This window comes from Schistocerca cancellata, chromosome 5, assembly GCF_023864275.1.
Source record: "Schistocerca cancellata isolate TAMUIC-IGC-003103 chromosome 5, iqSchCanc2.1, whole genome shotgun sequence".
NCBI lineage: Eukaryota > Metazoa > Arthropoda > Insecta > Orthoptera > Acrididae > Schistocerca > Schistocerca cancellata.
The window spans coordinates 545,833,755-546,122,112 of NC_064630.1; the positions used below are offsets into that span (position 1 = coordinate 545,833,755).

General features: G+C 43.1%; 1 protein-coding gene across 1 annotated transcript; it reads right to left on the minus strand.

Moving 5' to 3' along the window:
- Positions 1-5,351: 5,351 nt before the first annotated feature.
- Positions 5,352-210,241, minus strand: LOC126188671 (A disintegrin and metalloproteinase with thrombospondin motifs adt-2-like). Its single transcript, XM_049930276.1, has 17 exons — positions 210,149-210,241; positions 186,042-186,214; positions 159,709-159,892; positions 154,299-154,494; positions 148,345-148,397; positions 136,295-136,444; positions 132,970-133,181; positions 116,744-116,793; positions 91,506-91,647; positions 79,458-79,586; positions 47,613-47,772; positions 44,290-44,385; positions 34,586-34,706; positions 32,406-32,509; positions 17,803-17,926; positions 13,989-14,164; positions 5,352-5,582 (listed from the first exon to the last, which is right to left on the minus strand). Exons 1-17 carry the CDS (start codon positions 210,239-210,241, stop codon positions 5,352-5,354), a joined length of 2,394 nt encoding a protein of 797 aa, XP_049786233.1.
- Between the last annotated feature and the right edge of the window lie 78,117 nt (positions 210,242-288,358).

A 288,358-nucleotide genomic window follows, 5' to 3' on the forward strand; every position in this document is an offset into this window, starting at 1 on the left:
TGACATGGTTTGCAGACCGACGAAGTGTTCTGGGACAAATCATGAGCTTTCGAGAATACAAATTCATAGAGAAATGTGATTCATCTTTAGAGAAGCGTGCCTGGGCAAAATGATACTAATAAAATGTTAAATTATATTTACAATAAATTAAATTTGTTATACTGATTGTGATTCTGATCTGTGCATTTTACAGTGTTTTCTGTCCAATGACGCTTACGGCGGAAGAAATCTATGCACATGCTGCATAAAGAAGTTTAAAAGATGCTTGCTGTAGTGTACATATATAACCAGATGAAATACGAAAAGTATCTGAACCTAGAAACAAAATTAAATGTAACTCCAGAACAATGGTCCTCAATCTACAGCTACTGATATAGTCGTTGTTCTTCCAGTATTTGTTGTCTTTCCGACCATATCATGTGCTCAACACGTCTAAAGATATACACAGTATTAGTTAGCATAGCATCTCTCAAACAAAGATGTAGTGGAATGATGTGTGTCTACATTGTATGTTTTCGTCAAGACAGAGTTCATTTGAGATCAACTACAATCTGATTTGTGATATTGGTAATTACACAGAACTCTACTTTTAGCGTGTCTATTAATGGTAGCTGCAATGCGAGACTAGCCACAAATTTTTTCAGCAGCTTCTATTTGTCCTGCTTTGGATCATCGTACACAGTTAGGAACATAATAAAGAGTATGATGCCAAATGTTCTTGGTTACTAGTTCCGCGTCATTCTTGTAGAATATTCAGACTCGACGTTTTGGCATTCCTGTTGTTATGTGAACTGGCTTCAGAGTGAGGCGCAGTCATTAATTAAAGGATAATGTTACACGTGTTTACCACCTCATATATTGATGAGCAGCTGTTGAACAACGTTACCGTGACTGGAGCAATCGCTCATTGGGATACAAGAGGTTGGAGGGTGGGATATGACCGTCGCCTTGTTTGTGTTTATGCTGACCTTTACATATGCCATTAGTGTAATCGCAGCACTGGAGCTAGGTAGCCATGCCGCCATTAGTTCAAAGTCGTCATTGTCATAACTGAAACTGTTCGTGCGTTTACGTATTTCAACGGACCGTCTAGCTTTTCGTTTACACTGATATTGTGCTTACACGAGTATTAGCAAAGCCTATATACCGACCACATGTTTCTCTATACACTGCTACAGTCGACATGCTAATTAGCTTGAGGTGCACCTGTCATTCACGCTATTTTAAATATTCTTTTAATTTTTAAGTATTCTTTTACAGTGTACATTTCATTACACTTGCATCTAATTTCGTTCACTCCAGTCGTCCGTAACGGGTCTGGTTGACCTTTCGTCACCGCGCGGAGTGGCCGAGCGGTTGGAGGCGCCATTTCACGGTTCACGGATTGCGCGGCCCCCTCCCGCCGGAGGTTCGAGTCCTCCCTCGGGCACGGGTGTGTGTGTTTGTCCTTAGCATAAGTTAGTTTAAGTAGTGTGTAAGTCTAGGGACCGATTACCTCAACAATTTGGTCGTTTAGAAATTCACACACATTTGAACATTTTTTACCTTTCGTCGATCTTCAAATATATTTGGTGATCGCTGGAAAATATGAATGGTTTAAAACTTTTCCGTCAGATGATCTTCCCGATATTCACAAACAAGGCGTCACGAACAAACACATCCCAGACACTGTACTTCGTGCGAGTAAGAAGGCACGTACATGACACGTTTTGCACAGAGCGAGATAGCGAATACAGGGTTGCTCTTATGGTTTCAGAAGACTTCTGAGCGAAAACGTCAAGACAAACAGAAAATGGACACATATCAGTGGATACGGCATATCCACAAATTTATAACTCACTTGTGAGTACAGATTGTGACGCAGCAGAAGTCAGTATTCCTGCGCTCATGTTGGCAGCAGCCCGCTTTGCAGATCTGTTCGTTTTGTAGCCCATCTACAGGCGTGAACTAATTCGATGCGACATTACAGAGCGGATGACTTGCCTGCACGTTTTGACGCCCTTACCCCCTAGTGTAACTACTCCACAGCACATATTACAAATCTAAACTTGAAGAGATGCTCTGTTCACTGATTTGTGCCATTTTTCTGTACGCCTGTGATTTTCAGGCACCCTAAAGGTATTTATGAAAAAATCCTGCGTTTTGTGGTGCCACCAGTGTGTTCTCTATCTCTGTCCAGAGCACACACTCCAGCCGTTGGCAATCCTAGTAACTTACTACTCTGACGTAAGTGACACACTGGGCAACTGTTTCTGTTTCTCATGCTCTCTAGAAAATTTTATATGCTCGGAGAATTATCGCCATTGCTTGGAACCGCAGTACTTGTCATGGGTCATTTACGTCGTCCATAATGAACACAACAATGGCTAAACATCCTCATCGTACCTAAACAGACAAGAACACCAGTGCACAATGTTCAACGCACGCCACGAAAGGAACACTGACAGTTGAAGCGGAATGAAGCTTTTGGCTTTAGCGCCACGTGGTACATCGCTCCTTGCTAACGCACATTACCTTACGACCCGCCTTCTTGTTTGCACACCACTCTATAGTTCGGTGTAAACTATTTGGCATCTGACAGCTAGCGGGCTTGACTGTCCTGTTAGCAATACATCAGTGGGGGTCTTTCATTGTCCGTTCTCACTGTGTAGGCACTTTCTGTTCAAAAATGGTTCAAATGGCTCTGAGCACTATGGGACTTAACTGCTGAGGTCATCAGTCACCTAGAACTTAGAACTACTTAGACCTAACTAACCTAAGGACATCACACACATCCATGCCCGAGGCAGGATTCCAACCTGCGACCGTAGCGGTCACGCACACTTTCTGTCCGCAAAGAACTGTTCCTGCAATCCGTTATAGTAGGAGATTCGTGTAACGTTTAGTTTCACATCCCTTACGAGAGTAGTGGAACAGGAGGGGCGCGGCATGTTGGAGACACTACAGAGGTCCGTACCATGCTCGAACATTAGGACTTCATACTTGTTACGAGTCAAATATTTGCTACGAATTAAATGTTTACAAAATGAAAAGAAGTCTTGCAAGGCCTGTACGTATCAAACGTAATACAATATGCAACTTTGGAAAGATCCGTTGCAGCTAAAGGATCCTAGTAACCTTCAAAACCAAAATATTCCTGTAAGTTCAACAGTTTTCGAGATCTGGCATAGTAGGTATGAAGCTGTTTCCGGATGAAAAAAAATTCACCCGTTTCAAAAAATAAATAAATAAATAAACATAACTCTGGTCGTAATTACAATTAAGAATAGATTTTTCACATGCTTATAGACGCTGTGAGGTGTACCAGACGTGAATTTGGAATTTTTTATTGGTATTTTTGTGGGGGGTACAGGCTTGAAAGTAACTTTCTATCAACTTCGAGAGTGAAGTCCTGTTGTGGGTTACTGCAGAAGGTAGCTGTCGAGGCAATGTTGCAGCTTTGTTCAGTAACCAGTCCATAGTACACGGGTGAATGTTTTCACCAATCATAGCAAAGTCACTGAATAGCGAATAATCTATATGGCAACAAACATGTACTCGGATTTTTCACATTACGGCACAATGTGCAGTCAGTGTCTGGAAATGGAGTGTTCATCAGAGACAAGGTTATCGTCAGCAGTGCTCCAGCGAAGTATGATACGACCGTTCTTGGACTCTATACACATAAACAATCTGGCAGGGCGAGCGGCAATCTGTGACTGTTCCCTGATGACGCTATAGCGTACAGCAAAGTGTCATGGCTGACTGCAGGACGACTCATGATGATTTGGACAGAGTTACCCCATGTCATAAATGGAAGCTTGCTCTTAACGTGGGAAAATGCCAAGTACTGCTGACGAGAGGGAAAAGTGATCATGCGGTTCTATGCGCTACAGTCTGGAACCGCGCGGCCGCTACGGTCGCAGGTTCGAATCCTGCCTCGGGCATGGATGTGTGTGATGTCCTTAGGTTAGTTAGGTTTAAGTAGTTCTAAGTTCTAGGGGACTGATGACCTCAGATGTTAAGTCCCATAGTGCTCAGAGCCATTTGAACCATTTTGAAAAGTGATCATGTTGCCTTCGAATACAATATCAGGGTTTTACTGCTTGGCTGTCACATCGATTAAATATCTAGGAGCCACGTTGCAAAGCGATATGAAATGGAACAGGCACGTAAGGTCGGCTGTACTGAAGGCCAATACTCGACTTCGGTTTTTGGGAGGATATTAGGAAAGAGTAGCTCATCCATAATGAAGACCGCGTATGAGACACTTGTGTAACCCGTGCTTAAGCAAGCTTAATGCTCGAGTCTCAGAACCCAGCAGGCCGGACTACAGGAACACATGCAAGCAGTTCACGGACATGTTGCATCATTTGTTACCAAATCAACGCGCGAGTATTGCGGAAGTGCCCCTTGAATTCAAAAGGCAATTGTCGGAGGGGGGACGACATGATTTTCTCCGCTTGGGTTCAAATGGCTCTGAGCGCTATGGGACTTAACATCTGAGGTCATCAATCCCCTAGAACTTAGAACTACTTAAACCTAACTAACCTAAGGACATCACACACATCCATGCCCGAAGCAGGATTCAAAGCTGTGACCGTAGCGGTCGCGCGGTTCCAGACTGAAGTGCCTAGAACCGCTCGGCCACACCGGCCGGCCTCCGCTTGGGGACTGGGAGTTGTGTTGTCCTTACATCCGTATCGTCATAATTGACATTACTATTGGAATTCATGAACGGGAACGGCTCGAAAGCTAATACATTGAAAAAAATAATAATTGTTATTAGCGAGTTGAACAGGAACTGGAACGAGTAGCAGTGCTACAAGGCACCCTTCACCATGCACCTTAAGGTGACTTGTTATGTATGTAGAGGCGCATGTAGAGAAAGGCCTCAGCAAGGAGGACTGATGATCTCGGATGTTAAGTCCCATAGTGCTGAGAGGCATTTGAACCATCTGAGCCTCAGCAAGAAGGCCAAAACATCTCATCTGAAAAAACAGTAATGAAATGATTGTATACGTTATCGGCCGCGAGACGCCATCTGGGGATGATCGGATTCCTGGTGCAAGTCTATATCTGTTTGACACAATTTTGGGCGGCTTGAGCGTCATTGAAGGCGAGATGAAATGGGTGGGGTAACACAAACTCGAAGTCCTCGAGGGAATAAAATCTTCGACCGGCCCAAGAAACGAACGGGGGACCTCGCCATCTAGATATAGCGATGCTGACAAGTAGGCCACGAGCTGAGGATTGTTCAGTGTGAATTTTCTACAAGAATGACGCGATACTAATCTCTGTCATCGCCGACAATGGCTGCGAAAGCCTCCTTTTTGAGAGCCGCCCGCCCGGCCGCTGAGTGGCGGCGGCAGTCAGCGCCCCGTGGCGCCGGCGGGCAGCTCGCGGTAGTCGTGGTCGGCCCAGTCCTCGTCGGGCGGCGGCTTGGTGGAGCCTGGAGACAGCGTGGTGAGCAGCGGCTTGCCGTCCGGCCCCACGCTCAGGTAGCGCAGCAGCTCGTCCGGGATGGGCCCCGGCTTGGGCGGCGCGTTCTGCGGCAGCGGCACGTCCTCGCTGGGCGGCAGGCTCTTCCCCATACGACCCGTCTGCAACACCGAGGCCACACACTTTTTTTTTGTTTTCTTTATAGTATTTCAATTCCCCATCGAGGCGGGCTGGCAGCAGCATATGCGCTGCTCTTCAACCGAAAGACATTGAACAAACAAGAGAAGACATTTAAAAATATACGAAGGAGAAAATATGGTGAACATAGATATAAAAAAGGGGGAACATCATGGAAGGCAATAGACAAAGACAGGGGCGACTGTAAAATGGAGATAAAAACTGTTTAAAAGTAGCGCACACAAAAAGCCACACACTGCGACAATTAAAAGAACACAAGGCACGGTAGGACTGGAGCATAAAAAGTATCGACAGATGGCGTAGCACATAACAAACACTGACAGCGAGCCTCAAGGCAGTACACAATTAAAATCACACGTCTTGACGCACAGGAGAAACAAAACTAAACACAACACTGACGTGGCACACTGACAATGATCGAAACGGAGGATCTTCCAGGCGCAAGGAGATGAGGGAGACCGGAAGAAGGCAGGGAGGGAGGGGAAGAGAGGGGGGAGATGGCCGGGGGGGAGGCCAGGTAGGGAGGGATGTGGGAAGGAAAGAGGCAAGTATGGGGTGCAGGGTCCCAGGGGGTGAGGGGGGGGGGGAAGGTGGAAAATCCGCTCTGGGAGAAGGTGGGTAGAGGAAAAAGGGGGCCCTGGGGAGGGGGGGGGGGAACAAGGCCAGGTTACAATTGGAAGGAAGGGAAGATGTCACGGCTAAGTTCGTCATCCGGGAGGGAGAGGCGCTGGAAATTGCCCTGATGAAGGAGATGGAGGGTGTGGAGGTGGAGAGAGGGAAGGATACAGCGATAGAGGCGCGGCAACGGGCGGGGGAGGGGGTGGAGAGGAAGGAGGAAACCAGAGGGTGGGGGGCATCAAGCCTGCGGACAATGTAAACGATGTGGAGATGTTGGAGGAACAGGAGGAGGTGGGGGAAGGGGATCAGTTCATACAAGAGCCGTGTGGGGGAAGGAAGGCGGATACAGAAGGCAAGGCGGAGGGCATAGTGTTCAAGGATTTGGAGGGCCTTGTAAAAGCGGGTGGGGGCAACGCTGGCATAACGACGGCTAGGACGGATGAGGGAATTGTAGGTATGGAGGATGGTAGAAGGATGCAATCCCCATGTCCGGCCAGACAGGAGTTTCAGAAGGCGGAGGTGGGAATGGGCTTTCTGCTGGATGGTCGGGAGATGAGGGGTCAGGTGAGGTGTCGGTCGAGGGTGAGGCCAAGGTATCTCAGGGTGGGGATGAGCTGGATGGGATGACCATAAAGGGTGAGGTAGAAATCATGGAGGCGAAAGGAGCGAGTGGTGCGGCCTACGATGATTGCCTGACCACACACTTTCACCACTCTGGCTAAACTCATCAGCTGCGTGTGCTTCTAGGCGACAGTCTCCAACTTTTCACTGAAGGAGGAATGTAAAGATGCAAAAAATTTATACAGAAGGTGAACATTACAAATACGACAAACTGCAGGGACGGGTTCCTAATTGGAAATGTAGGATAACACGCCCTGTGCACCTGTGTCCGGAAGTGTGCTGCAACAACAACAAATCGTCCCGGAACACATTATACAGGGTAGTCTATTGATAGCGACTGGGTCAAATATCTCTCGAAATAAGCATCAAACGAAAAAACGACAAAGAACGAAACTCGTCTGGCTTGTAGGGGGAAACCAGATGGCGCTATGGTTGGCCCGCTAGATGGCGCTGCCATAGATCAAACGGATATCAACTGCGTTTTTTAAAAATAGGAACCCCCAATTTTCATTACATTTTCGTGTCGTACGTAAAGAAATAGGAATGTTTTAGTTGGACCACTTTTGTCGCTTTGTGATAGATGGCGCTGTAATAGTCACAAACGTATAAGTACGTGGTATCACGTAACATTCCGCCAGTGCGGAAGATATTTGCTTCGTGATACATTACCCGTGTTAAAACGGATCATTTACCAATTGCGGAAAAGGTCGATATCGTGTTAATGTATGGCTATTGTGATCAAAACGCCCAACGGGCGTGTGCTATGTCTGCTGCTCGGTATCATGGACGACATCATCCAAGTGTCCGGACAGTTCGCCGGATAGTTACGTTATTTAAGGAAACAGGACGTGTTCAGCCACATGTGAAACGTCAACCACGACCTGCAACAAATTATGATGCCCAAGTAGGTGTTTTAGCTGCTGTCGCGGCTAATCCGCACATCAGTAGCAGACAAACTGCGCGAGAATCGGAAATCTCAAAAACGTCGGTGTTGAGAATGCTACATCAACATCGATTGCACCCGTTCCATCTTTCTATGCACCACGAATTGCATGGCGACGACTTTGAACGTCTTGTACAGTTCTGCCACAGGGCACAAGGGAAATTACGGGACGATGACAGATTTTTTGCACGCGTTCTATTTAGCGACGAAGCGTGATTCACCAACAGCGGTAACGTAAACCGGCATAATATGCACTTTTGGGCAACGGAAAATCCCCGATGGCTGCGGCAAGTGGAACATCAGCAACCTTGGCAGGTTAAAGTATGGTGCGGAATTATGGGAGGAAGGACAATTGGCCCCCATTTTATCGATAGCAATCTAAATGGTGCAATGTATGCTGATTTCCTACGTAATGTTCTACCAATGTTACTACAAGATGTTTCACTGCATGACAGAATGGCGATGTACTTCCAACATGATGGATGTCCGGCACATAGCTCGCGTGCCGTTGAAGCGGTATTGAATAGCATATTTCATGACAGGTGGATTGGTCGTCGAAGCACCATACCGTAGCGCGCACGTTCACCGAATCAGACGCCCCTGAATTTCTTTCTGTGGGGGAAGCTGAAGGATATTTGCTATCGTGATCCACCGACAACGCCTGACAACATGCGTCAGTGTATTGTCAATGCATGTGCGAACATTACGGAAGGCGAACTACTCGCTGTTGAGAGGAATGCCGTTACGCGTATTTCCAAATGCATTGAGGTTGATGGACATTATTTTGAGCATTTATTGCATTATTGTGGATTTTACTGGTAATCACGCTGTAACAATATGCGTTCTCAGAAATGATAAGTTCACAAAGGTACATGTATCACATTGGAACAACCGAAATAAAATGTTCAAACGTACCTACGTTCTGTATTTTAATAAGAAAACCTACCTGTTACCAAATGTTCCTCTAAAATTGTGAGCCATATGTTTGTGCCTATTACTGTGCCATCTATCACAAAGCGAAAAAAGTGGTCCAAGTAAAACATTCATATTTCTTTACGTACTACACAAATATGTAATAAAAATGGGGGTTCCTATTTTAAAAAACGCGGTTAATATCCATTTGACGTATAGCTGCGCCATCTAGCGGGGAAACCATAGCGCCATCTGGTTTCCCCCTTCAAGCTAGACAAGTTTCGTTCTTTGTAGTTTTTTTCGTTTGACGCTTATTTCGTGAGATATTTGGCCCGGTCACGATCAATGGACGACCCTGTATAGCTGCATCGCATCCACACCTCAACAGATGTTCAAAGTGGCCTCCGTGGGATGCAATACACGCGTTCACAGGTCCCATCGTGGGTTGCTGTAGTCTTTCGCTCGTTCTGGGCTCTCTCCGAATAGCGTCACAGGCGTCGTCAACACTCTACCGAAGGATCTGCGCATCACGATCTGATGCAGGATGCACAACGCTTTTCAGTTGCCCCCAGAGGTAAAAATCCAGGGTGTTTAAGTCTGGTGATCGAGCAGACCATGCTACAGGGCCTTCGAGTTCTGTCCAGCGTCGGGGAAAGATCTTATCGAGATGTCGGCGAACGGTAATGTGGAAATGTGGTGGTGCTCCATCGTACGGAAACCACATAACCTGTCGTATTGCCAAAGGCGTATTTTCAAGCAGCCCAGGCACAGTATTTCGCAGGAAGTTCAGGTACGCTCCTCAGTCGAGGCGTAGTGGAACAATAACCGTTCCAAGTATGTGGTCGCCACGAATACCTGACCACCACACTGACATTGAATCGAAGCTGACTAGACACCTCAACCACTCCTCGAGGATTGGCTGTAGCCCCCCAGATGAAGATTATGCAGATTGATGGTGTTAGTTCTGGTAAGGTTGCTTCGTCGGTAAAGAGGACTGATGACTGTGATGGTCTGGTTCAAAACCCATACACAAAATCCTTCCGGTAGGTGCATATCCGCCGCTGATAATCGTTACACTAGTTGCAGGTGATAGGGATAGTAGCGGTTTTCATGTAAGATACACATAAGCGCTCTTTGGCATGTACCATGTTGGCAGTGCTCTTGCCTGGGTTCGTCGCACTATCCTGCGGAATCCGTTCCTCCAAATCCGCCCGCCGCCCCCCTAACGGTACTTCTGTCTGAAAGGACCCATTATCACACAAACGCCTAAAAAGTGCTTGAAACGTTGTGTGATGTAATTGGTGTTCGTGAGGATACTTTTTTTGTATAGCCGTTGTTGCCTCTCAACGGTTTCCATTTGCTTGGCCATACACAAACACCAACTCAGCTTGTCATGTTGATTAATCCGGTTTCCTTCACTATATTCCAACTGCGTGACTCGCAGTCTTCTTCAGGTGCTGTCCGATACTGATTCCAGTGTGGAACGAGTCCAGTATTTAAGCCTACGCTGTGCTAGGCGTTCCCTCTTCGGTCCGCGCCGCGTCTGGAGCTCTGTGCGTGGTATGCACCGACCAGTGGCAACGGCTGCAGCGTTTTCTTCTAGATACGGCTGTTCCGAACGCTGTGCGCGTACTTTGTGGTTATTATCCGTTCTCACGATAGCTGAATTGAGTTCTGAACGGTGTCCAAGCTGTGCTAGACGTTTTATCTTCCGACTGTCGTCATTCGAATCCTTCTGTGATATAGGACGTTCTGTTACCGTGATGTGTCGTGTTAGGCGTTCCGTCCGAATTCTTGCCCGCGAGGAGCGGTTGCAGTGTTATGTTCAGGCCGGTTGTGTTCAAATTGTCGCTCGAGACTCAGAAGAGCGTTAATGAGATTCTCCGCAACCTTAATCTCAATATATTCTTTGATGACGCTGTCCCAGTATCTCGATGTTTGTGTTAAAATCTTGGTGTCATTATACTTCATTCAATGATTGTGTTCTAAACAATGCTCGGCAATCGCTGACTTGGTTGGCTGTCACAGTCTGGTGTGACTTTGCTGCTCTTTTCACCTGATGTCAACAGTGCTGGTCGTCTGGCCGATGTATGCCATACCACATTCACATGGTATGTGGTAAACTCCCGGTTTCTGTAGACGCAGATCATCCTTCACACTCCCTAGCAGAGCCTTAATTTTGGTGGGTCGACGGAAAACGCTTTTAATGTTATGTTTGCGGAGAATTCTGCTGATTTTGGGAGATATCGGCCCAACATATGGCAAATGTGCAACCTTTTGCCTTTCTTCTTCTACCTCTTCAGGAACCTCTAGTGGGGAAACAGAGCGCAGCGCCTTTTGAAGATCTCGAGAAGAGTACCCATTTTTGTAGAACGCGGATTGTAGATGTCCTATCTCCGTCGCCAAATTATCCGGATCTGACAGAGTTCGTGCCCGGTGAACCAGTGTTCTGAGTACATCATTTTTTTGTGCCGGGTGGTGGCAACTGCCGGCCTGCAGATACAAGTCGGTGTGAGTAGGTTTGCGGTACACAACAGAAGGACTCAAATGACGACAATCGGAAGATAAAATGTCTATCACAGCTTGGTCGTCATTCAGAACTTAGTTCAGCTATCTTGACAACGAATAATAACCACAAAGTACGCGCACAGCGTTCGGAACAGCCGCGGCTATAAGAAAACGCTGCAGCCGTTGCTATTGGTCGGCGCACACCACGGACAGAGCGCCAGACGCGGCGGGGACCGCAGTGGGAACGCCTAGCACAACGTAGACATAAATACCTGACTCGTTCCACACTGGAATCAGTATCGGACAGCACCTGAAGAAGACTGCGAGTCACGCAGTTGCAATATCGTGCAGGAAAGACGCGAATAACAGGCAGAAACGCGATTAATCAACATGAAAAACGAATCGCCGGGAAAGCTTGAAGAATTACCAACTCAGCTTGTTCCCGGCATGAATATCTGATCATTATGCTACTTACAGTATCTGCGTCAATCCCACAGCCTACAACACAAAAGGAACATACGATACGAAGTCAGAGGAACTTCCATTCGCCAGCGCCATCTACTGTGGCAACGATGCATTTCCAGACACATGTTCATAGACCCTTTCTTCCTCTATTTCCTGTCATAAATCCATCCCTGCAGTTCGTCGGTTTCATTAATGTCCATCCTGAATAGAAATTAAATTCACTAGAGCGTTAGTTGTAACGAGGGAATCAACAGTCTGAGTAATGAAAATTTAATTTTAACCGCCGGCCGGTATGACCGTGCGGTTCTAGGCGCTTCAGTCTGGAACCACGTGACCGCTACGATCGCAGGTTCGAATCCTGCCTTGGGCATGTATGTGTGTGATGTCCTTAGGTTAGTTAGGTTTAATTAGTTCTAAGTTCTAGGCGACTGATGACCTCAGGAGTTAAGTCGCATAGTGCTCAGAGCCATTTAATTTTGACTAATAGGGAGCTGTTTCCATGTTATTTGTTTGACATCGTGCGAGCGTTGATGTAAGCGTCTCGGCATATGACGAGGCTGGTTTGAGCTTCAGTGTTATGCACTGTTCACCACAGTGACATCGCAGAGGTGAGCTACATATGTGGTCCCATTATGGAAGACAACACTGTAGTAGAATGGTGTAAATTAATTGTTGAGCCGTGCTGCGGCTCGCGTTGGTGCGGTTGCTAGGTTGGCATCGTTTAGTTGGTATAGTTATGGCTGTCGTCTTCTTGTTGTGTTCATTGGCGCCACTCCGTTTGCAAGCGTTGTCTGTCCGCTAGTGGCAGGAGCGGCGGTTATTGGTATTTAGTAATGGTTGTACTACCTTTGGGGAGACGTTGTGGTGTTTCCGTGTCGTGTGAGTCGGAGTTCGGATGGAGACGGACCAGCAGCCAGGTCCGCGTAGCGCGAGAATACGCCAGGACCACTGAAGACACGCGTGCACTGCTGGATGGAAGGGCCGTAGTCGCGAGAGGTACAACCTCATTGTCAACCGGACCCAGGAAGTTTAAGATGAGTGGACCTTAATTCAAGTAGTGAAACCTCCACCATTGTGAGATCTCGCCATTTGCTCGGGTGCTGCTGCCCGCGGTGTCACCGAGACGAAGAGCAGCGAGTGGAGCGTTTGGGGAAAGCAAACGTAATTAGCCTTCCTCCACTTCTTATTATTAATTGTTGCATTCTGTGTGTTATTATTTGTGAAGTTCAACCAGTGGTATTTTTCCTGCCTAGTGGCCACTAGCTCCCCAGTTACCTGCCCTGGAGCATAGTGTATGTTACAGCAGTGTACTTTTCCTCGCCTTGCCGCTGCTGTCCGGTAAGGCATGTAGATCGACAGCTTCCTTGATTTGTAGGCCGAGTGGTGTTTTTTGTTTTCTTCTACTCTGGTAGTAGTGGTTCCCTTCTGCTTCCGGATTCTCTAAACACCGGAGTCTGAAGACATAGTACGTAGTGCTGACCGCCAGTTCTGTGATATTCCATCGTTGCATTGGTCATCGCACGTTAGGTAGACCACTAGTCTGAGTTACCATCTCGTGAAGTGAATGCAACGCTTGGCTGCCTGTCTCATCGCTTGCGAAGTTATGAGGAACTTTCCCAGGTCGATCCTTGGATGCTATTGTCTACGCCCCCCCCCCCCCCCCCCACCCCTTGATTTGGTCAGATTGATGACTGTTTTTAAAAAAATATTTTATGACTGTAATTACAATTTCGAAGATGTTTAACTGGTTCTTAAAAGGATTGCTAGTCAGACCTTCAGCCTTGAAACAGTTTTAAAATATTACTATTGGAACCGTCAGCCGATAAGTAGTTTGAATTTGTTGTCGTTAAGGTCTTCAGCCGTAAGTGTTACTTGTCTTAAAATTTTAATCAGACAATTGTATTCTAGCAGTGAGATTTTGATGATTGTTCTTTTAAAAATATTTTAATAACTATAATTGCTGGTTGAAGTAGTTTAACTGGTTTTTAATATTACTATTCAGACTTTCAGCTGTGAAACAGTTTTAAATTACCACTATTGGGGCATTCAGCCGAGGAATAGTTTGAATTTGTTGTCATTAAGGCATTCAGCTGTGGAACACTTATTAATTTATTGTCACCTTTTATTTGTTGTTGTTTCCAAATAAAGTGTACGTGACTGAAAAATAAACTAACCAATAGTAATTGATTACGGCCCCATCCTCAATCGCAACCCTATCCGGCCTTCCTTGGTACCACGTCTCAGTTGTACCAGTGGGTAGACTTATTGTAGAGGGAAACAGGGTGGGCAACGTGCGGCTTACCTCTGGCAGGCAGTGGTGCTGCTGGCAATAGTAGTTGACACCCGCCTCGTTGTGGCACCAGGTGCCGTCCGGGAAGTACGGGTCCACGCCCATGTCGTTCAGGTCCAGCCGCGGCGTGTAGAACGAGCCCGTGTCCTTGCGCCGGCAGAAGATGGCGCACCCCATCCACAGGCGAGCTGCGCAGACACGTAATTGTAATCGACAAGTTTTCTTCACTCCGATGCATTTCATTAAGTATGTTTGTAACTTCCTCACATTTCTAGTCACCTAGAGCCGTGTGTGTGTGTGTGTGTGTGTGTGTGTGTGTGTGTGTGTGTGTGTGTGTGGAGTGCAACGTTTGTGTTGTATGATAATGATGATAGAATAATAATAATAATGAGGGAAGGAAGAGTGCGAAGTCCGCAGCTCGTGGTCGTGCGGTAGCGTTCTCGCTTCCCACGCCCGGGGTCCCGGGTTCGGTTCCCGGCGGGGTCAGGGATTTTCTCAGCCTCGTGATGACTGGGTGTTGTGTGCTGTCTTTAGGTTAGTTAGGTTTAAGTAGTTCTAAGTTCTAGGGGACTGATGACCATAGATGTTAAGTCCCATAGTGCTCAGAGCCATTTGAACCATTTGAGAGTGCGAAACCCGCTGACGACACATAGCCTATTCCTCGCGAATAGCACCAAGGTGGCCCCCGAGCTTACATCCCCATACGATGGACGGATCACCATCAGCAGAGTCACACGCCCTCACTTCATGAGACACTGCGAAGATGTCTGGTATTTAAACAAAGACATTGGTGCGAAGTCTGGCGATCAGAAACTTTACGCCACATCTCTCCTCGCCTTGCCGGTCAAACACTGACAGCGAAAATTTTTTCCACAACCAGGATTCGAACCGGCTTACCACCCGGGTCGAGGGCGTACGGCAGAAGCTTACGTTAGCGACTTTTTTTTGGGGGGGGGGGGGGGGGAGGGGCTCAGTAAGTTACAGGCAGCAGGAAACAAGGTGGGTAGGGGTCAAATCCCCAAATCCTGAGACCAGGCCACGATCTCTCCCCACTCCCATCGCTATGTTGCACCCTCAAACTGCTCATTTTTATATTGTTTGTTTATTTATTTGCAAATATATACATTGGAAAAACAAATGAAAACTAGTTCACCCATTCGGAACCCTGAAAACCCCGCAAGGCGATAGAGCATGGTAGGCGGGCCTAGTCCAAGGTGTACATGTGTCACGTTTCGTATCGCGAAGGTATCTCCCACGATCGGTTGGGGCGTGGTAAATCGCTGTAATTGGCAAAATACGCGCGAACAAAATAACGGGAACAGCGCGCAACCTCCGCATGTGCCGTCTACAAGTACTGTCAAAAATCAGGGTGCGAGTAATGAGCATCTCCATATAGATGTGCCAAGGTCCATCCCTATATTCAGAGAACAGCCCGAGACTTTGAGGCAGGAAAATATTCTACTGCTGGTGGATAAAGAAAATACTCTGGGTCAATAACGTGCGGCGGCACTCGCACGAAAGACGCGACCGTTTGTCGCCCCAACAACCAGACATCCGCAACGGCTGTACAGTGGAATCGCGGACCTCGGCCTCGAAGCCTGGTAAAGCGTACAGTCTACCCAGGTGTATTGGGAACTAACTCGGCCACGTAACAATGTACAACCACGTTCAAGTTTAAAATAGTGCACATAGTTACCGCGCAGTGTAGTCAGTGTTAGTGACAATAGAAAATATCTCTGCAGGCAGGCGTGAGTGTTCGCTTTCACGTCGCTAGTTTTATTGATGACTAGCAGAGAAACCGGGAGATGCTCGGGTATTTATGTATAGTTGTGCGTCTGCGCTGGTACCGTGCAGAGTCTGGCCTTGTTCTCAATCTTTGTGATGTCATACCTTCTGAATTATGTGCGCACAATGATATAATTCTGTAGGTACATTCAGAGTAATATATGGAGACTGACTGCAAAATGATTTGCGAATGTAGTAATAGCAGCGAAGTAATAAATTTGAAAGTAATGCATGATGGGGCAGTTTTTCACACATACCACTCTTTACGATGTCATATCTCCTGATCTACGTGTCGTACAATGATATATTAGGTACGTTCAGCGACATAAGTGAGTACTGTCTGCGAAACTTATTGCGAATAGGTTATCAAAGAGATAATAAACTACGCCGAAGAGCCAAAGAGTCTGGTACACCTGCCTAATATCGTGTAGCGACTCCGCGAGTACGCAGAAGTGCCGCAACGTGACATCGCATGGACTCGACTAATGTCTGAAGTAGTGCTGGAAAGAACTGACACCATGATTGCTGCAGGGCCGTCCATAAATCCGTAGGAGTACGAGGGGTTGGAGCTCTCTTCTGAACAGCACGTTGTAAAGCCTCCAAGATATGATCAATAATGTTCATGTCTGGGGAGTCTGGTGGCCAGCGAAAGTGTTTAAATTCATAAAAGTGTTCCTGGAGCCACTCTATAGCAATTCTGGACATGTGGGGTCTCGTATTGTCCTGCTGGAATAGCCCAAGCCCGTCGGAATGAAAAATGGACAGGAATCGATGTAGGTGCTGAGACAGGATGCTTACGTACGTTTCACCTGTCAGAGCCGTACCTAGACGTATCAGGGGTCCCATATCACTCCAACTGCACACGCCCCAAACCATTACAGAGCCTCCACCAGCTTGAACAGTCCCTTGCTGTTATGCAGGGTCCATGAATTCATGAGGTTGTCTCCGTATCCGTATATATCCATCCGCTTGATACAATTTGAAACGAGAATCGTCCGACCAGCCAACATGTTTTCAGTTGTCAACAGTTCAATGTCGGTGTTGACGGGCCCAGGCGAGGCTTAAAGCTTTGTGTCGTGCAGTTATCAAGGGTACACGAGTGGGCCTTCGGCTCCGAAAGCCCATATCGATGATGCTTCGCTGAATGGTTCGCACTGTGACACCTGTTAATTGCCCAGCATTGAAATCTACAGCAATTTGCGGAAGGGTTGCACTTCTGTCTCGTTGAACGATTCTCTTCAGTCGTTGTTGTTCCCGTTCTTGCAGGACCTTTTTCCAGCCGCAGCGATGTCGGAGATATGATGTTTTGCCGAATTCCGGATATTCACGGTACACTCGTGAAATAGTCGTACTGGAAAGTCCCCGCTTCATCAGCACCTGGGAATGCTGTGTCCTATCGCTCGTGCACCGTCTATAACACCACGTTCAAACTCACTTAAATAGTGATAGCCTGCCATTCAAGCAACAGCAACCGATCTAATAACAGCGCCAGACACTTGTTGTCTTATATAGGCGTTGCCGACCGCGCGGCCGTATTCTGCCTGTTTACATATCTCTATATTTGAATAAGCATGCCTATGCCAGTTTTTTTTTTTTTTTTTTGAGTTTGAGGTATAACGTCATGATACAGTGATTCATACGTTACTGCAAGAACATCGGATAAGTAGTAAGCGGATAAGTAGATGCTTCACAGCAACTGACAGTTGTTCCTTAACAAATGTCAAGCAATGTAGCAGCAAAGGTTGCGGAATTAAGAGAGATGACACTGTAGGAGTAGAGGAATCAGTCTGATTGGGTAGCTTATTGATTAAAGTTCAAAAGCACGTTCACTTGCAATAAACGTATAAATCAGTAGCTTCCGACGTCAGCACTATTGGCTCTGTTTCCTTGCAGGACTATAAGGGTACGTATCAAGGGATTTCTGTCACGTTGATTATACTCTGCCAGCCGGCAAGAACATGTTTCAGAGGTGTGTAAGATACTTCTCCAAGCGACTGGCCCACTAGCTTTCGAATTTGTGTGGAATGCAGAGGTAACTCACCGGTTTCGTGCGGCGCCTGCAGTCCAGCCGCTTTCGGGTCCAGTTCTGGCAGCAGCTTGGAGAACTGTCCACAGGCCGACGTCGCGTACGCCGCCGCCGTCTGCCGCTTACTCTTCTTGCACAGCTGCACAGGGATGAATACAAGGCGTTAACAGGAGAAACAAAAATTAATAAACTATTTTAGTAAGGAACTTTCATTTGAAAATGCACAATTAACAAAGGTCATCGATTTGAAAACACAATGTTAACAAGAGGTATCCATTTAAAAACCAGCGTTAACAGGGGACATTGGTCTAAAAATACAGCGTTAAGATGGGACACAAGTATGAAACCACTGCTTTAACAAGGCACACGGGTATGGAAACACTGCGTTAATAAGGGGCATGGGTAAGAATACGCAGCGTTAACCATAGATACTGGTATGAATACGCAGCATAAGTAAGAAAAAAGAAGGAAGGAAAATTAGGGTTTAATGGCCCGTCGCCAATGAGGTCATTAGAAACGTAAAACAAACTCGGATTGGGTAAGGAGGGGCAAGGAAGTCAGCCTTGACTTTTCAAAGGAACCATCCCAGCATTTGCATTAATCGATTTAGGATAATCACAGAAAATTTAAATCTTGCAGATTGGACTCGAATTCGACCCATGATCCTCTCGAATACGAGTCCACTCTGCTAACCACAGCATCTCCTCGCTCAGTCGCATTAGTAAGGCCACAGATATGAATAAACTGCAATAACAAGCAATACAGATATGAATACATTCCATTGATAAGGGACGTAAATATGAATACAAGGCGTTAAGGAACATCGATTTCTAAACACTGCGTCAACACGAGAAACAGGTATGAATAGTCCGTTTTAACAAGGGACACAGCTATGGAAAGATAGTGTAAAGTGTTGTGTCGGCAGATTAGCCAACACAACGTACACTAATTTATAGAGGAGGCCGAAATGCACGCGTCAACTCACGCAGGTGGGCGGTAGTTCTGAAACAGGATACGTAATGAATGCTATAAATAAAAGTACGTAGCTTCTGGAATACTTAACTTTAATCCATCATTTGTATACAGCATTCTTGATGATACAAGTGAGACTCTCTCTAGAAATGGTTAATGGCGCCTTGCTAGGTCGTAGCCATGGACTTAGCTGAAGGCTATTCTAACTATCTCTCGGTAAATGAGAGAAAGGCTTCGTCAGTGTAATCGCTAGCAAAGTCGTCGTACAACTGGGACGAGTCCTAGTACGTCTCTCTAGACCTGCCGTGTGGTGGCGCTCGGTCTACAATTACTGACAGTGGCGACACGCGGGTCCGACTTGTACTAATGGACCGCGGCCGATTTAAAGCTACCACCTAGCAAGTGTGGTGTCTGGCGGTGACACCACATAGAGAGAGAGACGCGCTACTATGAGCCGTCTTTTGTCGGCATGGTATGATCCTACGACCACCTTGTCCGTCCCATGACCTTCCGGAACGGTATGAAAATCCTGAATTGCTATAATGAACGGCCTTTCAATGGAGATGATTTGACACTGTTTTCCTCTTGTTTATTTATGACAAAGCATCCAGCTCATATCTGTATTGTGTGGGCGACTGCGATGATTGTTTGATAAGTACACTGATCAGCCAGAGCATTACGCCCACCTACCAAATAGCCCGTATGTTCACCTTAGGCATGGATAACAGTGGCGATGAATCATGAGATGGAGCAATGAGGCCTTGCTAGGTCATGGAGCGAGTTAACACAACATCAGAACACACAAGTCACCTAGTTACCGTAAATTCAGGGGAGGGAGGCGACGAGGCCAGATGCCACGTTCAATCACATCCCTGATCGCATTCAGATCTGGCAAGATGGTGGCCAGCACATCAACTGAAACTCGCCACTGTGTTTTTCGTCACACGTATGGCCTTGTGACATGGCACATTATCTTGTTGAAAAATGCCACAGCCGTCGGGAAACATGATCGTCATGAAGGGGAGTACGTGGTCTGCAACCAGTGTATGACACTCTTTGGCCGTCATGGCACATTGCACGAGTCCCACAGGAACCATGGATGCCCACGTGAATGTTCCCTCGAACACAATGGAGCCGCCGCCAGCTTGCCTCCCTATCGCAGTGCAGGAAGACGACCCCAGAAAGACGATGGAGTCGTGCTCTCCAGTCGGCATAATGGAGAACGTATCGCGATTCATCAGACCATACAACGCTCTGCCACTGCGCTAACGTCCAGTGCCGATGGTCGCGTGCCCATTTCAGTCGTGATTGCCGATGTCGCGGTGCTAACATAGCCACGTGCATGGGTCGTCGGCTGCGGAGTCCCATCGTTAGGAGTGTTCGGTGCACTGTGTGTGCTGGCACACTTTTCCTCTGCTCTTCATTAAAGTCTGATGTTCGCCGCCAGTCATGTTTCACCAGTCTGCACACTCTACGATGTCCGACATCTGTAATTATGGGTGGCCGCCCAACCCCACGACGTCTGGTTTCGCCACATGTTTGAGACACTCGCCACAGCACTTCTAGAACACACGAAAAGTCGTGCAGTTCCGAAATGCTAGTGACGAGCTTCTGGGTCATCACAATCCGCTCTCAGTCAAACTCAAACAGATCGCATCCCCATTCTACTGATGCTACATGCGCTACATGCGCCGCGCGTGTGTCTGACTGGTAGTCATTTGTCGCTAGGTGACGCTGCAATCGCTGGGCGGGTTTATATCGACAGTACGCCGGTGGTCATGATGTTCTGGCTCACCAGTGGATGTGTCGTTAATTTTGAATATCTACATCTACATCCATATTCCGCAAGCCACCTGTCGGTGTGTGGCGGAAGGTACCTTGAGTACCTCTATCGGTTCTCCCTTCTGTTCCAGTCTCGTATTGTTCGTGGAAAGAAAGATTGTCGGTATGCCTCTGTGTGGGCTCTAATCTCTCTGATTTCAACCTCATGGTCTCTTCGCGAGATATACGTAGGAGGGAGCAATATACTGCTTGACTCCTCGGTGAAGGTATGTTCTCGAAACTTCAAGAAAAGCCCGTATCGAGACACTGAGCGTCTCTCTTGGAGAGTCTTCCACTGGAGTTTATTAATCATCTCCGTAACGCTTTCGCGATTACTAAATGATCCTATAACGAAGCGCGCTGCTCTCCGTTGGATCTTCTCTCTCTCTTCTATCAACCCTATCTGGTACGGATCCCACACCCATGAGCAGTATTCAAGCAATGGGCGAACAAATGTACTGAAACCTACTTCCTTTGTTTTCGGAGTGCATTTCCTTAGGATTCTTCCAATGAATCTCAGTCTGGCATTTGATTTACCGACGATTAATTTTCTATGATCATTCCATTTTAAATCACTCCTAATGCCTATTCCCAGATAATTTATGGAATTAACTGCTTCCAGTTGCTGACCTGCTATATTGTAGCTAAATGATAAAGGATCTTTCTTTATGTATTCGCAGCACATTACACTTGTCTACATTAAGATTCAATTGCCATTTCCTGCACCATGCGTCAATTCGTTGCAGATCCTCCTGCACTTCGGTACAATTTTCCATTGTTACAACCTCTCTATATACTACAGCATCATCCGCAAAAAGCCTCAGTGAACTTCCGATGTTATCTACAAGGCCATTTATATATATTGTGAATAGCAACGGTCCTACGACACTCCCCTGCGGCACACCTGAAATCACTCTTTCTTTGGAAGACTTCTCTCCATTGAGAATGACATGCTGCGTTCTGTTATCTAGGAACTCTTCAATCCAATCACACAATTGGTCTGATTGTTCATTAAACGACTATAGGGAACTGTATCACACGCCTTGTGGAAGTCAAGAAACACGGCATCTACCTGGGAACCCGTGTCTATGGCCCTCTGAGTCTCGTGACGAATAGCACAAGCTGGGTTTCACACGATCGTCTTTTCCGAAACCCATGCTGATTCCTACAGAGTAGATTTCTAGTCTCCAGAAAAGTAATTATACTCTAACATAACACGTGTTCCAAAATTCTACAACCGATCGACTTTAGAGATATAGTTCTGCACATCTGTTCGACGTCCCTTCTTGAAAACTGGGATGACCTGTGCTCTTTTCAATCTTTTGGAACGCTACGCTCTTCTAGAGACCCACGGTACACCGCTGCAAGAAGGGGGGAAGTTCCTTCGCGTACTCTGTGTAAAATCGAACTGGTATCCCATCAGGTCCAGCAGCCTTTCCTCTTTTGAGCGATTTTAATTGTTTTTCTATCCCTCTGTCATCTATTTCGATAGCTACCATTCTGTCATCTGTGCGACAATCTAGAGAAGGAACTACAATGCAGTCTTCCTCTGTGAAACAGCTTTGGAAGAAGACTTTTAGTATTTCGGCCTTTAGCCTGTCATCCTCTGTTTCAGTACCATTTTGGTCACAGACTGTCTGGACATTTTGTTTTGTTCCACCTACCGCTTTGACATAAGACCAAAATCTCTTAGGATTTTCTGCCAAGTCAATACATAGAACTTTACTTTCGAATTAATTGAACGCCTCTTGCATAGCCCTCCTCACACTACATTTCGCTACGTGTAATTTTTGTTTATATGGGTGGCTTTGGCTATGTTTATGTTTGCTGTGAAGTTCCCTTTGCTTCCGTAGCAGTTTTCTGACTCGGTTGTTGTAACACGGTGGCTCTTTTCCATCTCTTACGATCTTGCTTGGCACATACTCATCTAATGCATATTGTGTGGAAGAGGAAGCAATCTTCGATGGTAGCTCATTCCATTAGAACAGCAACAAGGAGACGCCGATCCTATGACGTATACAATGGACCGGTCACCACCTACAGTGTCACATGTTTTCATTCACTGAGACAGTGTCGTGAAGTTTGAGCTTAAACTAAGTACTTACTACACGATTTGGAGATCATAAATCGTACGCTGTCATCTTTCGTCTTTCTAGCTTCTATCTAATGGAGATTAAAATTTTTCCATTCCCTCTTTCTCTCTCCCATTACCAGTAAGAGAAAATTTCGAGTTTCTCCAGGCAAAAGTGCTGGCAAACTTTTAATCAGTGTGATGGACTCTACTTAATTGTATTAATATGACATTGTTTAGGAGCAAGACTAGCATTTTTGGCAGGCTTACTCTCATTATGCAATGTCAAAATCTTGGGAAACGAAGGCTTTACTTTCTAAAGTAAAAGTAAGCAGACTATAAAACTTGTTGGAGCTAAAGCAGTAGGACTGCCTGCTACCAAACTATGAATGTTAATAGAGACTCAAGGTAAAAAATATTGTTAGCTCCGAAAACGACTGCTAGAGACGTGTACTCCTGTACAAACATATAATAGTGACTACTGAACAATCACTGAAGACGGTAAGATAAATCCTCAATACACTTCGCCGTTACTTACACATAATGAGAAGTGACAAAATCAATTACTCAAAAATATTTTTAATGTTAGATATACACTCCTGGAAATTGAAATAAGAACACCGTGAATTCATTGTCCCAGGAAGGGGAAACTTTATTGACACATTCCTGGGGTCAGATACATCACATGATCACACTGACAGAACCACAGGCACATAGACACAGGCAACAGAGCATGCACAATGTCGGCACTAGTACAGTGTATATCCACCTTTCGCAGCAATGCAGGCTGCTATTCTCCCATGGAGACGATCGTAGAGATGCTGGTTGTAGTCCTGTGGAACGGCTTGCCATGCCATTTCCACCTGGCGCCTCAGTTGGACCAGCGTTCGTGCTGGACGTGCAGACCGCGTGAGACGACGCTTCATCCAGTCCCAAACATGCTCAATGGGGGACAGATCCGGAGATCTTGCTGGCCAGGGTAGTTGCCTTACACCTTCTAGAGCACGTTGGGTGGCACGGGATACATGCGGACGTGCATTGTCCTGTTGGAACAGCAAGTTCCCTTGCCGGTCTAGGAATGGTAGAACGATGGGTTCGATGACGGTTTGGATGTACCGTGCACTATTCAGTGTCCCCTCGACGATCACCAGTGGTGTACGGCCAGTGTAGGAGATCGCTCCCCACACCATGATGCCGGGTGTTGGCCCTGTGTGCCTCGGTCGTATGCAGTCCTGATTGTGGCGCTCACCTGCACGGCGCCAAACACGCATACGACCATCATTGGCACCAAGGCAGAAGCGACTCTCATCGCTGAAGACGACACGTCTCCATTCGTCCCTTCATTCACGCCTGTCGCGACACCACTGGAGGCGGGCTGCACGATGTTGGGGCGTGAGCGGAAGACGGCCTAACGGGGTGCGGGACCGTAGCCCAGCTTCATGGAGACGGTTGCGAATGGTCCTCGCCGATACCCCAGGAGCAACAGTGTCCCTAATTTGCTGGGAAGTGGCGGTGCGGTCCCCTACGGCACTGCGTAGGATCCTACGGTCTTGGCGTGCATCCGTGCGTCGCTGCGGTCCGGTCCCAGGTCGACGGGCACGTGCACCTTCCGCCGACCACTGGCGACAACATCGATGTACTGTGGAGACCTCACGCCCCACGTGTTGAGCAATTCGGCGGTACGTCCACCCGGCCTCCCGCATGCCCACTATACGCCCTCGCTCAAAGTCCGTCAACTGCACATACGGTTCACGTCCACGCTGTCGCGGCATGCTACCAGTGTTAAAGACTGCGATGGAGCTCCGTATGCCACGGCAAACTGGCTGACACTGACGGCGGCGGTGCACAAATGCTGCGCAGCTAGCGCCATTCGACGGCCAACACCGCGGTTCCTGGTGTGTCCGCTGTGCCGTGCGTGTGATCATTGCTTGTACAGCCCTCTCGCAGTGTCCGGAGCAAGTATGGTGGGTCTGACACACCGGTGTCAATGTGTTCTTTTTTCCATTTCCAGGAGTGTATAACCAATTCCTTTTATTATTTTATTGACATTTGTATTATTTTTTCATACTGGATCCAATATATAAGGCGCCCGTTGAGAATTATTTCACCCAGCATATCTGTGACTAAGCTATTATATGACACAAATTCAGTTCTCGTTTGCAAAGTTGTTCATCCCTGCTTTTAAAAATAATTTTTATAATGCCACTTATTTGTGATGTTCTATGACTGTTTGTTTTATTTTTACTTCACAAATTCTTTTCACGACACTTTAGCATTCGCTGGACTGGCTAGCGTTCAAGACATCTTCACATGGCAGCGTTTGTCATCTATGAACCCTGTTTCAGTGCAATGAACTTACAGACTTGCGTGGTAGAACTAAAGGCGCATGATGTGGCTTACTGCCTTTTTTTTTTAAAAAAAAAAGAAAAAGAAAAAACATGTCTTCACCTAAGCAACATGAATGAAACGATTTTTATGCTCTCTTCTATATTATACGATTGAGTGAGCGCAAATTAATATGTTCTGAAATGTATTTTTTTAAATATTATAAGTAATATTATTTTGCCATATAAAGAGCTGTGACACTTTTATCAACTACGAATATTGTGAGTTAATGTCTTTTTTTAAAACATGACTGACTGTACCCACCTGACACGTGAAGATGAAGAGAGGTAAGTTTATATTTTTTTTTTTTTTAATCCTTGAACGTTTATTAGAATGTAAAGTAAACGTATTGTTTGGTCCTATAAAGTATGTAGTGCCATCGCCTTACAGATTTACCTAAACATATGTATGAATTATTAAGAATTCGTATCTGTCTGAATTAGTTCTCGGAGTGACTTGTATTGACCTGTTGAATTCGGATTATAAATGCGAATGAAAGTGATGTTTTAAAATGAGCAAAGACTGGCGTGCATTTACTGTAAGTGCAGCGTAGCTTGACACACCGTGCGGGGAATGCTGGGAACGATCTCAAGGAATTTTGTCTATCCCATCACTCCCAGCACCCCTCACACGAATTGTGGACCTGGACTGCGACTATAATAAGAACTCTGTGCCCTTCGAAGCCTGCTGCCTCACTCATTTTCTTACACTGCGATATTCCACTCATCATGTTATTTATCCAGGTATTTTCTACAAACAAAAATATTAGTATGTTAAACATGCATTCATATTTATAATCTCTCTGAGGAAGATCTATATACTACACTGACGAAAAAAATTCGAAACACCAAAAAATAATCAATGTAGAGTAATGAAATATCGGGAATAGATTTGTCTAGGTAACATACTTAAGTGATTAAAATTGCAAGATCACAGCCATTGAAAATGTGAAACTCTGGTACAATAATAGCCAATGTAGCCACCGGAATGTTGAAAGCAAGCATGCAAACTTGCATGCATTGTGTTGTACAGTTGACGGAAGTCAGTTCCATGCTTGTTGCACGTGGTCGGTCAGTACAGGGACGGTTAATGCTGCTTGTGGATGACACTGAAGCCGTCGTCCGATGATGTCCCATGTGTGGAGACAGAACTGGTGATCAAGAAGGCCATAGGAAAATGTCGACACTCTGTGAGCACCTTGGGTCACAACAGAGATACGCGGGCGAACGTTACCAATTTGGAAAATACCCCCCAGAATAGTGTTAAAGAATGGCAGCACAACACGTCGAATCGCCAGGTTGACGTACAAATTTGCACGTAGGGTTCGTGAGATAACGATAGAGATAGATTATAACTCCAGGTTTAGGTGTCTAGCACGCAGACAGGTTGACCTCAACCTAAGCAACGCACGGCCGTGATTGGTACCGAGGCAGAACCAGCTTTCGCCAGGAAACACAACAGACCTTTACCCTACACTCCAATGAGTTCTCACTTGACACCACTGAAGTCGCAAATGGCGGTGGTTTGGGGTCAGTGGGACGCACGCTACAGAGCGTCTGGCTCGGAGCTGTCCTTCAAGTAACCAATTTGTAACAGTTCGTTGCGTCAGTATGGTGCGAACTGCTGCTGAAATTGCTGCTGCAGATGCAGTACGATACACCTTAGCCATACGCGGAACACGATGGTCTTCCCTCTCGGCGGTGCCACGTGGCCGTCCGGAGACTGGGCTTCATGCGATCGTACGCTATCGTGACCATCGCTGCCAGCAAACAAATGCAGTGGCTACGTTCCAGTCAAGTCTTTTTGCTATATCACAGAAGGAATATCCAGCTTCCCTTAGCCCTATTACGCGACCTCAGCGAGGTGTTTATAATGGCGTCTTTGTCACCTTACAGACATTCTTAACTAACATCAACTTGCCACGTCCAGTCTCAAAGGTAACTAGCGTTCAGTACCGTTACAACGTGTATTTAGAGCAAACCTGATTTGCTTTCTCATAGTGATGCTACTAGCGCCATTCATATACGAACAGCGCGAAATTTGAATAGACATCATCTTTGAGGTGTATAAACACCAGTGGCGAGCGTGAGGGGAGACTTTGAGAGTTAGTCTCCCCTGTATTCGTGCTTAAAAAAGATGCAATAGTAACTCGTAACAAAAATATAAATAACTTTCTGCTAAGAGCTCTAAATGTGCGAAGACATCAGTCTTGTAACCCGCGCCGCACCCTGAGTATTGGTGTATTTGCCTACAGTGTGTAAACTTTTAGATGGAAGACCTCTCCCATAGACCGCGGGACTGCTACGGTCGCAGGTTCGAATCCTGCCTCGCGCATGGGTGTGTGTGATGTCCTTAGGTTAGTTAGGTTTAAGTAGTTCTAAGTTCTAGGGGACTTATGACCTAAGATGTTGAGTCCCATAGTGCTCAGAGCCATTTGAACCATTTTTTCTCCCATAGTACTGAATCGGTAGAAGTCGGTAAACGTCGGGAGGCTTCGGTAGGCACGCAGTTTCGACTGCTGCCAACATTACGTAGCTGACTGTGTTGTACGAGGTAGCCATTGTCGTCTGCTTCGTTATTGTTTTGCGCTGTACTGTTCTGCGTGTTTTTATTGTGCAGTTGTGCTAAACATTATCAAAATGAGTGAAGAGGCTGTACCGGTAGGCCCACGGTTAGAAGGAAACCAGTATTACGTAGCGATGCTCGCAAAATTATATTGCATGTGATTGAATGCTTCAACCCATTTACAAATCTTCAGTGAGAGCTGCTACATACACAGGACAAGGCATGCGTAGCGTTGGAAGATTCAAACGGTTTTCCAAGAATCATCCTGGCGTATCACCACAAACGCCTGGCAAGAAAAGGTGAGTTTCCATTTCAGATATTTTGTTCGCGATCACTTTGAAGGAGCCCCCTATTTCGTCCGAATTACCTTATATTTCATTTTTCCTTGCTACCGTATTGCTTTGTATGGAAACACCACTAGTTACTGTATTATTTCGAAACACATTCATTTTACGGTACATTTCCAAATTTAAAAAAAAAAATACATGCAGTGCAGAAGGCATTTTCTTATACATCTTTCTCGCTTTTAACTTAGGAAAAGAAGTGGAGAAATCGAAGTAATGATCGATGATTTCAACCAGCGTGTCATTCGCGACACGATAGCGAAATTTTATTCAGTGTGGAAGATTGTGCCGAGCCTGCGAACACTGCGTCCAGTTCGGAGAACAACTCACCAAAGTTTCATTGCAATCGGATGAATGGTTTGTGAGCGCTTAGTAGACAAACATATATACATTCATTATAGATTTTAATGTACATGACGATTTCAGTTTCGTTTGCGAACAACATTTAAAGCGAGTTTTACTTCCAAGCCTTTCGTCTGCTTTCGTGTAAGCATGACGCGCAATTTGTAGTGCCAGCACTGCAGCTGGTAGGCGTGCCTTGTCTCCCCCCCCCCCCCCCCAACGGCTCCTCCCCCCTGGCCACCCACTGCTTGCTGCTTGCTTCCTCCTCTCCCCGCACTCCCCTCACAACTCAGCCGTCTTACAGTTAACACACTGTACTTAAGACTCAACTGCTCTTAGTCTCTGCCTCCCTTCCCTTACCAGGCTGTGTGCGCCTGCACCCCCTCCACCTCACCTCTTCCACGAAGGTCAGTGGGCTGCACTTGCTAGCAGGTATCGAGACTAGTCTCTGCCGCTTCTATGCTGGCTTTTAACACGGAAGTGTACAATCGCGCGGTTTGTGTTCATAGTCATTCTTGTGTGATTTTAGTGCATATTTTCTTTGTGTCGCCAACATGAGTAAGCGAGTACTGAATACCTTATAGAATTTTTATTAAAAACGCCTTTTTACAGATTAACGTACCGTACGAAAATAAGTGCGAATTGAAGGACAAATGACCTACTCCTACACTCAGTGTAGTTTTAAGTGAAGCCAAACAAAAACTCGCTTTTTAGACAGCCTGGTACGAAAAGTATACTTGGCTGACTGTGAATGCAGTTAATAACAGATTATATGGTTATATATGTCTTCTGTTTGGTGGTGAAAGGGAATGGTGCAATGAGGGCATTTGTACAAGAACTTTGACAGGAAAGCACCAAAGCATCAGATATCAAAACGTCACCTGCAGAACAAAGAATCATTTCAGTTATTGGGCAAAAGTAGAACTGAGCACACCCTTTCTGAAGCCTCAACGAACAAGTTGTATCCAACAGGAGAGTATTGGCTTGTATTATTCAGGCAATTGTATTTCTTTGTAAACAAGAACTAGCCTTTCGCGGCCATCGAGAAGATGAATCCTCCAGCTACAAAGGTAACTATCTGGAATTGTTGGATTTACTAGCTCAAGGAGAGCAGTTAATCCAAGACCACCTGTCATCATCTTCAACCTTTAAAGGAACTTCTCCAGATATACAGAATGATGTAATAGAAATGATAACTCCGGCAGTTAATGAGAAAATAAGATCTGAAATTCAGAACTGCAATCTCATTCCGATTTCAAGCTGATGAAATATTAGACGTGTCATGCAAGAGTCAAATGAGTATAATATTAAGATACTGTATTGCAGACAAAATTGAGGACAGATTCGTTGGATTTTACGATGTTTCTGTAGATAAAACTGCTGAAGGTTTGTCAATCATTATTCATGCAATATTGAAAGAATGGAATGTGGAAAGAAAAGTGGTTAGGCAAACATATGATGGTGCTTCAGTAGTGGCGGGCAGAGAAAGAGGACTACAACAATTGGTGAAGCAGTTCTGTCCCCATGAACTGTTTATTCATTTTTACGCATACCAGCTGAATTTTGTACTGTTACATGCCTCCAAAATCACACGACAAGTACGCATGTTTGTAAGCGATTTTACATCACTCCATTCGTTTTTCAACAAATCACCAAAACGAAGTGTATTGCTAACTGAGAAAGGATTTAAACTGCCACATGCAAGTAACACTCGCTGGAACTTTCATTCCATGGCAGTTTCAACAATATCTAGTCATTTCTCAGAGCTATATAGTGTTTTTAATTATACAATTGATGATACAGACTCTCCGTGGGACCCAGAATCTCTGAGCTGCGCTGTGAGACTGAAACGACGGATGGATGATCCTACGTTTGTCGACTTGCTTTGTTTCTACCCAGGGTGCTTTTTTTATGTTGTTCACATTCTTTAATGTTCTTCAGTCAAAATCTGTCAGTATAATTGCTTGCCACGACGAAATAAGAACTGTTTTGAGAAAATTACGACAGTTAAGAACGGAAACATTCATTGATGAATGCATTAAATTTAGTTTGTGTTTGAATGGCAACTTATCATTCCGTGACAGTCAAAAAACATCTCCCAGGGCACTAACTTACGAGATACTGGATTTGCAAACTGTTCAGATGGAAGGAAGATTTCAAGAGTTTCCCCAAATTCAGTTTGTGAGCTTTTGAACGAAAAGCATTTCCCGAACTATCAAAAAGAATTCCTAAAGTTGAAACTGGTTCAGTTATTAGAAGAGCAGCCTTTTTTCAAACAAGAACAATTTTAAAATGCACTGTGTAACATATACGCTCATGTGAAAAGACACTTAACTCCAAGAATCCTCTTTGAAGTACATTGCCATCATTGATTTAGACTCCGTTTATGAAGAAACAACGAAGTTCCTGCGTTTGGTTTTGACCCTACCCGCCACTACAGCAAGCAGTGAACAAAGCATGAGTACTCTTAAACGAGTGAAGAATTATTTAAGGAATTCAATGTCCAACACCCGGCCGTCGTGATTGAGCAAGTTAGCAATAGAAAAGACACCACTTGGAGAGCTATCCAGTGGTCAGATCTCTGTAGACTGAGTTATAGACTCATTCGGGGAAAGAAAAGATAGGCGCATTGCACTTGTGTACAAGAAAATAGAAGTGCTTCTTCTCTTGCTACTGGAGTTCTACAAATTTGTCATTGTTTTTTGAAAAAGTTATTTATTATTATTATTATTATTATTATTATTAGTGGCGGCGGTAGTGGTGGCAGTAGTAGTAGTAGTAGTAGTTGTTGTTTTAATTGATGCATTTTCTTTCATTTGTTTAAATATTGTTTATTGTACTATTTTGTCTCCCTATAATAAATGTCGAGTCTGCCCAACCTTTACAACCACGCTACGCCACTGATAAACACACCTACCAACCTTCGTCTATGCCGCACAACTCCTCCTTGGCGTTCCGATTTCTTTCCGTAAGTGTATTTGGTATTTTATTTTAGAAATGAGAGCAATTACAATGTTTAATATTTTGTTGGTGATCCATTGGCAGAAATGCCAGCTGATCGATTTTGAGCTGAGACAGTCGATCCATTAGGAGTTTCAAAATTAGACATAATGTCGCAAGTCTGAGTAAAATTTGAGTGAAAGGATTTCCACGATTGGACCCTCTGCCACAATTCTCTCCGTTGTGTTACCGTTTTAATGCTGGCTAAGTTCATGGAGTTGTGCATTGCCTCCATTGGGATTTCACGTCAAGTAAACTAATTCATTCGGAGCTGGAGTTGGCATTCCATTTACATACAGCAAACACTATGTCAGTGCTTCTGGAAGAAGTTTTTTTTTAATTTATTTGTTTAAAGCTGCAGCAGGAACGAAATAAACTTGACAAACAGAAAAAAAATTGCTTAAAACTTTATTACAAGCAACAATGGATAAAGTAATACGATTATAAGTACAGCGTCCTGTACTTTTTTGTTTCCCTGTACGTGTCCACAAAATGTGTAGCTGGCGCAGTGGCGGAAAAATTATTGTGTGCCAGACATCCGTAGCTTCTGGGCTCCTCCAAAGCACGAAGATTGAGCTGGCAAGCATACATAGGCGGTGGAAATGGGTGCCGAGGCAAAAATATCGAAATGTGCTTCACAAATGCTTCTCTTCTGGACTAATTTGAGGGTGCAAATTGCAGAACACCTTTCTAAACTTTGTCCTCCATGGGCAGCTACAGATTAGCTTGGAATGATTCTCTCACTCGATAGGAATTTGACAGCTGCTGTGGATTACTGGATATCTTTGCAGACTCGTTTCTCACATCAAAATGCTCCAATGCACTATTGAGGTTGTTCTCGAGTATTCTCGAGAGTCATTAATGGTGTGCAATATTATTCCAATAAACCTAGTTTACTCCTGTGAAAAGTACTCGAGGAAAAGACAAGAGAGAACCTTCCACTAAACGTGGTATGGAATTAGCATAGTAGAAACTAAGAATCTGCTAAGAAAGGCTTAGAAAAGACTCTATCACTGTTCTGGGATTAGAAAACTGTTGATGTATGCAGAAGCACGAAAGTACGAGGCCGAACTGCGAAATAAATAAGAATTTTTGGATGCGACAGCGCAGCTACGAACCTTATCGTCCTTGCAGAGCACGACGTCGAAGCTGGGTCCGGGGCAGCCTTCTTCCGTGTTAACGGGTTTCGGGTTGTCGCAGCTGCGCCGCCGCCGTTGGAAACCTGCCAGCCAGAAGTTTTCCGTTACCCTGCTTCCATTGCATGCAATGGCTGTTGCTCTAGCAGCAATTTTCTGGCAGTACAAATTTTTCGTGGTATTACAAAAGATAGGACACGCAGTCTATTCTGTATGGTACGAAATAGGAAGAATACTTGGAGGATGTAAATCTTACATTTGTCAGGAGAATAAAAAAAACTTATCTGTTTTTGCATAATTTGTTTGTATCCAAAAAATTGATAAGGTATTCTGATACCACGGAAATATGCTGCTGAACCCATCACTCCAAAAAATAATTGAACAAATTACAAAATACATAATTAATTCAGAAGTTTCTAAAAAACATGACAGGGGCGTGACTGGTTCTGAGAGCCAGTAATTTAAAGTACGATTAATACTGAGGCACTGCGTGTGATAATACAAGTACCAAAATACCACAGTAATGTTTAAACTAGTTGCACTATAGTCAACAAACACCATTTCTCATCTCATTCAAATTTGTTACATGAGAATAACAAAATTAAATTCAAGAATAAAACTCTCTCAGTATTGACTTCTCTTACTTATACAACTGTGTTCTTGGGATCAGATGTTCCGAAGTTTACTGTAGAGCTCCCTGTGCAGCTGAGGAAAGAATGGCAACATCGTCAACAGGCCTATGTGTTCTGGAATTGTTGAACATGACTGGTCAGTCAGATGAAGTATGGTGTGACATACATCAGCTGTGGTCTTTCCTTCTTTGGAGACATTGATATTTTTTCAGTCTTATGTTTCGAATTGCGAATTTTTAATAACCACTGTAGATGGATAAATATGAGAGACTTTGATCATACCGTATTTGGAGATTTTACACGCCTGCATTGCACTTCAGCAACATCTTTAAAATCAAAGAACTCAGTTATGTGCAGTGGAATTTCATGTGGTGGGTTCATAGTTTTAGCTGGCTCAACAGTCTTCTGCAGATCTTGTGATACAAAGACCTTGTTTACTTATCATCTACCATGCGCCATCTCGTAACGAACGTTTGAAACATTTTCTCCCTCATTTGTCGCCTGGAACAAGTTGAAGGTCATGCTGCATAACAGCGAGAAAAATAACACTAAGAATGTGTTATGTGAAAAATATAGCACTTAGTACATCATTTAACATTTCCACGTTTCGTATGTTGGCCAAGTAGCTAGTAATTCGTGTTCTATGCACTGCTTACTTCAATTTATTTCCAATTTAATTGCTGTGTGTGTGTGGGGGGGGGGGGGGGGGTGCAAGAAGTGAGTGCAGAAAGTACAAGCAATCCGTCAGCAAATCCAAGCCGCATCAGATTATGAAAGCTAAATACTGGACTACAAACAGCTGAGGAAGGAAGAAAGCACGAGTTCAGCAGTAATTTGAGCTCTAGACGAGTAGTGACAGGTCGGAGTGATGTATTGGTACACTAATGCGACAGTGACACACTAAGTAATGTAAGCTCCCCAACATTAGGCTCGTTTTTGAGAGGCCTGGTTGAAATCCTCCTCTGGGCACCCAAACTGTGACTTCCGATGGCCGCCCTAAATAGATTAAGGTCAATGATTCTTTCGAGGAGGACACGATTTGATCCTCTGTGTGTGAATGCTTGTTGCTCAGAGTTCGTCAGTGGGGCATTGAAACACCATCGTCCGACACCTGAATATCTCGTGAGTGTTTGTATGTACAAGCAGTGCGGTTAATGTGAATGTCCTATGTCCATTACCAGGTACCGAGCGCGATGACGAAAAACGTAATGATTTAGACTCGAATTCCCGATCACTAGGCTTGAAATCGCTGTATAGCACTCAGTACTTAGGTTTTCTGTTCTTTCTCGGCATTCCTGTGACTAATGTCTCTTCAACAAGGCCGTATTCAGCACCCATTCCAGTTCCCATCGTAGCTAGTGTTCTAGTGTTGATGTTGGCAGAAATATAAAGTTGAATCATAAACACGGATCCGCCCTTGTTGTGAATTATCAATTCAGGTTATGAAAGATATGGCCTTTTTGTGATGGAAGTGGTGCCTTAAAGAGAAGCAAATTGAATGTCATATACTGGTTAACAAGACGGACTCACCTTTGGATTTGATGATGCAGCCCGAGGTGCAAGCTTCCGGTTTCCAGGCGCTCCAGCCCCCCTTCACGACCTTGGGCGGCTTCTTGCGCTTGGCTGCCACGCACGACCCTCCCTGGCACCACTGCAACAGCACATACCAACAACTCGTCACGGGGAGACACGACGGAAAAAAGCTACTCAGCATCGTTACTGTGGCCTATACACGGCAAACGTCACTCAAACCTAACAGCAACCTGCCGACTCGTTTTTCTTAAAACAGATTGAGTTCAAGAGCGCGCATACCGGCTTCCACTTCACAAAATTCTCAGAGGACTTTCTTCCTGAAGTAACACATCTCAAACTGTGGGAAGAACACGCACATTTACCAGTCAGGGGGCAAGGGTACAGCACCTGGGCTTTATAATGGAAATTACGCTATACTTCCCACTACAAACGCGAAACCTACTATGCTGCATATACTGAAAATATGGGATAGCTGTGTAGATATTCGTCAGTGGAAAATAACGAGAGTCGATTCAGTTAAGCAACAAGCGAAAATCTCGATGATCAGGCTAGTTACAGCTCATAGAATCGCTATGTTGTGTACTGGACGAATATTATAAAATAAAGTTGAGCGGTGCATTCTTAGTAATGATCTTTCCTTCGTGGAGGGACCACAGTCACCGGCCGCTGTGGCCGAGCGGTTCTAGCTTCTTCAGTCCAGAACCGCGCTGCTGCTACGGTCGCAGATTCGAATCCTGCCTCGGGGATGCATGTATGTTATGTCCTTCGGTTAGTTAGGTTTAAGTACAGTAGATCTAAGTCTAGGGGACTGATGACCTCAGTTGTTAAGTCTCTTAGTGCTTAGAGCCATTTGAATCATTTGGACCACGGTCACAGAGAATTTTTTGAAAGAAATTTTTATATATAGTGTGGTGTAGTGTGGCGTATTTACCAGTCAATATATTCTTGTGACTTGCATTCATCACTTGCGCTCATCTGACGAACAGAAGTGATGGATGCAGGTCACAAGCATGTATTAGCTAGTAAACACTGCACACTATACGTTAATGATCTCTCAGCAATATTGTATACACTCGTACCCTCTACAACGACAACTGGTTTCTAAGACCAGAAACATACTTTTTCAACGATTACACGTCACAGACACGTCAGACATATTTTACATTTCAACATGCACTTGAGAACGGCTACAAATCCGAAATCATGACTGTGTACAATAAAAAGAAGTCAAAAGGAGTAAATTTCTTTCAAAAAAATTTCTTTATACTTATCACCAATATAATATTGTTTTTTTTTTCAGTAGAAATTCTGAGACCAATTCTTCTGGAATTTCATTCCAGATGATTTATTTAAGCAACTGATCCTGTCAGATTTTTATTGAAGAAACTATGCAGCATAAAGGAGTAGAAAAATGTCGCTTGAATGTGAGAATGAATTAAGCGGAAAGAGACTATGGTTTGGTTAAAAATATTTACAACCCGTGAATATCTAGAAACACAGAACTAAAATATTGTGCTATACAAGTCCATGCTGCCAAGTAACATCTCTGAATTTTTTATGTGAGAATTATTTTAACTTTTTAAATAAAACAAACGTTATTGACGTTCTATATCCTTCTCTTCTGTAGCTCAAAAAGTAGCCCTCTGCCGCTAGAGGGCTCCGAAATGTATCGTGTAACGTAGCGGAATGAAACGTAACTATGTCGGTGCGTGAGAAACAGCGCATTGTAATCGAGTTTCTTACTGGGAGAGTTCGTTCACACATGGAGCACCCACTCCTTCAGCATTGCAATGCTAGACGACACACGAGCGCTGCGACATCTGTACAATCAGACGCCTTGCGTCTACTGTCGTCAATCATAGTCCAAATAGTCCCGACTTGGCCCATCCGATTTTCACCTGTTTCCAAAACATAAACAACCCCTTCGAGGACTTCACTTTGATAGTGATGAATCGGTGCAAGCAGAAGCGAGGCCGTGGCTCCATCAACAAAGTCAGACATTCTACAGTGACGGTATCAACAAACTGGTCTTTCTTTGGGAGAAATGTAGTCGAAGCCATGGTGACTACGTTGAGAAATAAATATGAGGACATGAAGAATAAAGATATGGAATATTAATGACGTTCGGTTTACTTAAAAATCTTTAAGGACTTTCAATTAAAAATTTCGGAGGCATTACTTTCCAGCACGGCCTTGTAGTTGCTTTGATGCGTGTGTAGGGGAGAGTGATGTTCCGTGGTACATTTTTCAGACTTCCGCCTCTAGCCACCTCTCTAATAGAAATTTAATATGTTTTACCATCAGATTTTTAAATGACGCCATTTTCTTTTGAAGTGATGCAGGTTTTCCTTGAAATTACAGAAATTACTCCAAAAAATTAAGGTTTGCTAAAATGAGACAAAAAATTTTCGAAGGTACAACATGGTCACTCACCTATGATCAAATATTCCAGTGAAATTTAAAAGCGTTGCAATCGTCCTGTCTGTTACATTATTACTGTAACATACTCCTACAACCAGTAAGTGAAACCAAATCAAGCAGAAGTGATACCAAAAACCAATTACAAGTTAAAACAGGTTCTGAAATAGAAGCTTTTGGAAACTAACAATAATTTCCACTCTCAAGACATTAAAGAAACTCAGTTCATTTTCATGCATCATGTGTTAGATGGAAAATAACTTCTACTTCAAGGTACAAGATGGTCTATGAACGGTGAAATGTTGCTTACCTATGCACATGTCATATGAATAGTTCTATTTCACCAAAAAATTCTGTAGCTGAAAAAGTAATTTCAAATCACTTGCAAATAAATTTTTATTCCGTTTTTTGAGTTTCGATAAATTACTTTGTCATCTTTAGACGTCTACAAAATTACGTATATTACAAATCTTTAGACCTTGGCTATACATTTATGTAAAGTATACGAAGTGTACTAAAGAAACTTACTTAGTTAAGGAGGTGTCAGTATCTTCTTCATGGAAGACTAATGTCATGATAAGCACAAAAATGTACAAATGTTTGTGATAATTATAAACACAATTTGACAATTTACAGTTACGGAAATAAAAGTATATTTTCCAGCTGATGGCTGAATTTTATATTGAAATATGTACTACAGTTGCTAAAAACTACGGACATGAATAAAACTGAAAAAGTAACAATATATTCAAAATAGCTTCAATATATTAAACGGCGCTGAAATGTGCAGAACGCGAAGTATTTGCAAATGCTGCACAAAACAGTACCTCATGTCTCACATAAGTGAAAACTATAGAAAATGGCGTAAACTGCTTATGGCGATCTCTGGTGCGCATTCCTTCATGTGAGTTTAAAATCAGTCACTAAACTGAAGTACCGAGCAAACACCATCATGTTCTCCTAGGTACACTATCCTCACCGTACAACACTCTCCCGTATGCTTAACAAAGTACAATAAACTAGATAAAATAGAGCTACTTGAAACAGATTATTAGAGAAATGACGGGTGAAATACAAACTGCAGATGGTTGGAAAATGAAAATAAATGAGAGGATCTATCAAAATATGCAACAGAATCAGAAGTAGTGGCGAAGCGATTGTTATTCTTTTTTGGACGCATCTACAGAATGAATCAAAACAGACTAATGAAATAAATATTGAACAATTAAGTAAAGCCCTGAACTATGAAGCTAAGCAATAGTCGATGAATACTTATGACGCAGAAAACAAATTACAAGCACTCCGTATAACGATTTAATCACAGACACACATAGTTACTTAGTGTAGGCGTAATGGAAATGTACTTTGTATAGCTAGTTTTTTAAACATAAAGCAGTGGGAAATCATTCTTCAAAATTCTGCCCAAAAATTACATAGTATGTATGCTTTCAACTTATAGCCAAAAGTCTTGCAATGAGCATGATCCGTAACCACTGCATATGCACTTGTAAAGAAAACTCATTCAAACACTTCATTAAACCACACAGATCACAATGTAGTTTAAGAACAAATTCTCCACTTACTACCATAAACAGAAAGCCCCTTGCTATTAATCTCATTAATATATAAGAGCACTGTGTATTGTATTCAGAAATCATCACTCTTTCAGAACAGCATCTGATGACTTTCCCTTCTTCATGTGTACCTTAAACCCATGCGAAGAACAGAATGTTTACTGCTAATGATTTGCAACCGTAGCGTACGTTTATTTCAGTTAATAACTGTTCATGTCACATATGAGCAGAGATGTGGAGAGACTTGCAGCAATAAGCGCGGACAGATGGCAGCATGACAGCGTGTTGCTATGTTACGTTCAGACATTCACAAAGCCCACGTGTGTTCTCGGTGCAGTTAATAGAAATAAGTTTATCAGAGTGGCGAAATTCCATATTCTCAATACACAACTTCTAGTATGACAATAAATCATTTCTAATGCAGAAGAGAATGATAATTCTGACTCTACAACATGAGGGATTGAAAAGGTATTACTCGATAGTAGATCAGGCTCCATTTCACGAAAAGTGTCCGAGCTATGCATCTTCTTTCCACTATCCAGAAGGATACCTTCGCAACTTCTGTACACAGAATGTTCGCAAAATAACTGTGCAGATAATTAGAATGCTCGACTGAAATAACCTATGCATCACGTGTTAGACACTTTAACCAATAACTGAAAAGATCTTATCAATAATCTTTAACACTGTAAAAACTCCGAACCAGCTCACATTGACATCAAACTGTTGCAGCACATGTGATTACCCCTGCCGGGTAGTCCACCATTCTGCCACAGCGGAGTATCAATAAGCATGCATCTAGGCGAGGCCGGTACGAACTTCGGCGGTTGTCGCTAGATTCCGCTAGTGGCGACTATACTGTTTTGCCACTACTCATCACGTGCGCCAATCGTGCACAACGATGACATCACTCTGCATCAGAAGACAACGAGCTGGCCATGCGTTTATCACTCAAAATATCAGCCAGTAGCAGGGATTCGTTGTCATAATCCATGACGCTTTACATCTACATCTACATTTATACTCCGCAATCGGTGTGTGGCGGAGGGCAATTTACGTGCCACTGTCATTACCTCCTTTTCCTGTTCCAGTCGCATAAGGTACGCGGGAAGAAAGACTGCCGTAAAACCTCTGCGTGCGCTCGAATCTCTCTAATTTTACATTCGTGATCTCCTCGGGAGGTATAAGTAGGGGGAGGCAATATATTCGATATCTCATCCAGAAACGCACCAACTCGAAACATGGACAGCAAGCTACAACGCGATGCCGAGCGCCTCTCTTGCAGAGTCTGCCACTTGAGTTTGCTAAACATCTCCGTAACGCTATCACGCTTACCAAATAACACTGTGACGAAACGCGCCGCTCTTCTTTGGATCTTTTCTATCTCCTCTGTCAACCTGACCTGGTACGGATCCCATACTGATGAGCAATACTCAAGTATAGGTCGAACGAGTGTTTTGTAAGCCACCTCCTTTGTTGATGGACTACATTTTCTGAGGAATCTCCCAATGAATCTCAACCTGGCACCCGCCTTACCAACAATTAATTTTATATGATCATTCCACTTCAAATCGTTCCGTACGCATACTCCCAGATATTTTACAGAAGTAACTGCTACCAGTGTTTGTTCCGCTATCATATAATCATACAATAAAGGATCCTTCTTTCTATGTATTCGCAATACATTACATTTGTCTATGTTAAGGGTCAGTTTCCACTCCCTGCACCAAGTGTCTATCCGCTGCAGATCTTCCTGCATTTCGCTGCAATTTTCTAATGCTGCAACTTCTCTGTATACTACAGCATCATCCGCGAAAAGCCGCATGGAACTTCCGACACTATCTACTAGGTCATTTATATATATTGTGAAAAGCAATGGTCCCATAACACTCCGCTGTGCCACGCCAGAGGTTACTTTAACGTCTGTAGACGTCTCTCCATTGAGAACAACATGCTCTGTTCTGTTTGCTAAAAACTCTTCAATAAAGCCACACAGCTGGTCTGATATGCCGTAGGCTCTTACTTTGTTTATCAGGCGACAGTGCGGAACTGTATCGAACGCCTTCTGGAAGTCAAGGTGTTGTGTACATAGTTCCGCGTAGTCAGCGCGTACACAACTTTCCAAATAGAGCGCGCCCCACTAAGCACAACAGCGCAGGCGCAGCTCTCGTCCGTCTCCGCACTACGAGATGGCACTGTCTTAGAGAAAGGCCAAATTCTGCTTCCGCCGATCCGCGTATTAATATGTAACGCAGCCAATGAGATTGCTGCTAACGTAGAACCTTTTCTCCTCGCGGATCACACTCGCGCAGTGGTACCTGAACGCGCGAGGTATTATAACCAGTGTACAAACCTTCGATCAGTCAGTCTGCATTAGTCTGCATTAGTCTATAGTCAAGTTTCAGTCTGTGCCTAATAAGATTACCATATTCCTGTACACAGCCATGAAGATAAATGTATAGACACTTTTGTCAAGTATCAGAGATATGTGAGAATAAGATTAACGTATCAAGACCAAAGGAACTTCAGATTGTCAATTGTAAACAGCATCCAGTATCAAGTTACGTAATGTCTATCCTTTTTATTATTTTAATAAATGTGTGTGAAAATTAATCAAGTTCTGTTTAAAGTTGGTCCCGTCAATCTGCTACTCTAAGCGTGCAAGTGGCATTTCTATCGTCTGACCTAACGGCAGAAGATAAGCACGCCACGATAAGACCACGTGACATATTGCTGATACTCGCCTACTTCCTTAGAGCGACAGGTCAAATAATCTGATGGTGTGTGTACCGAAGGTCTTACAGTATGCCCACCACACAAGGAAAATGGCATCCACCTGGGAGCCTGTGTCTAATATTTTCTGGTTCTCATGAACAAATAAAATGAGTTGGGTCTCACACGATTGCTGTTTCCGTAATCCATGTTGATTCCTACAGAGTATATTCTCGGTTTCCAGGAATGCAAAAAACATGTTCTAAAATTCTACAACAGATCTGCTCGACGACCGTTCTTGAAAACTGGAACTAACTGTGCTCTTTTCCAACTATTTGGAACCTTCCGTCCCTCTAGAGACTTATGGTACACGGCTGTTAGAAGGGGGGCAAGTTCTTTCACGTACTCTGTGTGGAATCGAATTGGTAATGTGGACTTTCCTCTGTTGAGTGATTTCAGTTGCTTTTCTATTCCTTAGACACTTATTTCGATGTCAGCCATTTTATAACTCGCTGTTCAGCTAGTCAAAACAAAGTTCAGCCGGAGCTCACTAGAGTTCATCACCTGCGGAGCCAACAGTTCAGGGTTCCACGACTACTTATAGTTTATCGTCGGCGTCCCGGAGTCCGCCTTCAGCAGTTCTCGATCAGAGAACATCATCTAAGCATGCTGGAGCTTGCGTTAGCACTAGTAGGGAGAAAGCTGCCACTGGTCCAGAATCTGCCGCCCACAAGAAAACAGCTCACGAGGGTATGGACCATAACAGTCTTTCCAGCAACGTGGTAACTGAATTTGTCTCTGTACGGGTGTTTAGTACTGGAATCGACCGTTTATGGAGCTTAGTACTCAGCCTGGGCATTTTCATAGTTTTATCTGAACTGGATATACGTTGTGTGAGTATTGCAACAAACAAATGTTCCTGTACTTGTAATAATTATTTGTGTGTAGCAGTGTTGCACAAAACATACAAATCGGGTAAGACAAGAAGGAGAACAGACCAGACTGCCTCCAAAGTCGGACACCAGGACCAGACTCCGACACCGAATCCAGACGCAGCAGGGCGGAAACGCAATGAAAACTACACACATGAAAAAAAATTTGCATCACTCTGGTTCCCAGAACTCCTGAAGACAGACGTTGACTGTAGATATTGTATTACAGACACAGTCCCTCTGACTGTTCAGAGATGTCACTAAACCCGCCCAAAGATGTCAACAACTATGCATGAGCAGCGCCTATTAGACGGAGTGAGTCCGACAGCCGATCACTTCCAGTCATTCCACCAGGAAGGAGGTACACGGCTCGTGTTGTCTGTAGTTCAACCATGCCTTGGCGGTTAATATCGTGGTTCTATGGCGTCCGCATTGTTACTTTGTGCCAAGGAGGGCTCTCAACAAGGGAAGTGTCCAGGCGTCTCAGAGTGAACCAAAGCGATGTTGTTCGGACATGGAGGAGATACAGAGAGACAGGTACTGTCGATGATATGCATCGCTCAGACCGCCCAAGGGCAACTATTGCAGTGGATGATCGCTACCAACGGATAATGGCTCGGAGGAACCCTGACAGCAACGCCGCCCTGTAGAATAATGCTTTCCGTGCAGCCACAGGACGTCGTGTTACGACTCAAACTGTGCTCAACACGCTGCATGATGCGCAACTTCACTCCCGACGTCCATGTCGAGGTCCATCTTTGCAATCGCGAGACCATGCAGCGCGGTACAGATGGGCGTAAGAACATACCGAATGCACCACTCAGGATTGGCATCATGTTCTCTTCACCGATGAGTGTCGCATATGCCTTCAACCAGACAATCGCCAGAGACGTGTTTGGAGAAACCACGGTCAGGCTGAACGCCTTAGACACACCTTCCAGCGAGTGCAGCGAGATGGAGGTTCCCTGCTGTTTTGGGGTGGCATTATGTGGGGCCGACGTACGCCGCTGGTGGTCATGGAAGGCGCCGTAACGGCTGTACGATAAGTGAATGCACTCTTCTTCAGATGAACAAGCAACGAGTCTGAGAAGTGTCACCCAATTGTTTATACCTCAAGGCAACGATGCCTTATGGCAGAGAATGTTGCAGCGAGCGTCCATCATCGCATGGTCTCATATTCACAGTCGTAAAACTAGACTTTCTCCCCGAGAGTAATTGTAATCATCTTTTAAGAGCAAGCAGTTGAAGAAAAACGTGGTCAATGACTAATAATTTGTTTCATGATTAACAATTAAGCATTTGTGGAGAATAGGGTGAACTACCGACAGAGGCGTGAAGATAACGTTACATAATTTTTAGAGAATTTCGGTAAGCTCATTATTTTGTTGTTTACATCATGTCAGCTTTATTTCGAAACATCACCATTCATGAATCGCGTTTTCCACTTTGGAGGTTTATATTATTCCGAGTAAGATTTCTACTACTCAGGGAATACAACACATAGTTGTACGAGTGAAATACTCTGCATTTTATGATGTACCTCTACAGATTCAGACAGTAAACTTCGATATGGAAAAAAAAGCAAATTGAATTGTGATTGAACTGTGTGTTGAAACACTTAACACGCTTTTCTATGAAGGACGTCATGTCTTTACGATCATTGGCTTCAATGTATCGCATGAAAAACAAATTTCGATAAAAATAAAATTTCTAAAATTTGTATTGGGTAAAGTGCAGCAAGATCTAATTATGAAGTTTGCAAAATATTTGGTACAAATACTAAGTCACTGATTCACAAGTAATTATTTATCATACCTTATTTTAACCCATCATTAGACACTAATAATTTTCAGGAGTAACGATTACAGTCTGAAACAGAGGACCAGACAACGAATTACTTAATCAAAATGGCTACCAACTGATATACCGTACATGAGCCATTAAGACGAGTAGGAAGGCAACTTTGATCAGGAGTTGGGAGTAATATCCAACAAGATTTCTGCCGCGGATTACGAAGATGTTGTGAACAGTGGAAGATACTAAACGGTGCCAGGCTGTAACTCACCTTGTCTTTCCCACAGGTGGTGCCTTCCAGGGCAGGGCCGGCGAAGTAAAATCCAGACCTATGAGGCGTCCTACACTTCAGGTTCTGGCAGATATCCTGTAAGTAAACAAACGAAAGCGCTCTCATACCTTATTACGGATAAATGCGAACACTGTAGAAGAATTTGCAAGTGATGCTTATCAACTGCTGTCTAAAATAACATACAGAACATACAAGGAAATATTGAAAACTTATGGGCGCATATCAGTTTGGTTTAAGGAAGATAAAATTTACCAGAGAAGCAATTCTGACGTTTCGATTATTAATGGAAGGCATCTGTGCACGCATAAAGTAGCTTCGACACAATGAAAGGTGGAATAACATATTCACTATCCTGAGAAGTCTGGGTCTAAAGTACATATACAAGCAATTAATCTACAATAGCTACAAAATCCACGTGAGCGTAATTAAAGTGTAGGTATAAGAAAGACAAGTTCGTGTTAAAAAAGTTGTAAGGCAGTGGTATAGTAATCAACACAGTTATTCAACTTGCATGCCAAAAAAGCAATGAAGGGTGTCAAAGAAAATTTTGTGAAGAGGAATAAGAGCACAAGGAGAGCAGATTCAAGTGCGACACAGACTGCCTGGCCGGAGGTAAGGAACGCTTAGAAGATCAGAGTAATGGGCAGAATTAAGTAGCACAAAATATAATATAAAGGTGACTTTGACGAAGAGTTGCAGAAGGCAGGATACTTACTTGCTTATAACCAAACTTCTGAACTATGCAATAATGGTGGAACTGAAAGATTTCTCCTGGTTTAAGCTGACAAAAAGTCACACAGGAGACATGCGACCATTATATCACCCCTAAGAAAGTATTTTTTCATGGCCTTTTTGGCTGCTCTTAACAGTCCACTTGTAGAAACCTCATTCGTTTAGGTGTTTCTGGTGTAGCCCATCACTAGAACGTCAGAAAGTGGGTCTCGCTCAGCACCGATGTTAAGATAGTAATTGTGTTACTCGATACGTTGTGTTAAATCTTTTTATCAGATGCTAGGCTGTATTAGAGACATGTAAACAAATAAGTATTAATAAAAAGTGAACTGTTGTCGTCTTGTTTTATCGTGTGTCGTCGTCGTGTCCGTAGGAGTACACGGAACACTTGGACACAGTTTCTATTTGGTGTAATAAACGGCAGGTTGCTGTAAATGTAAGAAAATGTAAGTTAACGTGGATACGTGGATGAGTAGGAAAATAATCATCTAATGTTATAACACAGAATTAGTGATGTGCTGCTTAACGCAGTCACGTCTATTACATATCTACACCTAACGTTACAAAGTGACGAGGAATAAAACGAGCTTCTAAGGTCGGTAATAGGGAAAGTGAATAGTCGACGTCGGTTTATTGGAAGAATTATAGGATAATGTACATAGCCCATAAAGGTGACCGTGTATAAAACACTAAAACTGCTCAGATAAAGAATGAGGAGGTTTCCGGCAGCATCGACAAAAAAGGGAATACACCACTGGCGATTAAAATTGCTACACCATGAAGATGACGTGCTACAGAGGCGAAATTTAACCGACAGGAAGAAGATGCTCGATATGTAAATGATTAGCTATTCAGAGCATTCACACAAGGTTGGCGCCGGTGGCGACACCTACAACGTGCTGACATGAGGAAAGTTTCCAACCGATTTCCCATACACAAACAGCAGTTGACCGGCGTTGCCTGGTGAAACGTTGTTGTGATGCCTCGTGTAAGGAGGAGAAACGCGTACCATCGCGTTTCCGACTTTGATAAAGGTCGGATTGCAGCCTATCGCGATTGTGGTTTATCGTATCGCGACATTGCTCTTCGCGTTGGTCGAGATCCAATGACTGTTAGCAGAATATGGAATCGGTGGGTTCAGGAGGGTAATACGGAACGCCGTGCTGGATCCCAACGGCCTCGCATCACTAGCAGTCGAGATGACAGGCATCGTATCCACGTGGCTGTAACGGATCGTGCAGCCACGTCTCGATCCCTGAGTCAACAGATGGGGACGTTTGCAAGACAACAACCATCTGCACGAACAGTTCGACGACGTTTGCAGCAGCATGGACTATCAGCTCGGAGATCATGGCTGCGGTTACCCTTGACGCTGCATCACAGGCAGGAGCGCCTGCGATGGTGTACTCAACGACGAACCTGGGTGCACGAATGGCAAAACGTCATTTTTTCGGTTGAATCCAGGTCCGTTTACAGCATTATGATGGTCGCATCCGTGTTGGCGACTTCGCGGTGAACGCACATTGGAAGCGTGTATTCGTCATCGCCTTACTGGCGTATAACCCGGCGTGATGATATGGGGTGCCATTGGTTACACGTCTCGCTCATCTCTTGTTCGCATTGACGGCACTTTGAACAGTGGACGTTACATTTCAGATGTGTTACGAGCCGTGGCTCTACCCTTCATTCGATCCCTGCGAAACCCTACATTTCAGCAGGATAATGCACGACCGCACGTTGCAGGTCCTGTACGGGCCTTTCTGGATACAGAAAATGTTCGACTGCTGCCCTGGCCAGCACATTCTCCAGATCTCTCACCAATTGAAAACGTCTGGTCAATGGTGGCCGAGCAACTGGCTCGTCACAATACGCCAGTCACTACTCTTGATGAACTGTAGTATTGTGTTGAAGCTGCATGGGCATCTGTACCTGTACACGCCATCCAAGCTCTGTTTGACTCAATGCTCAGGCGTATCAAGGCCGTTATTACGGCCAGAGGTGGTTGTTGTGGGTACTGATTTCTCAGGATCTATGCACCCGAATTGCTTGAAAATGTAATCACATGTCAGTTCTAGTATAATATATTTGTCCACTGAATACCCGTTTATCATCTGCATTCCATCTTGGAGTTGCAATTTTAATGGCCAGTAGTGTATATAGAAACCATTGACAGTAACAAGGGACGGCGTGATATGACATGTGTTAACCATCAGTGTATAAGTTCCATGGTGTTCGAGGGAGCCGTAAAGAGTAAAAACTGTAAAGGAGTAGAGGAAAGGTAGAGACTGGAAGATACTCAACGGATGTACGGTGCAAGTGCTGAGATGGAATGGATAACCGTACCGATGGACACATCTAAATATGTGGACACGCACACACACACACACACACACACACACACACACACACACACACACAGAAGCACACGCATCTAAACACTGATTGAAAAACACACACACACACACACACACACACACACACAAACATACGCATCTAAACACTAATTGATCAACACGATTTCGGACTGGGAGAGGATGAGTGAATCAGAGTGAGAGCCAGGGCGGCCGTACCTCCTGGTTCTGCTGGGCGTGTGTGACTGCGTCCGGGTCCCTGAGCAGCACCTCGCACTGGCGCTTGGCTCCCCACAGCGTGCCCGGCAGGTCGTCGAAGCGCGCGTGGTCGCGCTCCTTGGGTGTCGGACCTGGCGCGTCCAGCAGGCACTTGGCACTCCTGTCAACACGCCGGTCACAGCTGTTTACACCTGACCGCTAACGACAGGAGAGCGGCGGCAGTCACTGTTCAAGACATTGCGGCGTTAAAAGGTGAAACAAGCACACACTGTTCTATTGTCTACCACGACGGTGCCTGTAGCGTCGAATTCACCTCATACAACAGGAATGATGAAACCTTGCCTTTCTAATCACTGTGGAATGTGGAGGGGTCCAGAAAAAATGTAGACACCCTTCGATAGTTAATATCTTTGGAGAACACCTACATCAACATGGTTACTCTGCCTGGCAGAGGGTTCATCGAACCATTTTCATACTACTTCTCTACTATTCCACTCTCGAATGGCGCTTGGGAAAAAGGAACACCTAAATCTTTCCGTCAGAGCTCTGATTTCTGTTATTTCATTATGGTGATCATTTCCCCCTACGTAGGTGGGTGTCAACAAAATATTTTCGCAGCCGGAAGAGAAAGTTAGTGACTGAAATTTCGTAAATACAGGGTGTTACAAAAAGGTACGGCCAAACTTTCAGGAAACATTCCTCACACAACAAATAAAGAAAAGATGTTATGTGGACATGTGTCCGGAAACGCTTAATTTCCATGTTAGAGCTCATTTTAGTTTCGTCAGTATGCACTGTACTTCCTCCATTCACTGCCAGTTGGCCCAATTGAAGGAAGGTAATGTTGACTTCGGTGCTTTTGTTGACAAGCGACTCATTGCTCAACAGTACTAGCATCAAGCACATCAGTACGTAGCATCAACAGGTTAGTGTTCATCACGAACGTGGTTTTGCAGTAAGTGCAATGTTTACAAATGCGGAGTTGGCAGATGCCCATTTGATGGGCATGTATCCTCGCTAACGGAGGACATTTTGAACATTTCCTGTAACAAAGTGTTTGAAGTCACGCTGGTACGTTCTATTGCTGTGTGTTTCCATTCCATGATTAATGTGATTTGAAGAGAAGTAATAAAATGAGCTCTAACATGTAAAGTAAGCGTTTCCGGACACATGTCCACATAACATATTTTCTTTCTTTGTGTGTGAGGAATGTTTCCTGAAAGTTTGGCCGTACCTTTTTGTAACACCCTGTAGATCTCGCCGCAAACAAAACCACCTTTGTTTCAGTGACAGCCATCCCAACTCGCGTATCATATCAGTGACACTCTCACCCCCATTGCGTGATAACACGAAACGCGCTACCCTTCTTTGCACTTTTTCGATGTCCTCCGTCAATCCTACCTGGTAAGGAAATTAGAATTATATTAATACCTTCAGCTGCTGACGGGCTTTGATATAGATCAACGGAGACAGGTGAAAATGTGTGCCCCCACCGGGACTCGAACCCGGGATCTCCTGCTTACATTGCAGACGCTCTATCCATAGGAGCCACCGGGGGCACAGAGGATAGCGTGACTGCAGGGCCTATCTCCCGCACGCCTCCCGCGAGACCCACATTCTCACCTTGTTTGTCCACACACTACATTCGTACTGTCCCACCCCAACACACTCATTACTCGTGAAAGACATTCTTACCAAGTTCCGTAAGAGTTTGTGGAATAAGTGTGCATCCGCACAGAAGAAGAAGGTCATGGCCGGTATTGCCAGAACTATATACTTATATGGATATGTTTCTGTTCTTTCGGATATGTCCGAAACAACAGACAACATATCCATATAAGTATATACCTGGTAAGGATCCCACACAACGAAGCAATAGTCCAGCAGAGACGGACAAGTGTAATGTAGGCTGTCTCTTTAGTGAGTTTGTCGCATCTTCTAAGTGTTCTGCCAGCAAAGCGCTGTCTTTGTTTCGCCTTCCCCACAATATTATTTATGTGGTCTTTCCAATTTAAGTTGCTCATAATTGTAATTCCTAGGTATTTAGTCGAATAGACAGCCCTTAGATTTGTGCGATTTATCGTATATCCCAAATTTATAGGATTTCTTTTAGTACCCATGTGGATGACCTCGCACTTTTCTTTGTTTAGTGCCAATTGCAACTTTTCGCACCATACAGAAATTCTCTCTAGATCATTTTGTAATTGGAATTGATTGTCTGATGATTTTATTAGACGGTAAATTACATCATCATCTGCAAACAGTCTAAGGGGGCTGCTCACATTATCACCTAGATCATTTATGTAAATCAGGAACAGCAGAGGGCCTATGACACTACCTTGCGTAATGCCAGATATCACTTCTGTTCTACTCGATGATTTACCGTCTATCACTACGAACTATGACCTCTGTGAGAGGAAATCACGAATCCAGTCACACAACTGAGACGACACTCCATATATACGCAATTTGATTAACAGTCGCTTGTGAGGAACGGTATCAAAAGCCTTCTGGAAATCTAGGAATATGGAATGGATCTGAGATCCCTTGTAGATAGCACTCATTACTTCATGGGAATAAAGAGCTAGCTGTGTTGCACAAGAACGATATTTTCTGAATGCGTGTTGGTTATGTATCAATAAGTCATTTTCTTCACGGTGATTCATAATGATCGAGAACAGTCAATGCTCCAAACTCCTACTGCATATTGAGGTCAGTGATATGGGTCTGTAATTCAGTGGGTTACTCCTATTTCCTTTCTTGAATATTGGCGTGACCTGTGCTACTTTGCCCGCAGCTCGTGGTCGTGCGGTAGCGTTTTTGCTTCCCGCGCCCGGGTTCCCGGGTTCGATTCCCGGCGGGGTCAGGGATTTTCTCTGCCTCGTGAAGGCTGGGTGTTGTGTGATGTCCTTAGGTTAGTTAGGTTTAAGTAGTTCTAAGTTCTAGGGGACTGATGACCATAGATGTTAAGTCCCATAGTGCTCAGAGCCATTTGAACCATTTTTTGTGCTACTTTCCAGTCTTTAGGAACAGACCTTTCGTCAAGTGAGCGGTTGTATATGATTGCTAGGAAAGGCGCTATTGTGTCTGCATACTCTGAAAGGATCCTGATTGGTATACCATCTGGACCGGAAGACTTTTCTTTCTTAAGTGATTTGAGTTGTTTCGCAACACCTAAGATATCTACTTTTATGTCACTCATGCTAACAGCTTTTATGGTTACGAATGAGGATTCGTTTGGTAGACCAAAAACACCAACAATCCAGTTTCCAGCGGTGCTCTCTTGCAATATTTTACTAAGTCACCTCAGAAATCTGTGAAGCAGGGTGCACGTGAAAGCGGGTTAAGCCGATCAAGCGTACGGCGTATTCTGAAGGCTGCAATGTGGAAAGTGCACACTCCAAGATCGCTGCACGCTATGAACAAGGACGACCCGGATGGAAGGATTGAGTATTGCATGTTGTTTGAAGGCATGCTTCCGAGGATGAAGAGTTTGCAGGTATGGTTATGTGATCTGACGTTGCGCACTTTAAACTGAACTGTGCCGTAAACCCCTCCCATCGATGATTCGAGTCCTCTGTCGGGCATGGGTGTGTGTGTTGTTCCTAGCATAAGTTAGTTTAAGTAGTGTGTAAGTGTAGGGACCGATGACATGAGCAGTTTGGTCCCATAGAAATTCACATATATTTGAACATTTTGGTAGCGTAAACAGCCACAACTGCGTTTACTGGGCTCCTAAAAATCCTCATGTTCATGTGGATAATCATGTTAATTTACTGGGTGTTAATGTGGAGTATGGTCTGTCATAACGCTGATTGGCCCTTTCTTCTTTGAAGATACCGTAACTGACGAAATGTATCTTCATGTGCTGCGAACATCGATTTTGCCTATCAACCGAGAGGTGCTTGGAAATGAAAGATTTTACTTACAACAAGTTAGTTTTCCTCCTCACTATCACAAAGATGTCAAAGCGTACCTGGATCAAAATCTACCTACACGATTGATATGTTGACCTTTGGTCGAGCACGACAGTCATTCTAGTTTGATTTTTGAGCAATTTCGGATGTTCGTTTAGGTAAATTTTGGCTTGGTCCATACCTTACGCCTCAGAAACTACGATACACAATCAGATAAAATACGTAAGGCGCATAACAAAGTTCATACGGGTCACCAACAGATGGCGCACACGATCTGTGCACTCTGTGCATAGTCACAGTGTGTCTGAGATTACCTCACACTCAACATGAATCATACCTGTCGATGCTTGCTTCTTTCTCGATAAGTGGGTATGTGTTTCTAAAATGACTGTAAAAATGAGGGCTGGTATAGTGGGTCATACCAAGGAACTTTCACATAACAACTTAAGCCCGCACCGTTCGGCGCAACTGGGAGGTAGACATACATCCCACCATCTGCGTCGAACCCCCAGATTCTGTAAGTCCCTCAAGATCCTTGAGCGTCATGCACTCCGCCTCGCCTTCCGTATATGCCTCCCGTCCCCCTCGCAGATCCTCTATGACCTCATTCCTTTCCCCCATCTGCTCCTATTCCTCGAACATATCCGCATACTCTACACCTCCCGCCGCCTTGATCCCCCTCACCCCCTGGTTGCTCCTCCCCTCTCCCATCCCCGCCCCCTGCCACGTCTTCACTGTTGTGTCCCCCCTACCCTCCATCTCTACACCCTTCATCTCCTTTCCCAAGGTTGCTTCCATCAACTCCCCCTCCCGGATGATGCCATCTCTCCCTCCATTTATCCCTCCTACCAGCTCTGATCCTCACTTCCCCTCCTTTCCTCTGTCCTTTTCCTGGGCTCCCTCTCCCCCCCTTCCATCCTCTTTTTTCCCCACCTACCCTCTCTCTGCCCCCCTTCTCTCCCCTGAGTCCTTTTGCATTTCTCTCCTCTGCCTTTTCCCATTCCCTCTCGCGTCTGCCCTGCCCCTCTCCCCCCTTATCAGTCCTCTCCATCCTTTGGTTCCCTCACTTTCGTTTTTTCCTTTCCTCCCTCCTTGTTTTCCCCCACATCTGTCCAGGTCCCCCCCCCCTCCCCCTCATCTGCCTTTGGCTAGGGAGTGTCATCTTTGTGCCGACATTTTCGTGCAGTGTTTTACAGTGAGTGTTCAGTGTTGTGTGTCTTTGGGTATTGTTGCGAACGGACATCATACTGTTGCTGGGAGTGATTTTTTATCTCTTGCGAACAGAAACCAGATTGTCGCCATGTTTTTTTAATTATGTGTCTACTATGTTACCTGTCTGATTCCTGTGTATTTTATTAGCATTGCCAACCCCTTTGATTTATGTTTTAACATTCCACAATTTTCCGCCGTTTTACAATTTAAGTCACCGTTTTATCGCCTGCTTTTATTGTTTCTTTTCTTCTTACGTTTTAAAAATTCTGTAGACTGTAGAGCAGCGTACTAAGCTGCTGCCAGCCTGCCCTCCTTCGGGGGGAATGTAAATTCAAATAAAGGAAAAAAAAAAAGCGTCGAAATGGTGTCAGATGTTCCAGGAAGGACAACACCGTGGAGTTCCTTCCGGCATTTGCTGCGACACGGCAGTGCTGCGTTTGGCAGTGCAAATGTCTGTTTCATATGATGTCACACAGAAGACGGCACCTGCGCACACTGCAGTGTCCGGTTCGCCCTCGGTCAGGGTGTCAACAAATGGCGACACTCTAGTGTTCAGTATTGTGTGGAGTCTTACGGGAAACGGAGTGATTTTCTTGTAAGGAAAGGGTAGATATGCACTGTGATTACAGGGTGGCTGTGCTTATGGGCGGCACAATGGTTGTACGTTCAGTAGTTTCCGAATAATCGGGTGCCAGATTCACACACGGTCACCGCCATCCACAGGTGCACTTGGGGTGGGTTATCCACTGACAAGGAACCGTAATGGGGCATGTACATTTAAGGCCTACATCGAAACCAGATTCATTCATTTTGTGATACATTTGCGAAAGGCTGAAAGGACGCGGTCGTCAGTGCAAAGCGTGTAGTTCGAACAGGAGGCGTTAGCAATGCTCGAAAACATGCTCTCAACAAGCTCACAAGAAATGGGTGAAAGCCATTCCACAGTCTGTTGTGTTCGGAAGGAAGATGATTTGCACTCTTAACACCTCTAGGAAGTACAACCCCTAACACAGAAGGTTCTCCGCATTGTATTCACTCATGCCATTGGTTTTTGCAATTGTCTTCCATTCAACCTGAATTCCCACACTTTTTACTGTTCACGGATGATCATCCCCTTTACAAAGGGAAGGTGTTTTCAACTGTCATAATCAACACATGTGGGTACGGGAAAGTCCGCAGACTGCCTCTGTTCACCGAGAGCGCTCCGTCGTCAACGTTTAGGTTGGTTTGGCAGCTGACAGTGTGACTGGTCCATACATGCTCCCCCTATGACAGAACGCAAATACGTAGTTCTTAATGTTCTTAAGGGTACCACTGCAGGGATTACTGGAACATGTCCCATTCAAAGTGCAACAGCACATTCGGTACGAACATTATGGTACATCTACGCACTTCGCTCATGCAGTGCGAAATCATTTAGATGGGACCTTTGGTAAGAGCTTGACAGGGCGCGGGGGGAGGGGGGGGGCGGTGACATGGTCTGTCCGTTCCCCCGACATGACGCCCCTTGATTTTTTCGTCTGAGTACCCCTGAAATCTGTTGTTTACGACAAACCTATCGAGACGGATGATGAGCTGATAGCGCGAATTATGGCAGCCCCTGATGCAGTCCCGACTTTTCCAGGGGCACTTGAAACGGTGCGACATTCACTCGGCCATTGTTGCATGGCGTGCATCCAAGCAGGAGGGCGTAATTTCGAACTGGTTTTGTAACTGTTTGCAAATAAAAGTCATGACACGTCAACCCCACCTTTATTTTAGTGTGATGTCACAAACATATTGAAAACGTTGTCCTGTAGGCCTGCTATCACCTTCCCAGCGGCGTACGACGCTTTTAAACGACCCTAGCACCGAACTCTGTGGTACGCAGATACGGGTTGCTATGTGTAAGCTGCTCGTTATGGCCCATTGTACCAGCTCTCTCATATTTTTACATTCGTTTTAGAAACACCCTGTATTTGCCACTAGATAAAAGCACGCGCGCTATCCCAGTAACCAAGTTGTCCGCTTCGCAAGATGCCGCAGCCTGTATTGTTTTGAGAGAAACGAAATCGTTTAAGGAGACATAAGTACTGGGTTGATGATTACCTGCTGTGTCTTAATGTATATGTGATCAATCATCGCCCAGAAACTCGATCCGTGAGAGGCTTCTTCAAAGTCACTTTAACCGCGGCATTGTTTAGACTTTAGAGGACAGCTCTTCCTTTATGCGGTTTCTCGGACATCACACACATATAGAAACACGTACATTCACACTCTTCAAACCACTGTAAACTTCATTGCAGAGAATATTTCTCATTGTACACCATACCTCGTTCCATTCACGCATGGAGCGTGAGAAAAATGGATTCTGTAAGCTCTATAATTAGTCTAATTTTGTCTATGCGTTGCCTACAGGAAAGATACATAGGAGGTTGTCACATATACCCAGTATCCTCAATACGAGTTCTTGAAACTTCGTGAGTGGGTTGTTTCAGCATAGGTGGCATCTACGAGAGTTGGAACTTCAATAGCGGCAACTATTTATTTACAGCTCGTACGAAATAGATAAGTGTTTCAAAGTTTTACTGACTTTCAGAGTAGTCACCAGCATTGTGTATAACACGTTGCCAGCGTTGTGGAAATCGTGTTGACAGTTCGAGCGGCGCGGTCTATCACCCGACGAATTTGTAGCAGTTTTGAAGCGAACACTGTGAAGTGTTTCCTTCAGTTTAGAAATCGAGTTGAAATACGAGGGCTTAGGTCAGGGGAATGCAGTAGGTGGTATAGCACTTAGCATCCCCATCAGTCAAACAAATCAGTAACAGCTTGCACTGTACATGCTTGAGCATTGTTCTGCAAAATAATGGTCAGGTCCTGCAGAAAGTGTCATCACTTCTGTCTCTACGCCGTTCATTTTTGGAACACAATCCCCGACCAGCTTAGAGACAGAAGTGATTACACTTTCTGCAGGACCTGACCATTATTTTGCAGGACAATGCTCAAGCACGTATAGTGAAAGCTGTTACTGATTTATTTAACTGATGGAGCTGCCAAGTGCTATACCACCTACTGCACTCCCCTGACTTAAGCCCTCGAGAGTTCAACTCCATTTCTAACCTAAAGGAAACACTTCACGGCGGTCGCTTCAGAACTGCTACAAATTCGTCGGGCGATATACCGCGCCGCTCGAACTGTCAACACGATTTCCACAACGCTGGCAACGTGTTATACACAATGCTGGTGACTACTTTGAAAGTCAGTAAAACTTTGAAACACTTATCTATTTTGTACGAGCTGTAAATAAATAGTTGCCACTATTAAAGTTCCAACTCTCGTATCTTCAACTGTCTGATCAGGTTTCTCAGCATTTCAGTGAAGCACTCCAGTGTCTCAAATAAACTTGTCACCATTTATCTTGCCACTCTTTGTATACGTTCAATATATTCTCATAGTCTTATTTAGTATAGACCCCAACCATTTTAGAAGTATTCCAGAATGCGTTGCACAAGTGTTTTATATGTAGTTGCCTTTGTAGTCCGCCTGAATTTTCGCAGTATCCTACCGATGAAACAACCATACGCAGACAATAATGTATGTAATGAACCTATGAGATACCTTCAAGAATTCATTCATTCATTCTCAGTCTCACTGGTCATACCGGACTCGAGAGTCCATTACCGCAGCAACGTATTTTCGGCATCTGTCCCTGTCTTGGGCTATTTCCTTCCATTCACCTTCAATACCTAGGCTCCTCAAATAAGCCTTCACATTGTCCTCCCATCTACGCCTCGGTCTCCCCATAGGACGTTTTCCCTCTAGGTGCCCTACCAGTACTCTGCGCGCTGCCCTGCCCTCATCCATTCGAGCTACGTGACCCGCCCATCGTAGCCTGCGTGATTTAATAAGACTGATTATGTCAGGGCTTGCATAGAGTTGGTGAACCTCTTCGTTATGCAGTTTTCGCCACTCTCCGCTAGTGTAATCCCTTTTTGCTCCGAAAACTTTCCTCAAAATTTTGTTTTCAAATACTCGAAACGGCTTTTCATTTTGCACAGTGAGAGACCAAGTCTCACACCCATACAGCATAACTGGTAGAATAATAGTTTTGTATATTCTAATCTTTAAATTCCTAGACAATATCCGTGATGAAAGTAATCTATTCAGTGAGAAGTAGCACACATTTACCGCCCGTAATCTCTTCTTTAGTTCGGATTCAATCTCATTTCTCGAAGTGATGTCCACGCCTAGATACGTAAATGTGTTCACTTTTTCAAACTGCATGTCTCCAACTCTTGACATTTCTTGATCTACTGCTGTTGGCATTCTAGTAGTAACCAGGTATTTAGTTATCCTTAGATCTATATCTTCACTAGCCTTGATTAACACACTCACATTTGCTGTTACAGATTCTTTCCTATCGCTAATGATGTTTAGATCATCTGCATACCCTAATATCTTAATATTTCCATTTAACTCCACACCCTCTGAATTATCTGCTGCCATTCGTACAATATATTCTAGGACTAAATTAAAAAGTAGCGGAGACAGGGCATCTCCCTGCTTAAGTCCGTTCTTTATTACAAATTCTTCTGACTCCAATTTCCCCACGCGTACTCTGCCTTTTGTGTTTTTCAAGCTCGCTGCTATAAGTCTAACATACTTCTTTGGTATTCCAATTTCCAAAAGAATTCTGTACAATTCTGATTGCAATACTGAATCATATGCTTTTGTAAAATCTATGAAAAGATTATGAACTGGTTTATTGTATTCCCATTTCTTTTCCAAAATTTGACGCAGGGTGAATATTTGGTCTATAGTTGATCTGTTCCTCCGAAAGCCAGCTTGGTAATCCCCCACAATTTCATCTGCATATGGTGTAAGCCTGCTTAGCAGAATATTCGAGAAAATTTTGGAACATACTGGTGGGATCAGAATCGACTCCTGCTACTCTTCAGGTATCATCCTTCAAGAATGCGAACTAAAAGTGATGGATTGAACAGGAAATTATTTCACACGTTTTTCAACGCAATTTTTCTGGAACCAGAGGTATACTAATCATCGTAACCTATTTCTAATGATTAATGTCAGGTGTAAAAATTTTTGGACAATAGTTCCTGTGTTTGATCTGTCAACTCCGGTAAAACATCAGGACGAAAAACTGCCTGTGGCAGAGCAGTACATGATATAGGTGAGGATGAAATCCGACGAAATAGAGGGTGTTCATAGTTCAAGAATGACTGCTCAGAAGACTGCTCAGAATGACGGCAAATTTGAACAGCATATTACTGACGCAGTGGGAATCGTCGCTGAACAAAAAAATAAAAATATCAACGAACGTTTGATCTACAGATGGCACTGTAAGCATTAGAATATGCATACCAACGGACACCTGGCACACGGCTGTCCTTCAGTTTGTGTCCGATACTCCCAGCATGAATGTCTCCATAAAGGATAGCGCGCTGCTTGTTCAAATGGTTCAAATGGCTCTGAGCACTATGGGACTTAACATCTGTGGTCATCAGTCCCCTAGAACTTAGAACTACTTAAACCTAACGAACCTAAGGACATCACACACATCCATGCCCGAGGCAGGATTCGAACCTGCGACCGTAGCAGCCTCGCGGTTCCAGACTGAGCGCCTACAACCGCTAGACCACCGCGACCGGTGCGCGCTGCTGGTAAAGCCCTTTAGCAACAACAGTGACTGTACGTCAGTAGTCCTGTAGAACTTCCGGACACTCAGAGGCATGAAAAAAGGCATTGGTCCGATGTCTGCTAATGGGCTGCAGAAAATGTTTACAAAATTCGCAAAGACAGGATCTTTTGAAGTGCAACGTTGCAGATGGAGGAAAACAGTTGATCCGACGTCTGTCGATGATGTGGCCACAGCAGTGCATGAGGTGTCGGCCGGTGGAAATAATCCGTACTTTGAGCCGGCCGCTGTGGCCGAGCGGTTCTAGGCGCTTCATTCCGGAACCGCACTGCTGCTATGATTGCACGTTCGAATCCTGCCTCGGGCATAGATGTGTGTGATGTCCTTAGGTTAGTTAGGTTTAAGTAGTTCTAAGTCTAAGGGACTTATGACCCAAGATGTTAAGTCCCATAGTGCTTAGAGCCATTTGAACCATTTGTCCGTAATTTGGACATTCCTGCGAACACGGTGCGTAAAATCCTACGAAAAATCCTGCAATGCTCTCCATACAACATCAGCCATGTTCAGGAGCTGCTTCCTACTGACCTGCCAGTAAGAGGAACGCTCGCTCTGGAATTTCTTGTTCGCATGGAAATGATCAGTGAATGGCCATGGAACATTCTGTGGACAGACGAAGTCCATTTTTATTGTCAAGGACATATCGACTCGCAGAAATGCAGAATATGAGCAACAGAAAATCCACACGCACATCAACCCGTATCACTTCATTCTGCAAAGGTGACTCTGTGGTGAAGGTTGACGCCATCGTTTAGCGCAGGGCCGTGTCTCTTCGATATGAGACTTGTGCGTCCTTTTACCTGTACCGTCACTGGTAATCTCTATGAGCGTCTTTTGTGCACCAACGTCATTGCAACCCTTCAGCAGCGTGGATGTGTGAGTAGGATCATTTTTATGCAAGATGGTGCTCCTCCGCACATTGCACACCTAGTGAATCGGCTGCTGCACAGCCATTTCGGGAATTATAGAATTATCAGACGACATTTCCCCACAGACTGACCGTTCACATCACCTGATATTAATCCGTATGACTTCTGGCTGTGGGGTCATCTCAAAGATATGTTCAGAGCTCCACTTATGAACGTAGCTCAATTGAAAGCACGCACTGTGCAACGCATTCTGATCGTGCTCCCTATGGCACTCCGATCTGCTGTTTCTCGATTTTAGTTTGTGACAGAAAACGGTGGACAGCATATTGAACACGTCCAGCACCAGTCTCACGATAGTTATAAACCGATGTCATTTTGCACTTTGTGGAGTTCTTGGCCACAGGATAATTTAAAACCGATGCCATCTTGCTTTTTGCACGGTTTTGGCTTCAAGACAATTAAAAACCGACGTCATTTTGCATTGTATGGGGTTTTGGCTTAAGAACAATTAAAAGCCGGTTTTTCCCATCCGATGTGGAACCACCTTGCCGTAGTGGATGGGCATACCTCACAGTGCCGCAATTTTTGACTGACGAACATGTGCAGTTATGCGCATTGAATAGTACGGATGGTGTAATGTTCATCTCAAACCATTGCCGTCATACTGCGAACCATCTGCTATTTGAAGCCAACCCCACTGACGTTGAGACACGTACAGCGGCAAATATTTGAAAAATTTTCGTTAAACTTTTTTGTTCTGTGACATTTCCCCTTGTGTCAGTAATATGCTGTTCAAATTTGTCGTCACTCTGAGCAGTGGTTCAATTCGTTCAGCGTTTTGAAACTGAAACTGGAACTGTAATTATGAACACCCTGTACTACCTGAATCCTTGTCTCACAGAAATTGAAGTAAAATGTTGCTGGCCGAATATCCATATTTTAACCATTTCTCAATCAATAATAAAATTTATTTATTATAAAAATAAAAATATTTAAAATAAACTGTAAAATTTGTTACGATACTCCTAACTGGCTGAAGTACTGCAACAGATCATTCTTGAGCTGTTGTTAGAACAGTGAAAGTATCTACAGAGTGGACATTCTGCGTTCCTCTTCTACCAACTTGTCAATAACAATGGTCTTGTCACGGACGACCCATTGTTATGTCGTCTGATGATGCAACAGAACATCGTTTTGCTTCGCACCAGTCTAAGTAATCCTCTCTACCAGTGACAGGACAGTTACAGGGTGAATGCTCCCGGTGAGCAGTGAGCAGGATGTACCATAAAGATAAGATATAACACGTGGGAAATGATTTATAGTCCTTAATAATGGAAGGATTTAGTGGAATAAGGAGGTAACCATCGGTTGGGTGCAAATTGAATTAGGTATATGTTATGTTAGCTGGGTCCATCTGGTGTCAGTTTATTGAATTATCAGAATGTGGGATAGGGTTGGGTTGGGTTGGGTTGATTTGGGGGAGGAGACCAAACTGCGAGGTCATCGGTCTCATCGGATTAGGTAGGGATGGGGAAGGAAGTCGGCCATGCCCTTTCAAAGGAACCATCCTGGCATTTGGCTAAAGCGATTTAGGGAAATCACAGAAAACCTAAATCAGGGTGGCCGGACGCGGGATTGAACCGTCGTCCACCCGAATGCGAGTCCAGTGTGCTAACCACTGAGCCACCTCTCTCGGTTATGTGGGATAGCTCCATGCCAGTATTAAGGATAAGATAACAGACTCGACAAAGCAGTTCCCAACTCACGAGTGGAACAAGAGGGCATCCCGCATCTCTCTGATAGCTGGGTTACGATCGGCTAACTGATAACGTAATCGACCGATGGAAGAGAAGCTTTGTCCCTTGGGTTTATAATCAACATGGCTGACACAGAATGGATAGTTTGGTTATAACATATAGAAAATACCTATTTGCGATGTGATGCAGATTTTGGCATCACTGAAAAGATGAAGCGACATACACTCCTCAAGAACGGGCAAACTGATCCCAAATGCAAGAAGAAACGAATCCTTCCCTGTAGTGGAAATGCAGAAGGGGTTTTTATTCGTTTAAATCTATTACCGGAAAAACTAATGATTGAAAAGTGGCATTAGTGTGAACTTAAGAAAGTTATGTGCTCTTAGATTACAGGGAGAGCATAATGTCCCTGCACGGTTCATATACGGTGGCATAAGCCACTACACTGCTGTAAGTCTATAGAAGGACAAAGGTAAGACACAGAAAATAAAATACACCTAAGTATCCTAATGATAGGCTCATAGAAAGCAAATAAATTGTATGATATATACTGAAGTAACAGAAATCATGGGATACCTTCCAAAATCGTGTCGAACCTCCTTCTTCCCGTCATAGAGCAGCAACTTGACGTGGCATGGGCTCCACAAGCCATTGGAAGTTCCCTGAAGAAATACGGAGCAATGCTGCCTTTACTGCCTTCCATAATTGCGAAATTATTGTCGGTGCAGAATTTTGTGCACGAGCTGACCTCTAGATTATGTCCTATAAATGTTCGACGGAATTCATGCTCGACGATGTGGGTGGCCAAAGCATTCGCTCGAATTGTCCAGAATGTTCTTCAAATAAATCGCGAACCGTTGTGGCCCGGTAACTGTGGCCAGGTGACAAAGCGCAATGTCATCCGTAAAAATTCCATGGTTCCAAATGGTCTCCAAGTAACCGAACACAACCGCTTCCAGTCAACAGTCAGTTTAGTTGCACCAAAGGACCCAGTCCATTCCATATAAACACATTCCACACCATTATGTAGCCACCATCAGTTGTCACAGTCCCTTGTTGACAACCTGAGTCCATGGCTTCGTGGAGTCTGCGCCACACTCTAACCCTACCGACAGCTCTTACCAACCGAAATCGGATCTCATCTGTCCACGCAACGGTTTTCCACTCCTCTAGGGTCCAACCGACATAGTCACGAGTCCAGGAGGGGCGCTGCAGGCGATGTAGTGATGTTAGCAAAGGCGTTCGCGTCGGTCTCTTGCTGCCATAGCCCTTAACGTCAAATTCCGCAGCACTCTCCTAACGGTCACATTCGTCGTATGTTCCACATTGACAGCCGGGGTTATTTCACACAGTGTTGCTTGTCTGTAAGTACTGACACCTCTGCGCAAAACCCGCTGCCCTCTGCCGTTAAGTAAGGACCGTTGGACACTACATTGTCCGTGCTGTGAGGTAATGCTTGAAATTTGATATTCTCTGCACACTCTTGGCACTGTAGATCTCGGAATATTGAATTCCCTAACGATTTCCGAAATGGAATGTCCGATGCGTCTGCATTCAACTACTATTCCGCGTCAAGGCCTGTTAATTCCCGTCGCGCAGCCATAATCACATCTGACACATTTTCACGTGAATCACCTGAATACAAATAATAGCTCTGCCAACGCACTGCCTTTTCATACTTTGTGTACGCGATTCTACCGCCATCTGCATACACTGCTGAACCGCAACATTATGACCATCTGCTTAATAGATTTTTTACCCGCGTTTGGAATCAAATACATCGCTGATTCTGTGTACCACAGATCCGATAGTTCATTGGTAGGTTTGTGGAGATATGTGGCATTAGATGTCTAAGCACAGGTCATATAATTCGCGCAAATAACGGGCCGCTGATTTGCGTACTCGGTGATGGCGCCCGATAGCGACCGAGATGGTTCCCATAGGATTTACATTAGGCCAATTTGGCGCCGAGACATCAAAGTGAGTTAACCATAATGCCACTCAAACACCGTAGCGCTGTTCCGAGACACGGACAAGCGTCCGAACTCCACGGACATCAAACATGGAGGGACGCAGGTGGGTCGCAGCTGTCAGCGTGTCTTCAATTACTACCACAGGTCTCACGCAAGCGCAGGAGAATGTCTCCCATGGAATAATACTGCTCCTACCAGCTTGCGTCCGTGGCGCGCTGCGCGTTTCGAGCCGCCGTTCACCTCGATGACGGCGTTTATGGAGACGATCAGCGATCTCATCATCATTCACTCGAGGCCTTATTCCCGCTGCAATGTGGGGTCGTCCTTGTTACTGTTGATGTGGCAGTGTTAGTTGCAGAGGGTGGTCGGATGCCCTTCCTGCCGCCACCACAAACACCCCCCCCCCCCCCCCAGGACGGGTGTAGTGTACCCCCGCTGTCTGTGTCTAGTGTAAGCCATGGAATAGTGCGAATGTGTTTCAAATGTCTGCGAGTCGTGTAACTGAGGCCGAACGTGGGGACCACCCCGGTATTCACCTTCCAGTATGTGGAAAACCGCCTAAAAACCACATCCCGGCTAGGCGGCATACCGGCCCTCGTCGTTAATCCGCCAGGCGGATTCAATCTTGGGCCGGCGCCCCTACCCGAGTCCAGGAAGCAGTTCATTAGCGCTGTCGGCTACCATGGCAGGTCAGGCGACCAGCGATCTAACGTAGCAAAAATGTGATTCGTCCGAAGAGCCGACACGTTTCCATTGATCAGCGGTCGAATCCCAATTGCCCCGTGTGCACTGCAATCGTAACTGAAAATGTCGTTGGGGCGAAATGCAAACACGTAGCGGTAGTCTTCTGCTGAGCTCCGTGATCAACAATGAACGATGAACGGTGTGTTCCGAAACACATGTGCATGTAGTAGCATTGTGCTCTTTCGGCTGAGATATCTCAGATCGCCATCGATCCTACATTACATAGAAGAGAAGCCTCCGAAACCGCTTTCTGTGAAGAATCGTGGGCTTGTAACATTTAGCGCTTAGTGGTAATTTGTCCTGCTACCCCTTACCTCACGACAGTAAGCACGGCCGTGCGGGATTAGCCGAGCGGTGTCAGGCGCTGCAGTCATGGACTGTGCGGCTGGTCTCGGCGCAGGTTCAAGTCCTCCCTCGGGCATGGGTGTGTGTGTTCGTCCGTAGGATAATTTAGGTTAAGTAGTGTGTAAGCCTAGGAACTGATGACCTTAGCAGTTAAGTCCCATAAGACTCCACACACATTTGAACATTTGACAGTAGCACGTGAACATTCGCCGTTTTGAAGATACTACTTCACAGGCTCTGGGTAATAATAATCTGACCTTTTTCACAGTCGCTTATCTCAATGGATTTCCGTATTTGCAGCCCGTATATTGGCTAGGGTGATCCCCCGCTCGTGTCTGCTCCGCTTACATACTTTTGTTTCCTTGTCACGTGCACAAAACGCTACCGGGAGGCATCCAACGTCGCGGTGGGCAGTTGTCATAATGTTTTGGCTCATCAGTGTATGTGCTTACCGCTATCCAATTTGTTATGTCCCCTCCGTGTAACGCCGATGTCGAAGTTTGTACCTCCCGTTCACCCTGCCTTTTATCAAAATCTGAAATCAGACAATGGAAATGAAATGGAAGAAAAGCAAGAGCTACCGAGAGAGACGGCGCAGTGGTTAGCAAATTGACTCCCATTCGCAAGAACGACGGTTCAAACCCACGTCCGGCCATCCGGCTTCAGGTTTTCCATGATTTCCCTCAATCGCTACAAGTAAATGAAGGGATGGTTCCTTTGAAAGGGGGCGGCCGACTATCTTCACAATCCTTCCCTAACCCGATGGTACTGATGATCTCGCTGTGAAGAACATGATGTTACTTAGAGTGGTTCATTAAAATTATGTTATTTAGTTATTCTTCTATTTTGCATTTGAAAATGTCATTTGTGTCTACAATATCATCTGTATCCCATAAGTCAAGTGATAGCTTTTTAGAATAAAAATCAACTTATTCTGCCCTACGCCTACAGGAAGTTAATACGGTTACCTAATTCATAGAGGATTTTCTAATTTTATTTGGATTTAGTTACAGGCAATCTAATAAAATGCTAAACATCTCAAAAGCAAACTTTTCAATTGTTTAGTGTAGTGTAGAACATCCCAAACTGCAGTCAGCCGTTTAGTGGCAGTGTTGACGGGGTGACTGTGAGCGACGGCCCACCCGCCCCCAACTGGTGGGCGTGCTGTTGCGCTTGGCGCGCTGCCACGTCCAGGGTCCAGACCTTGAGGCCCAGTTCCCGTAGTTAGCCGCCTCCGACCGGCGAGGCGTGGGCGGGGTCGACGACACCGCGGAACATCTGCCGCTCGTGAACTTGCCGCTTTATCACCCACTCGCTCTCCCACAACGTAGGTGCTGCTACATTAGCAGGTATTCTCGCAAACTATCATCATTATTGTCGTCATCATCATCGTCGTCAATACTCCATCATCATCTTCGGCAGATACAGATCTGTCAAGAGCCAAGTGACAGCTGGATTTTGCTGTCGAAGATGTCTATTCCTTGCTGGTTCCTTCAGTTCATTGTAAAATATTGTTTAGCTATGACATCTTAGTATAAAGTACAGAGAGCGAAAGGTTATTTACAACTTGCAGAGAAGCCAAGCTGCAGTTATAAGATCTGATGAATATGAAGGTGGTTGAGAAGAGTGTGAGGCATTTTTCAATCTGTTCATTCTGAAAGCAGTACAGAAAACCAAAAGCAATTTGGAGATATAATTAAAGTTCAGCGAAACGTAATAATAATTTCGTGGTTTGACACAGACACTGTTATTCTGTCAGAGATGGTAAAAGACTTGCAAGAGCAGTTGAATGAAATTTATAGTGTCATGAAAAGACTTTATAAGATGTAAGTCAACAGAAGTATAAGAAGGGTAATGGAATGTAATCGATTCAAATAAGCTGATGCTGAAGGACTTAGATTAGGAAACAAGACATTGTAAGTAGCAGATCAGTTTAGCTATTCGGACAGAAAAATAACTGATGATGGCCAAAGTAGAGAAGATATAAAATGCAGTCTGGCAATAGGAAGAAAAAGAGGAAGTTTTATAACGCATAATACAAATTTAAGTCTTAGGAAGTCTTTCCCGAAGGTATTTGTCTGGAATGCAGCCTTGTACAGTAGTAAAACATAGACGATAAAAAAAAAACAGAATAGAAACTTTTGAAATTTTGTACTGCAGAAGAATGCTGAAGACCGAGTAACTAATGAGTGCATACTGATTGTAACTGAAGAAAGAAATTTATGACTCAACTTGTCTAAAAGAAGGGATCAGTTGATTAGACATGGAGGAGTTATGAAGAAATCGTCAAGACCTAGGAATGGATACAGTAAGTAGGTAGGTTCAGATGGATGCAGGCTGCTGCAGTTATTCGGAGATTAAGAATAAAGTACCGTATAGAGCTGTGTCCAACTAGTCTTCTGACTGAATACCACAACAACAGCACTGTTCTACATAATGAAGTTTCAAGGGCTATAAAATACTGTTCTTGTGGTCTTCAATCAGAAGACTGGTTTGACACAGCCCTCCACGTTACTCTATCTCGTACGAACATCCTCATCTTTGCACCCCTACAGAAAACTATATCTATTTTAACCTGCTCACTGCAGTCAACGTCAGCTCACAAAGCTACCCATTCCTCTTCTATTGTAATCCCTTTCCCTATTTGAATAAGTCAATGCTTGATGTTCCCTTTAACTCTCAACCACGTCTGATACTTTCAATTTATCTGCATTACATTTACTTAATTTTCTATCTTTCTGTAGTTTCTTCAGTTTTAATCTCTAGTTCATAACTAGTAAACTCTCTTCCACTTATACAGCCTTCTGCAGTGGTTCTTAGACTAAATATTAGCGGTGACTAAATTATGCTCTGTGCAAACTTGAACAGGCAGCTTACCCTTGCATTTATTTTCGCCAGTTCATGTTCTCCTACTGTTTTTCCTTCTCTTCATTTTCGTACAACCAGTCAGGTCCTCATCACATTTAAATTTGACTCGCTTAATTATAGGAACCATTTTTTTATCCAATCATACGTTCTTTCAATTCTTTAGTATCTGCGGTGCTGGTCGGCGTGTAAATTTGCACTAGTGCGGTAGATGTTGCCTCCGTATCTGTCTTGCCCACGATTATGTATTTATAATAATATAACCAAATTCCTTTTCTCGTATTCATTATTACACGAACTCCTGCCTTACCCCAATTTCATTTCGTATTTATAACCCTGTTCTCTGCTGGCGAGAGGTTTTCTTCTTCCCGTCACTACATTTCACTAATTCCCACTACAGCCAACATCAAACTGTCCATTTTCCTTCTTGAAGGCTATAATCTACGTACTCTATTAAAGAATCTAAGAGTCTACACTCTCACCAGTAGAAAGTTAGTCTTGTTCTTTCTGAAGACGACATAATTATGAGTAGTCCCCACCCGGACATCAGAATGTGAGAGTATTTGTCCTCCGGAATATATTACCCAAGAGGGTGCCATCATCATTAATTCACACTTTAAATCTGTGTACCCTGTGAAAAAAATAAGAATATTCACCCGATCGCATTACTAGCAGTACTAAGCTAACGTTAAAAGACCAAATTAGTTGGTCATCCACACTGTTGCTCCTGCATATGTTGAAAAGACTTCTGCCCATCTTCAGAAACTGCATGTTAATCTGACCTCTCCACAGATGCCACTCTGTTATGGTTGCACCTGCGGTAAGACAATTTGTATCGCTGAGGCTCGCAAGCCGGCCCACGTCGGTAAGGTACATGGTTCTCGGACGGTGCCGAACATTGTCCAGTGGCAAATCTTGTGCTTCATCGCCATGAAACTGAATCAGGTGTAAATACACAGGAACCTCGTGATTTTTTGTTTTTCTTTCCCTTTCTATCGAGGAAGGGCCATCTCAGACATCTATTAATTCAGAAATGCGATTACAGTTTTGAGGAGTAAGATCCTTTCTTAGTGGCTGAGATGGCTGATAAGATGTAACTTGTAATTACCCTGTGATTCTATTTATTACAGTTCGTTTATTTATGTCTTACTTCTTTGTACACGCGGTATTCATTGTTGAGCACTGTAGTTAATATTGAGTAAACAGATCGATTGCTTGGAATTTCGAAGTAGGTGAGTCTACATTACCACGAAGAATATGTGTCTCGTGAATAATTACTAAATTAACTTGTATAAAGCGGCAGTTTGAATAGAAATACGTTAAAAACGAACGATAACAGTGATAGGAGCATTAGGGTGTGGCTCAAATGGTTCAAACGGCTCTAAGCACTATGGGACTTAACATCTGAAGTCATCAGTCCCCTAGACTTAGACCTACTTAAAGCTAACTAACCTAAGGACACCACACACATCCATGACCGAGGCAGGATTCGAACCTGCGACCGTAGCAGCAGCGCGGTCTCGGTCTGAAGCGCCTAGAACCGCTCGGCCACAGCGGGCGGCTAGGGTGTGACTCTTCATCATTAAAGTAAATGTAGAAATTAATTTATGCAACTAGATAATAATATTTCAATATTGCTAAAAGTTATTAAATTGCCATGTTCACCTTCAACGTCTTCTCATTCGCAAAGAGGTAATTTAACAGTAAGCGGTAGACGAAGACAGTAGTAAAAGGAACTGTTCTTAAGAAAATTTGCAGTTTATACTAACTAACAATCTGTAAAACATTTCTGATCTTCGCATTTCCTGCATACTTCTCTTCTCCCTAGTCAATCATTCAAATCTTCAGCAGACATTCTTCGTGATAGTATTATTTGATTACTTCATATCTTTGTTACACCATATCTGTAAATCGTAAGTTCTCTCAGTTACTCTTGTCATTAGAAACTTAATAGATGTTCAAGGGATCTTTGACATGTCTTTCTTTGAGACTAATCCGGCCTCGAAAATTCATCTCCCTCACATATACGAAATAACGAAGCTTTCTTTGTGTCAGAATAGATATAGCTTAGTCTTTGCTCTGTATTGTCGACTTTTGGATTCGAATGACTCACATTTTCCCAGCGGCCTCACCCTTAATGCCCTTCAGAAATTAGGCAGTTAATCGTAATTACTGTGGCCTCGCTTCACAATTGCCGTGCTGGTACTATACCAGCTACAAACGCCGCTATAAAATGAGGTACCGCGTTTAATGTCAACTAGGCTAAAAATGGCTTGTCCAGCCGTCGAACTGGAGAGTTTATCACTCACACCACTAACATCTCCTACTCGCTCATGAGTGCTCTGGTGTGAGATTAAATTTATCGATAAAATGTTTCCGATGATGGCGTAGACTACAGTCTTACTCAGTTACTTATTTTATGGCGAGAACAAGAACTGGAAGTAAATACCATTGATAATGCGTGCCTCAAGGAAGTATCACTTAACCAAAAGATTTCCATCACACCTTCTCACTAATTTGAGGGAGATATAGGACACTTCAGCCTGAAATATATGGAAAACAAATTAGTGAACGAAAGACATTATTATCGTTAATGTTCATTATGTTCAAACTTGCCAATAATCGCGCAAAATAGGAATGAAAATATACTACGAGATTAACATCCCATGGACTTTGAGGTACTTACAGGAGAGTTATGGGAAGAAATGCGTGCTTAATCCTCAGTTTACATGCGGGGAGTATTACTACTAACAATGTCTCATTACTGGTTCTTCCATATTTTATTTCGAGTTTTAACAAATAGAGGTACTCCAAAATCCTTTGAGCAGAAATACAATCCGCACATAACTCAACATAATTTCAAGCTGACAACAATGAAAATTTCTTCCGTGATCAGGATCTGAACCGGTTACCTATAGGTTGGGCTTAGGTGCAACTTTATCCTAGGAAATGGCAAAGTTGTTGACACTTGACTCTCATTCTCGTAAAGGAAGCTTCAAATTCACGAAAAGCCAACTATATCTTCCCGTGGTTCCCCTAAACTGATTCAAGTTAGTTACTGAGAAAACGACATGGTTGATGTGCTTATGTGTTAAATATTTCACATTAGGCATTCAAAACCTTTATGGTCGAAGACGAAAAATTCTTGTTTTTTTCACGAATCTCAATGTTTATGGCATCATATTACCTCATTTATATTGCGTACGATGATACACACTGAAGCTCCAAAGAAACTGGTATAGGCAGGCGTATTCAAATACGGAGATATGTAAAGAGGCACAATACAGCGCTACGGCCTGAAACGCCTGCATAAAACTACCAGTGTCTGGCGCAGTTGTTAGATCGGTTACTACTGCTACAATGGCAGGTTATCAAGATTAAAGTGAGTTTGAAAGTGGTGTTATAGTCGGCGCACGAGCAATGGGACACAGCAGCTCCGAGGAAGAGATGAAGTGGGGACCATTTCACAAGTGTACCGTGAATATCAGGAATCCGGTAAAACATCAAATCTCTGACATCGCTGCCGCCGGAAAAATATACTGCAAAAACGCAGCCAACGACGACTGAAGAGAATCGTTCAACGTGACAGGAGTGCAACTCTTCCGCAAATTGTTGCAGATTTCAATGCTGGTCCACCAACAAGTGTCAGCGTGCCAAACAATCAATGAAACATTATCGATATGAACTTTCGGAACCAAAGTCCCACTCGTGTACCCTTGATGACTGCACGACACAAAGCTTTACGCCTCGTCTGGGTCCGCCAACACCGACATTAGACTGTTGATGACTGGAAACATGTTGCCGGGTCAGACTACTCCCGTTTCAAATTGTATCGAACGGATGGAAGTGTACGGGTATGGAGACAACCTCATGAATCCATGGACCCTCCGCAGGCCGCGGTGGTCTCGCGGTTCTAGGCGCTCAGTCCGGAGCCGCGCGACTGCTACGGTCGCAGGTTCGAATCCTGCCTCGGGCATGGATGTGTGTGATGTCCTTAGGTTAGTTACGTTTAAGTAGTTCTAAGTTCTAGGGGACTGATGACCACAGATGTTAAGTCCCATAGTGCTCAGAGCCATTTGAACCATGGACCCTCCATGTCAGCAGGGGACTGTTCAAGCTGGTGGAGGCGCTGTAATGGTGTAGAGCGTGTGCAGTTGGAGTGATATGGGACCCCTGAGACGTCTAGATACGACTCTGACAGGTGACAAGTATGTAAGCATTCTGTGTGATCACCTGCGTCCATTCATGTCCACTGTGCATCTCGACAGACTTGGGAAATTCCAGCAGGACAGTGCAAGACCTCACACGTCCATAATTGCTACAGAGTGGCTCCAGGAACACTCTTCTGAGTGTAAGCACTTCCGCTGGCCACCAAACGCCCTAGACATGAACATTATTGAGCATATCTGCGATGCCTTACAACGCGTTGTTCAGAAGACATCTCCACTCCCTCGTACTCTTACGGATTTATGGACGACATCAGGTAAGTATACCAGTTTCTTTCGCTCTTCAGAGTAGTTTTCCAGGTATATTCAGTGATGTATGTGGACAGTGTCTGCACAGTGTGTTGCCAATGGAGTTAATAGTTAAGAAGTAATAAATTAAAACTTAATGCCTGATGTTCAAGCTTTACAGCACGAACAGCGAAAATTTAATAAGCGGTAAACTTTTTTGTTTCATAATTTTGCGGGGATGTCAACGAGAAACAGTTTCGAAATTGTTTGAAATAATGTGTGAAGTTTTTTGGAAGTCGCGAAGTTCTGCCATCTCTACTACCGGTTTAATATAGTCCGAGTAATTTGTGCATCGTAAGTAATGCTGCCTCTAGGCATATACACAGTTCCTAGGTTTAATAGTTGACTTATTGTTTTAAATCTTTAATGTAAGGTTATACATCCTAATGAGTAGATTACGATAGCATTTAAATTTTTAAATTTGCTTAACTATCATGAGAAATAATGAAATTTTGTTGCCCCTGGTAGCCGTTAGATGGGCAACCTGCAAATAGTACTAGATCACCGGGTAACCACTTTAGCCATTTAGTAATATACTAGGATTTTTTTCCGACCTCCAATCAGCCTAAAATGGAAAGCACAGTGAAAATTAAAAATGTTTTATTTGCAGTATATAGCTACATCTTCCAACTACTTCTCTCCATAGTCGCTTAGACATTTGTCATAGTGTGGCCCCAACTTTTCATTACCCTCATCACAGAAGACAGTCGCCCATGATTTCAACCAATTCCCTACACTGGTCTGCAGCTCGTTGTCTATGCCTCAATGACGGTCTCGTAGCCAACGGTTCATGTGATCGGGGGGATGGAAATCAGAGGGAGACATTTCCGCACCGAACGGTGTGTGAGCAAAGACTTTCCATTGAAATCGCTGCAGGAGCGTCTGCATTGCAGTTGCAGTATGACACCGAGAATTGCCATGAAGGAGACATCGAGTGAGAGTTACGTTATGCAGGCTGCATGAAATCAGGCGAAACTCTTCTGCAGGACTTCACACTTGGCTGGAGACATTATTTTCTAGGTATCTTTATGCGCTCAGTGTGCGTCAGAACTGAAAATTGTAATGTGAGCAGCTAGACAGGCTTACAAGAGACACTGCAAAATGCAACTGTGCAAAACTTCAACGGAGTTTCACTGTGGTTTTTATTTAGCAACCGATCGGAGGCTGGAAAAAAAAATAGCCCTCGTATATTAGATATTAGGTAGATCGCGGTGACCCCTTAAAGCTACTGGCTTTGTGCAAATAATGCGGTTTCATCTGTTGGAAGTTTAATTATTGTTTCATCATTACAAATTAGATCTGATTGACATCCACCATTTATCATCCAGTGCTTGTTACAGGCCTCTTCCAGGCGTTCCCATTACAATTACATAGTCTCGTAACCGAGTTCGTCCTAATACTTTCTTTATATCGTGAATCATCCGTTAGGGCGTTCCCGGTCTTTTCTTATCCCAAGGAAACAATGCAGAATTCGCTTAGTCTATGTGCCATAATTTACTAACGCTAAGTGCTCACTTAGCTCCACTTCAGTTTCACAACAGTCGCTAACTTATGGCTGCTCAGCTCCGCTCGAGTGAGAGGTAGCTGATTCGGATCCTGGTGGGGAAATATATTTTCTTCGTTACTACACTGACCGGCTCGAAAAATGCAACGCATAATAAATAATGTGCAAGTATATAGTCAATCAAAGTGTAGCAGTTTATCCCTTTTTTTTAGACGGGGTATGTTATTGGCGTTGATTTGCCAGAAAACTATGAAGCGGCGATTGGTTATAGCACTAACTTTAATTGTTTTTCTCCCGTACAACATGAAACACACATCGTTGAACGTGAGACAATAATTTGTTTCCTCGCTAGTACAATATAATGTAGTACCTTGTATTGCTCCTCTTTCCATCACGTTACGTGTGTCTGTAGGAACTTTGTGACTATCATAATCAGCGTTCTGGAGTAAACATGCCGTGAAGCCACGAAATGCTACACCTTCCACGATTTCAAGGTACAGGGAAACTGGAGGGTGCGCAAGAAACCAGAATCAGGCGCTAGAAGAGCAATATTCGAAAGAGGTTGCCAGTTCTCCCAACTACAAATACTTCACAACGACATCAACACTGCCGTTGAAGTACGAAAAGGCAATCAAGATCTACAGGTCAATATTAGAGAGAGAATCGTCCGAAGAAGACTGGGAGAAGTCAATCTTCAGTCCAGAATACCTGCAAGTTGCTCAGAACACGCCAGAGAGGATCTCAGCTCGACTACGTTTCGAAAGGAAATATCCCGGCAGGAGAGTACAATAATGGGAGCAAGTGATGTTCACCGATAAGTTGCGATTTGCTCTGAGACCACGTGACGGTATAGAGCGGGTGTGGGGCAAGATTGCTCAAGAGAAGACGATTGCTCAAGAGGACAATGCGGCATTAATCTGGAGCATACCCAAAGACTGGATGCCGTGACTGGCGCAAGAGAAAATAAGATTCACTTTTGAAAATGTGAAGAGAGGTCTGTGAAATGAATAGTGAAGAGCAGAAAGCCAAAAGAGAGATGCATTACCATTCGTAAGTTTTCTCAAAGTTTTCTTGAAGTGTTAATCCATTTGTGTTACTTCCGAATTTTTTTATTTATAATCGCCTTTCTTCATTGTTTGACACCTAGGTGGGATCGTACCACGTTATTTTACCGTAAAATAGTAGATTAGTGTCATAAAAATCGCTAGAATTAAAAATTAAAAATTTAAAATATATATTTTTAAGACACTGAAGTGTTGCGTTTCTCTTGCGGTAAGAAGAGGAGAGGTGATGGTGCACAGATACTGGTAACCAAAATTCGTGCATATTCTCGGAACAATTCAAATCTTCTCAGTAGCTTCTCGTGAACTAAGCACAGAGGACATGTGACATTGTCGATGGTAATACTTTCTTTGGATGGGGACGTGAAGCTCGGAGGTTTCTTTGTATGCTTAAAAGGCGGTCGAAAGAAAGCAACACCACATCACCTCCTCTAGCACAGTTTCGATCAACAATTGAGAAATCCTGGGTCTGCCCCAAAAACTCATTTTCAGAATCTGGGACAGAATTAGTTTTATACAGGGTACATCATAATTAATAGCTGAAACTGACTGATATAGGTGAAAGTATACGATAACAGAAAAAAAACATTCCCGTAGTAAACATGGGTCCGTATACGAGCTGTTTGCAAAATAAAGAGTCGAATGTGAGGTTACAGACCACGACTGACTTCTGTATCAAATATTGCCTTAGTTAGTACAAACGTGATTTGAATTTAAACTTTGCGATTAGGTCACCGTATAAATGGGATAAAATTTCGCCCGTGGTCTACGTTAGCAAGAAATACAATGCTACTTCAGCACGTTACGCGTTACAATTTACTGTACACTAGTATCTGTATAGATCGTGTTTTACAAGTCTTCGTTCCATTTGGAACCAATACTGCAGTCGTATATGGGATGAATTATGAAATTTTTCAAGCGCCCTAGGATCATATCGTAAGTACTGACAAGATTGTACATCTCGCCACTCCATTTCTTCAACTGTATCAACGGGAATTCTGTAGACTTCACTATTTGGACGGTCCCGCACGGAAGAATTCAGATAATTGAAGTAAGGTGATCTCGAAGGCCAAGGGACAAGCCCTGCTGAACCTATCCATCTTGATGCGTTAGATGTTGTCTTACGTCAGCAGCGAAATATACAGGTTAGGGATGGTAGTTATCGCTGAAACACTGGTTTTCGATTACACCAGTTCTTTTCGTCTCCAGATTTACCTGACTGTTAAAACCGCTCAAAATAACCCATATGTGAAATAACACATTTTCGGTTTTTAAATGTTATTACTTCCAGTAACAAAAGTAGGCTTGGGACAAAGACTTTAAATTCTAGCCGAGTGAAGGAGTAGAAGATCCCGAACGATACTGGGTTAAGCCTGCGACAGATATCGGTTTTATTGTCTCCCGCAAAAATTGCGAAGATGAAGGAGATGGGCGTGGCGGCAGCGGCAGCGACAGCGAAAGGTCGTAGGCTGACGACTTCCCTGCATCGCCTCTTTTGCTTGATGCCAATTTTTCACCCTGAAGCAACCACAAAATTAAGGGTTCAGTTACTATCCCAAGTTTATATAGTAGATATATCAACCAAGTTTACCTTCCCATCCAAGGAACATTGTGGATGATATCGCCTTATATGACGTTGCTAATTTGTTGTGCCTCCTCTCGTTTTCAGTCTTTTAAGGCAAATGTAGCACTGTACTTCATCGCTACCAGAGTTCACATAATACTTCCAAACTAGGGGTGGTACCATTCTCCATCCAAGGACGACAGCGAAAACTACCAAATGGGTGCAAAGGTTCTACACTGAACGTACACACTTACAACAAAACTTTTAAAATGAGGTATAAAGAACAACAGCCCTTCAAAATTTGCAGAACACCTTCGGCAAGGAAACCACCACCCTATGACAACTAAAAAGGACGTGAAAATAGTCAGATTCAGTAACAAGAAACATCTCCTTACCTTACAAGAGACCATCCAAATCCAACAGGCAGAAATAGGGAATAAATACATAATAAAAGATCAAACATAAGCAACCAAACATTATTTATGCTGATACAACACATTGCAGCTAAAGAACAATCCCCTAGATACCACAAAATAATATCACAAACTAGGCATCATTCCCACCTCAGACCGTCTGTCACACTATCGTAGAAAAGCAATAATTTACATACACAGAAGTTGGGTTGTGTTAGCTCCACACACACACACACACACACACACACACACACACGTCGAAAAAAATAAACACACACACACACACACACACACACACACACACACAGAGAGAGAGAGAGAGAGAGAGCTAAAACCTACCACATTCCCGTACATTCCCAGAAAACTAAAATTGTAAGAGAAAAATCAGATTCTCACAGTGACTACTGGAGATGCTTTAAAAGAAAGCGAACCGCGTTTGGTCTTCAAAAGGTTCAAATGGCTCTGAGCACATCTGATATCAATCCCTTAGAGCTTAGAACTACGAGTACTTAAACCTAACTAACCTAAGGACATCACACTCAGCCATGCCCGATGCAGGATTCGAGCCTGCTACCGTAGCGGTCGCGCGGTTCCAGACTGAAGCGCCTAGAACCGCTCGGCCACAGTGGCAAGCGTTTGGTCTTCGTAAGACTTTGCCGGCCGAGGTGGCCGAGCGGTTCTAGACGCTACAGTCTGGAACCGCGCGACCACTACGGTCGCAGGTTCGAATCCTGCCTCGGGCATGGATGTTTGTGAAGTCCTTAGATTAGTTAGGTTTAAGTAGTTCTAGGGGACTGATGACCTGAGAAAGTTAAGTCCCATAGTGCTCAGAGCCATTTGAACCATTTGAATCATAAGACTTTCATTACAGTTGAAAAAGACTGTATTTAACATGTATAACTTGTTAATTGAAAAGTTTACGATTGAAATATATTTCCTCTAACTACGACAATGCTTCTTAATGAAGCCGGTGGCGGCTCATAACCTCATATTGACCACTATTTCACAAAGTGCTCCTTTACTGGCACTGTCGAATACTTTCACCCACGTCAATAAGTATTGATATTAATTTTGATACCCAGTATATATTTCATGGGATCTCTTAGACTAAGAAACCAAAGCTGACATCAGAATGATAAATGCATTGGTGTTATGCGAAATTTCAAAGCTGAAATATGATTGCCAGTCGCTGGCTGTTAGTTACGACTTCTTCCGACGAACGGCGCTGGTGCTGTATTAGACTTCCGGCGGCGCCCGAAGTGCCTCACAGCATGCATATTGGACTTAACAGCGTCCACAGTGAATGAGTCATCCGGCATACCCGAATAAAGGTAATCTACGGCCGTGAGTCAGACGGAATAACGCCGAGGACACGTTCCTAGGCGGCTGCCGCTGTGTGGACACAATGATAACGCTCCGGGCACGTTTGGAGGAAGAGACGCCAGGAAGCTGTGACCCGTGACAGCTGCCTGCACTGTTCAAACTGCCAGGCAGACGTGCGAAGGACAGTATGATATGCCTTGGAATTCACTTTCAGGCAACATTCTGCATTCTGTAAGACAGAGCCTTATTTTGAATTATTTGTAATGTATTTCTCAGCCTCGTGTCATACAGACATTATTACGTTTCGACTCCTTAGCAAGTCATCATCAGACGATCTGCTTAACAAGAATTAGAAAGGGAGAAAGTAAAATACTAGGAAATTAGATACCACATCAAACTAACTTCGGTACGCTAGATCATACAATGGAGGATGAAGCAGCGGGCGAGGAGAGGGGGGGGGGGGGGAGGGGAGGAGCGTGCAAGCAGAGAGCAAGCCCTGTGTCCTAACACAGTGCAGCCAACATACCTGAGCTCTGAACTTCGTATAAAGCGTAGTAAGGCGCTCATTTATTCAGCATTTTCATCTCCTCAAGTATATTCAGCCTTTTGTGAATTGCTACGCTTGTTTACTTTTTTTTAACCATTTTCAGCCTATCGATACAACCTATTTAGGAAACTGAAACTTCCTGGCAGATTAAAACTGTGTGCCAGACCGAAACTCGAACTCGGGACTTTTGCTTTCGCGGGCAAGTGCTCTACCAACTGAGCTACCCAAGCACGACTCACGCCTCGTCCTCACAGCTTTACTTCTGCCAGTACATCTCCTACCTTCCAAACTTAACAGAAGCTCTCCTGCGATACCTTGCAGAACTAGAACTCCTGAAAGAAAGGAGTGCTAGTTCTGCAAGGTATCGCAGCAGGTGTGAGTGCGAGGACAAGGGGGGGGGATGGTCTGTAATCTGCAGTCCAGTCATATGAGTCCATTTGTTCGGCTACAGAACGCTGCTGATGACCATTTGCTCTGAAGACCGTCAACAGTAAGAAACAGTTACCCTTGGCCAAAACGAACTCATCGCCTGCTCGAAAAAGGGCCCGCGATCCTCTTCAGGGATGGGACGAAAATTTAAAAAAATAATTATGATTTTGTGAGCCATTAATTGACCCTATTTTGTGTCGGTTCAGGTCACGTGATCTCGAACCTGTTGAGCACATCTGTGACCCCATCTTGTGAGGCGTGCGGGTGTTGTACTCTGCTCTGATCAATTCCCACGAGCTGTGAGCGACAGTGGAGCCATTATTGGTCTTAATGCTTCCTCAATGCCTCCGATTTCTCGCGTAGTCCATGCCACGCATCGTCGCCCCCCTCAGAAAGGCGAAAGGGACTACTTGATCGCTACTAGGTGGGTGTTTGTAATTCATCTTCGTGAGTGTCATGTCGAATGGTGAACAAGTCGAACTCATTTCCAATAGGCTCTGACTGTCTTTACTATTTGCCTCTACATTTGTTTCGATCTAATACTAAATCACTACTCTCTTCGAACGAGTTGATGGGAAAAATTCTCATCATTGATGATTGGACATCAAAGTGATAAAAGTAATGTTCCGTAGTTCCCCGTCACAACGTTGTGTGGTACATTGACCAAACAAAACTGTCACTATTCACCTCTTCAGTGGTCCGCAGAGGTGAAAATTAAGCAGCTGTATGGGGGCCAATGTTGCGACGCTACCCCCCTCGTAGAGCCTCAACTTGGCTCCAAGGTACTTCCATATCATTGAACTACTGGAGAAGTGTCGTAAACTGTCCGCAGGCAGCACTAATGTGCATCACAACCGCATTGCCTGGCTTGCAGGAGCTTCAAGTACATTTCTTCTACGCAGGGACCAGTGCCTTGGAGTGACTATGATGGAAAGTAATTAGAGCCAGTACCATAATACGAATCATCCGTCATGTAATAACGAATGTATTTAGCATTCTTGGTACCGTATTCCCTTGACTGTCTCTCCACGGCCGGAAAGACTGGGTAATCGTCTGTGCTATAAAGCAATTTAGACTAGATAAATCAGAATGAACCTGACCGAGTGTCCTACTTACCCAAGGCCGCGTATGACGTCGGCGCTGCAGGTGGACCACTGGGTCTCGCCGGTGGTGCCGCGGGACGGCGACATGATGAAGCCCTCCTTGGGACAGCTGTTGCTGGTGCCGTCGTGGTGCATACCCAGGCTGTCCGACACAGTGAAGCCAAACACTTCAGAAACAAATGTTGATGACACATGTGTCAGATTCACAAGAGAATTTCAAAGGATTAAATAGGTAAAATGTCATATCTTCGCCGAAATTCATACCTACTACAAAGGCAGTTGGTAATGTGGTATAATACAAGAAATTTGTCAAGTAAAAGACTGCCAACTACTAATGCTTGGTTGTCCACAGCGAAAAACACCTGTACAGAGGGTGATTATTCTGTTCAGACAGATGGTCAGAAGATAAGGTAAGCAACATCTTGACAGACAAAAGACTCGTGATGTTGCAGTTTTAATAGGCAGCAGTATATATTGCACGAAAAACAGAGAGCGACAGTGTTCCGTGTGTATAATTTGTAAAGAGAGCATCAGAACTAGAAATAATGACAGAATTTGTAGGTTGCCCATCACTGGCAGCTTCTGGGAGAGAGAACTTGTTGCATGTTTTGTTCAATGGAGACAGATAATAAGTAGGCAACACTGTAAAACATTCTGTGTCTGTTCACAAAACGTATTCGTCTCATTACTTCCTTACCACTTGAAGATGTGGACCACTCTAACGATGAGAAAATGAAATAAATTTTGGAATAAGATATTTGCTGTCCTAACGTCATAGCATGATTAGTTAGGCATGTGAAGATTAAGGAATGTTTTGACAAGTATAGTTCTATGTGGGCTAATAGAACTTGGTTTTTCGACAAGATGACTGAAATTTAGGAGGAATCTTGAGTCAGTGGTTAATTCGATAAAACGCAGAATGTTGGGGCCATGCAGAGAGGCAGATGTCATGTACGTGAATGATTACAAAGCAGTTAACGTCGAGAGCAGAAATGGTTAAGGTGAAGGGGAGAATAAGTGGCATAGAAAATACACTCCTGGAAATTGAAATAAGAACACCGTGAATTCATTGTCCCAGGAAGGGGAAACTTTATTGACACATTCCTGGCGTCAGATACATCACATGATCACACTGACAGAACCACAGGCACATAGACACAGGCAACAGAGCATGCACAATGTCGGCACTAGTACAGTGTATATCCACCTTTCGCAGCAATGCAGGCTGCTATTCTCCCATGGAGACGATCGTAGAGATGCTGGATGTCGTCCTGTGGAACGGCTTGCCATGCCATTTCCACCTGGCGCTTCAGTTGGACCAGCGTTCGTGCTGGACGTGCAGACCGCGTGAGGCGACGCTTCATCCAGTCCCAAACATGCTCAATGGGGGACAGATCCGGAGATCTTGCTGGCCAGGGTACTTGACTTACATCTTCTAGAGCACATTGGGTGGCACGGGATACATGCGGACGTGCATTGTCCTGTTGGAACAGCAAGCTCCCTTGCCGGTCTAGGAATGGTAGAACGATGGGTTCGATGACGGTTTGGATGTACCGTGCACTATTCAGTGTCCCCTCGACGATCACCAGTGGTGTACGGCCAGTGTAGGAGATCGCTCCCCACACCATGATGCCGGGTGTTGGCCCTGTGTGCCTCGGTCGTATGCAGTCCTGATTGTGGCGCTCACCTGCACGGCGCCAAACACGCATACGTCCATCATCAGCGACTCTCATCGCTGAAGACGACACGTCTCCATTCGTCCCTCCATTCACGCCTGTCGCGACACCACTGGAGGCGGGCTGCACGATGTTGGGGCGTGAGCGGAAGACGGCCTAACGGTGTGCGGGACCGTAGCCCAGCTTCATGGAGAGGGTTGCGAATGGTCCTCGCCGATACCCCAGGAGCAACAGTGTCCCTAATTTGGTGGGAAGTGGCGGTGCGGTCCCCTACGGCACTGCGTAGGATCCTACGGTCTTGGCGTGCATCCGTGCGTCGCTGCGGTCCGGTCCCAGGTCGACGGGCACGTGCACCTTCCGCCGACCACTGGCGACAACATCGATGTACTGTGGAGACCTCACGCCCCACGTGTTGAGCAATTCGGCGGTACGTCCACCCGGCCTCCCGCATGCCCACTATACGCCCTCGCTCAAAGTCCGTCAACTGCACATACGGTTCACGTCCACGCTGTCGCGGCATGCTAGCAGTGTTAAAGACTGCGATGGAGCTCCGTATGCCACGGCAAACTGGCTGACACTGACGGCGGCGGTGCACAAATGCTGCGCAGCTAGCGCCATTCGACGGCCAACACCGCGGTTCCTGGTGTGTCCGCTGTGCCGTGCGTTTGATCATTGCTTGTACAGCCCTCTCGCAGTGTCCGGAGCAAGTATGGTGGGTCTGACACACCGGTGTCGATGTGTTCTTTTTTCCATTTCCAGGAGTGTACATTCAATGCAGGCTTATAATGTTAATCCAATACATAAGCATTAAATTTAAGCGGAATCGATGACGCAAAATCCATGGTCAGTTGAAACAAAATCACCAGTAATTCATTACTGCTATTCCTCACTGTGCAAAGCGGCTGATATTTGTTTCTTGATTCGCCATTCTCTTATAACTAACGCTAATTTTCCGAATGCTTCTTACTCTCTGCTCCTTTAAGTCTAATGTCTTTCAGTATAGCCGCTCCAGCCACGCAAGCTTATTGCAGCAAGTTTCGGCTGACCAATGAGCTCAGTGCTAAGGCCCTCATGAACATGAATATGGGCTTCATTTTCATATTATTTTTTTGTATTTATTATCAAGTTCTGTGAGGCCATGCGAACCAAAGCTGCTTGATCTCTGAAAGGGTCAGTACATAGTTTACATAATGCTGATTAGAAAATTTATAAACAAAGTAACTAAAAAATTAATGAAACAGGAAAGAAATCGTGAGAGTGTTCACGAACAAATAAAAGTTATCAACTACTGAGAGGACCCCCTGTACAGAACAGGAGTGTGCGACAAGGAATCCCTTCGGCTTAGGGTTTATCATTCAATTTTTTTCACTTCTATTGGAACACTGTTGAACATTAAACCTGTTGAATAGCGCACACCCTTCTGTACAATGCTTAAGGAACTGTTACCCAGATGAAAATCATTTAATGCCTAGGGTTTGCTGAACGAATATTTCAGTTTCTTCTCAGTGACAATACTGTCAGCAAGAAATCTCATGATGTAGTGTATCTGTATAGGGATGGCAGGGTCAGAACAATGGCCTACATGAAGCTCAAAAACTAATACAGCAGATCAGTCTGATGGCCATTTTCTAGATTAAGAATATGGCTGGTGGGTGCAGAGTGTAATATTTATGTGAAATTAGCGTTAATACAAATGTAGTATTGTGCAATAGGTAACAGGCCATATTGCTGGGAGATTCTTTTAGAAGCTGGTGACGTTCAGGTGCCCAGTTGCGGTGTCAAAACAAACCTGGAGACAATGAAGTCGTTTCCCATTGGCTGAAAGAAGCCGAACCTTATTTGGTAGCAAGGAAACTCCTGGCCCCTGATTCGCCGAAAAGTTTGAGAGCAGAACATGGCGTGGACAAGGGGGGGAGGGGAGGCGAGTTTCGGCGGCCACAGTAAGCGGTCGTGAACCAAAGCTCCTGGTAGAGAAGTTCGGTAAATATGTTGATTACCTCTTGCGAAGTGTTAACTGCGTCACGACACGATGGTGCGTTACTGAAATCTGGTGGTGATGGCCAAAGTGAACGGTTTCGTATGAGATGGCTGTAGACGACTTTTAAGAAATGTTGTGTTATTAGAGTCGAGTGCGATCGTAGTAAGAAGTATGGCGCTATTGTAAGCGTAGTGAAGCACCACTGGATCTGTGTAGTGGCAAGTTACAGAAATGACAGATTGTGTAATCATTAGTGTAATCATTTTGTGTGCTGTTGCAAGGCATCCCTAAGATAACACTAAAGTGCCCTTTACTGCAAAACAGCTCCTCCTATTCTTATAGCTTAACTTAGCAGCGCCACATTGAAAACCGAGCAATTGCCAGGAGCTCTCTTCTGCAGAGAAGAGGACATCAACATCTACTGTCTCTAAGACACGCCAGCTGAGAAATATTGCTATATGTGCCTGATGTTGTACACCTAAAACTACAGCCCTCGTGTGCACAGTCAGTCTGTTACAATGCATTTAGCGGGGTTACGTCCTAACGGAGGAGGTGTAAGAGGTTTGCCTCAAAATGTGATACCAAGTAAGCAAAGGAAACAAGACTTCCTCCAAATATGTGTGTCAGAGACAGTGGGGTTACAGCTGGGACAGCAGTATACACATGGAGATGGCGGTAGTATCACCCATACAAGGTATAAAGAGCAGTGCATTTGTGGAGCTGTCATTTGTACTCAGGAAATTCATGTCAAAAAGTTTCCGACGTGATTATAGCCGCACGACGGGAATTAGCAGGTTTGGACGCGGAATGGTAGTTTGAAATCGTTAGGGAGTTCAATATTCCGTTATCCACAGTGTCAAGAGTGTGCTGAGAATACTAGATTACAGGCACGGACAACGCAGTGACCAACGGCCGTCGCTTGAAGACAGAGATCAGTGGCGTTTGCTTAACACTAACAGACAAGCAATAGTGGGCGAAGTAGCCAAAGAAATCACTGTGGAGCGTAAGACGATCATATTCATTAGGACAGTGCGATGAAATTTAGCGTTAACGAGCTATGGCAGCGGACCAGCGACGCGAGTGCCTTTGCTAGGATCACATTACCTGCAGCACCTCTCTTGGGTTCGTGACCAAATGGGTTGGACCCTGGACGACTGGAAAACAGTAGGCTGGTCAAATGAGTCCCGATTTCAGTTGGTAAGAGCTGATGGTAGAGTTCAAGTATGGCGCAGACCCAACGAAGTCATGGGCCACAGTTGTCAGAAAGGCACTGTGCAAGCTGGTGGTGGCTCCGTGATGATATGAGCTGTGTTTACGTAGTACGGACTGGATACTTTCGTCCAATTGAACTGATCATTCACTGCAAATGGTTATGTTCGACTACTTCGAGACCATTTTCATCCATTCACGGACTTCATGTTCCCAATGACGAAATTTTTATGGATGTCAATGCACCATGTCACTGGGCCAGACGATTGGTTTGAAGAACATTCTGGACAATTCGAGCGAATGATTTGAGCACCCAGATCGCCCTTCATGAATCCCAAATAACATTTACAGGACACAATCGAGAGGTTAGTTCGTGCACAAAATCCTGCTCCGGCAACACTTTCAAATTATGGATGGCTTCAGAGACATGATAGCTCAATATTTCTGCAGGGAGCTTCCAGCGAATTGTTGAGTCCATACCACATCAAGATGCTACCCTACGTCGGACAGAAGGAAATCTGACACGATAATAGGAGGTATCCCATGATTTTTGTTACCTCGGTGTATTCTTATAATGAAGACAGCAGCATTCTACATCTACATCTACATCTGTACTCCGCGAGCCACCTTATGGTGTGTGGCGGAGGGTACTTATTGTACCACTATCTGATCCCCCCTTCCCTGTTCCATTCACGAATTGTGTGTGGGAAGAACGACTGCTTGTAAGTCTCCGTATTTGCTCTAATTTCTCGGATCTTTTCGTTGTGATCATTACGCGAGATATATGTGGGCGGTAGTAATATGTTGCCCATCTCTTCCCGGAATGTGCTCTCTCGTAATTTCGATAATAAACCTCTCCGTATTGCGTAACGCCTTTCTTGAAGTGTCCGCCACTGGAGCTTGTTCAGCATCTCCGTAACGCTCTCGCGCTGACTAAATGTCCCCATGACGAATCGCGCTGCTTTTCGCTGGATCATGTCTATCTCTTCTATTAATCCAACCTGGTAAGGGTCCCATACCGATGAGCAATACTCAAGAATCGGACGAACAAGCGTTTTGTAAGCTACTTCTTTCGTCGATGAGTCACATTTTCTTAGAATTCTTCCTATGAATCTCAACCTGGCGCCTACTTTTCCCACTATTTGTTTTATGTGATCATTCCGCTTCAGATCGCTCCGGATAGTAACTCCTAAGTATTTTACGGTCGTTACCGCTTCCAATGATTTACCACCTATGGCATAATCGTACTGGAATGGATTTCTGCCCCTATGTATGCGCATTATATTACATTTATCTACGTTTAGGGAAAGCTGCCAGCTGTCGCACCATGCATTAATCCTCTGCAGGTCTTCCTGGAGTACGTACGAGTCTTCTGATGTTGCTACTTTCTTGTAGACAACCGTGTCATCTGCAAATAGCCTCACGGAGCTACCGATGTTGTCAACTAAGTCATTTATGTATATTGTAAACAATAAAGGTCCTATCACGCTTCCTTGCGGTACTCCCGAAATTACCTCTACATCTGCAGATTTTGAACCGTTAAGAATGACATGTTGTGTTCTTCCTTCTAGGAAATCCTGAATCCAATCACAAACCTGGTCCGATATTCCGTAAGCTCGTATTTTTTCCACTAAACGTAAGTGCGGAACCGTATCAAATGCCTTCCTGAAGTCCAGGAATACGGCATCAATCTGCTCGCCAGTGTCTACGGCACTGTGAATTTCTTGGGCAAATAGGGCGAGCTGAGTTTCACATGATCTCTGTTTGCGGAATCCATGTTGGTTATGATGAAGGAGATTTGTATTATCTAAGAACGTCATAATACGAGAACACAAAACATGTTCCATTATTCTACAACAGATTGACGTAAGCGAAATAGGCCTATAATTATTCGCATCTGATTTATGACCCTTCTTGAAAATGGGAACGACCTGCGCTTTCTTCCAGTCGCTAGGTACTTTACGTTCTTCCAGCGATCTACGATAAATTGCTGATAGAAAGGGGGCAAGTTCTTTAGCATAATCACTGTAGAATCTTAAGGGTATCTCGTCTGGTCCGGATGCTTTTCCGCTACTAAGTGATAGCAGTTGTTTTTCAATTCCGATATCGTTTATTTCAATATTTTCCATTTTGGCGTCCGTGCGACGGCTGAAGTCAGGGACCGTGTTACGATTTTCCGCAGTGAAACAGTTTCGGAACACTGAATTCAGTATTTCTGCCTTTCTTCGGTCGTCCTCTGTTTCGGTGCCATCGTGGTCAACGAGTGACTGAATAGGGGATTTAGATCCGCTTACCGATTTTACATATGACCAAAACTTTTTAGGGTTCTTGTTTAGATTGTTTGCCAATGTTTTATGTTCGAATTCGTTGAATGCTTCTCTCATTGCTCTCTTTACGCTCTTTTTCGCTTCGTTCAGCTTTTCCTTATCAGCTATGATTCGACTACTCTTAAACCTATGATGAAGCTTTCTTTGTTTCCGTAGTACCTTTCGTACATGATTGTTATACCACGGTGGATCTTTCCCCTCGCTTTGGACCTTAGTCGGTACGAACTTATCTAAGGCGTACTGGACGATGTTTCTGAATTTTTTCCATTTTTGTTCCACATCCTCTTCCTCAGAAATGAACGTTTGATGGTGGTCACTCAGATATTCAGTTTGTGCAAAAGATCTTGAACATACTTCGAGAAAAAGCCAATACCTCTTTCCTCTGTGAAGATTCACGCGCTGCGTTTTTCAGAGGGCTAGATGTAAAACTGACCATAATGTTGTGCTGTTTGTGTTAGAGGCAACGCTCAAGCTACCCAGGCAGAGACAGGGAAAGTAGAGTCGGTCATCTCGCTGGACAACTTACCTGTAGGCGCCTTTCAGAGGTCAGTTGCCGATGTAGGTCCGAAGCAGTCAATGCAAGAGTGTTGTTTATCAGCATCAATACGGTGGTGGCACACTCGACTGTCGAAGAGATCCGACAAACTGATAACTCAACAGGATACGAAATTTTGCTGATATTGGAGTCACTAAACAGCAGTTAATATTAAGCAAGACTGCCTCTACAGGGGAACATTTTTGTAGATTGTGTGTTTCTCGTAGCTTGCGAAAAGAGATCAGTATGCAACAGCAACAAAAGTTGCTGGAAGATAAATTCGATTGACAAACAAGGTGTATGGACACACCCATGGTAAATGTAACGGGGTTCAGCACTGCCTAGAGGTGGCTCAAGACAGTGTTACTGAACACAATGGCAGTCAGTTGGAGTTTGTGCCACGAATGGCAGAGTTGCCGTCTAGCCAGATTTGAAAACCCTTAGTCTAGCTGGTGCCTTCACATTTACGACACAAAACTGGAGTAAGTGCCACAATTGTCACTGTGTCAACTCGCCACCATGCATCGGCTGGTAATGAAGTGCTCTGAAGCAGTAGGATAATAGTCTGACTGACAATATATCACTTGTCTCAAAGTAATAACTAAAGGCCTGTAAATTGATTTAAGATACTTGTTGACGTTATGGATACAATACTGCTTGTTTAATTCTATTGTGTGATGAAAAATTATTAACTGATTCAGAATGACATTTATAAAGTACAACTGGAATTGATCTAATATTGGCCAAACGAAGTGCAGGGACTCCATAGTTAAAGTTCCAGCTTCAAAACGCTGGAGAAAGAGAACCACTGCTCAAAAAGACGTCAAATTTCAACAGAATCTTATTGACGCAGTTGGAAACGTCATGGAACCAGAAAATTTTAACGGGAAGTTGACCAATAGGTTGCGCTGTAAGCATCAGAATATACACACAAACAGACGCGCGGAACACAGCTGTTCCTCTGTTTGCGTCCGAGAGCCCAACTTGACAGTCTCCGTGAAGGATCGCTCGCTGCTGGCAAAGCTCTTTTAGAAGAATGATGACTGTGCGCCAGTAGCCCTTCAGAAGTTCCAGACACTCGAGGGTGTGAAAAAACACACTAGTCCGATGTGTCTATGGGTCTGGCGAAAATGATTACAAAATTCGAAAAAAAGTTCTTTTGAAGTGCAATGTGTCAGGGGGAAGAATCAATTGATTCGACGTCTGCCGAAGATGTGGCCACAGCGTTGCAGGAGGGTCGAGTGGTGGTGTGCAAAAGCATGCAACGCACGGGCAATTATCAGAGCGTTGGATATGCCTATGAGCGTGGTCATTAAACTCAACAACACATCCTACATTGCAATCCACACAAAATCAGTCACATACAGGTGTTGCTTCCTGCTAACCTGCCAGCAAGAAAAACGTTCGCTCTGGAATTTCTTGCTTGCATGGAAGTGGACAATAAATGATCGTGCAACATTCTGTGGACAGAAGAAGCCCGTTTCTATCGCTAAGGACATGTCCGTACACAGAATTCCAGAATATGTCCAACGGAAAATCCGAACGCAAACATACCGATACAACTTCTTTCTGCAGAGGTGACTGTGTGGTGCACGTTGGCACCATCGTTTATACATATAGATCAACATTTATACTCCGCAAGCCACGCAACGGTGTGTGGCGGAGGGCACTTTACGTGCCACTGTCATTACCTCTCTTTCCTGTTCCAGTCGCGTATGGTCCGCGGGAAGAACGACTGCCGTATTTTTTCCGTGGAAATGAGTCCTGCGGGTCCTGTTACTTTCACCATCATCGGTAAATGCTATGAGAGTCTTCTGCACGCCACCGTCATTCCAATCTTCCAACAGCGTGGATGTGTGAGTAGGATCATTGCGCAACCAGTGAAATGATTGCTCCAGAGGCATTTCGGAAATGCTAGAATTATCAGCCGCGATTTCTCAGCAGCCTGGCCGTCCGGTTCACCTGATCTTAATCCGTGTGACTTCTGACTGTGTGGTTATCTGAAAAACGTCGCTTTCAGAGCTCCAGTTACGAACGTAGCTGACTTGAAGGTAAGTATTGAGCAACGCATTCTGAAAGTGACCGCCGAAACAACCCGATTTATTGTGGGACATGCTGTTTGTCGATTTCAATCTGTGGCACAAAACGGTGGACAGCGTATTGTACATGTCTTGCGCCAGTCTCACAAAAATTAAAAACCGATGTCACTGCTTTTTATGCGGTTTTAACCCCAGGACAATTGAAAACCTATGTCATTTTGCTTCACAGACGGTTTTTGGCCCCAGGACAATTAAAAATCGTTGTCAGTTTGCTTTTTATGAGGTTTCCAGCCTCACAACAATTAAAACCGCATTTTTCCCATCCGATGTGGTACAAGCAACTGTTAAGTGCCGAACTTGTGCAGTGATCCACTTTGAGAAGTACGCATAGTGTAACGTGAATCTTAAACCATAGCCATCGTATTGCGATTGACCTGTCATTTGTAGCCGTCCCCGTTGTTACTGCCGTTTGTGAAAAGTGCAACACCGAGAAGGAATTACCCGAACAGCGCCACACTTGGTGGAAATGGCGACGGTGTGCAAGCAATACGTGATACGTTCTGCAGTGAGATGGAGTACACGTAGGCCGAGCAGAGCCCTATCGTGTCGTTCCGAAAGGATCGGTGTTGCGCCAAGTGTAGTCGGTGCAGAGCTGTCACACAAGTTGGAAACAATACAGTGAGTGCCAGTATGCCTCGTCGACGTCAAAGGAAGCCATATCTGCATGTGAGCGAGTTCGAACGGGGCTGAATGATCGGTCTCCGGGAAACAGGGTTGTCATACCGTGACATTTTGGCTCACATGGGGCATGCTGCTACGACAGTGATGCGTGTGTGGAAGCAGTGGATGGGGGAAGGGCGTACGCAGCGACGAGCGGGAAGCGGACCACGGAATATGACCATAGCACGAGATGACCGTCATCTTGTCCGGACCGTACAGCGTCATCCACAGTGTTGGCTCGTCGCTGGAGAACTACAACAGGTGTGAATTTGTCTGCATCGACGGTTCGTCGCAGTCTGCTGCAGGTTGGACTGGTTGCACGCATGGCATTACGTCGGCTTCCATTGTACAGAAACTGTAAGCTCCTCCGACTGCAACGAGCACGTGAACACCGTCTCTGGGGTGCTGAGCGGCAACATCTAATCTTTTCGGATGAGTCCCGCTTCAGCGTGTCCTACAGTGATGGCCGCATACGTGTCCGGCGGTACCGTGGTGAGCGCAGTCTGGAGGGCTGCATTGTCGAGCGGCATAGCGGACGAAAACCAGATGTGATGGTTTGGGGCGCCATTGGTTACAACGACCGATCTCACCTCGTACGTATTGCGTGCACTTTGAACAGCAACCGGTACCTAACGGAGGTTTTGGAGCCTGAGGTACGCCCCCTGCTTCAGGCCTCTCCACAGGCCACGTTTCAACAGGACAATGCCCGGCCACATATTGCGGGGAATGTACAGGCCTTCTTCGAAGAGCGACAGTACCATTGCTTCCCTGGTCTGCACGTTCGCCAGACATTCCGCCCATCGAACATGTCTGGGATATGGTTGGTCGGCACCTGGTGCGTCACGGTCCTCCAATAACTGGTGTCATGGATATGTGGGCTCGGATACAAATTGCGTGGTGGAAAATCCCTCAGGAATGTATTCAGAACCTTATTGATTCAACGCCACGGCGTATAGCAGCGCTAACTGCAGCGCATGGTGGCCACTCGACTTACTGAATAGTAGGGCTCAAAAGATATGTACAGATTTGAAAAGGTAATCATTTGTTACTTGTCATTACCTAACCTGTGGCATTAAATTAATTGAATTCATGCATTTCCTTCTTTGTGTACCAATTTCCAACAACGGTAGTGTACATTACGACGCTTACAGCGCTATCTATTGGAAAAATTCTCGTTAATTTTTTTGTTACATGACATTTCTCCCTGCGACAATAATAGCCTGTTCAGTTTTGACGTCATTCTGAGCAAGAATTCTCTTTCCACATCGTTTCGAAAATGGAACTTGATTTATGGACACCCTGTATATTTTGTGGAAATAAAACTATTGTTACGTACGCTATTTACATTTCTGAAACGAGATCAACTATTCCTTTTGTTATTTATTTGTTTAATGCAAACACTGCACGCAGGTAATGAATGCAATTAAGTAATTACAGATTAAAACGTCCACAAATGCCGTTGGGTCCCATAATTTTTTTTCTTTTAAAAATGAAGAAACTTGTTGCCATGGAGTACAAGACGAACAGTTATAAAAGGCACTATGGGAAGTATGATCGGCTACAGTTGCAGGTCTTACTTGTGTCCGATCTCGTGTGCCAGCACGTAGACGGACGTGAAGCCGGCCGACGGGTAGGGCTTGCCGAACACGTTGGTGGTGCCCAGCTCGGCGATCACGCAGTTGTACTTCTCCAAGCAGACGCCGCCCACCGTTGCCAGACCTGAAAACACATCAGTACATCTCTAACCTTCGGCTAAAATATCACGCAACACTTTGTATATGTCTATTCTACATCACTCCGACCACGGATCCGGTTTCATACTCATACTACACTCTATCAGAATATAAACGACACACAACGAAGTGATTATCCAAATGAGGAAGATATGGGTAAATGTGATGTACATGAACAGACAAACAAATAATTACAATTTTCGGAAAATAGGATATTAAAGAGAAAGAGCTTCACAAATTTAGCAAGTCAATAACATGTTGGGCTACCTCTGTCCCTCATGCAAGAAATTGACCGGCTTGGCATTGAATTGTTCGTGTCAGATTCTGGCCGGCTGGTGCGTTAGACCGTCTAAATTCCGAGCTGGTTGGAGGGGTTGGTTTGTTTGGGGGAGGAGACCAGACAGCGAGGTCGTCGGTCTCATCGGATTAGGGAAGGACGGGGAAGGAAGTCGGCCGTGCCCTTTCAAAGGAACCATGCCAGCATTTGTCTGGAGCGATTTAGGGAAATCACGGAAAACCTAAATGAGGATGGCCGGACGCGGAATTGAACCGTCGTCCTCCCGAATGCGAGTCCAGTGTGCTAGCCACTGAGCCACCTCGCTCGGTCTGGTAAGAGGGTCCGGCCCATAATGTTCCAAACGTTCTCAATTGGGAAGATATGTGGCGATCTTGCTGGCCAAGGTAAGGGTTTGACAAGCACAAAGACAAGCAGTAGAAACTCTCGCTGTATGCAGGAGAGCATTATCTTGCTGTAACGTAAGCCCAGGGTGGCTTGCTATGAAGGACAACAAAACGAGGCGAAGAATACCTTCGACGTACTGCTGTGCTATAAGGGTTCCGCGGATGACGAACAAAAGGTCGTGCTATGAAATGTAACACCCCCGGCCATCACTCCTGGTTGTCGCGCCATATGACCAGCGACAGACAGGTAGATATCCCACCGATATCCAGGACGTCTCCATACACGTTTCTGGCCTGCATTTTCACTGACTGGAGTAGAATTGTCTTCAGTGATGAGTCCCTCTTTGAACTGCGCCCCGATGACCAACGAGGACATGCCTGGAGACATCCCATACATCAGTGGGATACCAGTCTGAATGTCGCCCATCATACGACCCCATAACCAAGAGTGATGGTCTGGAGTGTAATTTCATTTCGTAGCAGAACCTCTTCGGCTGTCACCCGTGGCACCCTTATAGCGCATTGATACGTCGACGATATTCTAGCCCCCGTTTTGTTGTCCTTCATGTAAAGCTGCCCTAGCCATACATTTCAGCAAGATAATGCCCGTCCGCACACGGTGAGAGTTTTTAGCGCTTGTCTTCGTGCTTACCAAACAATACCTTGGCCGGCACGGTTACTGGATCTCTCACCGATTGAAAACATTTGGAACATAATGGGCAGAATCCTCCAACTAACTCGAGATTTTGACGATTTAACGCGTTAGTTGTGTAACGTCCCCTTAGAAAAATTATTGAATTACTATGCTGGTTAACCCATTACGTTATTTGAAAGTACTCAGACATTTCGCTCTTTACTTTTTCTGTTCAACACTAAGCTGACACACAATATTTTTAGCGAAACACAATCTGACTTTCAATAATCCCTACAAAAGAATGGCCCCGACTAACATTAGCCTATACCTTTCACAAATCACTTACCTCACAAAAATCTTCGTTACTCGAACTACTGCAATACAGCGAGCGCCACTACTGCCAGCTAAATAAAATATTCAAACTACTGAAGGCACTAACTACTGATAGGCATAGTTAGCAAAAGAAAGATTTTGATAGAGAACAAACAATGTATTTACCTTAATAGTATTCAAAAGTCATAATATATATAGCAGTTCATGACATCCAGTCTTACAAATATACTGTTTCTGATGGACACACGTCCAGATCATCCGCTTTCAAAGTTCCGCCATTGCTGGCGGCTCATCCCCAACTGCGCAACGCTACGCGCTGTTAACAGCCAACTGCCCAACACTACAATGGCGAGTAGTACTCCAACAATGCAAACCAACCACAGCCTTCACACAGCACAGTCAGTGATTTTCATATAGAGCGCTACATGGCGTTACCAACATAAAAACCTAAACAGCCTACTTACAGTTGGACTGAATTTGGCACGATCTTCCTCAGGAGGACATCCAATAACTTTATTAATCAACGCCAAGAGGAATAACTGCTTCCATAAGGGCCAACGCGTTAGTGACTTGCTCAATGCATGAAGCTCGTTCTCTTGCATAAATCATCCAACTTTTCTGTAATTGTCCACATTTGTTTGTCTGTACATGTATATCACATCTACTGATTTCCGTCCCATTCCATATTTATTTTGACTAATTTGTAGCCTAACCTCTCAAGGATATCATCCTTTCTGAGATTTGCATATGTGACTAAATGATATGGTTGGTTAGCTTGTGGGGGTTGAAGGGACCAGACAACAAAGGCCATCGTTCCCGACTAAATGATACCAGAACAGCAATATTTTCATTTTTAATCATTTAACCGAATGTGTTTCCTATCCCAAGAATTGTGAAGGAGTGAGTCAATGAAGAGTGAAGATTACATTTTTAATTATAATTAAAGTAAATTGTAGATTAAAGTGAGCTCTCCCCTTATGTATTTTCCGAAGTCCACGAGCAATCTGAACTATTACGACCGGATGCGGAATTGAAGCTTGGTCCTCAAAAAATCGACCATCGACCTTTAAGACGGTTACGCACTTAAGGCAAAACTTAGAAAAAACTTTACGCAAGCATATTTCAGAATTTGTAGGATAATTTTGCGCCAGCAATTCGGTTGTTGAAGCGTCGTGGGACTTTGTCGATTTTCAGTCACGTTTAATTGTGCAAGAACACAAACAAGTACATGACTGAGGGCGGAAGTTGCGAGACAGTCTTCGTAGGAGGACATAAAGGGAGATTTCGAAGAAATCAATCGCGAATCACTGGAAAAGATTATTCGGACGGATGAAAACCAGCCACGTCTCCACGTGTACTTCTACATGACTACTCTGCAGATCACACCTGGTTTTTCGTAAAACCACTTTCACACTCACTCTTGAAACAACACTTGGGAAAAATTAACATAATTTTCCCAGGCGATCTCTGAGTTTTCTTATTTTATTACGATGATCATTTCTTCCTATGACTGAAATCTGGCGAAAAGATCTCGCCGCAAGAAAGAACATCTTTGATTTAATGATTGCCAACCCAAATCGCTTGTCTTATCTGTGGCAGTCTCTCTCTCTCTTGTTTCACGATAACAGAAAACGAGCTGTCCTTCTTTGAACTTTTTCGATGTCTTACGTCAGTCCTATGCGGTTGGATCATATACCTGTGCAGCAGTATTCCATAAAAGAACTGACAAACGTAGCGCAGGCAGTATCCGTATATTTGTTGTATATTTGTTATATCTTGTCTTTGGTTCGCGTTTCCCACGGTATTTTGTATGTGATAGTTCTACTGGACAAGAAGAGAATAGAAGCTTTCGAAATGTGCTGCTACAGAAGAATGCTGAAGATTAGATGGGTAGATCACATAACTAATGAGGAAGTATTGAATAGGATTGGGGAGAAGAGAAGTTTGTGGCACAACTTGACCAGAAGAAGGGATCGGTTGGTAGGACATGTTCTGAGGCATCAAGGGATCACCAATTTAGTATTGGAGGGCAGCGTGGAGGGTAAAAATCGTAGAGGGAGACCAAGAGATGAATACACTAAGAAGATTCAGAAGGATGTAGGTTGCAGTAGGTACTGGGAGATGAAGAAGCTTGCACAGGATAGAGTAGCATGGAGAGCTGCATCAAACCAGTCTCGGGACTGAAGACCACAACAACAACAACAGTTCTACTGTAAGTTGTTTGTAACTGTAATCCCTAGGTATTTACTTATAGGTGAATAGACAACTGCTGCAATTGTATGATTTAAAGTGTAACGGAAATTTAATAGACTTTTTTAGTGCTCATGTGGAGGACTTCGCATTTTTTTTATTCTTGCACACCATGTGGATATCTTGTTTAAAACATTTTGTAATTCGTATTAATTTTCTGATGAAAGAATCGTCTGCTAACAGTATAAGAAGGCTGCTCAAATTGTCTCATAAATCGTATACGTACACTCCTGGAAATTGAAATAAGAACACCGTGAATTCATTGTCCCAGGAAGGGGAAACTTTATTGACACATTCCTGGGGTCAGATACATCACATGATCACACTGACAGAACCACAGGCACGTAGACACAGGCAACAGAGCATGCACAATGTCGGCACTAGTACAGTGTATATCCACCTTTCGCAGCAATGCAGGCTGCTATTCTCCCATGGAGACGATCGTAGAGATGCTGGATGTAGTCCTGTGGAACGGCTTGCCATGCCATTTCCACCTGGCGCCTCAGTTGGACCAGCGTTCGTGCTGGACGTGCAGACCGCGTGAGACGACGCTTCATCCAGTCCCAAACATGCTCAATGGGGGGACAGATCCGGAGATCTTGCTGGCCAGGGTACTTGACTTACACCTTCTAGAGCACGTTGGGTGGCACGGGATACATGCGGACGTGCATTGTCCTGTTGGAACAGCAAGTTCCCTTGCCGGTCTAGGAAGGGTAGAACGATGGGTTCGATGACGGTTTGGATGTACCGTGCACTATTCAGTGTCCCCTCGACGATCACCAGTGGTGTACGGCCAGTGTAGGAGATCGCTCCCCACACCATGATGCCGGGTGTTGGCCCTGTTTGCCTCGGTCGTATGCAGTCCTGATTATGGCGCTCACCTGCACGGCGCCAAACACGCATACGACCATCATTGGCACCAAGGCAGAAGCGACTCTCATCGCTGAAGACGACACGTCTCCATTCGTCCCTCCATTCACGCCTGTCGCGACACCACTGGAGGCGGGCTGCACGATGTCGGGGCGTGGGCGGAAGACGGCCTAACGGTGTGCGGGACCGTAGCCCAGCTTCATGGAGACGGTTGCGAATGGTCCTCGCCGATACCCCAGGAGCAACAGTGTCCCTAATTTGCTGGGAAGTGGCGGTGCGGTCCCCTACGGCACTGCGTAGGATCCTACGGTCTTGGCGTGCATCCGTGCGTCGCTGCGGTCCGGTCCCAGGTCGACGGGCACGTGCACCTTCCGCCGACCACTGGCGACAACATCGATGTACTGTGGAGACCTCACGCCCCACGTGTTGAGCAATTCGGCGGTACGTCCACCCGGCCTCCCGCATGCCCACTATACGCCCTCGCTCAAAGTCCGTCAACTGCACATACGGTTCACGTCCACGCTGTCGCGGCATGCTACCAGTGTTAAAGACTGCGATGGAGCTCCGTATGCCACGGCAAACTGGCTGACACTGACGGCGGCGGTGCACAAATGCTGCGCAGCTAGCGCCATTCGACGGCCAACACCGCGGTTCCTGGTGTGTCCGCTGTGCCGTGCGTGTGATCATTGCTTGTACAGCCCTCTCGCAGTGTCCGGAGCAAGTATGGTGGGTCTGACACACCGGTGTCAATGTGTTCTTTTTTCCATTTCCAGGAGTGTAGATTACGAACGGCATAGGGCCTGAAGTATTTCTTTGGGGAACACCAACTATCACTCGGGTTTCACTCGATGACTTCCCGTCAGTTACTACGAACTGTGATCTTTCTGACAAGAAATCATGAATCCAATCGCACGTATGAGGTGATACTCCAAGGCACGCAATATGATTAGAAGCCGCTTGAGACAAAAGACTTCTGGAAATCTACGAAGATGGAATAAACTTGAGAGCCCCTGTCGATAGCACTCATTACTTAACGTGGAAAAAGGACCACTTGTGTCTCACAAGAACGATGTTTTCTAAATCCGTCCTATTTGTTTTTCTTAGAGACATTTCATCATGTTCTAACACAGTTTATGTTCCAAAATCCTACTATATAGGTCTGTAATTGAACTTGAATGGTATATAAATTATCGTAAGACCTGCCTTTATTAAATAAATTGCTTCACTATACAGAAGGTAGCTACTCTCAAATTCGCCGCGCGGTCTTGGGCGTCTTGTCACGGTCCGTGCGGCTCCCCCCGTCGGAGGTTCGAGTCCTCCCTCCGGCATGGGTGTGTGTGTTGTACTTAGCGAAAGTTAGTTTAAGTTAGATTAAGTAGTGTGTAAGCTTGGGGACCGACGACCTCAGCAGTTTGGTCCCATAAGATCTTACCATAAATTTCCAAATTTTACTCCCATATTCCTCATGTTTCAACAGTTCTTGATCCGAATTCTGGAATATTGGCTGCATCTTCTTTGGTGAGCGAATTTCGGAACACTAAAGAGAAAGCCGATCACGATAATGTGAAGAGGGATGATGGTGTATTGTGTCTGGTGTTATCAAAACATGGGATCAGTTGACGATGTTGCAGACAGAGATGTCGTTATCAAAAACATAAATTCCTTGATGACCGACTACATGTTGGAAAAGAAAGGAAAACTGTTAAGTAACCATAAATGCCACGCTACTAATCAACTATATCTGGGCCGCTGAAACATGTCACTTGACAGCGCGCTTGTAGTTGGATATATTGCGATTGCTAGGTTGCACACAACCACAGCTGACATCTCCGAAGTATGTTTTGTAAGTGTAAGCTACGTGTATATAAGCCGTCGCATAATAATGTATACGTAAATACAACAAAGAACGTTTTTCTAAGAATGGAGAGAGTAGCGACGGAGAAAAAGCGTTTGACATTACAGTATATGAAATCCGGAAACAAACAACACCCGAAGTTAATGACAATGTCTACTAGAAGTCATTACGATTTGTTATCGTAATAGCTGCATATAAAACGTGGCATAATAATGTAAACCTAAGAGTGCCAAACAGCATGCTATCCACAATCGCAGAACGGAATAAAGAAAAAGCTGCAGCCTACTCGGCTGCAGAGAGAAAGAATTAACTCGGTATACATTTACACTCAACAATTTCCGATGTCAGTGGCGCAATTCCATACAGTTCTGCTCCACTGTCATCGGAATCTTGGGGCAGAACCATCGTCACCATCATCATCAAGAGAAATCACTAACTGTACATTCTCGTTTACAATTCCGTCTCTGGTTTGTGCTTCTCTAACACGCTTACAACATGGTCTGCTTTCTTCCTAGATGAGGTGGCGTCTACAGTAGCAAGACCTTCGCGCAGCAGCCTTTCCACTTTTCTATTGTAAAAGACTTGTTATTATTTCGAATGTAAGCCTCGACATTACTTCAGACCGATTCAAATGGGATAAAATGGCTGTGATAAGGTAGTAGCCTTGCAGTTTCCTCTACAACATATGTAGGCGTCGAAGGCTTATTTTGTTTTGCAAGTGAATGAAACAGCAGCTTTGTCATGCTCATGTCCGCAGCAATATCTCTTGGCTATAACCACTGCGCCACAGTTTCATTGCAGTCACTATTTGTTGGAGTTTTGTTTAATATCACAGAGTGGTAATGTATAATGCTATACATTACAAACACTGTCGAAACACTTAACTGCAACAACAAATTTTTAAACCTCTGCAAAAATCGTGAGTGTTCATATCCTAGTAGTAGTCACAAGTTTTTCTCGATCGAAAAACTAAAGTCCTTCAAGCACAAAACCGTTTGAAGAACCTGCAAGAGCCACAATTATTGTGGGTTTCTTCCCGTTGGCTGATGATCACCACTTTTCGGAGTATCATCTGTCCATCATTTAGCAGCTGCTTCTCCAGCGTTTCCCTAGGTTTCATCTAACCATATAAATGAATGTAGGCCTATATCCTTTCCTACAATTACATGTAAGAAATGAGGTGAGCTTCTTTTTCGAGCAACAATTTTCATCCCACTAACCTTTTAAAGCCGAAGTCCATACTTATTAACACCGTTTTAAGTAACGTGTCCCTCCCCCTTTCCCTGAGGAAAGTTCACATTCTTTCAAAGAAATTAGCAACTTCGCTGTTGTGGGTTATTATTTCCTCCTATAATATTCGCAATGTGCCGATGAATTACATCGATTTGGAACGAATCAAGATCTGTAACTGGACGTTGCTGCTTTTTTTTCTTTCCAGGTGTACTTAAAAATGCATTGTTTTCTCCACAGGGGCTTTGTTTCACACTGTTTACTAGACTACATTGCAAGGTTTGAAGTAGCATCTCTTTCCTTGTAACAGTTCGTTGACTGAGTCCTAGAGTTTTCGACGTACGTTGTAATACTTTATCAGCAGCTAAAGACGCATTCTCATGAAAAAAAAATATTTTTCTTAGTCGTAAAACTCACGCGTCCTTCTTAACAGACCAAAGCCTGACTATTTAAAGGCGCTCCAAGACGAAACGGTTTGTCACTTGGTGAACAGTGTCGTTTTGTTGACATTCTTTAATAAACAGAAAGTGTACTCGAAGCGGTAAAAACTATACAGAAGCAGACGGCAGCTCAATAACACACAACATTTACACAGAAACCGGCGACGTTGTATCATCAACGCCTGAACCGTTTGTCGTTGCTGTGCTTTAATTGGTTCAAAAGACGGAGCATCTAGCATTCCACGTTTGTTTGTCAGTCATATTGCCAACTTTTCTGCACCTGTGGAATGACCTTGAAATGCCGTGTTTCAGTGGTCCGGGTATAAATATGTAAGGTGATATTTCAAAATTTCCTTGAAATTATTTCATTCCACCAAGAATGCCTTTATAACAATTGAGGGTACACGATAAAGTTTCTTTACGTCGAGCCTGCCGTATATGAATCTATCGAGCGTACATAAAGTATAATGAAACTGTTATTGGTATGAACAGAAAACGTCTGAGACAATACCAAATAAATCAAGTAAAACGTGATCTATCACGGTTGGTGTGGAAGTGTTTCTGTGTTTGAGATAGTACTGAACATCTACCGAATTGGACTGGTGTTTTGGAATACGATAAAAATGTAATCACATTCAATTTCTTTACTAAGAAACAGTAATTGAATGGAAACAGTTAAAATACATAATTGTGTAGGCTCCCGTGGCCAGAGTCAGTTGACGTAAAAGTTTTCTGAGTATTTTATCGTGTCATAAGATAAAAAACTATACTGGACAAGCCAACGTATCAGCCACTGTAACTGTGACCGAAATGTCTGTTTCTCCGGTGTTTTTTTTTTTTTTTTTACATTACTACGTGGTACGATACTCAGAAAATATCTGTGTCAGTTAAAATATACTTCAACATCACTGTAACTCTCGTGTGTTAGTAAATGAAATGAAATTTATTGTCAGGAACTACATGAAAACAAAAAAATCTGTAACCGGTACATAGGACTGCGTTTAAAATTTTACTATATCAGACTGGTATTGTGACACACGCCCATCTTCAGAGGCACACATAAGAATGGGGACTCGATATCAGTCGAGTATAATAAAATTTTAGTATTCATTCTACGCAGCCGATGTTGACTTTTTTGTTATCATTAAGTTCCTGACATTAGCACGAACTGCTAAGAATAGTGTGTATAAAAGAAACGTATTTTGGTAAATTAAAATAACAGAACAATCGTTATTTCTGGTATGAATCATTCTAAGTTTACTTCCCGCGTCAAAACTGGATAAAATCTCAAACTGTCGACAATGTTATCCATTGTGTTCCTCAGGAACAAGTGACTGTCGTGGCTGTTGTGATGATGCCATTTAAAGTCCAGTAAAGGCTTGTCACTGGTCGGCGTACGTTGTCATTACGTCATACTGCTAAATATCACAAGCCGTATATGGTCACCGCAGCAGCAATCACGACAGTCACTTGTTCCTGACGTAGGCGAAAGTTTGGGATTTCATCCAGGTTTGACGCGGCAGATAAACCAATAACGCTTTATGAAAGGATGTCACCCCAAGAATGTACGATCCCATTCGGTTTTCCGGCGTATCAGTGGGATACCTGAGTACACATCGCAACAACTCGCTCCCTCGTAATGTGCTCAAGGCGTGATTCGTTATTTCGCAATTCAGCTGATCCTCTTCTGTAAAATTTCGTCAAGGTACGTTTAGTTCGTATGCTATTGCTAGTCTAGTAGAAATGTTGCGACAAAGTTCTTCGGCTAAAATTTGTAATCGCTTTTCCAGATGTTATTCATTTTTCTCAGTACAAAGGAAGAGACTAAAAAGATGCATTGTCTCCAGATGTAAGTAGTTCTTTCCCAATTACTGTCATGCACATGACTTTAAATTGGACACAATTGCACGAGGAAAAATATATCAAGGCTTTTTGTATTATTTAAGACGAGGGTGAAAGAATTTGATAATCACGGTCATTTGAGAAATACTGGTCATGTCATTAACTTCTGGCATGGTTATTTTATTTTCCGTTACATTCTGACAGTTAAAATGCAATTTTAAATGCAGACAGTGAGTTTGATCGTATCATTGATAAACAGGCACAGTGCACTCTGAGTGTATAAACGGAAAGCCCATGCCGTACGGTAAGGACCGACGGCAGGCAGCTGGATACGTGGGCAGGATTTTAGTGGCGTGAATTGGCCCGACCTGTTTCACAACGTCCGTCCTCCATTCCACTCCCTCGCTTCGATCGAGCGTCGAGTGCGTTCGTACTCCTGCTGCACCGTTATTGAAGCACAGTAACTATAGCGGCAAGAGCTTCTGGATGTCAACAGCTTTCTGTCGATGAAGTTATCAGTGTGACACGTGGATTAGTTTTCCTTACATTGGCACCTGACCTGCAGAATAGTTTTCTTTCTAAGCCATCTCAAAATAGGCGCGTTATCCATGTTTACTTCAAATGGATATAGTGAAACGTCTTGAAGTCAGTAAACTGTGCGCTTTTTACAGTCTATTGCCAACTGAAGTTCGTACTATTTGGCAAAATTCCATAATTTGACTACGCCCTCATTTGCATCAGTTAAAAAATTGACAGTTTAATTCAAATATCGCATTACATGTCTTCAAATTCACCCACTGCACCACAGATGAAAGCCTCAAGATAGTGCACAGTATGAACGTTCAAATAACCAATAGGAATGCAGCTAGGTAACGTCCTCGACAAATCGATGGCGAATAGTTTACGCGGTTACACTCTTCATGTCAGAGTAGCAAATAAACCAGTCCTCAGTTATTGGTCCGACATATTTTAATCTCGATTTTCCCTTAAATTTTACCCCATACTGCTCCCTCTAATACTGGGGAGTGTTGTACCTGGAGAATAGTGTACCTAGAAATACAAGAGGTTTCTTTGTGTTTCTGTGCACTGACTTAGATTAGAATCACATGAAGAATGCTCAGTAGAAAACGCCATAAACAATTTCCGATATTTTTCAACTGTATGTTTTTTGTGAGACATGTGGTTGTGTTCTGTGCGTTTGTAAAACATAGGAGTTCTACTTATCTAAGCGCTGTATAATACAGGGTGAGTCGAAAAGGACTTTACAAGTTTGGAATGATACAGAAATTTATTGAGATAACATACAGAATCGATAGATGTGTTATTTTGTAGCGAACAATGTTAACACATAAAAGTGCCAAGTGTCTTTTTGGTTCGATGTGATGCGGCAAACATTCCACCGGTAACCAATTTCTTCTCACATTAGGGGTTGCACCAAATCGGGTGTAACTTTTGCAACGGCAGCGTAGATTCGATTTTTAAGGTCGACTAGACTGTTTCGTAAGGGAGCTGCTGGCACTCCTGGTAGCAGAATGGGGCACTGAATGCACTACGTGAATGAAACTTGAGGTTGTTTGCTACAGAAAGACACGTCTACTGATTCTGTAAGTTACCTCATTAAATTTCTATATCATTCCAAAATTGTAGAGTCTTTTTTAACTCACCCTGTATATGAAATTTGTTTCGAAAATTTTGTTAATTCTCCAGTTACAGAGTTTTATGGTAAGTAAATTCTGTCTCCTTCTTCTTCTTCTTCCGTCATGCATCAGGCTTTTCCTCAGCCTGTTGCAGCTACACCTGGTCCTTCCATCGTTTTTCATGTCTTCCAATGCATCTTTTACCTTGCGGAGTATATCGCCAAAAATGTAATGGTAATCTTGATTTGTCCCTCCTAGGGGACACCGCCTTAACGGGGCGTGGGAGTTTACGTACTTCGATGAAGTCAAGGGCTATATCGACGGTAGCGTTGCTACCAGCAGGGCCACCCAAATCGGACAGGCCTTGACAGAGGAGCCAGACGAAGTGTGTCCCACAACATTGGGCAGGGAGGGCTCTAGAGGCGTAGAGAAGCCTGCTTTCTTAGGGGAGTAAATACTTACAAGAAAATCAGGCACGGTGGAAGGCCTTGAAGTGGCAGCCCCACTATTCAACTATTAACTGCGCAGCCTCCTTAAGGCGGCCAGGCGAAATAAAATGTTACTGGCAAGCTACATAGGGAAAGACGGACGGAAAACCATACGACGACCCGGAAAAAGAAAAAGGTTAAAGTAAATTATGTATATTTTTAAAATTGGTTAATAGCATGTGGTCTGTCAAACCATACTTCATCGCTCGTGCACCATCTTGTACCTTGAAACGGAAGGTCTCCTACCATGGAACCCGTGATATTTGCAAATGAACTGAATCTTTAATGTCTTAACAATTTTACTTTGTCTCGAAGTTGGAAATTTGTGATTGTTGCAAACAGCTTCTGTTTCAAATTGCTTTAACCTGTAACTGGTTTCTCATAATACTTTTTTAAAATCTGATTTCACTTCCTGATTATTGTTGTGTGGTAGAGTCTATTAAATGCGGTATTGACAAGATTTCCTCGATTGCACCATTTTTAAATCCGAATATACTTGACCATGTAGTAGCACCACAATACGCAGAAATAAAACACCATCCAAAGCAGTGTGTGGAAACCAGTGACCCTATACAATGCTGAAAAAGATGCCATTTTGTCGAAAACTAACATTCTGAGTTCGGGGCTGTGTTCAAAATACAGGTTGGCTCTTACAGAGAAGACTACAGCATACAGAAACTTTTTACAATGCTATTTATTTATTTAAATAACCGGTTTAGGACCGAAAGGTTCACCTCCAGACAGCTAGTTCACGTTACGATACATTTTACATTAGCTTTCACGTTTTGTTTTCCCAAATGATGGAATTTCCTTGGGGTGGTGGTGTCCAGCATACAAAACAAGATGTGAAACAAGGCCTTTTTAATTGTAATTGTGCCTCACAACGATTTTAGGGGATGTGAACAAATTATTCAAGTGGACCAAAACATGTAAAATGTATCGTATCGTGAACTAGCCGTCTGAAGATGAAACTTTCGGTTCTAAACCGGTAACGGAGCTATTTAATAAATAAATAGCATTGTAAAACGTGGCTGGTTGCTGTTGTCTTCTCTGTAAGAGTCAACCTGTATTTCTCTGCCTCGTGATGGCTGGATGTTGTGTGCTGTCCTTAGGTTAGTTAGGTTTAAGTAGTTCTAAGTTCTAGGGGACTGATGACCATAAATGTTAAGTCCCATAGTGCTCAGAGCCATTTGAACCATTTTTGAGTCAACCTGTATTATGCTGGAAAAGATACTAGCGGTGATTTCTGGTATCCAACGTGATTCCTTCTTATTACGCCGGCCGGAGTGGCCGAGCGGTTCTAGGCGCTACAGTTTGTAACCGCGCGATCGCAACGGTCGCAGGTTCGAATCCTGCCTCGGGCATGGATGTGTGTGCTGTCCTTAGGTTAGTTAGGTTTAAGCAGTTCTAAGTTCTAGGGGACTGATGACCTCAGATGTTAAGTCCCATAGTGCTCAGAGCCATTTGAACCAATCTTATTACGCCATACAATGGCAATATTCGGTTTATGAAGTAACGCAACGTAAGCTCACTAGACAAAACATTAGATGTAATTTTAAATGAGCAAGAAAGAAAATCATTGCACCAAAAGCTTTCAAATAGGTATGGCTATTAGCCGCGCGTGCCGTATGCCGCAGTGAATATACCGAAATTAAACTGAGTGGAATACAAGTTATTAATTTATTGAATATGCATTTTTACTTACAAATTTTCACATTAAATGTTGAAAGTATCCCCCCTGTTGTTGAATACACATTTCAATTCGTCTAATCATGTTTCCAAACACAAGCTGTAACATTTCTTCTGTAACAGAAGCAGTTGTAGTGGATATTGCAGTTGCTTTCGCTGCACCCCAGAAGAAAAAGTCAGGTGGTGTTAGGTCGGTCGATGATGGAGGCCGAAGTCCCTGTGAAATTATGCGATCACCAAAAACATCAACAATCAGTGATATTGAAACGCGTGCTGTATGCGCGGTTTCACCATTTTGTTGAAAATAACAGTTCAGTATTCCACTTAACACCACTTAACACAAGTTGTCCTATGAATGGGTACGGAATATCCACTTGAAGGAAAGTAACCCAGGCAGGCGAACAATCTAACGGCATGCGTGGCTAACAATCATACGGCATTGCGGGCTATCAATCATACGGCACTGGGGAGAGACTATTTGAGCACCCTATATAATCACTTCATGTATACTTCATCATACGGTGTAAAGTTAATGTTAACGTAACATGACATCGTTCAATCATGTTCCTATTTGTTACAACCTGAATTACACAATCATCGTCTCATCATTCAAAATCATAAGGATTAGTCAAATGTGAACTAGACTGATGGAAAAAAGAAAGTAGACTGTTTATTATTTCAAAAGTAAGCGCAGTAACTGTTAATACATTTATCCTACTTTGAGACAAGATCGTCAACGTCTTCATAGAAAAATGTTTGCTGTTGCCTACGGAACCATGAAAGCAGCCAGGCGTGCACTTCGTCCGAACCACATCGATGGCCACGAATGTCTTTCTTCAGGGCACCGAAAGTATGGAAATCGCATGGGGAGACATGGACACGGCATGGCGGATGTGTAACGGCTTCCCAGCGAGACCTCTGCTGCGTAGTCGAAACAACCGTGGTGATATGTGCGTGGGCAGTATCCTGCAGCAGAATGATGCCGTCTGTCAACATTCTTTGGTGTTCGGACTTGATGACGCGCTTCATTTTTTGCAAAGGTCCACGTACCGCTGTCCCTTAACAGTGGGTCCCTGTTCCGGAAGACAATGAGCAGCATCCCTTTTTCGTCATGAGTTTCCCGGAATCGGCGAGCATAGCTTTGGATTTTTTTATTTTTTATTTATTTATTTTTTTTTTTTTTTTTGATAGTGAATCCATGTGGTTCCATTGTTTGCGCTGACGCTTGCTCTCCGGCTCAAAATGATGACAGCGTGATTCCTCTCGCACAACAATGCGGGACGGGAAACCGTCTTCACCGGAATACCGTTCCAGGAGCTGAAGTGATGTCGCCATTTTGTTTAACTTCTGCTCTTGTTTTACAGATAGGCTTTGTGTAACCAACTGCATACAGATTTTGCGAAACTCAGATGATCTGTGATGATGGAAATGCAATCCGAAAACAAAGTAGGTTACAGTACACTTGTTCGCCCACTGCTTGAATATTGCTCACCGGTGTGGGATCCGTACCAGATAGGGTTGATAGAAGAGAGAGAGAAGATCCAACGGAGAGCAGCGCGCTTCGTTACAGGATCATTAAGTAATCGCGAGAGCGTTACGAACATGACAGGTAAACTTCAGTGGAAGACTCTGCAAGAGAGACGCTCAGTAGCTCGGTACGGGCTTTTGTTGAAGTTTCGAGAACATACCTTCACCGAGAAGTCAAGCAGTATATTGCTCCCTCCGACGTACATCTCGCGAAGAGACCACGAGGATAAAATCAAAGAGATTAGAGCACACACAAAGGCATACCGACAATCGTTCTTTCCACGAACAATACGGGACTGGAATAGAAGGGAGAACCGATAGAGGTACTCAAAGTACCATCCGCCACACACCGTCAGGTGGTTTGCGGAGTATGGATGTAGATGTAGATATAGATTGCTTGAGCGGTATTGGAACTGACGCCGAACAAGAGCCGAATGTCTTCCACCGTCCGTTGCCGGTCATTTCTGACAGCAACACCGACTGCAGCAATAACAGAAGGTGTAATGGGACCACGAGCCTTTCCTGGCTGACTGCTGTCTTTCAGTGACACCTGACCTTCTCGAAATCGTTTACACGGTGCCAACACATGCGCACGTGTCATACTGTATTCACCATATATATCATACACTCGGGCATGAATTTCATTTCCTAACACTCTTTCCGCAGACAAAAACCGCACTACACTTCACTGTTCCTCTCTCCCGACGTCCATAGGGATGTCGGACGTACACAAGACTCGCTGACCTCACATTGAGCACCTCTTAAAAAGCAAATGACTCAGCGGTGAACGTTAGCGCTGTTCCATTCTGGTTCCCAATAGAGGGCATTTCTATACACACATTCTGTAACCTCCCCACTATATTTGTTTCGGTATGAAATGTAGCCCAACTTTACCTCCCACTATATAAAAATCTACGTATTACCAAAACTATGTCCCCACAAACCATTGCTCATCAGTGTGGGATCCCTACCAGATCGGGTTGACGGAGGAGATAGAGAAGATCCAAAGAAGAGCGGCGCGTTTCGTCACAGGGTTATTTGGTAACCGTGATAGTGCTACGGAGATGTTTAACAAACTCAAGTGGCAGACTCTGCAAGAGAGGCGCTGTGCATCGCGGTGTAGCTTGCTCGTCAGGTTTCGAGAGGGTGCGTTTCTGGATGAGGTATCGAATATATTGCTTCCCCCTACTTATACCTCCCGAGGAGATCACGAATGTAAAATTAGAGAGATTAGAGCGCGCACGGAGGCTTTCAGACAGTCGTTCTTCCCGCGAACCATACGCGACTGGAACAGGAAAGGGAGGTAATGACAGTGGCACGTAAAGTGCCCTCCGCCACACACCGTTGGGTGGCTTGCGGAATATAAATGTAGATGTAGATGTAGATGTATCCAACTTAAACTCGTGTAGTAATCTTTGACTATACAGAACCTAATCTGACCTGAAGTGTAGCTGATCTGAATCCAACTTGTCTCATATTAAAGGCGCAACTGAAGTAAAACATTTATATGACCCTAATAAAAAATTCTACTTACCTCACGTCTTGACAACATTGATGCAGATTTCTCAAAAACAACAGCAAATAGAAAGCTGGCAGCGGCTAAGCTAAATTTCAATTTTTAAATAAAATTTCCATACTGCACTCAAACTGACGTGACAAAGTGTTATGATAAACAGTGGGATGGGAGAGTAACTATTCCTTTGAAATGATATTCCAAGACAACGATTTTAGGACGAAGTATATATTCAAAAAGACAGAGTGAAACTTGCCTGATCTTCACATATAACATAGTCCGAACAATACTATATTTCACAAAGTGGGCAATGATCGAAAGAGGGTACAATGGTAACAGAGAATTTCTATAAAAATCAAACAGCTTAATCAATTAATATGTTAATGCCTGACTCAGGGAAGTGGGGTGTACAAGTTGACTAGCTGACAATAATCATTCTGACAAACTACGAGGGTTATTCGGAAAGTGAGGAACAATCGGTCACGAAATGGAAAATACATTGCAAATCTGAGGAAGCTTTGCACAGATGTGATGGGCACTGTTTAGTACGCCCATCGATCGCATCATGTCGCTTTTTTCAGTTCTGAGCTCACAGTGAGAACGTAAAGACGGCTAGAAATTAGTGTCTCCCGCCAAGTATGAGGGCCTGGCGAAAGATTTCGCCTGAAGCTATCCAATCCAGATAACAAAACTGTCATGCGGTTCGTTCTACATAAACGGCCACACTCTGCAAATGGTTCAAATGGCTCTGAGCACTATGGGACTTAACATCTGAGATCATCAGTCCCCTAGAACTTAGAACTACTTAAACCTAACTAAATTAAGGACATCACACACATCCATGCCCGAGGCAGGATTCGAACCTGCGACCGTAGCGGTCGCGCCGTTCCAGACTGAAGCGCCTAGAACCGCTCGGCCACCCCAGTCGGCGCCGCATTCTGCAGGGGTAATGAAGATGCTCCTGTTGCGTTTCTGATGGGAAGTGTTTGCTCACCCAAAATACAGCCCGTAATTGGCTACCCCTGAGGTTCATCTCTGCTCAAATCAACCGCTGGCTGTGAAGACAGTATTTTGACACAGACAACGAGCTGCAGTCCAGAGTAGAAAATTGTCGAAACGCACTGGCGGCTGTCTTCCATAACGAGGGAATTGAAAAGTTGGTACAACGCTACGACAGATGTCTAAGTCTGAGCGGCGACTGTTTAGAGAAGTATCTGGAAGATGTAGCTAACCGTTGCAAATAAAACAGTTTTGATTTTCACTGCGGTTTCCATTTCGCGACCTATCGTTCCTCACTTTCCGAATAGCCCTCGTAACTGCACTGTGCTGCAGTCTTACCTGGAGCTTCTTCTCTTCAGGAAATAATAACATTATTAAAAATTTATATTCTTTTCGCCTTCTAATATGTACATCTTATTCATCTTTGCTATTCTTTACAATCAGTCTTTCTTCACCTAACAGATACAATCACAAGTCAACACAGCACTGCAAAATACGTCCTCCACCTACCACATTTCAACTAAGAAAAAATGGCTCTGAGCACTATGGGACTTAACTTCTAAGGTCATCAGTCCCCTAGAACTTAGAACTACTTAAACCTAACTAACCTAAGGACATCACACACATCCATGCCCGAGGCAGGATTCGAACCTGCGACTGTAGCGCCTTTAACCGCTTGGCCACCACGGCCGGCTTTCAACTAAGAATGTATCAGATTGTGCAGAGGCAAAGATTGTGCCTCAGCAAGACGGAAGATTGGTTAACAGTAACGTAACTTGCTTTCTCTCTGACGTGTACATCGGTAACATACAAACACCAAAATGATATGACCGCCTTACAATCTTCCTTGCGCTACTGACGGTCGCGCCATGCTCGTTATATAGGCCTAGTCTGTCTAGTTTCAATTTGGCTGCCCCCTTATAATTATCAGCAGATATCTACAGTATGGAGTGATACTTCGTTACACGTGGCAGAAAGCTGACTTCTGTAACGATAAACCTGTGGACCATTTCACACCGCTTGTTCTAACTTATGTACCTGTGAGTAGTGTTTACCTCAGCTAACCCTTGTATTTGATACATTCTGCTATTATACGTAACAGTTACAGTCTAGCAGGAAAGCCGCCGCTTATAAGCCTCTGCAACCCGTTATCACGAGCGTAAGACAAACATCCCAAACAGAAACTGTTTCTTGTGACAGACAGCGCGTTGTTTCTACAAACAAATGAGCAGCTTCGTGAGAGAGCTGATGCGGGAGATGAAAGAAAAAAGTTCCGTGCATCAGCAGACGTTTTTCGTTGTGGCATGAGGCTCAGCCATGCTAATGCACTTGTGTTTTTCGTCCCCTCACAACAAATATGGTTGCTTATTTTTAAGGGCTGGAAATAGAAACGGTGTTACGCCGAAGATAGGTGCCGTCTTTACTCCTTCTCTCAGCGACAGTCTAGAAGGAATTCGATATGTTTTGTTGGTTTTGGTGACAGTCACTGCGATGGAAATTTCTATTTCTTCTCAATGAAATAATTTAGGCGAGGAGCGAAGAGCAGGCTTATTTTCTACAGCTCAGTAAATTATCTTTTGTGGCTGGTTCAAATTACGTTCCGTACACATGTCTTATCAACTGAGATATCCGAATATGCTCCACGATTAGGCTCAAAGCTTCCACTTCCCACTGACTGTTTCCTGTTAATGATAATATTATGATAATGTTCTGAGCTAAAGTATACTGTCTAGGTCACTCACGCTATTATTTGTCTTGTAGTATTAGTAGTTTCATCAAAATCCATCAACCCAATGGCAGCGGACTAACAGATTACTATACGCGTGTTCTTGTGCTTCGCCGCAAAGCAAAAACGGGGAAACTCTATTGCAACTTCACCGAAAACGATACACAGAAAAGCTTCAAGCAGTGAAAGAAACGAATGCAGCATAGCGCATAAACAACTCGTTCGTTAGCATGGAGTGGATCGACTTCCCTGAAAATTGTCACACTGTAAAGACACAGTTGAAGTTCGAAGAAAGTCCGGAAATAATAAGCATCGTCAGACAGTTCTCTATTGGTATTGCCATCCTATTCCTTATTATCATGAGGCAGTAAACACCTAACACTTCGCCGGCCGCGGTGGCCGTGCGGTTCTAGGCGCTGCAGTCCGGAACCGCGGAACTGCTACGGTCGCAGGTTCGAATCCTGCCTCGGGCATGGATGTGTGTGATGTCCTTAGATTTGTTAGGTTTAAGTAGTTCTAAGTTCTAGGGGACTGATGACCTTAGATGTTAAGTCCCATAGTGCTCAGAGCCATTTGAACCATTTCAACCACCTAACACTTCACATATCTCCATGAAAATTGAAAGAAAGATTAGACTTTGGGTCTCATCGAGGTCGAACTTATTATAGAACTAGCTTAGTGCCCGCTGCTTTGCTAGCGTACACTGGATGGTCTGCACATATTTTTTGTTTTTTGTTTTTCTTTAATCGAATTTTTATGTTATTCACATATTGCAACACCTTCTAAGCGTTTCACGCTAATTAAGGCCATATAAGCATGTTTTTTTTTTTTCAAATTTACTCTTGACTTTTGACCAAAATACTATTCTGTTAATCATGCCTTTTGCGTTCTTGTGGTGATAATTCCACGAAACTTTCATCCCCTAACACATATTTCTTTATTTCTAACAGTAAAATACCAGCTTTCATTAATTAAGCTTTAAAATTTGTTTAATATAACGAAATATTTTCTTAAAAATTTTCATCCTAATTTTACCCTCTTAAGTGTAGAATTTCCAAAACCGTGAAACACGTAGTTTTCTGTATTTAAAAGTGAAGCCAAACACCAATTTTCGTAGATATAGCCATAAAAAATGCTTTAGCTATTCTTTAATAATGATTTATTTTCAAAAACTTTCATTGACTATATTACCCCTTTAGTGGGTGAATTTCCAAAAATGCTGAAACACGTTTCTTATTAATTTCTGACTGAGTGACCAAATAGCAAATTTAGTTCTTCTAGTTCCAGAACTGCCTTACTAGCGACATATTTTCAAACAGGTTTTGGCCCCCATTACACCCCCTTAGAAGTGGAATTTCGAGCAATTACTTCTTAAACAATGCCTATAGTATAAGATACACACCCTCTCCAAATTTCAAGTTTGTATCTATAGTGGTTCGGGCTGGACGATGATAAGTCAGTGAATAAGTGTGGACCCATTTCACACCCTTATGGGTTGAAATTCCAAAAACAGTGATACACGTGTTTTTTCATTTGTAACGAAGAGGCCAAATACGAATTTTCCTAGATTTAGATTTAAAAATACTTTCATAATGAAATATTTACATAAAACATTTCATCCCCTATTTCACCCCATGGGAGTTGGATTCCCAAAAAACTTATTTCTTTATTTGTAACTGAGAAGTCAGATACCAATTTTCATAGATGTAGCTTTAAAAATACCTCAGTAGTTCTTTAATAATGATTTATTTTCAAAAAATATTTCACCCACTCTTTAACCCCCATGGATGTTAAGTTTGCGAAAAGCTGAAATAAGTATCTTTATCTCTGACCGAGTTATCAAATACCAATTTTCGTAGGACTAGCCTCAAAACTGCCTTAGTAGCGACGTATTTTCAAAAATACTTCATCCCCTATTTCAACCCTTAGGGATGGAATTTCGAAAATTCTACATCTACATCTACATCTACATCTACATCTACAGCCATACTCCGCAAGCCACCTGACGGTGTGTGGCGGAGGGTATCCTGAGTACCTCTATCGGTTCTCCCTTCTATTCCAGTCTCGTATTGTTCGTGGAAAGAAGGACTGTCTGTATACTTCTGTGTGGGCTCTAATCTCTCTGATTTTATCCTCATGGTCTCTTCGCGAGATATACGTAGGAGGGAGCAATATACTCCTTTCTTAAGCAACACCTACAGTATAAGATCAACACCCTCTCCAAATTGCAAGTTTTTGTCGTTAGGGGTTTGGTCTGTGCAATCAGTCAACGTATTCTCTTTGTATGTACATGGATATATCAACGTGAGTTGAAGAAAAGGAAAAGAACATCTCTTTATTCGTCGGAAGTTATTTAGGGAAAGCATGATAAAACAAAAGCTGGGTGGCTCGACGGAGACACGATGCCTTCATAGTGATCAGTGCTGTCAGCATATACTTTTTCCCTGAAGCTCGGACCTAGGGTCCAGATTTTGCGTATCAGTAAGTTATACGGTGTAAGGTCTGGTGAAAAGCACACCGCACAAAAAATTTGTCACTCAAACGAGACGTCACGCTGATACCGTGTAACATCACCTGTACCGTAGACAATGGTATCCATTAGGAGAGGAAGAGAGTCTACAAGCTCTTTCACATATACCATATCCAGCTGATGCCACTTACTGATGACTAGATACCGTAGAGATAGCAGATTGGCAGGATATTGATTGCTACATTTACACGCTCTCCCAAATAGTCCCAACCTATTCTGTGGGATGAAAGTCGGTTGATTTCGAGGACAAGTCGAGGTGTAACAGGGTCTCTTTGTCAAACCAGGAACCTATGCATGCAGCACCGTGAATACATCTGTTGTCACCATGGAAAACGGGAATGTCCACAGCATACTCATCAGCGAGAATGTTAAATTAAATACCCTAGTTCGTTTTCATGGTAAGCTGAATGAGTGGCTCGTTCTACAAAAAGCAGCCCCAAAACATCACAAAACAACCTCTGCCCTGAACTACGCCTTTCACATCGCAAGTTAAACTTCCGATTGAGCCGTCGATGCGCTCGGTGCCTTGCACCATCTGAGATTAGGCTAAATCGTGACTCGTATGTCGACACTATAGGCTTCCAGTCAACTTCTGCGCAGGTTTATGAGTTGTGGGTTCACTGAAGAGATGCATCTTTATGTGATGCTGTGAGCAATGGCCTTTTGTGAGATACCCGAGTCCACTGAAGGCAGTCGCTCTGCAATGTTCTTCCAAAAACCGGTTGTGATAGATTTGCATTCACTGGCAGCACAAGTCTTGTAGCGTTTTAAGTCAACTGTCTTTGACAACGCGTGACTCTTGTCTCTGTTCCTGTCCTTTTAGAGCCAGAACTCTTACGCCGTGGTACGTGCATGTGAGTGGTACACCATTCCTTATAGCCACGTTGAATGTCTGTGTTGATACACCGTGAAACGGGCAACTACATTCACACCTTAGTCATGAGCACACAGACGACAGCTTCGTTCTCCCATCATATACACATCTCTTACGTCAGCGATGGAGTGTCACATGACCGCCTGGTACATCCACGGTATCTACAGCGCTCCTAAAAGTACTAGTGTGTGATTTTATTAAAGGGATGACTAATATCTGGTCCGGTGAGTTTACAGTCACATTAAATAAAATACAGGGTTTCCGGGTTAAACATATAGTAATGTAAAACATAATAACAGCAAAAGTAACTGAGATACTTATTGATGGTATGTTTCTACAAGTATGATAACTCAACTTTTTTTTTTTTTTTTACTCCTCGATATGCTCACCATTAGAGGCGCGACAGGCATCTAATTTTCATTTCACTTCTCTCCAAGTGTTTCCCAGTATTGCAGGCGTAATATTTGCTACAGCTGCACCAATGCGATAGCGCAGATCTGGTAGATCACGAATCTGTGTTCGGTACGCTTGATTTTTCTAAACCTCCACAGAAAAATATCAAGTAGCGTAATGTCTAGACTTCTGCGGGGTCAAGCAATCGCTGGACTACCTCTGCCAATCCAGAAATCTGGAAACTCATAATCCAGTAAATCCCTCACAATGTTCGCAAAATGTCTTTCATGGAAGAAATCGTGTCGTGTCGAACGAGGTAACTGTAACTGCCTACTTATTTGTCGAATTTATTTACATGAGTTCCGTTGGAACGACGTACAGGTTATTTCATCCGTAACCTCTAGAACTGCGTGCTTGGCGTGGTGGCCCGACGTCGAAAGAAAATTCCCAGTTTCCCGAAGCTGCTTGTCCCATTTCTTGACGATTACGTAAGAGGGAACATCGTCAGGTGGGCGCAGTCCATACTCAGGCCGAAAACGACGTTGTACCAGTTGTAACAGACTTTAGCTCCTCGAAATAAAGCACACAGAATACCTTCTGCTGTGCAGGCCACATGGCTATTGGCCCGCATTAACACAAGCAAAGCAGTTAGTGCATCGCACATGGTACCGATTGCCGCATGCAAACACAGAAAACATTTCAAGTTACCATACTTGTGGAAGCAAATCACCAATAAATATCTCAGTTACGTCTCAAATTGTTCAACTGGATGTTACTATATGTTTAACCCGAACACCCTCGAGAACTAAATATTTACTGTCGTAATTACGAAATGCTCTTTCGTGCTGGAAATCTCCTCAGTTTTTTTATAAACATGTACATAATTCTCAAGATAATCTACAGAAACATTTAATGGTTCTTCAGTATGATCGACTGTATCATTTGTAGTAAATACAGTGTGGTGTCACCGCCAGACACCACACTTGCTAGGTGGTAGCCTTTAAATCGGCCGCGGTCCGTTAGTATACGTCGGACCCGCGTGTCGCCACTATCAGTGATTGCAGACCGAGCGCCGCCACACGGCAGGTCTAGAGAGGCTTCCTAGCACTCGCCCCAGTGGTACAACCGACTTTGCTAGCGATGGTTCACTGACAAAATACGCTCTCATTTGCCGAGACGATAGCTAGCATAGCCTTCAGCAACGTCATTTGCTACGACCTAGCAAGGCGCCATTACCAGTTACTATTGATATTGTAAATAATGTACAGTCAAGAGCGACGTTCACCATTTACGGATTAAAGTGAAGTATTCCAACAGCTACGTCCTTTTTTGCTAAAGTCTAATTTCCTTGTCCTGTTCCAGACCTCACGCCAGCCTGCGTGAGCTAAAACGCGTGCCTTTCGGCTTCCTCTAATATTACGGTGTTAGCTCTCCTGCCAACCCACAACATACAGAACACGGAACCATCCTAAATAATAACGATAAATTTAATTTAACGAAGCGCTACGTCAAAAGTAATTGACTGATTATGTGTGCCGAGGCACTAAAACGTGCGCGGCGTTTGTACTCACCCATTGTAACACCGCTTTTGCGTCCATTCTCGTATGCGAAGAAGTCCAGCCTGAAACAGGAAAGACGCAACGATTTCAAAACAGCAGTAAATGCAGCGGTAATACGGAAGCTTCACACATTCTAGGAAAAATAAATACTATAAGTAGAATTTGGCTTACAGTTAGCACTTTACGCGGGGATGCTGGGAGCGGAGAAATACGCTGACTCCGAACGATGTGTCAAGTTACATTACGCGTAAGGTAAAGTACAAACTTTCTCTTCAGTTGCCTAGAGAAATCTTTCCTTTTTGGAATCTTCACCTCTTGTCAGTCTAATCTCGCGTGAGGAATTCTTCTGTAATCTTTATTACTAAACCGTTATCCGGCAAAAGTCGACCAATAGAAGATTGCCTACCTAACGGCTTCCTTGGGGATCATTTTCTCTATTTAGCGTGTTTACTGACCGAATTTAAAAATTTAAAACGCTACCATCATCTACTCATTAATCTCGTGTTAAAAGTTTAGCACAGTAAAACAAGTGTTAGAATCAGAAGCTGTGTTTGTACCGAGACAGCGTAACTAACGGTGCGCAAATACCCGAAGTTCATTCCTCCATTGTTTGAGAATGAGAGCGCTTAACGTCTTCCAACCAACTTTACGCATAATTTCTCGCTCGAATTGTTCACAATATGAAGAAAGGAAAAAAGTTTATCGCTTACTACATTTTCCTATAAGTTTCGCTCTGATCTTCGCAGCAAAATTGCTTCACACGCATGACGTTTAAATTTATTACTTCTTTATTACCGACTCTACTCACAACACAGTTTTCAGACAGTATTCACATATGCCAGTGAATGTACCTGCTACGTTATATTATTTTATGACACATAATTCAGGAAATATGATGTCATAAACATTTAGATGCGTGAATAACTAGCTTCTACTTAAAATGGCATGCAGCAAAGATTCAGCATCACACATGACGGTTTAATTTATTACTTCTTTCCTATGAACTGTTTTCGCAACACACTTTACAGAGAGTATCTATATACATCAGTGAATCTACGTGCAAAAGTATATCATTGTGCGACCCATAGTACAGGAGATATGATGTCATAAAAATTGAACTGCGTGGAAAAATAGGTTTCGCTTAAAATGGAGCACAAATTACCCAGTTTATGTCGTTCATCAATATCAGGTAGAAGTGATAGAAGAGATAGAGAAGGTCCATCGAAGAGCGGCCCTTTTCGTCACGGGATAGTTTAGTCGGGGCTAGAGCGTTACGAAGATGGTCATCAAACTCCATCGGAACTCGTTACAAGAGAGGTGTTGTACATCACGGAGAGGTTTTCTACTGAAATCCCGAGAGAGCACTTTCCAGAAAGAGTCAGACGACGTATTGCATCCTCCCAAATATATCTCGCGCAACGAGAAAATTCGAGAAATTAGAGCCAATACAGAGAATCACCGACAATCCTCTTCCCACGCGTCATTCCCGAATGGAACAGGATAGGAGGGATTAGTTTGTGGTACGAGAAGTAACCGCCGCCGCACGACATTAGGTGGCTTGTGGAGTAGTATGTAGATGCAAATGTAGATGTATTCATCCAATGTCTCATAATGAGAACACTTACTGATTCCCAACAAACTTAAAACATAGTTTCAAACCTTTACGGAACACTTTCTCACTTATATGCTTAAAGGCAAGTATGTAACACATTAACTCATTGTAATCAGACGTTTGAAGCCATTATATACAGCGTGGCTTTTTCTACCGTGTGATCGATTGATCGATGAGAGGATACGGAACAAAAAAGGTGTAATGAACTTATGTCAGCAAATGTACAGTTTCCATGCTAGAGACCATTTATTCAGTCATTCACTGTTACAGAGACTGCGGTCTAATGCGCCCTGTACCATGCAGCCACAGTTGCAGTATGTGTTGAAAATGGTTTCCATGTGACTCAACGCATGTGTGCACGCGTTGTAGCACGTTCCGTCTCACACGTACACATCGTCCAGGCTGCATCCGAAGAGTGTCAAAGTTAGCATGAGTACGCTGCTCCCCTGTCTCCTTATCTAGACTGAGCTCTGCAAAATAATACTTTTGAAATTGATCCATAACCAGAAATCGCTCGAGTTGAGATCAGATGAATAAGCAGACCATGCAACAGCATTCCCTCGTCCGACCCATCGACAAGGGAAGAGATGTTCCCGACATTAACGGTTATGTGGGCTGGAGTACCGTCACATAGACGCCACATAACCCTTCGAATCATCAATGGCACTTCTTGCAGCAGGGCAGGCAAAGTCACCTGCAAGAAAGGCCGGCAGTTCCGGCTTGTTAGGCGACATGGAAGGAAGACTGGTCCCAAAATACGATCGCCAACTATCCTGACCCATGCATTCTGGCTGCACCGATGCTCATGATTCGCTGTCAGCATACGAGGTGCATTCAAGTTCTAAGACCTCCGATTTTTTTTCTAATTAACTACTCACCCGAAATCGATGAAACTGGCGTTACTTCTCGACGTAATCGCCCTGCAGACGTACACATTTTTCACAACGCTGACGCCATGACTCCATGGCAGCGGCGAAGGCTTCTTTAGGAGTCTGTTTTGACCACTGGAAAATCGCTGAGGCAATAGCAGCACGGTTGGTGAATGTGCGGCCACGGAGAGTGTCTTTCATTGTTGGAAAAAGCCAAAAGTCACTAGGAGCCAGGTCAGGTGAGTAGGGAGCATGAGGAATCACTTCAAAGTTGTTATCACGAAGAAACTGTTGCGTAACGTTAGCTCGATGTGCGGGTGCGTTGTCTTGGTGAAACAGCACACGCGCAGGCCGTCCCGGACGTTTTTGTTGCAGTGCAGGAAGGAATTTGTTCTTCAAAACATTTTCGTAGGATGCACCTGTTACCGTAGTGCCCTTTGGAACGCAATGGATAAGGATTACGCCCTCGCTGTCCCAGAACATGGACACCATCATTTTTTCAGCACTGGCTGTTACCCGAAATTTTTTTGGGTGGCGGTGAATCTGTGTGCTTCCATTGAGCTGACTGGCGCTTTGTTTCTGGATTGAAAAATGGCATCCACGACGAAAAGAAAGTCCCATTCATGCTGTCGTTGCGCGTCAACATTGCTTGGCAATATGCCACACGGGCAGCCATGTGGTCGTCCGTCAGCATTCGTGGCACCCACCTGGATGACACTTTTCGCATTTTCAGGTCGTCATGCAGGATTGCGTGCACAGAACCCACAGAAATGCCAACTCTGGAGGCGATCTGTTCAACAGTCATTCGGCGGTCCCCCAAAACAATTCTCTCCACTTTCTCGATCATGTCGTCAGACCGGCTTGTGCGAGCCCGAGGTTGTTTCGGTTTGTTGTCACACGATGTTCTGCCTTCATTAAACTGTCGCACCCACGAACGCACTTTCGACACATCTACAACTCCATCACCACATGTCTACTTCAACTGTCGATGAATTTCAATTGGTTTCACACCACGCAAATTCAGAAAACGAATGATTGCACGCTGTTCAAGTAAGGAAAACGTCGCAATTTTAAGTATTTAAAACAGTTCTCATTCCCGCCGCTGGCGGTAAAATTCCATATGCCGTACGGTGCTGCCATCTCTGGGACGTATTGACAATGAACGCGGCCTCATTTTAAAACAATGCGCATGTTTCTATCTCTTTCCAGTCCGGAGAAAAAAAATCGGAGGCCTTAGAACTTGAATGCACCTCGTACCATGACGCTTTGCATGCTATCCCACAGATGACTGTTAAGAAAGCTGATTCTCACGATGTGAAAATTCTATGCCTAGTGAGCCCTGCAAGCGCTGTAGGTGATAAGGGTAGTAACAATTGTCACGGAGAATGTTCCTCACGATCGTCTGGCTTACCCTGTACTGGTGGGCCAACAGCGTGGTACTGATACGGCGGCCGCCTTCCACAGTGTTAATCACATTTTCCTCAGGTCTTGTATACGAACATATCGGGACGTCTTTCATGATTTCCTGCTTCCTAAAACGAAACTGTCCCAGACAAACGGTGAAACACTGTTACAAACATTGAATGATGTGGTTCTTATCGACGGGGATAAGTCTCGTGATACAACCTTGCTGCTTCCCGCCCTTTGCCATTTGCCTTTCTGTAAGTAAATGCCATGTCGGCAAGCTTTCGATTCGAATAAGAAACTACTGTGTACAACGTTGTATCACATCCACTACATGGTGAGTCAGCAAGAGACGTGAATCGAACACAATATTACCAATTACTATGGCAGGGACGTCGCTAGGGCATGAGGTATGAGAAACAGTACCACCCTCTAGGAGGAAACCATGCATACTGTAGCTGCATGGTACATCGCGTATTAGTCCAAAGTCTCTGAAAAAAGTATGATTGAATAAATGGTCTTTAGCATAGGAACCATGCATTTCCGGACATAAGTTCATTAGACCTTCATTGTTCCGCATCTTCTCATCAGTCAGTCCCTAAGGTGTGTACACGGTGGAAAAAAATCACCCTGTATATGCGAGTTGATTCTGTAAAGAATCAGGGTTTACTGGTGTGTATATAGTATCATTTCTTTGGACCATGTAGAATGATTCATGTTAAAAACAAACTACGCATTTTGAAAGACAATGACTGAAGTTCAAATTGTTGTAGTTCTTCAGATTGGTAACTATTGCAATTTGAACTGTCAGTCAAAGTATATTTCAAATAATGAACCAGTAGGAAATTTGTGATGTGATAATTTCAGTGTCATGTAATCTGTGATAACAAAGCTTTTAACAAACTCAGTTCACTCTGAATATCACAGTGAGTATGGATGGAAGGCTGATTCTGCGTTTCGTCAAACGACAAACTCATTATAGACAGGGCGACAAATCTGAGAAGTAGTTGACATTGCTACAGGACTATCCGAACCATTTGGAAAATCCACGGCAAACCTAAATTAGGGCGCATGGATGAGAAAATTTCCGGTTACTGATCTAGGGCAATAGTTACTGCGGCAAATATCAAAATGTTTCATATAACGTGATCCTGCTAAAATATCGTTGGCTGAGCAGCGACGGTTGAATCTTAATACCAATCTTCCAGTTAGTTCCGACGCCATAGTTGTCAAGAGTAAAACCTAACAGCCTAAACACACAGGGTGAGTCAAACTTTTGGGACAAAATAATACTAATTGTAGAAAATCCTAAACTGAGATACGGAAACAGTGGTCAGAAAAGAATATTTGGTGCTATACTGACGTAAACAACTTATATCTGACAGCAATCACTTACGCTCATATCAGCTTTTAATACCGACGACGGCCAATACCCCCCTTCTGCGTACAAATGTTCTCAGTTTACTTGTCGCGTCAAATCTGGGTAAAATCTCGAGCTTTCGGAGAAATCTTGCACCGTCTTCGTCGGGGACAGTGAATTGTCATGGTTCCCGTTGTGGTGACCATTCATAGTCTATAGACGTCTTGTGATCGGTCGAGGTTTATCATCATTACGTCATCCTGCCATAAATTGGTCCAATGTCTGAACGGTGGTAACAGCGCTCTCGTAGGAACATAAACAGTTCAGCGCGTTTCTCTGTGTCTCCTCAGTGTCAAGAGCCCGCTTCCAAGCACTACTAACGTTATAGTCTCTGTCCCGGTTGAAACTGTTCTCGCAGATTCTAATTTATACTGCTCCTTCAATAACAGGATCCAAGTAAGTCGAAGCGTGGGACAATATTTTAGTTTCGCCAAACATATTACCCTGACGGACGAAACATCTTGCAGGAGCACAGTTTAATGCAAGCGCTAGAAAAGCCACTGCAAATGTGAAATTCTGGTACAATAATAACCGGTGTAACAGTCAGAATGTTGAAGTCAAGCATGCAAACGTGCATGGAGTGTGATGTACAGGTGCCAGATGTCAGTTTGTGGGATGGAGTTTCATGCCTGTTGCACTTCATCAGTCAATACAGGGACGGTTAATGCTGTTTGTCGACGACGCTGGAGTTCTCGTCCGATGATGTTCCATTTGTGCTCTACTGCAGACAGATCTGGTGGTCGAGCAGGTCAAGGCAACCTGTCCACTCTCTGTAGAGTATGGTGGGTTACAACAGCTGGTTGTGGTTGAGCTTTATCCTCTTGGAAAACACCTCCTGGACGGCTGTTCATGCATGGCAGCACATGTCGAATCATCAGACTGACGTACAAATTTGCAGTCAGAATGCGTTGGATAACCACAAGAGTGCTCCTGCTGTCATACAAAGTCGCATCCCAGACCGTAACTCCAGGTGCAGGTCCAGTGTGTCAAGCACACAGACAGGTTGGTTACAGGCGTTCAACTGACTTCTTTTTAACCAACACGCGATCATCAATGGCACCACGGAAGAACCAGGTTTTATCACAAAAAACAACAGACCTCTACCCCTGTCCTTGAAATAATCGATTTGTAATAGTTAACTGTGTCAGTGTGGTGCCAACTGCTACTTAAATTGCTGCTGAATATGCAGTACGATGTGCCAGAGACATACGTCGAACACGACGGTAGTGCCACGTGATAGTCCAGAGCCCGGTGTTCTTGCGACCGTACATTATCGTGTCGACCGATGCCAGCAATCATGTACAGTGAGTACATCTCCGCGACGCACTCATGGTCAATAATACTGAAGTGGTGCTGTGCACGGTCATTTCATAAGCACATTCTCCGACTGACAAGAAGAGTTACACTGAGCAACAACTGTGTCACCACATAGCAAATGAACATCAGGTAGAGTGCACCATTCAAAGTAGGCGATCGCAAATAACGTCCCATCAGTTGCTCTTGGACAACCGCAGCGCCCAAGAGGATAAAGAATCTCTGCTGGTGATCTGAGACGAGCTTGGAAGATGAAATTTTGTCGCTTAGATATGGCTGCAGCGGCAGTTATTAACCCTATCACGGTTGAATGAGACTTTATCTCTGAACAATACAAATTGCAAAACGTTCGTCTCTGCGTTGCTGCGTTGACTACTGTATTGACAGTACTAAATGTTAAAATATTTTCCCCACTGCTTGCACGCTGCGACACTTTTATCTGTTCAACTTCCTCCTTTCCAGAAATTAATCACAACGGCAAAAGAATTAGTAAGCCCCTGCAGACATCATGGTAATACCCTGCAACACCAGCTCCGGCCTCCATAACGGTTTCATCTCGGCGAGGAAGAGGGTCCACAAATTTCTTCAGGTATGCCATACCCATTGCTGATTAGATACCGCAAAACTACAAAATTACGGGGGATTCCCCTTACTACTTTTCACCCGTTGTTCCGAGCACTCTTAAAAGTTTCTGTGGAATTAAGCTCAGTGCTTAAGAAGGGCCAATCCAAGTGGAATAGGTGCAGTCTTAGGATCACACCTATTGTTATTTTGGATCACGCGAGTGTCCACTCACGCTCATCGTGAAGATGTAGCCGGTCGCGGTGGTCTAGCGGTTCTGGCGCTGCAGTCCGGAACCGCGGGACTGCTACGGTCGCGGGTTCGAATCCTGCCTCGGGCATGGATGTGTGTGATGTCCTTAGGTTAGTTAGTTTTAAGTAGTTCTAAGTTCTAGGGGACTTATGACCTAAGATGTTGAGTCCCATAGTGCTCAGAGCCATTTGAACCATTTTTTTGTGAAGATGTAGGAGAAAGGACGAAAGTTGGTTACCGAGAATGTTTCCTGAAAATCCTGGTTCATGCAATTAATAGTGTGCTTCCTGGTGTTCGACCGAATTGTTGTTTCCATTTTCTGCACAGTATTTCGACGAATTAGACAGCCGTCTTCTTCAAACACTGCGACATCTGCTGTTATGTGTACCCACTGCTTGGGATGCAGACTGACTGTAAACTAACGTTGGTCTCGCGCCGCCATTTATAGAATAGTTCAATGCAGGACACCCACTAAGCCCTTTGATCTCGCCAGCCAACACATCCACCAGAGTTTGAAAACGTTGAGAGGCTACGCCTTTCACGGAATACCAGTGACACCTCTGAGGAAGAAGAGGGTCAAAGGGCGTAAGTAGCTTCGGGAATCGAACTCGGCTATAATAGCGGTGTGAGACCAACAATAGTTCACAGTCTTGTTGGAATCCAGGCAGTGAGTACACATAACAGCACAACTCGTAGCACCTGAATAAGTTAGCTGGGTCGGTCGTCGAAACATCGTGCAGAAAATTTAAACAACTCAACAGAAATCGCGGAAACACACTGTTAATCAATCGGATAATACTCATTTCACAAGACTTCCTGCAATCACAATGTCATTTTGACGTCACACGCAATATCGACAATCGCAGGAGCTGCTGTTGACTTTGGTTAGCTCTCGATTCGGCGCCCTCTCACACAAGTAGCTGCTCGCAGGGCTAGATGTACACATGACGTCTTTCTAACGCCACACGAAGTATCGCAAATTTATTAAAACACAACGTTCTTCGTACACTTTATTAGAATTGTTATTATAATTAAACGTCGCTTAACAGCCTAGCAGCCTGCTTTCCAACTGTGAGAAATGCTTTCTTACTCGCCACGATAGTCGTCTATATTGCTGCTTAAGAGAGCGAATTCATTATCCTAACTGCAGAATTCAAACACATTATTAAAGAAACAAAATAAACAGCGTCCAAAATAAGAGGATTTTCACAGTGGTACTAAAACCACCACCAAAACATGATAGAATCACCTCTGGCTCGAATTACACTCTCCACGCACAGACGATTAAACGACTATTGGGTCGTCGGTGCACTCAACATCTTGTATCATTTGACAATTTTTCGTGTCATTAGACAACATTACGCGCCTCCACTCATCTAATGACCCTTTTCTGCTTTATATGCCACTGTGAGCAATGGCCTTCTACAAGGTGTCCTATTCCAAACGTCCATTACAGGCAATTCTCTTGTTAATGTTCCTTTGGAAACTAGTTGACGTGTAGCTGCACTCACTTACAGCAGAAATTCCTGTCGGGTTTCAAAGCGATTATCATTAATAAGGCGTGACAACCCGTCTCCGATCCCTGCCTGTTAAGGGCTTTTAACGACCTCTGTTCTTACACCATGTTACATCAACATGATAATTGTATGTCCGCCATGATGCAAAACACTTTTTTATTTATTTACTTATTTATCCCCCAAATAATTTCAGTGACAAATATCGCCTTCATCAGTAGGTTCTTTAAATCTAAAACACGCAGAAAATAGCACAGTTATACAAACACTGTAACACATTATCAGATTTGTAGTGTTTGCTTTTTTAATATAGTTTTCTGTGGATACTTTCATACTATCTTATTTATTATTATCATTATAGCATTGTAATATCTCTTTATATTCGATGACTTATTCTGATACAATTCTACCCTTGAATGACGTTTACTAATTTTCTATCTTCATACTCGCAGAATCCATGCGCAAAGTAGTTTATGCCATGAGCGCATAAGTATTCTTTGGAGTACTCTCTCTGGTGGTTGTTAGAAAAAAGCTTCCGGGATTATCTTTGTGCCGATTAGCCTGAGTATTGTTTGAAGAATTGTAATCTGAATATTGAGATTTATGACAAAAGATAAGTGATACGAAATTGTACGATTGAAAGGGATATATATATATATATATATATATATATATATATATATATATATATATATATATATTGCTCCTTCATACAAAAGGTGTGTATATGACATTTGAGAATTAATGATATTCATCGATATATTGCGTAGTTGTTAATCAGAAGGAAACTTCCGAAAGACTGGATACGAACCTGCATTTAATAATCCAAGAGCTCCATTACTTCTTCGGAAGTTTGAACTTCATCAAAGCCAAATATCCGCTTGATCTGAGGCTTCCCGACTGATTATACAACGCTCCCAAAAATACGAGGCATTTTATTTGTATAGATTAGCGGACTGCCGCAAAGCACGAGCCTGCAGAGAAGAAGAATCATCGCCTGATTTCATTCTAACAAGTAAAATTTCTGAATCATTTTCAGTGACTGAGTTATGATTGTGTTTCCTATTATGAATGATTGATTGCTCGAACGAATTGAGAACTACTAATTACATAATTACATAGATAGGAGGAAAAATTACAGCATTATAGCTTGTTTTTAAGCATTGTTGTCGCTTTTTGCGGCATATTTTCTGTGATTTTTCTGATGCCGTTTTTCTCGACATACATCATGTCATCCATAAAACTGGTCACGTGCCCATTTTAACCGTAGCTGGCGAATCGTGGTGTTAATATTGTCACATGCATGGGTCGTTGGCTAAGGAGGCCCATCGTTAGGAGTGTTCGGTTCACTGTGTGTTCGGACACACTCCTACTCTGACCAGCATTAAAGTATGACGTTTGTTCCGCCACAGTTCGCCGCCTGTCCTGTTTTACCAGTCTGCCCAGCCTACGACGCCCAACATCTGTAATGAGGGGTAGCCGCCCAACCTCACGACATCTGGTTGTTATATGGATATGGTGTCTGTTCTTTCGGACATGTCCGAAAGAACAGACACCATATCCGTATAAATATGTAGTTCTGGCAATACCGGCCATGACCTTCTTCTTCTGTGCGGATGCACACATATTCCCCGAACTCTTATGGGACTTGGTAAGAATGTCTTCCACGAGTAATGAGTGTGTTGTGGTGGGACACTGCGAATGTAGTGTGTGGACATACAAGGTGAGAATGTAGGTCTCGCGGGAGGCGTGAACGAGATAGTCCCTGCGGCCACGCTGTCCTCTGTGCCCTCGGTGGCTCAGATGGATAGTGCGTCTGCCATGTAAGCAGGAGAGTCCGCGTTCGTCTCGGTCGGGGCACACATTTTCACCTGTCCTCGTTGATATATATCAACGCCTGTGAGCAACTGATGGTCTTAATATAATTCTAATTGCATCTGGTTGTCGTTTCACCTTGGTTTCGCGACGTCTTGAAAACAGTCACCACAGGACTCTGTAAGTGGGCTGTTTAGGTTCTTATATTGGTAACGCCGCCACGTAGCGCTCTCTGTATGAAAATCACTGGCTGTCGCCGCCGCCACGTAGCGCTCTCTGTATGAAAATCACTGGCTGTCGCCGCCGCCACGTAGCGCTCTCTGTATGAAAATCACTGGCTGTGCTGTGTGCAGTCTGTGGCTAGTTTGCATTGTTGTATGCCATTGTAGTGTTGGGCAGCGGCAGCTGGATGTGAACAGCGCGTAGCGTTGGGCAGTTGGAGGTGAGCCGCCAGCAGTGGTGGATGTGGGGAGAGAGATGGCGGAGATTTGAAATTTGTAAGACTGGATGGCATACATATTATGATTATTAAGTTAATACATTGTTTGTTCTCTATTAAAATCTTTCATTTGCTAACTATGCCTATTAGTAGTTAGTGCCTTCTGTAGTTTGAATCTTTTATTTAGCTGGCAGTAGTGGCGCTCGCTGTATTTCAGTAGCTTGAGTAACGAAGATTTTTGTGAGGTAAGTGATTTGTGAAGGTAAGTGATTTGTGAAAGGTATAGTTTAATGTTAGTCAGGGCCATTCTTTTGTAGGGATTTTTGAAAGTCAGATTGCGTTGCGCTAAAAATATTGTGTGTCAGTTTAAGCACAGTCTTGTATAATTGTTCTAAGGGGATGTTTCATATGTCTCTGTCACATTCATTACTATGGAACAGCGATCTTTCTCTATAACTATTATTCTGCCAATGGTTGTCATACGGATGGTGTCTGTTTTGGTCACGATTTACGTTATAACAATAGCCTTGTCGTGTCCAGTTATTATTTCCACAATCTGCCCTCGGTCAAACTCACAAAGATCGCGCCTCCCCCCTTCTACACATGGACAGCACGCTCACTGATACTACATGCACCGTGCGTGTGTGTGACTAGCTTCATTCAGCGCCAGGTGACGCTGCTGTCGCCTGGACGGGTTTATGTCGATAGCAAGTCGGTGGTCAAAATGTTCTGCCTGATCGGTGTATACAGGGTGAGTCACCTAACATTACCGCTGGATATATTTCTTAAACCACGTCAAATACTGACGAATCGATTCCACAGGCCGACCGTGAGGAGAGGGGCTAGTGTAATTGGTTAATACAAACCATAAAAAATGCACGGAAGTATGTTTTTTTAACACAAACCTACGTTTTTTTTTATATGGAACCCCTTTAGTTTTCTTAGCACATCTGAACATATAAACAAATACGTAATCAGTGCAGTTTGTTGCATTGTAAAATGTTAATTCCATCCGGAGATATTTTAACCTAAAGTTGACGCTTGAGTACCACTCCTCCGCTGTTCGATCGTGTGTATCGGAGAGCACCGAATTACGTAGGGATCCAAAGGGAACGGTGATGGACCTTAGGTACAGAAGAGACTGGAACAGTACATTACGTCCACATGCTAAGACCTTTTTATTGGTCTTTTTCACTGACGCACATGTACATTACCATGAGGGGTGAGGTACACGTTCGACGGGCGTTTCATAGGACGTGAAGGACGCATAAATTGGCCAGCCCGTTCTCCTGATCTTACACCTCTGGACTTCTTTCTGTGGGGTACGTTAAAGGAAAATGTGTACCGTGATGTACCTACAACCCCAGAGGATATGAAACAACGTACTGTGGCAGCCTGCGGCGACATTACACCAGATGTACTGCGGCGTGTACGACATTCATTACGCCAGAGATTGCAATTGTGTGCAGCAAATGATGGCCAAAACATTGAACATCTATTGCCCTGACATGTCGGTACACACTCTATTCCACTCCGTAATTGAAAACGGAAACCACGTGTGCACGTGTACCTCACCCCTCATGGTAATGTACATGTGAAAAAGACCAATAAAAAGGTGTTAGCATGTGGACGTAATGTACTGTTCCCGTCTCTTCTGTAGCTAAGGTCCATCACCGTTCCCTTTGGATCCCTACGTAATTCGGTGCTCTCCGATACACACGATCGAACAGCGGAGGAGTGGTACTCAAGCGTCAACTTTAGGTTAGAATATCTCCGGATTTATTTAACATTTTACAATGCAACAAACGGCACTGATTACGTATTTGTTTATATGTTCAGATGTGCTGACTAAACTAACGGGGTTCCATTTAAAAAAACGTAGGTTTGTGTTAAAAAACATACTTCTATGCATTTTTTTATGGTTTGTATTAACCAATTACACTAGCCCCTCTCCTCACGTTCGGTCTGTGGAATCGATTCGTCAGTATTTAATGTGGTTTACGAAATATATCCAGCGGTAACGTTAGGTGACTCACCCTGTATACAGAGGGGTCCAAAAAAATGTATCCACTGTTTAAAAGTCCATAACTTGCAAACTAATTGACGGAGTTGTCTCATTTTTGGTGAAAGTGTAGCTTAAAGTCCAACTTAAAGATATCACTGTAGGTGTTCGAAATGGTCACCATTAACATCCAGACACAAACTATGCCGCCGAACTGCAGCACGAACTACTGACTGCAACGTGTTCAGTTGGATATTTGCACGTGAATGTACGATGGATTCTCGAAGTTCATCCAATAAGCGTGTCTTTTGTCGATGAACGATGTCCTTTAGTGTTCCCTACAGGTAGAAGTCCAGAGGAGTTAGGTCTGGGGAACGTGGTGGATACTCCACAGCACCTCTACGGCCTATCCATCTACCTGGTAGATTTTCGTCGAGATACGCCCTAACACGATTTTGGTAGTGGGCTGGGGCACCATCTTGTTGAAAGTGAACTCTTTCGTCTCCATACAAGTCTCGGATGGCAGGCAAAATGGATGTCTGAAGCTCCTGAAGGTACACCTCACCGGTAACTGTGCCGTCAAAGAAGAATGGCCCAATCAAGCCCCGGTAAGACAACCCACACCACACATTTACTCCTGGCAAATTCACGGCTTAGTCTACATGGACGTTCGTATTTTCGGCGGCCCAGTAGATGCAACCTTGGCGATTTACTGTACCATTGAGTTTGAACTGTGCCTCATCAGACCACACAATCATCTCTGCAAACTCGTAATCGTTGCGCACCATGTTTGTAAACCACTCGCAGTACACCATTCTACGATCTGGGTCGTCCTCGTTCATTGCGTGTAGCAATCGTGGAATGTACAAAGCTTGTGTGGCGATTGCCGGAACTACAAACTATTACACTACCAAAGTAATAAAATTATAAACAGCCGATCAGTTGCAATGGATAAAGAAGTTCTTTACCTACGTTTCGACAAATATAAATTTGTCTTCTTCAGAAGGCAACCTAAGGACAATGAACATCATAGCTTAAATTAGAAAAGTATGAAACTTATAAACCAAGAATAAATTTTAAGACAAATTAGAGAACTCTTGCATTACGGAAGTATGATAACGACGACCGGCACTTACAATTTTACGTTAGTAAGGACTAATTTACCATCGCCGTTTTTACAATTGTCGGCATAGATCCATGTGTCAAAAATAAAACATAGCCCTAGAATTAGGGTTTGTCACGTTAATATAAAATAGCTCATGGATCTTGCAGAGCTCACAACCGACTGAGTGTAATCGGCGAGCGTAGTTACTCTGAAAACAGGGCAGGTGGCGCTCGTGCCGAGAAACATGTGCCAATTGGCGTACAAAGGCAACGTGTAAATTATCAGTATTAATAACGTCCTTAGGTAGAGTAACAATAAAAAAGGAAGGAAATTAACACTCCCGTTATAACAGTATGGGAGCATTGGTACAAATAATGTAGTTACAGATCAAAAAAGGCAGGTGGCGCTTACGCCAGTGGCATATACAGCCAAAATATAAAAAAATTACATTACTCTATCAGTGAGGCCCACAAACGGTATAGAGTTAGAACTTTAAAATTGACAATAATGGCTCTTGTCAAGAAAGAATTACAAACACTGGTACACGATCCTGTTAATACACATTCACAGGAAAAACAAAATTTCCTGAGGAAATAAACCACTAAGGTTACCAGCATTAATGTTATACCGTAAACAGTACAGGTTTAAAGCCTTCGAAAAATTGTCTTCAAGCAAGGTTCAACTGGTCGTTCAGTATATTACCGTCCTTGAGCTCAAGATGTTTGAAAATTTGTAACTCTTCCCACAGATCTAATCTACGCCCTTTGTCTTCTCTGTGTAGGATAACAGTGTTTTCTAAAGATGAAACAACTCCGTCAATGAGTTTGCCAGTTATGGACTTTTAAACAGTGGGTACATTTTTTTGGACCTCTCTGTATTTTTTCTCGACAAGCTAAATGTATAGTATATGTTGGAAGTGTGTTTGTATTAAGAAGCGAACTTCCACAAGGAACTAATGCAATTTGTTTTTGCCTATGTAGGGTATTTCATTGCTGAGAACATGTAAAACCGGCGAACGTGCGAAAACTCATACTAGAAATTATCGACGCATTTAAATAAAGGAGAGAAGGACAACTTTCTCTGCACCTGCTCAGTGTAATTAAACAGTCACCTATCGCCTTGTTGTTGTTGTTGTTGTTGTTGTGCTCTTCAGTCCTGAGACTGGTTTGATGCAGCTCTCCATGCTACCCTATCCTGTGCAAGATTCTTCATCTCCCAGTACCTACTGCAACCTACATCCTTCTGAATCTGCTTAGTGTATTCATCTCTTGGTCTCCCCCTACGATTTTTACCCTCCACGCTGCCCTCCAATACTAAATTTGTGATCCCTCGATGCCTCAGAACATGTCCTACCAACCGGTCCCTCCGTCTTGTCAAGTTGTGCTGCAAATTTCTCTTCTCCCCAGTTCTATTCAGAACCTCCTCATTAGTTATATGATCTACCCATTTAATCTTCAGCATTCTCCTGTAGCACCACATTTCGAAAGCTTCTATTCTCTTCTTGTCCAAACTATTTATTGTCCATGTTTCAGCTCCATACATGGCCACACTCCATACAAATACTTTCAGAAACGACTTCCTGACACCAAATCTATACTTGATGTTAACAAATTTCTCTTCTTCAGAAACGCTTTCCTTGCCATTGCCAGTCTATATTTTATATCCTCTCTACCTCGACCATCATCAGTTATTTTACTCCCCAAATAGCAAAACTCCTTTACTACTTTAAGTGTCTCATTTCCTAATCTAATTCCCCCAGCATCACCCGACTCAATTCGACTACACTGCATTATCCTTGTTTTGCTTGTGTTGATGTTCATCTTATACCCTCCTTTCAACACACTGCCCATTCCGTTCAACTGCTCTGCGTCGCAGAAGAGCCGTCTGTAGCAAGAGGACAGGTAGCTAGGGGCCAGCCGGCGTGTACTCACCCTGAGACGTAGAGCGCCATGTCCCAGTGGTTGGGGTCGCTGTCGCCCTTGGGGTTGTGCTTCTCGCTGAAGGCGCAGAAGGAGTCCAGCAGCGCGCCGCGCTCGCCGTCGTGGTGTGGCAGGTCGGCGGGCTGGCTGCTCATCAGCTCCAGCCGCACCAGAGAGATCTCCACCCGACCGCCCAGGCTGGGGTGGTGGTACAGCGCCTGCACCTGCGCACCAATCAAGTCTCATGTCGGTACTGCGGCACCATCCGGCCAACGCTCGCACCACCTGCCACTGAGGGCTTCAACTGTGTGACTATCATTTGAAGACAGTGCTACGCATTTGAGGACTCAGGGAAAACTGTTCGGCCTAGCAATGAGATGCCAGTGATATTAATGGGTACATATGGTGGGGGTACAAGGCCTAAGCTTGTAAGCTTATAATTGTTTGCTTATAGGACTGAAGGACTACTCCTTCAATGTCGATATTTTCCTGTCATCTCGACCTAACGGCGACTCAGGCTCCGAGTCAGACACACATATGGAGACGGCACAGTCACTGACAGACACTGCAGCCAGCGCTACGAGACGCTCGGAAAGACTCCACGGCCACCGCCAGGAAACGTTCGCAACTCGTCCAATAGTTCTCTCAATTACTGCTTGTGGTCAGTATTTGGGAACCAACAACGTCCGTTCAGTTTCACTTCGAATCGTTTAGCAGCTTTCGGCGTCTCTTGAGTGACCACGAATATCTGCCATGGCCAGTGCAGTCCGATTCTTACCGCATCGCTGCTTTGGGACACTTTACTACTGCGTACGACCATTCGGCTTCCGATTCTTGGGGTTTCTGGTTGAAGGACCTTGTTCAGTTGTCGAGTTTCTCACAATACTGGCAGCTTACGAACTATTTCACTTATTGTACCGTGACTGTGTTTCAGTTTAAGAAAAAAACAGAGTAATCGAGAAGCAGTGTCAAATACTTCAGACTACATTACTTCAGAGCTGCCAGCACAGGGATAAAAGTCCATTTAGACCTTCCACCACTTGGCTCTCTTTTTGGGAGTCTAATGCTAGAACTAGCTCAATGTGGATTCACAGCCATTGAATACTGATGAACTAAATACATGTTTTCGTAGAGGCTGTAACTAGAAGTGGCATTTTTATTTGCTGTCAGACACTTTGAATCTCATAGTCATTATCAAGTATTTCCTTGGGAGTGCTCGTAGTTCTGCTGTTTGTAGACAATCCGTTGACATTGTTTTATTTCATTTATAGGTTCAAAATGATTCAAATGGCTCTGAGCACTATGGGACTTAACTTCTGAGGTCATCAGTCCCACAGAACTTAGAACTACTTAAACCTAACTAACCTAAGGACATCACACACATCCATGCCCGAGGCAGGATTCTAACCTGCGACCGCAGCGGTCGCGCGGTTCCAGACTGTAGCGCTTAGAACCGCTCGGCCACCCGGCCCGCTCATTAATAGGTCACAAACATTAGACATATGATCATTTACATACAAATGCTTTATAATGGCTATGAAGCTGAAACTGGCCATTTAAAAAAAAAATGTTGCGTTATAGCATCAGCAAAAACGTATCTTAACTTAGCTACGTGAAAAGTTTTCGGCCTCGTATAGCAATGGCGTATGTATCCATTTTTTCATGTTGGTACAGTTTGCACAATAAACTAGACAAGTATTAATGCGGTCAACGTAATAGATTTTTGTACAGCTTTTTAAAGAAGGCATTCGGACTAAGTTTCGTTCAAACAGAAAAAATCGAGTATTGGGTCGTCAAAAAATTATTCTGTTTGACCGGTGTATTTTAATCAATATAGGTAGTTTATAACGAGCGATGCTTTATTTTCCTCCTTTCGAGAAACTAGAGTGTGAACTAAGTGTGTAGTAATACTCCTGACGATGAACGTGAAGAACTTCCCAAAACAACGACCACACGTGTGAACAACCGGATGATCGACTGTTAACCGTACTAAACACTTGGATCCACTCGCATACTAGAAGAAAGAGAACGGTATGCTTTCTTCGTCACTAATTATAACCAAAAGCGGATACATAAAACTAAATGTCAAAGTAGGCTAATCAAACTGATTTTATGTAACAATCTTTTACGATGGACAAGACGTAAGTCCACCACTTCAGAGCAGGAACAAAACAGCAATGAAATCACTGGGTGAAAGGAACTCTATGGCCCTGCTAAAAGAAAAATATTTTTTCCATTTCATCCACCGGAACGGGTATAACCCGTGTTTTCTTTGGTGCATCGATTTTCTTGCAAAGGGTAAAGCGATATCTAGGGAACAGTATTTAGGTCTCCTACAACAACTATGTGAAAAATTACAAAGAAGAGGTCCGGAAAGCAAAGGAAAAAATTCGTGTTTCATGAGCACCATTTATTTATCCAAAAATATTTGACAGTGACAGGAGTGTGGGATTTACATTATTAACTGTTGGAACATTTCCTCTATTGACTATATTTATTCCGTTATTACGCCCTACTCAGAAATGGTAAGAAATTCTGGGTGGGAAATGTTGTAGTTGGCAGAAGAGCCAACACCGTGTTACTAGAGGAGGCCGAAATGAACGCGTTTTAGTTCACGCAGGCTGGCGTGAGGAGGGAAGAACTATACTGACGTGAGGTCTGGAACATGACAAGGAATTAGAATTCAGATAGCGGACGTAATTAGTTTGATACTTAACTTTAATCCATTAAGGATGAACGTCGCTCTAGACGGCACATGATTCACAACATTATCTGTTCAGAATAGTAACTGAATATGGCGCCTTGCTAGGTCGTAGCAAATGACGTAGCTGAAGGCTATGCTAAACTGTCGTCTCTGCAAATGAGAGCGTATTTAGGCAGTGAACCATCGCTAGCAAAGTCGGCTGTACAACTAGGGCGAGTGCTAGGAAGTCTCTCTAGACTAGACCTGCCGTGTGGCGGCGCTCGGTCTGCAATCACTGATAGTGGCGACACGCGGGTCCGACGTATACTAACGGACCGCGGCCGATTTAAAGGCTACCACCTAGCAAGTGTGGTGTCTGGCGGTGACACCACAGGAAACGCTCTGCGTCCAACGAAGAGCTTTTGGCAGCTGTGGGAGGAGATATTTGTACTTTGGAGACGATAAAAGACCTAGCGGTGACATGATGCGAATACAAGACAAGTTTTATGAGAATCTACGACTACATCTAAAGTCTTCAGTCGTACGGAACATATTTATTCTGTCTGTTCAAATGGAGACAATAAGACAGTGATCGATCCACTGGACGAGATACAAACGCCTCCTGTGTTTGCGTCATTATAGGCTGGTACGTACCCCGTTAACGTAGGCGAGCAGCATGTCTCGCAGTCTCTCGTCGCTGTTGTGGAAGAAGGGCGCGAACAGCTTGTAGGCCGCCTCGTCGAAGAACAGCGCCGCCTCCACCGTGTAGCCGGAGGCCTTGCCCCTCCGTTGCCGCTCCGGTTCCTGCCAACAGGTAACCGTATCTGCAGATCTACATCTGAGTCTGCATCCACACACGTACTGCACAGGACAGCTTCTGGCTTGTTGTGAATGATACTTCTGATTTCGCTGTCAGTCCCCTCCTCTCCCGTTTCAATCGAGAAATGGAAGAACGTCTGTAGGTTAACCTCCATAAGAACCCTAATTTCTGTCATTTCTTGTTGTGGTCATTTCACGAGACATACGTGGGAGAAAGTGGTAATACGTTGCCCGACTGCTCTAGGAACGTATATTACGGAGCATCTGTGTAACGCTCTAACTCTAACCAAACGATCTCAGAAGAATGGCCCTGCTCTTTCTTGAATATTCTCTACCTCTTACACCAATAAAAGCTAGTAGGCGTTGCAGACTGCAATAGTTTGTTTTCTACGGTTACCTCCTTCGTATACTACACTTCGTAAGGCTCTTGCAAAGAATCTCAGTCCGGCATCTGCCCCTCCTACAACAATTTTATATTATCATTTCACTGTAGGTCGCCTCGAACAACCACGCCCAGGCATTTTACAGCTGTTACTACTTCCAGTGATTATTCATCAATTTTGTAACAGCACAAAAACCTATCTGTACCCAGTATTTTACATTTATTTACGTTCAGTGCCAACTGCCGGTCCCTGTATCAATCTTTCGTCCCCTGTAGGCCCCTCTGCGACTAGTCGCTATCATCTGGCATTGCAACCATCCTACAGATAGCAGCATCATCCACAAACAACCTCATGAGGCTTCCCACGTTACCTACTAGACCATTTCTACTTATATACCATAAACGGTGACGGTCCTGTACCTCCCCAGTGATACTCCCGAATTTACATTTACATCTGCCGATTACATCTAATCAAGAGCAAGACATTGAGTCGTATCTGTTAAGAATTTCCGAAAACAGTCACAAATCCCGTCTGCTCATTCCAGCTTCTAACTCACTACATGCTGCTTTTGGTTTGTCTTACGATAAATACATCAAACACAAGATTTCAAAACACGTTCACATTACAATCAGATAATTTTAAATCAGATAGTAAAAGTTCCTTCAAATAATACTTATTAAGGGAGAATTTCTTACCCTCGACTTTAGTTTTGAAATTCTGACGTTTAAATGTTGACTACAGTGCTCTAATTCGTTGTAATATGCGATTATTTAGGAAAACTACAATCTCATAGAGTGAAGAAGCACCAAAAGCAGAATAATTCCATGTCTACTGTAGGAAGATTTGATTCTCTGATTCGTCTATACATTAAATTACACTAATACGTGAACTAATGAACCAGAAGGTGTCGTGGTATTATTTTTCATCTACAGTCAGATGGCTACTCTGCAATTCACACTTAAATACTGGCCAGAGTGTTCATCTAACGACTTCCAGACTGTATCTCACCCGCTCCACTCTCGAATAGACCGTGAGACTTCTAATTTCTCTTATTTTATTGTGATGGTCATTTCTCCCTGGGTAGGTGGAAGTGAACAAGATATTTTCGCATTCTGAGCAGAAATCTGGTGCCTCAAATTTCAGAGAAGGATATTGCTGCAAGGAAAACTGTCTCTGTTTTAGTGACTGCCATTCCAACTCACATACCATATCTGTGACAAATTTCACGATAATGCAAAGCGAGTTGCTCTTCTCCGAATTTTCTCGAGGTCCTCCGTCAGTCCTTTCTGATAGGGATCCCTTAGTGCTCAGCAGTGCCCCAGAAGTGAACAGGCAAGCATAGTATAGTTAGTATATTAGTAGATTTATTGTAACTTCTAAGTGTTCTGATAAAATAATGCACTCTTTGAGTCGCCTTCCCCACAACATTTTCTATGTGATGCTTCCAATTTAAGTTCTTCGTAATTGTAATCCAGAGGTATTTAGTTCAATCGGAAAGCTTTAAATTTCTGTGATTTATCGTATATCGGAAATTTGACGAATTATCTTTAGTATCCATATGGAAAACATCATACTTTTTCCTGTATAGAGTCAACTGCCAATTTTCGCACCATTCAGATATCTTATCTTAAATAATTTTCACTTCTTTTTTATCTTCTGATGAACAAGACTTCTGGTCAGGTGACTACAGGGTTATAAACACAAAGTCAAATAGGGGTAATGCAGGAGTAGGTTTAATAATGAATAGGAAAATAGGAATGCGGGTAAGCTACTACAAACAGCATAGTGAACGCATTATTGTGGCCAAGATAGATACGAAGCCAACACCTACTACAGTAGTACAAGTTTATATGCCAACTAGCTCTGCAGATGACGAAGAAATTGAAGAAATGTATGATGAAATAAAAGAAATTATTCAGATAGTGAAGGGAGACGAAAATTTAATAGTCATGGGTGACTGGAATTCGAGTGTAGGAAAAGGCAGAGAAGGAAACGTAGTAGGTGAAAATGGATTGAGGCTAAGAAATGAAAGAGGAAGCCGCCTGGTAGAATTTTGCACAGACCACAACTTAATCATAGCTAACACTTGGTTTAAGAATCATGATAGAAGGTTGTATACATGGAAGAACCCTGGAGATACTAAAAGGTATCAGATAGATTATATAATGGTAAGACAGAGATTTAGGAACCAGGTTTTAAATTGTAAGACATTTCCAGGGGCAGATGTGGACTCTGACCACAATTTATTGGTTATGACCTGTAGATTAAAACTGAAGAAACTGCAAAAAGGTGGGAATTTAAGGAGATGGGACCTGGATAAACTGAAAGAACCAGAGGTTGTAGAGAGTTTCAGGGAGAGCATAAGGGAACAATTGACAGGAATGGGGGAAAGAAATACAGTAGAAGAAGAATGGGTAGCTTTGAGGGATGAAGTAGTGAAGGCAGCAGAGGATCAAGTAGGTAAAAAGAAGAGGGCTAGTAGAAATCCTTGGGTAACAGAAGAAATATTGAATTTAATTGATGAAAGGAGAAAATATAAAAATGCAGTAAGTGAAGCAGGCAAAAAGGAATACAAACGTCTCAAAAATGAGATCGACAGGAAGTGCAAAATGGCTAAGCAGGCATGGCTAGAGGACAAATGTAAGGATGTAGAGGCTTATCTCACTAGGGGTAAGATAGATACTGCCTACAGGAAAATTAAAGAGACCTTTGGAGATAAGAGAACCACTTGTATGAACATCAAGAGCTCAGATGGAAACCCAGTTCTAAGCAAAGAAAGGAAAGCAGGAAGGTGGAAGGAGTATATAGAGGGTCTATACAAGGGCGATGCACTTGAGGACAATATTATGGAAATGGAAGAGGATGTAGATGAAGATGAAGTGGGAGATACGATACTGCGTGAAGAGTTTGACAGAGCACTGAAAGACCTGAGTCGAAACAAGGCCCCCGGAGTAGACAACATTCCATTGGAACTACTGACGGCCTTGGGAGAGCCAGTCCTGACAAAACTCTACCATCTGGTGAGCAAGATGTATGAAACAGGCGAAATACCCTCAGACTTCAAGAAGAATATAATAATTCCAATCCCAAAGAAAGCAGGTGTTGACAGATGTGAAAATTACCGAACAATCAGTTTAATAAGCCACAGCTGCAAAATACTAACACGAATTCTTTACAGACGAATGGAAAAACTAGTAGAAGCCGACCTCGGGGAAGATCAGTTTGTATTCCGTAGAAATACTGGAACACGTGAGGCAATACTGACCTTACGACTTATCTTAGAAGAAAGATTAAGGAAAGGCAAACCTACGTTCCTAGCATTTGTAGACTTAGAGAAAGCTTTTGAAAATGTTGACTGGAATACTCGCTTTCAAATTCTAAAGGTGGCAGGGGTAAAATACAGGGAGCGAAAGGCTATTTACAATTTGTATAGAAACCAGATGGCAGTTATAAGAGTCGAGGGGCATGAAAGAGAAGCAGTGGTTGGGAAGGGAGTAAGACAGGGTTGTAGCCTCTCCCCGATGCTATTCAATCTGTATATTGAGCAAGCAGTAAAGGAAACAAAAGAAAAATTCGGAGTAGGTATTAAAATCCATGGAGAAGAAATAAAAACGTTGAGGTTCGCCGATGATATTGTAATTCTGTCAGAGACAGCAAAGGACTTGGAAGAGCAGTTGAACGGAATGGATAGTGTCTTGAAGGGAGGATATAAGATGAACATCAACAAAAGCAAAACGAGGATAATGGAATGTAGTCGAATTAAGTCTGGTGATGTTGAGGGTATTAGATTAGGAAATGAGACACTTAAAGTAGTAAAGGAGTTTTGCTATTTGGGGAGCAAAATAACTGATGATGGTCGAAGTAGAGAGGATATAAAATGTAGACTGCCAATGGCAAGGAAAGCGTTTCTGAAGAAGAGAAATTTGTTAACATCGAGTATAGATTTAAGTGTCAGGAAATCATTTCTGAAAGTATTTGTATGGAGTGTAGCCATGTATGGAAGCGAAACATGGACGGTAAATAGTTTGGACAAGAAGAGAATAGAAGCTTTCGAAATGTGGTGCTACAGAAGAATGCTGAAGATTAGATGGGTAGATCACATAACTAAAGAGGAAGTATTGAATAGGATTGGGGAGAAGAGAAGTTTGTGGCACAACTTGACCAGAAGATGGGATCGGTTGGTAGGACATGTGCTGAGGCATCAAGGGATCCCAAATTTAGTATTGGAGGGCAGCGTGGAGGGTAAAAATCGTAGAGGGAGACCAAGAGATGAATACACTAAGCAGATTCAGAAAGATGTAGGTTGCAGTAGGTACTGGGAGATGAAGAAGCTTGCACAGGATAGGGTAGCATGGAGAGCTGCATCAAACCAGTCTCAGGACTGAAGACCACAATAACAACAACATGACTCTACTAGACGATAAACGACATCATCTGCAAATAAAATGGCTGCTCAGATTGTCTCCTAAATCGTTTCTGTAGACACGGACACGCAGAGGCCTATAACACTTTCTTGGCGAACGACAGATGTCACTTCTGTTTTACACGTTGACTTTCAGTCGGTTACTACGAACCATGACCTTTTTGAGAGGAAATCACTAATTCAATCACACAAATGAGACGGTATTTTTAGCCACACAATCTGAATAGAAGCTGCTTGTGAGGAACGGTGTCAAAAGCCTTCTGGAAATTTAGAAATATAGGATCAACTTGAGATCCCGGGCCGATAACGCTCAATACTTCGTGTGAATAAAGAACCAATAGTCTTTCACGAGAACAATATTTTTCGAATACGTGCTATGTCTCAACAGACTGTTTTCTTCGAGGTATTTCTTAAATATCTAACACTGAATGTGTTCCAACTTTATGCAACAAATGAGACCAGAGATATGGGTCTATAATTCAGCTGATTACTTCTATTTCGTTTATTTTCTGTTGATGTGATCTGTGCAAATTTCCAGTCTTTAGCCACGGATCTTTCGTCAAGCGAGCGGTTGTATATGATTGCCAAATTATGGAGTTATTACATCAGAATACTCTGAATGGAACCTTACTGGTATGCATTCACGACCGGAACACTATCTTTAATACGTGACTTAAGCTGGTTCGCTACACTGAGGGCGTCTACTAGGAGAGACATAATTAAAGGATCACTTTTTCGAAACGCCGTAATTGTCTCCCATTGCAACGCTTAATAAAGTTTGAAATCTGGCTCCAAGGTGCCTGGAACATTCCTCTGTGACTGTGCAAAATCGTAGCGCCCTGTGTCGTCACCATCGGGGTCTACGACGCATCGAACAGCAAGGTCTCGACACAGGCGAAAAAAAGCCCACAGTTTGGAAGTTCATGTGAGCTGTCATGTGGGTTAATGATGTCACATCGGCACCAAATTTCACGGCACCAAATTTCAGCGCAGTTCTGCCCAACGCCACCGTCGACATGTCACACGATGAGAAGGTCGTTAAACCCCTCTTTCCCACGTCACACCTTCCTTTGACATCTCTGCGATGGAGGTCACAACACAGCGTTGAATCACGCTTACGAGTGTCCGAGAAAAGCATTCCAGACACTGCGCCGCTCAGAATCGATACGGAAAGGCCTCAGGGGGTGAAACAAAGAGTCTCAATGAAACCACCCCTTCCCTTGGGGCATTGACTCCCGCACGTTTCGCGGTCGGAAAGGACACTTCGCAGTGCGATGACCAATAGGTAGACATTCTTTACGGCCTTTGACACCTTCCGCCGTTTCCACCCTTCTCTAAGTATATTGTGCGGCTGCAGCCCCATTAAACGTGACGGGACTACTGAACAGAAGGGTGTCGAGGTCCATATACATGACACTTATCCGACCCCTGATGACGTACGCAGCTCCTGTCTGGGGATACGCTGCGCCTACATGCCTGCGCCGTCTGCAGCTCATACAAAACAAAGTACCCAAAATCATAAGCAATGCTCCACGATACACACGCATCGCGGACCTTCACCGGGAATACCGACTTAAGACTCTCACGGAGGTAATCCACAAACTCACCACGTGACTATACAGAAACTCCAGACATTCGCAGAACCCGTTTATTCTGAATCTGGGGAACTACGACCACAACCGTAGATGGAAACATAAAAGACCAAAAGACATACTTGTAAGGACCTAACATCTATGGCCAAGCACACGCAAACATAACGGTACAGGTGAGCCCCTGTTAGACGACATTACTGGATATCCAGCTGGAATACACTGCCGAATAACTGGCACCACGCAGGGAAGCCGTACCGTACACTGCATGCAGACAATCTCCACACATCCCCCACACAGTGAGATGATCTATGGCCGATCTCCCACTACTGTATAACGATCTTGATTGTTCAAGGAATGTAGCGGCTGCAGCAACTGGGATACATCGCCATCGCTTGCCACGGTAATGATCCATGATACCCATACTACTTGCATGAACTATCGCAGCTAGTAAACCACTACTGCTCTTACTACACATCCCACTGTCGCAGAGTTTTTTCCCTACGGCACGAGCCTTGGCACTTTTTTCCCTCTGCTCTTCAAATCGCTACCCTCACTCGCGTTTCGTCCACATCTATCACCTGATGGACCGTGGTAATGCGTAGTCTTACCCAGACGCACGGATAACATCACAGCCCAGCATCCTGTGATCCACTTACTAGATAACTAACATGTTGACGGAGGTGACAGTAGAACTTTTGGTTTGGTCACCACGTTGGTCCGGGCGTGGAGGGGCCCCATCTCTCTTTAAAAAAACTTCGGAGTGCAGCGCGATCGCAATTTTTGCACTCCTGCACAGGTTAGAATCACTAGGGAACTTTCAAAACCACTAAGACGAAATTTGGACGAGACCCGAGGCATCAAAGGTTACTTATCCTTTTTCAGCTCTCCCTGTGGCGTGGTTGCAACCTGCACATGCGAGAAAAAATCGAGGTCCTGCTGCACTCCAAATGGGAGTTCAGTGGGGATGCAGCCCCATAAGGTCTTTAAAGAATGGTTGAAACATCCGAAGGCGTCAGCAGCGTCAAAGGTAGTAAAGAACATCTCCCTATTGCTCATCGCAACGCGAAATGTCGTTTTCGACTGCAAAATGTGCGGCAAATCAGCACCACATGGGAAAGGGTCGTTTGATTGACGCTCGTCCGCAGCTCGTGGTCGTGCGGTAGCGTTCTCGCTTCCCACTCCCGGGTTCCCGGGTTCGATTCCCGACGGGGTCAGGGATTTTCTCTGCCTCGTGATGACTGGGTGTTGTGTGATGTCCTTAGGTTAGTTAGGTTTAAGTAGTTCTAAGTTCTAGGGGACTGACGACCATAGCTGTTAAGTCCCAAAGTGCTCAGAGCCATTTGAACCTTTTTTTTTTTATTGACGCCCTTTGTGCCATCTCCTGACGCCTTTCCATGTCGATTCTGAGCGATGCTGTGTCTGGAATGCTTTCCTCGACCACTCTTAAGAAAACCGCGTGATTTCAACGTTGTGAGTCGCTGTTCTGACCTCTATCGCAGAGACGTCAAAACAAAGGGTGAAATGTGGATAAGAGGGGCTTTAACGACCGTCTCACCATATGACACGCCCACAGTGGCGTTGGTCAGAACTGCGGTGAAATTTGGTACCAGTGTGCTTTCATTAACCCACTTTACAACTAACATGAACTTACATACTGTGGGCTTTTATTCGCCTGTGTCGATATTTCGCTGTTCGATGCGTAATAGAGCATGAGGGTGATGACGCATGGCGCCACGTTTTTGCACTGTTACAGAGTACTGTCCTAGGCACCACATCGGAGCCAGATATCAAATTTGTCCTCCCAATGGAAGGCAATTACGGGGTTTCGAAAAAGTGATCCTTTAATTATGTTGCGCAGTGCACTTCTAAGTTACACATGTTGGCAGCTGTTCTTGATTTGAATTCTGAAATATTTATTTCATCATATTTGGTGAAGAAATCTCGAAGAACTGTGTTTAGTAATTCCATTTTGACAGCATCGTTGCTATCACGCTACTTGCCGATGGTATACTTTACATACAACCAGAATCTTTTTGGACTTTCCGCCAGATTTCGAGACAGAATTTCTTTATGGAGACTACTAAAAGCATCTTGCACTGAATTCCGCGCTGAATTTCGGGTTTATGCAAATATTAGAGATTTTTCGGTCTTGTAAATCTGGCAATCTTTTTCCCATTCCTTTCGCAACAGTGTCCCGACCAGTGGAAGATGTGGTGAGCCTCTTATTAATTTACTTGATACGAAACTCTCAGGTTCGTCAATACCATTTTTTTGAATGTAAGCCAGATCTGGTCTATGCTTCCATGCTAGAAATAAGGCCTGTCTATTAGGAAATCATCACGAAAATGTTTATGTCCTTTTTTAAATAGATACATTCTACGTTTATTTGTGGTGGACTTGGATGTTAAGGTAATCAGTCTCTCTACAACGATCTTACACTCGTTAATCGTTGTATCCGTCTTGACGCTCTCTGTATTCTCGCAGGATTGTTTGTTGCGAAAGAGATATAGTATTTCATTGCTATCATTTACACTACGTGTGGGATTCGGGAGGACGACGGTTCAATCCCGTCTCCAGCCATCCTGATTTAGGTTTTCCGTGATTTCCCTAAATCGTTTCAGGCAAATGACGGGATAGATCCTTTGAAAGGGCACGGCCGATTTCCTTCCCAATCCTTCCCTGACCCGAGCTTGAGCTCCGTCTCTAATGACCTCGTTGTCGACGGGACGTTAAACTCTAACCACCACCACCACCACCACTACGTGTGGGCTCCTGAGCTAACTGCTCAAAATAATTTTCAGTAGTAGTTTGGGGGGGCTGAAGTTAACTGGCGATCCCTATACTGAAAATATGAGCGTGAGCACAAGAATCATATGCTGTTTTCGTGTATGAAATGTAATTTAATAATAACTAGAGCTGGGATTTTATGTAATTACTCATCCGTTCCCTTACGTGTAGTTACAAGAAAAATTAAAATGTCGACGAATTTCACTGAAAGGACCCTTACTTCAAATTTACAATAGCTTTACATATTAGAATATTATTGCGGAATTATTATACATTTTTGTAAGTCCCATATATTTTCATAACATAGCAAGAAACAAAAAAAAATACTTTTATTATTGTACTTCTCATACTGTCGTCTGTCCCGTTACACTCAAAGCTTGTTGCACAAGTTCGATGCAGAGAACAATGACTCGTTTTTAACGCTTTCCTTTTTTGTTCTCAAATTCTTCACAATGTGTAAAACTCAGTTGCATTTATGTTAACCATCGTGGCGCCTTCGTTGTCATCAAAGCTGGAAACATGGATTGTCATTGCTATGACTAATGATTGTAAAATAGTCTTATGCCAAACTTGTGATAAACGTATAGGATGTGCGATGGAATTTCAAAGAACAACATTTACGAAGTAGTCTAAATATTATGAGGCAACGGCCTTGCCGTAGTGGATACACCGGTTCCCGTGAGATCAACGAAGTTAAGCGCTGTCGGGCATGGTCGGCACTTGCATGGGTGACCATCCAGGCCGCCATGCGCTGTTGCCATTTTTCTGGGTGCACTCAGCCTCGTGATGCCAATTGAGGAGCTACTCGACCGACTAGTAGCGGCTTCGGTCAAGAATACCATCATGACGACCGGTAGAGTGGTGTGCTGACCCCACGCCCCTCCTATCCGCATCCTCCACTGAGGATGACACGGCGGTCGGATGGTCCCGGTAGGACACTCGTGGCCTGAAGACGGAGTGCTAAATATTAGGAATAATAATAATTTCTTTAAAGAAGCAGGCTCTACTTACACAGTTGTAAGAACAGCCTACACCATCTAATAGTAAATTTTACAAGGAACAATGTTTTACGTTGGTTGCAGGGAATATATCCTGGAAATCTTCATGTTCCTGAATTTAAACATTTTTTACATGAATGCTGCAGCAGTAATATTCCCGACCAGTCTACTCTCAGGAAAAATTACATGGACTCTAGCTATGCTGGCACAGTAGAAAAATATTGGCGCTGAAATTGACAGATCATCTATAAGAAATTCTGCTCATGAACCGACGGAAGCTGTAGGCCTTTTCTTCTATAATCTAATTGTGGGTAAGTTGGACTCTGAGGTTGTATCTAAATCATATTTAATTTATTTTAAACCTTAGGAGGCAACAGATATTTAGAAAATTACTAGTTTCATAATTGATGGACTCAAGGTACTATCCCTACATGGCGTAACAGAAGAAGGATCCTATTGATGTACACAGATGCAGCTTCATACGTGTAGAAAGCGGGCAAATTGCTTAATGCATTTTATCCAAACTTACTGTATGTTACAGTTACGGCTCATGTGTTGCAACGAGTGGCCAAGATAGACATCAATTTCTAAAAGTAAATGCGCTGTTATCAGCAACGAAGAAGGTTTTCTTGAAATGTCCTTATCGTGGACAACGCTACAAGCAGCAGCTACCTGATGTACCTCAGCCTCCGGAGCCAGTGATAGCAAGGTGGGCAGCGTAGAGTGAAGCTGTGATTTTCTGCAGTAAACACTTTGACGCTGTGAAGTCAGCGATGGAGAACTTTCCTTCTGATCCTGCAGGGTCTGTGAGTGGATCCTTGTCAGCATTCAACAGTTCTAAAGTGCTCAGTCCAGTTTCATACAGTTCATTCAGCTGGCTTCCCGACATTATCAAGAAACTTAAGACTTCAAGCATACCTATAGCAGTAATGCAAGATGCAGTTCGAAAGGTCTTTGGTGTACCAGGTGAAATGGTTGATGTAGTTCCCAATAAACTGCAATCTGTGTTGCATAAGAACACCGGACACTCAGATCTTGTTGTTGTGTCTCGCTTATTTAACTGTGCAATTGTCGACCCCCTGAGGGTGTTGTTCCTAGATAGTTCCACTGTATAAATAATCACCGTTGATTTCTTGCAAAACTGAGCGAGCTTTCTTCGTTTATAAAAAACTTATTGTCAGACAGAAAGCTGTGCGTGGCAACAGAACATTTGGGAAAGTGTATTATAATTAATTGTGCATCCCGTTCCAGTGTGACTTAAATGCTTGAATAGGAGACATTTGTAATTCAGTACCTTGTAGCAGAAGTGAACTGATTAAGAATTAACATAGATGTTTGACTAGCCTACATGTGAATTTATATTTTCTAGCAAAAAAAATTAAATTTTGGATTTTACATGTAATTTCTACTTTACATAGTTATTTACATATTTCACCAACTTTGGTTAAATGTTTATGTACCTAATTCTTAATTTCATATTACTTATAATCTGGGCTCTAATAGGTACATTTCATTTGCTATATTGTTTCTCTAAATTCCGTGGCCTAAGGCTAACATTTTTTTGTTGCGTTCCATATACAGACCAGCAATCCAGTGTGGTACGACAGCTACCTGTTTCCGTTTCTCTGACCCGACTTGTGACGAAAAACAAACGTTTAGATAATACCACTAAATTTCGTTAACGTAGTAGAGAAATACTCACAAAAATGTCAGATACTTCGTTGACAAGTGCCTCTCTGTCAGCCACAAGCGGAACTGAAACGATAAAAACAAAAACATTAATATCAGACCAGCATTTAATTTTATATCAAGACTTCTCATTTCTTCTCTGATATGCCTCACAACAGTTTTCTTGTTAAAATGTGATTGAAACTGAGAGGTAACGACACCTCAACAAGTCAGTCATTCTGTTCTATGATAATCAGGGCCAATGTTCGGTATTGTGATTTAACTGCAAGTTAAATTTAATTGAAATAAGTCTGGCAAATTAGAATATAAGTTAAAGCTACATAACTTTTGCAAATTTTCATTCCATGCTGCTTATCAGATTGTTGTTTTGTGATGGCTTACTAATTCGCATTCCGACACTGAAATTGTGCAGCACGTTATTTCTTATTTACTCACTCAGCTACCTTATTAATTATTTAAAATAAAAAATTTCAGAAAGCTTCATTTGCAAATTTCATGAGGTAGGTACATGTAAGTAAACTTTACTGTAAGGCAACGCAATTTTTGCTATAATAGGTTATCTCCAGTCAATTATTTACTTTAGTCGATCAAAAAATGGTTCAAATGGCTCTAAGCACTATGGGACTTAACATCTATGGTCATCAGTCCCCTAGAACTTAGAACTACTTAAACCTAACTAACCTAAGGATAGCACACAACACCCAGTCATCACGAGGCAGAGAAAACACCTGACCCCGCCGGGAATCGAACCCGGGAACCCGGGCGCGGGAAGCGAGAACGCTACCGCACGACCACGAGCTGCGGACTTTAGTCAATCATTTACTTCTTATTCCACACTATTATTTCTGATTTTAATAACGAACTATTACTAACATTTTATGCTGTTATTTGTACCGTGTTGTGTTGGTTATATGTACGTAATCACTTAAACAAATATGTAATGATTGCTGTTGTAATTATCGATTAGGTAACGAACATACATTGTTCAAATGAACTGGCGATCGCGTAACATTACAAATTAATTCATTTTATTTTTCGTGGCAACTCTTTTCTTCGTTTCGTCTTAACCGTGCATGACTGCTCTGTTCTACATACATCGTTCCAAATTCTAGTAAGCAGAGGGTATACAACTATCTATAAAATAATTTGTTGTGCACTTTTCCTCACTAATCAGATGCTCATTTCGGAAACTATTCCCTTAAAATTTTCCTACTGCTATTAGACTCACGTGACCACGGTAAATATATTCAGGTAGCCTATTAGTGAAGAGAAGAATTTACAGTGTCCTGCGACAAGCGTCAATGAAGACAATATTCAATCGGTGCGTGAACTTGTGGAAGACAATCGACACGTTACTGTTGTCGAGACTGCATCGTAGGTATCAGACACACTTGGACCTGGAAAAATTTTGGGAGGCTGGGTTCCACGTCTTCTCAGCAAGGCACAAAAGAAAGTGCGGGAAAACATGTGTCAACGACCTCTAAAGTACTTTGAAGGAGAGACTTTTCTGGACCGTGTCGTGGCCTGTGACGAACCATGGATACATCACCGTACACGACATACCAAGAAGACGAATATAAAGTTGCGGAAAGCTGGAGAGAGGGCAGCGATGTGGACTCGTTAGAGTTTTGGAAAACGGTATTTGGGGCTAAAGAGGCGTATTGCTTGTTAATTACCCGTATTGGCGAAGGACGGCGAGTGCAGCCTCCTATTGAAAGCATCTGTTTCATACTGACATTGCTTAACGCCAAAGGCAACTGATCTGTAATGTCGACAACACGCGGTTGCATAAAGCAGCTCCAGCGCCCGAAAAACTGAACGGGCTACAGTGACATCCTTGTGACAACCGCTTTTTTGGTTCACTAAAAAAGGCCGTAGGAGGGGAATGTCCTGAGGATAACACTGCAGTCGAGGAGTATATGCGCAGTTGAATACTGGGGAAGCCAAATTCTGTCTTCCAGGAAGTAAGTCGACGGAGAAACTGTAATTTTAAAGACGGGAACTACATAGAAAAATAAGGCAGTCCGTTTCCATTGTTATGCATCAGCATTACAGCTATTTTGCGATATTTTGTTTATTCACTGTGTTTGAAAAAGGATCACGTATTCTTACAGGAGGTAGTACTGGTCAAAAGTAGAAATAATTTCCTATAATGATGTACTATCTGATCAAAAGTATCCAGGAAACCCTATGTAATGTGGAAACGACCACAAGATGACGCGAGAGGCGACCCCGCCACTATAAAAGGGAGGCTGAGAAGAGCGTGTTGTCAGTAGAGAAGCAGTAACAATAGAACGTGTCAGCCAGGAGACATCACTGACTTCGCAGCTGGAGTAGTCACTGGGCGGCACACTAGTAACAAATCCCTCAGGGACACTGTGAAGTAGAAATACGAAGGAACAAACACATTTGGGGAGGGTGCTTGTGCGAAGTCGCACGAGATCAGGGTCCGAATCAGTCGTGAGATCTAAAGTGCTACCAGCAGTCTGTCTAGCATAAAGTCTGAGCGAAGAAAGTTAAAAAGAATGGGGGGCAATAGTCGAGCAGCTCCTCGTAAGTGACACACTTCTGTAGACGATGCTAAGCGAGGCTTGAGGTAGCGTAAAGAGCGTTCCACGGAATAGCGGATTACTGGAAACGAGTGATTTTGTGTGATGAATCACGCTATACCCTGTGGTAATCTTACGGAAGGATCAGAGTTAGGCGAATACATGTAGAACGTTAGCTGCCATCATATGTTGTGCCAACAGTGAACTACAGAGGACATAGAGTTATGGTACGAGGGCGTTATTCGTGGTTAAGATGTGCTTCCCTTACAGTGCTTACGAAAACGCTAAGTGAGGAAGGTGATGAACGTATTCTAGAACATTGTGTACCGCGCACAGTAGAGGTACAGTTCGGAGAAGATGAATGGTTCAGATGGTTCAAATGGCTCTGAGCACTATGGGACTTATCATCTGAGGTCACCAGTCCCCTAGAACTTAGAACTACTTAAACCTAACTAACCCAAGGTCATCACACACATCCATGACCGAGGCAGGATTCGAACCTGCGACCGTAGCAGTGGCGTGGTTCCGGACTGAAGTGCCTAGAAGCGCTCGGCCACCGCGTCCGGCGATGATGAATGTATCAGTATGACAATGCACCCTGTCATACAGCAGGATCTACGGGGAAATGGTTAGTGGTTAGTAATATTCCTAAAATGGACTGGCCTGCCCAGAGTCCCGACCCCAACCTTTAGCAAATGGCAGAACGTCGACTTGTCTACAGACCCCAGCGTCCAACTCACTACCTTCTCTGGTTTCGATTCTTGAGGAAGAAAGGGCTGTCATTCCTCCACAGTCATTGAGACACCTCAGTGAAAGTGTGTCCATCAGAGTTCAAGCCGTCATAAAGGCGAAAGATGGACATACCCTATACTAATGTCCACTAAAAGGTGTACGGATACTTTTGATGAGGTTACGCTTGTCTACAAACCAATACCTGTTAAGAAATGGGCCGATGAACATCCGAAGCCGGCCGGGGTGGCAGAGCGGTTCTGGGCGCTACAGTCTGGAACCGCGTGACCGCTATGGTCGCAGGTTCGAATCCTGCCTCGGGCATGGACGTGTGTGATGTCCTTAGGTTAGTTAGGTTTAAGTAGTTCTAAGTTCTAGGGCACTAATGACCTCAGAAGTTAAGTCCCATAGTGCTCAGAGCCATTTGAACCATTTGAACATCCGAAGTTCACAGCCTGCATGTAATTTCAGTTGAGGCGGGGTTCACACGAGATGGGATAGTCAGTTACCACGAAAAGCACTTGTGAGTTGACGAAAATCCTCGAGCAATCTTGAGACATGACGATCACTGTGTAGGCAGGAATTGTCGGCGACAGACTCGTAGCGTCGTTCACTTTATCGAACAGGTTAACAGGTGCTGTGAAGGTGAATAATCGATTTCTGCGCACTGAATTACCAGTGCTGTAGGCTACCGTTACCGTAGCAAAAAGACAACGGCTGTGGTCTATTCACGACGGGACACCACACAATTTTCTACTGATGGTGCAACAATGCCTCACTGCAACGTTTTGTGAGTGGTGGATAGGTCGAGGGGATCCAGTAGTATGGCCTCCCCGTTCTCTAGACCTCCGCACATTGGATGTCTAGCTATGGGGACATTTAAAGACATTAGTGTACGTCGGACCCATCGACAAGCAGACGTTACAGCTGCGTGAGACCAAAAACCCATGACGCAATCAGTATGGCGCAGGTGTATTGGAAAGAGTGTGTGATATACGCGAAGAAGGGCTCAAGGACAGATAACAGATAGATGGGAATGAGAGTACCGTACGGCATTGGCCCCTTACCTACTTGTGTTTATAGTTCATCTTTCCGCCAGCAGAAAGTGCCAAGCGACTGGAAAAACGAGCAGGTGACTACAATATACAAGAAGGGTGAAAGAACGGACGCGCATAATTGCAGACCAATATCCCTAACGTCTGTTTGCTGCAGAATCTTTGGACATATTCTCAGTTGGAATATAACAAATTTTCTTGCGAACGAGAGGTTTATGTATACGTATGAACTTGGTTTCAGGAAATATCGCTCGCGCGAAACTCAGCTTGCTCTTTTCTCACGTAATATGCTGCGAACTATAGATGAAGGGCAACAGACAGATTCCATATTTCTAGATTTCTGGAAACCATTTGACACGCTTCCCCATAGCAGGCTACTAACGAAAGTACAAGCACATGGAATAAGTTCACAGATATGTCAGTGGCTCGAGGACTCCCTTAGTAGTAGAGCCCAGTATGTTGTCAACGACGGCGACGGTTCATCAGAGACAAGGGATCGACAGCAGTGCTCCAGTGAAGTGTGATAGGACTGCTTTTGTTCTCTATACACATGGATGACGTTGCGGTCGGGGTGGGCAACAATCTGCTGTTGTTTGCTGATGATGCCGTGATGTACGGTAAGGTGTCGAAGTTGAGTGACTGTAGGAAGATACATGACGAGTTAGACAAAATTTCCAGTTGGTGTGATGAATGGCAGCGGATGAGTAAGAAGATCAAACCTGTAATGTGCGGACACACTGTTACAAGTGTACAGTTCGATACAGTCACGTCGTTTAAATATCTGGGAGTAACATTGCAAAGCGACATGAGATGGAATTGTGGTATGGAAGGCGAATGGTCGACTTCAGTTTTTTGGGAGAATTTTAAGAAAGAGTGGTTCACCTGTAAAGGAGACCGCATACAGGATGCTGGTGCGACCTATTCTTGAGTAATGTTTGAACTTTTGGTATCCGTTCCAGTTCGGACTGAAGAAAGACATCGAAGCAGTTCAGAGGCGGACTCCTATATTTGTTACCGGTATGTTCGAACAACATGGAAGTGTTACGGAGATGCTTGAGGAACTCAAATGGAAATTCCTGGAGGAAATACGACGTTTTTTCTAGAAACGCTCTTGGGAAAATTTAGAGAACCGGCGTTTGAAGCTGACTGCCGAACGATTCTGCTGCCGCCAAGATACATTGCGCGTAAGGACCACGAAGATAAAATACGAGAAATTAGGTCTCATACGGAGGCATATGGACACTCGTTTTTCCCTCGCTCGATTTGCGAGTGTAACAGGAAAGTAAATGACTAGTAGTGGTACAAGGTAACCTCCCCCACGTGTTGTGCGATGGCTTGCGGAGTATCGATGTAGATGTAGATGTAGAGGACAGATTGTCCCATGCCTTAACAGGTATTGCTTTCCGGAAACTATAATTGTGGGAACTTTTCTTCTGGTTCTGACGAATACTAACTCCTGTAGAAATAAATGACACTTTCTGAACAGGATACATCCTGTATAATGAAGGACCCTACCTACTGTTTTGACAGTTTTTTACTCTTTTGTGCGTTGTTATATAGTGTTTAGTACCACTTCCGACATTGTGTGGAGCTACACGAGTGCTTGAGAAGAGTGAACAGAACACAGCACTTACGCGCGTCTCCGGCGAAGGAAGGTGCGATGAAGGGCGCGCGGCGTACGATGTGCGGCACGCCGGCGGGGGCGGCTGCGCCCTCGCCCACGCCTGCTGAGGCTTCGTCTGCGGAGACGGCCTGCCGCAGCAGCGCGTGCAGCCTCTCGCTCAGCGGCGTGATCTCCAGCGTGTCGTTGTCCAGCACCACGAAGCCTTGCTGCGACCAGACACACACAAACGACACTGCAGTCCGCAACTGCTTCAGCTATAGCAACACCGTCATCGACATACCATCGGTAGGCATACTTTCCACTCTACGTGGGTATTCGTCCCAGAATATCATGCAAGAAACCCTGAGGAGAACCAAGTCCACAGCAAGTTGATTCTTCTCGTGTGGCTCCGTGTTTCATTGGCACCCTAAGGGGGATACGCACTCTTTGTGAATCGTGTGCCTACTGAGCATGTGGTCCTGAGTTACGTAGCACTAGTTTCCCTTTTTAGTCTCCGGTGATGCGTAGTTCCTTATCTTTTCTGTTTGTCTCTCATAGCTGTCTCTGTCACATGTTACACAGTCAGTATACGAGTAAGTCAACACGTGCAAGATATATGAATAAGTTTTTCTTTTCGTTTTGGGTGCAACAGCTACAAATTTATTGCAGTATAGTTATATAGCCGTAGTCCTTCCTCGTGGGTTTATACAAATGTACAAATGTAATTTTTGTGGGTAACAACTGTCGTAAGAAACACGAGTGAGGGCAACATCCCATAGTAATAAAAGCTTTAAGGTAACTTTACGGCCCTAGTGGAGGATGTACTTAGCTAAAAACTCTTAACACAACGCACAGAATGTTACTCTACTCAGGTTGATTCGTCACTGCCAGTTTACAGTAAACAGCTATCCAGAGACGTACCGTATGTCCCAGGGATATCATGCCTCACAATTATATTCTCTAAAAAAAAAAAAGAAAACGATGCAGTACGAAGGAATTATCGGAACATGTCCGTAAATATGATATACATGTACAGACAAATAAATAATTAAAATTTAATAAATATGTACGATTTATTCAAGAGAAAGAGTTTCACAAGGTGAGCAAGTCAACAACTTGTTCGTTCACCTCTGGCCCTTATTTAAGCAGTTATTTGGGTGGCATTGATTGATAGAGTTGTTGTATGTCCTCCTGAGGAACATCGTACCAAATTCTGTAAAAATAGGCGCATCAGGTGGTCTAAATCCCAAGCTGGTTGGAGGGTCCAGCCCATAATGCTCACAATGTTCTCATCTGGGGAGAGGTTGGGCGACCTTGCTGTCCAATGTATGGTTGGATGAGCACGAAGATAAACAGTAGAAACTCTCGCTGTGTTCTGATGTGTAAGACCAGGATCGCTTGCTATGAAGGCTAACAAAACGGGGCTAGAATACCGTGACGTACCGCTGTGCTGTAAGGGAGCCGAGGATGACAACCAAAGAGATCGTATTATGAACATAAAATGCACCCAAAACCATCGCTCGTGGTTGTCGAGCTATATGGCGGGCGGTAGTCAGGTTCGTATCCCACCGTACTCAGGGGCGTCACCAGGCACGTCTACGGCCTGGAATCTCATTCACTGGAGTAGAATTGTCTTCAGTGCTGAATCCCGCTTTGAATTGAGCCCCGATGACCAGCGAAGAGGTGTCTGGAGACGCCCCAGACAGAGATGGTATACCAACCAGACTGTCGCCGCCATACGGTCCGACAACCAGGAGTGATGGTCTGGGATGCAATTTCATTTGATAGTAGGACCTCTTTGGTTGTCACTTACAGCAGAGCGGTACGTCGACGATGTTCTACGCTCCATTTTGTTACACTTCATGGTAAGTGATCCTGGGCTTACATATCAGCAAGGATAATGCCCGCCCGTACACGGCGAGAGTTTCTACCGCTTGTCTTCCTGCTTCTCAAACCGTACATTGGCCAGCAAGGTAGCCGGATCTCTCCGCAATTGAGAACGTTAGAAGCATTATGGGCACGACCCTCCATCCAGCTTGCGATTTTTACGAATATAACGCGCCAGTTGGACAGAATTTTGCACGATATCGTCTCTAGTCCGTTACACGTTCGTCATAAACCAGCACAATAACAGAGGCAAACTACTCTCACGCTCATAAATTAAGGATAATGCTGATACATGGTAAAACAACGCTCTGGTGGGCGGTTTGCGGATTTAAATCATCTCGGGGTATGACTATGCGGTGCATTTGACCTGCGGTCGTCGCACGGTGGCGCTGGCAGCAGTCCACATACGCAGAGGTGTGTTGGTGCATGTCAGAGTACGGTGTAACGAGTAAGTGTGCAGACGTTTTCAGACGTTCCAATGGTGACTGTGTGTTGAAAATGGCTCAAAGAACACATACTGATGACGTTATGAGGGGTAGAATACTAGGGCGACTGGAGGCTGGTCAAACACAGCACGTCGTAGCACGGGCCCTCTGTGTGCCACAAAGTTAAGTAAATGACGTTACACACGTATTGTGTATGCTTCTAATTATATTGCTCTCTGTGTCGGCAACCACTTATTCTTTGACATTCATCCCTGGACGTACCAAGCACCTTCAGTTGACAATCATATTTGGTAAATAAGGAATGCTAGGAATGATCTCTTTCGGTACTTTACTGCACACAGCTGACGAACTGCACTAGCATGCCCGCGATTTTCTCGATAACACAGATGCATATCATTAAGTTCTCCAGATGACTAAGTAACATCCATGAAGTCAGAACTTAAGTATGTGAAGCACAATAAATGGACAACTGCACTCTGACTCAGGTTGATGAGCCGTGTGTTTATAGCACAGCGCCAATGTGTGGAAGGAGTGAACTGAAGGACGACAAGCAATAGTAAACGACTCCCTGTTCACAAACTCAGGTAGATTACTGTGGTTGTGTGTTTGCAGCCTTGACCTCTTCAGTAACAACATAACGTCAGTGAATGAAAGGTTAGCTGCCCAAGTGGTAGGAGGTCAAAAACCTGCCGTAGATGTGGAAACTTTATTTTACGTTTCCAGTTTATTGCAAAATGTTCCGAATTTCATCCTCTACAATCTCCCAAAATTTTAGAAGTTCATACTGTACCATGCTGTATAAATGCCAAGGTGGGAAACAGAACTACACTGAAGAGCCAAAGAAACTGGTATACCTGCCTAATATCGTGTAGGGGCCCCGCAAACATGCAGAACTGCGGCAATTCGACGTGGCATGGACTCGACTAATGTCTGAAGTAGTGCTGGAGGGAATTTACACCAAGAATCCAGCAGGACTCTCCATAAATCGATAAGTGTACGAGGGAGTGGAGATCTCTTCTGAACAGCACGTTATAAGGCATCCCAGATACGCTCAATAACGTCCATGTCTGGGGAGTTTGGTGGCCAGCGGAAGTTTTTAAACTCAGAAGAGTGTTCTTGGAGCCCCTCTGTAGTAATTCTGGACTTGTGGAGTGTCGCATTGTCCTACTGGAACTGCCCAAGTCCGCCGGAACGCACAATGGATATGAATGGATGCAGGTGATTAGACAGGATGCTTACGTACGTGTCATCTGCCAAGAGTCGTATCTAGACGTAACAGGGGTCCCACATCACCATATCACGCCAACTGCACGCGCCCCACACCATCACAGAGCCTCCACCAGTATGGACAGTCCCCTGCTGACATGCAAAGGAGGTTGTCTCCATACCCGTACACAACCATCTCAATACAATCAGAAAAGAGACTCTTCCGACCAGGCAACATGTTTCCAGTCATCAGCAGTCTAATGTCGGTGTTGCCGGGCCCAGACGGTGTCGTGCAGTCATCAAGGGTACACGAGTGGGCCTTCGGCTGAGAAAGTTAATGTCGAAGATACTTCGTTGAATGGTTCGCACGCTGATGACCCAGCACTGAAATCTGCAGCAATTTGCAAAAGGGTTGCACTTCTGTCACGTTAAATGATTCTCTTCAGTCGTCGTTAGCCCCGTTCCTGCAGGTTCTTTCTCTGGCCGCAGCGATGTCGGAGATATGATGTTATACCGGATCCCTGATATTCACGGTACACTCGTGAAATGGTCATACGGGAAAATCCCCGCTTCATCGCTACTTCGTAGATGCTGTGTCCCATCGTTCATGCACCGACTTCGTAGTTCCGCGTTCAAACTCATTTAAATCTCGATAACCTGCCATTGTAGCAGCTGTAACCGATCTAAAAACTGCGCCAGACATTTGTTGTCTTATGTAGGCGTTGCCGACAGCAGCACCGCATTCTGCCTGTTTACATATCTCTGTATTTGAATATGCATGCCTATACCAAATTCTGAAGGTCGCACGGGTAAAATACAGGGAGTGAAAGGCCGCTTACAATTTGTACAGAAACCAGATGGCAGTTATAAGAGTCGAGGGCCATGAAAGGGAAGCAGTGGTTGGGAAGGGAGTGAGACAGGGTTGTAGCCTGTCCCCGATGTTATTCAGTCTGTATACTGAGCAAGCACTAAAGGAAACAAAAGAAAAATTCGGAGTAGGAATTAAAATCTATGGAGAAGAAATTAAAACTTTGAGGTTCGCCGATGACATTGTAATTCTGTCAGAGACAGCAAAGGACTTTGAAGAGTAGTTGAACGGAATGGATAGTGTCTTGAAAGGAGGATATAAGATGAACATCAACAAAAGCAAAACGAGAATAATGGATTGTAGTCGAATGAAGTCGGGTGATGCTGAGGGAATTAGATTAGGAAATGAGACACTTAAAGTACTAAAGGAGTTTTGCTATTTGGGGAGCAAAATAACTGATGATGGTCGAAGTAGGGAGGATATAAAATGAAGACTAGCAATGGTTAAAGAAAGCGTTTCTGCAGAAGAGAAATTTTTTAACATGGAGTATAGATTTGTGTCAGGAAGTCGTTTCTGAAAGTATTTGTATGGAGTGTAGCCATGTATGGAAGTGAAACATGGATGATAAATAGTTTGGACAAGAAGAGAATAGAAGCTTTCGAAATGTCGTGCTAAAGTAGAATGCTGAAGATTAGATTGATAGATCACGTAACTAATGAAGAGGTATTGAACAGAATTGGGGAGAAGAGGAGTTTGTGGCACAACGTGACTAGAAGAAGGGATCGGTTGGTAGGCCATGTTCTGAGGCATCAAGGGATCACCAATTTAGTATTGGAGGGCAACGTGGAGGGTAAAAATCGTAGAGGGAGACCAAGAGACGAATACACTAAACAGATTCAGAAGGATGTAGGTTGCAGTAAGCATTGGGAGATGAAGAAGCTTGCACAGGATACAGTAGCATGGAGAGCTGCATCAAACCAGTCTCTGGACTGAAGATCACAACAAGAACATACCAGTTTCTTTGGCGCTTTGGTGTATATCTGAGGACACGTGACTTTCGTCGTGCGTGACAGGCTGCTGGCATAACGACTCACCACGGCCCTGCTGTGGCAGAGGGAGACGGCTGCGACGGCGGCGCTGTCGGCGTGCAGGTAGTGGCAGGGCGGCGGCGGACCGCCCTCCAGCTGCTGGGGCGCCGCGCCCGGGCGGTCGCGCCTCAACACGCGCAGCCACGGCGGCGCCAGCACTGTATTCGGTCGCAGCCGGAGCTCCACGGGCCTGTGCGCAGCCAACAAGTACAGCGATATTCGACTGCCGTGTCCCACAGTGGCACACGTACTCTCTAATGCACGCAGGAGCAATCTCACCACACAAAAACAAAACACCGATGCCCCCTTCCAAAATACATCACGTTAATAATACGCAACCGCTCCTAATCTTGAAAATGGAATCATTTCAGCCAGTAAAAGAGCCATAACTATGCCATACTAGCTGAAGCCATTTTTCGTGATTAGATCCCTAGAGCTACAAAATTTCTGTGATGTAGATTGCTACCCATCACCCACTCTTCTAAATAGACCCAGATATTTTCTGTTGCATTGAGGTCGGCAGTATCGTGCCATATAGCCAGTGTAAGTGTAGGCCTACACATTACGTGGCATGATAAAGAACTGGAGACAGAAAGTAAATCAGGAGCTACAGATTAATGGAAAAAAATACACTACTGGCCGTTAAAATTGCTACACCACCAAGATGACGTGCTACAGACGCGAAATTTAACCGACAGGAAGAATATGCTGTGATATGCAAATGATTAGCTTCACACAAGATTGGCGCCTGTGGTGACACCTACAACGTGCTGACATGAGGAAAGTTTCTAACCGATTTCTCATACACAAACAGCAGTTGACAGGCGTTGCCTGGTGAAACGTTGTCGTGATGCCTCGTGTAAGGAGGAGATATGCGTACCATCACGTTTCCGACTTTGATAAAGATCGGATTGTAGCCTAGCGCGATTGCGGTGTATCGAGATCCAATGACTGTTGGTCGAGATCCAATGACTGTTAGCAGCATATGGAATCGGTGGGTTCAGGAGGGTAATAAGGAACGCCATGCTGCATCCCAACGGCCTCGTATCACTAGCAGTCGAGATGACAGGCATCTTATCCACACGGCTGTAACGGGTCGTGCAGCCACGTCTCGATCCCTGAGTCAACAGATGGGGACGTTTGAAAGACAACAACCATCTGCACGAACAGTTCGACGACATTTGCAGCAGCATGGACTATCAGCTCGGAGACCATGGTTACCCTTGCTGCTGCATCACAGACAGGAGCGCCTGCGATGGTGCACGAACCTGGATGCGCGAATGGTAAAACGTTATTTTTTCGGACGAATCCAAGTTCTGCTTATAGTATCATGATGTTCGCATCCGTGTTTGGCGACATGGCGATGAACGCACATTGGAAGCGTGTATTCGTCATCTCCATACTGGCGTATCAACCGGCGTGATGGCATGGGGTGCCATTGGTTACACGTCTCGGTCACCTCTTGTTCGCATCGATGGCACTTTGAACAGTGCACGTTACATTTCAGATGTGTTACGATCCGTGGCTCTACCCTCCATACGATCCCTGCGAAACCCTACATTTCAGCAGGATAATGCACGACCGCATGTTTCAGGTCCTGTACTGGCCTTTCTGGATACAGAAAATGTTCGACTTCTGCCTTGGCCAGCACATTCTCCAGGTCTCTCACCAATTGAAAACGTCTGGTCAATGGTGGCCGAGCAACTGGCTCGTCACAATACGCCAGTCACTACTCTTGATGAACTGTGGTATCGTGTTGAAGCTGCATGGGTAGCTGTACCTTAACACGCCATCCAAGCTCTGTTTGACTCAATGCCCAGGCGTATCAAGGCCGTTATTACGGCCCAAGGTGGTTGTCCTTGTTACTGATTTCTCAGGATCTATACACCCAAATTGCGTGAAAATGTAATCACATGTCAGTTCTAGTCTAGTATATTTGTCCCATGAATTCCCGTTTATCATCTGCATTTCTTCTTGGTGTAGCAATTTTAATGGCCAATATTGTAGCTAATGTAACAATTTTGGAAGAAAGTGAAGCTGAACTACAAAAACGAATTTATAAACTACAATTAGGAAAAAGAGAATAATACTTTTATACTTCAATAAACAAAACTGAAATCACGGCTCATCATGCGGAATACCGAGCGAGGTGGCGCAGTGGCTAGCACACTGGACTCGCATTCGGGAGGACGACGGTTCAATCCCGCGTCCAGGCATCCTGATTTAGGTTTTCCGTGATTTCCCTAAATCGTTTGAGACAAAGGGCGGGATGGTTCCTCTGAAAAGGGCACAGCCGAATTCCTTACCCATCCTTCCTTAATCCGATGAGACCTATGACCTCGCAATTTGGTCTCCTCCCCGAAAACAACCCACAATCCATCCGGAATATCCAAATAATCAAAAATAGAAAAAAGATAGTACCCCACTTGAGCAGGTATCCAGCTCAAATTATTTAGTGTGTGATATTAACAATGATATACAGGATAATTCCGTGATGATGTTACTGGCTTTAACGGAAGGTTTAAAGGGGTAATGTACAGTGTCACGTAAGTCAAAATCGTTCTGATACTCCTGACACTGGACGTCTTCTACTGCAAGGTCTTTGCTTTCTACATTTTGAGGGGCGACAATATCGACCAAAACAGCAATAAAATTACCATTAAACACGTGCTTCAAAATCCATACCTTAAGGGCTATGGGCACTTGTTCATGATTGATACTATGAAACACATGTCTTCTACTGAACAAATGCTCATAACTCCTAACAAAAGTAATTCAGAGCCCACGTTTACAAGACAAATTTTTCTTGCTGTAGTCCATACTACCTCCTCTCAAAATATGCAAAGAAGAGGTCCACAGGTTCACTAACAGAGGTATCAGAACAATATTCGCTTGTAACTTTCGACTCGCTCGTTTTCTGGACCGTGATCGCTTACCTCAAGTTCGTACAATTTCCCTTCTCCATCATTCCTGAAAGTTTGTAACATCGTCACGGAAACACTCTGTAGAAAAAAGATTAACAAATATCAGTCAATAAGCGAATTTAAAAAAAATTTAAAATACAGATGGAAGTAAAACTAATTTTTTTTAAATTGTGGCTACACCGGTATTGCTGTACTGAAGTGAGTCATGGGTCACTAAAAACGTGATAGAAGTGAACCACAAGGAGTAAAAATGAAATTTCTCATGTAAGTTTGAGGTGTTACTAAGGTATTATAAATCAAGGCATTAGGAAGCAACTAGATATTTATAAAATCAATTCAAAAGACAAGACAATAGAACATCAAGGAAACATCGCCTACAAAGAAGGAGTACCAGGCAAGAGGAAGAAGAGACGTAGGAACACCCAGAACAAAGCGGCAGTGAGAAGTGAAGACGGAACAGGTGCTTCCGTGCCCGACACGTCCAAGAACAAAGTTATGGAACATGTTTTATGCTCACACAATACATAAAGTTAGAAACTGATGGTCACTGGCAAGGCGTTACATTCGTCTGTGGACCCGCCGATTATCAGTTTAATGACCACTGCTTTACGCATTTGTTACATGACTGTAAGTGTGACACCATTCCTTGTAGGCACATTAGGCAGTTGGCGTTGAAATGCCGACAAATCTGTACATTCCAACACGTAGCTCCTTTCTGCTAAAGTGTCACTTCTCCATATTGACCGTTCCCCCTGCACTGATCCATACAACAGATTGCACGCAGACACACACGCACACAAACACACACTGACTCACACAGACACACACAGGCACACACAGACAGACAAACACACACACACACACACACACACACACACACACACACACACACACACACTCACACAGACACACACACACACACACACACACAAACACACACACACACATCACTTCATTGCCACAACTTACGTCGGGTTGGAAGGTCACATGACGGTCAAGTACCAGTTCTGCACCATCCACAGAGCTCTAAAGCGACCATTGTTCTCTTTTACGAGGATGACTGACATTTTGTTCGGTGAGGTTAGTAACATCTGTAAGAGGGGCGTTCAATAAGTAATGCAATACGTTTTTCTTATCGGCCAATTTCGGTTGAAAAAAAGTGCGGATTTTGTTGCTGGACATCGTCAAATAAGCCTGCATCAGCCTCTATACTCTCATGAAGTTCCGATAAGTGGCGGCGCTGTACGTAACTCACAAAATGGCGTCTGTAACGGAGGTGCATTCCATTCAGAAATCTTCCATTGAACTACATTTGCGGAAAAACAAAGCATCGCAGATACTCGTAGGCACTTGTAGAATTCCCATAGACACCTGGCGGTAAATACAACCACGAAAAGCCGTTGACCGAGGCGTCTGTCATCATCGCAACAAGGTCGCTCAAACCTACCCGAATCCCAGCCTGAAGGGCGTTAACATACAACTGTGAAATTGAAGAAACAACTTTAGCGTGTTCGTCCCCACGAAAATGCAAAACGAACTTCTTCTTCTCCAGGAGAACGCAAGGCCACACACAAGTCTGCTCATCCGAGAGGAGCTCACAAAACTTCATTGGACTGTTCTTCCTCATCCACTCTACAGGCCGGATCTCACATCTATGGTCTTCCATATGTTTGGCCCAGTGAAGGATGCACTCCGCGGGAAGCAGTACGTGGATGATGGGGCGGTTATTGATGGAGTAAGACGTTGGTTCAAATGGTTCTGAGCTCTATGGGACTTAACATCTGAGGTCATCGGTCCCCTAGAACTTAGAACTACCTAAACCTAACAACTAACATAAGGACACCACACACATCCACGCCCGAGGCAGGATTCGAACCTGCGGCCGTAGCGGTCGCGTTTAGTAACACGTTGCCTCCGACATCAGCCAGTAGAGTTGAGCCATGCCGGCATACAGGCCCTTCCGGTAAGGTGGCGTAAGGCCGGCGCATTGAACGGAGATTATGTTGAAAAATAGGTTTTTGTAGCTACGAGTGTGGGGAATAATATAGTGTATTGGAATTCTGAGGAAAACCAACTTGCTTTCAGAAAATATTACTTATTGAACGTCCCTCGTATTTTCGCCAAGAACAGTCAACGATGCACGCAGAACGGTCTCCACTAGACAACGAAAGTGTTGGAGAGAAATCGCATGACCACTCAACTGCCGCCCTAAACTGCCGGAAATTGGCTATATCAGGGCCCAAGGAACACATATCTCGCCTGGCGGAAGAGCGGTGGAGGAGAGGGTTAGAAGGGTGGGAGGGAGGTGGATCCAAGCATCCACATGCCTACACATTTTGAAACTGTTGCATTTCCTGCTCAAGACATAGGCCATGGGCCGTGTTAGATATCCTTGGAATCGTAGTTCAGGTTGGGGGGGGGGGGAGATATGTTAGTACAAAGACACCATTTTTAGTCATCGTAACGATACATGTCGGGAATGGTGGTGTTGTTCGCGAGCCAATTGATGACGAACAAGCAGAGATGTACATATGGCCGTCCGCTGAATTTTGTAATTTTGGCTTGGAGCATGCCGTACCCATACACTCATTTTTTGAACCTTCCCACTGCATGCAAAAGTAGCACAGTGGTGGAATGATCACAGTTCATCACACATGCCAGTTCTAGAGTACACTCACGTGGATCATCGTAGATTAATGGGTTTAAACCATATTCAACACACCTCGAAGATCTTGAACGCGGAGTGTCACTAATGCCAAAACGATTCTCTTTAAAACGAGAAAACCATTTTATCGCCGTGCTCTTTTCAGTGGCATTGTCCCCATGCACAGCGCAAATGTTTATGCCTCCTGTCATCCCTCTATTGAACTCAAACAGAAGAATATGTCCTAATGTTCCGATTTTTCTACTTGGCACTCCATTTTCTAGCGTCCACAGCTCCACTCACTATCTCCAAATGGCAAAATGAGAATATGTAAACTCAAATAGCAACAGCGAGCTACAAATAAAAAAATGACACTTTGTAATGTACTTGTAGCAACCGAAATACCACCCTGCAAGACAAAAACAAACTTCCGCACCAACCTAATACACGCCGCATACTTCGGGAGACACTGCATGTTGCGTACGGGCCCCTCGTCCGGCAGATCTGCAATCCCTCTCCCACCTGTGGTATGCATGTGGCCTAACGGGGAAGGGGTTACATCATCAGACGACAGAATTTCAATCACACACGCTGACTAGGTCAACAAGTGGCAGCGCGGTCGCCGCTAAAGCTCACCAGCCTCGCAGACTCGATTGCTTCCTCGAGCCATGTGGACACAAATAGTTGCTCTGGTATCTCTACGTGTCCTCGATATTTATGGAGGCGAAACGCCGATCCAAGCCAAGCAGTCTTCCGTCGAGTTCTGGGCCAGGCGCCAACTGCATCTGCAGTCCTTCCATCAGAGTCTCGTTTGGAATCTTCGCTACGTACGACACCGTGCCGCTCGCCAGCCATCGGCCACCGATGGAGCTGCCGGTGTCTGCCCAGACCATCACCAGGACTTGGCGTGTGCACTGCAGAGGAGCAGGAACCTCGTATCGGCCGTCGACCTTCACTGGTTATTTTGTTCTACTTCTTATTGAATAGTAAACTTTGAATGTTTCATTATTATAGTCTCCAGCCTAATTTCGAAATTGTGCTAATCACGAACTTACAGTAACTGTTCTAGAGATTAACTTTTCTTCAAAGAGGAGCTTTTGATTAATGCATATACACTACTGGGCATTAAAATTGCTACACCACGAAGATGACGTGCTACAGACGCGAAATTTCACCGACAGGAAGAAGATGCTGTGATATGCAAATGATTAGCTTTTCAAAGCATTCGCACAAGGTTGGCGCCGGTGGCGACACCTACAACTTGCTGACATGAGGAAAGTTTCTAACCGATTTATCATACACAAACAGCAGTTGACCGGCGTTGCCTGGTGAAACGTTGTTGTGATGCCTCGTGTAAGAAGAAGAAATGGGTACCATCACGTTTCCGACTTTGATAAAGATCGGATTGTAGCCTATCGCAATTGAGGTTTATCGTATCGCGACACTGCTGCTCGCGTTGGTCGAGATCCAATGACTGTTAGCAGAATATAGAATCGGTGGGTTCAGAAGGATAATACGGAACGCCGTGCTGGATCCCAACGCTCTAGTATCACTAGCAGTCGAGATGGCAGGCATCTTATCCACACGGCTGTAACGGATCGTGCAGCCACGTCTCGATCCCTGAGTCAACAGATGGGGACGTTTGCAAGACAACAACCGTCTTCACGAACAGTTCGACGACGTTTGCAGCAGCATGGACTATCAGCTCGGAGACCTTGGCTGTGGTTACTCCTACCGCTGCATCACAGACAGGAGCTCCTGCAACGGTGTACGAACCTGGATGCACGAATGGCAAAACGTCATTTTTCGGATGAATCCAGGTTCTGTTTACAGCATCATGATGGTCGCATCCGCGTTTGGCGACATCGCGGTGAATGCACATTGGAAGCGTGTATTCGTCATCGCCATACTGGCGTATCACCCGGCGTGATGGTATGGGGTGCCATTGGTTATACGTCTCGGTCACCTCTTGTTCGCATTGACGGCACTTTGAACAGTGAAAGCTACATTTCAGATGTGTTACGACCCGTGGCTCTACCCTTCATTCGATTCCTGCGAAACCCTACATTTCAGCAGGATAATGCACGACCGCATGTTGGAGGTCCTGTAAGGGCGTTTCTGGATACAGAAATGTTCGACTGCTGCCCTGGCCAGCACATTTTCCAGATCTCTCACCAACTGAAAACGTCTGGTCAATGGTGGCGGAGCAACTGGTTGGTCAAAATACACCAGTCACTACTCTTGATGAACTGTGGTATCGTGTTGAAGCTGCATGGTCAGCTGTACTTGTACACGTCATCCAAGCTCTGTTTGACTCAATGCCCAGGAGTATCAATGCCGTTATTACGGCCAGAGGTTGTTCTGGGTACTGATTTCTCTGGATTTATGAACCCAAATTGCGTGGAAATGTAATCACATGTCAGTTCTAGTATAATATATTTGTCCAATGAACACCCGTTTATCATCTGCATTTCTTCTTGGTGTAGCAATTTTAATGGCCAGTAGTGTATTTGTAAAACTGCTCTACGTCCATTGTCTAGGCTATTTTCTCAACGCGTCTCAACTGGCGCTAGGCGTATCAATGGCCAAGGAGCAACATTGGTATGTGACTAATTTTTCGTTAGTGACCTTGCCTCACAAATTTCTACAACGTCCTATGGTTTAAGTACGTTAAATGATAATGTTGATGATTTTTTGTCTACACTTAGGTCTTTATTATGGTGGGGTACGTGTGACCATCACCATGTATAGTGAACCACAGTAATAAGCAGCGATTAGCAGACTAACACACCACTTTATTTACAAGTCACAGAACGTATGTATAAAAAGAGTTTACAACATGTTATGTCTTAGAAAGAGTATCAATAATCAGAGATACAAATGTCCCGACGACTTAAATTCCAAACATCCTCCCCACCCTTGTCAACCTCCAGGGTGGTGACCAGCTGAACCGGTCGGGCAATGTGCTATCCTTGCGGTGTTCGCAGTATTATCGTTCTTATTTTATTGTCTCTTCCCTGTACATTTGTTTCTACTTTCCCTTGTTTCCACATGTATCTTAGTCGTCCATCCTCTTGAATCAAAGACAGAGCACCAGGTCGAAGTCAATACATCTTTCACATGTGCCTATAACTTCGTGCAAGTTCCTAAACTCCATGAGATATTCCTTTTTCCATCTTCTCCAAAAGTCGTCTGCTAGTTTTTGCTGTAGTTAAAATTCTTTGTCCAGACTGTGTGTGACGGTAGGCTCTCATCCTGGCGGCACGTTTAATAGACCTTCACCAACCAGAAAGTGTGCTGGCGTCAGCGGTCCTGCGTCGTCTCCTGGAGAGATTGGTCTTGAGTATACTGCAGCTTCAATGCTGATCAAGAAGGTATGGAGTTGCTCTGCAGTTAGACTTGATCGTCCCAACACCTTCCGTAAGCATCGCTTGACGGTGCCCACCATCCTCTCCCGCCATGCTCCCCATCAAGATGTCCGTGGCGCAATGAACTCCCAAGTGATTCCGTTTTTGATGAGGAAACTATGGGACTCTGAGATGGATAGTGAGATCCATAGCTGCGATAATTCTTGAATTCTTGATCAGCGGCGTGAAAGGTCTTTGCGTTGTCGGTGTAGTTGGTACGTGGCAATCCAAGTAATCCGCGACAACTAGCAAATCGCTGTAAAGCCATAAAAATGTGTTGGTGTTCTTATTGGAGCAGAGTTATAAACGTATTGCAAGTGCCCGCATCTCGTGGTCGTGCGGTAGCGTTCTCGCTTCCCACGCCCCGGTTCCCGGGTTCGATTCCCGGCGGGGTCAGGGATTTTCTCTGCCTCGTGATGGCTGGGTGTTGTGTGATGTCCTTAGGTTAGTTAGGTTTAAGTAGTTCTAAGTTCTAGGGGACTTATGACCATAGATGTTAAGTCCCATCGTGCTCAGAGCCATTTGAACCATTTTTACTGCAAGTGTCGTTGCGCAAGTGGAGAGTGTTATGTAGGCCTTTTCCATGGTCATGACTGTCTTGATGTAAAGAGGGCCAGCAAAGTATATGCCAATGACAGTAAAAGGCTTAGAGGGCCTCATTCGATCTGTGGGTGGGCGAGCTTCTATTTGTTTTCCTCTTGAAGTCTTCATGACCTTGCATAATAAATACGTATGCAGGTCTCTTTTAATAGTTTGGCGACCTTTAAGTATCCAAAATTATTGTAGAAGTTTAGATGACACAATTCGGACACCAAACGATGAACATCAACATATATTTGAAATATCAGGAGTCTCGTGAAGCGATGTGTACCATCTACAAGTAATGGATGTTGTTCCTCACTGGTGGGGTCTACAGACTGTAGTCTACCGCCCAGACCAATGAGTCCGTCTTCAGTGAATGGGTGAAAGTGTCCAATTTTAGAGTTTGCGGGACCAGTTTACCGTTCTGGAGTGCGTGGAATTCCGGCATGGAGCACTGACGTTGGACTGTTTTGGTCCAATAAGTGCGTGCATTAGCGAGCTCGACTGCTGCCAACTTTCAGCAACTTTCTATTTGTGACGAATCTTACGTATGAAGCGAAGGATCCAGCCAGTTGTGCGAATTAGTCGCCAGTAGGAATTGAATCTGGAAATGTCTATGATACTGGGAGGTATAGCAACTGCCATCACTTGTTTTAAATTCCTTCTTTCTTTCGAGAGGTCATGATACATGTTTGGAATACCAAATGGCCAACATTCTTCTGGGTGTGCAGGCCATGGCAGTCCCTCCCAACAAACACGCGCAGATTGGATTTGGTGTCCAAGAAGGCTTCGTGTTAGGTGATCCGCTGGGTTATTATTTCCAGGACAGTGCCTCCATTGTCTAAGGGACGTGTATGTAGAATTTCTGTCACTCTATTGCAGATGAAAGTCTTCCATAGATTCCCATTACTACGTATCCAGCCTAAAGTTACTGCAGCGTCCGCCCACAACATTGTATGTGTAACGTCGTACCTTGTAGCTTTGCAAAAATATTTTAGTAATCGTGCTCCCACAAGTGCACCTATAAGTTCGAGACGTGGCGGTGCCATCCTTTTGACAGTTGACAGGTGCAAGTCTGTTCTTGCTGCTGACCAAGTGAACCATTGTGTTGCCGGGTACAACTATGCGGATGCACAGAGCTGCGCCATACGGTCGTTCCGAAGCATCACAAAATACGTGTATCTGAACGTCGCAATCTTTGGTAGTTGATATCCATCGTGGGATACTAATGCAAGAGAATGGAGGTAAATTAGACACCCAAGTATTGCAGTATGTTGTCTGATTGTTGGGTAGCAATTCATTCCAGTCAATTCCCCTACACCAGGTTTCTTGGAATAATAGTTTTGCCATGATTGACACAGGAGAGAATAACCTTAGTGGATTGTAAAATTTAGTTACAATCTGTAATAGTTTCCTTTTCGTAGCAGGTTCATCAGATAATTTTCCTGTGACATCATCCGTTTTAATGTAAAAGCTGTCCGTTGTTGTGATCCAATCTACGCCTAAAACTTGAGTAGATGTTGTAATCTCTCGTTCTTCGGCTCTCCATATGACCTGTAACTGATCTAAAGTAGTGACCCACTTCGTTAATTAAAATCAATGGTTTCATAAGGGCCGTCTGTTCGTAGTACATAGCGATAGCTTCATTGTCGCCATCTGCACTGAACACGAAGTCATCCATTGTTGGCTAGCACCTATACGGCGACGGGAAATGCGGTCTCATGTCTAGAAGCATGTTCTTTCAGCGTTGCCGAAAGCAAGAATGGACAGCATGTCAGGCCGAATGGAAGTCTAGTGAAACGGTCGTTACTTCGTTTGTCCTATGTCAGTTACTCCATAGTCAAGTCCCTGTCGTCTTCGTGCTAGATAAGTTACACAGATGCTTGCGTAATATCGCTAATAATAGCTTCGGGGAGTATTCGGAACTGTATCAGAACAGAAAGTATTTCCGGCAGAAGATTTGGTCTCGTCTCTAAAGTGTTATGGGGGAGGGTGCTTTGATCACGTGAGAAGACGCATCAAAAACGATCCGCCACGTCATTTTCCAAGTTTATCCTTCTTAACTGCACGATGTGGAAGATAAAATATGTTAGTACTTGGCTCTTCAGGAGGAGCAAGCTCTGCACGATTCTTTGTAATGTACTCCAACATAAGATGGTGGTAACAGTCCTTTAAGTAATCGTTGCATTTGCGTAAACTTCGAAATCTACTTTCTGCGTTCAGTCGGTTAGTAGAATATAAAATAATATTCTATTTCTTAGGAAGACTAGCGACTCTTCGACGATTCTGCACAAGACAGCATGCCTGAAATTCTGGAAGGAGGGCAGAATCCCTATTAGTCTTTACCACATCATGATGCGCAGTTATGCCAATAGTACACTATTGGCCATTAAAATTGCTACACCACGAAGATGAAGTGCTACAGACGCGAAATTTAACCGACAGGAAGAAGATGCTGTGATACGCAAATGATTAGCTTTTCAGAGCATTGACACAAGGTTGGCACAGGCGACACCTACAACGTGCTGACATGAGGAAAGTTTCCAACGGATTTATCACACACAAACAGCAGTTGACCGGCGTTAACTGGTGAAACGTTGTTGTGATGCCTCATGTAAGGAGGAGAATTGGGTACCATCACGTTTCCGACTTTGATAAAAATCGTATTGTAGCCTATCGCGATTGTGATTTATCGTATCGCGACATTGCTGCTTGCGATGGTCGAGATCCAATTACTGTTAGCAGAATATGGAATCGGTGGGTTCAGGAGGGTAATACGGAACGCCATGCTGGATCCCAACGGCCTCGCATCACTAGCAGTCGAGATGACGCATCTTATCCGCATGGCTGTAACGAACCGTGCAGCCACGTCTCGATCCCTGAGTCAACAGATGGGGACGTTTGCAAGACAACAACCATCTGCACGAACAGTTCGACGACGTTTGCAGCAGCATGGACTATCAGCTCGGAGACCATGGCTGCGGTTACCCTTGACGCTGCATCACAGACAGGAGCGCCTGCGATGGTGTACGAACCTGGATGCACGAATGGCAAAACGTCATTTTTTCGGATGAATCCAGGTTCTGTTTACAGCATCATGATGGTCGCATCCGTGTTTGGCGACATCGCGGTGAACGCACATTGGAAGCGTGTATTCGTCATCGCCATACTGGCGTATCACCCGGCGTGATGGTATGGGGTGCCATTGGTTACACGTCTCGGCCACCTCTTGTTTGCATTGATGGGACTTTGAACAGTGGACGTTACATTTCAGATGTGTTACGACCGGTGGCTCTACCCTTCATTCGATCCCTGCGAAACCCTATATTTCAGCAGGTAAATGCACGACCGCATGTTGCAGGTCCTGTACGGGCCTTTCTGGATAAAGAAAATGTTCGACTGCTGCCCTGGCGAGCACATTCTCCCGTTCTCTCACCAATTGAAAACGTCTGGTCAATGGTGGCCGAGCAACTGGCTCGTCACAATACGCCAGTCACTACTCTTGGTGAACTGTGGTATAGTGTTGAAGCTGCATGGTCAGCTGTACCTGTACACGCCATCCAAGCTCTGTTTGACTCAATGCCCAGGAGTATCAATGGCGTTATTACGGCCAGAGGTGGTTGTTCTGGGTACTGATTTCTCAGGATCTATGCACTCAAATTGCGTGAAAACGTAATCACATGTCAGTTCTAGTATATTTGTCCAATGAACACCCGTTTATCATCTGCATTTCTTCTTGGTGTAGCAATTTTAATGGCCAGTAGTGTATTTAGATCTCAGAGTCACCTCAACTGGTCATCTGTATACATTTGAGTCTGAAGTACAAAGTTAACAACAGCTAAATTCGCAGACACGGCAGCTTTCTGGCCGCTGAAGATGGTGGGAAACAGAACAGTGAATTTAGAAATACGGTTTGGTAAATCATCGGTGACAGTCTTTCAGTAATGATCACCACCAATGAAAATGTCGATGGGCATATCTTCTTGGGAATCTGTCTGTGGATCAGACATGTGTTACATTACTCATATATTGTGGAACTCTGGGTTGAGGCGTGAAGTAGTGTTCACTTTCATACGCGCTTATGTAAGTCGTAGAATTAGTCCACACTCTTCTAATTTAGAAATTTACAAGGTTACGCCATAGTGACGAGCTAGTATGAGATTCGAACGTGTACACACAAAGTCGCCGTTGGTCCAGGGCACACAGTTTCAAATCTTCTTAATGACTTTGCTGTGAAGGATGCTTGGCTTCCATTGTCTAGCACACATCGAGTGAGCTTACTTAGTCCTGTTGGTCCTACGATGCGCACCTGAGCAGTTTGCAAGAAGGTAAAGGTGGGTGTAGTTGCGTCTACTTTACTAGCATAAGTGACGTTGCTCTGTGGTGCTTTTTACACGTCGTACCTTCCATACGTATCCACTTGTGATGTGGTTTTTTACCGTTAGCTCAAATTCCCTACCCTTCTTCCCGCAATCTCACATTTTATATCCTCTATTTAGGCATAGAAAACATCAAAACAAAATGGCTCTGAGCACTATGGGACTTAACGTCTGAAGTCATCAGTCCCCTAGAACTTAGAACTACTTAAACCTAACTAACCTAAGGACATCACACACATCCATGCCCGAGGCAGGATTCGAACCTGCGACCGTAGCAGCCGCACGGTTCCGGACTGCGCGCCTAGAACCGCGAGACCACCGCGGCCGGCTAGAAAACATCAGTTATACTTTTCAATTTCTGTTTTCTTTCAGTGAGGTCGGCAACTTTATTACGTTCTTGGGCCCAATGGCCTCGTCCTTCGCAAAAGACCGTAGGTTTCAATTCCCTTGGGTAATGTTTGTTTCTGATTAGCGCGGACATGACGGGCTGCAGCTGTAGGAGTGTAACTCAACGTCTTATTGTCACAGCGGATCTCTTGCGGAGAAAGCGCTGCGTCTATTTCCGTTCCTACAAATTCCATCAACCGAAGTATGTACCCTTCCGAAAGACCGGTTTGCTTGCCAGCGTCGGCAGTTATCTTCAGGAAAAGGAAAAGTACTGAGAATTTTTGGAGCTAGCAGGCAACCATAAGTATTTCCGCCTTCACCGAGCTCACAAAGCTTGGACATGGCGGTTGTACTCGATAAATGTAGAAATAAGGGATTCTGGAATAGGAAATTGAGTAGGTTTAATAGTTTCTAAATAATCCAGGTGAGCTTGTATAATTCTATTTTAATCTCCATAGAGTGCTGTGAGGATTCTCTTTGTTTCTTCATATGTGTCAGAGATCACACCAATACCGTCGACTAAATGCTTTGGTTCCTCTCCTAAGCAGCCACGGAGAAAAACATGTTTATGAGTGGTGGATATCGTGGAATCTTGATCAATCGATTGCTAGAATTGTTCCCAAAAACGAGCCCAGTTCTCTCCATTTACAGAAAACGTCTCTAGTTTTATGGTGGGCAATCTCGTGTTAGGCGATGTAACAATTGAAGTGACTGTTGTAGCAGGTTGTTTATCACTGACGATAGTGTGAGCCTTGGAATTCGTAAGTTTCTCCTCTATTCCCAGTGACGTGGGTATGATAGCTCGCTTAGCTGCGTCTATGTATTCGTCGCATTTGAGCCCATCAGCAGCGTAATCAGCGTCATCGAGAAGATTCTGTATTTTGTTATTAAGACCTATTAATGAACACAACAGTTCCTGCAATCGATCTTAGAAATATTCATAATCTTCAATGGTAGTTGTGTCATTAAATATATGTAATTCGTTCAAAATACGTGTGATATTAGCGCTTTTCAAGCGTTGTAACTGATGGTTGCTATCAGCGTTTTCCGTGTCAGACATCGTGATGTAATTGCACTCGTTTAAGCGGATCAAGATAGTACGTAGTTTGGTAAACAACTAACAGGTGGCAGCGCCAGTCATAAACAAACTACAGGCGTAGTGTAAGATCTGATAATCCGTTAAAGCGCCAATCGAACAGTTACAATAGCAGTATAGAGGAGCAATAATGTAATCGCCTTTACAAATGACATTACAAAATATGAGGCTTGATAATCCAGTTGAACTTAGCTGTGTATGCAGGCGGTTGTCGTCGGAGAATTTGTTACGCGGAGTGACAAATCACTACAGTGAGCTTCTCGTAGTACGGCTGCGTGAAGTACGTTAAAAGTCTGCAATTGTGGAAATCTCCCGCTTTTCAGCACCAATTCTTATGTCGTGAATCACAGTAGTAAGCATCGATTGGCAGCCTAACACGCCACTTTATTTACAAGTCACAGAACATACATTTAACGACGAATGTACAACATATGACGTTTTACAAAGAGTATAATTAATCACCGATATAAATGTCCCCGACGACTTCAATTCAAAATGGTTCAAATGACTTTGAGCACTATGGGACTCAACATCTGAGGTCATCAGTCTCCTAGAACTTAGAACTACTTAAAACTAACTAACATAAGGACATCACACACATCCATGCCCGAGGCAGGATTCGAACCTGCGACCGTAGCGGTCGCGCGGTTCCAGACTGAAGCGCCTAGAACCGCATGGCCACATCGGCCGGCCGACCTCAATTCGGAACACCATGACAGCTCTGAAGGCTACTCCCTATCTGTTAGTTACCAGGTGGTGCCTTCACTGAGATACAGTCTGCCTTGGTGAGGCTAGGTGGGGGCCATCCAACGTCACTGCCCTCCTAACCAGAGGAAAACCGTTAAAAGGAGAAGTCAGACTGAGGGACAGTGTGTCCGTTTCGCAAAACCTCTCTTGCTTATTATGCCTGTGAGATGGTTAATGAGCTGCCTTGCATTTCTGGTAAACGTTTTGGATTCATCTCGAAATTGATTCTCCCTTTAATGCATACACACACAGTTACTTCCTACAAACTCATGGGCTATCTCATTTTCTTCCAAGAACAGCAGAACAGTTGATCAGGCATTCCACTTTGTGCTATTTATGACACGTGCTAGTGTAAATCAAATTATGTAATGGTGAAGTCGAGGTCTGCACCTGTTTTGATCCAAATACTGCAGAACAGTTACACAGAGCCATTCCCCTTAGTCCTATTGCATTATAGTTGCTTTATTCTTTCGGTAAAACGCTAATCGGCTCTGTTGTCGCTTTGTAATAGATGTAGAGTGTAGACTATGTGGTACCATCTTTCCACATTTCTTCCCTAACTTTCTTCCCAGCTTAAAGGACTACATTCGCATTTCTGGATAAATAACGTGCCATAAATAAATAAAATATTGAAATCTGAAAGATAATCGCTGTAGTGAACAATGACAAAAGTTCCTATGTTGTTGAGGATGGACATTTCTCCGAGAGAGCTCAGAACGACTAATTAATCAAATTCATTATAAATGCCTCTCATTTCAAGATTTAGTTTCGAAACCATTTGATCCTTCTTGTCTTTATTTGCCTCTTCCACCCATCCAGTACTCTTCTTTTCCCTCATTCAACTTCAATTGAATCCACACCTTATACCCATTTAATTTCCATCTCGCATGTAGTATTCGATGAAAACTTTCAGCGACTTTACATTGGTGTTGCGAGATACGTTAGACTATCTTTACTCTTACTGTCATGTCATTACAATTCCATTTACCCCTAATTTTGTTGTTACGATCTTTACTCATAACTTGGACCTTAGTACAAGATGATAATTTCTTACATCAGTGTCTAGCCGCACTAAGTTATTTAGTTTGATATGAGTCACTTAAAGTTTAGGTCAACTACACTACTGTCCATTAAAATCATACACCAAGAAGAAATGCAGATGATCAACGGTATTCATTGGACAAATATATTATACTAGAACTGACATGTTATTACATTTTCACGCAATTTGGGTGCATAGATTCTAGAAATCAGTATCCAGTCAACCACCTCTGGCCGTAATAACGGCCTTGATACTTCTGGGCATTGAGTCAAACAGAGCTTGGATGGCGTGTACAGGTACAGCTGCCCATGCAGCTTCAACACGATACCACAGTTCATCAAGAGTAGTGACTGGCGTATTGTGACGAGCCAGTTGTCCGGCCGCCATAGACCAGACGTTTTCAATTGGTGAGAGATCTGAACAATGTGCTCGCCAGGGCACGGTTTCGCAGGGATCGAATGAGGGGTAGAGCCACAGGTCGTAACTGATCTGAAATGTAACGTCCACTGTTGAAAGTGCCTTCAATACGACCAGGAGGTGACCGAGACGTGTAACCAATGGCACCCCATACCATCACGCCGGGTGATACAGTAGTGTGGCGATGACGAATACACGCTTCCAATGTGCGTTCACCGCGATGTCGCCAAACACGGATGCGACCATCATGATGCTGTAAACAGAATCTGGATTCATCCGAAAAAATGACGTTTTGCCATTCGTGCACCCAGGTTCGTCACTGAGTACACCATCGCAGGAGCTCCTGTCAGTGATGGAGCGTCAAGGGTAACCACAGCCATGGTCTCCGAGCTGATAGTCCATGCTGCTGCAAACGTCGTCGAACTGTTCGTGTAGATGGTTGTTGTCTTGCAAACATCCCCATCTGTTGACTCAGGGATCGAGACGTGACTGCACGATCCGTTACAGCCATCCGGATAAGATGCCTGTCATCTGGACTGCTAGTGATAGGAGGCCGTTGGGATCTAGCACGGCCATCCATATTACCCTCCTGAACCCACCGATTCCATATTCTGCTAACAGTCATTGGATCTCTAACAACGCGAGCAGCAATGTCGCGATCCGATAAACCACAATCGCCATAGGCTACAATCCGACCTTTATCAAAGTCGGAAACGTGATGGTACGCATCTCTCCTCCTTACACGAGGCATCACAACAACGTTTCACCAGGCAACGCCTGTCAACTGCTGTTTGTGTATGAGAAATCGGTTGGAAACTTTCCTGATGTCAGCACGTTGTAGGTGTCGCCACCGGCGCCAACTTTGTGTGAATGCTCTGAAAAGTTAATCATTTGCATATCACAGCATCTTCTTCCTGTCAGTTAAATTTCACGTCTGTAGCACGTCATCTTCGTGGTGTACCAATTTTAATGGCCAATAGTGTAGAACGAGTTCCTGTTCCGAGCAGGTGTTTAGTGAAATGCTGATGATACTATCGTCAATACTCCGAAATCAGTCACGTTGTCAACACTGCAATACGTCACGGACTGGTACTCATGTCTGTGTGCTGTTCACACCATGCTGAACCTGCATCAGTATACATAAGGTACTTAATTTTATCTGTTTTAGATTCACATATTTCTTGGTTGATTTTACTTTTCTATTTTTACTTCCCGTTTAGGTTCTTCACGTATCTGATGAGTCATCTGACAGCCGGATTTATGTCCAGACGCTTCTTCTTCATATTCAATGTTCTTCAGTTGACGGATGAAGCTCATGCCGCTATATATTTACGTGAGTTTATGCTTACATTACTTCCCTTGTACTCATGGCTGCACAACTTAGAACCGTGTCTCATTCTACATAATGGAGCAAATGAAAGTGTCCCAAAGAGCAGAGTTCCGTAGTACAAAGAAACACAACAGGGGAAAGTAAATACGGTACTAACCGGACTACAGCACATGTTGAAAGTGACCACCATTCACCTTCTGGCACTTCTGGGTTCTGATCAGCAAGTTGCTGAAGGCGTATCGGAGCTGGACTGCGGAATTGCTGCAGCCTCATACGAGATATTCTGCTGCTGTTCTCGAAGACTATGAGGGGTTGCGATATACCTTAGACTTGAGGGCTCCCACACAAAGTAATCACACACTGACAGATCAGGTGACCTGGGTTGCCGTCTAGTGTTTCGACCAGACTGACCTCTGCTAATAACTCTTTCAGACGTGAAGATTGTGTAAGTCTGTTCCAAGGTTCGAGCCGGCTATAGTGGGCAGTTGTTCCGTCCTGTTGCAAGTAACTGTAGGTCTTTTCCTTCCTCCTCCATTAATACTGCCACATATGGTTTAATATGTTGGAAATGTAACGCGCCGAATTCTGCGTCTGATGAACGAAGATGGGACTAATAGTGCGGTGTGCAGACACTGCATTCCAATCCCCAATTTTCTGATCATGTAGTAGTGTTTCGTGAAGTTATGCGAATTTTCGCTGCCCAGAACCTGTGATTCTGTGACTTGAGATAACCACTCAGATGAAGCTATGCTTCATCAGGCATAAGAAAAGGTCTACGTCAAAGCCATTCATTGTTATCTCAGTGAACAGCCACTCACAAAACTAGAGGCGCTGAGGAGCATCTGCTTGTGTTAATGCGTGAACATCAGACCCTCGGCTGGGATGCATGTGCTGGTCCAGGTGGACTATGCGTCCGCGTGATCGACGTGATATGCCGCTCTCCTGTCGGGTTGATTTTGTAGGATTCTGAAGCATTTTCTGCTGAAATACAACCACGTTTTCTGGTGTGCGGGCACGTTTCAGATTGTTTCTTGACTTGTTCAAAACAGATCCTGCGTGACGCCATTTTCGGACTAGGTCTTGCATGGTACTCTTTGCTGGCACTTTGACACCACTGACCACACCGTTTCCACCACTTTGTTGCCACGTAACTTTCCACAAGGAACACCCGCTGCTCCACTGCGGGTAACTTGGTCCCCTTTGCGCTGCTCCAGTCACAGTGATACAGCCCGCACTACGCTCTGAACCAGTATGGATCACGTAGCGGGCATACACGTGGTGTGCGCGTCACGGGGTGTGGTCATATCCATACGTTCACGTTCAGTCGTATCCACTCGTTCGGGCCGCTTTTATTTGCCCCATTTCGTCATATTTATTATTTGTTCTGTTGTCTCCAGATAATCTGATGATCCCTTACAAGAGCGAAACGCGCAACTTTCATTAACAAAAACAATTTTGCAACCGAAACTGTTTTCATTCAAAAATATTCTCAACCGGTTGCGGCATCAGACAGCCAAAATGGAGTAGAATCAATTCTGAGTCATGTTCATAACAATCGGTATGAGTCAAGTCATGGTACGAAAAATATTCGCAAAAGATAACAGAAATAGCTACGACTGAAATGCACCTTCCACACCCTGCTGCTTTGACGCCTCGTTGAGCTGTCGGTGCAGACGACGCCTTGCACCTTTTAACATTTTTTAAATGTTAAAGATAATAAGTTGCCGTCTCTTCATCTAAGAATAGATGATGAATGCAGCTAGCCGATAGCCTTTAAGATCCCTTCACCTTCACACAAATCTATACAGTAAAGTAAGGGCCTCCCATTTCTTGGCTGATCTGTGATAAGACAGGCGAAAAGTTAGACTAATGGAGGATTATTAGTATTATCTCTATTTTCATTCGCTCTCTCTCTTTCTCTCCCTTATCTATGTACAGTTTTTAATATAATATTTCATTACGTGAAATCAGCCAAATAGGATCTTTGATGGAGTCCTTCGTCTTGGTAATCAGCGGCTGGCTTGCTGTAAGAGATCTTTACATTTATTATTACTGTTAAACACTGCATTCAGTTGGGAGAATCAATCGTGTGGACAATAATTTGTTCCTTTTACGAAAGACTGCGAATTCCAGATGTGTACGAAGCCTTTTTGGACGATTTAACACAGACTCAGTGATTGCAGGCTCTCTTCGACACAGCTGAAACGTCCCCACTAATTACAGGGCCAACGTTATCATCAAATGATTCAGAAAAAAACTCATTCGTTCATTCACTCCCGAACAAAAAAGTCACAAACCTTATTTATGAAGGAAATTGTGTATTAAAACCATCTCCATTACATATCCAGATCTACAGTGATTCCACGTCTTAATTATTTTCCGTTTACAGTCTCTTTCTCTTCAAACAAACCGCTAGCGGCACAAATGTTAATTGGCTCGCTTTAGCGAGAAGAAAAGCAGAATATGTACCTTTCAGAAACACGTCAATCCCTCAACAGGTACTCCAGAAGCTGTCCTAGTTACCACTCTAACAACCATGGAGAATGCATATATGCATCTCTGTTATTTCAAAGAATAAACGCACTAGAAAATACTTTGGCGTCGTCGAGCTGTCGCCGCATATGTTAGGAGAAAATTAGATCAGATACTTTTCCAAAGTGAATGAATGTGGATGGTTTGATTGACAATGATTAATTGGTGCGTGGCAGAGGGTATTTTCTGTGGGGACATTACAACCTTTTCAAAAGAGGTAAAGCTGCACACCACATTACACGCCTCCAGTCAACTACTACACAGATTCTGCGTTGTTTGAGCCAGTGAAAACGTGCAGTTTCGTCTGCAACTACTAATAACACCCTTTTGTGACGTACATGACACCAAATGCCAATCGCATGCTTTTCCCTTCGCAGTGATCGCCCGAAAACTTGTTTAGACGGACCTGCAAGGACTGACGCCTATTGCCACTGTTACGCGACAAATTAGTAGTAAAACTGGAGAGTAAAATGGCTCAAATGGCTCTGAGCACTATGGGACTCAACTGCTGAGGTCATTAGTCCCCTAGAACTTAGAACTAGTTAAACCTAACTAACCTAAGGACATCACAAACATCCATGCCCGAGGCAGGATTCGAACCTGCGACCGTAGCGGTCTTGCGGTTCCAGACTGCAGCGCCTATAACCGCACGGCCACTTCGGCCGGCCTGGAGAGTAAAATTCCAGCGTCTAACGAGTCTGGAGAGTAAAATTCCAGCGTCTAACGAGTCTGTTGGCCTACAATACCGGTGGGCCAGATTCAGCATTCATCACGACATCGTTGCACCCGACATCGCCGTCTACCGGAGGGAACGACACGGGCAGTGATCTAGGGGGGAATGAGCACTCCCCGGAACGGCGTGTGAATCACAGAAACAAGTCGCTGTCACCGCCATCTCCAAGCGAGGCTACCTGCCACGCGATCATACCTCGCCAGGGGACGGCAAACCGGCGCACCAGGGTGTCATCGCCTTGTGCTCCTAGCTGATGCAGCGTCCTCGGCAGCAGTGATTTCGCTGTTGGATTCAGGGGATTCATCTCCAGACTACATAGACACCAGTCGTCGCAGAAGACACGGCAACGTATTCTGAGTAATAAGTGTAATAATCTTGAATACTGTTTTATTGTGTCTAACGACGCCACACAGCTCCTCTGTCTGCATCCTGACAAAATAATCGGGGTCTCCAGTCCGACAGAGGGCGACCCCTACACCTTTTATAACACGTGACATTCGTCTCTGGTTTCTGTCGGATAGAGTCGTTTTACGGCCACTGGTCTTACGCCTTTTTGCTTGGCGAGTGAGTGGTTCACCATTGCTCGCAGACTCATTGGATACTCTCCGTTGTTATACACTGAAGAGCCAAAGAAACTGCTACACCTGCCTAATATCGTGTAGGGGCCAGGCGAGCACGCAGAAGTGCCGCAGCACGACGTGCCATGGACTCGACTAACGTCCGAAGTAGTACTGGAGGGAACTGATACCAAGAACCCTACAGGACTATTCACGAATCTGTAAGAGTACGAGGGGGCGGAGATCTCTTCTGAACAGCACGCTGCAAGGCATCCCACATATGCTCAATAATGTTCATGTCTAGGGAGTTTGCCCGCATCTCGTGGTCGTGCGGTAGCGTTCTCGCTTCCCACGCCCGGGTTCCCGGGTTCGATTCCCGGCGGGGTCAGGGATTTTCTCTGCCTCGTGATGGCTGGGTGTTATGTGCTGTCCTTAGGTTAGTTAGGTTTAAGTAGTTCTAAGTTCTAGGGGACTGATGACCATAGCTGTTAAGTCCCATAGTGCTCAGAGCCATTTGAACCATCTAGGGAGTTTAGTGGCCAGCGGAAGTGTTTAAACTGACAAGAGTGTTCCTGGAGGCACTCTGTAGCAATTCTGGACGTGTGTCGTGTCGCATTGCGCTGCTGGAATTGCCCAAGTTCGTCGGAATGCTTAATGGACATGAATGGATGCAAGTGATCAGATAGGATGCTTACGTACGTGTCACCTGTCAGAGTGGTATCTAGACGTATCAGGGGTCCCATATCACTCCAAGTGCACACGCCCCACACCATTTCAGAGCTACAACTAGCTTAACAGTCCCCTGTTGACGTGCAGGGTCCATGGATTCATGAGGCTGTCTCCCTACCCGTACACGTCCTTCCTCTCGATAGAATTTGATGGCCCAGCATTGAAATCTGTAGCAGTTTTCGGAAGGGTTGCACTTCTGTCACGTTGAACGATTCTCTTCATTCTCTTCAATCGTCGTTGGTCGCGTTGTTGCAGGATTTTTTTCCGGGCACAGTGATGTCGGGGATTTGATGTTTTACCGGATTCCTGGTATTTAAGGTACAATCATGAAATGGTCGTACAGGAAAATTCCCACTTCGTCGCTACCTCGAAAATGCTGTGTCCCATCGCTTGTGCGCCGACTTTAATACTACGTTTAAACTCACTTAAATGTTGTTAACCTGCAGCAGTAACCGACCTAATAACTGCGCCAGAAAATTGTTGTCTTATATAGGCGTTGCCGACGGCAGAGCAGTATTCTGCCTGTTTACATATCTCTGTATTTGAATGTCCGAACCCGTTAGCTGAATGGTCAGCGCGGCGGAATGCCACGCCAAGGGGCCTGGGTTTGATTCCCCGGCTGTGGCAGGAGATTTTCTCCGCTCAGGGACTGGGTGTTGTATTGTTCTCATCGTCATTTCATACCCATTTCCGACGCGCAAATCGCCCAATGTGGCGTCGAATGCAATAAGTACTTGCCCTCAGCGGCCGCCCTTCCCCGAATGGGGGACTCCCGGCTCACAGTGCCGTACACTCATTTCTATTTTGTATTTGAATACGCATGCGTACACCAGTTACGTTGGCGCTTCAGCGTATAATCAAATCTGCGAACTTTATTCTCGGTTTCGTCATGTGAATGTCATGCTATTCTGTCACACCTGCTGCCGACCTGTCTTACTGCGCTGATTCCGTACAACCGACAGCCACATCCACACCACTTCATTGCCATGATTTAAGTCAGCGTTTGAAGGACACCTGACCGCCTGCAACCAATTCTACACCATCCAAAACTCTCCGAAGTGCCCTTTAAAGGGTTGAGCTAAGTCTTAATACTAAACTCTGGTCTCGAATACCATCCTTAACAGCGCGGGGGAGTGTCTACCGACCAACCAGCACCTGCCGTCTTCACAGTCCAACGATGCTTTAACCCGAAGGTCAGCAGTCGCTTTTAACGCCAGCGTCTTACATGGAGATGGATCGAGGCGCGGCATCTATGGATGCAGGCCAATTACAGTTTGCGTTGGCGCATCGCTCTGGTCGACATTAGTGCTTTCGTCCTCGGTGTCGCACGTAGACTAGTCACTTGCGATCTTCGGCGTTAAGAGGAAAGGATAGAGGCTGTCTAACAGTTTGACGGTATGCTGCGATTCCTGCACTCGCTGCAACAACTTTCACTGTTCATCCTATGAGCTAAGCATACTATAGACTCTGAACTTTTTGTATCACCAGTATTGATATCACTTGTGCCTTTTTTGACAATTTGGACTTAAATTTACGTCGAGTAAAGGAACACAGCATTTTGTGTCTGGTCTCTTGATCAAAGTCCATATTTCTAGGTTTCCGGAAAGCTTTTGACACCGTTCCTCACAAGCGACTTCTAATCAAGCTGCGGGCCTATGGGGTATCGTCTCAGTTGTGCGACTGGATTCGTGATTTCCTGTCAGGAAGGTCGCAGTTCGTAGTTATAGACGGCAAATCGTCGAGTAAAACTGAAGTGATATCAGGTGTTCCCCAGGGAAGCGTCCTGGGACCTCTGCTGTTCCTGATCTATATAAATGACCTGGGTGACAATCTGAGCTGTTCTCTTAGGTTGTTCGCAGATGATGCTGCAATTTACCGTCTAGTAAGGTCATCCGAAGACCAGTATCAGTTGCAAAGCGATTTAGAAAAGATTGCTGTATGGTGTGGCAGGTGGCAGTTGACGCTAAATAACGAAAAGTGAGAGGTGATCCACATGAGTTCCAAAAGAAATACGCAAGGCTGTCAATTCAACTAAGTACCTGGGAGTTAAAATTACGAACAAATTCAGTTGGAAAGACCACATAGATAATATTGTGGGGAAGGCAGGCCAAAGGTTGCGTTTCATTGGCAGGACATTTAGAAGATGCAACAAGTCCACTAAAGAGACAGCTTACACTGCACTCGTTCGTCCTCTGTTAGAATATTGCTGCGTGGTGTGGGATCCTTACCAGGTGGGATTGACGGAGGACATCGAAAGGGTGCAAAATAGGGCAGCTCGTTTTGTATTATCACGTAATAGGGGAGAGAGTGTGGCAGATATGATACGCGAGTTGGGATGGAAGTCATTAAAGCAAAGACTTTTTCGTCGCGGCGAGATCTATTAACGAAATTTCAGTCACCAACTTTCTCTTCCGAATGCGAAAATATTTTGTTGAGCCCAACCTACATAGGTAGGAATGATCATCAAAATAAAATAAGAGAAATCAGAGCTCGAACAGAAAGGTTTAGGTGTTCGTTTTTCCCGCGCGCTGTTCGGGAGTGGAATGGTAGAGAGATAGTATGAATGTGGTTCGATGAATCCTCTGCCAAGCACTTAAATGTGAATTGCAGAGTAATCATGTAGATGTAGATGTAGAAGTCCATCTTTTGACCTGTAATGTTTGCCTCCTGTGTTACGTGTTCCTCTAGCACCACTGGGATGCAATATACTGGTTAATGATACGTCTCCACTTTGGTATCTGGTCACGTGAGGCTGTGAACTGTTCATGGCAGTACTGTACTCAGGGCTTGCAGCTGCGCTGTACTACGTTGCTCGCAAGGTGATCTCACTGACCTGCCGAAGGCGCTGAAGCTGTAGCGCAGGTGGCCCTCGCCGGGCCCGCCGTCGTCGCTGAGCTCGGGCTCGGCGGGCAGCAGGAAGACGACCTGGTAGTCGGGCACCGAGACGCGCGCCCCGCCGCCGAAGTACCACGCCAGCTCGTCCGCCGTCATGTGCTCGTGCAGCGCCTGACAACAGACGAGTCCCGTCTAGCCGCAGCATGGCACCAGCGTACTTCAAGCGAACATTAGTAGTACCAGAAGTACGTGTTAACGGTCAAGCGCCAAGTGAAATGTGGTTACTGCCGTCACGGGAATGCTTGCATGCCTCATCGTTACTGGTAGCCGAACCGTTGGGCTTCAGGAAAGGTAAAGACGTCAGTGAAGCAGTTCTGACGTCGAGCTTGATAACAGAAGCAACATACGAGGTGCATTCAAGTTCTAAGGCCTCCGATTTTTTTTCTAATTAGTTACTCTCCCGAAATCGATGAAACTGGCGTTACTTCTCGACGTAATCGCCCTGCAGACGTACACATTTTTCACAATGCTGACGCCATGATTCCATGGCAGCGGCGAATGCTTCTTTAGGAGTCTGTTTTGACCACTGGAAAATCGCTGAGGCAATAGCAGCATGGCTGGTGAATGTGCGGCCACGGAGAGTGTCTTTCATTGTTGGAAAAAGCCAAAAGTCACTAGGAGCCAGGTCAGGTGATTAGGGAGCATGAGGAATCACTTCAAAGTTGTTATCGCGAAGAAACTGTTGCGTAACGTTAGCTCGATGTGCGAGTGCGTTGTCTTGCTGAAACAGTACACGCGCAGCCCTTCCCGGACGTTTTTGTTGCAGTGCAGGAAGGAATTTGTTCTTCAAAACAATGTCGTAGGATGCACCTGTTACCGTAGTGCCCTTTGGAACGCAATAGGTAAGGATTACGCCCTCGCTGTCCCAGAACGTGGACACCATCATTTTTTCAGCACTGGCGGTTACCCGAAATTTTTTTGGTGGTGGTGAATCTGTGTGCTTCCATTGAGCTGACTGGCGCTTTGTTTCTGGATTGAAAAATGGAATCCACGTCTCATCCATTGTCACAACCGACAAAAAGAAAGTCCCATTCGTGCTGTCGTTGCGCGTCAACATTGGTTGGCAACATGCCACACGGGCAGCCATGTGGTCGTCTGTCAGCATTCGTGGCACCCACCTGGATGACACTTTTCGCATTTTCAGGTCGTCATGCAGAATTGTGTGCACAGAACCCACAGAAATGCCAACTCTGGAGGCGATATTTTCAACAGTCATTCGGCGATCCCCCAAAACAATTCTCTCCACTTTCTCGATCACGTCGTCAGACCGGCTTGTGCGAGTTTGTTGTCACACGATGTTCTGCCTTCATTAAACTGTCGCACCCACGAACGCACTTTCAACACATTCATAACTCCATCACCACATGTCTCCTTCAACTGTCGATGAATTTCAATTGGTTTCACACCACGCAAATTCAGAAAACGAATGATTGCACACTGTTCAAGTAAGGAAAACGTCGCCATTTTAAGTATTTAAAACAGTTCTCACTCTCGCCGCTGGCGGTAAAATTCCATCTGCCATACGGTGCTGCCATCTCTGGGACATATTGACAATGAACGCGCCCTCATTTTAAAACAATCCGCATGTTTCTATCTCTTTCCAGTCCAGAGAAAAAAAATCGGAGGCCTTAGAACTTAAATGCACCTCGTACATTCATAGAATTTGTCTACTTAGAAAAAGCATTCGACACTGTAAAACGGTACAAGGTTTTTGAAAATTCTCCATAATTCATAAGCAAAAGCTACAACATGGGTAATATAAAACACATACAAGGAACAAAAGGGAAAAATAAGAATGGAAGACCAACAACGAAATACACCAATTAGAAATGGCATAAAACAAGGATTGAGGAAAAGAGAAAAATAGACTAAAGTAAACAGGAGTAGCAGAGATTAACAATAAACTTAACATCAAAATTGGGGAAAACGAAGTAGACAAAGTTAATGAATTCCTCTAGCCTGGAAGCAAAATAACACGGGATGATGAAGCAAAAAGGATTTTGTTTGTTTTCAACTTCTTATTGGTTTAACGCGGCCCGCCACGAATTCCTCTCCTGTGCCAATCTTTTCATCCTTGAGTGGCGCTCGCAACTTTCGTACTCAATTATTTGCTGGTTCTGCTCCAGTCTCTGTCTTCCTCTACAGTTTCTACTCTCTACAGCAGTGATTCCCAACCTTTCTTAGACCATTACTCTTGATGAACGCAGTCACACATCAGCTAGTACCCCTCTCCCCCCTCCCCCAGCCGTCTGTTTTCCTTACCCCATCTCCACATTGTCACCAACCTTAGCACCTAACTAAATTCTAGAATTAACGACTTTTCTTAGCACACTTTTATTTTTAAATTTATAAAAAATTAATGATATTTACTTCGTGTGGGGGAGGAGGGGGTGTTATAATGAATGACGAAGGAATTTGTGGTGCAGCGCAAGTGCTATCCACAAGTTCTTTTCAGATAAGATAGCTAAACATCCACAGTGACGTTTGATACGTGTTACAAAACACATTTCCCCTCCATTACTCCTTTCCATTGCAGCACTTGCTTGACTTGTACACTGCAACCCCATTTAAAATCGAACAAGTTCAGATGTGTCCAGCATATTTACCATTCGTAAATCACTTGATAGCTGCACTCCTTACATTGGAACTGGCAGAAATTGGAAGACTACAGGCTGTTAATGCTTTGTCTCTCAACACTCTAATAATAATAATAATAATAATAATAATAATAATAATAATACTGTGTACAGCACTATAGTAGCCCTTTATAGGTACTAAGGTGCTGTGTTGTCAAGTAATTCATTTATCTGTTTGGAAGCGAGTAATAAACCATTTTATGGATTACTGCGGGCACTATCTACAACTTGGAGAAGACATTTTCTTGAGATATTTAACATTTGTTACGTAATGTCTCACTTTTATCATAAGTGATGTGCGGGGCAAAGCACAACATAGGAGTGTAGTGCGTGGACTATGTAAGGAACCTGTAATCTCCACCGCATTAATGCTATTAATTGATAAAAAGTAATTAGTAATAACTTACATAATCAGTATTACAGTCTTACAAAACTGTGATATTAGTAACGATATTTTGAAAATAACTTACTTTCCTGACTGAAACAAAATCGAATCGTTTAGTTTTTACCCCTCATAAAATTTCACTTTACCCGTCAGTGGGTAATTACCCCCAAGTTGGGAACCACTGCTCAACATATTCTTCTAGGACCATGGAAGTCATTCCCCCATGAGTTAACAGATGTCCTCCTTGGTCCGTCTGTCATGGGTTACTTTTCTGCCTAGGTAGCAAAATTCCTTAACTTCTTTTACCTCGTCGACAACATTTCTCGGTATTCTCATTTCTACTACTTGCCATTACTTTTGTCCTTCTTCGATTTACTCTCAGTCCATATTCTGTACTCATTAGACTGTCATTCCATTCAGCAGATCCTTTAATTCTTCCTCACTTTCACTCAAGATATCAATGATATCAGCGAATCTTACCATTGATATCCTTTTATCTTGTATTTTAATTCCACTATCGAACCTACCTTTTCCTTCAGACATTGATTCTTCGACCTTTAGAGTGAACAGTATGGGTGAAAGACTGCATCCCTGTCTTACAACCTTTTTAATCCGAGCATTCGTTCTTGATCTTACTGTGTTATTTTTACCGCTTGGTTCTCGTACGTATTGTATATTACCCGTCTTTCCCTATAGCTACCTCAGAATTTTGAACATCTTGTATTATTCCACATTATTGAACTTTTTTCCAGGACGACAAATTTTATGAACGTTTCTAGATTTTTCTTCAGTCTTGCTTCCGTTATCAACCGCAACGTTAGAACTGCCTGGTGTCTTTACCGTTCTTAATGCCAAACGGATCGCCATCTATCAAATCCTCAGTTTTCTTTTCCATTTTTCAGGATATCGTGTCAACCACTTGGGTGCCTGTGCTTTTAAGTTGACCTTGCGATAATTCTCGTTCTTGTCGGCTTTGCTATCTTCAGAATTGTGTGGATTATGTTTTCCCACTGTCCAATGATACGAGGTGCGACAATAAAATAATGAGACTGATGTGAAAAAAAATTTGCTTACCGTGTTAGTCAAGTTTAGTGTTGTCTCCTTCAAAGTAGTTCCCTTCTGATTGCACACACTTTTTCGAGCGCTTCTGCCATTGATGGTAACATTTCTGGAACTCATCTTCTGCAATATCCTCCAAGACCCTCGTCACAGCTTTTAGACATCTTGTGTTGTTTGAAAATGGTGTCCCTTGACCGTCGTTTTGTCTCTTGGAAATAAAAACAAGTCGCACGGAGCGATAGCTGGTGAATAAGGTGGCTGTGGTAGTACTGAACTTTGTTTTGTGGTTAAAAATTTCTGTACTGACAGAGTAGTATGGGATGGCGCATTATCGTGATGCAGAATCCAAGTATCAACAATGTTTGCACGGACACGAAGAACTCTTTTTATGAAGTCTTTCTAAAATTTCTTTGTAGTAATATTGGTTAACTGTCTGTCCAGGAGGCACCCACTTTTTATGAATAGTTCCCTTGGAATTAAAGAAGCACACAAGCATGCACTTCACTTTTGACTTTGACATGCGAGCTTTTTTTTGTCTGGGTGATCCCTTTGAGCACCATTGCGAACTTTGGCGTTTTGTCTCTGGATCGTACTGAAAAAACCAACTTTCATCACCAGTGATAACACGGCTCAACAATTCTGAATTGATTTCCGTTTGCTCTAACAGATCGGCTGCCACATTTTTCCGTGTTTCTCGCTGTTGTGGTGTGAGATTTTTGGGGACCATTTTTTCACAAATCTTTCTCATACCAAGATCTTCAGTTATTACTAGACCAACCGTTTCTCGATTGATGTTCAGTTCTTCTGCAGTCATTTTCACGGGTTAATATTCGATCAGATCATGCGAGTTCACGCACTCTAGCCAAGTTGACATCCGTCCGTTAGGTTGATGGTCGTCCAATAGGGTCTCCATTTTCAACATTCGTTCTGCCTACACTAAACATTTTATGCCAACGAAAAGCTTGAGCTCTTGACATAACCTCCTCTCCAAAAGCCTTCTGAAGTTGTCGTCGCGTTTTCACCCAATTTAATGCAAAAAGAAATCGCAATATTACGCAGTTCCATTTCCGTGACGAGAGACACGAACACGTGTTAACTTATTACAGCACAACTCACGAGTAAGCAGTTGCATCGATGTGCCGCTTGGACAAGAAGCAGCTTATAGAACAAGGTCAAAGATATTGTGCCTACGCAAGCCTGCAGGGTTGCCACATCTCGCAAAGAAAATCAGTCTCGTTACTTTATTGACGCACCTCGTATATCACCAGTCTCATACATTCTACACACCTACGTGATAGTTGTTTTGTTGCTACTTACCCAATGATTTTAAAAATTATGTTGAAATGTTATCTATCCCTTCTGCCTTGTTTGATCTTAAGTCTTCCAAACCTATTTTAATTCCAGTTTTAATACTGGATCCCCTATCTATTCCCTATCAATTCCTGTCTCTTCCTCTGTCACGTCGTCAGATAAGTCCTCCCCAACATAGAGAGGGACATAGAATACAGATAGCTCATGCGAAGAGGTCACTCTTGACCAAGAGAACTCAGCTAGTAAGGCAAGCAAATGACAAGGTTCTCCGCAGAATCGGCGAAGAAATGAACATGTGGTAATCTCTGACAAGAAGGGACAGTATGATAGGATATGTATTGCGACATCAGGGAGTAATTTCCATGAAATTAGAGGGAGCTGTAGAAGGTAAAATCTGTAAGGGAAGACAGAGATTGGAATACATGTAACAAATAAGTGAGGATGTAGCGTGCACTCTGTGAAGAGTTTAGTACAGAAGAGGAATTCGTGGAGGGTATCATCGAAGCAGGCAGAAGACTGATCGAGGAAACATGTAACTACGTCGAACGAGTATCTGTGGAGAGGCCAGACTAACATACGATTCCAGAAGAGAGGGAGCAGCGTTTTCAATAGTCACAGGTTGTAACAGTCTAGAAGATTAATCGGGCTTTTTCAAAGTAAGTAACATGGCTTTGCTACTTCGATACTGCTGAACAACTTAACCAAAGTGGACATTGCAGCTATTATATTTCTCGACTACATATCGCTCTACCGCATGATTTAATAATGACTGAATCTTCACAGGTAAAAAGCTCTACATAAAGTAATCTCCCATTAGGATTCCATGGAGCGACTGCGCAAAGATTAAATCTGTGTGGAATATTGTGGAACAGGAAACAGGTGAGTCGCTCTCTGCACAAGAAATTATCACTGTTGAAATGAACGAAAATGTTGCGACTGATAATTCACAAACTGACATTATTTTTAGTAATACGTTTCTAAACGTAGCACCAAAAGCAGGATTATATGGTCCAGTTGAAGAACCAAGAGAATATATTAATGTCAGTCTACAAAACTTTAAGGAGCTGTAAGTAGCATCAATATCCTTCATTGAAATTAATAGAATTATAAAAATTGTAAAAAAAATCTCGTAAGGTGATGATGCAATTTCATAAAAAAAAATTCTGAAGAGCTTTTGTAGCTTTGTATGTCATTTCTTAGTGGTGTATATATTGCTTCAATGGTACAGGACTTTTTTCCAGACAGATCTTTATAAGAAAGGTGACAAGATTGACTTAAATAACTTCTGTCCAGTTTACGTACTAACATCCTTTTCCAAAATATTATAATAAACAGTGTTCTCAAGACCAGTCTCATATTTAAGTACAAAATATTTTACTTAGACCATCACAGTTAGGATTCCAGAGGCGCTGGTCAACTTTTGATATAATCACCCACCAGATTACAAGACTTAAATAATAACGTATCACCAGTGGTTTTTTTTTATCTTACCAAGATGTTTTAGTGAGTGGATCATGTTATCCTCTTAGAAAAACTTTTGTTTTGTAGAAATGATGGCTTTACTAACAACTGGTTTCAGGCATTCATATCAGAGTGCAAAAAGGTTGTGATCAATAATTCAAACAATGTGAGAAGGAGTGGAAATAATAGTGGCTGTGGAGAAATCCCACAGGGTTCCATTTTAAGTCCATTCCTATTCCTTACGCGAATATATGTGAATCAACTTCCACGCATCAATCATTAAGCAGTATTAGTACTTTTCCCGACGATACCAGTCTTATAATAAATCTCATTTGATATAAGACAACAAAATGATTAGGTGATGACGTTCTTCAAAGATTTATGAAGTGGTTATCAGAAAAGAGGCTTCCTCTAAATTTTCATAAAACTGTAGTCATACCAACAATTGATGTAGAACATGGCCATGAGTCAGTAAACAGGGTAGAATCTCCAAATTTTTAGGTGTGCATATTGTTGGAAACTTCAACTGGAAGAAGCATACTACTAAACTGATCAAACAGGTAGGTTCAGCTACTTTTTCTCTTCATGTAATTGTTACTCTGGGAAGCAAAATGAATCAGCCTCCAAACATATGTTGTTCATTTCCAGATAACAATGTCTCGTGGAATAATTTTCTTTGATACCCTGTCTCTTAGAAAGTGAATACTGATTGCTCAAAAGCGTGCAGTAAGAATAAATGTGGCGTCCACCCACAGTCAAACTGTAGGTACCTCTTCAAGGAATTAGGCGTTTTTACTGTCCCTTCACAGTACATATACTCGCCCATAAAATTCGTTATAAATAATAAATCACAATTTGTGAAGTATAGCGATGTCTATACGTATAGCCGGCCGCGGTGACCGTGCGGTTCTAGGCGCTTCAGTCCGGAACTGCGGGACTGCTACGGTCGCAGGTTCGAATTCTGCCTCGGGCATGGATGTGTGTGATGTCCTTAGGTTATTTAGGTTTAAGTAGTTCTAAGTTCTAGGGGACTGATGACCTAAGATGTTAAGTCCCATAGTGCTCAGAGCCATTTGAACCATTTTTTTCTATATGTATAAAACTAAAAGAAACAATTCCCCTTGTTATTAGATCTGTCATTGGTTCAGAAAGGAGTTCAATATGCATCAACAAAAATGTTTGATCGTATTCCTAACATCATAAAACATATAACAGGCAGCAAAGCAAGTTGTAAGTATAATATGAAACGACTTATTCTAGACAACTCTTCCTATTTTATAGAAGAATTTTTATGTAAAAATGGCAGCCTGTAAAAAAACTCGTTTTTAAGCTCATTAATACTAGAACTAATATTATATACGTATAATATAAACTGTCCTGTTCCATATCATTCTGATGGCAAAATGATCTATGGGACACGTAATTAAATATCTAACAAATGGGGTGTTGCCAGAGGAATTAAAAACTTAAACGTTTTGTCGATGACATAATAATTCTGTTAGGAGCGGAAACTGACTCGGATGATCATATGAACAGAAAGAAAGAGCTTATAAAATGAACAAGAATAAAAGTATAAAAAAACTTCAACACCGTTTAGTATGTTGTGAGTCGGCAGACTGGTCTTTTTCCGAAGCTAATCCCTGTCCGGAAATGCCTAGATTCGGCGCTGTAAGGCGTCGTAATTTGAAGACGGTGACGTCAAGGCTTCTTGGAGCTGTGTTTGGTAGTCCACAAAATTATGAAACTCATTAGCCATCAGTGTAAAGTGGACGCACTCATTGCGTGTGCCAAACACTTTATATGATGAGCGCAACAATAAACCGGTAATTTTTCGTTTCGGGGCCCATGTTCGGTAGTTCTTGGTTTGGACACTGTAGGTTGTCAAAGTTAGAGGTAATTTCATTGTAGTTATGGAACAATACTCCACATTTCGTTCCAAAAATCCAACAAGAGTATCACACCATGAAGTAGGTTACTAATTGGTTTAACCGCTTTAACACCTAGTGCATTTGGACGGTTTAGAGACTGACGCACATTGTGAAATGTGTGTGGCTTCGTGCTCGTTGCGACTGAAACGTAGGTTAGTACGTTAAGGTCGTCGTCCAACGTCATAGGAGTAACATATACCATAGTATTCCCAGTAGGCCTACCACACACAAAATAAACACATGCAACATCTGGTGAGCGTGGAGGAGGTAGAACAGTTCCCAGGTAGAACAGTTCTCTCTCTAGCAGTCCATTGATCTAGCGTCCATGTCGTTTCACCATTTGCATAAAAATTAGTTGGAGCTTCATCATTCTGCAGCCAAATTACATGGCGAATGAGTGTTGGTACCTAATCTAGTACGGCGGAAGAATATCTCTGAGAAAAATTGGGTGTTTCATTTTTGCTATTCTTTGTTGGCATTAGATACGCCCAATGATCTTCTTCTTCTTTCTTCTTCTTCTGCATTTAAATATTTGGACATTCTTCCTGTTCCCTCTTCTCTTTTCACTGCCATCTCGTTCTGGAACTTCCTCTTGCTTGGTAAGGCATGACTTGACTTGGTATGCGGTCCACATTCATTCTTTGTAGATGATGTTTCTATAACGTTTTCCTTATTGCATCATATCAATATTATAAATATCTAGTTGATTTCTAATATCCTCGCTTCTTATATTGCCTTCCCTGGTAACATCTCTCACTTACCTGAGGTATCTCATTTCCGCTGCTTATAGTTTACTTCTGTCACGTTTTACGCAGTTCATGATTCACTTCCATACAACAATACAGTTGTAGCCACGATTTTATAAAATTTTAATTTTGTTCTGGAATGCTTTTTTTTATTCCTTATATTGACTGATATTTGTTAGTCTTATGTTCTATATCTTTGTTCATACAATAGCTTATATCGTATTCCACAGAATTATAGCTGGAGACCTGCACAAGGGGGTTTATCTATCACTATTTTTTAGGGAATGGGGTATTTCCCATTATGAGCCATAATATTAGTTTTGTTTATCTGACAGACGAAGGTTATATTCTCTTCTCACTGATTGATGTGGTTTATTCTGTAATTTTTGTTGTTCATTTTCACTTGCTTCCAAAATTCTTACGGTATCTATGTGCATGAAGATATTAACAAACTTATTTCTATTAATCTGTGCATGTGTATGTACCCCCTGTCTCTAGTTCTCGATCCAATCATCATTTATATACACATGAAATAATGTTGGTGACAGACTATAGCCTTTAAGTCCCTTACTGGTACTGATTCCTTCAGTTTTATTATAGAAAATTTTAATTATTTTTGTACCCTTGTACAAGTTTTTAAAGCTTCAGCAAGATGTGTAGGTTATCCACCTTTAGTCATTATCTCCCACAGTTTCTTTCTATTCGCACTGTCAGTGGAATGAAAGTAAATCTAATCTTATTTATAATGTAATCTAATCAAAAGCATTTTGGAAATCAATGACAACGACATATGTCTCTATATTGACATCTCTAAAATTCTTTTTGAGGTTAGCATAAAAATTTCACTGCATTCTGAATTCACTTTGTTCTTATATTAGGGGAGTGCCTCTCATGGTTTTTATAAGATTATTAATTATTTTTATAGGCTGAGATTTGGAGGTTAATTGCTCGGTAACTTCCACAATTCTTTCTTTGACCTTGTTTAGAAATTCATATCACTTCTGAAGTTTTCCAAGAACTCGGTATTTTACATCCGTTCGATTCCCGGCGGGGTCAGGGATTTTCTCTGCCTCGTGATGACTGGGTATTGTGTGCTGTCCTTAGGTTAGTTAGGTTTAAGTAGTTCGAAGTTCTAGGGGACTGATGACCATAGATGTTAAGTCCCATAGTGCTCAGAGCCATTTTTTTTTACATCCGTGCCAACATTCGTTAAATAAATATAATAATTTAAAATCACAAAAGGGACCAGCAACTGTTCAAATTTCCGTGTTAATACCATCTGGTCCACGTGATTTTCTGTTATCATACATTTTAAAACTACTTGCAGTTCTTATTTTGTGAAGAAATTCACGGTACTATTATATACTGACATGTCCTCTTCCTTTAATTCTCATCACAAATTATCCCAGGCAGTACGGTGCTATAAATACCACTGAGCAAGCTGTATTCATTGTGGATAGTTCAACCACTATTGTATGTGGCCATACTGTTCGTAATTCCTCTACAATCACTACAGGATTTTAAAACCATTTGTGCAACTACGAGAAAGTGGGTATTATATCACCATACGAGTTCCGTTTTATTGATGTGAAACATCGTCAGTGGGGGTATTCTATGTCTGTTTTTCGCTTACTTCAGGAAGAGTGGTCTGCTACCACGATTATAGGGTATTCCTTCGTTTAGCGTCACTGTTATTTGCATAACCTCAACTCTGTTTGAATCACTACACACTTCTTCATGTGAAATACTACTCGATATAGCACCACTCGTGCTATAGTATATGGTTTCTATACATGCATGTACATGGTGTTTCATAATTCCTATTGCAAGTTTCTAGAGGCTGTACAGGGTACTTGGTAGACAAATATCTGTAAAGGAACATATTTCCCTAAGTGTACCATATAGATACATAATAAGTTAGAAGATAGAACTTCTTCTGCACATAGCGGAGACAATGAAGTCCGGCCAGCGTGCTCTACAGGAGCCCATGATAGGGTCAGTGTTGTGAGTAATCGTCGTGGGGTTCTCTTCTACGTGACAAAGGATGTCATCTCCAAATTTGAGAGTGCGGGGTGCCCTTGAAGAACCACAGTTGACCCTTCCAGTTGCGATATCACCAATTGCTCGCAGCCGTTGCTGTAGTACGCAAAAAGTGGTATTTGACGTCATAATTTCAATTATCTTAGAAAATTGGCAAATGAGAGGCAAACCTACGTTTTTAGTTTTTGTAAATTCGGCGACAGCTTTTGACAATGTCTACCGGAATACATTCTTGAACATTCAGTAGACAGCAGACATAAAATACAGGGAGTGAAAGGTTATTTACAACTTGTACAGAAACCAGGCACCAGTCGAGAGGCGTGAAAGGCAAGCAGTAGTTGAGAAGGCAGTGACACAGGGTTGTAGCCTATCTCTGATGTTATTCAGTCAGTGCACTGAGCAAGCAGTAAAGGAAAACAAGTAGAAATTTGGAAAGTGAATTTAAGTTCAGGGAAAAGAAACAAAAACTTAGAGGTTTGGCGATGACATCATAATTCTGTCAGAGACAGAAAATGACTCGGAAGAACAGTTCAGGGGAACAGTTGTCTTGAAAGAGGGGCTTAAGATGAACATTAAAAAGAGCGAAACAAGGTGTAACATCATACCTTTTGTTTTATTTAATGTTATAACATTGAGTATCTTTGTCAAACCTTTGATGTCGTGATTTGATTCTATGCAAAGTAGTGTATCTGCAATTTATATTCTTTGTCCCATTTGGAGGGAACAAAACTAACTGTATATGATTGTAATTTTGTGTGAATAATTTTTTTGTAGAGATGTCAATATGTGTAAATGTTTTGTTTTATTTAATGAATTTGGTTGCTGTAAATTGCTGATCCTCACTTAAGGCTCTTAGTTATTCTGTATGTAAAAGGTGTAGTGGTTCCCCTCGGGAACGGAACTGTGTAGCGCGCGCAAATTGTGGTTGGCCTAGGTGGAAAAGGTGGAACTGATAACCAGTCGAAGACGAGCTACGAGTCGGGGACGAGTTACGAGTCCGTGCACTGCCATGTAAAAGATGCATATTGTGCTGATTCCGAGAGAGGCTTTTCCTGCTTCTTTCCAAGGCCTCGAATGGATGGATAAATAGCTGGAACTATTCTGGAATTGGTATCTGTCGTCGCCACCAAGAAATGACAGAGTCCAGCAATTCTGTCTGCGAATCCACCTACCAACATGCAGTTGCCACCACGTTGCGCAATCACTGTAACGTAATACTATAATGATGTACAGTGAAGGATCAGCTTAATGGATGTGTTATTGTGCTCAAATATAAGGTAATTTATATGTGAATTTATGTACCTGCCCTGATTTTTCTCCTCATCATAACACCTCTTAGGTTCCTCTCCGTTTGAGCTAAACTGATATCCGAGTGTCCTTACTAAAAGAAATTAAAGCCTAGAGTTTTGCTAATTAATGCCTCTTGAACTTAGTAAAAAGAAAATTAAAGTTAATGTGGCAATATAGTGAGCTATAGTAAATGTTATTTGCTCAAAATAATTTTCCTATTAAAACTGCTATTTAAAGTGCTGTTGCTAACTTCAATATTAAAAGTTCTTAAGACTGAGGCTTATAAGGCAAATGATCACATGGTTGTCTGTAGTAAATTCTAAAAGGTGAGTCAGTTTCTTGCAATTTTGTCAACATTGTGTTTCACTGTAGTAAAAGTGGGAAACTGCAGCAGTAGAAAACTATATGTTCATGATTGCTAAGTGTTTGTCTCTCTTGTGTATTAGAAGTGCATATTAATAGTATAAAAGGATTCACAGTTTGTCTATTGTATTAATGCGCGGTAACAAGTAACGGAAAGACCACTAATTAGTAAAACCATAATTTCTTTAAGCCCTGAAAGTAATAGTGTGTTTCGCTATCTACACTCCTGGAAATTGAAATAAGAACACCGTGAATTCATTGTCCCAGGAAGGGGAAACTTTATTGACACATTCCTGGGGTCAGATACATCACATGATCACACTGACAGAACCACAGGCACATAGACACAGGCAACAGAGCATGCACAATGTCGGCACTAGTACAGTGTATATCCACCTTTCGCAGCAATGCAGGCTGCTATTCTCCCATGGAGACGATCGTAGAGATGCTGGATGTAGTCCTGTGGAACGGCTTGCCATGCCATTTCCACCTGGCGCCTCAGTTGGACCAGCGTTCGTGCTGGACGTGCAGACCGCGTGAGACGACGCTTCATCCAGTCCCAAACATGCTCAATGGGGGACAGATCCGGAGATCTTGCTGGCCAGGGTAGTTGACTTACACCTTCTAGAGCACATTGGGTGGCACGGGATACATGCGGACGTGCATTGTCCTGTTGGAACAGCAAGTTCCCTTGCCGGTCTAGGAATGGTAGAACGATGGGTTCGATGACGGTTTGGATGTACCGTGCACTATTCAGTGTCCCCTCGACGATCACCAGTGGTGTACGGCCAGTGTAGGAGATCGCTCCCCACACCATGATGCCGGGTGTTGGCCCTGTGTGCCTCGGTCGTATGCAGTCCTGATTGTGGCGCTCACCTGCACGGCGCCAAACACGCATACGACCATCATTGGCACCAAGGCAGAAGCGACTCTCATCGCTGAAGACGACACGTCTCCATTCGTGCCTCCATTCACGCCTGTCGCGACACCACTGGAGGCGGGCTGCACGATGTTGGGGCGTGAGCGGAAGACGGCCTAACGGTGTGCGGGACCGTAGCCCAGCTTCATGGAGACGGTTGCGAATGGTCCTCGCCGATACCCCAGGAGCAACAGTGTCCCTAATTTGCTGGGAAGTGGCGGTGCGGTCCCCTACGGCACTGCGTAGGATCCTACGGTCTTGGCGTGCATCCGTGCGTCGCTGCGGTCCGGTCCCAGGTCGACGGGCACGTGCACCTTCCGCCGACCACTGGCGACAACATCGATGTACTGTGGAGACCTCACGCCCCACGTGTTGAGCAATTCGGCGGTACGTCCACCCGGCCTCCCGCATGCTCACTATACGCCCTCGCTCAAAGTCCGTCAACTGCACATACGGTTCACGTCCACGCTGTCGCGGCATGCTACCAGTGTTAAAGACTGCGATGGAGCTCCGTATACCACGGCAAACTGGCTGACACTGACGGCGGCGGTGCACAAATGCTGCGCAGCTAGCGCCATTCGACGGCCAACACCGCGGTTCCTGGTGTGTCCGCTGTGCCGTGCGTGCGATCATTGCTTGTACAGCCCTCTCGCAGTGTCCGGAGCAAGTATGGTGGGTCTGACACACCGGTGTCAATGTGTTCTTTTTTCCATTTCCAGGAGTGTATTATAATTTTGCAAATAGTTTTGCTGCTCCAGTCGTTAGCTTTAACCTTAAAACATATGTGTGTCAGAGTTCATTCACTCGCGTGTGGCTAAGTCTAGGTTGTGTTTGTCCATTATAGTTACTTATATCTACTTTCTTAAACGAGAACGTTAATCTTTCTCTTGCCTAATTAGGCTGGCGACCGTTTTCTTTATCAATTGAACAGTACAGATAGGCAAAATTTTGTTTGTTACTGTTCAAACATTTACGTAATTCTGACTTTCATTCCGATAAGCCATTCCCGTGAGGTACAACACGCTTAACCTAGCAAAATTCCTCTCAGAGGGTAACACCGTTCTGTTACTTTATACCATTATTAATCTAACATAATAATTCTGTTTGCAAACTGCCTCCAGTTTCGAGGTTATGGTATAGCAGTAGCAGACAGTAGTGTTATAAAGGGTAATGGAATTTCAGTCAAATTGAATGAACGATGTTTGAAAAATTAGATTAATAAATGAGTCACTAAAAGCAGTAGATGAGTTTTGCTGTTTGGTCAGCAAAATACCTGATGATGGCCGAAGTAGAGAGGATATAAAATACAGGGTGGAAATGGCAAGAAAAACGTTTCTGAAGAAGAGAAACAGGTTACAACAAAGTGCTGTGGCAAGAAGGCGCAGTTTTCAGATACGATTTAATGTTTCAAAAGGACCCAATGCGAAAACCATTCGCAAGCTCTTCGGCAAATTTCAACGGACATGCAGCGGGGTTGATGACCTAATGGGGAATTTTGATCCCAGGCAATGTGTAGTTATTTCTGTAAAAGTTACTGTGGTTTCTGAAAATATTCAGCAGACTCCAAAGGAATCCGTCCGAAGAACTGCACCAGGGAATGGTTTGAAGCGTTCCAGCACGCAGGAAATACCGAGACAGAGCCTACAGATGTTTGCATTCAAAATCCAAAGCAGTCAGGCCATACCTCTACGAGCAGTGCTAAAGAGTGTCTACTTTGCGAACCAGACCCTCACAATGATAAGTACTGAATGATTTGATGCTGGCTGCATCTGGCTCACACATGAAGCACACTTCCTCGTGAAGGAAGTAGTGAATAAACAAAATGGTGATTCTGAGGTTCCGAAAATCGCTATTTGTGTGAAGCTAAACCTCTGTATTGTCCCAAAGTTACTGTTTGGGCTGAGGTATGCAACAGAGGCATTGTTGGCACTTTTTTCATATCATAAACGATCGCTGAATGTTACTTTTTACAATTTTGTCACAGTTTGTTGCCACACAGCTAGCGTTGGAGGATCGACCACACACCCAGTGGTTCATGCAATATGGGGCCAGACCATATCGCACCGAACATGTGTTTCGGTTTCTTGATGAATACTTCGGGAACAGAAACATTGCGTTGAATTATTGAAAATTTACTGATACTTGGATGGACTAGCCTCAATATTCACGAGTAGTGGGCATTTCGGAAATATTCTGATGTGACTTCAAAGGCTACATGCAAAGGACTTGTTTAATTATGCAAGGTGATACTGTACGAGCTGAACAACGCACAGCCTCACCTGTAATAAGCTTTTTGAACTATTTCGAAATTCTGTATAACTTCAGTACAAACTTCTTACATCTTTACAATAAACACACCTTTGGTTACACTCGCCTGTCAATCGTAGTTTTCGAAATATTTAATTTTGAAACCAGGAACTCCTTCGCTGGCCATACTGACACACCTGGACATGGACCGCGATTTGTGATGGTCCCTGGACAGTAAAAAGGCGAGACATGGTCCTTAATACGGTGTGTAATTACCACGGACAGCAATGCATGCTCTAAAACGTTTTCCCATGCTGGACACGAGGTTGGTAAGGATATTTTTCGAAACAAGGCCCCGGTAGTAGACAACATTCCATTGGAACTACTGACAGCCTTGGGAGAGCCAGTCCTGACAAAACTCTACCATCTGGTGAGCAAGATGTGTGAGACGGGTGAAATGCCCAAAGACTTCAAGAAGAATATAACAGTTCCAATCCCAAAGAAAGTAGATGTTGACAAATGTGAAAATTACCGAACTATGAGTTTAATAAGTCACGGCTGAAAAACATTAACGCGAATTCTTTACAGACGAATGGAAAAACTGGTAGAAGCCGTCCTCGGGGAAGATCAGTTTGGATTCCGTAGAAATATTGGAACACGTGGGGCAATACCGACACTACGACTTATCTTAGAAGACACACTACTAGCCATTAAAATTGCTACACCACGAAGATGACGTGCTACAGACGCGAAATTTAACCGACAGGAAGAAGATGCTGTTATATGCAAATGATTAGCTTTTCAGAGCATTCACACAAGGTTGACGCCGGTGGCGACACCTACAACGTGCTACATGAGGAAAGTTTCCAACCGATTTCGCATACACAAACAGCAGTTGACCGGCGTTGCCTGCTGAAACGTTGTTGTGATGCCTCGTGTATGGAGGAGAAATGCGTACCAACACATTCCCGACTTTGCTAAAGGTCGGATTGTAGCGTATCGTGATTGCGGTTTATCGTATCGCGACATTGCTGCTCGCGTTGGTCGAGATCCAATGACTGTTAGCAGAATATGGAATCGGTGGGTTCAGGAGGGTAATACGGAACGCCGTGCTGGTTCCCAACGGCCTCGTATCACTAGCAGTCGAGATGACAGGCATCTTATCCGCATGGCTGTAACGGATCGTGCAGCCACGTCTCGATCCCTGAGTCAACAGATGGGGACGTTTGCAGGACAACAACCATCTGCACGAACAGTTCGACAGCATTTGCAGCAGCATAGACTATCAGCTCGGAGACCACGGCTGCGGTTGCCCTTGACGCTGCATCACAGGCAGGAGCGCCTGCGATGGTGTACTCAACGACGAACCTGGGTGCACGAATGGCAAAACGTCATTTTTTCGTATGAATCCAGGTTCTGTTTACAGCATCATGATGGTCACATCCGTGTTTGGCGACATCGCGGTAAACGCACATTGGAAGCGTGTATTCGTCATCGCCATACTGGCGTATCACCCGACGTGATGGTATGGGGTGCCATTGGTTACACGTCTCGGTCACCTCTTGTTCGCATTGATGGCACTTTGCACAGTGGACGTTACATTTCAGATGTGTTACGACCCGTGGCTCTACCCTTCATTCGATCCCTGCGAAACCCTACATTTCAGCAGGATAATGCACGACCGCATGTTGCAGGTCCTGTAAGGGCGTTTCTGGATACAGAAATGTTCGACTGCTGCCCTGGCCAGCACATTCTCCAGATCTCTCACCAATTTAAAACGTCTGGTCAATGGTGGCCAAGCAACTGGCTCGTCACCATACGCCAGTCACTACTCTTGATGAACTGTGGTATCGTGTTGAAGCTGCATGGGCAGCTGTACCTGTACACGCCATCCAAGCTCTGTTTGACTCAGTACCCAGGCGTATCAAGGCCGTTATTACGGCCAGAGGTGGTTGTTCTGGGTACTGATTTCTCAGGATCTATGCACCCAAACTGCGTGAAAATGTAATCACATGTCAGTTCTAGTATAATATATTTGTCGAATGAATACCCGTTTATCATCTGCATTTCTTCTTGGTGTAGCAATTTAAATGGCCAGTAGTGTACATTAAGGAAGGGCAAACCAACGTTTCTAACATTTGTAGACTTAGAGAAAGCTTTTGACAGTGTTGACTGGAATACTCTCTTTCAAATTCTGAAGGTGGCAGGGGTAAAATGCAGGGAGTGAAAGCCTACTTACAATTTGTACAGAAACCAGATGGCAGTTATAACAGTCGAGGGGCATGAAAGGGAAGCAGTGGTTGGGAAGGGGGTGAGTCAGGGTTGTAGCCTCTCTCTGATGTTATTCAATCTGTATATTGAGCAAGCAGTAAAGGAAACAAAAGAAAAATTCGGAGTAGGTATTAAAATTCATGGAGAAGAAATAAAAACTTTGAGGTTCGCCGATGACATTGTAATTCTGTCAGAGACAGGAAAGGACTTGGAAGAGCAGTTGAACGGAATGGACAGTGTCTTGAAAGGAGGATATAAGATGAACATCAACAAAAGCAAAACGAGGATAATAGAATGTAGTTGAATTAAATCTGGTAATGCTGCGGGAATTAGATTAGGAAATGAGACACTTAAAGGAGTTTTGCTATTTGGGGAGCAAAATAACTGATGATGGTGGAAGTAGAGAAGATATAAAATGCAGACTGGCAATGGCAAGGAAGCGTTTCTGAAGAAGAGAAATTTGATAACATCGAGTATAGATTTAAGTGTCAGGAAGTCGCTTCTGAAAGTATTTGTATGGAGTGTAGCCATGTATGGAAGTGAAAGATGGACGATAAATAGTTTGGACAAGAAGAGAATAGAAACTTTCTAAATGTGGTGCTACAGAAGAATGCTGAAGATTAAATGGGTAGATCACATAACTAATGAGGAAGTATTGAATAGAATTGGGGAGAAGGGGAGTTTGTGACACAACTTGACTAGAAGAAGGGATCGGTTGTTAGGACATGTTCTGGGGTATCAAGGGATCACCAATTTAGTATTGGAGGGCAGCGTGGAGGGTAAAAATCGTAGAGGGAGACCAAGAGATGAATACACTAAGCAGATTCAAAGGGATGTAGGTTGCAGTAGGAACTGGGAGATGAAAAAGCTTGCACAGGAGAGAGTAGCGTGGAGAGCTGCATCAAACCAGTCTCAAGACTGAAGACCACAACAAACAACACTTCCACAGCGCAGTTTTCAACTGCTGGATCGTCGTTGGTGCAAGTGGACGTGCGGCAAATCGTCCACTCAACGCATCCCACACCTGCTCGTTGGTATTTAAGTCGGGAAAACAGACAGGGAGTCCATTCGCCGGATATCCTCTCTTCCCAAGAGCTCCTCCAATCATTCTGTTTGATGCGGTGAACTCAACCTACTGTCACACTGTAGCCCACCCGGTTGGGCGTGCGGTCTAACGCCCGGCTTTCCGGGCAGGAAGGAGCGCCTGGTCCCTAGCACGAATCCGCCCAGCGGACTTGAGTCAAGGTCCGGTGAACCGGCCAGTCTGTGGATGGTTCTTATGCGGTTTTCCATCTGCCTCCGCGAATGTGGGCTGGTTCCCCTTATTCCGCCTAAGTTAGACTATGTCGGCGATTGCTGCGCAAACAAGTTTTCCACGTACACGTACACCACCATTGCTCTATCACGCAAACATAGGGGTTACACTCGTCTGGTGTGAGACGTTCCATGGGGGTCCACCGGGGGCCGAACCGCATAATAACCCTGGGTTCGGTGTGGGGCGGCGGAGGGGTGAAGTGGACTGCGGTAGTCGTCGTGGGGTTGTGGACGACTGCGGCTGCGGCGGGGACGGAGCCTCTCCGTCGTTTCTAGGTCCCCGGTTAACATACAATACAATACAATACAATCACACTGTACTCCTTTCCCATGCACGTCTTTTCAGGGTTGCATTCGACCCCGACATTATTTTTACGCATGACAATGCACGACCTCACCGAGCCGTATCTAGCGAAAGGGGCCAGTGAGTGCGAAATAGATTAGATAATACGGGATAAGACGTTAGAAATGCCCGACATATTCTACAGAGTAACAGGATTTCCTGATCTCTTAAGCAGACTGAATTATAATCCATGCTACAGTTTACAGAGGCGTATAGTTCTCAGGGAGGCAAAAGTGCCAGCAAATACTCTATTCTTCGCACAGTGCTGCAATTGAAATTCCTGAACGACAACTCTTAGATGCTTCTGTTAGTTTAAAGGCATTCTCAGTTACAACAGCAGTGGGCATTGGTTCATGGTGACTCAAAAAAGTAAAAACGGACAGGTGGCCCATGTTCAAGTGAAGCACAATTACTGTTAAATCCTCTTGGTGGCTGTGTTATGATATGTCGTCTCTCAAGTGAGTACAGTCTCAACATATACCACTGAGAGGAGCTAGCTTTGGTAGTATTAAGCAATAAAACTTCTGCAATAAAACATAAATGGAAAATTAAAAATAAACATAACTAGCCAATGGTTCCACATGAAAAGAGTTTTAGCATTGTGATTTTAGTCTATAATATCATGAGAATCGCAAGGAAAGACATCGATGGATAAACTGTGTTCCACAACAATTTCAATTTTCTGTTGAATATGTACACTAGAACTTAGTTGCTAAAAACCCTATAATGGTGATCAGCAATGAACATCACTTGAAGCTGTACTGCAAACATTAATGAATACATCAAATGTGACGGTATATTTGGCAGATAGAAATTTTATGAACAGTACGCTAAAATCCTCATTTTCTTCTAAATGCCTTCTTTGGAATCATGAAGACAGCGCCTGAACTTTTACAAGAATCAAAGACTTATAAGCGAACGCCTAGCGTGTATAGTTCCTACATTTATCCCGCAATTAAAATTCGTTGCTACGTGCTCATTTATGCCTAAAACTGAAGCGAATTATTGAATTCTGAATTAACGGCAAAAAGTGAAAAACGTCTTTACAGAAGCACAAGAAAATCTTGTACCAATGTTAATGCAATAGCAGGCAAATGATTATATAACACATCTAATACACAGTAAAGACGACAGCAGGAGAAACGGTAAGTAACACGCTAAAACGCGACGTGGTAGCGATTTTCAAGCTGAAAAGAAAGACAGAAAAACAGGAAACGTGTTGTTACTTCAAGTCCACATTTTGTATAAATTACGGAACATAAAACACATTTTGTATAAATTACGAAACATAAAACACTACCTAAATACCTATATGTGAGGTCAATTGTAAGTAGCTATCTAAATTTCCAACATAGCGTTGGATGCCTAATTTTTATTACAGCATAGCTCATGGCTCAACTATTGGCTTTGGCCGAATGCGTAACTGAAAGTCAAGTTATCATCCTTTTTTATCTGAATTTCGTTTCCAAAAGTCGTTATCATGTCACAATCACTTTTCAGACAGATTAACAGAAAAACATTGAAGATAACCGATAAAGTGCAGAAACATGTATGATGATGAAGTCCCATACTCCTTGGCAGAGCGTAGGGGACGGTGCGGGTCCGCTGTACTAGGCAAGGTGCTAGCGGCGTGGTTTGCCATTGCTTTCCCCCGACCGTAATGGGGATGAATGATGATGATGAAAACTACACACCAACCTACAGTCATCTCGAGGCATGTGAAAATCCCTGACCCCGCCGGGAATTGAACCCGGGACCCCTTTCGCGGGAAGCGAGAACGCTACCGCGAGACCACGAGCTGCGGACTGAAACATGTATGGCTAAATGACAAATAAACTGTGTCTTCCATAAGACGGAAATTACGTTACTGATTTTCGTTTCCAAACACGGAAAGTAAGAAGAGTTCCGATATCCAAAAGATCATTGAAGTAACACATAGACAAACTTCACTAAGTGGAAGAAGGTCAAAATAAGCGAACTCGAGTCTCGACCGTTTCTAAGAAAACAACAAAGTTTTCGACGTAAATTAGATGCCATTTAGTGCGCGGTAAGTTCAACATAATTCCTGGAATAGTGTATGGCATCGTGGCTTCTAACTTTTGCGTCCTGCGTAGGAAACCCGATTATTGTTTTATTTCATTTTTAATTCATTTTTCCATGCCCGTAGAAGCTTCCTAAACGAATGTCCCTTATCAGTTTAGGGCATATAAGGGCGTCATATAAATTGTAAAATTACAACTGGGTTTCACAATATGTACCATACATTTATTATATATATGTGTGGTGGTATTTCCAGGGGTTACAATCTTTTCAAATTCTGATATTCTTGTATTTAATTCTTATGTCAATGCATTAGTATTTTATTTTATTGTTACGTTTATTCTTTAGGAAGACGGCTGCATTCACTCGGATGATGCAGAAACATTCGAAACATACAAACTCTGAACACCACGAACATCGCTCGAAGGCAGGTTTGCAACACCGACATTTCTTCGTATGGAACTCACTTGGGGAAAAAACGCCATTAGCATTACAGAATATTTCATTCATTGGCAATAATTTCGTGTCAAACCACTCATAACGGACCATTTTGCCAAAAACTGGCGCTTGCAGTTTATGAATTAAGACACACTATAGGAATTTTCCCGAAAACAACTTCAAATAATTTTTCCGTTCATTTATTTTTTACATTCATTTAAAATTAATTCAAATGACATACACTTAGTAAACGAATGTCTGCGGTTCGTGGTCTTGCGGTAGCGTTCTCGCCTCCCGCGCACGGGGTCCCGGGTTCGATTCCCGTCGGGGTCAGGGATTTTCTCTGCCTCGAGATGACTTGGTGTTGTGTGTCTTTTCATCATCATTTCACCCTCATTCACTCGCAAGCCACCTTAGTGGCGTTAAAGAACTTGTGGAACGGCGTCCGAACCGCCCCTTGAGGGGTCTCCCGGCGACAAATGCCATACGGTCATTATTATTCATTATAGTAGACGAATAAGGACAACGTTACTTCAATATACATTGGAAAATATTGGTGCAGTAATCTTCTATGGACGAGGATAGATAAATGAAAAACAAAAATAAAAATAGTGGTCGGATTTCGAACACGGGACGTAAAAGTTTAAAGTCGCGAAGCTAGCCACTATACCACCGCTTCGGTTGGTCTGAATCCTACCTTTTAGGCGTATAAATTACCTCGAGAACTTTGATCGTTATTTTGTCAGTAATGGTAATCTAAGGATACCTCGAGACACGTGTTGCTTATTTTGAACTCTCTTCCACTGAGCGAAGTTTCTGGCAAATCGGGTTATGGCACTTGCCGTGTTCTCATGAGATTGGTTGGCTGATTTGGGTGAGGTGACCAAACAGCGAGGTCATCGGTCCCATCGGGTTAGGGAAGGGTGGGGAAGGAAATCGGCCGTGCCCATTCAGAGGAACCATCCCGGTATTTGCCTGAAGCGATTTAGGGAAATCACGGAAATCCTAAATCAGGATGGCCGGACGCGGGCTCGAACCGTTGTCCTCCTAGTGAGATGCATTCCATCCGTACAACAGCAGAACTGCGTTCCCAGGAAACCCGGACCATACTGACAACTTGCTACTCTATTAACGCAATGGTCCCTGTGTGAGATGACATGTGTAACGCGAAGTCCCTAAAACGTGTAGCTGCTACACGAACGCCACTGAAAAGAATGGTATCGGCTGATGGCGTTAGCTAAGGGCAATTCTTACCTCGACAACAGGTGTGAACGAAGCATCCGTGGTGACGCCGGCGGCTGCCAGCAACAGAAGAGGCAGCAGCAGCAATCGCCTGCAGGCGGGCATGGTGCAAAATGCGAGCCTCGGCCCGGCCCCCAGCTATATAGCCGTCATTACCTTGACAGTGGGGCGGCAGCGCTGGCGGTGGTGAGCTATCGTTACAGTGCAGCACCGCAGCTCGCCGAACACCTGCCGGGGCAACGACCTGCGGTGGTCGCACATACGGCGCGGCACCTCAGGAGACCACCGTCATCACTGCGGCCTGCTCTCGTCACGCCTATGTGGCTGAGGTCGCAAACACCGGCCCCTTACACTAGTAGTAGGCAAATACACTGCAGGCCATTGCAACTGTAATAGAGATAGCCGTAATTACCGAAACAACCGATAACTGTTTAAGCGGACGGTTAAAACCGGTCAAAATAACCGGTTTGTGAAATAACCGATTTTAGGTTATTTATTTCTTTTACAGAAGAATGGAAAGCCGGTAGAAGCTGACCTCGGGGAACATAAAAAAAGTGGTTCAAATGGCTCTGAGCACTATGGGACTTAACTTCTGCGGTCATCAGTCCCCTAGAACTTAGAACTACTTAAACCTAACTAACCTAAGGACATCACACACAACCATGCCCGAGGCAGCATTCAAACCTGCGACCGTAGCGGTCGCTCAGTTCCAGACTGTGGCGCCTACAACCGCTCGACCACCCCGGCCGGCCGGGTAAGATCAGTTTGGATTCCGGAGTAATGTAGGAACACGCGAGGCAATACTGAACCTAAGATAATAGGTTAACGAACGGCAGACCAACATTTACAACGTTTGTAGAATTAGAGAAATCTTTTGACAATGTTGACTGAAATACCGTCTTTGAAATTCTGAATGTAGCGGTGGTAAAATACAAGAAGTGAATGGATATTTGCAACTTGAACAAGAACCAGGCGAGTTATAAGAGTCGAGGCATGAAAGGGAAGCAGTGGAAGAGAAGCGAGACAGCGTTGTAGATTATCCTCGATGTTATACAATCTATACGTTGAGCAAGGTGTAAAGGAAACAAAAGAAAAATTATGAGTAGGCATTAATGTCCGGGGAGAAGAAAGAAGGTTTACCGATGACATTACAATTCTCTGAGACACAGCAAAAGACGTGGAAGAGGGAGGATATAAGACAAACGTCAAAAAAGCAAACACGGACAGTGGAATATAATCGAATTAAATCAGGTAACGTGAAGGGAATTAGATTAGGAAACGAGACACGTAAAGAAGTAGATGAGTTTTGCTATTTGTGCAGCAAAAGTAACTGATGGTTGCCGAAGTAAAGAGGATATAAGGTGTAAACCGGCAATGGCGAGGAAAGAATTTCTGAAGAAGGAAATTTTTTTAACACTGAGTATGGATTTAACTGAAAGTATTTGCACGGAGTGTAACTATCTCTAAAAGTAAACATGGACGATAAACAGTTTAGACAAGAAGAAAAAAATGGCTCTGAGCACTATGGGACTTAACTTCTGTGGCCATCAGTCCCTTAGAACTTAGAACTACTTAAACCTAACTAACCTAAGGACACCACACACATCCATGCCCGAGGTAGGATTCGAACCTGCGACCGTAGCGGTCGCGCCTTTCCATAGACAAGAAGAGAATAGACGCTTTTGAAATGTGGTGCTACAGAAGAATGCTGAAGATTAGATGGGTAGATCACATAACGAATGAGAAAGTAATGAATAGAACTGGGGAGCAAAGAAATCTGTGGTACAACCTAACTAGAAGAAGGGATCGGTCGATAGGATATACTCTGAGACATCAAGGGATCACCAATTCAGTACTGCAGGGAAGTGGAGGGCAGGGGGGAGAGGTTAAAATCGTAGAGGGAGACCAAGAGATGAATACAGTAAGCAGATTTAGAAGGATGGAAGTGCAGTAGTTACTCGGAGATGAAAAGTCTTGCACAGGATCGAGTAGCATGCAGAGCTGCATCAAACCAGTCTTCGTACTGAAGACCACAACAACAACAACATCATTCCCATTGTTTTCTGTAATAAATTTAGAAATAAAGCAAAGATTGAAAAGTTTTGACTCCTTCAATTTCAACGTACGTTGAATCAAAATATTAAATTAAATAGGCAAATAAAAGAAAATTTAGTCCATCCACTGTTCCACTGCTTTTCTCGAAAACAGATAAGTATGTATGTGTGAAATCTTATGGGAAGTAACTGCTAAGGTCATCAGTCCCTAAGCTTACACACTACTTAACCTAAATTATGCTAAGGACAAACACACACACCCATGCCCGAGGGAGGGCTCGAACCTCCGCCGGCATCAGCCTCACAGTCCATGACTGCAGCGCCTTAGATCGCTTTGCTAATCCCGCGCGGCAAGGGATATGTGGTTGACTACTACAAACCAGTATTTTCCTACTGATTCCAATTTTTTGAAACTGCTCAAAAATCATGTTGTAATCGGGGATCATACCACTGTTTGGACGTTACGAACATTCACTGCTAAATAGTGGAAACTGAGGACGAAGAATTTTATTTTTCGCCTTAATTTGTTCGTTTACAAGGGCTACAAACAGATAAAGGCGTGTTATGTAGACACAGGCAGCAAATCATCTGCTGTCTATTTATATTGTAAAAATGAATGAACCGTTAAGTTGTATGTTTTCTCCTTATATTGTGTCACACGCTTGTTGAGGCTTCTCCCGTATTTAGTCTTTAAAAGCAAATGGAGTATTGTACTTCATTGATAAACCACTTCGTAAAATACTTCCAGACCAAGGACGGTCCCATTCTGTACTGCAACCGGTGTCCGACGACGACACTGAGAAACTACCACATAAACCAGATGCAGCAAGTCCTGCACACTGCATGTACAAGCGTACCATCTAATAGGCCACGCAACATGATAACACTTACATTACTGTCTCAGCAGTGCCGTGCCAATTCTTATGCCATGTGTTTGTTGCTCGTTTCTGTCGGCATTGTTTGCAAAATAGCACTGATCGCTTTTCCCATTTTCTATAATAACGCAATGCAAATATTACGAATAAAAATTAGTCTTTCTTTAAAAAAGATTTATTTTAAAACGAAAAGTTTCACCTCTGCTGCTGTGGCTAATTGATATTTCGGTTTGTACCCGGTTATTAGTAAAAAATAAAAACACCTGTTATAACGGAGACCAAATAAATACCGAAAAATACCGGTTATTCAGAACTAAAATACTGGTACCGGTTTTAACCGTTCGGTTTTTCCCATTCCTAAACTGAAATGGCACGGAAGATGGCAAATAATGAGATTTTACTTACTGTACGCATACAGTGTACTGCGAACAACACTCGTGTCGGTGTGTTAGTCCCACCACATGTGATGAGTAACTGCCGAAGACATTTCGCGTGCTCTACCGCACATCTCATACTGACTTCAACGCCCGTTGTTCTGTAACATCTTAAAACGAGAGATGATGTAGAATCCAGACACCTTGTGGGTAACTGCCGTACGGTCTGCCAAGGGACTCATCGTATCTCTTAAAGAGAAGTTGGATACTACATGGACGGAAAAGAATTGCAATACTAAAGCGTAATTGATGTAGGGTAATGAAATTGCGGGAATACACTTGTCTAGGTAACATACTGTATTTAAGTGATTAACTCTGCGAGATCACAGGTTAATGTGACCGCGAGATAAGCCACTGAAAATGTGAAATGCTGGTACATTAATGACAGGTGTAACCGCCAGGTGTTGAATGCAATCGTGCAAACGCGCATGCGTTGTGTTGTAGACGTGCCGGATGTCACTTTTTGGGTGGAGTTCCATTCTTGTGGCACTTGGTCGGTCAATACAGGGACGGTTAATACTGTCTGTGGATGAAACTGGAGTTGTAGTCCGATGATGTACCATATGTGCTCAACTGGAGACAGATCTCGTGATCGAGCAGGCGAAGCAACATGTAGACACTCTATAGAGTATGTTGGCTTACAACAGCGGTAGGTGGTTAAAGCGTTATCCTGTTGGAAAACACCCCCTGGAATGCCATTCATGAATGGCAGCACAACAAGTCGAATCACCACAGTGACGTGCTATTTTGTAGGCATGGTGCTTGGAGTAACCAGCTTGTAAGAGGTACATGATTAAGGAATTTGTTGCTAGCGCACTCGAGCAGATGTAATTTCGATGGATTGCTCACGCGCTGCCTGCGATATGTAAGCTATAAGAGAATCTCAGACCAGAGAGCAGTGTTGTCAGCAGTAGGAACTGTGTAGCAGTAGGAGTAAGTAGTAGCTACCAGTCGTGCGTGTGGAGTTGGCTGGGGCCTGTCGTGGGGAGCGATGGCGGAGCCTGAGCATTGTAGTACAACGTAAAAGCACCCTCGCGCATATGTACTATTGTTATATCAGGTCCCATGTAAAATGTTTTAAAAAATCTCTTAATAATAATCTTTCTCATAAAAAATTAACTTTTGACAATTATTCATGTCAATTTAAAGAATTTACTAATTTCTCCAATCCATGGTCATCCCGATTATTGTAAAGAAAAATCCGTTGTTTGCTTTTATACATGACAGATCTATCGACCAGCATTGCACTGGGCTGCGCCAGAAAAAATTTTTATAGGAGCAGATATATACGCGTTATCTGGCGTCCTTATTGAGGTACGAATTTTCAATTTATTCAGAATGATCTTTCAGGGCCATGACGCAGCACTGCTGACGTCCAAAATTTACCAGTTCAAATTCACAGACAATTATTGAAAGGTTATAAGTGAGCCACAATTTTATTGACAAATTAGTCACGTTATTATTGGTACGTTACGGAATAATAAACTGTTGCTAGGTTACACTGAATTTGAATGATATAAATAATTATATTTTTAGTGTTGGGAGATATTTTTTACTGTGGGGAGGTTACAAGCTGTCATACGAAATCACACCCCAGACCATAACACCTTGAGCACGCAGACAGGTTGGTAGCACGCCCTCAACTGGCCTCCTCCTAACCAACAAACGGCCAACACTGGCACCGAGCCACAATCAGCTTTCATCACAAAGCGCAACATACCTCCACTCTGTTCTCCAATGAGCTCTCGCTTGACACCACCGAAGTCGCAAATGGTGGTTATTTGGAGCAAATGGAAAGCGCGCTACAGGGCTTCTGGCTCGGAACTGTCCTTGACGTAACCGATTTGTACTGAGCTCGCTGTGCCAGTATGGTTCCACCTGCTGCCCAAATTGCTGCTGCAGATGCAGTACGATGTGCTAGAGCCATACGCCGAAAGCGATAGTCTTCTCTCTGGGTAGTGCCACGTGATCGTTCGGAGCGCAGTTTTCTGGCGACTATGCAGTCCTGTGACCACCGGAGTCCCGTGACCTCCGGTGCCAGCCATCATGTACGGTCGCTACATTCCTGTCAAGTCTTTCTGCAATATCGCAGAAGGAAAATCCAGCTTGTCGTTTCTCTTTTACATGATCTCGTTCAAACTCACTGAAGTGTTGATAATGGCGTCTTTGTCGCAGTGGAAGGATTCTTATCTATCATCATCTCACCGCGTCCATATTTCAAATGTAACTAATGCTCACGACCTTTACAGCGCGTATTTAAATCAAACCTGATTTGCATCCTCATAGTGGCGCTACTATTGCCACTCTTACACGACTGGTGGGAAACTTGAATAAACATCAACTTTCAGACGTAGAGACAAACCTGCCAACTTCCGTTTTTGTCGCACAACTCCTTGGTGTTGTGATATTTTCCCGTCAGCGCAGTTCATCCGTAAACCAATATCGCCGAGACCACTTGGGGTTGGTGTTCTAGTCCAGGCCACCGTGTGGACCGACTTCTCTATCCTGCCGACTTCTCTAACAGCTATTCCAGCGTTTGCCACTTGTTAATGTGGTATTTACCCACGACACTAATCGTATTTTCGAGACTCCTCTCGCAACGTGTGACCAGTAATTGCCGAGGTCGGTGACACGACTGCAATGAAGTTTCTGCCAGAAGCGCCTTTTACTCTACTTAGTCTCATCGCAAAAGGGTTGGATAGAACTAGGGTAGCTTTTAATGGTAATCGCCGAGCAGTTGACAGGGCTGTATCGGGGCCATCCGTGACGTACCCAGAGCTGCTAGTTCAGTATAGTCAGTAGCAACCCCCATTACAGGAGGTCCCCATGGCCGTCACTTAGGAACACGGTGCTGCCTGTTCAGTATATTCAGCAGCAGCCCCACGTTGCAGAGGCACGAAGACGATGGCACTCGGTTACTAGTGATTCTCACGTTACGAAACGTGGCTTGACTCTTCGAACACAGGGTGTGAAATTTACTACAGTATACGCTGTCTGATCAAAAGTAGCATAACCCTTTATGTAACGCTGAATCGACTATTAGAGAGAAGCGGACCTGCCGGTATAAATGGAGGCGTGGAATGCTCTGTTGTCAGTAGAGCAGCAGTAACAGCAGAATGGGTCGGTAAAGAGATCTCAGTGACTTCGAACGTGGATGTCACCGAGGAACAAATCCATCAGTGATATTTCATGACTTCGAAAGCTGTTCCAGCCGACAGTCGATGACGTTATTGTGAAGTGGAAACGCAAAAGAACAACCATAGCTAAACGAAGACCAGGCACATCTCATGTACTGACATACAGGTACCGTTGAGCCTAAAATAAACAGAATGAATCCCTCATTAGTTCCAAGTGCTACCGACTGTCCAGCTAACACAATGACTGTGCATAGGGAGTTAAAAATAGTGGTCTGCAATGGTCGAGCAGCTCCTCCCAAGCCATACATTTCTGTTGTCAATGCTAATAGGCTTTTAGATTGTGTAAAGAGCTTCGCCACTCGACAGTTGATGTCTAGAAACTAGTGATTTGGAGTGATGCGCCAATCTGATGGAACAGCTTGGGTTTGGCAAACGCCTGCGAAACGTTACCTGCCATCATGTGTAGTACCAACATTGAAATACGAAGGAGGTGGTCTTACGGTACGGAGGTGATTTTGGTGGTTAGGTTGTTGCCCTCTCATTGAGCTGAAGGAAACACTGAATGCGGGAGGATGCGAACGCATTTTACAGCGTTGTGTACTGCGTACAGTAGCGGAACAATTCGAAGACGACGATTTCGGCTCCTGGGGATGAATTGGCGCCATTCCTACACAGACACGGAAACACCTCATTGAAATAGTCCCCAGCAGAGGCCAACCCGTTATAAAGGCGACGAGTGGTTGCATCCCATCCAAGATCCTACTCCAGGCGGGTGTAAAATGAATGTGCGCGACGGAAAACACTGAACGCTAATGAAGATTTGGCCCTCTCTGACTAACCCCTGCAACAGACCTTAGGATCTCTTAATGATGATGTGGTGTCACCGCCAGACACCACACTAACTAGGTGGTAGCTTTTAAATCGGCCGCGGTCCGTTAGTATACGTCGGACCCGCGTGTCGCCACTATCAGTGATTGCAGTCCGAGCGCCGCCACACGGCAGGTCTAGTCTAGAGAGACTCCCTAGCACTCGCCCCAGTTGTACAACCGACTTTGCTAGCGATGGTTCACTGTCTACATACGCTCTCATTTGCAGAGACGACAGTTTAGCATAGCCTCCAGCTACGTCATTTGCTACGACCTAGCAAGGCTCCATATTCAGTTATTATAATTACTTCAAGAATGTATTCTGAACAGATAATATTGTGAATCATGTACTGTCAAGAGCGACGTTCATCATTAATGGATTAAAGTTAAGCATCAAACTAATTACGTCCGGTTTCTGTATTCTCATTCCTTGTCATGATCCAGACCTCACGTCAGTATAGTTCTTCCCTCCTCACGCCAGCCTGCGTGAGCTAAAACGCGTGCATTTCGGCCTCCATTCGTAACACGGTGTTGGCTCTTCTGCTAACACAAAAGATGATATCTCCTCCTTCTTTCTCCTTAACACATAAATTACAACTTATACTTAAATGGATGATTAAAGGAATTAATAACTATAAAATGATAAATGCTGTTCCTGCTTATACATTTATTGTAGATTAAAACCCCTTTATATTACAACTGTTTATATATCAATTTCCACTGGACGTAAAGAAATACAAATGAATTTCCTAACTAATACGATTGATCAATTGCCCAAATTTGCCCCTTTTTATGACTACGAGAGCTAATATAAATAACGCGAAATGACTGGCATCACCTACGTACCAAATACTAGAAGACACAACTTTCAAAGATGATCTACAGTGGTGTGAAGCCTCAGTGGAAATAAAATTTACGTGATCACAGCTGGTTAGCTTTATAGCCCTAATAAGCCGAAGCAATTAGCAATATGTACTGTGTCTGGTGCGTCGAAGTGATGGTTCTCGTACATGTCTGCGACGATGGAAGAACTCCAGCCACAAAAGAAAGCTCTTTCAAACACTCGGATGGCAGAAAGCAGTCCTCTGACTATCACAATCTAATACTGTCTTCTCCTCTGTGTGTTCTACAGACAAGAAACGCGAGCTCCCAGCCATGAGGACGGGATTCAGAGACTCCCTACCCGGAGGAGAAATCCAGAATCGTATAAGTTCACAACAGTACAGTGCTTAACCGCTCTAACTATAAAATCGCCTGAGAGCAAAGACAGCAAGTCCGTCTGTACCAACAAAAGCTGATACTGAGCGACCGTGAAACCTGGGCGCTCAAAACGGAAGACCTCTTCTCTCCGCCGCTGGCTTCCCAGAAAAACTCGGCTCCCCTCCCTCGTAACTGCAGAAGGCCAATCCTGTTCTCGAAACCATGGAATATTCTCCCTCTCTACAGATTCTTCCGAACGCCGACCAACCATATTTTAGTCTTTTGTCGTCCAGTGCGGAAAGTTTGCGAGGAAATACCTATACTCATACAATGGTACGCTTCTCAGAGTAAAAATCCTCGAAAATAACCCAACCTGCAATTTCCGAGGTAACGCTTCCTCGTTCCTCTCTGCCACGTCCAAGATTTTCAGAGTTAATGAAGTATTATCCGGTTATCGTTCTGGCCCCACTACAACACGGGCCGGCCGCCGCTGTATTGTGCTTCTGCGCTCAGGTGCCCAGACCATCCGAAAATGGTTCAAATGGCTCTGAGCACTATAGGACTTAACTTCTGAGGTCATCAGTCCCCTAGAACTTAGAACTACTTAAACCTAACTAACCTAAGGACATCACACACATCCATGCCCGAGGCGGGATTCGAACCCGCGACCCAGACCGTTCGTCTTGGCATTTCCTGTGCGAAGCAGACCAACACACCTGGGCGGGCTTTTCCACCCAGGGCTTGAGTTACGCCTGCCGTTTCTTTTCCATACCTAATTGCGGTTATAAATCACGGCAAAGTATGTAGATGAGTGCATGTAAGGTGCGAAATTATAGCCACCTTACACCCATATTAATGTCCACTGTGTCTAGATACTTTTGATCAGATTCCGAATAGTTTCCACCTCTGGCAGCGAAAACGAATTTAACCTATCTGGATTATCGACTTGAACTGAGCTTGTATGACGGGAAGGGGTACTTCACTCCACGGTGCTTCATCTCAGTGCCAGAGTTCACCAATGGCCGGAGAGTGGTGACGTGTCAGCCTCCCAGCAACTTATGACTAGATGTCACAGGTAAGAGACACGGAGAACGTGCTGCCCAGACCAACAGTCGAACACCCTATGTTTCGAGGTAGGTCAGAGCAGCATGGATAACACGGGGTCTTGCTTCATCTTGTTGAAAGATAACATCACACAGACTTAGATGATAGGTCACAGTTTCCCGCCTTACTGCGTCAGATAATGTAACACCTGCTGTCAAAATTACATGCTATGCAAAAGTAATGTGATTGTGTTGTGTATCCACTGGCATGCCATATCATTGCGCCATGTGCTGAGCCCGAATGACAATGATGAATGGAATCTGGCAAATTTCGCTCTACCCGGAACCTCCACTGATTGATGCGTCCATTGTGATGCTGTACACGGAACAGGGACTCGTCTAGAAAGACGACGAGAATCTGTGGTGTTTTGGACGTCCTCGCCTTCTCCAAGTGGATACTTGCCTTATTGTAACCAAGCCCATTTCCTGACACAAGGTACGTGGCATGACTGTACGATTCTGCAAGACCGAGTGAACAATGTCTGACCTCTCGGGCACTATTCGCGTTGTACCGTTGAGATCCTGCATTGTGCTCACTGTGGCCTTCCTTAACCAATCGATTCTATATTTACATGACAGTCATGTGATCGCGACCAACGAACGATAACTCTTGATAGGCCACGAACCTATTGCTGCCGAATTCTAACAAGTGCTGGTAAAGCTTCCACTTAAACGCAATACTGTTACACACATACAATTCAACGCGTTTTATAAATGATAAACGTTAATGCCTGTTTTTTGTGCTTCTGTTGAAATGGTACTAATTTGCTTATCCAGGCATACAGTAGAACAGCACACTTCGTAGCGATTTGACGTGCTGCCACGACCATTTTGCAGTTTTAATGGTCATTAAAGCACTATGATAATGCTCAAGAATTTCTGGTAGAATTATGGAATATTTAATACGCTCACGCGTTGTCCTTTCTGGAGAACTAAAATCTATAAAAATCGATATGGATTTCGCAGACGATCTTGCGAAACTCTATTCGCTCTTTTCGTCTGTGAGATACAGACGGCTGTTAATAACGATTGCCAGATTGATACCATGCTCCTTGACTTTCAGAAGCAACTGACAAGGTTTCGCATGGGATTTATCAATAAAATACGAGAGTACCTATTACCAAGAATCGGGTTCGATTTGTAACTAGATTGACTTCTGTGTAGATGGAATTTAAGATGTCATTTTTAAAGGATGTGGGGGGTGGGGGGTGGGGCGGGCATGGGGAACTCACATATTTAAATGGAGTGTCGATATAGAGTAGTGGATATCGTCAGAAGACCCATGAAGCTGTTCCTAGACGATGCTGTCTTTTGCAGGAAGATTGCAGCGGCAGAAGGCGGTAGTCATATTCAGTAAGACCTGCAGAGTATAAGTGAATAGTACAGCGAATGGCAGTCGATCCTGAAAGTAAGTAAATGTACCATACTGCGCATGATGAGGGAAGAGATTCGGTATCGTTCGATTACGTTATACCTCCATATAAATTCAAAAAATTATCACACAGTCAAAATTTATTACTAAATGAGACACACATATTTAAGATTCTTTGCCCTAGCTGGTACACAGCTATATGTGCACCATTAGTTATATGAAGCTCATGAAGGCGACACTAGATTTCTTGCCATGTTCGCTGTATCAGTCCCTGGTGGCAATGACATCACTAAGACTGTTCTTGAGCTCAGTGATCTCCTTTACTTGTATTAGATTCGTAACGTCTTCAACACAGAACCATAGAAAGAAGTCGAAGGGAAATGATATCAGGCGAACGAGTTGGCCAGGAAACTGGACCAGCCCCTTCCAGTCCACCTGTCTGGAAAGTTTTCATTTAGGAACACACGTACCTGTAATACCCAATGCGATGGAGTACCGTCTTGCTGGATAATGAGGGTTTGTTGAAAGTCGTGTAGCTGCGATGCCCCGTATTCAGTCAAAAGCTACAATTAAACGCTATTGATGCCTCGCCGAAGAAGGACGAATGAAGAGGCTACACATGATGCCACACAATAACTTTTGGAGTATCTCGCTAGAGTTCGTCAGTCACATCGACGTTTTATCATCACCAGATTCCCGAGGTCATGCCTAATCAATTACTTATAAGAATGGTCCCATTTCTGACATGTTTTCAAATCCTTGTAGCATGGAAACGGTACATTTCCAGATATGAGTTCCAGTTCAAAATATTACCTGCTCACTCACCTCTACAGGTCCTAGAACTGTAGCAGGAATTTCGGAACACCCTGTATAGAAGTACTTGCGGAATTTTCGAACTCGATTTTTTCGAAAAAGTTCCAAGTTGTGTCTTCCTGTTTATATATGTTTAATTCCTAGTCGTACTCGACGTATCCTGTCAATATGAATCAAATCAGTTCAGGGAAAGTTCGTACGCTCGCCTTGTCAGCAAGCAGCAGCGGAGATATTAGTCAGTGTAAGGAGGCTGGGCCGGACAGGTCGCCACAGCGAAGCAGCGAAGTCAGTGCCCCTGTGGGTGCAGAGTTGTGTGAACCACAATGAACTGTGTGTTCATTTTTCATGGAAGATGAATGGTTGCCTCGACACTGAAATAAATTCGGTTGAGGAATGTTTCAACCGCATGTATCCTGTTTAAGCATGTTAACTGAAACACTTTTCTTATCGTTTAACTTCCGTGCCTGTAACAATTGCAGTTTGTAAGTGTACAATCACGATTTTTATACTCACATATTTTTGTGTGTGTGTCTTTGTACACTGTTGCACGTAAGAACTGTAACTGTTTGGCAGGAATAGTTGCTACGAACGAACTTTCTGAAAGAACAATCGATATCTTTTACACTATCAATATTTTCTCCATACTATCTCAGTCGTTCACTCCTCCCTTTATCGATTACTTCCCCTGTCTCCACGAATTTCTTGTGTCATGCATTATCTGATGGACATGACGATGAATCTCTTCCAAACTTACTTCTGAAGTTAAATGAGTCTACAGTAAACCAAGGTACACACTGTATTCTTTCTTGAGGAGCTACCATTTTGTCTGGAGATTGTCTCACAGTTTCCCGCCCATCAACAGGGCACGTGAAACACATAAATGCAATGCGATTAAAAGCTTTGATAATCTTTGAGTGTATAGAATAAATCTGATAAAAGTATCTAATCAGCTGCCTTTTAAATTTCTATTAATATCTGAAGTTCCGTGAGGCTGTTCGTGACCGATGCTGTTGTCTACAGAAAGGTTACAACGCTGGATGAACGTAGCGTAGGGGTTCGATGATTGGTGCAGGAACTGGCAGTCGACCCTGACAGTAAATAAGTATGACATAGTGTTAGGGCAAGTGAGCTGTTAATGTTCTTTAACACTACTAGCGATATATCACTGGAAACCTTAACACGTAGGACTAACCGTTCGGACCAAACTAAAGTAAAATTGATCACATGAACTTGAAATTCGAGCATCCGATATTCATTGCAAGGACTTCAGTTTTACTTTTTCTTTTTTAAAAAAATCATGCGGCCCCACCAAGAATTCTTCTCCTGCGCCAAACTTTTCATCTCAGAGCAGCACTTGAAACCTATGTCCTCAATTATTTGCTGCATGTTTTCAATCTCTGGCTTCCGCTACAGTTTTTACCCTCTACACATCCCTCCAGTACCATGGAATTTGTTCCCTGATGTATTAACAGATGTTATATTATCCTGTCCCTTATTCTTGTCACTCTTTTCCATATATTTCTTTTTGCACCAATTCTACAGAGAACTTCCCCATTCCTCACATTATGAGTGCACCTAATTTTCAACGTTCGTCTGCAGCGCCACACGTCAAATGCTCCGATTCTCTTCTGTTCCGACTTTACCACAGGCCATGTTTCACTGTCATACCATGCTGTGCTACAAACGTACATTCTCAGAAATTTCTTCCTCAGATCAAGGACTATGTTAGTTTACTGTGGACATGTCTTGATCAGGAATGTCCTTTCTTCCTGTGCTAGTGTGCTTTTTATGTCCACCTTGGTTCGTCAGTCACTGCTTATTTTGCTGCCTAGGTAGCAGACTTCCTAAACTTCATCTACTTCATGATCAACAATTCTGATGTTAAATTTCTCAGCATTCTCTTTTCTGCTACTTCTCATTACTTTCGACTTTCTTCGATATGCTCTCAACCCATATTATGTACTCATTAGACTGTTCATTCCATTCAAAATATCGTGTAATTCTTCATCACTTTCAGTGAGGATAGCAATGTCATTAGCGAATATTATCACTTACATACTTTCACCCTGAATTTGATCCCACCATACAACCTTTTTGCTATTTCCTTCACTGCTTCTTCGATGTGTAGATTGAACTGTAAGGGCGAAGGACTACATCCTTGTCTTACATCTTTTTTTTAATTCCAGCACTTCGTTCTTGGTCTCCCACTCTTATTTTTCCCCACATGATTCTTGCACATATTGTATATTACCGTATTTCCGTAAAGCTTACCCCTATTTTTCTCAGAATTTTGAACGTCTTGCACCATTTTACACTGTCGCTTTTTCCATGTCTACCAATCCTGTGAATGTTTCTTGATTTTTCTTTAGTCTTGCTTCCACTGTCAACCGCAACGTCAGTATTGTGTCTCTCGTGCCTTTACATTTCCTAAATCCAAACCGATCGTTATCTAACAAGTCCTCAGTTTTCTTTCCCATTTTTGTGTATGTTATTCTTGTTAGCAACTTGGATCCATGAGCTGTTAAGCTGATGTGCAATAATTCTCCCACTTGTCAGCTCTTTCAGTCTTGGGAACTGTTTTGACGAAGTTTTACCGAAAGTCGGATGGAATACCGCCAATTTCATACATCCTACACATCAATGTCAATTGTCATTTTGTTGCCACATCCCCCAGCGATTTTAGAAATTCCCATGGAATGTTAACGATCCATTCTGCCTTATTTGATCTTAAGTCTCTCGAAGCTCTTTTAAATTATGATTCTGTTTCTTCTTCTACCAGGTTAGCAGACAAGTTCTTCCGATCATAGAGGCGTTCAATGTACTCTTTCCACGGATCCGCTCTCTGCTCTGCATTTAACGGTACTCCTAATGTTAACGCCAATGCTTTTAAAGATCGAAATGACAACGCTCTACGTGTCGGGGCATGGAATGTCAGAAGCTTTAAAGTAGTATTGAAAATAGAAAATATGAAAATGGAAATGCTATGCCTCAATCGAGATAGAGTACGACGTAGTCAATACAGTGAAACCAAGAGAAGGCAAGGATTTCTTGTCAGATGAGTATAGGGTAACACCAACAGTAACAGAAATTAATATAGCGGGAGTACAGTTCCTTATGAATAGGAAAGTGGGGGGGGGGGGCAGAGAGTGATTTACTGTGGGCAGTTCAGTGATAAGGTTGTTCTCATCGGAATTGGCAGCAAACCAACACCGACAACAAGAGTTCTGTTATACCTGCCAACACCGGAACAGAAGATGAATAGGTAGAGAAAGTATATGAAATGTTGAACGGGCAATTCAGTACGTAAAGGGAAATGGAAATCTAATAAAGGGTTACAAGAGAATAAGGGCTTGGTAGTAGGAATGAGAGAGGAGAATGACTAATTGAGCTCTGCAATAAATTTCATCTCGTAACAGTGAATTTTCTGTACAGTAACCACAAAAGAAATAGGTGTACTTGAAAAAGGCCGGGAGGTACAAGAAGATTTCAGTCAGATTACATCATGGACAGGGGAATTCCAGAATCAGATTTTAGACTTCAAGCCGTGCCCGAAACCAGGTATTGGACGTAAGGCTACCCAGGAGTACATATAGGCTCAGATCACAGTTCAGTAATGATGAAGAGTAGGTTGAAGTTTAAGAGACTAGTGAGGAAGAATCAAGCCGCGAAGAAGTGGGATGCGGAAATGCTGAGGAATGAAGAAATGGGTTCAAATGGCTCTGAGAACTATGGGACTTAACTTCTGCGGTCATCAGTCCCCTAGTATTAGAACTACTTAAACCTAACTAACCTAAGGACATCACACACATCCATTCCCGAGGCAGGATTCGAACCTGCGACCGTAGCGGTCGCGCGGTTCCAGACTGTAGCGCCTAGAACCGCTCGGCCACCCTGGCCGGCTGAGGAATGAAGAGATACGCTCGAAGCTCTGTGAGGCTATGTTGCGATGATGACTAGCTCAGTGGGCAGTTCAGTTGAACAAGAATGGATATATCTAAAAAGGGGAATCACGGAAGCTGGAAACTAAAACATACGTATAAGTATGTTAACAGCAAGGAACCCATCGTAACTTAGGAATGAAATGAATAGGAAGTGCAGGCAAGCTAAGACGAAATGTCTGCATGAAAAACGTAAAGAAAACGAAAAAGAAAAGATTGTCGTAAGGACCGAGTCAGCGTATAGAAAAGTGAAAACAGACTTCGGTGAAATTAAAACCAATGGCTGTAATATTAAGAGTACAATGGGTATTCCACTTTTAAATGGAAGAACTTAAGGAAATCTAATGCATTCACGAAAGAAGTGACTTAGAAAAGGCTTGCAAGGCCGATTCTTGACCAATGCCTATCACTTTGGCACTCTTATCAGTTTTAATTAACAGAATAGGTAGAGAAGAAATTAGAGCTGACACGAAGACTTACGGACAGCCATTCTCCGCAAGGGCCATTAGCGAATTGAACAAGGTATCATACACTGCACACGGTAAAGTGTCCAGCGGAATGTTGATGTAGCTGCAGATTCGTCTCTTCCTGTGACGACTCATGAACTGCAGGGGGACAAAAATATGGAAACATCACAAACTTAACACACACGCTAGGAAGCCCACTGGAATTCAAAACAGCTTCCAGTCGTCTCGGGATAGGTAAATCCAGATCCTGTATAATTTTCAACGGAATCTTATACCATTCTTCTTCCTAAATGGCATCAAGTTCAGGTATCGACGACGGAGGTAAGTAGCAATCATGTAGTCTTCTGTCGATAGAAGACCACAAAGGCTCAGTAATATTTAGGTCTGGTGGCTGTGTTGGTCAATGGAGATGCGACAATTCCTCCCCAGTTCGGTACTACGCGAGCTGTATGAACAGGATCTCTGTTGTCTTGGAACACTGCGTCACCGTTAGAGAACAAACACTGTGCATGGGATTAACGAGATCAGGCTAAATGGTCATGAAATCCTTGGTAGGAATGCAGAGTAACCATGGTTGGCCATATCATCACCGAACCTCCGAAGTGTTTCACTCTTGGAACGTAAATGCGGCCAGAGGTTGCAAACGGTGTGGAATAAGACACATACAACGAAATGACTTTCTTGCATTGTCCCATGGTCCAGGTTTTATTGTTTCAGCATCACTTTTCCCTGTTACGTTTGCATCACTGATGTATGGTTTTGGAACTCCATCTCGCCCTTCAATTACCAGCTTTTGGCCCTCCCTTCGTGTTTCTTTGCTGCTTTGGTCCGAGTGTAAAATGCAGTTCTGAAGGACTTTTTCAGCTGTCGTTCTCTTATTTTTCATTACAATCCACTTCAGTAGCCGTCTGTGACGATCACTCAGTACACACTTTTTTCCACGTTGTGACTTACTGGATGATGTTTTTCCGCTTTCCCTGCACTCGGTGTAAATCTTGGACACGGTGCCTCTTGAAACACCAAATCGGCAGGCTACATTGGCTACGGAAGCACCCGGCACACAAGCACCAGCAATTTGTCCGCGATCGAATGTACTTAGCGCGACATAATGCACTCACAACTCCATACAACAATGTTCTGACAACAGCTGACGCCTTCTACGTGTTGGGGACATTGCACAGGTGGCGTTCGTAGTTAAATACAACATTGCACCCTGCAGGATTCGATAGCATCTGCATTTACAGAATGAGATTTTCACTCTGCAGCGGAGTGTGCGCTGATATGAAACTTCCTGGCAGATTAAAACTGTGTGCCGGTCAGAGACTCGAACTCGGGACCTTTGCCCGAGTTTGAGTCTCGGTCCGGCACACAGTTTTAATCTGCCAGGAAGTTTCATCTGCATTTACGTTCAAGCATGCGTTTCTGATGGTGTTTCTATTTTATGGCCAACCCTTTTATGTTCCAACGTCATTGCTTCCTCAGTCGGAATAGTAAAGCCTTTACAATTCCAAGTCATCCTGACGTCTACGGCATCCAGTCTAAAGTGTGGCATTAATGGGTTGCTGTTGAGCAAGACTGCTGAATTGGCCATCTCTGTTCCACTGCCTATACTATCTCAACTTTTTTATTTTGCTGTTGAACCTCACAAACACAGATGCATAATTGAAAATGCGACGTTAGAACAATGGCCCGTTTTAGACGGTCAAAGATGTTCGAGAAATCTTTTATAAAAGATCGGCCAAAGATCTGTGACAAATCTTTTATAAAAGACGCAATAGGGCTCCAGATTTTATAAAAGATATCCCAAAAGTACTTTTCAGTAATTTTGCTAAGAGGTTCTACGCAGCTGATAATTATTGTGTATAACTAGTTAGGTATAGATACACTACCAGCTTCTAGGCGAATTTTTTTTTATGTTTCATCCAGTTTTCGTCTTTCAGATCCTCTTCAAGTATACAAACATCACCATAGTGAACACAAGCTCACATTATAATTCTAAAACATGTTTATGAAGCCAGTTTGTATTAAAACATCCTTAACAACAGTTTAAAAATTTTAGGACATAATAATGAGAACATATGTTTTCTGTGGTGATCTTTTCGTTACTGAAGATGGTACAAAAGATGAAACCGGGTGTAAAATAGAAACAGTTGTCGGCGTTTCTATACATTTTGAGTTTCATAGAGTTCGTTTTTACTGTCGCTTTAAGTCATTTCACGTGGGAACAGTGTTTTCCTCATCCATTAAAATCAATCGAATGCTCATGTTACCACAAACAGCAACAGTGGCGAGACCAGCGAAGCGGACTGGGACTTTGTGCGTCTGCTTATAGACTCACAAGCGTACTGAGCCACAAGAAAATAAAAAGCCTCCAAGTCAATTAACGCCTCATCAAGAAGTGTACGGCTACCATCAGCCTGGTACTAAGTACTCCGTTCAAAAGGAAGGAAGCAAGAAATTTTAAGGTTCAGTGTGCTCGGATTTGAGCAAGTACATAGACGGCGCGCGGGGCAAAGGGGGTCGTAATTGGTCGTATTCTTTTCAAAAGGACCACCCCAGCATTTAGAGAAACCATGTGGAATCTAAATCTAGATGCCTCGACAGGGAATTAAAGAAAGTAGTCATTCACAGAATGATTTTTACTTGATACTCGTAGTTCATGCTGAATTTAAAAAATTTAAAAAATCACATTGATTTATTTCCATTTTCTTGTAACTTCGTAAATACAGACAAACTTCCTGAACCTTCAAAAAGTGCAAGAGAATTTTGATTCTGTGTATACATGCTGGATTGGATGTATAGGAACATTATAAATTGCAATTACGTGGCGAAATAACAAAAGGACAGAACACTTTCTGATCCTTCTATACATTCAGAAAACAGCAAAATTTTGGTAATGAGAACGACTGAGACTGCCGTCGACTACTGATTGTGCAAAAAGAAGTCAGTATCCCTTGATAACATGGTTGTAAGCGTTTATAACGTTCCCATTCATGCGCTTCATAATGTGGAAGAAAACAGTAATGTGCTATGAAGGCGTAAAGGGCCTGTAAATGAAAAAACGTCTACTAGGAGACCTGTGGAAGAAAAAAATATACATTAGTCAAGATTTAAATCTTACGACTCATACACCCTTTCTTAAAAATCCTACCATCGTCTTACATCGTGTGTAAAACAGAGTTCTACAATGAACAATAGCGATGCTTCCTTGGTAAAAGGATAGAACGCAGTACCTTAGCGTTTAAAAGGAGGTCTGTGATACACAACATAATGAAAAAATCTTCCTCTTACTGGAAAATTACTAGACTGCCAGTTTTCTTCAAGCTTGCAGCTGTATGTAGGTGAATAACAGAACTCCTTACGTTCCGATCCAGCTCGTTTACGTTGCAAGCCTTTTACAGCTTTCAAAGTCGTCAACATGTGACAGCTAGCTATCGCCGTAAAAGAGATAATATACAGGAAAACATCAAAAGCTACTTCGAAACGACAGCGACTGCAATAAAAACAATCTTTCACAGTACGATAGTAGCACTAACTGTGAAATGAAACTCGTGTCGCACAGCCACAAGCGTACTGTTGCAGTTAAACTGTCAAAGGCTGCATTTTCTGTTCCTAATATACTTACGTTAATAGCCTATTACAGTCACTCTTCCTCTTACTGGAAAATTACTAGACTGCCAGTTTTTTGAAATATTTTCCTCCATACCAGTATCTTGAAGGCTATCGACCGTGCTGTGAAATAACAACAAATATCTTTCTCGCAAGATGAGTAAAATGAATGAAGCGTTCAGATTTATAATTTCATTCTTGAATATAAAGTTGTTCTACCAGTAAGTATCACAAGAATTGCCTCAGGTTTTACAGTTAGGCATATTTACGTAGTAGTAGCACAGAACACACTTTCATAGTTGCCGTTTGCATAAAATGGGATAATAAACAAATAAAAATTGGTATAAAAAGAATAGAAAACTTGATTTCATCTCATCGCACTTTTTATTAGCTTCAACGTAAAAGACACAATGAAAGGCTTGCAAAGGCGAATTAGGAAAGCGCAGCGCTAACGTAAAATAACTATTATAAGAAACAACATGGACCGAGCGAGGTTCAAACCCGATTCCGGCCGTCCGATTTAGGTTTACCGTAATTTTCATAAATCGCTTCAGGCAAATGCCGGGATGGTTCCTTTGAAAGGGTACTGCCTATTTCCTTTCCCAATCTTCCCTAATTAGAGCTTGGGCTCCGTCTCTAACGACTTCGTTGTTGACCGGAGGTTAAATACTAATCTCCTCCTCACCCTCCTTCTTACAAGAAATATGGAAGATTTAAGTTGTTCACTCGTGTAAATAAACTCTGAAACACAACGCAAACTTGATTGTATCGGCGTTTCTTTGTATTTCGAATGTGCTAAGTTCAGATAACGAACACTCGTTGTTTTCTTGTAACGTGAGAAAACCATAGGATATGCACTGAGTGGAATATACACTGAAGAGCCAAAGAAACTGCTACACCTACCTAATATCGTGTAGGATCCCCACGAGCACGCAGAAGTGCTGAAACACGACATGGCATGGACTCGACTGATATCTGAAGTAGTGCTACAGGGAATTGACACAATGAATCCTTCAGGACTGTCCTTAAATCCGTAGGAGTACGAGGTGATAGAGATCTCTCCTTAACAGCACGTTGAAAGGCATCCAAGATATGCTCAATAATGTTCATGTTTGCGGAGTCTGGTGGACAGCGGAAATGTTTAATCTCAGAAGAGTGTTCCTGCAGCCACTCTGTATCAATTCTGGACCTGTGGGGTGCGCATTGTCCTGCTGGAATTGCCCAAGTCCGTCAGAATTTACAATGGACATGAATGGATGCGGGTGATCATACAGGAGGCTTACGTACGAGTCTCCTGTCAGACTCGTATCTAGACGTATCAGGAGTCGCATATCACTCCAACTGCACATGCCCCACAACACTATAGAGCCTCCACCAGCTTCAACAGTCCCCTGCTGACACACAGGATCCATGGGTTCATGAGGTTGTCTCCATACCCGTACACGTCTATCCGCTCAATACAATTTGAAACGAGACTCGTCCGACCAGGCAACATGTTTTCAATCGTCAAGACTCTGGTGTTGACGGGCGCAGGCGTCGTGCAGTCACCAAGGTACAGGAGTGGGTCTTCGTCTCCGAAAGCCCATATCGATGATGTTTCGTTGAACAGTTCGCACGCTGACACTTGCTGCTGGCCCAGCATTGAAATATGCAGCAGTTTGCGGAAGGGTTGCATTTGTCAGTCCCGTTGTTGCAGGATCTTTTTCCAGCCGCAGCGATGTCGGAGATTTGATGTGTGACCGGATTCTTGATATTCACGGTACACTCGTGACGTGGTCGTACGGGAAAATCCCCACTTCATCGCTACCTCGGAGATGCTGTGCCCATAGCTCGTGCGCCGACTATAAGAGCACGTTCAAACTCACTTAAATCTTGACGAGCTGCCATTGTAGCAGCAGTAACCGATCGAACAACTGCAGCAAACACTTGTCGTCTTTTATAGGCGTTGCCGACCGCAGCGCCGTATAGTTCCTTTTTACGTATCTCTGTATTCGGATACGCGTGCCTATACAAGTTTCTTTGGTACTTCAGTGTCTATCAATATCATTATCATAATTATCCCAGGATAATCTAAGAACAGTATTCATTCTTTGGCACTCTGTTTTTCGATTGAAAACCAGGATGTATTCCTCAACTAGTGTGTAGCACCACACTCAAGAAAACAGCAACATTGCAGTTTATTGCTGCCAGAAGACTATGGACACCTAAGATACCCAACAAAATTAGCTGATGAAAGGTATCCACACACCTCTATGTAAAGCGGAACTGACCACCAGATGTCACGAGCGGCGGACCCGCCAGTACAAAAGGAGGCTGAGAGTACTGTGTTGTCAGTAGCAGAATGGGTCGGCCAGGAGTGCTCAGTGTCTTTGACCGTGGACTAGTCATCGGTTGTCGCCCGAGTAACAATTCCATCAGGATATTTCAAACCTTCTAAAGATGAACAAATCAGCTGCTGATGATGAGCAAATGCCATAGCTAAACCAAGACCAGGCAGGGCTCGTATACTAACGGAGAGACCGCCAAGCATTACGCAGCGTGATGCTAAAAATCGTATGAAATCAACAGGAGTCTCTCGTGAGTTCCGAAGTGCTACCAGCAATCCAGCTAAAGCAACGACTGAGCTTAGGGAGCTACGAGGCCGTGCTGAAAAATAGTACCTACGAATATTTTATGTGAAAACTCTGAAAGATTTTCAAAATAAAACGAACTTCATTAACATTATTTTTGTTATTACAGTCACTGTAGGATTTTTGACCTTGTTGATCTAGTCGCAACCACGCCTCTGTTTGCACCGCTTCGTCACTATCAAATTGAAGTCATAAAGGTATTCCTTAATTTTTGGAAACATACGGAAATCGGAGGGGGCCAAATCGGAACTGTATGGAGGATGATTGATGACAGTGAACTCAGGGCGTCGGTTTGTAGCAGATGTCGCAGCGTTCGGATGTGGTCTGGCATTGTCATGCTGAAAGAGACTGTGCTCCCTGTGTGCACGAACTCTTCGAATACGAAACTGGTTTACAGCACGCTGTTTCTCACGCACTGACACAGTTACATCACATACCGCCATGTTCGGAGCCCTCTAGCAGAACAGGGCTGCATATATGAAGGATAAAGATGGAGTATGCTAGTAACGTTCGTTTTATTTTAATTTCTTTAAGAGTTTTCACATAAAAAATTCGGAGGCACTATTTTTCGGCACGCCCTCGTAAGGCAATGGTGTACGACGATTGAGTTGCTCCTCATAAGCCACACATTTCAGTTGTCAGTGCAGAGAGATGCCGGAAGTGATGCAAAGAACTACACCACTCCACAGTGGATGACTAAAAACAAGTAATCTGGAGTAATGAATCACTACATACCCCGTGGCAATCTGATGGGAACGTCTGGGTTTGGCGAATGCCTACAGAACGTTCCTTGCCATGAGATGTTGTGCCAACAGTTAAGTACAGTGGAGGTTGCGTTACGTCATGTGGGGTGTTTTTCGTGGTTAGGATGTGGTCCCTTATTGTGCCTAAGAAAACGATAAATACGGACACATACTAGCATATTTTACGGCGTTGTGTGCTGCCTGTGGAACAGGACGAGTTGGGTGATGATGACTGATTTTTATCAACATGACAACGCTCACTCTCATAAAGTAGTACCTATGTGACAATGGTTTGTGGACATTACTATTCCTGCAAGTGGGATGGCCTACCGGTAGTTCCACACTGAATCCGATGGAACACCTCTGGTTGAGTTAGAAGGAAACTTCCCTAGAGACCCCAGCGCACATCGTCGCTACATCCCTCTGGTTTCGGCTCTTGGGGAATAATAGGCTGCCACTCGTCCACAGATATTTACATACCTGTCCGTTCCAAGGGGAATGGTGGACACAACCCATAAACTGTCCACTAAGATCTTGTGAGCAGATCGTGTATAGGCGTCTGTAGTACTTATACAACTAACCGGTAGTACCCTCAGTTAAGGAATTAGCATCTAGGTTTGCACTTTTCCATCTGTACATTTCTATTAAATAAAGTTATGTATGTGGTAAGGTAAACTGGCACATATTCATTCACGTCGTAAGCAGCATCCCTCTTTTCCTTATCCTGATGAACTTCCAATAAAGCGCTTCAGAGACAAGGTTGCTTTCCCTCAGCTCTAATAAACTCCGCCAACTGCTTGTGATAGTGTTTCTTCACATCACTCAATAAAATACCACTACATAGACCGAATCTCAACCGGCGTCTTCCAGTACAAACTTGCAGGAAGTCGGTAGACACGCTGGAACGTATACTTGTTGGTATGCTGGCATAACTGAAAATGTATCAAGCGTGAATGAGATGGCACAGCTGCAATGCTTGCGATAAATTACGCTACAAGTGCTAGAAAGTATTTACACGCATGCGCAATTCATTTAAAGACAACTTCTGTAAACTGAGTCCTAATCCAGTGACAGAGAATCAGTTAGCCTGCTGTGCCACATGACTGAGATGTCGTCGGAGCTTGTATTTAGGGCTGTTAAAGTAACGACTCAAATCTGTATCGTATGTATTCGATGTTGTCACAAAACATACTCGTTCCTCAGTATTTTTTATGTCAGTTTGCTTTCATAGTTGAGAACGTAAAATGCCAAATGGGATACTTTTTTATCATAATGTGTTAGCGACGAAAATAATTCTGCTCCTATTCTTTGGCCCGTTTTGGCACGATTTGTTGAAATAAATCGGCGGAAAATGGCGTGTCGCCATAAAGAGAGTATTTGGTAAATCAGTACTCAGCAAATGTCGCGATGGAGCTGTGTAATTTGTTTCCATGTAATGCAGTAGTTCAGTGAACACCCTCCCCGGGCACTAGCAAGCAGCTTCTACATCTACATCTACATGGTTACTCTGCAATTCACACTTAAGCCTTCATCGAACCATTTTCATACTACTTCTCTACCATTCCATCTCGAATGGCGCGTCGGAAAAAGGAACATCTAAATCTTCCGGTATTCGGGAAGGCGTGCCACCCCGGATAGAATCCGACCGGCGGACTAACGACGAAGGCCAGGAAGCGGGTTTTCAAGCGGTTTCCCACATCCAACAAGGTGAATACCGTGATGGTACTCGAGTACTGCCCCAGTTACACGATACACGAACGCTTAGAAACGGTTCACATACTTTCACATTAGATAACACTAGACCTCAGACAAGTTTGGTAAACAAATTTCGATCCGGAGAAGGGGAGTGATGGCATGAGGATGGAAGGGGGGGGGGGGCTGGCTCTGAGCACTATGGGACTTAACATCTATGGTCATCAGTCCCCTAGAACTTAGAACTACTTAAACCAAACTAACCTAAGGACAGCACACAACACCCAGCCATCACGAGGCAGAGAAAATCCCTGACCCCGCCGGGAATCGAACCCGGGAACCCGGGCGTGGGAAGCGAGAACGCTACCGCACGACCACGAGATGCGGGCGGAAGGGGGGGGGGGGGGTTGGAGGTGTGGCGTCAGGAAAATCATCCGGCCATCCTTTACTGCTAACATTGCCAGATCCATACCTTGCGAAGCTACAGAATAAGGCCAGAAAAAAGAAGAGGATGAGTATTTCAGTAAAGTCTGAATCTTCTATGGAACTACGTCAACAACTATTCTGACCATACTAATGTGTTCTTTCACAAAACCTGAGCCGTTTGTCTCTCTTAAATTTTTCACAGAAGGTCACTGAAATTGGACAACATATAGACTCGTATGACTTTCCTGAGCACTTTTTCTCTGTTAACATGGGAAATCGAAGTGCAGAAATATCTTATAGATATTGCAGCTCTGATGGAAATAAAAGTCATCGATGTTTCGTTACCAAATAATTTTTCATTGAGCCTCCTCTGACTGAACATAAATTTCGCATTGCTTTGTTTCCTTCCTCTTCTCTGAAAAAAGAAGCTCACAATTTACTTATTTTCTGCGTCATGGGGATTGTACTATACAATGAGGAAATGTACTAAATTACCATTAATATGAACTCATACATAGCGTATGAATTTCCCAAAAGTGTTGTAAATAGTTTCTCCAAAAATTATTTGTGACAACGTACCAGACCTCTTAGCCACATAAAATCCTGAGCAAATAGACAGCGTCATGATGATAAAGGAATTAGTAACCATAAAGTCTTAACATCCAAATCCACCAAACATGAACTCTAAATAAATATACCAAAAAATAAAAATTTGCTTGACGCCTTCCTAAGAGACAGTGCCCACTCCTTGCAAACTGTATAAGTGTGGACGAGATGTTGCTTCAATTCAGAGAAACAGCATTGACACCAATTGAAAGTTTCACATCAAGTGAGTTAATACGAAGTGGGACAGATATCCCACGGTACACAAAATGCGTCAGCGCCCTGTCGCAGAAGCAAAGAAAAAAGCTTGTCGCATTTAAAAGAAGGTAAAAATCTCCTAGATTGGTAGCGTTTTACAGAAGCCCGAAATTCACGCGGATTTCAGTGCTAGATGCTTTTAGTAGTTCCCCCAACGTATCCCTGTCGCGAAATCTGGCAGCACATTCAAAGAGATTCTGCTAGTACATAAAGAATACCAACGACAAGACACAATCAATAGCCTCACTGCGCGTCTACAGTGGTAATGTTACCGGTGACAGTGCTACTAACGCCGATGTTCTAAACACGGTTTTCCGCAGTTGCTTCACCAAAGGAGATGTAGCAGATAATTCAGATTTCGAATCAAGTACAGCCGGCAACATAAATAAGTTCAAAAATGGTTCAAATGGCTCTGAGCACTATGGGACTTAACGTCGGTGGTCATCAGTCCCCTAGAACTTAGAACTACTTAAACCTAACTAACCTAAGGACATCACACACATCCATGCCCGAGGCAGGATTCGAACCTGCGACCGTAGCAGTCGCGCGGTTCCGGACTGAGCGTCTAGAACCGCGAGACCACCGCGGCCGGCCATGAATAAGTAATTAAAATTAGATACATTCGGTGTAGCGAAGCATCTTAAGTCATTCAGTAAAGGCAAGTCTTCCGGTCCGGTTCTATGAGTATACCAAGTGGGTTTCTTTCGGAGTATGTTCATGATATAGCTCCATTTCTAGCAGTCGTATACAACAGCTCGCTCGGCGAAAAACCCGTTTCTAGTGACTGGAAAGTCGCACAAGACACACCAATACACAGGAAAGGAAATAGAGATAATCTTTTTTCACACGAAGCCATTAGAATAGTCGACAAGGGATTTCAGACTGATTCCTAATTTCTAGATTTGTAGAAGGCTTTTGACACCGGTCCTCACAAGAGTCTGCTAATGAAACTCAGTATTACAATTACAAACTATTTAAGGGGGTAGGACCTTCTTAGAGCAGGAGAGGCACCACTGGACCTTTTAACTTCCACTGTCTGTACTTCTACAAATAAATTCATAAAACTTAATCAGCATCACCAGGAAGGATTCAATATTCACACTCATGCCAGTGCAAGTTCAAAAACGCAACAAAATATTTTTTTTACATGTGAAATTTCACCACTTTTTCGCTTACTATTGGCTGCATTTTTTGCTATAGGTACACTTTTCTTCGAAGTAAGAAAGATTCTTCGATTAATTTTGCACAGCACACAAACCATACTTACAGGTGTATGAAACTCAAGAATATATTTAATTTATGAAAAAATGAATGAGCTGTTACATTTTAAACTTCATGCTTAGAAAAACTCAAATTTTATAGTTAATTATCTCAGTTTTTACCAAAGTTTTTAACAGATTTGGAAAATTCTAGAGTTTTGCATTAAGGAGTTTGTATTTTTAGTAAGCAAACCAAGTTTTGAAGTAATAAGATATTTATTTTGGATGTTACATGTACCTAAGTACAGAAATTTGCGTTTTGCGAAAAATGGCCGTTACAGTTTCTGCTTGCATTTGGCATTCTTTTAGAACTGTCCAACACCATAAGCAGGTTATTCGTAATTTTATAAATCAGTTTGCTTCCTTTTCACATACCTATGATGCACTCTTCTTGATTTTATCACCTCCAAAAATGATTTATCTGCTTTCACTACACGTCTCCGTCTATCGCATACAAAGCTTCGATGCAGTTCACTCCGGACTTAATTCCCATTTTCTCTATAACGTATTTCCTGCATTGCACACAATCATTAAAACATGAAACTGCATCATAAACACCAATAGCAAGTGCGTTTCTTCCTACAGAAATGGTTTTTGGCTATCTTTCCCATAGAAATTGGTTAAAAGTTTCATTTGGGTTTTGGGTACCGCCTTGAAGACATTGGTTCAATAAGTTTTCATTTGAAAGGTCCCAGAATATAGATGTGATGGCTTCCATTACAGCGGTTGGTAAGCGGTTGGTAGAGAATCTCTGGTGCAAGCATAAACATTCGAATTCTTCAGAGCGAAATACACTTACGTATGACAGAAGAATGCTGTGCAAAGGGATGTGGCATTGCATCTTGGTACACTTAAGACCAAGTAACGTGCCTCATAATTTCTCAAATATACATGTTTTATACATCAAACTTTCAGGAAGATATGCGCTACAAAACAGGCATATTTTTGAAAAAAAAACGATTTTTTTAAACCTCCTATCCCCCTTAAACTGGATCCTCCATACAAGTAAAGTAGTAGGGGAGGCGAACCAAAAACTGCGCTTTATTGGTGGCATACTTACAAGATGTAACAGCTAACTAAAGAGATTGTTAACCCTACGCTTATCCGTTCTCTTCTGGACTACTAATGCGTTGTAAAGGATCTTTACCAAATACGATTAATGGTGGACTTCGAAATAATGAGGAGAGTGTTACAGGTATGATACGCCAGTTGGGGTGGTAATAATTGAAACATAGCTATTTTTCGTAGCGCCTAGAACTTTTCACGAAATTTCAGTCAACAACTTTTCTGCTCCCAATGTGAAAATGTTTTGTTAACTCCTACCTACATAGGGAGATAGGACCTTCGTGATAAAGTAAAAGAAATCGGAGCTGGCACGGAAATGTTTAAGTGTTCATTTCTCCCATTTGCTATTTGTGAGTGGAACGGTCGGTAAATATTCTTAAAGTGGCTCTATGAAGCCTCTGTCAACCACTTAAGTGTTAGTACTCATGTAGATGTAGATGTGTAGTAGATGTGTAACGAGTGTTTGTAAAATAGAACTGGTTCAACTGGCTCTAAGCACTATGGGACTTAACATCTGTGGTCATCAGTCCCCTAGACCTAGAACTACTTAAACCTAACTAACCTAAGGACATCACACACATCCATGCCCGAGGCAGGATTCGCCGCGCGGTTCCGGACGGAAGCGCCTAGAATCGCTCTGTCGCAGCGGCCGGCTAGAAGCAAGACACATGACACCAGTGCAATATATTGCGACCAGATCGTGAATGCCCGACTCAAGGAAAACTCCATCACTGAGTCGTGAGCCTTCCACTTGCTGCTGTGTCAAGGGTGTATCTTTATCCAAGGAAAATCACCGCCGGTAAAGCCAACAACGTGTTGATGACGGGGATCGCCGACGATTAACGCTCGTTTTAACCACGGGTAGACGGGCAAGCAATGATGCAAAACACTTGCAAATGAAATGCAATACAATGATCATCGGCGAGCAGCCATCCTATATGCTGTGGGACACCGAAGCAACATGTGGAACCGTACACTGGTGGTCGCATGAATAGCGCCACTGGATGCTGAAACGAAAAACAAGCTTTAAATGGACTGAAGCGCCGAGGTACAAGACGGTACTTGCTAGAGGTATGGGTAGGTCGATAGCCATTTGAGACGAAACATCCCGTTTCCCAGTGGAGTACCGTTCTGTGAGATGGTGTAGGTATAACCATGTTGGCGATGAAACTTCCTGCGTGCCGGACCGAGACTCGAACTCGGGACCTTTGCCTTTCGTGGGGGATCAAGTAGATGTGAGCGCGTCTGACAATGAGCTCATTGAGGCAATGAAGGTTAGTCAACAAGAGCTTTACCGCGATCTACCGAAAATGTCTCCGCGAGTTACTAGTAGCTTCCGATCGACGGTATGGCAATCATGTAGCTTAGTTGATGAGTCCCGCGACGACTAAAAAGTGCAGGAGGCAAAGGGACTTCTTATAATAAAGCTAGAAGCAAAAAAATGGCTCTGAGCACTATGGGACTTAACATCTGTGGTCATCAGTCCCCTAGAACTTAGAACTACTTAAACCTAACTAACCTAAGGACATCACACACATCCATGCCCGAGGCAGGATTCGAACATGCGACCGTAGCAGCCGCGCGGTTCCGGACTGCGCGCCTAGAACCGCTAGACCACCGCGGCCGGCAGCTAGAAGCAAGCTTTCAAGAAAAGTTAGATACCGGGGCACTCTAAGATATGCGGTAATACAATGGGCCCAATCAGTTGATTGTTTATCATACTCCACCATACATTTACAGAGAAGCGTTCTTGGAAATGTCTCCCCATACGGAGCACGTTAGCTTTTCGTCGAACCACTGATGCGAGTTAAGAGCGTTATTGATACCGCTACGAGTGTAACTGCCTTGTAATCAAACAATGTTTCTGGGGTTACGCCGAGATTTGCAATTAACCAAGAGTAAAATTGCAATTGTTTATCTCTATCTCCTTCTAGAAAAGCGCCGAATCCGCTGTAAATCTTAAAGATAGATACCGTGCACATATAATGTCGCCATACCTAGAACATCGATACGCATAGAAGTTCTGCGTGAGCTTGGTTGAAGGACTGCGCTCTGCCATTTGAACAACTTTCCCAGCTCCGGACTTATTTTTTTGTGTTGAAATATTTCTATTGGCGGTCAAAGCACCATTCTGGGACACACAAAGATACTAAATTTAAAAAAGTGGTATGGTGTAACATTTTGAGAAATGTTCAGACTGAATACTATTTATGTTAGAAAATAACCGAAATGCATTCAGTACTCAGAAATCTCAATGTGAAGTATTAAAAATTATTAAAAAAATATCACAGGATTACGAAAGTAATGATCGTTGCCGAATATAGACCCAGTGGTACACGGAAAGAAATATATCACTGTCTTGTGATGAAATGAACAATTAGTTGTTAGATACTGTAAGATATAATAGCCTGTCCTTATTTTTCGAACACATCTTAACAATGCGATAAACAGATTCCTTCCATCATATCCAGCAGGTATAGGAAACATGCAGAAACGAAAACAACGCACAGAAAGCACAAGACATCTTGATGAAGACATCGTCTCTGGAATTCTTTGTGTGTCTATATCTACAACACATACATACTCCGCAAGCCACCTGACGGTGTGTGGTGGAGCGTACCTTGAGTACCTCTATCGGTTCTCCCTTGTATTCCAGTCTCGTATTGTTCGTGGAAAGAAAGATTATCTGTATGCTTCTGTGTGAGCTCTAACCTCTTTGATTTTATCCTCATTGTCTCGTCGCGAGATATACGTAGGAGGGAGCAATATACTGCTTGACTCCTCGGTGATGGTATGTTCTCGAAACTTCAACAAAAGCCCGTACCGAGCTACTGAGCGTCTCTCCTGCAGAGTCTTCCACTGGAGTTTATCTATCATCTCCGTAACGCTTTCGCGATTACTAAATGATCCTGTAACGAAGCGCACTGCTCTCCATTGGACCTTCTCTATCTCTTCTATCAACCCTATCTGGTACGGATCCCACACCGGTGAGCAGTATTCAAGCAGTGGGCGAACAAGTGTACTGTAACCTACTTCCTTTGTTTTAGGATTGCATTTCCTCAGGATTCTTCCAATGAATCTCAGTCTGGTATCTGCTTTAACGACGATTAATTTTATATGGTCATTCCATTTTAAATCACTCCTAATGCTTACTCCCAGATAATTTATGCAATTAACTGCTTCCAGTTGCTGACCTGCTATATTGTAGCCAAACGATAAAGGATCTTTCTTTCTATGAATTCGCAGTACATTACACTTGTCTACATTGAGATTCAATTGCCATTCCCTGCAACATGCGTCAATTCGTTGCAGATCCTCCTGCATTTCAGAAGAATTTTCCATTGTTACAACCTCTCAATATACTACAGAATCAGTACACGTCCGATGTTATCCGCAATGTCATTTATATATATTGTGAATAGCAACGGTCCTACGACACTCCCCTGCGGCACACCCGAAATCACTCTTACTTCGGAAGACTTCTCTCCATTGAGAATGACATGCTGCGTTCTGTTATCTAGGAACTCTTCAATCCAACCACACAATTGGTCTGATAGTCCATATGCTCGTACTTTGTTCATTAAACGACTATGGGGATCTGTAGCGAACGCCCTGCGGAAGTCAAGAAACAAGGGCATCTACCTGTGAACCCGTGTCTATGGCCCTCTGAGTCTCATGGACGAATAGCGCGAGCTGGGTTTCACACGACCGTCTTTTTCGAAACCCATGCTGATTCCTACAGAGTAGATTCCTAGTCTCCAGAAAAATCATTATACTCGAATATAATACGTGTTACAAAATTCTACAACTGATCGACGGTAGAGATATAGGTATATAGTTCTGCACTTCTGTTCGACGTCCCTTCTTGGAAACGGGGTTGACCTGTGCGCTTTTCCAATCCTTTGGAACGCTTCGCTCTTATAGAGACCTACGGTACACCGCTGCAAGAAGGGGCGCAAGTTCCTTCGCGTATTCTGTGTAAAATCGAACTGGTATCCCATCAGGTCCAGCGGCCTTTCCTCTTTTGAGCGATTTTAATTGTTTCTCTATCCCTCTGTCGTCTATTTCGATATCTACAATTTTGTCATCTGTGCGACAATCTAGAGAAGGAACTACAGTGCAGTCTTCCTCTGTGAAACAGCTTTGGAAAAAGACATTTAGTATTTCGGCTTTTAGTCTGTCATCCTCTGTTTCATTACCATTTTGGTCACAGAGTGTCTGGACATTTTGTTTTGATCCACCTACCGCTTTAACATAAGACCAAAATTTCTTAGGATTTCCTGCCAAGTCAGTACATAGAACTTTACTTTCGGATTCATTGAACGCCTCTCGCATAGCCCGCTTCGCACTACATTTCGCTTCGAGTAATTTTTGTTTGTCTGCAAGGCTTTGGCTATATTTATGTTTGCTGTGAAGTTCCTGTGCTTCCGTAGCAGTTTTCTAACTCGGTTGTTGTACCACGTTGGCTTATTTCCACCTCTTACGATCTTGCTTGGCACATACTCATCTAACGCATATTTTACGATGGTTTTGAACTTTATCCACTGATCCTGAACACCATCTGTACTTGAGATAAAACTTTCGTGTTGAGCCGCCAAGTACTCTGAAATCTGCTTTTTTGTCACTTTTGCTAAACAGAAAAATCTTCCTACCTTTTTTAATATTTCTATTTACGGCTAGAATCACCGATGCTGTAACCGCTTTATGATCGCTGATTCCCTGTTCTGCGTTAACTGTTTCAAATAGTTCAGGTCTGTTTGTCACCAGAAGGTCTAATATGTTATCGCCACGAGTCGGTTCTCTGTTTAGCTGCTCATGTTAGTTTTCAGGTAATGCACTTAAAAAAATTTCACTAGATTCTTTGTTCCTGTCACCCGTTATAAATGTTTGAGTCTCCCCAGTCTATATCTGGTAAATTAAAATCTCCACCCAAAACTATAACATGTTCGGGAAACCTACTCGAAATACACTCCTGGAAATGGAAAAAAGAACACATTGACACCGGTGTGTCAGACCCACCATACTTGCTCCGGACACTGCGAGAGGGCTGTACAAGCAATGATCACACGCACGGCACAGCGGACACACCAGGAACCGCGGTGTTGGCCGTCGAATGGCGCTAGCTGCGCAGCATTTGTGCACCGCCGCCGTCAGTGTCAGCCAGTTTGCCGTGGCATACGGAGCTCCATCGCAGTCTTTAACACTGGTAGCATGCCGCGACAGCGTGGACGTGAACCGTATGTGCAGTTGACGGACTTTGAGCGAGGGCGTATAGTGGGCATGCGGGAGGCCGGGTGGACGTACCGCCGAATTGCTCAACACGTGGGGCGTGAGGTCTCCACAGTACATCGATGTTGTCGCCAGTGGTCGGCGGAAGGTGCACGTGCCCGTCGACCTGGGACCGGACCGCAGCGACGCACGGATGCACGCCAAGACCGTAGGATCCTACGCAGTGCCGTAGGGGACCGCACCGCCACTTCCCAGCAAATTAGGGACACTGTTGCTCCTGGGGTATCGGCGAGGACCATTCGCAACCGTCTCCATGAAGCTGGGCTACGGTCCCGCACACCGTTAGGCCGTCTTCCGCTCACGCCCCAACATCGTGCAGCCCACCTCCAGTGAGTCGCGACAGGCGTGAATGGAGGGACGAATGGAGACGTGTCGTCTTCAGCGATGAGAGTCGCTTCTGCCTTGGTGCCAATGATGGTCGTATGCGTGTTTGGCGCCGTGCAGGTGAGCGCCACAATCAGGACTGCATACGACCGAGGCACACAGGGCCAACACCCAGCATCATGGTGTGGGGAGCGATCTCCTACACTGGCCGTACACCACTGGTGATCGTCGAGGGGACACTGAATAGTGCACGGTACATCCAAACCGTCATCGAACCCATCGTTCTACCATTCCTAGACCGGCAAGGGAACTTGCTGTTCCAACAGGACAATGCACGTCCGCATGTATCCCGTGCCACCCAACGTGCTCTAGAAGGTGTAAGTCAACTACCCTGGCCAGCAAGATCTCCGGATCTGTCCCCCATTGAGCATGTTTGGGACTGGATGAAGCGTCGTCTCACGCGGTCTGCACGTCCAGCACGAACGCTGGTCCAACTGAGGCGCCAGGTGGAAATGGCATGGCAAGCCGTTCCACAGGACTACATCCAGCATCTCTACGATCGTCTCCATGGGAGAATAGCAGCCTGCATTGCTGCGAAAGGTGGATATACACTGTACTAGTGCCGACATTGTGCATGCTCTGTTGCCTGTGTCTATGTGCCTGTGGTTCTGTCAGTGTGATCATGTGATGTATCTGACCCCAGGAATGTGTCAATAAAGTTTCCCCTTCCTGGGACAATGAATTCACGGTGTTCTTATTTCAATTTCCAGGAGTGTATTTTTCAAATTTTCCTTCAGGTGTTCTGCCACAACAACTGCTGAGCCAGGGTGCCAATTATCTTGTTTGAGCCTGCTTTAACCGTGACCTTCACCCAAATTATTTCACATTTCGGATCTCCGTCCATTTCCTTCGATACTATTGCACGTTTTATCGCTATAAACACGCCTCCACCTTCACTATCCAGTCTGTCTCTGCGGTATACATTCCAATCTGAGTTCAGAATTTCATTACTGTTTACATCTGGTTTCAGCCAACTTTCCGTCCCTCGTACTATGTGGGCATTGTGACCGTTTATTAATGGGAACAGTTCTGGGACCTTTCGGACTTCGAGCGATAATGCAAACAAATACTGATGTTTTGATCTGGGGTTCGCTACGAATAGTTTTCTATAACATAAAATTTAATGCAGCATACTATCTCTAAGAGCTTGCTCGTTTGGAAATCCTGTAAAGGCACATATGCTTTCGATATGACTTTCCTTGGAAATCCGCGGGGAAACAATGAACTAAAGGATGCACAATTCTTGGGAGTCGTCAACATACTAAAATACGTGGTGTTTCAGAAGTGTTGGTCAATATTCAGGGATATAATAGGAATGATCATTCGAAACAAAAAAGTCAAATGAACATGGGAACTAAAACGCACACCTTAAGAGCTATGACACTGTGATACAAATCTCTTCTACTGCAAGCTCTTTGCTTTCCATATTTTGGGATGTGGTAGTATGGACCAAAACAAGCAAAAAAATGTCCAGTAAACATGTGCTCGAAAATGCATACCTTAAAAGTTATGAGCACTTGTTCATTAGAAGAGTTGTGTTTCAAAATAGCGAAGATGAACAAGTGCTCATAGCTCTTAAGTTATGCGTTTTAGGGCACATGTTTACTGGTCATTTTTTCTTGTTTTAGTCCATACTACCACTTCCCAAAAAATGGAAAGCAAGGAGCTTGCTGTAGAAGGGATTTGTTTGACAGTATCGAAGATCAAGAATTGCCCATAGCTCTTAAGGTACGCGTTTTAGACCCAATGTTCACTAGACTTTTTTTGTTTCGAATGATTTTTCCTGTCATATGCTTGAATACTGACCGCCACTTCTGAAACACCCTGTATATCGGTAGACGTAAAATAGAACTGCACCTTGAAAAGTCTCTGTTGGATTCCTTTCATCAACATTTCTTGGCGGAAGCCCATTGTCAAGCGACAGTAAATCATGGTTGTGCAAAGGGTGGCACAAAGAAGAGCCACTAAGTGTCATCCTTGCCCAGGAATATCAAACCGGCGAGCCAATTGAGGATAACTCAAGAATGTGACAACACAAGGGGCGTGGAGCCTTTTGAACGTACTGTCCAGAGAAACTGGCAGACTTCAACGACGCCTATCAACGTTTCCTGGCGGATGCCCACTGTCAAGAGACAGTAAATCATGGTTCGATGTTCTCTGGTAGCTAAGCGTGGCACAAAGAAGAGCCATTAAGTGTCATCCTTGCCCAGGAATATCAACCTGGCGTGCAAACGAGGATACAGCACGAATTTGACAACACATACATGGAACCAAATCGAGATGTATGTGACACATGTGACACGGGCCACCAAGAGAAACTTCATGAGAAGGCAGGGACGACGCGATTGCACGCAACAGATGGACAAAAAAAAAAACCTACTCACAGCTGCGGTGACGAACCCCCCCCCCCCCCCTCCCCCTCTCCTTATACTGTGCCTCGGAACAGTGGAACTACTGAGTGTGTCAATGAACAGTGATTATACGGTTCTTAGTCCATTGCATATGCGTGTGTTTCTGTCAGAGAAACTTTGACTCGTGTGTTTTGCAGGGGTTCCATTTATTGGTGTTTATTAGACTGACTCTTGTATTTTGCAGGTGTTCTATTTATTGTTTCTTTTTTTAGACTTTTACTCTTGTATTTTGCAGGTTTTTTTTTTTTTTGACGTTGACTATTGTACTTTCAGAGCTGTTTTATTTCTCAATGTTTGTTTTTGTGTGTTGTATTAGATTTGTGATATTTTGTTTCGTAAATTCACTCCTGTGGCATTGCTTCGTTTATCAGTCGAATAGCTATTCATGCTCATTGGACAGTGATCGATTAGCCTTTGCATGGGGCATATTTACTCTTAAGGGTAACAATCACACAATTAATTGTAGTTTCAGTATAATGACACGGTGATCATTGTTTGCTAACTAACTGAAATATAGTAGGGTGATGAAATTAGTGCCACAAAGTTATTTTAATTCTATAAATTATTAGTTTTATAAGATATAGAATTTTTTTGCGATAACCACTTTGTAAAACATGTTTTTTCTCTTATCTTGTTTTTTGCTTTTGCGGATTGTGCATTGTAATGTTCTGCTTTATAATACTGATGTTATTTTCATGTTTTTTTTTATTGCTGTGGCACATTTGCTATTTTCATAAATTTTACTTGTTAATAAACAGTCATAAATTTTCCTGTGATCAGTTGGCTTTTGCAATGAGCAAATACTGGTGAACTCCATAAGGGTAACAACCAGCAATTGTTTTCATATTAATGACACAGGAACCACTGTTTTTACTTGCTGACCGAATTAGTTCTACACTTCTTTTAAATAGGTGTCACAGATTGTTTTTTTTTTTCTCTTTGAAATTGATAGATACTAAAGATGTGTTGAAATTATTGTGTTTTAGCAAGTAGCTGGTGACCTTTTGCCTTTTCTTTACATTTTTGGTTTAAGTTGGATGTGAGAAGCCTGCTTAGGAATATCCTAGCATGGCCAGAAAATTCCCTACACAGTCTTTTCCCGGAGCTTTGGGGTTATGAAAGGTCTCTGTTGGATTTCTTTCATGTTAATTTCTTAAATCTGTTGTCATTTACGGCATGAATTCCTCTTCTAAATTTACTGTGGTGTTTCTCACTATCTGGGAGGAGACTGAGCAGTGAAACGTGTTACTTTTACACATAAACAAGAACGATCTGTCACACTACTACACTTTAAAACACAGTTTATACGTAATTCATGTCACACAGTGTCATACAGAACCTACATCCACTTTCGTTTATATACTGTATATGATAAGATACTGTCATCCCCCTTCCCTTCTATGTGAGAGGATGAATGAGCAATTGTATTTCTAGTTGCATGCTTGATGGTAGCAGACAAGCCTGTCTGCTAGAGAACAGTAGGACCAACGTCAGAACAGGTAGCTACGCTTTCTAAAAACAGAGAGGTTTCTATTCTTAGTATGGTGCTGTCCGTCCCTTGTCATGTTGGTATAGGAAGCTGCCTCTCTGGTCACTTCCGTTTGTATCTGTGAGGCACCCTCAGGAAGGGACCATGGCAGTCTCTCCGTGGCGAGCGTCTGAAGTGGTAAGATCAGCGGCTAAGCACGTGTCTGCTAAATCCGTAGGACAATGGATTTCTTAAGTTCAGCCTAACTGAAAATTTAATTACCTTTATTTCAGGTTTAGCTCTAAAATATCTAATATTCTCTTAAATTGGAACGCAGTGTAATTCGAGTGTGAAGTTCAGAATATCTTCTGGTAGTTGCTTTGTCACTACTTTGTGAGTAAAGTGGAACCACATGTTGATCAGTAATTCTAACTAAGATCATCAATCTTAAATTCGAATGTGCGTGAGATTATACCATCTCGTCTTTACAATATAGCAGCTTTTCTTTATGTTCAACCCACGTGGGGTGTACTTTGTGAGACCAGTACCACGTGCTTATACAATTGTTTGACCCATCAGGTTAAGAGTAAGATGATAGTAACTAGTTCAAGGTTTTTCTTTTGTAAATTGCGTTTCGATGTAATTTACTTTAACTATCAAACTTATTGTTGAGTTACACTCTTTGTGTAAACCAAGTTGACCACATGAAGCATGTGGTGTAAGCATCAAAGTAGCCCTCAGCTATTCTTTTCGGGAAGATTTCACAGAGAGTTAGTATGAATTTAGTATACCAGTGTGTGATAATTTCATGACGGACAGGATTGCGCCGCGAACGTAACTTCTTTGGGTGAAAATTGAATTGGTTGGTTGTGGTTAATTTCCTCTTGGATATGTTTCAATGTTCTTTGTGTGTTATTTTATGAATGCAGTGTTGTATGTAGTTTCCCAATCTTGGCTCCCTATTAGATGTGTTCCGTAAGATTACAAACTCACGTTTTCACAATCCTAAATAAGGCACCAGTTTAGTTATGAATCAAGTTTAATATGCTGAAATTTCAATGATCAGTGTGATCAGTGTTAATATAAATTTCCAAATATAAACTGATTTATTTAAATTCTCTTATATATATATATATATATATATATATATATATATATATATATATATATATATATATATATTTGTCGTATGACTATTAAAAGATTATAATTAATGTTAGTCTGGTTGGGAATTTGGTAAGCTAGACTGGATACCTGGTGAAACAGTTGCTCAGTAATGCAAGGTTAACTTCCCCAGACAGCTCACAGCTTTTAACCCGCTTTTATTGTCTATCAGCACCGGTTTCAGAAATCAGAAATTAATGCAACAACTTTACAACCTTACAGCGTTAGCTGCAGAGTCTGTCAGTATTAATATATTAAGTGGCTTCCAGAGATGTTATTTATATATCCATATGCACAAATAATTATTCCATGTTTTTTAACAGTAAAATGTAAATACTGTTTTACAAATTTTAACTTAGTACTAGGCTTTTGGAAATTGTTCTGTCATCAGGAGAGAGTTTAAAAAGATTTGTTTTATTTAAGTTTTTAGGGAGAAACATTCAATGCAAATTTCACTGGCCTAGTATCTTCCCAGTCAGTCATTCGATTTTTCATTGATGTTAAATCTCAATTTTTTGTTATCAGATATTAAAGGTCCCTCAGCTAAAAACTGTTACGGAAGACAGTGCAAATGTAACGTGCCTATGTTTCACCCCTCATAAAATAATTACTTTATTTATTAATTAATCATGTGGCCATCACACAGCACTTTAGAAATACAAACAAAAATATATACATAATTTAAAAGTTGACATATATATATATATATATATATATATATGTGTATTATTTATATAACTGATCACATCAGCTGTGGTGTCCAAGAAGTTTGAGGATATTCCAGGGTACTAATTTCAATGGCACTCATCGACAGTAGGTCTGCTAGTGTGTTTTGCAAAGCTAAAGGTGAACAGTGGCTGTTTTTCGCTACCCATACAACAGGTGACCGCATTTTCCGTGGTTAGTTTTGATCTTGTTGAATGTACTTCTTGTCCTGTAGGGCAGAGGAAGTACCCACGGTTTGTTGTTGGCTTGGAGGTAGTTGTGGAGCTATAGTGGAGTGTTATACCATTCTTACGTCTAAGTTTCTTAGAAGTTATGATCCAGCAGCTTGGTAGCTGTTATGAGTGGGTGATGTCTGGAGTCTGTTGAATCGGGTAGTTGCTATGTCCTCACGAATAGGAAGCTGCTCGTTTTTGCTGATTTTCGTATATTCCCTCAGGAGGCTGTTCTTTCTTCTCATGTTAGGTGGTGTAATGCGGCCCTGGACAGGTGGTCAGAGAACTGGAGTAGACTTAACTGTATCTGTAACAATCTGTACCGTCGTTTTTGTTTTTTTTCGTATCTCCCATCTTTTTGTGGCTGATACTTATACAGACACGACTGGAATATTCTTTCGATGACTAGACAAGTCCAAGTCAGATGATAATAAGCTCCGAAGTGCAGACCTGTCGTTGTACCACACTTCTTTTTGCAGATTATTGTTTGTTGACTTCAGTTTAGCTGCTGTCTTTGTTAGAGGCTATTTAACTGACAGCGTTCTGTCAGTTATAACTTCAAGGTACTGTGGATGTTTGTTAAGGATCAAACGTTTTATGAAATCTTTTGTCTTTCAATAATGCTCGAAAGCATATAGATTTTTTTGTTGGGAAAAGTAAATGAGCAAGAGCAATGATGATGACAGAATTTTTACGGGAGACATTACTTATTGCGCCACACGTACTCTCTTTTCGGTTATTTGAAGCATTACTGTGACAATTTTGAGAGTTAAAATTATTGTAACTTTTTTCCACCTTAGATGATAAAATCATTTTTACACCTTCCGACACAGATCATAAAATTATGCCAAAGCGACACAACAGCGGACTGTACGGTCTACACAATCTACCAGACAGATATTCCGTAGCACTCTTTAAAATTCTAAGACTACAAATCAAATATTGAACTTCAAATTTTCAGTTGGCACCTCGACTGCTGTAAATGATTTCATCATTCAAAGGCAAGTCAAATGTTTCCCTAATCTATATTATTTCTTACTTTTAGACAACTGATTTCATGAAACATTTGACAATTTTTTTCAAATTTTTTATTTTCAAGTTTTGTTCAGAAAGCATGAAATACAATATATTTAAACATTAAAAGGTATATTATTATTATTAAAAGAAAAAGAAGTTTCAATTTATGCTGTGATATGATATTTATTTTATTTTTTGCAACATGAGAGGAAAAAATTCACAGTCTCTAACGCTGCTGCAATATTTCTCAACGATTAGTGGGAAGTGTCCAAAGACCTTTTTTGCTTCGTTTGGCTTAATCAGTAATTGTTTTGGATGTTGAGAAAACTGTGATTTAACTAAAAGGACTGCGAATGACATCAACCATGAACGTAAATACAGGTGGTAGAACATCGAACACAACCTGCAATGAAGCTGGCAATGAGAATCAAAGCATCGAACCACTGGAACTGATATCAGACGGTTAAAACTCGGGAGTTCTTCATGAAGATAAAAAAAAATCAACGTGAAAAACAATTCGCGGTGAGTAACGTGCCTACGCAAATGCAAGATATTAGAGACAGAGCAGGATTTTCATAAACACAATACCCCAAATATCTACAAGATGTTCTGCGAGTATTTATCTGGGTATAAACCGCCAACATTGTGTTTGCGTCAAATTAGTAAAAATCTGAGTACAGACAATAAAGGGAACTGCATGATATTGGCTGATTACTTTCAAAATTTACTAAACTATGATTCTCCAGTGCAAAGACTATATTTTAAAGAACCTGTAACAAACTCAGACTCCTATCCTGCAATAGTTCATGAAATAAAAGAGACCGTTCAGTCATTCAAAAATAACAAAGCGCCTGTAGAGGATGTCATAACAGCAGAAATGTTGCAAATAGGAGTGTACGATGACATAAGAAAAAATTATGCGCGCTTAACAGAAATATGGAAAACTAAAATGACTCCAATAGACTGGAAGAAAGTTGTTTTAGATCTGTTGCATAAAAAAGGTGATAAAGCAGACACCAATAACTACAGAAGTCAATTTCTTATTCCAGTTATGTACAAGGTTTTATCCAAATCTCTCTTAAACAGAATTGGACAGTTCAAAAATGGCTCTGACAAGGGAACCTCCCCATCGCACCCCCCTCAGATTGGCACAGTGCATAGGTCTTGAAAAACTGAACACAGATCAATCGAGAAAACAGGAAGAAGTTGTGTGGAACTATGAAAAAAATAAGCAAAATATACAAACTGAGTAGTCCATGCGGAAGATAGGCAATATCAAGGATACTTTGAGCCCAAGGCCGCCGTAGTCCCATGGTTAGCGTGAGCAGCTGCGGAACGAGAGGTCCTTGGTTAAAATCTTACCTCGAGTGAAGAGATTACTTTTTTATTTTCACAAAGTTATGATCTGTCCGTTCGTTCATTGACGTCTCTGTTCACCGTAATAAGTTTAGTGTCTGTGTTTTGCGACCGCACCGCAAAACCGTGCCATTAGTAGACGAAAGGACGTGCCTCTCCAATGGGAACCGAAAACATTTGATCGCAAGGTCATAGGTCCACCGATTCCTCCAAAGGAAAACACGTCTGATACATTCTATACGACACTGGTGACGCCATGTGCGTCACATAACAGGAATATGTTGTCGACCCACCTAACTTGTACACTTGACGAATGGGTAAATAGATTCTTCTACCTTGCCCGATTTAGGTTTTCTTGTGGATGTGATAATCACTCCCAAAAAAGTGATGAAAACATAAGAATTTGTCACATAAACTGCAACAAATGAATGCAACAGTTTCACAGTCGCACAGTTTTCCCTGTGCTCTGTCAGAACATATGTTTTTAACGTTTTCAATTTTTTCCGTTTAGGTGTAGCGTCCCCATACTACGGCGCAGTTACGCCGTATCGGACGGACGGACGGACAGATAATAATTGTCTGAAAATAAAAAATTAAACTTTTCAATCGAGGGAAGACTTGAACCAAGGACCTCTCGTTCCGCAGCTGCTCACGCCAACCACGCGACCACGGCGCTCCTGGGCGCACAGTTGCCTTGATGTTGCCTATCTTGCGCATGGACTACTCAGTTTGTATATTTTGCCTATTTTTTTCATAGTTCCACTCAACTTCTTCCTGTTTTTTCGATTGATGTGTGTTCAGTTTTTCAAGGCCTATCCACCTAACTAACCTAAGGACATCACACACATCCATACCCGAGGCAGGATTCGAACCTGCGACGGTAGCGGTCGCGCGGTTCCAGACTGAAGCGCCTAGAACCGCTCGGCCACTCTGGCCGGCCAATTGGACAGTAAACAGAACATTTGATTGGTGAGTATCCAATAGGCTTCATGAAGATTTGATGTCTGGATACAATAAGTATACGTGGAAGTACCAACGAATATTATGAAGTTGATGAATAACATTATAAATATATAATAGGCAAGGGCGCTTACTTATTTTTATTTTGACTGTACTGACGTCTTCAGCGGTCGTGAAGTTTATTATGTTACCTTCATAGAACTTCTGCAGATGCTTTTGGAGATTATACTTTATTTTTTAGGTGGTTGTCAGCATGTCCTGTTATGTTGTATGTGTTACAAAGCACGCAGCGTGCGATTCCCCAAGAGTTCCACGGAAAACTGCAGTGTCGACCATATCAGACACGCATGGTCTATCGCCGAACGCCAAGACAAGACTCACAAACTATCTCTTCGATATTTCTACACGGCAATAACTGTGTAATGTATGTTTCAGTATGTGTTATCCTCCATCTCCAATCTCGTACCACGGACTTGTGAAAATCATGGCCCGATTAACTGCAGCTGTTTTGTGGGCATAGGAGGATCATTACGGCCTCGGCGAACTCAGGTGCTGATTCAGGGCTCGGTTTTGAAAGGGCAAAGTTTTTCGCTATCCTCACCCCCTTACCCCCCCACCGCCCCCGCCCCCGCCCCCACCCCCGCCCCGCCCCCCTTTCCACAAAATATAATATTCCGCCACCCACAAATTTAACGTGCCACAGGGACCTAATAATACATTTCTTTAATCATAATAATCGTTTACATCAGTAGTTGACACAGTGGTTTTGGTTTAAGGGGGTGGGTGTGGGGGGGGGGGGCGAGGGATCATGATCTGTGATCTTCTCCTACCCCTCCCCTTGGATCCGCGCCTGTCAGGCTGATCAATGTAGGAACTTTCTTTCCGTTACGGAAATTTTAAAATTCTCAGAAGTATCTAGACACTCTCCCTCCTGAAATGTAGGCATCGTAAGACGGCGGTTTACGCCAAGTAAGGTCGCACCCCGTGGATAATTTTTCATTTAGTGATGGGGGCTCTCGGGGCCGCCCCCGCGGTATTAATTCAAATGACCCTGATATGTGAACGACCGCGTGGCAGCTGCTCGCGCTGTACGCTCTATTCGCGGCCTTATCGGCTCCGCAGTCATCGTTCACTGTCCCAACGGCGGTGATTAATGAATTCGCAGAAAGCTGCGCGGCTACCGCAATAAACACTCACCGGGAGCATGCTGGCTGTCGTAAAAGCTGAGAGCGCCCTTATTCCGGCGACTCGGGCCTAGTCACGTCCGCAAGATAACAGCCCAAAAGATCCGCCGCGGCAGGTGTGCCGGAGCTACGGGTGGCCCTGGAGGTCGAAGCCCCCATGGAGGTGTCAAGTTTAGCATGTTCCACTAACTGCTCTTGCATGCGGTTATGGATCTCCTGAGTGAAACACGTACAATAACAACTGCTCACTGTACAGCGCGATCAAGTGAAATTCGTGCCTGGTGATGAGAATGTGTTGTGCTTTGGATGGTAACAGATGCAGTTACTCTTGAACTCAGGACAAACAAACAGTGGAATGACAAGCAGAAAATTTTTGAGTCCATGAAATTTTCCGGTTCTGAGGAAGAGGACATAAGAACAAAAGAGACAGACGCTCTGAGAATATTGCACCTTAAGTGATTGCAGAAGGACTTTTTTTCTTTCTTTACGGGATCAAATTTCGCTTACGTTGTGGCACTCCACATTATGTGACGCAGCCAACGCTCTACAACCAATCAACTATCGTATTTACGGACTATAAAACGATATGGACTATAAGAAGCACCTTAGTTTTAAGAAGTTTTTTTAAACATTTTTCACATTTTTATTACTAGACTGTAAAGCCAGAATTAAAAAACTTGTAAAACACTAATCTGGTAGCCAAGGTCGCAGGATTTCTTTTTTTTCCATACCGGTTTCGGTGAAACTAAAGCCGCCATCATCGGATCTAGGGAGGACAGAAAACACTATAAAAGTGGGCTTGGATTCCACTTAAATAACATGTATACATATAAATTTAGGTACATACCTTGGACACATACATGTTACAACATTAAGGCAAACAATGGTGATATTACTAGTTGCCTATAACACGCAGGCCTTACAAAACTGTCGTAAGTAGCACATAGGCGCCCAAGAGAGATGAAATTATAAATGTTAAGTGTCTCCATCACATACAAGCGCAAGCTAGGTACTACCGCAACTCCGGCTCTGTTCTTACACTACAGGCCGCGTCGCGAGATGGCGCTAGCAGAAGAGGCGCCAATGACTGTCACAGCTCGCCTCATAACAGGCTCTGCATGTGTCACTACGTCATTAGGGCTTGTACATAATTCTGAGACTGACGAGTTACACAAGTACACATCTGTCTGGTCATATGTCCAGTTACACAAGTACACATCTGAAATCCAAACCCACTTTTATAGTGTTTTCTGTCCTCCCTAGATCCAATGATGCCGGCTTTAGTTTCGCCGAAACCGGTAATCATGGAGTAAAAAGAATTCCTGCGATGTTCGCTACCAGTTTATTGTTTTACAATCATCTAGATCGCTCCCACATGAGCACAATGTGCTCCCTACAAAACATAAAAAAAAACTTGGTTTATGATACCGAACTGACCTTTAAAATCCCTGAAAATCGTCATCTCATCTTTCTTATATTCATTCTTCCTCTTCGTTGTCATCGCTGTCCTCTTCATATATAAGATGGTCTTCACTGCCATCGAGAGCGTTACTTATGCGGCACTTCTTGAATGATTTAACAATAATGTCTACTCTCACTCTAGACCACGTTTGTTTTATCCACTGATAAACTTGTTTGATTGTAGGTCGTTTTAAAGCTCCATTCGGCGTGAATTCAGTCTGGGTTTCCTGCATCATCCATTTGCTTCATTCCCCTCTCATATATACTTTAAATGGTTTATTTGTCAAGACATCAAGACGTTGCAATTGTGAAGTAAGACCTCCTAGAATAACAGCAATCTCTGTATTTCCCTGCCACAATTTCTCTTTCACGGAAATTTTCAAATGACTTCTAAACTGATCTAGCACAAAAAGAGAACTGCTTTTCAATAAAGCGCTTTTCCTTATCTCCAACACTCTGTTAATTCATGATTTCACACCAGCCTCGTCAGTGCAATCTTTGGTATATATGTGAGAGGTATTTCAGAAAGTTTTGGCATTGTTTTGCGCCTGAAAATGATCATTGCGTTAAGTTTAGTACCGTCAGCACAACACGAAAGGACAACTGTGTAGTGCATTTCTCATGACCACTAGTTTTTATAGTTACAACTTTAGCACATTTAATGGCAACAGTTCCATTGCAACAGTTCCATTACTCGGCACATCAAATATCAGAGGAGTTTCGTCAACATTCGCTATTTGGCTTAGGTCTACATTGGTTTTCTTTCGATATCGAAAAATAAAGCGATGGAAAGATAATATTTTCTCTTCATACTCTTGCGGTATTTTCTGAAATATTTTGATTCTTATTCGCACGCTAAGTCCATGACGCTTCATATACCTATAGCACCATCCAACTCCACCTTTAAAGTCTGGTAAGTTCCATTGTAGCACTAGCTTACGACCGTGAAATGGTTCAAATGGCTCTGAGCACTATGGGACTTAACATCTGAGGTTATCAGTCCCATAGAACTTAGAACTACTTAAACCTAGCTAACCTAAGGACATCACACACATTCATGCCCAAGGCAGGATTCGAACCTGCGACCGTAGCAGTCTCGCGGTTCCGGAATGAAGCGCCTAGAACCACTCGGCCACCACGGCCGCCTACGACCCTGAATTTGAATCATGTTTGTATTAATTCCAATGCCATTTTGACGGTCTCCTTGAACCATTTCAATACGTCATCTTTCAATTTTGGCCATTGTGCTTTCAGTCCTCTATTTATACATTTAGTTTTCCCTACTTTTTCAGTTCTTCTTTACTAGCCCGCCAATCACGGAAGGTTTTCTTCTGTTGATTGAGGGCCTAAACGCCGCTCAGCTGCTCTGTTTCTACGTTCTTATGCATATGTTCTTACTTCCAATTTATAGCTCGTCGCATCATATGAATACCTTTTTTTTCACTATGAAACTAGCTACAAACAAAAATATTGTACTGTTACCGATAGCAAAATTCACTTTCAATTCAAATTCGCTGACACCGTAGACTGCAATGACGCATCATAGGCTAGACAGTGTTCTGAGTTTGTGGTGGCAGGGAGCGAGGGAAACTGTTAGCAAGCTTGTGAATCCCCGCAACTCATGTTGGTCGCATAGGTGATCTACTATTTCCATTTGAATACATTGTTGCCAGACACAGATGGGTTTCCCGCGGCATCGAATAAATGTCCAGTTTTAAGACTGGCAGGAATTTTAAATCAACACTGGACATTTTTATATTAATTTCGAGTATAAGATGCACCTGAGTTTTAGAGGCAGTTTTTCGAAGAAAAAATTTCGTCTTGTAGTCCATAAAATACTGCGTGGGTGTAGCCACAACATTCATTTATTTTGTATCAGGACGGGTTTATTCCCCTATAAACTCGCTATCTCCAATGCACAAACGATAGTGGCACTTGATATGATGGTGGTGGCAGTGTTTTTCGTCGGCACCATTTTCGGTGATAAATTGGTAACTGTCTGTTGGTGTGTCACCGTAAATCACTCGTGATGTAGCTTGGGACCACACTTGGTAAACGTAAGTATAAGCTCTGGGTCATCTCACTTGTCTTTTGTTTTATTTCTCAATAAATAACTTTTTTATGCCACAAAAACACACTGTTTGCACATTATGGATCCACGATAGTTTTGAGCCAGCGAGGTTCAGGGACTGAGTTAAAACTGCCGTGTGATGAATGTTCTTTTAGAGGTGTTGCTGAAAATATCGCCCGCTTACAATAATCCGTGCTAATTTATCATATGGCAGCATGCTAATAATTATCTGACATGATCAAAACAACATTGTGCTTCATGAATAACATATGGTATATACAGGAAAGCCAGAAACAGTGTGAAAAGCTTGTAAGGGTGTTGCAAAGTAGGTTGTGCTGAGAAATCATTGTTAAGGAAAAGTTAGATACTCCCCGCCATTTCCGAGTTAAGTAATATTGAAGTTAGTCAATCAGGATTTCGCACGTGCAAATTCAAGCGGTCCGCCAGATACAATAAGTGTCAGTTTTTCTCAGAGCGTAGATGATAGTCCATGGAAGTGATCAACCTTTGGCTTGGGTTCGATCCTTACTACCTTCCCATGTCCAATTTTTACATAACTCTCTTTTTCGGTTTTAGAAAACTAAAAGAAGAACACGTTTGCCGACACCGTCTCTGGAGGACCGCTTGAATTTGAGCGCGCAACGGCCTGATTGGCTAACTTCAACGCTAATTAACTCGGAGAAGGCGCAACATATCGAACTTTTCCTTAATAATTATTTCTCAGCACAATCTAGCTTGCAACACGCTTATAAGGTTTACAGAGTGTTTCTGACGAACCTGTATCTTTATAAAGATAATACACCATGCAATTTATTTACTCTCGGTACTGATGTAGCAACTGCTCAGCGCTAAGAATTTTGCTTGACTCGATTACGGTATTCAGATACATAAGGCACATTATTGAAAAACGTCAGGAATTTGGCTTAGAAACGCATTTAGAATTTATTGATTTTGAGAAAGGCTTTGATTGGGTAAAAAGAGCCCTTATGCGGAAAATATTGGAAATAAAGGATTTTCCAAAACATCTTATTAATAACATCAACGGTCTATACGTAAATACAAAAATAGTTATCAGTTCAGGTCCGAAAATTTAAGATGAAATTATAATTAATCAAGTTGTTAGACAAGGACGCACCCTAACACCCACTTTATTTAATTTATATATTGACGACCTAGTTATCAAGTGAAAAGATGAAATACACTTAGGAACGAAAAGAGGATCTAGCGTAGCATTAAATACTCTGTTATATGCTGAAGACCAGATAATTATACAGGAAACAGAAGATAACTTAGAAAGAGCACTACATAGATTGAAGCAAAATGCAATATATTACACCTTAACTATATTTCCATATAACACAAAGACAATGGCTTTCAAAGGAAAGACTCCAGGAAGACCGAAAATAAAAATAAATGAGAACATTTTAGAATAAGTATTCTACTTCAATTATCTATGATGTGATATTAGTTTTAACTGTGACAAAGACATTGAGAAGAAGGTTGATAAATATCAAGGTATCTGAGGAACAAGTGGGAGAATTTTAGGAGGAAAAACAAGAAATGAAATACAAATTAAATTCGCTGAAATTATAGGTGTACCTACTCTTGTATTTGGTTCCGCATCATGGATAGTAACAAAAAGGAAATATCGTGTACACAAAGAGTTAATGAGATATGTAAGAGGCTGTAATAGAATGTATAAAGTAAAGAATGAAACAAGTTTAAAAATATTTCCAGTTGATGCCAATATAGAAGAGAATAGAAAGAAATGGAAGGATCACGTTGATAGAATGACAGGAAATAGATTGTCAAAAAAGGTACTGAATTATCAGCCGACCGGACAGAGAGAACTAGAGAAACCTCCTTACATATGGATGGATGGATGATGGAGATCAGAACAGGTGATTGGAACACCTAGTCCTTGGAAGGAGATGATGATGATGATATTACGCTAGGCTACTTGGAAAGCTTTCATTCGCTTAATTGCCCTGATCTACGAAATTTATACATAACTTCATAACCGATTCTGATTCTAGTGGTGCGGACGTGAACCCATTATTCATGTGCTTGAATAACCAGCATATGCAGCGTGAACCAGAACTCCACCGTTCATAAGATGTCATGTAAATTAGATTAACTCCCGCAAGTTAGTTGTTCAGGTAAGTAGTGAGAACTCCTGTTTCACTGATACCAATAAATAGTATTTTAACAAATTAATAAGAAGGATTAATACTGTACGATCCTAACTAATCGACTGCGAGGATTTCAGGGAAATAACTAGCTACACATTCACTCGAAGAGCAACATAATTACTACCAGCCGGGGAACCAAGACGTTGCGGAGAACCGGAAACTGCGATTAACGAAACGGACGGATCTGAAACAGGTGCGCGAATTCTGCTCCTCACACACGTGCGAATTTAATTACCCAATCACGTCGCACATAGCAGACGACTCTTCAGCAGAACATGATCGAGCAGGTAATAACACATTTACGGAATATTTCGATCATCTCAGCAGTTCACACTACGAATTAGTTGTGCGTATAAATACACAACATTAAGAGTACTAGAGGAATTCCACTGTTAAACGTTGAGTAAAGAGTTGATAACCGTATAAAGAGTCCACTGAAGGCCTCTAGGGAGAATCTGTCAGATGGCGTGATAAAGTAAGAAGTTAGAGTCGGTGTGGAAGACATAGATGATCCAGTATTAGGGTTTAAAAAAGCTTAGTAAGATTTGCGATCAAATAAGGCATATAGTTTCTTTTCCTCAAAATGTACTATCGCAGTGACAGCTGCTCATTCCTTTACAAGTTTCAAAGTTAATTTCAGTTACCTTTGACGACTTTCAAATTCCTCTCTTGTGCAAGACAGTTAATAGCGATGCGAACATTAATGTTTGCTATGGCTCAAAACAGAAAGAAGCCATTTTTAGCTATTGCAATGAACCGTTGCAAGCTATTGCTAGTGCAAAAAATTGCATTAAGATAAAGCGAAATGAACCATCTCATGTACAATAGTGAACGATCCTGTTGATGGAATACCGAAGCATTTTGCAGGAAATTACCACGAACAATGAAGATTTTAAATCGACATGCATTCTTTTGGTAACTTCAGTCATCGTCGTTCCTGTAGCAAAGGCACGTTTTATTAATTTACTTCCTTTCGTGTGTTTCCTGTGCCATGCTTAATGAGTGAGAGCAGTAAATACGAGTAATTTGTACCTGTTACTCAGATCAGATACGTGTTGTGCCGAGAGACAGACTAAGCCTTGTATCTTTCTACACAAAGAGGCTCACACATGCTCGCCCCCGCGCTGGTATCAACAGTCGGTCGTTGCACTCACATAAAAACGATTTATAATATAGAGCTGATCGATATGGACGCCCTGTGGTTCATGTCGATGCTGGAGTACATCCTTGAAGCTTGGCTTCTTCGGTCTTTGTTTTCTGTTTGGAGTTTTCCGACGTCTAGGTGACTGGTGACGGTCCTCGCAGAGGTACAATAGTTTCCACTAACAGAGGAAAGCAATATCTGCACTGAGGACTAATTTGGATGAGACATAAATCGTATATTACGTGTTTGTTTCCGGAGAAGTTTCAGCTTGTCGGAAAGTTCCATGAATTACAAATCCTCTTAAATTCGACTTGGACTGAAAGTCACGGAAATACTAGAGGAATTTGATGAGATAAAGCCATTCTACACTCGTGTAAGAAACCAATCAGTGCGTTGGTTCACTCTTAGGTTTCCAATAATCAATTTGACTCCTACAACGTAGTACGTTAGCATGTTTTTCTAAACTACAGTTTTTGTTGAGCTTATGTCATGCCGTCTTCCCTACCTCAGCATCTGCATTCGGCAGGCCACTATAGCATAGTCGCTTGCCGATTGCAGATTTTGACGTAGGGAAAACGGTGTGTTGTGGAGCGTTCATCGTGCACCAAAATCATCCACCTCCATGTCTCGAATCTCATTCGTGACCGCTGCGCTATTAGAAAAATTTTCAATACCCCTTGAGTTCACATCAGTTTTTCTAAGTTTAGTTTCGCGTTGATTGCATGAGAGATCATTTGAAAAAAATAATATACGGTGTTTATGAAATGACATTTCCGCCATTGACCATTATGAACGTCTTTGTTCACTGTGATAGTAACCAGTGATGATCTTTTATTTACCATTTCCCGCTTTTCGACCTGACTCTTTGTGCTGACATAGACCAAATCAAAGCTTGAACGTGTACTCAGTTACTAATGTGACTGCGTTTTTTGATTTTCGGTTTCGGCGCTATGAGCATTTATTTTATTACAATTGACTCACACTGCACGCTATTCTAGTGTTCTCGTTTGCTACAGTTTTTAAACTGTTTCATACATGACTACTTGTTGCAAGTTCTATACCTGCCTACCATAGGCCTGGAGAGCCAGGTGATCAGTACTCATGCATGTGAAATTTACGTATTCATTGTACTGGTAAATCGTCATCCTTTCCAGTTTCACCATTTTTAAAGTATGGTACGCTCATTGCAGCTACCTGCTGGAAACAGCATAATATCTTCAATAAATAATAATTATGGTCGAACACATATGACTTCGAAGACCTAAAAATGACATCGAAATTTCTTACCTGTCTTCTGAAGACGATCTGTCAGTAACAGCAGACGACGAGACGACAGAGGACATATAGAAAAAAACTGTCTAGGACTGCGCTGAAACAGTTGGCCTCCAAATATCCTCCCAAAAAACTAAGTACATCTGATCAAAATGTCCTACTTAAAAACTTATTACGAAATACGGACAAATCCGACGGAACCATGACTGTACACTTGCGTGCACCTCATCGTCCGAAACAAATCGACGGCCACGAATATCTTTCTTGAGACCTTCAAAAATATGGAAATTGGATCGGGATTCAACTGAGGATATGTAAGGACTCCCAAGCGAAACTTCTGTAGCTTAATCGAAATAACGCAACAGATTCTCGCTAGTGACACAAAGTATCTATGGCCGGACGACTTGTCTGGCGTTGCGCCAGTAAACTATATGCACAAACCTTCCTCGTGAATCACTCTGCCTGTTAGTGAAAACCGCATCAAAATCATTGCAGCAGTTTCTGAGATTCGCCTTCACGTACAGACAGAAAAACGCTCTGGGTGTCTTTAATTTGTAATATGTGGTGTTACGTAAAGATTTTGAAATACAATAAATACAAACAAGCTGAAAGAAGCTACATGCAACTTGGGTATATTAAATAACCACAACAAGCCTAACCACCGGTCCGTCGTCTTACGTTTTGGTTTCATCAGTATTGATAAAACCAACGTGCAGCTTGTAGTTCTTTATTTTATGGCTGTTCCTTCATATTTAACCCTACAAAGCGCGGTTTTTTGTATAAATGATCTTTTGTTGACAGCGTATGACCCACAAATGTCAGGAAGACTTATGAAAACCCCAACTTCTTTTTAATGAAAAATTTTCGGTCTTTGTTTCATTGCACATGTGCGAAGATGTATGAAACAAAGAATTTCATGTTCTATTACAAATTAGAACGCTAAACAGTACTGATCGCACAAATACAATCGTTTCTGCGATATTATGTGTCCACAAATTTGCAAATAGGCGCGAATTCCGCTTACTACACACTGTGTAATCACGACAATCTCTGCTACGAGAAAAATACTGTAGCTAATACCGCTAAGGGGCTCGCAAGGACACACACCTTTCACACCCACTAACTGCAAAAATTTTGGAATCTTTCACCGCCTGTCCAAAAAGGTCAGGCATCCAGAAGGAGAGGAGGCCACTTTACAGGTTGAGAAGGTATGTCATGTAATTTTATTGATTACAACATCGAGTCAAATTTACAAAGAACTGCGCAGCATGAGCCCATTTCCTTAGTATGACATTGCACTGCCTCTGGCCTGGATTGAAGCACTGATTCTGCTGAGGAGGATTTAATAAAGTCGTCACATCCTTTCGTGAGGCATGTCGGCCCACAACTGTTGTAACTGGTCCTTGATTTCCTGGTTATCAGCACTGGGATATAGTTTATATCCGAACTGGTGGCGCACATGTCCTTTCGGGGTCGGATCTGGCCACAGGAGTACCTTTAGCAGGCAGACGCTTCCCATTGTGAACAATCACTGTCCTGTACTGCCGCATGATAGGTAACGCATCAGGACGCAGATGGACTGTGATAGATCACTGGCCCTTCAGGATACCCTATGAGCGTCTCCAGGGCAGGGCAGAACTGAGATTCTTCGCTTCTACATGTGCATATATACTTCGCAATCCATCATACGGTTCGTGGCGGAGGGTACCCTGTACCAATATTAGTCATTTCCTTAGCTGTTCCACTTGCAGATAGAGCGAGGAAAAAACGACTGTCTATATGCCTCTGTATGAGTCTGAATTTCTCGTATCTTATATTCGTGGTCCTTACGTTCAATGAATGACGGCGGCAGTAGAATCGTTCGGCAGTCTACTTCAAATTCCGGTTTCCTAAATTTTCTTAACAGTGTTTCGCAAAAGAACGTTGTCTCCTGAGACGCCCGCTAAACCCGCTGAGTAGAACAGGTAATAGGATTGTGGAAAGGGCCAAGGGTTGAGGTCATTTATTGTAATTTAGCAACTCTTTCACGGCTGAAGGCCTCCAACAAGAAATCTTAACAAGATAAAAATCCAATTAAGATAGCAATAAAATAATTCAAAAACAGACATACGCAAAGTGCAATACAAATGGCTGAGGGCCACAATTAAATTTGAAAACTTCAGAATATATTACCATAGACCTTTAAAGGCAGAAGACCAGCATGTTTAACAGTAAGAAATCTCAAAAATCAACAAGATAAAAATCCAATTGAGATAGCAAGTAAATAATTTAAAGAAACAACATATGCAATGTGCAATACCAATGGCTGAGGGCCACAATCAAACTTAAAAATTAACATAACCTTTAAACACAGAAGGCCGCAGTGTTTAACCTTGAAAGATAAATTTAAAAATTAATTTTGCAAAACCTTAAGAAACAAACAATAAACACAAGCCTAAAATTTAAAATAGCTGATAACAGATAATTAATCTTAATAATTTCCTAAAAGAGTCTAAAAACAAAAATGAACTGGAATTATTATTTGTCTGTTTAAATTTGATTTCATAAGTGAATTTTACAACTCGCGTGCAGTAAGATAGCAGGACCCTGATTGACAACATATTTATAGACAGTGCTGTGGCTGAAGCTATTAAAATGCACCCAGCTGTTAATGTGCTTTCTGATCGTGATGCATAATTAATGGAAATAAGCAATATAGCACCTTATAGCTCTGAGGCGTGTTCATGTAAAGCGGCTAATTTTGCTAACGAAAACAGGGGTACAATGTTTTTAAGAATAAGTTAAATGAGGTGAAGTGGCACCAGGTATATTTACAAAGAATTGGCTATGTACAATTCAATACATCCCATAGTAAATTTGTGCCCACTTTTGAAAGTAATTCTCCTAAAAAGTTATTCAGAAAGTCCGTTAAAAAACGAATAAGCCATGGAGAGCTAAAGTGATAAAAATTTCGCGCAAGGGCAAAAGGGAAACCTGCATAAAGGTCATAATAAGTCAAGATCCGGCTTTACTTGCGCTCTAATCGATGATGTTTCGTTGAATGGTTCGCACGCTGACACTTGTTGATGGCCCAGAATTGAAAGCTGCAGCAATTTACGGAAGGGTTGCACTTCTGTCACATACGACGATTCTGTTCAGTCGTCGTTGGTCCCGGTGTTACAGGATCTTTTTCCGGCCGCAGTGATGTTGGAGATTTAATGTTTTACCGGATTCCTGATATTCACGGTACACTCGTGAAATAGTCGTACGGGAAAATGCCCACTCCATCGCTACCTCAGAGTTGTTGTGTCCCGTCGTCCGTGCGCCGACTGTAAGACCACGTTCAAACTCACTTAAATCTTGATGAGCTAGCATTGTAGCAGCAGTAACCGATCTAACAACTACAGAAGACACTTGTCGTCTTTTATAGGCGCTGTCGACCGCAGCGCCATATTTTGCCTGTTTACATATCTCCATATTTGAATATGCTTGCCTATATTAGTTTTTTGGCACTTCAGTGGAGTATCACTAGCACTGTTCATGCCGGATGCATATCACAAATTTATAATTACACCAGCTAAGTACCTAGAATTGCCTGGGTATGTATTTATTCCAAAATTCTATTAGCATATCTCCTCCTCCAGCCTTGCTCTGCCCTCTCACACCATTTCCCACCCCCTGTCCATCTGCCCCTGCCCTCTCACTGCCCATCTACTCTTCAGCCGTCTCTATCCATCTGCTCCACCGCTTCTCCCTGCCCATCTCGTCCTCCCTCATTCTCTGTCCATACCTTCCGCCCCCTTTCCACTGTCCACCTCTTGCTCCCCCCCCCTCTGTCTGTACACCTTGTTCTCCTCCCTCTCTCTGTCCACCTCCTCCCCTTTCTCTGTCTATTTCTTCCTCCCCATCTTTATGTCCATCCCCTCCTCCCCCTGTTTGTGTAAATCTCCTCCTTCCGCCCTACCCATCTGTCCATCTCATCCTTCCCCGTCCTCTGTCCATCGCCATATTATCATCCCCACCCTAGTAGGAAGTTGAGAGGTCTCACATACACAATAATACCTCCTAGATAGTGAATGATGTGTGTACCAAATTTGGTTGAAATCGATCAGGTGCTTTAGGAGAACTTATAGAATACATACATACATAAATTTATAAAGTATATATAGATGTATTTACTTTCACATTATGAATGTGCAATAGTTAATAAAGTCATAATCCTATGGAAAACATTGTTAAGGAGAATTCTACACTAGAGCGCACAGCAGACATACAGAGGTGATGTACTCACATATAGCGGTGGTTTACACACATTACTGAATAGTCTGGCTGTGAACTTGCGTAATAAAGAGTTAGAAGTTTAAAAATGTCGTATTACCACCTTGAGCTGCTGGTAGAATTCTTTGTTTACACAAAACTTTCAGTTGTCTGACCATCATCAGGTTAATAAAAGTGTTCACAGCATCATGTTATGGGAATATAAAATCATAATTTTCCGATTAAAAAATCATTAGCTATACACTGCTATTATATCTAATATAAATTACATCGTCATTTCATAAAAACTACACTAGGTATTTTACTCAATTATGGATCTGATGATGGTTAGACGACTGAAACTGGTTGTATAAATAAACAATTTTACCTGCACCTCAAGGCGGTAATATGACATATTTCAAACAGTTAAAAGCTGTGAGTCAGAACCTCCTGAAAATATAGTCAGCAAATATGGGATAGATTTAAATAGAAAGGCCAAGGTGTATGATTTATCAGTCGGCAATAATAAAATGCAATAAATGGTTACCCTTAGCGGTATATAATAAAATAGAACCACCACAACTTATGATGGTCGCCTGCAGTATTGGCTGCATATGTCATCGAAGTGATGAAGGTGCTGCTTGTCGTTCTGCAACCCCTTCTCGCAAAATAGGAGCAAAATTGTCAAGAAATCTTCAATTTCACAAGATTTTTAGACGTTTCGAAACTCTTATCACATATGTCCCTTAGATGTGTATACATTTCTGTCACCTCCATGACTTAACCATTGAATAGCTTAAGCAAAACCTGAAGCGGTTTACTAATGTTAACTAATTTGTGTTTGCAGGTCTTTAAATATGCATTCTTTAGCTTTAAGAGGAGTCGCTATCTGAGTTGTTCAAAATTTTAAATTTCAATTTTAAAGCTGTAGCATGCCAATAATTTCATTGTATCGAACTGCAAACTTTTTATAAAATGATACACTTATATTTTTCACGACATCATTGGGCATGTAACCTTTAAATACACCAGACTTCTACAGTTATTGTCATTTGAAATTGCTTCACAACAGCTCAATGTAAGATATACATTCTTTCTGTACTTATATTAAACATGTTTAGGTTTCGTTTTTTGTGTCCTACTGTGTAAAATAATTATATATCCATCATATTAGGTGAGAAGGAGTTAGTAGGTAAGTTTACATGGCAAGGTGCCAGACCATGAATATGTTGTTGTTGTTGTGGTCTTCAGTCCTAAGACTGGTTTGATGCAGCTCTCCATGCTAATCTATCCTGTGCAAGCTCCTTCATCTCTCAGTACCTACTGCAACCTACATCCTTCTGAATCTGCTTAGTGTATTCATCTCTTGGTATCCCTCTACGATTTTTACCCCCACGCTGCCCTCCGTTGCTAAATTTGTGATCCCTTGATGCCTCAGAACATGTCCTACCAACCGATCCCTTCTTCTAGTCAAGTTGTGTCACAAACTTCTCTTCTCCCCAATCCTATTCAATACCTCCTCATTAGTTACGTGATCTACCCACCTAATCTTCAACATTCTTCTGTAGCACCACATTTCGAAAGCTTCTATTCTCTTCTTGTCCAAACTATTTATTGTCCATGTTTCACTTCCATACATGACTACACTCCATACAAATACATTCAGAAACGACTTCCTGACACTTAAATCTATACTCGATGTTAACAAATTTCTCTTCTTCAGAAACGCTTTCCTTGCCATTGCCAGTCTACATTTTATATCCTCTCTACTTCGGCCATCATCAGTTATTTTGCTCCCCAAATAGCAAAACTCCTTTACTACTTTAAGTGTCTCATTTCCTAACCTAATTCCCTCAGCATCACCCGAATTGATTCGACACATTCCATTATCCTCGTTTTGCTTTTGTTGATGTTCATCTTATATCCTCCTTTCAAGACACTGTCCATTCCGTTCAACTGCTCTTCCAAGTCCTTTGCTGTGTCTGACAGAATTACAATGTCATCGGCGAACCTCAAAGTTTTTATTTCTTCTCCATGGATTTTAATACCTACTCCAAATTTTTCTTTTGTTTCCTTTACTGCTTGCTCAATATACAGATTGAATAACATCGGGGAGAGGTTACAACCCTGTTTCACTCCCTTCACAACCACTGCTTCCCTTTCATGCCCCTCGACTCTTATAACTGCCATCTGGTTTCTGTACAAATTGTAAATAGCCTTTCGCTCCCGGTATTTTACCCCTGCCACCTTTAGAATTTGAAAGAGAGTATTCCACTCAACATTGTCAAAAGCTTTCTCCAAGTCTACAAATGCTAGAAACGTAGGATTGCCTTTCCTTAATCTTTCTTCTAAGATAAGTCGTAAGATCAGTATTGCCTTACGTGTTCCAACATTTCTACGGAATCCAAACTGATCTTCACTGAGATCGGCTTCTACCAGTTTTTCCATTCGTCTGTAAATAATTCGCGTTAGTATTTTGCAGCTGTGACTTATTAAACTGATTGTTCAGTAATTTTCACATCTGTCAACACCTGCTTTCTTAGGGATTGGAGTTATTATATTCTTCTTGAAGTCTGAGGGTATTTCGCCTGTCTCGTACGTCTTGCTCACCAGATGGTAGAGTTTTCTCAGGACTGGCTCTCCCAAGGCCGTCAGTAGTTCCAATGGAATGTTGTCTACTCCCGGGGCCTTGTTTCGACTCAGGTCTTTCAGTGCTGTGTCAAACTCTTCATGCAGTATTGTATCTCCCATTTCATCTCATCATTGTCCTCAAGTACATCGCCCTTGTATAGACCCTCTATATACTCCTTCCACCTTTCTGCTTTCCCCTCTTTGCTTAGAACTGGGTTTCCATCTGAGCTCTTGATATTCATACAAGTGGATCTCTTCTCTCCAAAGGTCTCTTTGATTTTCCTGTAGGCTGTAACCTTCCCACAAAATGTAAGAGAAGAAAGACAATAGTGTAACCTCCCAGAGAAATTTTCTTAAAATGACAATAATTAAATGTTAGAACTAGCAATCTGACCCATGTATAACCTACCACAAAATGAAAGTCAACTCAATAAGAAATGAATGAAATCTCATTGACAATGGAAACACAAATAGACCGAAATGTCGATCTTTAGGCCCTGATTAAACTCAAATTCTTACCTCAATAATACTGCATCTGCTCTTATTTCTCGCCATAGCTTGGTGGGAATGCTTCGTAAAAATTCTTTGAACTTAAGTAAAAACTTTTCTTTAAGGAAAATGCAAGGGAAATATTATTGCAAAAAAAGGATTGTTTGTTAAAAATGCTTAGTTTGAAAACAAATTATTATTGGGGCAATTCTTGCACAAATTAGTTACAGTTAATTTACATTATTAGCTGAGCGCAAAGCTGTTTCATTACCTTATTTAAAAATATACCTCGTCCTGAATCTTGACCAGAGCCATGTCCGCGCCCGCCGACTCGTGACACAACTCGACTATCTCTCGCGCGGTACTAGCACTGACTACCACATGCAACTGCTAACTCGCAACAACAACGCTCTCGCGCGCTATTACTCTCTCGCAACTGAGCTGACTACATGCTCTCTGGTCAGAGATTGTGCAATGCCTCACCATCGCCGCCATACAATATACGTGTTTCATAACCCTCCACTGGGGGGGCAAAAATTTGGCAGCAATGGTGAGTCATTTGGACTTGCCAATCGCGGCAAAATTTTTTCTAACTAATTAACTTTACAATTACAAAGAATATTCAGATGTAGAACGTGAAATAAATATGGTGCACATGCACCGAGTACAAAATATTTCAGACAAAGACAAAAATATATACAATAAGTACAAAACATATTACATAAGTGCACACCCACTAAAGTATTGAACATATCTTTCTACAACATACAAACAAATCAAGGAGTGTAATAAAGTGCACATGCACTATAGAAGTCTTTAGTAAATTCAGGATAACTGATCTCATTAACAAAAGAAAAGAAGTGAACATGCACTGTATATGACTTTTTCATTTTACAATAATTAGGGAAGGAATAGGAAGGATTGCGTCATGGTTGTAGCACTTAGGTTGCACACAGCTGCACTGAAAGTCCATATCTTTCCACAGAAATACAACACCAAGTGAGACAATTTGCAGTTCTTTTCCCAGAAGTATTTATCAGCGTATCCAAGACACTGAAATGTCGTAGTAATATTCCCAGTTATCATTTTAGCAGTACATCAGGTACACCAAACAGTGGGACCATAATAACGTCTTCATCGCTCACGGTGGTGGACAGCATGTCGTGTCAACACCACGCTTTTACAAGGCACACCAACGTAGAATTAGTGCAAAACCAAATATAGTGCTCCATGATCATGAGGATAGACAGGACAAAGGGATTACAGTAATTCCGGGTAGTTAGCTCAGAAAGTGAAGGACATTAAGTCACATACAAGTTGTCATTAGTAATTACCTTAGTAGTTTGCGGCATTCATAGCTCAACTATTGAACATTTCTGTACCATGAATGTAGTATTACAGAAAAATGTTCATAAAATTAAATTATTGGCATCATGGGTAATCGTATTACAATAAACAGTGGCAGTCCTTGCCCAGTTACAAAGCATATTTAGTATGACAGAGTAATGTTCATCAGAACTCTTCATTGAAAAGGAGAGTCAATTATTGGCCTAGCATAATACATTCAGTTATAAAAATTATTGACACTCATTGGCCAGTGACCAAAACATGAAAAGTCATCATTGAAAACAAGAGCTAATTCATTTAGTTACATTAATTATCGGCACTCAGTGGCCAGTTATTAAAACATGAAAAGTCATAATTGAAAACAAGAGCTAATTCATTTAGTTACATTAATTATCGGCACTCAGCGGCCAGCAAGTATTAAATAGTACAAAACATTTTTTTAATTATTCAATATTATCATCAGAAGTCATAATTGAAAACAGAAGCTAATTAATGGCATAATTATTACTCAGAAATCTCTTAATTCATTATTAAAAATCAGTTAATTACAGTCATAGCATTAATAATCAGTATTACTCAGAAATCTCTTAAGTCATTATTAAAATCAGTTACTTACAGTCATACTGTTAATAATCAAGGGCACTATAATTAGTCTCACTACAATAAACAGTGGAGTTATTAGCCAGTTACAAAACACATTTTTAAGAAGTCATTACTGAAGTGACATACTATTCAGAGCTGATCAGTATTATTCAGAATTCTCTTAAACTAGTAACATTATACGAGACTGGTAATACATTTTTTTTGTTTTTGTTTTTGTGTTAGCAACGCATTGCTTTGGGTAATTATAAGAGAAAGCAAGAAGAGAAAAAAGAAAGAAAATTTGTTCTGGGTTGTTCCTGTAAATGAAAAATGTGTAACGTCATTCGTCATGAGTCAGCTGTAGCAAGGTTGTGAAACAAGGCAGTATATGTGATCACATTTATAAATGATAGACACAAATGGGTAAAAAAAATGTAAGTGCTAGTACAGGTATAATAAGTAACAGGTTTAGTAAGTATCATGAAAAGCTTCTGCTGGGAAAAAAAAATACAAAAAGGATTATTGAGCTGAAAGAAGAAACGCATACTATGTTGAAAAGTAGTGAACTTCGAATTAACAGGTAGTGAAATGTGTATAAAATGTGTTCCATAGCTGTCCTTTCCAAAACCTTCATTCATCCTACTATGCAATATAACACCTGCTGTCAAAGCAAACTGCAACAAATACTTAAATAACTACATAGCACAAATACATAATCTTCAACATCATCCTCATCTGTAAAGAAAAAAAAAACTTCATTATCCATCACTTCATTATTCATAACTCCATCATTATCATCACCTGTAAAGAAAAACTTCATTATCCATATTATCATATTCTTCATCATTATTCATCATAACTCATTATCATCTGCAAAAAATCACTTCATTACTCATTATACAATTATTCCTTATCTCTATCATATTTAATCACTAAAACTAAGATGTGTAGTTCTGTCTGACAGCCTGCATCAATCGCCTCGTATTCTGAAAGAAAAAATTGGTTAAGACTGCTATTCTGCGATGTGTATTGTATATTCTTGTTAATTCTGATCCATTTACTCTTCTTCATAAGGTTTTTGTATCCTCTTTCGTCTATTCCGTAGTAGAAATTCCCATTTCCGTTTAATTTATTTCATTTACGTATCATTTCTTTCTGAAATTGATGAACAAAGGTTAATGTCTTGCATTTACATCATATACTCACTAAATAATTACTGATTAACGGTAACATAATTAAGCATACAGCATAACATGACAGAAAACGTAATATGTCAAAAGCATAGACAGTGTTCAAAGGCAAAATGTACAGAGAATATCACAATGCAGCAGCAAAAAAAAAAGAAAAATGTAAAATAGTCACGATGTTGAGATATCTTCAAGAAAAAATGTCAAAGTTAACTGGTGTTTGCTATGTCTTAGCTATTTCATAATGCATACAAGCAAAACAGGAAAATAATCATACATACATAAAAAATGAAAAATGTGCACGGTCTGATGTGTAACGACAAGAAAAGCGACCTGCTAACCTTACCTTGCCAGGCACTTGCCAAGACAAAATACGATAATCATCAGTAAGTGTTCATGTGAATATAATTGCGTACGTGATCATAAAAAAAATTAGGAAATGGCATTACTGTGCGATAAATCATAAAGTATGTTCATTGAATAAAGGGTTTGATGTTGGAGACGTGGTGATTGCCTTTACTCTTTTTCGTTCTCAAAGTTTCGACGTGTACAACATTGGGGTGAGGAATGCTGCGAATCCGATATGGACCTGCGTATAGAAGTTAAAATTTACTGTACTTACCTTTTATTCTGCTGGATAAATAGTGTGTACGTACTAATATCTTCTGTCCAACGTGGAAGTCTCGGCGTGTACAAACCTGTTTTTGCTGTCTTCTGCGGCGCTCTGCGGCACGTTTGATGTTGTTCAGCGCAATGTCAATTATTTCACGGTGTCGTAGTCTATGAGATCTAGGAAAGTTTATTAATTCTTTAATTTTGTTTGGTGGTTCAACGTTTTTCAGTATAACAGACGGAGATAGCATAGTGGATTCATTTGGTATGGAATTAATTACTTCCTGGAATGAGTGTATGTGTCTGTCCCAATCAATATGTCTTTTATGGAAGTAAATTCTACACAGTTTACCAATTTCTTTCATTAATCGTTCACAGGGGTTCGAAGAAGCATGGTACTTGGATATATAGATCGGAGAAATGTTTCTAGCTCGTAACATAGTGTCCATATAGCAGAACGAAATTGTAATCCATTGTCAGAAATTACTTTCATCACATGCCCTACATGAAATAGAAAATGCTTTTGAAACAGTTTTAGCAGTAGCTTTGCGTAACGGAGTGAAGGTAACAAATTTTGAAGTGAGTTCAACAGCGACAAAAATGTAGCAAAAACCTCTATTAGTTCTCGGAATCGGACCAAAAATGTCTACAGCGGCCATGTGTCTTAATTTAACAGGTACAATCGGATATAATGGAGGAATATGTGAAGTGGGATCTGACTTAGCTTTCTGGCAAATTTTACATGTCGCTAAAACTCGTCGTATTCGTTTCTCCATGTTGTTAAAATAACAGTTCTGTCTCAGTATAAGAAAACATTTTCTTGCTCCATAATGCGCATAACTTAAATGAGTGTACCAGATTAATTTGTTAACCAGTTCGTCAGGAATACATAATAACCAATTGTTGCTGTCTGGTTGAGAGCGGCGAAACAGAATGTTTTTGCGTATGGTGCCTAATCGTAACATTATTCTTATCTTGCCAGAGGTGTTTAATTTCTTTCCACACATTGTCTTTACTTTGCTCTTGTGCTATGTCCTGTAATGACTATGAAATAAAATTTTCAAATGCAACTTGTTGAATGTACATGACGCTGGAATTTGTTTTGCAGAAGTTGGTTGCGACGTCTTGCTGATTGTTGCTGAGAGAACGAGATAGTGCGTCTGCTACAACATTTTGTGTGCCGGGAATGTGAACTATTGTAAAATTAAATTCCTGTAAATAAAGCTTCCATCTGCTTAATCTGTCGTGAGTGAATTTAGCTGAAAGTAAGAATTGTATCGCCCTGTGGTCTGTGTATACGGTGGTATGTCTGCCATAAAGAAAGTGCCGAAATCTCGTAAAAGCCCAAACAACACATAATGTTTCAAGTTCTGTAACGGAATAATTTCGTTCAGCAGGTGACAAAATGCGACTTGCAAATGCGATGTTTTTAATTACTATAGATCCATCTTCTTCAATTTCCTGAAAAATATGTACGCCTAAAGCTGTGTTGGAACTGTCGGTGGCAATGGAAAAATTTCTGGTAAGATCTGGGTGTGATAAAAGTGGAGCATTCAACAAGGCTTCTCTCAGGTTCACAAGTTCAGAATGTGCTTGCTTATCCCAAGACCAAATAGTGTTTTTACCTGTTAATTGGCATAATCTAGGTGTGTCTAAAGCAGAGTGATGAATAAATTTACGAAAAAAGTTAATTAAACCCAAAAAGCTGCGTAATTGTTTCTTTTTCGTAGGAACAGTAATGTCACGTAAAGCTTGAAGTTTTTCCGGATCAGGCGCAATGCCTTCTGCTGAAATTACGTGCCCAAGAAATTTTATAGAAGTTTTGCCAAAGTGCGATTTACTAAGATTAACTGTAAGTCCTTGTGCATGAAAAGTTTGTAACAGACGTTCAAGAATCATATTGTGTTCAGACCAGTTAGCTTCTGCGATAAGAATGTCGTCTATGTACGTCGTAATTCTGTCCTTAAGTTCTGTCGGAAGTATTGTGTTCAAACCGCGAATAAAAGCTGCAGAAGAAATAGTTAAGCCGAATGGTAATTTGCAAAATTGATAACAGTCACCAAAACAGAGAAAAGCTGTATACTTTCTGCAATTCGGATGAAGCTGAATTTGCCAAAACCCCGATTTTAGATCTAGTGTAGAATAAATAGCAGTACCGTGAAATTTCTGTAGTAGTTCTTCTAGTGTTTGTGGTCGATCTGTTTCATTAATAATAATGTCATTAATGTGACGCGAATCAAGTACAAGGCGAAGTGAGCGATCTTTTTTCTTAACAATATGCAGCGGGTTTATGTATGGACTAACTGCTGGTTCAATAATTCCTTGGTCAAGCATATCCTGCAACTCTTTTTTAACCTGTTCTCTGTGTATATATGGAATGGGATAATGTTTGGCTTTAAATGTATCGTGCGGTTTGACTTTAAATTCATACATAAAACCGGACATAGTACCAGGAATGTTGTCAAAAACTGGAGCTTGCTGTAAAAGAATTTTGTGTAGTTGCGTGCGTTCGTCGTCTGTATTTGCACAACTCTGTTTAACCTTATCAGAAATCATCTGCATTACATCATAGTCAGCTTCGTCTGGGGTGTTATAGTTATGTACGTACGTATCCGTGAACAATGTGGAATTACAGTCTATGCCACGTGATACGGAAATGACCTCTGTGCAATTAATTGTTTGTTCTTCCGCAGATAGTGAGTGCTGAAATTCTAAAGCCAATTGTGCATCCTCATCCTTCAACATTAAAAATGAATTTTGAAAATCAATAATAGCGTCGTGTTGTACCAGAAAATTATTACCTAAAATAACATCTGTTGTCAATAAAGGAACAATCCAAAAATTTGAGTGAAAAGTATGACCTGCAATGCAAAATGATAAATGTGTCTGTAATTTAACGTCTACTCCTTTACTCGATACTGCTCCTTTTACTTTCGTTTTGCCTAGTGGTAATGTAGGATACGTATTCTCTTTGTTACACTCGTTAAAAGTTTCTTCATTAATGACTGACATAGGTGAGCCAGAATCGATTACTGCTGAAAATTTCGATGAACCGATTTTAATTTCGATGACAGGGTGTGAAATAATTTTTTGAACAACTGGCCTTTCCTGTAAAAGAGTGTCTCTGATGTCGTCAAAAGTAATTACATTTGCGTGAACAATATTCTGCGTTTCTAAAGTAGTGCTTGTGTTACTGGAAGATGTGGCCTGTACAGTATCTAGTCAGATTCTATCTGACGTGTTATTATTGTCAGGACGATTCTGTGGCATTTCGACTATTTGAACTGTTCTATTATTTCTTCCAGACGTATTACGCTCTGGATGAAATCTACTGTCGGGTTCATTCATGAGAATATGTTCTTGTGGATAATTTTGCTGCTGATATGACCGACTGTTAGATGTACGCTGAAAATTGCACTCATCGTTTTTACGTCTGTCGTGATAGTCGTTCCTATACGGTGCATTGCGATAGGAATTGTAATACTGTCTTCTCTGTACATAGTTATTTCCTTGCTGCCGTGCGTTACTATTTGTTGTATCAGGGACTATACACGCACGCGGCGAAACATTAAAGCATGGTTGACCTTGTGCATTCCATTGTTGGTTAGGTATGCTAACCGGTTGATTTTCATGCTGATGTGGTGGAAAACGTCTATTGTTACTAAAATGTGATTCCTGTTGCTCAAAATTTTGACGATATTGATAATTAGAATTTTGTCTGTTATTAAAGTTTTGGTGGTTGTCGGTCCTAAAGCGTCTGTTACCTCTCCTATTGAAATTACGTGTCTGATCATAATTGCTGTACGTTTGTTGGCCTTGGTTGTTATACGAAAAATTTTTGTTTACGAAAGAATAATCTGATTGTTGCACTTCTAAAAGCTGCAACAGATCTCTAAATGCTGAAATGTTTTCCTTCTGCTGACCTGTTAGAAGTGACACTCTTAATGATCGTGGTAATTTAGAGATACATAATTGAATAAGTGCAGATTCACTGTAAGGTTCACTTAAATACTGGTTTTGTTGCACCATGTGCTCAAAAAATTGCGTCACACTGGGAAAATTTGTGTTCTCATAATTTGGTAAACTAATTAACTGATCTTTAATTCCGCGCTGTGTCGTCTTCGACCAATACGCTGACAGAAAAGCATTCTGAAACTCTTCTACTGAATAGCATTGCCTCGCGATCGGTCTCATACGAGTTGCCGGCTCGCCTTCCAAAAAACTGCAAATAAATTCAAGTTTGTGTGTTACGGGCCAAGGCGGTGGAAAAGCAAAGCTAAATTGTTGAATCTAATCCAGTGGGTGAATCTGTGTTCTGTCATTCTTAAACACTTTAAATTTTCTAACTGACAGAAAATGTTTGTAATCAAAATTATCGTCTCTATGTGATGGAACAGGTTCAGGATTGTAAGAGAATCTGTTGAACTGTGGTTGTTCGGAATCTAAGTCCCGTACTCTCTGTAGATTACCCAAATTATACGCGCTGCGTGAGTCTGGCAAATGTTCGAAAAGTGGCGCCTGCTGTGATGTGTTATTAACTGAAATATTTTTCATCTCTGTCACTTCTTGCTGTAAACTCGACAATTTTCTACGCAACGTGTTGTTAGACGAATCGATCTCATTAATTGTCTGCTGCAAATTTTGAAATTCAGGTGTTTGGTTAAATGAAACCGGTGCAGTATCGTCTGATTTGCTGTCATTATTACTTTCTATAGCGTCAATACGACTGGCCAATTCATCACATTTTTCAGTCAGTATTTTGCCTGATCATCGTTTTTACTGTCAGAAGCATTAATCTGTTTTTGTAACTTACGTGTGGTTTCGTTCAGTTTTTTAACGTCAGCTTTCACGACATCGGAATCCTGTGTTAGTTCTAATTGTTCGAGTCTGTCGGTCACTGTTTGAAAATCTGTTGTGTATGTGTCTGTTTTTAATTTAAGATCAGAAATTTCGTCACGTAATTCTGTGTTCGACTGTTTGATGGTATTAATTCCGTCGGACACTGTAGCAATATTGTTGTCTACGTATGTTTTTGCTTTCGCAAACATTTTACGTTTGTCTTCTTGTCTCTGTGCTGTGATTGTTTCCATTACCTGTCGTTTTACTTTATTTTGATCCTGAATAAATTTGCGGAAACGCGTATTACTGTTTTCTATGTGAAGACTAAAACGTTCGTCAATCTGCTTGTTCTGTTGGTCGAATTTCGCGTCAATCTTTTCATCCATTGTACGCGAAAGTTCTGCTGTGATTGCTTTAAACTCGTCGCGTAATTGTGTAGCCTTTTCAGAGCATTGTTTACCGACTGCGCTAATTTCCTCTCTAAGTGTTTCTGTTGTAGCTGTTTGCATATCCCGTAATTCTTGAGCAACAGATCTAATTTCTTCGCTACTTTTTCTTGAACAAGCCTCAATTTCCTCGCGTAGCTGTTCCTTAGTATCATGACATTGCGCAGCAACGTCTCTAATTTGTTCACTAAGCTGTCTGGAATTGTTGTCTAATTTTTCATTAAAGTGTTGTTTGAGTTTTTCGTTATCTTGTTTGACCTGTTCACTAAGTTCTTTGTGATTTTTGTCTTGTCTTTCATTCTGTTGTTTGAATTCTTCCATAAATTGTAGCAGTATTGCCAAAATTGGATCCGAGCCAAAATTAGCATTTCTATTATCTGTGCTGTTCAGTGGTGTACCTGCAATTGTCGCGCTTTGTGTGACCATTTGGTCATTCTGTAATTTACAAAGAGGTTTGCCAGTCGAAAGTACACTGTCAGCCACTATTTCGGAATTAAATAGATCAGTCGTACTTTGAGTATCCTGTTCATTTTCATTGGAAAAATTTATCTGTTCATCACGTAAATCCAGCAAACCGGGTGTGTTAATCTGGGCAGCACTCATTGCAACAGAGCGCCCCGTGTCATCAATTGTCGTCAAATTGACAGAGGACACAATTGAGTTCGCTTGTTCATCATTAGGATGATTGTCAATATACAGTGAATTGTCATCATTACACTGCGTGTCACAATTACTATCGGTCACGTTGTTTAAGTCGGTAATTTCATTCATCATACTTCGCGATACACTATTCACAGTCTTTCGCGGCATTTTTACAATAGACACAATTATTCACAAAAGAAATAAGCACAATGCAAAAGGCAACAAACACAAATACAACAGAGCAACGAATTGCCGATGATCTGAGGAAAGAAAGTCACAAAATTAGTAAAAGCGTTGCGCCAAATGCTAATTATATTAAAACAAATAAGAGCAGATTTCTGACTACTTTTCAGAAGATTCTCAACGAAATACGATCCTGGACCGGATGTCGCCAAGTGTAACCTTCCCACAAAAATGTAAGAGAAGAAAGACAATAGTGTAACCCCCCAGAGAAATTTTCTTAAAATGACAATAATTAAATGTTAGAACTAGCAATCTGACCCATGTATAACCTCCCACAAAATGAAAGTCAACTCAATAAGAAATGAATGAAATCTCAATGACAATGGAAACACAAATAGACCGAAATGTCGATCTTTAGGCCCTGATTAAACTCAAATTCTTACCTCAATAATACTGCATCTGCTCTTATTTCTCGCCATAGCTTGGTGGGAATGCTTCGTAAAAATTCTTTGAACTTAAGTAAAAACTTTTCTTTAAGCAAAATGCAAGGGAAATATTATTGCAAAAAAAGGATTGTTTGTTAAAAATGCTTAGTTTGAAAACAAATTATTATTGGGGCAATTCTTGCACAAATTAGTTACAGTTAATTTACATTATTAGCTGAGCGCAAAGCTGTTTCATTACCTTATTTAAAAATATACCTCGTCCTGAATCTTGACCAGAGCCATGTCCGCGCCCGCCGACTCGTGACACAACTCGACTATCTCTCGCGCGGTACTAGCACTGACTACCACATGCAACTGCTAACTCGCAACAACAACGCTCTCGCGCGCTATTACTCTCTCGCAACTGAGCTGACTACATGCTCTCTGGTCAGAGATTGTGCAATGCCTCACCATCGCCGCCATACAATATACGTGTTTCAAGGCTGTATCTATCTTAGCCCAAGTGAGATAAGCCTCTACATCCTTACATTTGTCCTGTGGCCATGCCTGCTTAGCCATTTTGCATTTCCTGTGAATCTCATTTTTGAGACGTTTGTATTCCTTTTTGCCTGCTTCATTTACTGCATTTTTATATTTTCTCCTTTCATCAATTAAATTCAATATTTCTTCTGTTACGCAAGGATTTCTACTAGCCCTTGTCTCTTTACCTATCTGATCCGCTGCTGCCTTCACTACTTCATCCCTCAGAGCTACCCATTCGTCTTCTACTGTATTTCTTTCCCCCATTCCTGTCAATTGTTCCCTTACGTTCTCCCTGAAACTCTGTAAAACCTCTGGTTTAATCAGTTTATGCAGGTGCCATCTCCTTACATTCCCACCTTTTTGCAATTTCTTCAGTTTTAATCTACAGTTCATAACCAATAGATTGTGGTCAGAGTCCACATCTGCCCCTGGAAATGTCCTACAATTTAAAACCTGGTTCCTAAATCTCTGTCTTACCATTATGTAATCTATCTGATACCTTTTAGTATCTCCAGGATTCTTCCATGTATAAGATTGGATATTTGCACAATAGTTTCATTAGGCTACCTTCGGTAAATAAGACAAAAATTAAAATTGGCCTTCCGCAAAAATAATAAAATTTTTCAAGACAGAATTTCTTGAATAAGCAGATCTCAACATTTAATAAGAGAAGAATATTCACCCAGTTGATGCATAATACGATATTTGTGAAATTAATAAACAATGAAGGCATTTGAATGACTTCTTAAACTCATTAAATAACTTTGACTTCAGCACAGTTAAAGAAATATGCTTCTGAAATAGGTTCAACAGACAGTGACATAAGATGCCCACTAGAGCCACCGGAATAGTAATAACATTTAGTCAGGATAACAAATAATGTAGAATTATTAACACACAGAGAGAAGCACAGTTTAAAAAAAACGCATTCTCACCTTTAAAACACCAACTTAAACAACGATAAGTTTTGGCTATTAAGAAGCAAAAGGAATATCAGTTGCTCTGCTTTGCAACTCCTTAATCATCACAATAATTTAAAAATTCATTAGTCGTATAATGCCTCCAGCTGAGTTAATAAATTAAAAACATTAAACACTATACTCAACAATTAACAACCGACGCACATTCAAATGATTTTGGTGAATACACTAGTATAACATTAATCTCGAGAAGTGAAAAAGGTAAACGTTTAGGTCAATTTTCGAGTGAGATCCGAAGCGATGCAGCAACAAGTTTAACAAAAAATTCTCACCGAAAAATTAGCCTCATTGATTGTCCTGGAGCAAAGAATTCATAGCCCTCGATATCGTGTTCCACGGTTAATTCACATAGACTGACTTCCTCCTCAAGGGTTTCATCAAGGTGACGGTCAGCGCTGCACAGCATGAAATGCACAGGAAGATGGAGCGCACGAAGAGCAACTTCCTCACTCGGTCACAACATTAAATAACGTGGCAATGTACCACGCCTACACCTTTACCGGTCATAAAGTCACAGCTCACTCCTACACACCATTCACCAGACGAGTTCTCACGAACCCGCTTAATTCGGCGTTGCGCCGGCTGCCCTCTGTCGGTGTGGAAAGTAAACATCGTCTCGGCAGTTACGGAAAGATACACTGACATATTCCATCGATCTGTGCTTTGGCACGGTTCATTATGGATCAACAATGAAAGTTTCAGATCCATTTGAAAATAATGGCGAGCAAGAACTAATAAAATGATAAAAGCTCAAAAACTAACATGGTCTACGTACAATAAAAAATGTCTATCAATTAAAACAAAATTAAAACATTACCGTAGTTCAACCAGAGGTTACATACGGAAGTGAAACTCTTTTTAAAGTCACCCAGAAAAACAGAATTGACAAAATTTTAAAAGTAGAGAGAAGAATTGCTAGAACATGCATAAATAAGAAATATCAAAAAGCTGGGCAATGGCGGATAGTTCCAAATGAAGTGGTATACAGAGAACTGGAGCCCATCACCGATACTATACGAAAGAAAAGGATCTCTTTTTGTGGTCACATTCTGAGGACACCAGAAACCAGATTATCAAGGAAAATTATTGAGAAACTCTGGAATTTGAAACAACAAGGAGGATGGCTTAAGGAAATAAGAGAGGATATGGAAGAACTGGAAATAACTCTGGATGATTTGCAGAACAAAACGCCAAATTTAAAGAAGTTGAGGGACACAGAAATAAGATTTAAACCAAAAATTGACAAACGACATACAATGAAAAGGGTATTTACAGATGAGGAACGACGAAAAGCATCGGAACGAATGAAGAGATACTGGGCCACTCGGAAGGGGAAAATACCAAAGAAGAGGACCAGAAATGATTGACTGAAGTGGTCCAATGAGGCCGTAAAAGCAGAAGAAGAAGAAGAAGAAGGCCGAAATCGGACGAGGGACTTAAATAAATCACATATAAGCAACTAACTGGACTGCCTTTTCCTTAACTCAATAACAGCACTTACCGAACACAGAAGAGCCACAGAAACTGGTACACCTGCCTAATGTCGTGTGGGGCCCCGGTACCACGCGGAAGTGCTGCAGCACGACGTGGCATGGACTCGACTAATGTCTGACGTAGTGCTGGAGAGAACTGACACCGTAAATCCTGCAGGACTGTCCATAAATCCTTAAGAGTACGAGGAGTGGAGATCTCTTCCGAACAGTTACAAGGCATCCCAAATATGATTAATAATGTTGCCCCCTCCTGGAATCTAGGGTACAGACCTTTTATTCTTGATGGTATTCTTATGTATTTCTAGAAATGATTGTCTCTGATTCTACTGAATTGCAGAGTTAGTATTGCATGGAAAACGCAGTGGCTTTAGTAAAGACTGCAGTCTTTGGTTGTCAGATGGTTCAGGAGAAATTACGTCGTTTTCTTCTCATGGCGGCAGTCTCGGTGTTGTTTTGCTATCTTGGGGGATGTGGACCTTTCAAAACATTACCGAAATAAGGTAATCGATCTTTTACGCTGTCGCTTCGTTCCACAGCCAATAATGAATTTGAGAAACAGACAGTTCCAACACCCAGTATAGTACAAATGTGGCTACAATGTACCTGCGCGGCACCATAGTCCTCAGCTCCCCTTTCACCTTCTGCACATCTTAATCTCAACAGTAGATTCGCATTCGATACGTCAAGGCTTGCTGAGACTTCATTCAGCTTTACACGTGTAATGTCCCCACAGCAAATACCCTCTACCACGCACCAATTAATCATTTTCAATCAAACCATCCACATTCATACAGTTTGGAAAAGTTATCTGATCTGATTTTCTCGTAATATATGCGGCGACAGCTCGTCGACGCCAAAGCATTTTTTAGTGCATTTATTCTTTGAAATAACAGAGATGCATATATGCATTCTCCATGGTTGTTAGAGTAGTAACTAGGAGAGCTTTTGGAGTATCTGTTGAGGGATTGACGTGTTTCTGAGAGATACATATTCTGCTTTTCTTCTCGCTAAAGCGAGCCAATTAACATTTGTGCCACTAGCGGTTTGTTTTGAAAAGATAGAGATTGTAAAAGGAAAATAATTAAGGCGTGGGATCACCGGAGATCTGGACATGTAATGGAGATGGATTTAATACACGATTTCCTCCATAAATAAGGTTTGTGACTTTTTTGTTCTGGAGTGAATGAACGAATGAGTTTTTTCTGAATCATTTGTTGATCACGCTGGCCCTGTAAGTAGTGGCGAAGTTTCAGCTGTGTCGAAGAGAGCCTGCAATCACTGAGTCTGTGTTAAAACGTCCAAAAAGGCTTCGTACACATCTGGAATTCGCAATCTTTCGTAAAAGGAACAAATTGTCCAAACGATTGATTCTCCCGACTGACTGCAGTGTTTAACAGTAATAATACATGTAAATATCTCTTACAGCAAGCCAGCCGCTGATTACCAAGACGAAGGACTCCACCAAACAGATACACGTCTATACAGACAAGACATTACACAGAGATAGCGGCTAGCTGCATTGATCATCTGTTCTTAGATTAAAGAGACGGCAACCTATTAGTCGAACATTAAAATGTTAAAATGGCCAATCCGTGACAGAACACGTTTTTGGACGTTGCTATAATAATTTTGTTCTCGTTTCAAGTCAACTACGACGAGCTAACTTAACTGACGCTTGGAAAAGAGAGGAAAGACTCGCAGGTGATATAATTGGATCCACATACAAACCTGAGAGACAGCACGCTGTGCGCAGAGAAAAAGCTAAATCCATATTTTTATTTTAGAGCTTGCGAGTATAGTTGGATAAACTGACTAAACCAGAGGTTTTACAGGGTTTCAGGGAAGGCGTAAGGGAACAATTGACAGGAGTGGGGGAAAGAAATACAGTAGAAGACGAATGGGTAGCTCTGAGGGATGAAGTAGTGAAGGCAGCAGAGGACCAAGTAGGTAAAAAGACGAGGGCTAGTAGAAATCCTTGGGTAACAGAAGAAATATTGAATTTAATTGATGAAAGGAGAAAATATAAAAATGAAGCAGGCAAAAAGGAATACCAACGTCTCAAAAATGATATCGACAGGAAGTGCAAAATGGCTAAGCAGGCATGGCTAGAGGACAAATGTAAGGATGTAAGGCTTATCTCACTAGGGGTAAGATAGATACAGCCTACAGGATAATCATAGAGACCTTTGGAGAAAAGAGAGGCACTTGTATGAATATCAAGAGCTCAGATGGAAACCCAGTTCTAAGCAAAGAAGGGAAAGCATAAAGGTGGAAGGAGTATATAGAGGGTCTATACAAGGGCAATGTACTTGAGGACAATATTATGGAAATGGAAGAGAATGTAGATGAAGATGAAATGGGAGATACAATACTGCGTGAAGAGTTTGACAGAGCACTGAAAAACCTGAGTCGAATCAAGGCCCCGGGAGTAGATAACATTCCATTAGAACTACTGACGGCCTTGGGAGAGCCAGTCCTGACAAAACTCTACCATCTGGTGAGCAACATGTATGCGACAGGCGAAATACCCTCAGACTTCAAGAAGAATATAATAATTCCAATCCCAAAGAAAGCAGGTGTTGACAGATGTGAAAATTACCGAACTATCAGTTTAATAAGTCACGGATGCAAAATACTAACGCGAATTCTTTACAGACGAATGGAAAAACTGGTAGAAGCCGACCTCGGGGAAGATCAGTTTGGATTCCGTAGAAATATTGGAACACGTGAGGCAATACTGACCCTATGACTTATCTTAGAAGCTAGGTTAAGGAAAGGCAAACCTACGTTTCTAGCATTTGTAGACTTAGAGAAAGCCTTTGACAATGTTGACTGAAATACTTTCTTTCAAATTCTGAAGGTGGCAGGGGTAAAATACAGGGAGCGAAAGGCTATTTACAGGGCAATTACAAATGATTGAAGCGATTTCATAAATTCACTGTAGCTCCATTCATTGACATATGGTCACGACACACTACAGATACGTAGAAAAACTCATAAAGTATTGTTCGGCTGAAGCCGCACTTCAGGTTTCTGCCGCCAGAGCGCAGTGAGACAAAATGGCGACAGGAGCCGAGAAAGCGTGTCGTGCTTGAAATGCACTCACATCAGTCAGTCATAACAGTGCAACGACACTTCAGGACGAAGTTCAACAAAGATCCACCAACTGCTAACTCCATTCGGCGATGGTATGCGCAGTTTAAAGCTTCTGGATGCCTCTTTAAGGGGAAATCAACGGGACGGCCTGCAGTGAGCGAAGAAACGGTTGAACGCGTGCGGGCAAGTTTCACGCGTAGCCTGCGGAAGTCGACGAATAAAGAAAGCAGGGAGCTAAACATACCACAGCCGACGGTTTGGAAAATCTTACGGAAAAGGCTAAAGCAGAAGCCTTACCGTTTACAATTGCTACAAGCCCTGACACCCGATGACAAAGTCAAACGCTTTGAATATTCGGCGCGGTTGCAGCAGCTCATGGAAGAGGATACGTTCAGTGCGAAACTTGTTTTCAGTGATGAAGCAACATTTTTTCTTAATGGTGAAGTGAACAGACACAATGTGCGAATCTGGGCGGTAGAGAATCCTCACGCATTCGTGCAGCAAATTTGCAATTCACCAAAAGTTAACGTGTTTTGTGCAATCTCACAGTTTAAAGTTTACGGCCCCTTTTTCTTCTGCGAAAAAAACGTTACAGGACTCGTGTATCTGGACATGCTGGAAAATTGGCTCATGCCACAACTGGAGACCGACAGCGCCAACTTCATCTTTCAACAGGATGGTGCTCCACCGCACTTCCATCATGATGTTCGGCATTTCTTAAACAGGAGATTGGAAAACCGATGGATCGGTCGTGGTGGAGATCATGATCAGCAATTCATGTCATGGCCTCCACGCTCTCCCAACTTAACCCCAAGCGATTTGTTTCTGTGGGGTTATGTGAAAGATTCAGTGTTTAATCCTCCTCTACCAAGAAACGTGCCAGAACTGCGAGGTCGCATCAACGATGCTTTCGAACTCATTGATGGGGACATGCTGCGCCGAGTGTGGTAGGAACTTGATTATCGGCTTGATGTCTGCCGAATCACTAAAGGGGCACATATCGAACATCTGTGAATGCTTAAAAAAACTTCTTGAGTTGTTGTATGTGTGTGCAAAGCATTGTGAAAATATATCAAATAATAAAGTTATTGTAGAGCTGTGAAATCGCTTCAATCATTTGTAATAACCCTGTACAATTTGTACAGAAACCAGATGGCAGTTATAAGAGTCGAGGGGCATGAAAGGGAAGCAGTGGTTGGGAAGGGAGTGAGACAGGGTTGTAGCCTCTCCCCGATGTTATTCAATCTGTATATTGAGCAAGCAGTAAAAGAAACAAAAGAAAAATTTGGAGTAGGTATTAAAATCCGTGGGGAAGAAATAAAAACTTTGAGGTTCGCCGATGACATTGTAATTCTGTCAGAGACAGTAAAGGACTTGGAAGTGCAGTTGAACGGAATGGACAGTGTCTTGAAAGGAGGGTATAAGATGAACATCAACAAAAGCAAAACGAGGATAATGGAATGTAGTCGAATTAAGTCGGATGATGCTGAGGGTATTAGATTAGGAAATGAGACACTTAAAGTAGTAAAGGAGTTTTGCTATTTGGGGAGCAAAATAACTGATGATGGTCGAAGTAGAGAGGATATAAAATGTAGACTGGCAATGGAAAGGAAAGCGTTTCTGAAGAAGAGAAATT

Excerpts from the sequence above, each read along its gene's own strand:
- LOC126188671 (XM_049930276.1), bottom strand. The coding sequence starts at position 210,241 with ATGCCCGCCTGCAGGCGATTGCTGCTGCTGCCTCTTCTGTTGCTGGCA. Across the intron at positions 136,445-148,344 it reads ACGAAGTATCTGACATTTTT|GAACCGGAGCGGCAACGGAG; the intron begins GTGAGTATTTCT and ends ACCTGTTGGCAG. Across the intron at positions 116,794-132,969 it reads ATGGCGCTCTACGTCTCAGG|GCTGGACTTCTTCGCATACG; the intron begins GTGAGTACACGC and ends TTCCTGTTTCAG.